We start from the raw sequence: 286,796 nt of genomic DNA, 5'->3' as shown, positions 1-286,796 counted from the left end.
AAATATATTTTGCTGTGATGTACACGTTTAAAATTTTTATTTAGTTAGATTTTTTGATCTTCTCCTCCATGGTCACTGTTAGGAAAAAATGAAACACTGAAATGAACCAAAAAAAAAAGTTACTGGCTGCCTTATCTAAGGTACTCTTCCATATTATCTCTGCTTTTTATTGTCTTTGGTCTATTTTACAATTCTGTAAGTTGTAGAAAACCTTTATTATTAAAAATTATTCTTGTCCATAGAAATTAAAATTAGTTGTGTTTGGTAGAAAGCAATTGTTGATTGCCCTGTGGATAGATATATGCTTCCATCTATTTATAAATTAATTTTAGCATTCCCTTTCTGGCTATGTGTTCGTGTGTGTTCTTTGAATTCTCTTGTGAATTCATTGTAACATCTTATTGGTTCCCTGGTTAATTAATGAGTTAAATTAAAATCCTTGACATGTGTTCATTTTTGATCTGTGTGAGAGTAGTGATTATGTCCTCTTCAAAAAATTAGCTTTATTGACATATGTATACTACCATGTGTAAAACAGATAGCTGGTGGAAAGCTGCTGTATAGCAGGGAGCTCAGCCTGGGACTCGGTGATGACCCAGAGGAGTGGGATGGTGGGGGGGAGGTGAGAGATATATGTACATATAGCTGATTCACTTTGTTGTACAGCAGAGAGTAACACAGCAGTGAAAAGCAATTATATTCCAATAAAAATTGTCTTTAAACATCACTCATATTCAAAGCATGAGTTAATAAGTTACAGTCTGGATTCATTCTGGAACCAGTTTATTTTCAAGGTCAAACTGAGTTTATTTAAAAGGCTAGGCTAAGACCTAACAGTTCTTTAACTATGAATCATCAAGGAAAGCTAGAATTCCTTCTTGTGCTTAGAAGACATAAAAAATATATTCACGAGGAATTCTCGAGGCAAGAATACTGGAATGGATAACCATTCCCTTCTTCAGGAGATCTTTCTGACCCAGGGATCGAACTCAGGTTTCCTGCATTGCAGGCAGATTCTTTACCATCTGAGCCTCCAGGGACACCCAGAAAACATAAAGAAATACATTTGTGTACATTTCTAAATTTTCAGTAAAATAGGGTGGAGTCCGTACATTGTAGTCTTTCTGTATTTCTTTTGGTTTTCATTCCAGTGTCTTATTAAGGTCTTAAAACTCCGGTGAACTTCTGAGGACTTCCTGGAGGGCAAGCGCTATGTTCATTCATGTCTAGTAATAAGTTGACTCAAAACATTTGTAAAATTAAGCAATTTCCCTAATGACGTGAAAGTTTTTATACAAGCATAAGGGTAAGTAAAGAACCTGCTTGCCGATGCAGGAGACACGAGACGTGGGTTCGATCGCTGGATTGGGAAGATCCCCTGGAGGAGGGCATGATAACTCACTCCAGTATTTTTGCCTGGAGAATCCCATGGACAGAGGAGCCTGGTGGGCTATAGTCCATAGGGTCACAGAGATCGACATGACTAAAATGATTTAATACACACAGAAGGGAATTGTACAGGCCTCAAGGAAGAGTCGGACATGACTGAAGTGACTTAGCAGCAGCAGCAGCAAGGAAGAATAAGACAAAAGATGCCCCCTCAGCCACCCACCCAGGTGGGCAACCCAAAACACTGAGGCCCTGATGTTTATGTCCCTCCCTTGTCTCCCCATCTCTTTCCTGCTCTGCAGGCCAGTCACATGGCAGAACCCAGGACCGCAGGAGGAAAAAGAGTGGCGGATGGAACTGGGGTGGGAGGACAAGCCTTTCTAGCTAGGCAGTGTGGTGGCCACTTCTGCCAGACCTGGAGCTACACAAGTACAGGATAGGAAACCCCCTGGATGTGGGTGGATGAGAAAGTCGAAAAACAGGAATTCCAGGGCATTAGCAAGAACATGATTAAAAAGCCTACCACGGGTCTAGATTGAGTAGGAGGCTGAAAAGGAACAGCAAGCAAGGAAGCGAAAGAGGCAGTGGTGAGGATAAAGGGCAGATTTGATTATCATAAGGGGGAGGGAGAGATGGAATAAGGAGAGAGAGGCTGAGGTCCTGAAGTGGAAGCAGTTTGCGACATGGCCAGGCCTTTGGAGGTTGATTAGATGGGGGTGGAAAGCACTGGAGCAGAGGAGGTGAAGGGACCATGGACACAGGTCCTGGACATGGGATCAGTGTTGCTTCTGAAGTTACTGAGAGCAAGAGCCAGACACAGGAATGAGAGGAGCTGGGGAGCCAGGTCCCAAAGCCATCAATCAGAAAAGGTTACAGCATGGCCAGGAACAGAGTTTCCCAGCTAAGCTGTGGCACCCATGGGTGGTGTGGTCATTTTGAGGCAGGAGAGAGATGGGCCCCAGGTTGAGTAGCTGGAATTTCTCCTCTGTGGACAGATGCCCCAAAATAGCAGGAGCAAGAGAGGAGCTGAGTCCTGCCCAGATAAGAGATAAAAGACCACGTATTCCTCATTCTTAAGGGTATCTTCCTGACTACATGTGTCAGAAAGGCTCCTTGAAGGCCAAAAAGGGAGGGGGCACACCCCATAGTACGTATCTTTCTTTGCTAGAATCCGTCTTGGCTAAGAGATGCAGGTACGCACAGGGGAGGATGCTGAGATGTACCAAATATGGACTCAGAACCAGGCAAAGCAAGACGACTGGCCAAAGGAAACCCAGAATTGCTCCTTATAAGTGATTCAAACTACCACGAGGGCATGACTCTCTTGAGTCCATTTACGTGCCTATTGGGTGAACTCTGCGAGTTGGTGATGGACAGGGAGGCCTGGCGTGCTGCAGTTCATGGAGTTGCAAAGAGTCGGACACGACTGAGCGACTGAACTGAACTGAACTGAACTGATACACACCTACTCTTTTTCCTTTTAATAAACACTCGACTTGTTTCACTCATTTCCATCTCAAGGCGGAAATTCATTGCTACACAGCTGGCAGGACAGGGCCTTGTCACTGGCCACTGCTGCCTGGTGGTCTAGTGGCTAGGATTCAGCACTCCTGCCGCCTTGCCCTGACTTCAATCTCTGGCTGGAAACCTGAATCCTGCTTCACGCTGCTGCAGGCTGCGGCCACCCGAGATCAGTTTCTTTTTAAAGCTTCTTGTTTTTAATTTTATTTATTTATTTTTGACTGCTCTGGGGCTTCATTGCTGTGCAGACCTTCCTAGTTGCGGTGAGCAAAGGCTAGCTATTCTCTAGTTGTGCTGCACGGGCTTCTCATTGTTGCGGAACATGGGCTCTAGGGTGTGTGGGCTGCAATAGTTGCAGCACATGGGCTCAATAGTTGTGGCGCACAGGCTTAATTGCTCCAAGGCATGTGGAATCTTCCCAGACCAGGGATCGAACCCTTGTCCCCTGCATTGGCAGGTGGATTCTTAACCATTGTACTACCTGGGAAGTTCTGTCCAAGACCAATTTGGGAGGGATGTTGGGGCAGCATGGTCAGCATCAGGAGCTGTGTTTCAGCTGTACCACGCCACCCTCCTTGGAACAGCTGCAATGCTGAATCTACATGGCAGTGCTCGGCAGGGCAGAGATTGGCGGGTGAAACTGGGGAGGCCGTGTGGTTGTTCTGCTGGTATGTCACTACTGCTGGAGTTTGGGGGTGGTCAGTAAACAACTCCCCTCTTGCCCTCCCCTGAGTTTAGCATTAATTGAGAGATGGATTCAGGTGGAATTCATTCAGATAGATTACTCTCATTCAGCAAATATTTATTGAGTTTTATTTATATGTGTCAGACTCAGTGGACTTGAACTTGGGAAGACTCCAGGAGATGGTGAAGGACAGGTAAGCCTGATGTACTGCAGTCCACGGGGTTGCAAAGAGTCAGACATGACTGAGTGACTGAACAACACCAATGAAGGATGTGCCAGTGACTGAGCAACGGATAAAACTGCAAAATTCCTACCCTCATTGAGCTAACATTCTGGTTGAAAGAGATGGACAATAAATTTTTTTAAAAAATTTTTAAATAAGTAAAGCACATGATGTGTGTGTGTGTTTAGTTGCTCAGTCATGTCCAACTCTTTCTGACGCCATGGACTGTAGCCCATCAGGTTCCTCTGTCCCTGGGATTTCCCAGGCAAGAATAATGGAGTGGGTTGCCATTTCCTTCTCCATGGGATCTTCTGTACCCAGGGACTGAGCCTGAGTCTCTTGCATCTTCTGCATTGGCACATGGTAGGTAAGAATAAACGAAAGCAGAGAAAACACATGGAGAGTGCTGGAGGTATAATTGTGAACAAGATGGTCACAAAAAGCCTTGCTGGTAAAATGAGAAATAGAGAAAGACTGGAAGAATAAAAGCGACTATGCCTTGCTGATAGCTCAGGGAAGAGCATTCTAGGCAGAAGACTGTAAGTGTAAGGGCCCTGGCGCAGGATTGGAAGGCCTATTCTAAGACTCTCAGCTAATCATCCAGTATGCTTGGCTGGAGAATCCCATGGACAGAGAAACATGGCAGGATACAGTCTGTGGGGTCACAAAGAGTCAGACACAACGAGTGACTAACACTTTCACTTTCTTTTGGGAGCATCCCTGGTGGCTCAGACAGTAAAGAATCTGCCTGCAATGCAAGAGATACAGGTTTGATCCCTGGGTTGAGAAGATCCCCTGGAGAAGGGAATGGCTACCCATTCCAGTATTCTTGCCTGGAGAATTCCATGGCCAGAGGAGCCTGGAGGGCTACAGTCTATGGAGTTGGAAAGAGTCAGACACAACTGAGCGACTCTGACTTCGTTTCACTATAAGCTAATCTTGCTGATTCTGTTTCCCTTCCCAGTGACTGGTTTAAGGGGTGAACAGTGACCCCGTTCTGACCTGTGAGATGAGAAAGATAATCTGCATGAGGGCTCCTGGGAAGGGTTTCCATCCTCTGAAGAGATGGCCCCATTGTTTCTGTGGATTTTTCCAGGCTGATGTGGTGTCTGCCACTGTTGCAGTCATGCCATGGCAAGAGTAGAAGGCAGCCTTAGAGGGCAGAGCCGAAAAACAGAAAGAACCTAGGCTTTGGATGACGTCAGGAAGCCACTGATGGGGCTCAGCCTAGAGTTTCCTAAAGACCCATGCAATATAAATGGAATTTAGAAAGATGGTAACGACAACCCTATATGCAAGACAGCCAAAGAGACATGATGTAAAGAACAGTCTTTTGGACTCTGTGGGAGAAGGCGAGGGTGGGATGATTTGAGAGAATAGCATTGAAACATGTATATTATCATATGTGAAATAGATCGCCAGTCCAGGTTCGATGCATGAGACAGGGTGCTCAGGGCTGGTGCACTGGGATGACCCTGAGGGATGGGATGGGGAGGGAGGTGGGAGAGGGGTTCAGGATGGGGAACACATGTACACCCATGGCTGATTCCTGTGAATGTATGACAAAAACCACTACAATATTATAAAGTAATTAGCCTCCAAATAAAAAAAAAAGACCCATGCAAGACCGTAACTAGGGGTGGGGGTCAATGAATATGTAGATTTACTATTAAAATGTTTGTGATGTCAGCATCAGGGGAGACACTGACGAAACTGCCCAGCCTGGCCGGGCAAGATCGTAGTCACTTACATGAATTATTCAACAATACAAGGTCTGGAACTAACAGGCTACCACCAGCTGGAAGAATTCACGAAAGGTCAAGAGGAGAGAGGTCAAGAGGAGGAGAGTTTATATGTCCTACCAATCTTCCAGAATCCTGTTTGCTGGAATCCATGTTGGCTGAGCGACACGTGTGCCATCGTGACGGACTCTGAGTCAGAATGATTGTCCAGAGACAACTAACCCCACCACCATAACACCTGAGACTGTGAGTCCCGTGACAGAACTGTCCTCCTGGGTTCCCTTGCCTGCTGTTCTCCACCCGGTGCCCCTTCCCCATAAAGTCTCTTGCTTTGTCAGCATATGTGTCTCCTTGGACAATTCATTGCCGAGTATTGGACAAGAGCCCACTCTCAGGCCCTGGAAGGAGTCCCCCTTCCTGCAACATAAGAAAATTATATGAGAATCAAGCCATTATATTCTTCAAGTAAAACCTTTTGAATTGGTCACTAAACGTATGAAAAAGGTATGCAAATTCCCCAATAATCCAAATATACACATTAAAATCTGATATCATTGTATGACCATCACTTTGGGAAAAATTTTTTGCTGCTGCTGCTGCTAACTCGCTTCAGTCGTGTCCGACTCTGTGCGACCCCATAGACGGCAGCCCACCAGGCTCCCCGTCCCTGGGATTCTCCAGGCAAGAACACTGGAGTGGGTTGCCATTTCCTTCTCCAATGCATGAAAGGGAAAAATGAAAGTGAAGTCACTCTGTCGTGTCCGACTCTTCGCGACTCCATGGTCTGCAGCCTACCGGGCTCCTCCGTCCATGGGATTTTCCAGGCAAGAGTACTGGAGTGGGGTGCCATTAGGAGTTGCTAATACCCAGTCTGATGAAGAGCCAGAAAAACAAGCACTTTCATAGACTTTTGGCCTAAGTATAAATGGAGAGAGCCTCTGGAATACGATTTAGCAGTATCTATCAGTATTTTAAATAGGCAGGCCCTTTCAAACAGTTTTGGACTTCTAAGTATCATAGAAAAATATTCATGTGTATAAAGACATGTACAAACTGGATATAATATAAAAAAAACTGAAACTCACCTAAATATTGTTTAATAATGGAGTGATTCAGTTGATTATGATAGAGGCATATTGTTTAATTCTAAATACCATTGACTTGTCATCATTTATAGTATTACAAAAAGAGAACATAGGCCCAAAATAGAGTTGATACTGTGTGATATCCCTTTTATGTGGAATCTAAAAGGAAATGATACAAATAAACTTACTTACAAAACAGAAGCAGATTCACAGACTTGGAGAAGGAACTTCTGGTTGCCGGGTTGGAAGGGAGAGATGGCAGAAGGGGTAGTTCGGGAGTCTGGGATGCACGTGTACACACTGCTCTGTTTAAAAAGGATAACCAACAAGGTCCTACTGTACAGCACAGGGAAATCTGTTCAATGTTATATAGCGGCCTGGATAGGAGGGGACTTTAGGGGAGAATCAGTTCAGTTCAATTGCTCAGTCGTGTCCGAGTCTTTGAGACCCCTGGACTGCAGCACGCCAGGCTTCCCTGTCCATCACCAATTCCTAGAGGCTACTCAAACTCATGTCCATCGAGTTGGTGATGCCATCCAACCATCTCATCCTCTGTCATACCCTTCTCCTCCTGCCTTCAATCTTTTCCAGCATCAGGGTCTTTTCCAATGAGTCAGTTCTTCACATCAGATGGCCAAAGTATTGGAGTTTCAGCTTCAGCATGAGTCCTTCCAATGAATATTCGGGACTGATTTCCTTTAGGATGGACTGGTTGGATCTCCTTGCAGTCCAAGGGACTCACAAGAGTCTTCTCCAATACCACAGTTCAGAAGCATCAATTCTTCAGCGCTCAGCTTTCTTTCGGAAAAGGCGATGGCACCACACTCCAGTGCTCTTGCCTGGAAAAATCCCATGGACAGAGGAGCCTGGCAGGCTGCAGTCCATGGGGTCACCAAGAGTCGGACACGACTGAGCGACTTCACTTTCACTTTTCACTTTCATGCATTGGAGGAGGAAATGGCAACCCACTCCAGTGTTCTTGCCTGGAGAATCCCAGGGACTCAGGAGCCTGGTGGGCTGCCGTCTATGGGGTCGCACAGAGTCAGACACGACTGAAGCGACTTAGCAGCAGCAGCAGCAGCTTTCTTTATAGTCTTTAGGGGAGAACGGATCCATGTAGACGCATGACTGAGTCACTCTGCTGTGCACCTGAAACTGTCACAACATTGTTAGTCGGCTCTACTCCAAAATAAAATAAAAATTTTTTAAAATTCTGAATCCTCAGATATGTAATGCTAGTAATTAACAATTAAATATAAAAGAACATAGGCCCAAAATGAAGTTACTCTTTCTAAGCCCATGTCACCAAGCCAAAACTTAGTACCCAACCTAATTGCAATTTCAGTCTTCTGCAGGAATGTCATCTTAACCCGTCTTTTTTTAAAATATTTTATTTATTTATTTGGCTGTGCTTGGTCTCTGTTGCTGCGCGGGCTTTTCTCTAGGTTGTGGCAAGCAGGGGCTAGTCTCTGGTTGTGGCGCGCCGGCTTCTCTTGCTGTGGAGCATGGACTCTAGGCACTCTGGACTCCGTAGTTGCAGCACGTGGGCTCACCGGCTCCGAGGCATGTGGGGTCTCCCTGGACCAGGGAGTGAACCTGTGTCTCCTGCATTGCAGGCAGATCATTTGCCATCTGAGCCACCAAGGAAGCCCTTGACCAGTCAGTCTTAAGAATTTGATGAATTCTTGGAATTTCTTGGTCAACAGCAGTGTGGTAATCTGCCTAGGAGATTCCTCTGATCCCCTAGAGGTCATCCACTTTTTCCTGGTCACTACCCCTTTTGTCTATAACAACCTTGCTCTTTCTGCAGCTCTCTGGAGCTCCTTTCTGGTGTCTAGATGGAATGCCACTTGATTCATTCATCGCTGAATAAAGCCAGTTTGATTTTTAAATTCACTCATTTGAATTTTGTTTCTTAACAACATCATCATGTTCTATAAAGCCACTGAAAACACTGAATTAGCAAATACAGGACCAATATTCTTACCAGAAATAGGTTAGGTTCCTTGGGGCCTCTAACCACATTTTCATCAATCCATCAATTATATATGGGCTCCTAGGTGGCGCTAATGGTAAAGAACCTATCTGCCAATGCAGGAGACGTAAGAGATGCAGGTTCAATTCCCTGGGTCAGAAAGATTCCCTGGAGGAGGGCATGGAACCTCATCCAATATTCTTGCCTGGAGAATCCCACGGACAAAGAAGCCTGGTGGGTTATGGTCCACAGGGTCACAAAGAGTCAGACATGATTGAAGGGACTTAGCATGTATGTATGCATCAACATATAATCTTGTTTTGTGTGTGTTTCTATTTAAAGTCACCTTATTTAATATATATTTCTTACAAATAATTGAATGCATGGTCTTTCAATGATTTAAAGGCAAGACTTTGGAGGCCACTTGTGTTGTGTCAGTTCATTTGCCAACATCCGTGTAAAACAAGTTAATTTCATCAGCATTGTAAACTTACTCTTCCATATAACCCTTTCCTGTATAACATTTAGCAGGTTTTTTTAAAAAAATTCTACCATAGCCTCCTGATCTGCAGAGCCAGCCTTGCCTGAAAATTTAATATTTTTCATGCCCTTACTGCCTTTTGAAATATTTGAGCCAGTCAGCACTTGCTGAAAAGATTTAATATTTTCCTGAGTCAATGTGACTATAAATTTCTTTATCTTTCAAACCTCACAACAGTGCTGTCAACTGAGCTATTTTATTGCTTGTCATCTCATGAATCTATAAATATAGTCCATCTTTTCTGTAACTTCATCACACACTATAAATGTTACTTTAGTACTTTTTGGAGCAGCCTCATATACAGGTCAGCTAAGTTTCTCTTCCTTGTTGTAGGTGTAAGGTATTTTTGATTCATTAGCGTGGAACTCACAACCAAGAACACTGTGACTCATGCCTGAAGGAAGCTTACCTAACACATACATTTTCTCCATAAGACACATTCCAGCCTTCTGGATCCTAGAAACATCACACAGCACTTCAACACTACGTTGGGAGTCATTTAAAAAGTGAAATCATGAGACTGTCTCAAAATGGCAGAGTAAAGGATATGCACTCATCTCCTCCTGCAAGAGCACCAAAATCGCAACTAGCTACTGAACAACCATTGACAGGAGGACGCCGGAACCTACCAAAAAAAGATACTCCACATCCAAAGACAAAGAAGAAGCCTCAGTGAGATGGTAGGAGGGGTGCAATCACGATAAAATCAAATCCCATACTTGCCAGGTGGGTGACCCACGAAACCGGAGAACAATAATGCCAAAGAAGTTCTCCCACTGTTGTGAAGGTTCTGAGCCTGATGTCAGGCTTCTCAGCCTGGGGATCTGGTGAAGGGAAATCAACAACAAAAAGCACAAAAATACAACAACAAAAAAAGTGGCATTAAATGAAACACACAAAGGATATTCGTTTGCAGTATGAGAGCTGAAGCTGGAAGCAGAGCATGGTCTTGTTCAGTCTCAGCTGGAACACACCCGTCAAGTGACTCAAAATTTTTGCAGCTTTGCACATGTCTGCAAATGACCCTAGAAGTGTGATGAGCATTGATGCTGGAGTTACAAATAATTTTCGAGAGTAGGTAAATTTTCAAATATAGAATCCATGGACAATGAGAATGGATTGTACCTAGTAAAAACAGTAAGATCAGACTTCCCTGGTAGCTCAGTGAATAAGAATCCACCTACCAATGCAGGGGACAGGGGTTTGATCCCTGGTCCAGGAAGATTCCATGTGCCATGGAGCAGCTAAGCCCATGTTTCATAACTGCTGAGCCCGTACTCTTGAGCCTGGGAACCACAAGAAAAGCTACCACGATGAGAAGCCCACACACTGCAACAGACAGTGAAGCTCGAGAAAAGCCCAAGCACAGCAAGAAGACCCAGCTCAGCCCAAAATACATACATATTTTTTTTTTAAAAAAAGGATAAGCTATATCAGTACGTATTTGCATAGCAGGATGCCCCTAGGATGTTTTTAAGTGAAAAAAGAGAGTTACAGAACAATATGTATAAAGGTTAAAAAAAAAAAGTGACTGCTTATACGGGCCATGCAGGTAACATAAACGGTGGAGTGAACTAAGGGAGGACATCTGGGAAGAGCGGGGACTAGGAAGAGGAGTGCTCACCCCACCCTCAGCGGGCAGCCCCACTGCTCAGCGATAGTCAATTGTTTTCAGGCAGAAGTAGGCATCCAGTGATGACTTGTCTTCCAGGTTTTTAAGATTTTCATGAACTATCCCAATTTAAAATGTTGATGACTATTTCCAGTTTTCTTTTTTTTTTTTTATATTATTTATCTGGCTGCACTGGGTTTTATTTGCAGCTTGTGGGATCTAGTTCCCTGACCAGGTATCAAATCCAGGCCCCCTGCACTGGAAGTGCAGAGTCTTAGCCAATGGACCACCAGGGAAGTCCTCTATTTCAAATTAAAGAAAAATTCTTTGTGAGTCAAACAAAACCCACTATAGGTTATATTTGGCCTACAAGACTGTGTTCCCCAGTGTGTGGTACTATGTATGAGAAAAGTACACGTATAAATAGGAGAAAAACGGTCTCACATTCACCAGACCATTGACAACTGTTAACTTGGAGTAGAGAAAAAAAATAGCATTGCTGAAGGCATGGAGTAGGTATTCAGTAGGTATTCAGTTTTTCTATATTTTTTGAGACCTTGGCCATGGAAGTATAGTAATGTATTATCTACTTTAAAAGGAAGAAAAGTGTCCTGTGAATTAAAGGCCAAGGAGTATTAATCCATGGTCACTGAGATTGGTCTCTGTGTTCTCTGCCTTGGACTGCAAAGATTATATTTCTAACTTGCTTTTTTGGGGGCCTTGCTGTGTGGCATGTGGGATCTTAGTTTCCAAACCAGGGATCAAACCTGCACCCCCTGCACTGTCTTAATAGTCACTGGATCACCAGGGAGTTCCCTCTGACTTGCTTTTTCAGTTATCATTGTTTTACTTATTTAGGGAATGTTTGTTTTCAAGGAATGGAAACCCACTCAAAATAGCTCTAGAATGGGACTTCCCTGGTGGCCCAGTGGTTAGTACTCTGTGCTTCTAATGCAGGGAGGTAGCAGCAAGGCAAGTGCAGGACTTGTAGCAGCACAGAATCTGAGTCTGGTGCAGATGAGACCACCATCATGTTCACTATCTCTGGAATGTACACGTATTACCTTTTAGAATCACTGAAATCAGGATGCATCTTAGAGTTGACAACATATCAGAGTGTAACTGGCAGTTTTATTCCCTTTCTCAGTAGTACATAAGTGGCAGGTTAGACGAAATATGTTAATTTCTTTAGGTTGATGTATATCAATACGTCCCTTGGTACCTTGGGCTCAGAAATGTTCTCACAGAAGAGGCGCTCCCATCTCCTATGGGAAATACCTGTAACAAGGAAAAGGGATTAGCAAATTCATAAATTAGGGAGGTCAAATGTCCATTGTCGATAATAAACTTTGCTTTTGGTTAATATGGGGCTTCCCCAATGGGTCAGCTGGTAAAGAACCCGCCTGTCAATGCAGGAGCCACAGGAGATGCAGGTTCAATCCCTGGGTGGGGAAGATTTCCTGGAGGAGGGCATGGCAACCTTCTCCAGCATTCTTGTCTGGAGAATCCCATGGATAGAGGAGCCTGGTGGGCTACAGTCCATGGGGTCTCAAAGAGTCGGACACAGCTGAAACCAGTTACTATGCATTCATGCATGGTTAATATGAACATTCATTGCTTATGCAAGAGTACTGGAGTCGATTACCATTTCCTCCTCCAGAGGACATTCCCAACCCAGGGATCGAACCCAGGTCTTCTGCATTGTAGGCAGACACTTTACCATCTGAGCCACAAGCAAAGTCCTTTCGTTGCTTATAGGTATCAGTAACTGCAAATGTTTGCTAAGGTCAAGTGCAAGGTGTGAAACAAAATTTCTTTCATGTGTTCGTGATGAATAATAGCTTTAATGAAGGCAAAACTCCATGCTAAAGATTAATAAATACCTCATCAGCTTTGATGAAAGAATTGTCACAGCATGATTCAACTCTCTCTTTTTTTTAGTGTGTATGAGAGTGTTTAACCAGTATGTTTTAGGTGTGTTAATATCCCAAATTGTGATGCTCTAAAGTGTAGTCTTGATTCCTAAATCCTCACTACTACTCAAAGTGAAGTCCTTGAACAAGCAATATGGGACAACACTTGGGAGTCTGCCAGAAATGCAGAACCTCAGGCCCTACTGAATCCGAATACGTATTTAAAATACAAGCTCCAGGACTTCCCTGGTGGGCCAGTGGCTAAGACTCCATGCTTCCAGTGCAGGGGGCCTGGGTTAGATCTTGGTCAGGGAACTAGACACCACATGTCACAAACAAGACTTGATGCAGCCAAATAAATAAATATTTTTTAAAAAATAAAAAATAAAATGTAAGCTTCCACATCAACTGCTGAGTGGATAAACAAAATGTGGTGTATCTGTGGTGTGTGTGTGTGTGTGTGTGTTAGTTGTTCAGTCTTGTCTGACTCTTTGAGACCCTATGGACTATAGCCTGCCAGGCTCCTCTGCTCATGGAATTCTCCAGGCAAGAATACTGGAGTGGGTTGCTATTCCCTTCTCCAGGGGATCTTTCCAACCCAGGGATCAAACCTAGGTCTCCCGCATTGCAGGTAGATTGTTTACCGTCTAAGCCACCAGGGAAGCCCTGGTACAACCATACCGTGGATTATTATTCAGCCATAGAAAGAAATGAAGTTTTGATATATGTTACAACATGGATAAGCCTTGAAAATATTATGTTAAGTGAAAGAAGCCAGGCAAAAAAGGCCACATATTGTATGATTCCCTTCATATGAAATGTCCGTAAGACAGGAAGTAGATTAGAGTTTGCATGGGGAATGGAAGAAGGGAGGCATTGGAAGTCCCTGCTAATGAGGAAGGGGTTTTTGGGGGATGATGGAAATATTTTCGAATTAGGTAGTGGTGATGGTTGCTCAACATTGTGCATATACTAAACTCCACTGGGTTGTACACTTAAATTTTTGGAATGTTACATTACATAAATTTTTAACTCCAAAAAGTTTTAAAAGTGAAGTCACATCACCTGCAATCTTTTAAAAAAATCATGTGTTGCTTCCTTTTGTTCCCACAGGATAGGAAAATAAAATGCTGCTTTAATCATTGTATTAGAAAGAAATGCCATCTGATATTTATTGTTCCCCAAGTTGTACAGCTTAAAAATCTTTGGGATTTATTTTACATCATCCATGTAAGTGAATATAAAGTAAAAATTCCCCTATAAATAGAGTGCTGTTGTTAATGTCCTTGGAGGAAAAACAATCAAAATAATAAGAGATGTTTAAAAGTAAAATTTTAAAAAGCTGTCTCCCCAGATGATTCATATGTATGTTCAAGTTTGAGAGCATTGCTCTAAATCTCGTCTCCTAGACTACAAGACCTCAGAGTCCTTCCACACCCTCACCCAGGAAATTCTTGCCTTTTTTCCATAATCCTCAGATATGGCACTATTTCTCTTGTTTTGTGCATCCCACATCCTCCTCCTCACCCTGGCCTGTCTGCAACGGCCTTGATTCAGAGAGCTGCCCCTCCAGGCAGCATCACCATCGCCCATGGATTAACAGAAGATCCGCACAGTGATAAAGAATCCACCTGCCAACGCAAGAGACACACAGGAGAGGGTTTGATCCCTGCATCAGGAAGATCCCCTGAAGGACGGCATGGCAACCCACTTCAGTACTCTTGCCCGAAAAGCCCCCGTGGACAGAGGAGCCTAGCAAGCTGCAGTCCATGGGGCTCCAAGGAGCCGAACGTGACTGAGTGACTGAGCATGTACGCGAGCGCGCACACACACACACACACACACCCTTGCTCCAGCGCTGGGTTGCATTGCCTCACCTGTGCCCTGAAGAGAACTGCCAGTGGCCAAGATCAAGGTCAGCTTCTGTGGAACACAGTTCTCTCCTTTTCTTGGCCTACCGTAATGGAAGAAGAAATAAAGCAGACACCACACTATTCCTTAAAATGTCTTCCTCGCTTTTTCTCCTCCCCAGCCAACTCGGAGTCAAAATCTCCTCCTTTGAATAAAAAAAGAAAAGACACCTGATGCCCACACACTTAAGAGAAAATGTAGTAAGGAAAGAAAGGAAGGAGCCTCCTATTCTCCCCTGAGATATCCAACCTCTAGCTTCTGCCCAGCCAAAATTTCCTATCACACACACACACACACACACACACACAGGATAGTAAGATATCAACAATGGTTTTTTCATGGGTGATAGGATTTCTGTCTTCTTTTTATTGAGCTACATTTCTAGTGTTTCAAATAGTTTTTCATATTACTTACATACTCATACAAATAAATAAAAGTCCTTTGTTAGAGGAAATAAGAAACTCCCCATGGTGATGGAATATATGATTTCAACATGCATTTTTAAATAGAGAGTTTCTGTCTTGCAGAAGTTAGCCTCTGAGGGTCACAAAGCCCTTCTCAGAAGGTTCACAGTGCACAGAAAAGTCTTTTTATAAGGGCTGTTGGGTTACCAGAGACAGGAAATGAAGTTGGTTCCCAGATCTTGGCAGGGGCGTGTGGTGGGGAGGCCCTCTAGAAATCTCGGGCTTCCCTTCAAATGAGGACATGCTGAACTCCATCTTCAGTAAAGAGGGGGTTCTTAAGAGAACTACCCCATTACTATATATACCAGTTGGTGATAATCCCTGGTTATCACCTGATTCTTTTTATCACGTAGACCTAGACATTAAATGCTTTCTTTTGAATTTCTACCAAGGAGCTGAATTGGTTAATTATCCTGGAAGTGATTCGGCTTAAAAGAGTTTAACTTTTTTTTTTTTTTACTACTTTTTATTATTAAAAAGGATGAAAGTTGCTCATTTGGTTTCTAATTTTATTATCTTTTATGTGAGTTATCTGAACCTTTTTCGCTTAGCTTAAATGGCTCATTCTAAAACATGGCATTAAAAAGTTAATGTATTCATTGAGGAATATTTAAGATACAGATGAGCAAATGTTTATGTGTTTATACATCTGTGTTTGTGTGTCTACACATGCTTGGATATTTTTAAAAATGGAAATGGTGCATTAGTGGGGAATTTTTAAATTTTGAGTGCCTAGGGACCTTCCCTGGTGGTCCAGTGGTTAAGACTCTCTATTTCCTATGCAGGGAGTGAGAGTTTCACATGTGGTGTGGCCAAAGCAAAATTTCTTTAAAATAATGATTAAAAAAAGAGTCAGGGTCGGGTGAGGGGGAGGCTCACGAGGGAGGGGATGCACGTATACTCATAACTGATTCCTGTTGTTATACAGCAGAACCAACACAACATTGTAAAACAGTTATCCTCCAATTAAAATTTTAAAATAAGAATAAAAACCATCAGAGAAGACCAAACCAAAAAAAAAATTTGAGTGCCTGAACTTTACCATTCAAACTAGCTTAGTCAAGAAAGGACTATTTACTGACTCATAAAGGAAACCTTCAGGGTTATTTCTGGCCTCAGTAACCAAAGACTCAAATATTCTCAGGGCTGCCTCCCGGCTTCTGCTCTTGGCTTTCCTCTCTCCGAGTTCACCTCCTTCTCTCAGAATGCAGTTGGGCTGGTGAGAGATGCCACTGCCCTGCAAACTCACATCTTCTCATTTTCAATTCCAAAGAGGGAAAGGTCTTTCCCTTTTAGTTTTAACTTAAAAAGTCCCAGGGAAGGTCCCTCAAAGGCTCAGCTTGGGTTACTCCCATGTTCCCTGACAAATTGTCATGTGAAAAGTGACCCAGTACTGTGGTTGCCTCAGGGCTGGTCAAGTGCCACCTCTAATCCAAACCCAGAGACAGAGGTGGCCTAATAAGGTGGCAGTTCCCATCAGAACCACTAGGTGCTGTTTTCTAAAGAGAGATTGGGACTCGGGTGGTAAAGAACCCACCCGCAATGCAGGAGACCCCGTTTCTATCCCTGGGTTGGGGAGATCCCCTGGAGAAGTGATAGGCAACCCACTCCAGTATCCTTGTCTGGAGAATCCCATGAACAGAGGAGCCTGTCGGGCTACAGTCCATGGGGTCACCAAGAGCCGGACACAACTGAGTGACTTTCACTCCCTGGTGGTCCAGTGGCTAAGACTCTGAGCTCCTAATTTAGGGAGTGCAGGTCTGATCTCTGATCTGGGAACTAGATCCCACATGTCACGACTAAAAGGGTCCCACGTGCTGTAACTAATACCCAGTGCAGCCAAATAAATACATTTTTCAAAAAGAAAGAAAGAAAGGTCAGGTGCCATTGCCCATGGAAGGATAGCGTGCTGGTAGACAAATGACAAATGCTACATACAAACGGGATTATATTTCAATAACTGTTGTCACTCGTAAAAAAAAAAATCAATGATAATAGCATTTAATGACAGAATAGTATTCTATTCTATTCTGGAATGTAAACATGATGACTGGAAGTGACCATGAGGACAAGAGCCACACACTGAATTTGGCAGAGCAGGAAGACAGAAGATGTCAGGATCCTTTTTTTTTTTTAAGTGTTTGGCCTCACCGTGTGGCACATGGGATCTCAGTTCCCCAAATAGGGATCAAGCCTGTGCCCCCTACATTGGAAGTGTGGAGTCCCAACCACTGGACTGCCAGGGAAGTCCATGCCTGGGTCCTTGATGTCATCCTAGACTTCCTGCACCAGCCCTATACTTCTTGATACATGAGAAAAATAACCCCTGATTTGGCTAAACCACAGTGGTCAGGTTCCTCTTACCCATGGCCAAGTGCAGTTCCTTATAAACGGACTTCCAGGCAGCCACTAAAAGTAGGCCAGGGAATTTATCATGAGTGAGGGGGGAGGGAATGATGATAAGAACCCCAGAGAGGTTGAAAGGGAAGCTGAAACATGGAAAGTACAGCCTATTATTTTTTGAACCATTAAAGGAAACTGACTCATAGAGCATCCATGAGGCAGTTACAATAGGTGGAAATGGCAGCCACAGGTGAATTGAGCAGAAAGAGGACTAGAGGTAGCACTGAAGGCTTCTCTGATGCTATGAAGTATGAAGGGTTTCAGAAGTCCCTACGAGCTCCCATTGAGGGGACTGAGGTAGCTAAAGCTAGGAAGCATCCCAAGGGACCAAGACTCCTGGGTAGTAGCCGAAGAAGGCAGCAGAGAAAACAGAGCTTCAGGCTTGAATGGGTCAGGCAGGGGTACGACCAGTACAGAGGCCAAAGCAGACATGTGGTAAGGTGAGCTGAACCTCAGGGGAGCAAGCAGGAGCCAGGGAAGGTCAGCTGGAGAACCAGGGTCCTTTCCCCTTGGACCGAAATAACATCTTTGGAAGAAGAAGTGGAGGGAAGAACTTTGGAGGAGACAGTTTCAGAGGGAGTTTGAATTTCAAATTGACCAAGATTTACCCCAAACTGGCTTTGTTTAAACCCAGAAGAGACTGTTAGCTGGTAAGCTGAAGAACTGAGAAATCTAAGTTTAATTATGTGGAAGAAAGCCTCTTGATGAAAGTGAAAGAGGAGAGTGAAAAAGTTGGCTTAAAGCTCAACATTCAGAAAACTAAGATCATCTGGTCCCATCACTTCATGGGAAATAGATGGGGAAACAGTGGAAACAGTGTCAGACTTAATTTTGGGGGGCTTCAAAATCACTGCAGATGGTGATTGCAGCCATGAAATTAAAAGACGCTTACTTTTAATTTCAATTAATTTTAATTTTAATTTTTTGGAAGGAATTGGAAGGAATTTGGAAGGAATTTTAATTAATTGGAAGGAAAGTTATGACCAACCTAGATAGCATATTCAAAAGCAGAGACATTACTTTGCCAACAAAGGTCTGTCTAGTCAAGGCTATGGTTTTTCCAGTGGTCATGTACGGATGTGAGAGTTGGACTGTGAAAAAAGCTGAGTGCCGAAGAATTGATGCTTTTGAACTGTGGTGTTGGAGAAGCCTCTTGCGAGTTCCTTGGACTGCAAGGAGATCCAACCAGTCCATTCTAAAGGAGACCAGTCCTGGGTGTTCATTGGAAGGACTGATGCTAAGGCTGAAACTCCAATACTTTGGCCACCTCATGGGCAGAGTTGACTCATTGGAAAAGACCCTGATGCTGGGAGGGATTGGGGGCAGGAGGAGAAGGGGACGACAGAGGATGAGATGGCTGGATGGCATCACCGACTTGATGCACATGAGTTTGGGTGAACTCCGGGAGTTGGTGATGGACAGGGAGGCCTGGCGTGCTGTGACTCATGGGGTCTCAAAGAGTCGGACACTGAATGACTGAACTGAACTGAGTGAAAGTGTTAATCATTCAGTCGTGTCCAACACTTTGTGACCCCATGGACTGTAGCCCACCAGGCTCGTCTGTCTATGGAATTCTCCAGGCAAGAATACTGGAGTGGGTTGCCATTCCCTTCTCCAGGGGATCTTCCTGACCCAGGGACCAAACCTGGCTTTCCTACATTGCAGGTGGATTCTTTACCATCTGAGCCATCACAGAGATACTTAAAAAAAAATTGTACATCTCACTCATAGTGTGGGCATTGTGACCACACCCCACCCCTAATTTCCCCATACGTATAGATCTCTACTATAAGTTTCCAAAAGGGGTGTCACAGGACTTTGAGATTAGTCATGAGGAAAATGTCTTAATATTGGTTTTAGACTTGAGACAGCCACAGTGATTCCTCCCCGCCACCCCCACCCACCTTTGGCTGTGCTGGGTCTTCACTGCAGCATGTGAGATCTAGTTTCATGACCAGGGATTGAACCCCAGTTCCCTGCACTGGGAGCGTGGACTGTTAACCACTGGCCCACCAGGGAAGTCCCTCAGTGATTCTTGCCTCCTGCTGTTCATGTGCTTGTGTAGTCCTCTCCCACACTGTGCCAGGGGTAGTATATCGCTTTCAAGATCAGGTTAGCTCCTCTTCCTAGCTCTCTTAGATCACTCACTCTGGGGAAACCAGCTGCGGTGTGATGAAGACAGGCCTGTCTGAGGAAACCGCTGGATGAGTGATCTCGGAAGCAGGTTCAGCCCCAGTCAAAACTTCAGATAACAGCAGCTCCAACCAACATCTAGACAGCTGCCTCGTGAGAGACCCTCAGCCAGTGACACTCAGCTAAGTCTTCTAGATTCCCGACTCACAGGAACTGTAAGATACTAAATGTTGTTTTGGGGACTTCCCTGGTGGCTCAGTGGTTAAGAATCTGCCTTCCAACGCAGGGGATGTGGGTTCCATCCCTGGTTGGGGAACTAAGATCCCACATTACCAGGCAACTAAGCTGGAGCCACAATAAAGACCTGATGGTGCCAAATAAGTAAATATTAATAAATGTTGTTTTAAACTACAAAGCTTGGGGGTAGTTTGTTATGCACCCATAGATAACAAATATACTCCCTGTCTTAAAAATTTGTTATAGCACCTGCCAAAAATCTTTCTCCATGAGATACTCTCACAGCTTCCCTCCCCTCCTCTTAGCCACACTCAAGCACCCAGATCCCATCAGGCCACGGTCCTCTCTCCAAGTGGCCACCTGTGGCACATGGTCTCATTTCCTCTACTGACTTCTCCTGTGGACACAGAGTTTCTCTGCTCTCCCAATCCTGTCTTCACTTTTTCGCCACATATCTGATGATGGTAACTAAAAGACTTCGGCACAGGGCTTCCCTCGTGTCTCAGTGGTAAAGAATCCGCCTGTCAATGCAGGAGACACGGGTTAGATCTCTGGTCTAGGAGGATCCCACATACCTTAGAGCAACTAAGCCTGTGTGCCACAACTGTTGAGCCTGTGCTCTAGAGCCTGGGAGCTGCAACTATGGAAGTCCGAGCACCCTAAAGCGCCTGCTCCACAGAAAGAGAAGTCACTGCAGTGAGAAGCCCACGCACTGCAGTTAGAGAGTAGATCTTGCTCACAGCAACTAGAGAAAGCCTGCATGGAGCACCAGAGATCCAGTGTAGCCAAAAATAATAAGTAAATAAATTATTTTTTTTAAAAGACTGGGGCAAAAGAGACAAGTCAGAGAGAGAGAGAAAGAAGAGGCAGGGAATAAGCGTTAGCCAGGTTCTATGAGTCTTCCCTCATCTTCCCTTCACACTCCCTACTGATTGGAGAGCTAAGGAATCTCCCCCCATCAATGGCAGAATACAAGAAAGACCCCTGAGAGGTCGAGAGATGCCTTTGGTTCTCTAGGGCCTGAACTGTGCTCCAGCCCCATGAGTCCTAAAAAACTCTTGGTATCCTGGATGTCCCCTGCTGTTGCTAAAAAGTAAACCCAGACATTGGTTTATAGTGGACAGAAAGCTCTAAACTGCTATTGTGGTTACCTTGCAGATGACTACAATTATGTTGCAGATACTAACTGAATCCCTCTGGTTAAATGAAACAAAGAAGAAAAGACAGAATATTAACTTCGTATTTTTGCGTCTTACTTGGCTTATCTCCCCTATCGGGCCGTGAGCTTCATGAGAGCAAGGACCATGTGTGATTCCTGTGGGTAACCACAGTGTTCTTGAGCATAGAACACTCCCAGTGAATATTTGTTAGAAGACACATCATGCATGTTTGCTGGAGAATGGTTGAATTAGCATCAAAGGTATCTTCTGCGGTTAGCTCATTGGCTGGTAATTCTCAGCTTTTTACAGTCCATCACAAAATGTACTTTTCCTTTTTTTCCTATCCATTGTTGTCTTTTTGTCATTACTATTTTAAAACCTGAGGTATAGTTGATTTACAATGTTGTGCCAATCTCTGCTTTACAGCAGTGAGTCAATTATATACCTATACATATTTTTTATACCTATATATATTCCTAAATGGGCTTCCCTGGTGGCTAAGACAGTATAGAATCTTCCTGCCATGCAGGAGACCAGGGCTTAATCCCTAGGTTTGGAAAATCCCCTGGAGAATAGAATGACAATCCACTCCAGTGTCTTGTCGGAGAATTCCATATCCAGAGGAGCCTGCCGGGCTACGGTCCATGGGGTCACGAAGAGTTAGACATGACTGGGTGACTAAAACTTTCACTTTCACATATTCCTATATATATACTTGTTATATCTAATATATCTAGTCTTTTCCATAATGGTTTATCACAGGATAGTGAATACAGTTCCTTGCACTACACAGTAGGACCTTGTTGTATATTCATTCTAAATGTAATGTTAGTAGTTTTCATCTGACAATCCCAAACTCTCCCTTGTCTGGACTCCCAAGTCCATCCCTCTCCCTTCCCACCACCCCTTAGCAACCACAAGTCTGCTCTCTATGTCTGTGAATCTATTTCTGCTTCAGGGATAGGTTCATTTGTGTTATATTTTAGATTCCACATTTAAGTGACATCATGTGGTATTTGTCTTTCTGACTTACTTCACTTAACATGATAATCTCTTGATCCATCCATGTTGCTGCAAATGGCATTGTTTTGTTCTTTTTAATAACTGAGTAGTATCCCATTGCATGTACATAACACATCTTTAGCCACTCATCTGTCTGTGGACACTTAGGCTGTTTCCATGTTTTGGCTGTTGTGAACAGTGCTGCTATGAAGATAGGGGTGCATGAAGCTTTTTAAATTAAGTTTTATCCAGGTATAGTCCCGGGAGTGGATTGTTGGATCATATGGTAATTCTGTTTTCGGTTTTCTGCCGATGTACTTTCTTTTTTTTAAATTGCAGTGAAACAACAGAGTAGATAGGCATACCTTTTCATTGTAAGGAAAGGCTTTCATTATTTTTTAGGTAGTCCCCGCCTCCCCCACACACCCTCTACACTGGCCCCCAAGTGAACACTGGTTCTCAGGTAAGATCCAGGAATCTCCACAGTTTGGAACCCAATACCACATTTCCTAGAATACTTGACGCTCTCGCAGGTTTCCTCTGGCTATAATGGAAAGGAGATTCGCCTTAGAATTGTGCTGCTAATAGAGGAAAGCAGAAAGTCTGTTTTCCACTTAACGGCTCCTGACTGAGGTCTGTTATGTCCAGTCTGAGTTGGCCCGGAACTTGGCGACGGGACACACCATTCAGGCTCTGGCCGCCCCGGGTTAGGGCGGGGACCCGGCAGAGGAGGCTGCACCCCAAGGTCGTAGCGCCGAGCTGCTCCTCTCTCTGGAAGGCTAGGTGGCAGAGCGCGGGAGATGCCGTGTTTGGTACCGGGCTGCTCTGCGCCAGTCAGGTGAGGCCCGGAGGTTCGCATCTTCAGATCCCTCTCTGATTATAGTCCTTGGATCCCCTTCTCAGCTCCGAAGAGGCGGTCCTAGCGACCAGGTAGCTCGGGAACTGGGTTTAGTATACTTGTCACCGCTGGGAACGCGGCTTTCCAGGACTCCCAAGCCTTTGAGGGCTCGCTCAGAACTACATTTCCCAAAAGGCTCCGCGGTGATTGAAATCTCTCTCAGCCTATGGACGGGGAAGACTTCTCGGCCTAAAAGCTGAGAGGCCAATGGCAAGAGGACGGGGGCGGTGTTTTCCGGCTGCTGGCTGCCTTGCCGGGCATCCCACCTGTGTCCCCACAGCCCTGTCACGAATCCCGGTCGGGTTCTGGGCAGAACCGCCGCGGCGTAGCGGGCCGGCTGCGGCTCGGCGGTGGAGGACCCTCGCTCGGTGTTCCATCCGGGGCTGGGCCCGGGGGCGGTGAGTGATCCGGGGAAGGAGACGGCGGCTGCAGCCTCGGAGCTGCTCAGGGGCGTGGATGGGGCTCGCCCAGCGCCCCGAGGTTGTCCCTGCCGGGTCCCTGCGTTCGCTTTTCAGAGCCCACGGGTCTTGCTGAGGAGTGGGAGAGGTGGCTGCACTTTTCTCTGCCGGCGTCGGGATAGCTCATCCTCTTAGTCTTTTTTTCTTTCTTTCTTTCTTTTTTTGCTCCTCGGTGATAGTCTTCTGGTTTCAGTTTAGCTTTGTGACCCTCTGATCGCTGCACCCAGATTAGGGCCTGCAGCACCGCGAGGGAGGAGAATGGGTCTCGGTCCTAGCCATACGGTCATGTTCCTATTAATAAACCCAGTGAACCAACTAGTGCTTCTCACAGTGGCACTTAGTCACAGCACCACAGGCTCTAGGGCCTTTGAGGTCACCTGAGGTCACCTGTACAGGGGGCAACACACTGGGTGGGAAACACCGTTTGTCTAACCCTAAGAGTTCTCCATCCCGCTGTCTCTTGCAGGGGGGCCCTGCTGTGGGTCTGTAATGGATGTAGAAATAAAATGTTTGCTCAGGCTCATGACAGTGTTCGCATCCTAATGACATTTTTTTTTTTTATTAAGGTTTTAAACCAGAGAGATGACATGTATTCCCAGTACATTCTAAGTGGCCAGTAGCAATGTCTATAAATGCATCAGTGTTCCCAGGAAAAGTGTTTGTGTGTTCTAGTAGTACCAGGTGCTGTGACAGGTAAGACAAAACATGAAAAAGTGTCAGACTTCCTCACCCCAGTCTAGTCCATTCTCTACTGAAACGCAGAATTCTTTGTAGCAGATTCAGCTTGCTAACTTGTATTTGTTTCTATTAAAAACTCTTTAAGTGGAAAAATGAACAAAAAACCCAACATTATCTTATATATTTTTTGTGACTCCTACTGCCTTACAGCATATTGATTACTGAATGACTTAATGATTCATTCAGTAGCCTGCCCCCCCAAGTAATTTATTTCTTCATGATACTGATGTTGATTTTGTTAATGTCTTAATGATTGTTTTCATCCCTCAAATATTCTGTTTTATGCTTATCCCCATTAAATTTCACTTAATTTTACAGTTTATCCATGTTGTTTTTTTCAATCCGTGTCTTTTGAGTCCCACTTCTGACTGCATTAAACCTTGAAATAGAATGATACCTAGGACAGTTCCCTTTGGACTTCTGCCCAGTTTAGCTCTTGAAATTGATACTAAATCTACAAGACAAGAAAAGTTAGCCTTTCTCATAACTAATCTAAGTCTAATTAAGTCCGAAATCTCCTAGCTGAGGAAAATGTCGTTGGAGAGAATCCAGTGCTTTCCAGAAATCGAGTTATACCCACATACTCACCTCCGTTTTTCTTGTCCATTGTGGACAATTTCTTCCTCAAAACAGTCATGTCTTCAAAAGAGTGAGGGTTCTACAGATGTGTTTGGAGGCCCAGTCCTCACTTTGTGATGAGAAATTTGGCCACAGGAATGATTATGTAAAAACAGAAAAGAAGAGCATCCCTTCTATTGTTGACAGTATTTGTTATTGTTGTTGTTCAGTCTCTAAGTTGTGTCCAACTCTTTGCAACCCCATGGACCGTAGCATGCCAGGCTTCCCTGACCTCCAGTATCTCCCTGAATTTGCTCAGATTCATGTCCATTGAGTTGTTGACGCTATCTAACCATGTCATGCTCTGCTGGCCCCTTCTCCTCCTGCCTTCAATCTTTCCCAGCATCAGACTCTTTTCCAATGAGTTGGCTCTTTGCATCAGGTGGTCAAAATATTGGAGCTTTAGCTTCAACATCAGTCCTTCCAGTGAATATTCAGGGTTGATTTCCTTTAGGATTGACTGGTCTGATCTCCTTGCTGTCCAAAGGACTCTCAAGAGTCTTCTCCAGCACCATAATTTGAAATCATCAATTCTTCAGCACTCAGCCCCTTTATGGTCCAACTCTCACATCCGTACGTGACTAATGAAAAAACCATAGCTTTGACTTTACAGACTTTTTTCAGCATTTACCTCAGAGCTGTTCTGGTTGAGGGGGTTTTTGTTTGGGTGTAGTGGTGGCTGTCTTTTGGTTTTGAGATAATGGTGCGAATGTCTAGAGAACTCTTGATGCATACTGAGATCTCTTGCTTTAGGAACTGATGACCCTCAATGATGTGGCTGGGGACTTCAGGGACAAGTGGGTTACCTGGACACTGTTTAGAGAGTCCTCTTCAGGGATACCACCCAGCACAGATACAAGAATGGGCTCTCAAAGGGTAAGGATGCAATTTTCCTTCATCTTAGTTTTATTAATATAATTTTTAAATTTTTTGGTTGTGCTGAGTGGCTGGTGGGATTTTAGTTTCCTGACCAGCGATTGAACCCATGCCCCCACGCAATGGATCTTGGAGTCCTAACCATAGGACCACCAGGGAAGTCCCTTTATCTTAGTCACTTTGAGAGGGCCCAGATCTAAGTGGTGGGGATGTTGGTCTCTTAGAGCTGCAGCTCTCTGTGAGAGTAATTGTCACCTCGCTGGCAGAAAAAGAATGACTTCTATTTTTATGGCACTTAGTGGTTTTCAGATTTCTTTGATATTTTTCTGATTGATATCTTACCATAACCCTTTGATATATGTATTTTCATTCCCCTTTTCCAGCTGAGGACCCTGAGACTTAAAGTTAAGTGGCAAAAGTGAGCCCAACCCAGGTCTTTGTGGAAAAGGGAAGGTGCTCTCCCCAGAGTTTTTTTCCCATCACTTAAACAAACAAACTGACCCCTCTAGTGCTCTTTCTAAAATACCATGGGAATTCTGCCTTTTTTGGGGGCTGTACCATGAGGCACTGCTGCTGCTGCTGCTAAGTCGCTTCAGTCGTGTCTGACTCTGTGCGACCCCATAGACGGCAGCCCACCAGGCTCCTCCGTCCCTGGGATTCTCCAGGCAAGAACACTGGAGTGGGTACCCAAGATCTTAAATCCCTAACCAGGAATCAAACTCACGTCCCTTGTGGTGGAAGCACGGATTCTTAAACACTGGATCACCTTCTTTCTGGGATGTCTCTCCTCCTTTCTGCTTTGGAAGTGAAAGTGAAAGTGAAATCGCTCAGTTGTGTCCCACTCTTTGCTACCCCATGGACTGTAAGCTACCAGGTTCCTCCATCCATAGGATTCTCCAGGCAAGATACTGGAGTGGGTTGCCATTTCCTTCTCCAGGGGATCTTCCCAACCTAGGGATCAAACCCGGGTTCTTTCTGCTTTACTTGATATCTATTACACAAATAATATATATTCACTAAAGGAAAAGATAAGCAAAATGAAAACAAAAGTCATCTATGAAGAGTTATGACCCTTCCAGCCATTTTCCTAAGCATATATACAATTAAAAAAAAAAGAACATAAAAATGATTGGGATCATACTGAATATTCAGTGGTATATCTTACTTTCTTACACAAGGTACTGTGAATATATTTTGACAATAGTATCTGTACATTACTTAAAGTAACTACTTAGTATTTTATTGTATGGAATACAGTAATTACATTAAATTGAACCATACATGTGACTGTTTTTGGACTATTTTTAACCTATAAACTGGCAATTTTGGATGGCTCAATCAAATGAAATTATTTCTTTGTTGGGAGCTATTTGGGTCATTTTAAATTTTCACCAGTATTGTGATGAGGCTGTCTTAACTTATTGTCTTTTTTAAAGTCTTGTTTATTGAAATAATTAGTTAACAGTTAGCTAATATGTATATTTTTTGCACAATGTCCTTTTTTGTTTGTTTACTTTTGTTCACTTCTTTAGACTCTCTAGAAATTTCTGGGTTTGAGAATAGATACATTTCTAAGATATTTGGTATTTTTGCCAAATGTCTTCCAAAAAGACTGAATCAATTTATTTATTCCTGTTAGCATTATATGAAGTATCTATTTCTTCATATTCTATCTATCATGCGGGGTATCGTAATCTAAGAATGTAGGTAAAATAATAGTGATAGCTAACATTTATTGAGGACTTAATCATTTAATCCTCATGACAACTCTGTAAGGTAGGTCTTTTTAATTAAATTTATTTATTTTTGGCTGTGCTGGGTCTTTGTTGCTGCACAGACTATTTTCTAGTTGCAGTGCAAGGGCTTCTCATTGCAGTGGCTTCTCTTGTTACAGAGCATGAGCTCTTGGGCGCTCGGGCTTCAGTAATCATGGCACGTGGACCCTAGAGTACTCCCGGGCCCTAGAGTACAGGCTCAGTAGTTGTGGGCTTAGTTGCCCCTCAGCATGTGAGATCTAACACCCAAACCGGAATTGAACCTGTGTTCCCTGTATTAGTGACTTTTAGGACATAGTAGTTCCATGGCATGTGGGATCCTCCCAGACCAGGGATTCAAACCCATGCCTCCTGCATTGGCATCGGATTCTTTACCACTGAGGCACCAGGGAAGCCCTAAGGTGGGTTTTATCATTATCCCTAATTTATAGATGAAGAACAGAGACACAAGGAGTTTAAGTAACTTTCCTGAGGTCACACATCTAGTCAGAGACATAGTTAGGATTCAAATTCAGACAATAAGACTCTTGAGTTTACACCTCTTTACCTTTATACTGTATTCCCTGTGTGTCATTGTTTTAATTTGAATTTCTTTGGCTAATGATGAGTTAAAAATTTTTCACATATTTATAGACTGCTTTATTTTCTTTTGTGAATTGCCCATTCATGTCCTTTGTCCCTTTTTTTTTTTTTTTCCTCTACAAGTGTTTGTCTTTTTCTCATGGTTATATTGACTGCTGCCCTTCTGGGAAAATTTAAAAACCAAACATTATAGTTAACTTCCTTGATTCTTTCTAAGGGTGAGGTCATGGCAGCTTTGTTTTGATAAAGTTATCTCTCCACATGAGTTTAGCCTTGTGCCTTGAGGGATGAGTTATTGTGCTTATTCTAGAGTTTCTATCACCCAAGTCTGATTTTTTTTTAATGGGAAGCAAAGAGCTTTTTCTCAGCCTCTTAGGGAGATCACCCTGTTTTATCACGACATCATGGCTGCCCTTTTCATTTTTATTTATTTATTTTTGGCTGCACTGGGTCTCTGTTGCTGCACACAGGCTCCTCTAGTTCAGTGCACAGGTTCCTCATTACAGTGGCTCCTCACTGCAGAGCACAGGCTCTGGAGCCAGGGCTCGGTAGTTCTGGTGCACTGGCTTAGTTGTCCCGCAGCATGTGGAATGTTCCCCAAACAGACCAGGGATCTAATCTGTGTCCCCCGTATTGGCAGGTAGATTTGTAACCACTGGACCACCGAACATACATGAGAATTTCCTGGGGTGGTCTCCTGTACCTGGGGAAGAAGAGGGGATTGCATTTTCTCAAGCCTTATATGATGGCTGAAATTAACATCCTGTGTTCACCTTCCTTATAGGATTTCAAAACCAAGTGTAACCTCCCAGCTGGAGCGGAAAGAAGAGGCATGGGTCCTACCACTGCAAAATTTTGAGGCAAGGAAGATCCTGAGGGAAAGTCACACAGGTGAGATGTGTTACCTGGTGCGTGGAAGTCTAACATTTCAGCCCTTGTTTAGTTAAGGAATTTGGAATGCTACCCTAGACTTTTTAAAAAAATTATTTATTTTTGGCTGTGCTGGGTCTTCATTGCTTCATGCAGGCTTTCTCTAGTTGTGGTGAGCAGGGGTTACTCTCTACTTGCGGTGCATGGGCTTCTCATTGCAGTGGCTTCTCTTATTACAATGTGCAGGCTTCAGAGCTCGTGGGCTCAGTAGTTGTGGTTCACAGGCTTAGTTGTCCTGCAGACTTTGGGATCTTCCCTGACCAGGGATTGAACCTGCATCCCCTGCATTGGCAGGCAAATTCTTCACCACTGAGCCAGCAGGGAAATCCTCCCCTAGACTTTGTTCTTGCTATTAGATGTTGTACTTTGACTTCCTGGACCATCAGTCATTGACCAAATAAGGTCTTCATTTAAATTAAACATTTCACTTTTGTCTAGACTCTAACATCATTGAAAAAAGTTGCCCAGTTCTGACAATATGTGTTTTACTCTTGATATCAAGGTCACCTCAAGGTTCATTGGACCATCTTAAAATAAAAAGGGCTTGGGAATTCCTTATGTCATGAATGGGAAGCTCAGTGATCTTCAGTGAACTCTTCAGGAATCAAAATGAGAGTAGTCAGACTAAATGTTGTCTGTTGCAAAAACACTAATTTTAATCTTCTTGCTGCTTTCTGCTGATCTTTCCTGATTGATGGTTAGTTGCTAAGTCATGTCTGACTCTTTTGCGACCCCATAGTCTGTAGCCCGCCAGGCTCCTCTGTACATGGGATTCTCTAGGCAAGAAAACTGGAGTGGGTTGCCATATCCTCCTCTAGGGGATCTTCCCGACCCAGGGATTGATCCCGAATCTCCTGAATTGACAGGTGGATTCTTTACCACTGAGCCGCCAGGGATATACTCTTTAGGAATCAGAATGAGAGTAGTCAGATTAAATGTGGTCTGTAGCAAAAATACTAATTTTACTCTTTCTTGCTGCTTTCTGATGACCTTTCCTGATAAGTAATAACTTCATCCTGTGTTACTCTGTTAACTTTTCAGAATTTAAGAATCAGGTGGTACAACTCGATCAGGACGTTTCCGAAACGGCAGAACCATGTGGAACATCCTTAGAAGGGGCCAATAAAGATATTTCTCCTCCTCCTAGTTGGGGAGGAAACTGGGAGAGGGGTCTTGAATTAGAAGGGCAGCATGGAACCCTCCTGGGAGAGGGTCAGCAGGGGCCCTTTTCACAGGAGAAGGAATTAAACAAGCTCCTGGAAGGATATATAGAAAAGAAGCTGGTGTGTGTGGAATGTGGGAAAAGCTTTAACCAGAGCTCCTATCTCATAAGGCACCAAGAACCCATACTGGCGAGAGGCCCTATAAGTGCATGGAGTGCGGGAAAGGCTTCAAACAGAGTTCAGACCTTGTCACCCACCGCAGAACACACACAGGAGAGAAACCCTACCAGTGCCACAGGTGTGAGAAGAAATTCAGCGACAGCTCGACCCTCATCAAACACCAGAGAACCCACACGGGCGAGAGACCCCACCAGTGCCCCGAGTGTGGGAAGACTTTTGCACGGAAACCGCACCTCACAGTGCACCAAAGAACCCACACGGGGGAGAAGCCCTACATGTGCCTCCAGTGTCACAAGAGCTTCAGTCGCAGCTCCAATTTCATCACCCACCAGAGGACCCACACAGGAGTGAAGCCCTACGGGTGTCGCGATTGTGGGGAGAGTTTCAGCCAGAGCTCAGATCTGATTAAGCACCAGCGAACCCACACGGGAGAGCGGCCCTTCAAGTGCCCCGAGTGTGGGAAGGGCTTCCGAGATAGCTCTCATTTTGTGGCCCACATGAGCACTCACTCGGGAGAAAGGCCCTTCAGCTGTCCTTACTGCCACAAGAGTTTCAGTCAGAGCTCACACCTGGTCACGCACCAGAGGACACACACGGGCGAGAGGCCTTTTAAGTGCGACGGCTGTGGGAAGGGCTTTGCCGACAGCTCTGCCTTGGTCAAGCACCAGCGGATCCACACCGGAGAAAGACCCTATAAATGTGGTGAGTGCGGCAAGAGCTTCAACCAGAGCTCCCACTTCATCACCCACCAGCGGATCCACTTGGGAGACAGACCCTATCGCTGCCCTGAGTGTAGCAAAACCTTCAATCAGCGTTCCCATTTCCTCACACACCAGAGAACGCACACAGGAGAGAAACCCTTTCACTGCAGTGAATGCGACAAGAGCTTCCGGCAGAAAGCACACCTTTTGTGCCATCAGAACACTCACCTGATGTAGGAAATAGTCTGAAATGCTTCTTTTCCTCCCTTCCAAATTTCCATCGCTGTTATCTTTGTTTCTGTTTTTGTCTTGGCTGCGCTGCAAGGCACGTGGAACCTTAATGCCCTGTGTGCATGCTCAGTCGCTCAGTCATGTCCAACTCTTTGCAACTCCAGGGACTGCAGCCCGCCAGCTCCTCTGTCCATTGGATTTTCCAGGCAAGAATACTGGAGTGGACTGCCATTTCCTTCTCCAGAAGATCTTCCCGACCCGGAGTTTCAACCACTGGACCACCAGGGAAGTCCCACTGCTATTATTTCAAAGTGCTCCAAATAGAGAAAAGCTGAGCATTTGTAGCTCATGTCAGGCCTTAATCTTTTCTCTTTTTCTGTTTTTTCATGGCCAGGATAAACCTAGAGGGTCCAGTGTTCTAAACACAAAAGGCATTCCTTCAGTGTTTTTGACTGACTCATAGAGAAATGTGAGTTTCATGGTTGATGCCTGGTTACTAAAAGAGAAGTGAGATAAATGTAGTCATCTTATCATTGCGTGTGCGCTAAGTCCCTTTGGTCCTGTCCAACTCTTTTCGACTCCATGGGACTGTAGGCCACCAGGCTCCTCTGTTCATGGGATTCTCCAGGCAAGAATACTGGAGTGGGTTGCCATTTCCTCCTCCAGGGGATCTTCTTGACCCAGGGATCCAAACCAGATTGCTTGCATTGCCGGCAGATTCTTTACCACTGAGCCACTAGGGAAGCCCTAAATGACTCATTATGGGTCATGTAATTAACTCACAGAAAAGCCAGAATCTGTCTGCAGGTCTCCTCTTCCACAACATGGAACAGACCAGCTCTGGGATTTGTTAGAGCATCTCCGAGGCACCACAGGACTGAAGGAACCATATTATGTCCATCAAACCACTCTGAAATTGGAGATGATGCAGGGAGGTAGGCTAAGTTCCCAACAGCTTTACAGGGTCCCATGCTGGGCTCCTTGATCCTCAATGGCATATGTAAGTGGGTAAGGAGGGAGTTGGGTGTTGAACACTCTGGAGAGAAAGGTGGGAGACTGAAGGTTTTTCTTTCAAGCTTTTCTGTGTCAGTACAGACTAATATATCAACCTTGGAACACTAGTCCTCTTCCATTATATGGAGTGCCATCTGAGTGCTGTAACAGGGGATAGAACTCAGCTGATGACCTATACACCTTCTTTAATAGATAATTGATCAGAGGGACTTCCCTGGTGGTCCAGTGGCTGAGACTCTGTGCTTCCAATGCAGGGGGCCCAGGTTCTGTCCTTGGTCAGGGAACTAGATCCCACCTGCAGAAACTAAGCATTCAAATGCCACAACTAAAGATTCTGCATGCCTCAATGAAGAGCTGGTACAGCCAAATAAATAAAAAGTATTAAAATTTTTCTGTCCTTTATTGTGCCCATCTTTGCATGAAATATTCCCTTGGTATCCCCAGTTTTCTTGAAGAGATCTCTAGTCTTTCCCATTCTTTTGTTTTCCTCTATTTCTTTGCATGATCACGGAGGAAGGTTTCTTATCTCTCCTTGCTATTCTTTGGAACTCTGCAAAAAACCAGTCAATCCTCAGGGAAATCAGTCTTGAATATTCTTTGGAAGGACTGATGCTGAAGCTAAAACTCCAATTTGGCCACCTGATGTGAAGAACTGACTCATTGGAAAAGACCCTGATGCTGGGAAAGATTGAAGGCAGGAGGAGAAGGGGACAACAGAAGATAAGAAAGTTGGATGGCATCACCGACTCAATGGACATGAGTTTGAGCAAGCTCTGGGAGTTGGTGGTGTACAGGGAAGCCTGGTGTGCTGCAGTTCATGGGGTTGCAAAGAATCAGACATGACTGAGTGACTAAACTGAACTGGAAGTATTAAAAAATAGATAATTGAATGGGAAAAAAATCTGGTTAATTCAGTGCTGTAAGTTCCTAAAATGTGATCCCTGACCAGCAGCATTATCATCATCTGGGAACTTGTTAGAAATGCAAGTTCTAAGTCCCCATTCCAGACTTACTGAATTGGAAGCTAGGGGTGGGACTTAACAATATGTGTTTTATTTTTAAAAACTTTTTCAAATATTTTTTTTAATGTGGACCATTTTTTAAAAAGTCTTTATTGAATTTGTTACAATGTTGCTTCTGTTTTTTTGTTTTTTTGTTTTTTAATTTTGGTTTTCTTGTCCCAAGGCCAGTGGGATCTTTGCTCCCTGACCACGGATCCAGCCTGTGTTTCCTGCATTGGAAGGCAAAGTCTTAACCACTGGACTACAAAGAAAGTCCTACAATATGTGTTTTAATAAGCCCTCCAGGTGATTATTATGCAAGCCCAAGTGTGAGAACCACAGCTTTAAAAGATGGCTCTTCTACTAAAGGCAGCCACAGTACTATTATTGTTCCTACAAAAATTTAACAGGATTTTGTAATACTCCAAATACTAATACAAATACTGCAGTCAGTGTTCACATTTCCCTAATTATCTTATGTTTTTTTCTATTTTTAATTTACATGCCTTTTGGTCATGCTGCATGGGTTTCAGGATCTCAGTTCCCTGACCAGGGATTGAACCTGGGCAGAGTCCTAACCCCTGGACCGGCAGGGAAATCCCTGTTTTTATTTTTCAGTTTGTTTGAATCAAAATCCAGATAAGATCTTTGCCTTCAGTTGGTTGATATGTTCCTTACAGAAGCCCTCCCTCTTCTCTCTCTCCTTTCCTTATATTTCATTTGTTGGGGAAAAAAAAAACAAAACAAAAAAACTTGTCCTTTAAGTGTCTACAGTGGTATATTTTGCTAATTCCAACCTATGGGATCCTTTAATATGCTCCTCCATCCTCTGCTCTCCTAATGTTGGTAACTGGATCTGTAAACATGATCAGATTCAGATTTAGGGAAGGGGAGGGCAAGAATGGGCTTTCCCAGTAGCTCAGTGGTAAACAATCTGCCTGCCAATGCAGGAGATTTGAGATCAATCCCTGGGTTATTAAGATCCCCTGGAGAAGGAAATGGCAACCCTCTCCAATATTGTTGCCTGGGAAATAAAAAGATTCTGATGCTGGGAAAGATTGAAGGCAAGAGGAGAAGGGGGAGGCAGAGGATGAGATGGTTGGATATCATCACCAAGTCAATGGATATGAATTTGAGCAAATATCGAGAGAGAACAGAGAACAGAGGAGTCTGGTGGGCTCTAGTCCATGGGGTTGCAAAGAGTACAACATGACTAAGCGAATAAACAACAATAATATGGGCAATAATACTCCAGAGTGATCTTATGCACTTCTGTCAGGAGGCACCTAGTACCTGGTTTAGTCTCTTCTTATGAAGCTGGCGACCATTGATAAGCCGTTATTTCACTTGGGTTTGCCAAATGCTTTTATATCTGTCATCCTTCTTCATCTATTAGCTGAACTACTTCAGTAAAGAGAACTCCCCCAATCAACTATTTGGTTTCCCTGAGGTACAGCTGGTATAGGAACAAGAGTTGCTTGATTAGAACCCCTTTGATTTCTTCTTAATATCATTATATAAATGTTGGCCTCCATGCCTTAGATTTTATTATTTTTTTTAATTTTTTAAAATTTTATTTTATTTTTAAACTTTACAATATTGTATTAGTTTTGCCAAATATCAAAATGAATCCGCCACAGGTATACATGTGTTCCCCATCCTGAACCCTCCTCCCTCCTCCCTCCCCATACCATCCCTCTGGGGCGTCCCAGTGCACCAGCCCCAAGCATCCAGTATTGTGCATTGAACCTGGACTGGCAACTCATTTCATACATGATATTATACATGTTTCAATGCCATTCTCCCAAATCTTCCCACCCTCTCCCTCTCCAACAGAGTCCATAAGACTGTTCTATACCTCAGTGTCTCTTTGCGATCCAAAAGTCTACAAGCAATAAATGCTGGAGAGGGTGTGGAGAAAAGGGAACCCTCTTACACTGTTGGTGGGAATGCAAACTAGTACAGCCACTATGGAGAACAGTGTGGAGAGTCCTTAAAAAACTGGAAATAGAACTGCCTTATGATCCAGCAATCCCACTGCTGGGCATACACACTGAGGAAACCAGAAGGGAAAGAGACACGTGTACCCCAATGTTCATCGCAGCACTGTTTATAATAGCCAGGACATGGAAGCAACCTAGATGTCCATCAGCAGATGAATGGATAAGAAAGCTGTGGTACTATACACAATGGAGTATTACTCAGCCATTAAAAAGAATTCATTTGAATCAGTTCTAATGAGGTGGATGAAACTGGAGCCTATTATACAGAGTGAAATAAGCCAGAAAGAAAAACACCAATACAGTATACTAACACATATATATGGAATTTAGAAAGATGGTAACAATAACCCTGTGTACGAGACATGCCTTAGATTTTAAATGCCTTTCAGTGAGAGACTCTGCTCTGACAGGACATTTATAAATGCATGAATCTCAGAATAAATTTTTTCTAATGGCCTCTGATGTTTTTCTCCTGCTTACACCCCTCCAGTTTGACTACGTTCTCCAGAAAGGTGTGTGCTAAAGAGCTCAGCAAACACCTGAGTGATTCCTTAGGGATGGACTTGCTAAGTTGCCAATTAATACCGGGTTGGCCAAAGAGTTCGTTCAGGTTTTTCTGTAAGATGTTACAGTAAAACCTGAAGGGAAATTTTGGACAACTCAGTATTTCTTGACCCAGGCCTGAAAACAGGAGAGGAAATTACATTCCCATTAGCTGGGAGTGGTTTTACAGTCCTTTCATGGTACTATAAGAGCACATCATCTTCGTTTATCTTATCTATCCAAGCATTGTTCTAAGTCAGACACAATCAATATGTTAAATAACCAGGGAAGTCCCATATCCTATTTTATTTTCATCAAAGTCCTTATACCTGTCTGATCTTTTCCTGTGTACTTGTTTTGGTAAACATCATGGTAGGAGGGAGCCATTTCTCCTACATGCCATTCTTTCCCTGGCACCTAAAACAGTGCCTGGCAGGTACTAGGTGCTCAGTCAACATTCACTGGATGAATTCATGGAGGCATGCTCATAGGCAAGGAACTCGTGCTGGAAAAGCGGCGGTGTGGGATGAAGAGGGACAGGTGAGTGAGAGTTACACCAGGGAGGCTCTTAGTTGCCAAACTGGCTGTGGATGTTATTCTCTGGGGGAAAGGAGTGTCTGTTCTCAGTGATGGTTTTCCAATCGAGGAGAGGCATGATCAGTGTTTGAGGCAGTTTGATTGGGCAGCTATGTGTAAGTCACATTCCAGAGGGAAAAATGAAAGGCATTGCTCCAATGCATGACATCAAGGGCTTAGTGTCTGGCCCATAGAAGCTCTCCAATAAATGACTGTTAATCACCAAGCACTGTGGCAGGCATTGGGAGAAACAGAACAAAAAGGCAAGACCGTTAAACCTTCTTTCTACCTCAAAAGAATTCTTCCTAAACCTTACTGTCACATTCCTTTCCTCCCCAACCTTTTAAAAAAATTTTGTATTCTATGTCTGTGGAGACTCACTATATTTAAAAAAAATATTTTATTTATTTGGCTGTGTCGAAACCAAATAAATAGTTGCAGCACAAGGAATCTTCATTGGCTCATGGGAATCTTTTGATCTGGCACACAGATTCTCTCTAGTTGTGGTGCAGGGGCTCAGTAGCTCATCAGCATGTGGGATCTTAGTTCCTCAACCAAGGATCAAACCTGTGTTACCTGCCTTGCAAGGTGGATTCTTAACCACTCTCCTTTTTGTCAAACTTCCATTAATATGTATCATATTCTCAGGGCTATCATGTCCAGGCTCTTTTAATTGAGCTTCTCATCTCCACAATACCTTTGGCTTAGATTTCTCTTTCCCCCTCTTTCCTATATTTTGCTGATGCTGAGTCACAGAACTTGTCTCCACACTGCCCCCCACCTTTTTAATTGTAAAAGCACCATGTGCTTTTTGTAAAATTCTCCAAACAGTACAGAAGCACCCACAGTTAAAAAAAAAAGAAGAAGAAGAAAAGAAAACGCCTCGACTTTTCCTCATTCCTTCCCACAACCTCACTCCCCAGAATTCACCCCTGTAATCATCTGGCATCCCAAATCTTGTTCCTAGCTCCTGTTTTCCATCTGTTCTCAATTATTTTTCCCTTCAGTTCAACTAAAAAAAACACACACAAACATTTATTGAGTGCTATACACCAAGTATCAATAACCTCAGATATGCAGATGATACCACCCTTACGGCAAAAAGTGAAGAAGAACTAAAGAGCCTCTTGATGAAAGTGAAAGAGGAGAGTGAAAAAGTTGGCTTAAAGCTCAACATTCAGAAAACTAAGATCATGGCATCTGGTCCCATCACTTCATGGCAAATAGATAGGAAAACAATGGAAACAGTGGCAGACTTTATTTTTGGGGGGTCCAAAATCACTGCAGATGGTGACTACAGCCATGAAATGAAAAGATACTCCTTGGAAGGAAAGTTATGACCAACCTAGACAGCATATTAAAAAGCAGAGATGTTAGTTTGCCAGCAAAGGTCTGTCTAGTCAAGGCTATGGTTTTTCCAGGGGTCATGTATGGATGTGAGAGTTGGCCTATAAAGAAAGCTGAGCACCAAAAAATTGATGCTTTTGAACTGTGGTGTTGGAAAAGACTCTTGAGAGTCTCTTGGACTGCAAGGAGATCCAACCAGTCCATCCTAAAGGAGATCAGTCCTGAGTATTCATTAGAAGGACTGATGTTGAAGCTGAAACTCCAGACTTTGGCCACCTGATGAGAAAAGCTGACTCATTTGAAAAGACCCTGGTGCTGGGAAAGATTGAAGGCGGGAGGAGAAGGGATGACAGAAGATGAGATGGTTGGATGGCATCACCGACTCAATGGACATGAGTTTGAGTAGACTCCGGGAGTTAGTGATGGACAGGGAGGCTTGGCGTGCTGCAGTCCGTGACTGACTGAGCAACTGAACTGAACTGATACACCAAGTCCTATACCAGATACTAGAGGTATAAAGACAAAACAGTGGAAGAATTCCACATTTAAAAAGCTGTTACACTTGGGCAAGTTACTCTCTCTGATCCTTATTTCTTTACCTGTAAAATGGGGATAAGCCTTCTTTATGGGGTCGATGAGGATTAATGAGATGATACACAGAAAACTCTATGCACAGTACCTGGTATGTTGTGTGTGTTCTATAAATGCTGATAACAACAATGATAATGATCTCATCTTTGCCTTGGAGGAGTTTATAGTTTAATGAGGATATTCAAAGAATAAGAATTATGCAGGTGAAGAGGGGCTTCCCTGGTTGGTCCAGTGATAAAGAATTCACCTTCCAATGCAGGGGATGCAGGTTTGATCCTTGGTCAGGGAACTAAGATTCCACATGCTGCAGGGCCTGCAACCAAGCCTACAACCGAAACTACAGAGTCTGCGTGTGAGGACCCAGCACAGCCAAAAAAAAAGAAGAAGAGAAATATTGTTGGAAAGTGGGAGACAAGCAGTTTAAATGGAATTAAAAGGTAGAGGTAGAGACTGGGAGACTAAAAAGTAATAGCTTGGCCTCAACCTCTGAGAGTATTTCTCAAAGCAGGAGTCAAAAACCACTTGCATTCCTCCTCCTGAGGTGCTTGTTTAAAATTCAGATTTAGTGGCCCCACCTCCAGCAAATATGGTAAATTCACACAGTGGAATTCTTGAATACATCAGGACAAATGAATAAACTACAGTTGTATGTATTAACACAGATAGGCCTCAATAACTCAATATTGAGAGTGAAAAATAAGATGCAGAAAATACATATAGTAAGTGTCAAAAGACAATACAGATTAAAACAGACAATACCAAATACTATATTGCTTAAGCAATAAGCACAAACCGTCATGAAAAGCAAAGGATTTATTAATACAAAATTCTAAGTAGAGGTTAATTGGAATGGGGAGGAGGGAGGCTCAGTTTCTTTTCTATTTCTTAAGCTGGATGCTAAGCACAAATATTCTTTTAATCATAGAATTGTAATTCTTTAACTTCCTAGTGGTCCAATGGTTAAAACTTCACCTTCCAAAGCAGGGGGTTGGGTTCTATCTCTGGTCAGGGCGCTAAGATCCCACATGCCTAGTGGCTGAAAAACCAAAACATAAAACAAAAGCAATATTGTAACAATTTCAATAAAGACTTAAAATGGTCTACATTTAAAAAAAACTTTAAAAAATCAATTAATATGCATTGTTTATATACTCTTGACTTTTAATTTATATTTCACAAGAGAATAAAAAACAAATAGGAAAACAGGACTCTTCCACAAATGAATCTTTTCCACTTAAATCTCATAGAGATGAGTTACACTAAGAAGAGAAAAAAAAAAAAAGACAATCCAGAATGCCTGTGTCCGAACAGACACCAACCAGGTCAATCTCCTCCATTTATTCTAAATCACACACTCACACTTTGTCACTTTTTCTTCAGCTAAAAAACAAACTCTCCCTTTAGGTACATCAATTAGTGCAAACAAGCATTCAGAAGATTACAGGCTCACCCTCCTATAAACAGTCAAACTCAGACCCTCTGTTTGAATGGAGGATGACCTGCTATATTAATAATGCTCTTGAGAACATCCTTATTTTTTCCTCTCAGAAAAAAAATATTTCCACATTTTGGATTATTTCCACAGGGTGTGAACACTTTTACAGCTCTCGTTGCTAGTTGCCAAATCGTTTTCTGAGTGAATTGTACCAATTTACAATGCTACCAGTCATAAATGACTGCTAGTTTCACCACACCCTCATCCTCGAAAAACACTGTTGCTAGTATAATAGACATGATCCTTACATGTTGTTTTAATTTGCATTTCTTTATCAGTGAAATTAAACATTTTTTCCAATGTCAGCTTCTTTATTGCTTCTGTTGTCATTTGTGTGTTTAGGATATAGGATCAGAATCCAAGAACTCCACTATTTGACTTTCAGGAAGTTACTTTTTTCCTGTTCCCTTCCCCTCCCTGCTTTATTATTTTTCAAATGTTCATTTTAGAAATATCATAAAATAGAATTCAGCAAACAAGAAAGGTAAAAATCACCTATTTCTCCACCTACCAGGGATAACCACTACTGTTAATTGTACATCCTTTTAAACTTCTTCTCTAACAACCTAAACTTTCAGAGCATTTCCCCCCACTTATAAAATGGGAATACTTGTCTCTAAAGTTGATAATTAAATGAGCTGGTGTAGGTGAAAGTGATTTATAAGGTACAGGATGTTTTATAATTGCAAGTTGCTGTGCTTATGATATAAAACACCCTTTACTGTGCCAAACAGAACGGTGGCACTTTGTTCCCTGGATGTAGCCTGCCAGAACATTCTTCTCTCTAGAATGACTTTCTGCTCAGTTCTTCTGAATAAACAAGCATGCACTTAAAAAAAATTATAATTTTATGTATTTATTTTTGGCAGCTCTGGGTCTTTGTTGCTGTGCTCATGCTCTCTCTAGTTGCAGTGTGAAGGCTTCTCTTTGTGGTGGGTTTTCTTGTTGCGAAGCACAGGCTCTAGGGTGGGCAGGCGGGCTTCAGTAGCTGCACGTGTGCTCAGTAGTTGGGGCTCCTGGGCTCTAGAGCACAGGCTCAGTAGTTGTGGCCCACAGGCTTAGTTGCTCCACGGCATGTGGGATCCTCCCAGGCCAGGGATTGAACTTGTGTGTCCCATACTGGAAGGTTGATTCTTTACCACTGAGCCACCAGGGAAGCCCCACTTATTTTTTTGTTTGTTTGTTTTTAATTCAGTATGTAAGATATACAAAAGGGAAAATTCCCTGGTGGTTCAGTGGTTAAGACTTAGCCCTTTCATTCCATGGACTGGGGTTCCATCCCTGGTCATGGAACTACACGGTTCCATGCCCGTGTGGTGGCATAGCCAAAAAGTATACAAAAGTTACAAAGAGGAGAGAAAAGAACAACTGTGTACCTGCCATTCAGCTTAAGAAATTTAAAAAAAGAAAAAGGAAAGAAGATTTTACCAATACACTTAAATGTTCCTGTGACTTCCTCCCCAGTTACAGCCTTTCTCCAACCCATATTCTATGCTCCTGAATTTGGTATTTCTCACTCCTGTGCCTTTGTATTTATTGATGCCCTCTGTCTCTCTAGATATATTGATAAGGAGATACTGATATACATCGCTAAGCAATGTATACTACTGGTTTGTATAAACTTGTTTATGCTGTATATAAATGAGTAGCAAGGTTAAGAATTCTGTACCCCACCCCTCCAATATTATGTTTGTGAGGTTTTCCATGTTGAACTTAATTAATTTCCTTACTTTAACATTCAATATATAATCATACCACAATTCACCTGTTTTCCTGACGATAGCTATTAGGTCTTTTATGGTTTTTGCTGTCACAGGTATTTCTGCCTATTTTGGGTACATATTATTGTGTATTTTGCAATATGTAGGAATTTCTGTGGGTATACACACCTGGAAGTGAAATCCTGAGGTCACAGGGTGAGCGCATCTTTACTGGATGTTGCCAAAATATTCTCCAAAGTGACTGTACTAATTTCCGCCATCACCACCAGGGTGTAAATATTACCTTTACTATTTTTTCTTGTTGGCCCTGAGTTTTAGAGACTTTTGAATTTTTCAAGTCTGATAGGTGTGAAATAACATCTGATTGTGGTTTTAATATGCACTTTCCTGATTAGTCTTGAAGTTGAACAACTTCTATGAGTTTATTGGCTGTTCTGTGAATTCTGTGTTCATAAAGTATCTATTCTTTAAATTCCCTTTAAAACACTCCCTCTCCAGGAAATATTTCCACATCTCCTCCATCAAGCAGGTGGAATCTCCGTAACCCTAATTTATGTCTTGGGTTTCACTCACTTTTTTATTTTACCTTGTACTCTGTTTTATGTACCTGTCTAAAGGGCAGAGCCTATGTTTAACTCAATTTTATGACCTCACTAGTACCTAGTACAACATTTCATAAATCTTTATTGAATCAAATCATTCCTTCCCTGCTTATAAAATCTTAGTTGCCTGTTGTCTACAGGAGAGAGTTGAATCTCCTTAGTGGAGCATGTAAGACCCTTACATGGGCTCTGAAAGCAACTTTCCTTCCTGACTCTCCTCTTCTGCCCCAGATTCTGGATTCTTCATCCACAATGAGGTCCCAGTACTCAAATGTCTGGCTTCTCTCCTTGCAGTCAGGATGCCACGTTGATCCCATCTGTTTTAGCTGCACATCAGATTACTTAACAGAAAAGTTTAGGGATCCTGAAGTTAGCAGCTTGCTTTTATTGATGAGCAGGAGTTTTGCCCTGAATCTGGCATTTGTGTACTATATGTATATACATTTCTTTATCCAGGTGATTTAGGCTCAACTGAAGAAAACTCAAAGCACTTAACTTTATCATCTTAGCCTGGAGTCTAAGCCTGGACACAGCCTGCCCTACCTCTTCAGAGTCAGAGGCATATCACAAACAGAATATATGAATACATGCCCAATCCACATCGTATCTCCCCAACTGATTCACTTTAATTCAGCAAATACTTATTATACACCTGTGACATCCAGGCCCAGTCCAAGGTGCTAGAGATATAGATATAGACACAACAGTTCTCTCAAGGAGCACGTAGGTAGTTGAAGGAGACCAACATACAGACACACATTTTCAATACAAAGAAGAATATGGGAGCCACAGAAGGGCTGTCTATTTTTTTTTAATTAAATTTATTTATTTGACTGCGCTGGGTCTTAGTTGTCCCACGCGGTATCTCTTTTTTTGACTGTGCTGGGTCTCCACTACTTCCCGTGGACTTTCTCTAGTTGTGGCCAATGCGGCGGGGCGGGCGGGGGCTACTCCTTAGGTGCAGTGTGTGGGCTTCTCATTGCGGTGGCTTCTCCTGTTGTGGACCACGGGCCCTAGAGTGCACGGTCTCAGTGGTTGTGGTGCACGGGCTTAGTTGCCCCGCAGCATGTGGACTTTTCCTGGAGCAGGGTTTGAACCTGTGTCCCCTGCATTGGTGGGCTGATTCTTTACCACTGAGCCACCAGGGAAGTCTGAAAGGGTTATGTTGAAAGTCAAGGAAGACTCCTTGGACGAAGTGTCACTTAGAGCAATTGATATATGAATAAGTAGATGACTACAAGGCATGGTCTTGAAATTAAACTCTTTAAGCTTCCTGTATGAATTCTGCTGAGCCCCTAGTGACTCAGTGGTAAAGTCTTAACCACTGGACTGCTGGGGAAGTCCCTCCTCATCCTTAAATTGGAGAATTCTTCTATAGTTGACCCTTGAACAACTCATGGGGCTTACCTGGTGGCTCAGCTGGTAAAAAAACTCACCTGTCAATGCAGGAGACACAAGACACATGGGTTTGATCCCTGGGTCAGGAAGATCCCCTAGAGAAAAAATGGCAACTTGCTTCAGTATTCTTGCTTGGAGAATTTCATGGACAGAGGAGCCTGGTGGGCTACAGTTCATGGGGTAGAAAGGAGTCCGACACAACTGAGTGAGCATACACGCACACACACACACATACACACACACACATATTCACAGTTCCTCGGCATCTGAAGATCCCATCAACCACCAACCATGTAGTCTTGTAGTATTTACTGTTGAAAAATACTTGCATCTTAGTGAATCTGTGCAGTTTAAACCCATGCTGTTCAAGGATCAATTGTACTTCTTGCCTCATAGGCCTGTTGCAAAGATCAAAAAGATAGTGCCCAAAACATTCAGAAGTGGACCCAGAGGACAGTCATCAATAGTTAGCTAACAAAAGTTAGCTATTGTTACTAGTAATGCACTGTTATCCTTGTAGATGTTTAAGAAGCTTGCCACGAGGGAAACCAGCTCATGCAGGCTTGTCTCAGTATCCAGTGCCGTGAGTAATGCACTGTTATCCTTGTAGATGTTTAAGGAGCTTGCCATGAGGGAAACCAGCTCATGCAGGCTAGTCTCAGTATCCAGTGCCATGAGGGAGTCTGGTGTTCTTTGCCCCATTTACCTCCCTTCTCTCCATAGTTTGGTCTGGCTACCCCCTGAACAGATGGATCCTAATTTGTCTCTTGATAGTCCTTGTATTGTCCTTTGTCTATAGCCTGGAGACTGCAGTAATGCCTTGTGGCTTATTTTAAGCCCAGCCAGGAAGTCAGTGTTCCAACTCCTTGCTGGGCTGACTTCCTGGCTTTCCTAATGCAATTTCTGAGCCTGTCGTGGTCAGCTGTCCCTAGACTAGGACATGGATGTTCAGAAATGTTTGCTGAAAGGTTTCCAAAGGCAATTAGGCATGCACAAGAATTGAATGAACACCTTCTCATTGACATGCTATCTATTATCTGTGAGCTGGTGTTGAATGGTGATCTGTCAGAGATTTTAGAATCACAAAGACTTAGGCTTGATTCCTCATCCTGATTCTTATGACCTTCAGCAAAATACCTAACCTCTTTGTGCCTGTTTCTCAGTTATAAAAATGAGAATAATTATATCTTTTTCATAGGGTTATTGTGAGAATTAAATGAGACAGTAAAGCACCTAGCGTGTTTTGGAACATGGTAAATAGTTGGTGAGTGAAGTGAAAGTGTTAGTCTCTCAGTTGTGGCTGACTCTGTGACCCCACGGACTATAGCCTGCCAGTCTCCTCTGTCCTTGGAATTCTCCAGGCAAGAATACTGGAGTGGGTAGCTGTTCCCTTCTTCAGGGCATCTTCCCCACCCAGGGATCGAACCCAGACCTCCCACATCGCAGGCAGATTCTTTTAAACAGATAGTTTAAAAATTTTTGCTCTTTTCCGAAAAACCGTGAGGTTGAAGATGTGTCAAAAGTCAAAACACCTGGCAGGAGATATGCCCAGACACAAGGTCTGGAATATCTAAATACTTGAAGTGCAAGGCAAACTAGGTTTTCTTCCAGTGAAGAAGTAAACTTCAGGTTTAATGAAGATGAAAACTGACTTTTAATAGAGACCCACTTCATGGTATTCTGTAATTTGCTCTGTTGACCCCTTTACTCTACTCTAGTCTTAGCTTATTTACCCAAGTTGTTCAGTCTATAGGAAGACAGAGAAATGAGATCAGAGATTGCATAGATCAAATGGAATACTTACTTTTATTATTGGTTACAGCTGCTCAAAAGACTCATTATGGAGATTATCTTGTAAGAGAGGAACAGGGTGCCCAACTAGCTCATAGTTCTTTTAATGAAAAATTTTACCATCAGTATATTTGGCAATACAACTTGTGAACCACTTTATTCCCCTTGCCATACACTCAAGTGTCCTAGGGCATATGTATTAGTTTTCTATTGAATTCTGAGCAAGCTTGACTGGATTTTTTGCTCAAGACTTATAAGACCAAAGTAAGAATGTTCACTGGACTGGGCTCTTACTTTGAGCATCTGGGGAAGAATCTATTCCCAAGCTCATTTAAGTTGTTGACAGAATCAAAATTCTTGAGTTTATAGATCTGAAGTCCCTGTTTCCTTTGCTGACTGTTAGTCTGAGGTCACTCTCAGCACCTCAAGGCTTTTTTCAGGTCCTTTCCAAGTGGCCCCAACCATCTTTAAAACTGGCAATGGCCCATCAGATCCTTTCTGTGCTTTGAATCTCTTTGACTTCTGCTACCAGCTAAAGAAACTCTATTTTTAAAGGGCTCATGTGATTACCTGGATAATCTCCCTACCTTAAGATCAACTGATTAGTAACCCTTCATTACGTCAGCAAGAGCCCTTCAAAACAGTACCTAGATTAGTGTTTGAATGGGTAACCAAGGGCAGAATCTTGGGCTTTGATCTTAGAATTCTACGGCCCCCTGAAAAGCTATATGTCAAATTCCTGAACCTTTGACCTTCAAGAGTATTGAAAAGCTATAGCCTCAGATTTTCCAGCCTCTTGTAAAAGAAGCAATATGCATCAAAGTCCTATATGTATTCATACAGGAAAAGGAACCAAAGCAGTCAAAAGTGTTGCTATCTAACCTAAGGAATCCATCCTTCTGGAAATTTTCTATATGAACTATGTAAAAAGCAAATCTTAAAATTCCAACTGTAAGTATGCTGCATTTGCTGACAGTTCACACTGAGTTTATTTACCCAAATTTCTGTCTTTGAGAAGTTAATGATCCGCCTGGGAAGATCAACAGATAAATAACTAATTGTTATTTATGAGTTAAGTGCTATAATAGAGCCATGTAAAAGTACACACTTCTTGGAACTGAAGACATTTTTTTTACAACTTAAGAATTATTTTGATTAAACATTAAAAAGAAAATAAAGTCAGATTTCCTTCATCACAGCATATTATATAGGATATAGTGTCAAATTATAAAAGTATTATTTAAAATAATATACTCATTAATGTAAAATAAAATAGAAATAAATTCAAATTAAATTTAAAGAAAAAAGAAAAAAAGCCTCTATTATGCCTATATATACATACATTATGCCTATACATATAGAACATTTGGGAAAAAATTCACACATTCTATTTGAATTGGTTCTTTTGAATCATGAAGTTTGTCTGATAAGTGAATGATAACTGAAGAAGGGGCCTACTCAAATTCAATGCATTATTTCTATCACAGTTTGGAATATCTCAAAGACCATCCATTTCATTCAAGAGATTTTTGCAGGAATAAAATTTCTGGTAGCAAAGGCTATCCATAGAACTAATATTTAGTTCTCAACTTATATTTTTGAAGAAGAGGAATTAGTTTTTCAATATCTAGGGCCTTGTACTTCATTCACTGGAATTGAAGACAGTTTTGATTGTCTTCCAACAGCTTTTTGGGACATTGAGAATATCTTATCAAATGTACATGATTTAAAAAACTTGATTAACAATAGAGTATATTTATCACTGGGCTTTAGGCTTCCCTAGTGGCTCAGACAGTACAGCATCTGCCCGCAATGCAGGAGACCTGGGTTTGATCCCTGGGTCAGGAAGATCCCCTGGAGAAGGAAATGGCAACCCACTCCAGTACCCTTGCCTGGAAAATCCCACGGACGGAGAAGCCTGGTAGGCTACAGTCCATGGGGTCACAAAGAGTCGGACACGATTGAATGACTTAACTTTTCACTTTATCACCAGGATTACTTAGTAACTCTTCTCTAAATCAAAGTTAGAGTCAAACTTTTTGTGAAAAGTCTAACTTTATTTGGATCCACTTAGCCATTCCTAAGTCAACAACTGTGGCTCAGATGGTAAAGAGTCTGCCTGCAATGCAGGAGACCTGGGTTCCATCCCTGTGTTGGGAAGATCCTCTGGAGAAGGGAATGGTTACCTACTTCAGTATTCTTGCCTGGTGAATTCCATGGACAGAGGAGTCTGACAGACACGACAGGTTACAAAGAGTCAGACATGACTGAGCGACTTTCACTTTCACTTTAGTCATTCAGCAAGCATGAATCTGTCATTAGTTCCAGCTCTGAAAGTTCTCTGTCCTTTTCTGAGAAATTAGCTAAGTTAACACATCTGCAATAACAATTATGGTACTTTCCCATTGACTTCTCTACCTGGCAGCTGGCTAGTTTCTTTTATACTGATTGTAAGGCTATCTGATTTCAGAAGTATTAAAATGTGAAAAAAATTGGGACTTTTTTTTTTTTTTTTTTTAAGACATGCAGTTTCTAAGTGCTATGGGAAATAAACGAGGAAGTGATTAATTTTGCTTGGGGAAGAGGTGACATTTGAGTTGAGTCTGGGAAGTTGAGCAGGAGTTTCCCAGGCAGATAAGAGGCTAAAAGCTATCCGAGGCCAAGAGAAATCTCTATTGTGGTGTTTATCTGAATCTATTCTGTTAATATTGCTCCACTCCCATGAGTCTGTAAATTCCTTGAGGTCATGAACCAATTCTGTCTCCAAAACAGCCCATTAGCTCATTTTTTTGGTACGTTTAATTATTGTTTACTTATTCTTTTCATATTTACTAATTTTATTCATATATATACTTATTGAAAAAATAATATTATGAGTAGCTTGTTGTAGAACTCTTGGTAAGTACTGCTGCTGCTGCTACTAAGTCGCTTCAGTCGTGTCCAACTCTGTGCGACCCCATAGACAGCAGCCCACCAGGCTCCGCCGTCCCTGGGATTCTCCAGGCAAGAACACTGGAGTGGGTTGCCACTTCCTGCACAAATCTGCTGTAATTCCCCATTTGGAGAAACCACTGTTACTGTATTGCTTCAGGCCTTTTTAAAAAATTCATATGTACATCTATATCTACCTATACTTTTAAAGCAAAAGTGGTATGTTTATTAGTTCATAATGTTATTTTTACTTAACCATCATATTAAAAATATTGATCACTATTTGCCTACCCATTAAAGGAAATAATGTCAACTCATAGTTTTCTACTCTTAATTGACTTGATCTCATGACCTCAGCTGATTGAACTAAAAGGCTTGGCATCTGATCCAAGGACAGCCCAGCTCTAGGTGATCAGAGACATGCTCATGGGGTGAAAAGATGAGCTGGGCCAATCAGATGTCCCTGGATCATAGAATTGGGCAACAGACATCCTCAGTGGAACTGATGGTGTAAGGATGCCATGGCCTTGCATCAAATAGAGGCTAGAGTTGTGAGGGAGCAGAAAAAATTAGAATGGAGGAAGCTGGTTGTCAGAGAGAGGAGGGTAGAACAGACCTGTGGCAAAAACCGAGACGCCCAGGGGGACAGAGCCATGCCATCAGGCTTCTGTTAGTCCTATTTTTTTTTTGCTCTAGTGTTCTAGTCTATACGTGTTTATTATAAATACTTCCCTTTCAGTCTTCTTTCCTCTAAAGATAACAAAGTGGGTTTTTTGAGTTCACTGGTGGTCCAGTGGTTAGGACTCAGTGCTTCCATGGCAAGGGGCATGGATTCAATCCCTTGGCGGTGGGGGCGGGGGGGGGGGGGCGGGGGAGGGTACTAAAATCCCAGGTGACATGAGGCAAGGCCAAAAACAAGAAACAAAGGAAAAAAACAATGGGCATTTATTTCTTCAAGTCTGACCAGAACCATAAATCATTACTGATGGCTATATAGCATTCCATTGTGTGGAGCTGCCATTACTGAGCAAAACCAAGCAAACAAAAGCAACCTAGTGATGGGCATTTAAGACATTTCCAATAAGCATCTTCATCATCAAATTTTTTCATGTTAAAAAATAACTTCGCTACAATATATTCCAAGAAGTGAAATTCCTTGTTTGAAGGATGGCTGTGTAACCACAAAATTGGACTTTAGAAATATTGTATCAGTGTATAGCCCAATCAGCAGTGCATGAGGAAGGCTGCTTTTTCACCCTCTTGCCAATAGGATCAATTAGGTACTGATGAACCTATTTGCAGGGTGGGAACAGAGAAGCAGACGGACATGTGGACACAGCAGAGGAAGAAGATGGTGGGACAAATTGAGAGAGTGGCATTGAAACATATAACCACGTGTAAAATAGATAGCTAGCGGGAAGTTGTATAACACAGGGAGCTCAACCTGGTGCTATGTGACAACTTAGAGGGGTGCGACAGGGTAAGAGGTGGGACGGAGGTTCAAGGGGGAGGGGACATATGTATACTTACAGCTGGTTCACTTTGTTTTATGGCAGAAACCAACACAACACTATAAAGCAATTATCCTCCAATTAATATAAATTTAAAAAAAGGAAAACGTTGGTACTCTGATGTCAGTTATGACCATAATGTGCATTTCTCTGAATTTGTTTTCATTGAGCAGGCACGTGGATTCTGTCATTAAACAGACCTGAACTTTAGTTCCAGTTCTGCCTGTTGCTGTGTGGCTTCAGTTGAATTACTTAGTTCTCCATTTTCTCATCTTTAAACTGTTGAGATAATATTTCTTTGTTAGGATTATTATAAGGTTCAGATAAGAAAATAAATATAAAATACAAAGTCCGGTAAAGCGTCACTATATTTCATTTATTATACTTAAGAAGAATGACAATTTGTGACAATTAGATAAAGCTATTTTAGATATTTGACACTCAGTGAGATATGAGCTTAAATATTTAATGCCTGTTGGAACTGTATGGTTCAAAACTTCCCTGGTGGTCCAGTGATTGAGACTTCTTCCAATGCAGAGGGTGTAGGATCCATCCCTGATGGGGGAGCTAAGATCCTGTATGCCTCCGGGCCAAAAAAAAAAAAAAAACATAAAACAGAAGCAATATTGTAACAAATTTAATAAAGACTTTAAAAATAGTCCACATCAAAAACATCTTTTAAAAAAGTAATTTTGTTTTGAAAAGCTTGAGAAAGAACTAATTTCTGAATTTGTAACAAATTAAACCTTTGGCCATTTTTTTTTAAATGGAGGTGTTCTATACTTATAGGTTATCAAGTATCTCACTTTAATGTTTTAAAGGAAGAATGGGTAAAATGAAAGTTGCTACAGCAAAAAGCAAAAAGCCTGGAGTCAGGTTGTGAAGCGGCTTATTTGGCACGCTAAGGAACTTGGGCCATATCCTGAAGAAAGTATTAGGACAAGACCATAATAAGGAAGAATACAACCGCATTTGTAGTTTAGAAAGAATAAGCAAGTCACTGCAGGGACTTGGCTGGCAGAGTGGAGAACAGAGATGATGTAATCACAGTGGAGACAGAGACAAAAGCAAGACACTTCAGAAATAATACCAACTGCACATAAGACATGAGACAAGGAGCCTGGTGTGTCCTAACTGTGAACTGAGCACTGCTAATAGCGGTTATTCCCTGAAGTTTGGATCTGCTAGGGCTGGAAAAACTGGACTGTAGTAGATTTCCCAGTGATCACTGGGATCTTCTGTGAAACTTAGATGTAATACTGTGAACCCTTTTCAAATATGAGTTTTCAACATCCTGAGCAATTTCGTTCTGTGTTTTTGCAAATATAATTCCTAATTGTCTGGAAAGGTAGTTTAATACGGAGGAGTTATATACTGGATCGTTATAAGAGAAGAAAAAACTATTGTGATTTTATTTTGTGGATTGCGTCCTCAGATTTCAGAACTAAATTGTAATGTTTATTTAAACTAAAGCATACCTGTGTTCAGAGCATGAGTTCTCTTAATGGAAGGTCACAACAGCTACCAGAGCTTGTGATAGTGTCCAGAGCTGCTGGCTGGATTTCAAGCAGGAGCCCCACTGTGGACTAGCCTTTATACTAGATTTATCTTTTAAATCAGGCACCCAAATAGTTAATATTTTCAATAAGTCTTCAAAAAAGAGCGGTTGAGTCCTTGGGACTGGATTTTTAAATTATATTTAATAAATCCAGATCATCTTAATCTTAGAGTTATCCTATATCAGACTTTTAGTCAATTAACAGTGCCTAATCCTGCCAATGTAGGAGATGCCTCCTAGGATCCTGGGTGGGGAAGATCCCCTTGAGGAGGAAATGGAAACTCACTCCAGTATTTTTGCCTGGAGAATTCCATGGACAGAGGAACCTGGTAGGCTACAGTCCATAGGGTCACAAAGAGTCGGACAAGACTGAGCATACACAATAGGGATTATAACAGGAGCAGGGTCAGGGTTCGACCCGTTAAAGTGTCTGCGGGATTCATAGGTTAAAATGTCCATTACACAGCCAAAAATACTGAACTGGGGCTTCTAAGAAGTCTGGTCTGAGATACATATTTACGACTCTTCAGCAATTTAAGGTGAACGTGCATAAAGTTATTCAGAAAAAAGTGGGCAAGGAAAAAAACGGAAGAGGGCTGAGGACAGAATTCGGTTGCACACCAATATTTTAAGGGCAGGCCACAAGTTGCAAGGAGAGGAGGCACTCCTAAAAAGGTAAAGAGTCCCCTAAAAGGAAGAACTTGCAAAAAACAGTGGCAATGAATCTAGCGGGAAGGAAATCTGGACAAACACAACTCTCCTGCTTTAGCATGCACTTCTCAGATACAGGAGGGGTTAAGCAGTTCAACTACGGCGACAGCTGGCGAATCTGGGAGAAGACCTGACGAAATCTGGGAGACTTGTCTCGACTGCCAGTATGTGCGGCCCCTTAGGGCAGTTTGGGTCCTGCATGTGTCTACAGGAACACACTGGGCCACTTCAAAGAAGGCCTTCCTTGAGCCCTTTGGTGCAGAAGAGTTTGGTTAGGTGGGAAGGGGAACGGAAGATGCCCACGTGTTTTGTGTCAGGGTACAGACACTGGCGGCATTTTGATAAGTGGCGCGGATCGGGCGGCGGCCGGGGAGGGCAAAGATCCAGGGCCGGGGCGGGTCTTCTCCGTCCAGAAGAGCTGCCAGCGAGAAGGATTGGCGGGCAGGCTCCGCCTTCTTCCTTCCGTCTCCAGAGGGCTTTTTGGGTGCAGGGAGGGGGCCGGGGGCGGAGCCGGGAGGTACAGGCCCCGCCTCCTTCCGCCCTCTCCCGTCGGCGCGGCAGGGCGGGGACGCTGGGGCGGGGCCCACGGGTGGGGCCGGCGGGGCGGGGCGGAGCCTCGGGGACCAGGGCAGCCCGCGCACTGTGCAGTAGCTGCCGCCGCCGCCGCCCGCGCCTCCAAGGTCTCGCCGCTTCCTGAGCAGAGACCCGGGCTCGGCCGCCATGTCCTCCACGGACGAGGTTGACGGACTGGGCGTGGCTCGGCCGCACTATGGCTGTGAGTGTGGGCTCCGCGGCGCGGGGGTCCTGGGACGGGCTCGCCGTCTCCCCGGCGCCGTTTTCCCTGGGGGCTGGCCTGGCGGGTGGGGCAGGGCGGCTGTGGGCCGTGCGGACCCGGAAGAGCCGGTGCGACGGGGTGGCGGGTGGCGAGGCCCCCAGCCCGCGCCCCCCCGGTGTCCGAGGCGGCCGGGACCCCGGCCGCCCCCACGCCTGGTCCCGGACGCTGCGGCCGGAGGGCCCCACCCAGCGCCTCCCGCCGCCCAGCTCGACCGAGATTGGGGAGACGGCCTAGGGTGAGGTGGCAGGAGGACGGTGCAGGGCGTGTCCCGGGAACCGGAGCCCCGAGACGCGGGCTCTGCTCTGGCTTCGCGGGAAGGCGCTGCCCGAGCGCTGCCTGCGGGTACATCCAGGGTCCAGACCTGCCCGGCCCCAGGCTAGCTGAGAGGTGCGGCCCTGGGCAAGTCACTTCAGCTTTCTCGGCCTTAGTTCCCTCGACAGGATTTCAAAAGTGAAGACACAAAAAAGAAAAAAAGAAACATACCTCTGACTTCCTCATTTTCCGAATCTCATTTTCTGTCCCTGTCCTGGGACATCACTGAACTGCAGGTGGAATAGTTACCGCTGGCCAAAGGAGGGCCTTTTGGAGTCTTGAGGTTTCCGATTTTATTTGATATTCTGAGAATAGTGTTTTAGGCTAATTTCACTCTACAGTTCTGTGCGAGGTATTATGTCAAATTTGTGACATTAAAGCTGAGTAAGACCAGACCCTGCTTTCAAAGAACGTTTTAATTAGGGAGGCAGACAGGTGTAACTATCTAATGATAATAAGGAGGGATAGAGATAAAGGTGTCATGTGAACCAACCAGGCTTAAAAGGTAATGTGTATGAAGAGGAGGGGTTTGGGGAAAGCAGTAGGAACACAGATAGGACATTTGAACAGAGCCTTGCAGTATGCTGTGCAGTTTGACAGGGCAGGGTGGGGCAAGACATGAGGGTGAAGCGGAAGAGTGTGAACCAAGTTATGGAAGAGAAGAGCGCTCTGTGTGTTGGCTCCTGAGTTGTGTGGAGTACACGGTAGTGTGGGGGGAAGAGTTACCAAAAGTAGTTGTGGCTACATTGGGAAAGGCATTGAATGCCAATCCCAGCACTTAGGCATTTTTTTCTGTTTCCTGGATGCCCATAAAGGAAGCAGGTTGCTTTGAAGTTAATCTTAGGGGCTTTTGAGACAGACCACCTGGGTTTGACTATAGGCTCCATCATTTATTAGCCTTGGGGCAAAGATCAGCCAACCTCAGTTCCTCATTTGTAAATCATTTGATAATCACAGGATTGTTGTGGGGCTTCCATGGGAGAATGCATGTAAAATGCACAGTACAATCACTGCCACTTAGGTCTCAGTGACTGCTGGCTTTAGTGATTAATAAAAAAGTGAAAAAGCACAAAGTGCTCTGGATTGAGAGTCTGGCAGATAGATCAGCACAAATTTGGACCAAAATCTCAAGTCATAGAGTACATATAGTACATGTTCATTATATTGGGGGCTTCCCAAGTTGCTCATCAGTAAAGAATCCACCTGCCAATGTAGGAGACATGGGTTCGATCCCTGGGTCAGGAAGATCCCCTGGAGAAGGAAATGGCAACCCATTTCAGTATTATTGCCTGGAGAATCCCATGGACAGAGGAGGCTGGCGGGCTACAGTCCCTGAGGTTGAAAGAGGGGCAAGAGGGACAACTTAGCAACTGAACAACTGTACAATATGTTATTGTATTTAAAAGTACAATAACATAATATTGTACTTTTAAATAGATACTAAGATGAATATATAACAGTTGAAAAATGGTTCCTATCTAAGGAAAGTCATTATAGTACACCTGGCTATCCATACAATACCCTAACTCTCCAGGTGACCAGCAGGAATTTGATGCTGTGGCATTCTTTCATCGCTCAGGAAGGGTTACAGATTCTTACATTCTTCCTTTCATGTTTTAGCTGTCCTGGATAATGAGAGACTTACTGCAGAGGAGATGGATGAGAGGAGACGTCAGAATGTGGCCTATGAATACCTTTGTCATTTGGAAGAAGCAAAGAGGTAAAGACTGGCTGGAGAGAAGATTGGGAGAAAGGAGCTGATACTGTGTGAACAAAGATAAAGATCTCGTTGAGTATGTTGTAGGTGTGACTGGGAGGCAGGTCATTTGAAAGAATAAGTAAGTATAGCTAGGATTTTTTTTTCACAGGAGCAAGTAGCCTTGATGGTAGTTTTATCATGAAACAGTCTGATGGGCACTTTTGTTTGGTCTCTAAGTCATGCCAGTAGGCACTTATGTATTCTGAACATTTTCCAGGTTTGTGTTGTTCAGTTTTATGCTTATGGTGCATGTTTTGGGCACTACCAGCTATATGGGAGAAAAGCATTTTTAAGGTTTCAAGTTTTAGGCCTGAATGTTTCACTGGTTCTTTACTGATTTTGCTTTATATGTGAATTGGGTCCATTTTCCTCTCTGTAGTGCTCTGGGTGTAGCTCCATCCATTTGGCAATATTCAAAGACTGTTTACCAAAGGCAGTGTCATCTGCATTATTCGTGAAGTTAATGTGCAACTGCTGTTTTCCATTTTCAGATGCTCCAAGACCTTGTGGTCTTAGAGTGTCGATTTACTATCAGTGGTTCATTTCTTTTGTTCTGCTGCTTGTTTTTGTTTTTGTTTTTTTGCAAGATTGCAGGGTAAATAGATGTAATTACAGATCATGTATCCTATAAGTGAGCTTTGGTGGAAAAGGCCAGCAAGGGAAAATGAGAGGTTTTGTGGTTAAAGTCCAATGAAAATCCAGGATGTTTCGAAGGGTGCTAATAAACAAGAGTTTTTTGTCTTGTTTTGTCTTTTTAATTTTGAAAATCTTAAAACACTACAGGAAAGTCCAGAGAACAATACACCAGACATCATGTATTCCAAAACTAGCAAATGTCAGTCCTTCACATTTTTCCCTTTGCTCTAAAAAGGCACAGTTGGAGTCCCCTTTGTGTTCCTCCCTGGTCCCATTCTCTTCCTTTCTATTCCTGGGGTTACCTCTAATATGCATTTGATGCATCCTCTTGAATCTGGGCTTCTTTTCTGAGCTTAAAGCCCTTGCATGAGACTGGGGAAGGGGAGAGGGGATTAGTGATGATTTAGGTGGAGAGAATGGTAATTAACACTTATTTTTCTAAATGGAAGGTTAAATGGAAGGAGGTGAATATGTTATTAGGAAGGGGTATGTTTCTCATGCAAAGTTTGTAAGGAACAAAAACATTAAGTCCTCTGTTACCCAAATTATAGACTAGATCTAATTTTGGAAGGTAAAGAATTTAAAAGCTGTAGCTGTTACGAAAGACCACCTTGTGCTCTGTGAAGACTTGGTTGGTGTCTTTGTTGAGGTGACCTGTGGGTGAGACAAGGGCCCCAACCTATCTTCCTTCCCCTAAGACATTTCTGCTTTTAATATTGGATTTGCACAGTAAAATTCCCTTTTTGAAAAAGGGTGTTTTAGTTAACATTCCCTTGCAACCACTAATCCAGTTCTATTATTATTTTTTAATTTGGCCATGCTTGTGGTTTGTGTGATCTTGGTTCCCTGATGAGGGATCAAAATTGCACCCTTGGCAGTGAAAGCTTGGAGTCCTAACCACTGAACTGCTCAGGGAAGTCCTCAGTTCAGCTTATCTAGTTCAGCCATCTCATTTCAGTAAGGAAACTGAGGTCTGAATGTCCATGGTCATGTGTAGTTTTCTTTATTGAAGAATAGTTTCCATCATTTTAAACAGTGGTGTCTAACCAGCTGTGTATATTAGAATTGTCAGGGGAGCTTAAAAAATGTGGCTCTTTGAACTTTACCACAGAGATTCTGGTTCAGTAGATCTGGGCTAAAAGGTCCAGATACCTATATATTTTAAGAACTCCTGATGGTTCTGATTGGGCTTCCCTGGTGACTCAGTGGTAAAGAACCCAACTGCCAATGCAGGAGACGCAGGTTCGATCCCTGGCTCCGGAAGATCCCTCTGGAGAAGGAAATGGCAACGCACTCCAGTATTCTTGCCTGGAGAATCCCATGGACAGAGGAGACTGGCGGGCTACAGTCCATGTGATCACAAAGAGTTGGACATGACCTAGTGACTAAACAACAACAGCAAAATGGTTCTCATGGTCCCCCCTAGTAGAGAAATGAGATTGAAAATCACGTTTTAGAATTCTCCCTTACACTAGATTACGATAGCCTGACTAGGATGGTGTTCTTTATCACATTTCCTTCTTCAAGTGCTGCATTAGGAAGGCATGTCATTTCCCTCTACTTCAGAGCATGTTCTTTTCTGGCAGGTTTGCTTTTTTTTCCTTTTCCTAGGATAAAAAAGGATCCCATTTCCTTTAAAATCCATCCAGGGGCCATGATCCCCTGGGACGTTTTTCAGTTGGGTGCTTCTGCATACTTAGGGAGTGACTAAGGCGGTGAGACATTTGAGACAGTCTTGATTTTTCATGCTTTTGGCTTTTTATCCTTGTACACTCTGCGCTTTGGCCCCACATTGAGGAAATGTGCCTGGTTTATTTTATGGAGGCAGTTACAGAAGATCTGGATGCAGTAGCTTTTGTTGTTTGTTTAAAGCTTTGATTAGATTATCAACTTCGGAAGCACCTCTTTAGACTACACCTAGAAAGGGCTAGGACAAGAAGCCTGGGGATGTCGTACTGAGAAAAGGAGACTGGGATACCTCCTGGCCACCTGTCGAGGCTGCTGCCACCCCTAGAGTGTCCGAGGTGTACCACAGACAGATCACATGCTCTTGCTTATTAGCTGCGGCTTCAGCCACCAGTCGTGTCTCCTACCCGGTGAGCTAGGGTGTATGTACCTTGTGTGCTGCCAAGGCTCATCTGGCACAAGTCCTTTTTGCCTCTTTGGATTGGCCCCATCCTGTTTCCTTCATAACCTCTACCCCTCCCAGTTTGGAGGAGTCCCAAGGTCTGGAATTTACACCCACTCCAAGGCCAGGAAGAAAGATCAGAGAGATCCAGGGGAGAAAAGGTCCCCCTCTTTAGTTCTGTTTATAATACTGCTCTCCTCCCACTAATGGCCCCACCTTATAGCACAGTGGCCCCATTGTGTATCCCAGGGCGCTGTGCTTTCTCCTGTACCTGCCACAGCTCTGTTGTGGGAAGAGAGGAGAGTGTGTGGAGGGAGAGAGCATATAAACAGGGAGTGCAGGCAGGGAGTGTAATGAGAGTGTGTGTAGAGAATAAGTGAGAGCGTGTTGTGAGTTTAACCTGAAAGGGTAAGTGGGAAAATTTAGGAGTGATTCTCTAAAAGTGTACATTCTGGGAGTGGTTGGGAAATAGAAACTACAGAGATTCTGCTTTACTCTAGTTTCAATACAGAAATTAAGTTCTTGTTCTAATGCAGTGTCATCAAGTTTTATGCTGAGGGCTACAGAGTAGACCAAGGGCTTTTTATTAAGTGAGACTTCATACATTCTGTATTTATGCTTAAATGTGGGCTCATTTTTATCCTATTGCCTATTCTGATTGGGCTTTACATTTGTTTTGGCTAAGCAGCAGCTGTACAGTAGAGATGAAGAGCATTTTTCACTCAGTTGAAGGAGGTGAGGTTTAAATATATGAGATATGGTTAAGTGTTCAGTAGTAGAAAGATCAGAAGGTTCAAGTGAAAAGAACTGAGAAGGGAATGTAACAGTCTGCAGGGCAGGAGAAGGAGTGAGTAGGACTCAAAATGGGAGGAGATCCAGTTAGGTTTAAGGTCACAGGAAGAAGGTTAATTCCAGCATTTCCACAAGTTTGACAGTTTAGGATTCCTTCTTTCAGAGGCTTGCCCATTCGCCCTTCTGAGCCTGTCATGGGTCTCCTTCCTCTTGCTCAAGTCAGGGAGCAGAGCAACTCCTCCCTTCCCCCCCCTCCCCGTTCCCCCAAATCGGGGAAAGTGAAGGCTGTGGCTGGTCGGAGACTGTGAAAAACCATGTGATGTTAACAGGAGTGTAACACTAAATAGAAGCACTTTACCTTCTGTAATTTAGGGGGGTTGAAAAAGTATCTTGCAAAGAAACTGGTCCTTGAGAACAAATTCTCTTTTGTACGTATGTATGCCTTTGTTTCTGGCATCGAATATTTTCCAGATCTCCTTTCCTGTAAGTGGGATCAGAATTCCAGTTACATCTGGATGTATCTAGGCTGGTACACTGCCATCATGAAATGAGAAATTAAAGACGTTTAACTAGAAGCTTGCCCGCCAGCTTGGAGAATTCCCTTAGGGAGGCATATCACTTAGAGATTGGGGAGGGTCATTTTTAGATTGACCCAAGCTCTCCTTTCACAGATGAGAAAACAAATTTAATTGTTTGATGAGGCCCAGTGTGACTAAAGGGCCACAATAAATGTAGCTTTGTAGTGGTACTTTCGAAGTACAAGCTGGATGCATTCATGTGTTTATGATTATCAAGGAGAAGTATGGGGCGGGATTTATTCTTAAAATGGTGACATAGATGAAAGTCTCATTTTTTCTGAAATTTACCTAGTGCAACTGCCTTGGAAAGACTCCATGGTAAGAAGTGGGTTGCTATTTAAAAGTGATAAAACTGATTCAAACTATGAGTGCTTTTTCTTATTATTACAATGTTACAAATCGGCAGATACGTTCCCAGCGTGGCCACATAAACCTCGCCTACAGTGTAGCTGAGCCATTTAGTAAATTTACAATGTGAGAAATGTAGACAGTAATCTGGTATAAATTAGGCAGTCTACTAGTTATTAGCTGCTGTGATTACTAAGAAAAGTCATATGACCATAGTCTCATAATACTTATAATTAAGTAGAACAAATTTTAAAAGCCCGAATAAAACATCTTTGAAAATCTTGACTGTTGAAATACTCGAAATGTAAAGAATGAGGACTTTCAGTTTTGGCAGGTGTGAGTCTGATTCTGGTCTTGCAAGCTTCTTAACTTTAGGGGCAAGAGCCCAGGTTTGTACTTTGCAGAATGATGTGCACTTTAGGAAGCTGAGGTGAGTGTTAAGTGCCTGGCACTGTGTCTGAAGTACAGTGGGCACTCAATAAACGTATTCTTTATCCTGGTCCTTGGGGAAAGCAGATTTAATATGAAGACGAAGAGGCATTCATAAACTTTTCTGGGGAATTTTCTGGGTACTTTCAAGATTCTCCAGGGTGGGACCTCTAGTTTTTTCGCTTCATTCTTAAGCTGTTGTCTGAAAGAACAAGAGGATACCTCTAGGTATTGGAAGGTGTGAGAAGACTTTTCCTTTTTACATAATGCTTTTCTGTGTACTTAAAATGCTTTTTGAAGGCAATGGCAACCCACTCCAGTACTCTTGCCTGGAAAATCCCATGGACGGAGGAGCCTGGTGGGCTGCAGTCCATGGGGTCACTAAATGTCAGATACAACTGAGCGACTTCACTTTCACTTTTCACTTTTCACTTTCATGCATTGGAGAGGGAAATGGCAACCCACTCCAGTGTTCTTGCCTGGAGAATCCCAGGGACGGGGGAGCCTGGTGGGCTGCCGTCTGTGGGGTCGCACAGAGTTGGACACTACTGAAGCGACTTAGCAGCAGCAGCAGCAGCAAAATGCTTTTTACGGTGATCATGAATTTTATAATGAAAAAGGAACGGATTAAGAACAAGGAAAAACTGGGAATTCCCTGGTGGTCCAGTGGTTAGGACTCTGCACTTTTACTGAGGAGGGCCCAGGTTCAATCTCTTGATTGAAAAAAGAAGAAAGAAAAAGGAAAAAGTGTCCAAGTATATAATTTTTAGATAGTGGTAATCACAAATTTTGGGCTTCCTTGGTGGCTCAGACAGTAAAGAAACTTAGAATTTGTAATTGTCATCTTAATTATGATTTTCATTGGGTACATGATATCTGTAGTTTATTTAGATTTATTCCAAAGTTATATTGCCTTGATTTCTGAAAAGATTAAATGTTTCCCCATGTTTGTTTACTGTTTATTTTATTATGCAAATTATCAATGGCATTTGTCTATTTTCTTGAGTTATATTGTTGATTTTTGGAAGCTTTCTTATGGGTATCAGCCTGTTGTATTGCTATATTTTCTCTTGATTTTCCATTTTATTCTTTCACTGTATGGAATTTTTAAATTTTATGTAGTTTAAGTGGTAATCTTTTTGCAATTTCTTGTATCTAGTTTAATTTCTGTAAGACTTTGCTAAAATCTGAAGTTTTCTGTTAGCTTTTCTATGATTTAGTGATTTAATTTTTTAAGCATCTGAGTCTTTAAATTTCGTGTTTCTAAATCATTCTGATATTATTTAAAAATAATCTTTCTACTATGTATTAGGGATTGATATCTACTATGTCAGATATTGAATTACATATAGTTCTCTTTCTAGGCTTATTATTCTGTTATGGTGAACTGTGTTTCATTTTTCTTAGAGAAATCTATAACTTCATTTTTTGTATTTGTTATTTAGAAACATTTGAAGCTAGCTTGATTTTTAGCTCTAAGACAAGTAACATTTTAAAAATACTTTTTCACAATTTGAAACTTGTAAAGTTCTTGTTTCTTACAAAGTGTCCTCATGTTACATATTACAGTTGATACCAGCTTAGTAATTTTGCCTGTAAATGTGGAAACTCTTCTCGATTTATATCTTCATATCTTTTTTGTTTATTTTTGCTCTTGGAAATTGTTATACCTTTAATAATTGGTTCTGATTTAGTAGTCTTTCTTGGGGGTGCCTGCTGGTAGGTTAGATATCTCAATGTCTTGTGGCTGATCTTGTTTGTTTAAATTTTCTGTTTCACTAACTTGGTTTTCTGCCATCTTGATTTTTCCTCTTTGAGTCTGTTAACGGTGGTTGCTTTGTCCTGTTGCAGTGTTCATTTTGGCCTATTAACTCCTTTTCCCTCTCTACTCTTGTTAATAGGTCAAAAGGTCTCTGATTTGGCTACAAAATCCTTCTTTCCACCTGAAAAGGATCCTGTATATATCACTAAATAGTGTGATTTAGGATCCTTTTCAGGTGGAAAAAAGGAGTTTGTAGCCAAGAGAGTTGGTTACTTTACCAGTTCCCCTTATTTTCAGTAAGTGTTGGAGTGGATCTGACCACAGGAAATTGGTGTTAACCGGTTTGTCCACCAGTCAAGGTTAGGAAAGTCTGGTTGGGCTAAGTCTTGGGCCATTAGTTTGACCTCATCTGACATATTTCTTCTGGCCTTAGATGTCAAAGCAGCAATTGTTCATATATCTTGATGTTCCCAATTTAAGAAATAGTAAAAATATACTTGAAGGCCGAAGTTGGCATGTTCTAGGAATGTGATTTTCTGGCTTTGCATGATACTCTGTCTCTAATTTCTGCGTGATTCCTTCTGTTTCACAGTTTAGCAGTTTGGGGATACCTGATGGTAGAAGGACCTGTTTCAAACATTTTTAAACCATGCGGTATTTGATGGTTGCATGGCTGTTTCTATCTGGGGCTGCTAAGTAAACCCTTTCACAGGAAGTATTTGTGTAAGTAAGTGCTGGTAGGCAAAGTGAGACCATCCGGAAGTGATTCATGCGACTGGGGTTGTTTGTTTAAGTTGGGACTTGGTTGCCTAGAGACTGTATCTGAGCAAGCTCAGTGAAGTGCCACATGAATGCAGAGGTCCTATTGCCTACCTGATCGAAAAAGGACCCTGCCATTTCATTTTTCTTCTGAAAGACCTTCTCATAATCTCATTGATCCCCGTACTTTGTTGTGAATCAAAAAATCTTAAACATATAAATGAAAAAATCTGGTTAAAGGGTTTATTTGAAGGGAAATCTACTTGCTTAAATCTGAATGTTTAAAATTTTTTTCTTTTAATTGTGCGATAGGAAGAATTAATTTTTTTCAGTGTTTTATTACAGAAACTTTAATACTTCAGATACCCTTACACCAGCTAAGAGGTAGCAAAACAACCCCCACACCCCCTAGCCAAAAACCAACCCTGCAGTTTGCATGGACAGCATGATATGCAAGATTCCTGTTTGTCCCGAGGTCAGTGTCTCCCCACCTGCCTCCTCCTCCTCCTCCTCATCAGTACCATTTATTGAGCACTTAATCATGTACTGGGTACTATGCTAAGCACTTCATATGTGTTGTCTAATTAGCTGTGCTTGAAGTGAGGTGCTTATTCTTATCTACATTTAACAGAAAAGAAAGCAAAGCGCAAAGAGCTTGACTCACCATCTCTTTAAGTGATAGATCCAGATTCCAGGCTTGGCGAGGACTCCAAAGCCTTTGCTCTTCCCTGGTCTAGTCTCTCACTTCCGTACCATTTGTGCTTCAAAATCTAATGTCAGCAACAGTAGTTACCAGTAATTAAGCAGAATGATGGTGTGTTGTGTGTTCAGATGCTAAGTCATCTCCAGTTTTCTGCGACCCCATGGACTACAGCATGCCAGGCTCCCCTGTCTTTCACTATCTCCCAGAGTTTGCTCAAATTCATGTCCATTGAGTCAGTGATGCCATCTAACCATCTCATCTTCTCCCACCCTCTTTTCCTTTTGCCTTCAATCTTCCCCAGCATCAGGGTCTTTTCCAGTGAGTTGACTCTTTGCCTCAGGTGGCCAAAGTATTGGAGCTTCAGCATCAGTCCTTTCAATGAATGTTCAGGGTTGATTTCCTTTAGGATTGATTGATCTCCTTGCATACAACATTACAGTGAGATAGGCATGTTTTTATTTTAAAGAGGGAAAAAAATAAGTAGGTATCACATACTTCAAGGTCACGTAATGTCTGTGGAACTCAAGCCCACTTCTGTGTGGCACTGTCGCTGCCGCTGTCAGCCTCTACTGAGGGGGCAGTGTTTAAGTCCACAGTTCCGTCAGCTGGTTCCCAGGCACTAAACAGCTGGCTTGGCGTCAGGTGGGTGAGGGAATGTGAGCTGTTTCTTGCTTCTCACTGCAGAGTCTCTTTTACCTGCTTCATATAGGTGGTCTCTGTATTTGACTCATGTATTCATGCATCTAACAAATTGTCGGACTCTGCCTAATATACTTTTTCTTATTCACTGCAAAGCTAAAGATAGTGATAGGCATACATGAGTAACTGCTGGCCGTTGATTGAGGAGAAATGTGTGCCTGCATGCTTATAAGGAATGCAGTAAACATTAAGTTAAGTGATTTTTTACAGGGGTCTAGAAACATAACTTGGGACTTTCCTGGAGGCTCAGTGGTGAAGAATATCTGCCTGCCAATTCAGGAGACTCAGGTTTGATCCATGAGTGAGGAAAATGCCCTGGAGGAGGAAATGGCAACCCACTCTAGTATTCTTGCCTGGAGAATCCATGGACAGAGGAGCCTGGTGGGCTGCCGTCCATGGGGTTGCAAAGAGTCAGACACCACTGAATGACTAAACAACAACAATAACAACAACAAAGAGACATAACTGGTCTGTGATAAATTTGCATCTGTTTAACTTTTTTGACCTAATGCCTACTCACTAAGATGGCCTCCCGGGATTGGAAATGGATACAGTAGGGGTCCCATGGTTACATACAGCAACTCTGGAGAGACTAGAGAGGGGGCCTGGTTAGTTTTCTTCTTCCTAACCTGGCACGTCTTCTCAGTTCAGCTCAGAAAGGCTTTCCCTCCTTCCCAGTTGCTTATTTTTTCAGTAGTGACCTCATGCAGACAGGAGTGGCATTGGAAATTGCCTTGGACAGTTTGGCAAGAATTGTATTTTTTGGTGTTGTGGGTGGAGGAAAGGCCTGTCTCCAGGCCTCTATTTCTTCCTTACTCCGAATACCTTCCTGTTGACTCACTGGAAATCCTAACGAGAAGCAGAAGGAGCGTCAGAGAGGTGGCTGCCAGCCCAGGGCTTGGCTTCTGTCGGGCTAGAAGTCTAGGGACTCAGAGGACTCTGGCTTTAAGAAAAATTGTGAGGCTTTTGCAGTAGAAGGAAATACTATTGTTGTGATAGGTGTTTATCCATAAGGTAGAAAGCATCAGCCTTTTGCTAGGGATCATTAATCAGCAACATAAAAAACTAAGATTATTTCCTTGAAATGGCATAATTAGTGTTTAAAATTGATGCAGAGGAACTGAAGTATAAAAAGAGGGAATGGGGCACATTTAGAAAACCTGAAAGGAAAAAAACCCTATGATCATTAAAAATAGGAAAATGGTATAAAAATAAAATTTAAGGGAATTCCCTGGTGGTCCAGTGGTTGGGACTTCATGCTTTCACTGCCAGGAGTGAGGGTCCAATCCCTGGTGGGACAGCTAAGATCTGGTAAGCGAGTGAAGCAGCCAAAAAAAAAAAAAAAAAAAATCTCATGGTGTAGCAGATCATTTTATTACAAATAACATACATCTCAGATAAAGTTTAAAACAGCTAAAAGGAGACAAAAGTTACTTATCACTTACATGGCTATCACAGCACAATGTTTTCCTGCCCCGAAGACTTATCACTATGTCGTTTCTTTGGACGGTGCTTCTTAGTCACTGCTAATTTGACGAGCTTGTGCTAGACAGTGGCTTGACTTTGGGGGTTTTCCTTTAAAAACTCAAGAATACCCAGAATGGTGTTGGCAAATTTGGTCTTTAACTTTTAAACTTTTATTATTAATCATTTAAAAAACAGGTAATATAGAGACATGATACTTAATTCAGAAGCTCTGCTAGGATATTCAGTAAAGAAAAAAAAAAGTCTGCCTGCCTAGTCTTGTTTCCCAGGCACCCGGATCTTCTCTATATATGCAAATCTCTTTTGTTTCCTTGTGTAGAAGTGATAACACTATACTTTCTTCTTTGCATCTTAACATATTCTGCGTGAATACATTATAGTGCTTCATTTTCTTCCCCCTTCACAGTTGCATGGTTGTTCAGTGTATGGATTTAACCTGTCAGTGGGCATATCCCTCCCAGCTTTTACTCTTATCAGTAGTGGTGTAGTTAGCAACTTTGTATGGCTGCCATCTTGCACTTATGAGTGTTATAGGATGAGTTTCTAAAAGTGGAATTTCTTTATTTTTTGGTTTTGTTTTAGATTACTTTATTGCCAAACAAGTTGCTTCAGATTTATGAGAACAAATCATTTGATTTTCAAGGAACCTTGAATTTTAAATATTGGAATAAGGAATTGTGGACTCCTACCTCTCCATGGATATTAAAAAGAAAAAAATCCAAACCAAGAATTTACAAAGATGAATTTATAATCATCCCTCTTCCAGTTTATCTTCTTTCTCAACTTCACTTGCCAGCTCTACTAGACATTCAGTTAGGCAAACCTAGAAATTACATTTTTTTTTTCTTGTCACCTTTCAGGTCTAATTGATGCAGTTTTTTAGTGTTGTTTTAATACGTACATGTGCAGGCATGAGTGCACACACACCCACACACCATCTATTTCTGTCAGCTCACCCCATCCTCACTGCCACTTCCCATATTCAAGCTACTCTCATTGCCTAACTGATTTACAAAGATAATCCTTCCTTTGGTCTCCTGTCTCCTGGGCTTTACTGATGGCTCAACAGTAAAGAATCTGCCTGCAGTGCAGGACATGCGGGTTTGATCCCTGGGTTGGGAAGATCCCCTGGAGGAGGAAATGGCAGCCCACTCCAGTATTAATGCCTGGAGAATTCCATGGACAGAGGAACCTGGAGGGCTATAGTGCATGGTGTCGCAAAGAGTCGGACACGATGAGCATGCACATACCCACTTTTGATCTCTTGCAAGTGATTCTTTATCTTTAAAGACAATGATCTGCTGCTGCTGCTGCTAAGTCGCTTCAGTCGTGTCTGACTGTGCGACCCCATAGACGGCAGCCCACCAGGCTCCTCCGTCCCTGGGATTCTCCAGGCAAGAACACTGGAGTGGATTGCCATTTCCTTCTCCAATGCATGCAAGTGAAAAGTGAAAGTGAAGTCGCTCAGTTGTATCCAACTCTTAGCGACCCCATGGACTGCAGCCTACCAGGCTCCTCCGTCCATGGGATTTTCCAGGCAAGAGTATTGGAGTGGGGTGCCATTGCCTTCTCCGAGACAATGATCATTTACAGGCAAATAACCCCGCCTCCCCCAGCCCAGTGCTATCCCATGCTATTTAATTTCCTCTCTCCTTCATTTATAGTTACTTAAGATAGGAAACAACACACCTGCAAGATGCTGATGGAGTTTGACTCTAGGCCCAAATCTATGATCTAAACCAAATTAGTTTTTTTTGTTTGTTTGTTTTTAGTCACCAAGCCATGTCTCTTTTGTGACCCCTTGGACTGTAGCCCGCCAGGCTCTTCTGTCCATGGAATTTCCCAGGCAAGAATACTGGAGTGGGTTGCCATTTCCTTGTCCAGGGGATCTTCCTGACCTAGGGATTGAACTTGAGGCTCCTTCTTGGGAGGTAGATTCTTTACCACTTAGCCACCAGGGAAGCCCCAACACATTAGTTGAAGTACTGCATTAGTTATATTATACTAAAAGTAGAATTTCTAAGTCAGTGGGAATATCCACATTTTGTTGTTGTTCAGTTGCTTAGTCGTGTCCGACTCTGTGATCCCATGGACTGCAGCATGCCAGGCTTCCCTGTCTTTCACCATCTCCCAGAGTTTTCCCAAACTCATGTCCATTGAGTCGGTGATGCCATCCAACCATCTTATCCTCTGTCATCCTATTCTTCTCCTGCCTTCAGTCTTTTCCAACATCAGGGTATTTTTCAGTGAATCAGCTCTTGGAATTAGGTGGCCACAGTATTGGAGCTTCAGCTTCAGAATCAGTCCTTTCAATGAATATTCAGGGTTGATTTCCTTTAGGTTTGACTGGTTTGATCTCCTTGCAGTCCAAGGGACTCTCAAGAGTCTTCTCCAACACCACAGTTTGAAAGCATTAATTCTTTGGCGCTCAGCCTTCTTTATGGTCCAACTAACACACTGGGAGGGATTGGGGGCAAGAGGAGAAGGGGACGACAGAGGATGAGATGGCTGGATGGCATCACTGACTCGATGGACGTGAGTCTGAGTGAACTCCAGGAGTTGGTGATGGACAGGGAGGCCTGGCGTGCTGCGATTCATGGGGTCGCAAAGAGTCGGACACAACTGAGCGACTGATCTGATCTGATCTGAACACATCTGTAAATGACTAGTGGAAAAAACCATAGTTTTGACTATACAGACAAATACTGTCAGTCTGCTCTCTCTGGAGGTTGTACCAGACTATATGTACATCAGTGATGTATCAGAAGACTGCTTTCCCTATGATTTCACTAACCTAGAGTACTTTTTTTTTTGTTTGTTTTCATAGTTATGAATTTCATAGTTGAACGTGGTGTTGTAATTGCAGTTTCTTTTTCAGACTGCCTTACTCTGAGTGAAGCTGAGCGTCTTTACATGTGTTTAAAAGCCTTTCTGTTTCCTTTTCTGTGAACTGTTTTGGCAGAATTCTTTGCTCGTTTTTCTTTCTTCTTCTTTTTTAAACCCTTGATTTTATTTGTTTATTTTTGGCTGCACTGTGTCTTCCCTGCTGCACACAGGTATTCTCTGGTTGTGGAGAGCAGGGGCTACTCTCGAGTTGTGCGTGGGCTTCTCACTTCGGGGACTTCTCTTGCTGCGGAGCACAGCTCTAGACGCCTGGGGCTTCCGTGGTTGTGGCTCGAGGGCCATAGAGGGAAGGTGCACCGACTTCGTTGCTCTGAGGCTTGTGGAATCTTCCTGGGCCAGGGATTGAACCTGTGCCCCCTGTATTGGCAGGCAGATTCTCACCCATTGGACCATCAGGGAAGTCCTGCTCATTTTTCTAGTGTGTTATTGCTCTTATTGATGTAAGAGCTCTTTTTATATTGAGGAGGTCAACCCTTTGGATGCTGTCTTTTAACTTTCAATTTTAAGGTGTTTAAAATAAAGAATTTTTAAAACATATTTGGTTTTACTAAGCTTTTATTTTTTAGCCTTATGGCTTTGTATCATTTTTAAAGGGATTCTTTAGTCCTTCTCTATACAAAAATATTCCCCCAGGCTTTCTTCAAGTATTTTTAGGATGTAAAGAATTTTAACATTTGACCTTTTGATCCATTTAGAATTTATTTTGGTGTAAAGAGTGAGGTAAAACTCTTTTTCTCTAGACGGTATTTGGGTAGTATCTTAAATCAGCCGTCCCCAGCCTTTTTGGCACCGGCCCATGGATCGGTCCCACGGATGCGGGTTAGAGGGGGTGGTTTGGGCTGATTCAAGCACAGCAGTGTTGGCACTCTGACGAGAATCTACTGCTGATGCTAATCTGATAGGAGGTGGAACTTAGATGGTGATACAAGCAATGGGGAGTGGCTGTAAATACAGATGAAGCTTCATGCGCTTGCCAGCTGCTCATCTCCTAACAGGCTACAGACCAGTACCAGTCCATGGTCCCAGGACTGGGGACCCCGGTCTTAGATGTTGAGTACCAGGAATGGCTCTCTCATGAAATGTGCTCTGGAATTTGCCAAACTCTTTAGTCTATGAATTGAGATTTAACTTTTCTTTTTTTTTTCAGAATAAAGCATTTCAACTTTTGAGAATTTTGCAACATATGGCTTAAGTATCCTCTTGGAAAAATTAGCTAGAAGTTTCCAGAGAGTATTCAAGCAAGTTGTATTATGTTAAAAAGGTTAATAGTGTAATGAAATTGGTCTTGAGCAAACAGGTTTTGGATGGACAACTTTGACATGTATACTGTGAAGGTATGAATCAACTTGTCAAACTCACAATTTATTCTTTGTGTTATAGGAGAGTACAGTTTTGAGGAACTTTTGAAAACTGTGTAGCTAACCTCTGTATCACTATTTTGACGTGTATTCTGTTAATGTGACATTAAGGAGGAAAGGGTTTAGTGGTCAGATATGTTTCAGAAATACTGTAATAAACCAAGTTAAACAGATTATGTAACTAGTGGACTGTTAGACTATCATGGGCTGTAAATTCTGAATCTTCAAGGGCGAGGATCATGTAGGCAATATTCCTCCAAGCTAGTTTACTATCAGATTCTTTCCTCACAGATTGTCTTTCTTAGGACTAGTTGTTTGGGAAACAGTGTTCTCTCTCAGAATAATGGATTCAAGGGACTGTTTAAGAATTCAAGACCTGTTGATGGTCACTTCTTAACTGTTTTATGTTTTATCTGCAGTTTCTTTACTTCCTTCATTGAGTTCTCATGTTCTTAATTTATGGAGCTTAAACTAAAGCCATTAAAGTACGAATTGGGTAGGCACAGTTATTGAACTGTCACCTGGTGACATTGTGAAGAACAGAAGTGTGGCTTTTGAAAATGGGGGACTGCAAATGTACTAGTTATTAAAAAGGAGAAGATACCACAAATTCTAGTCTAGTGAACTAGTCTCTGGCTAAGGTCCATAGCGTATGTTCTGTCATGTGTCAGAGAGGGCTTCCCTGGTGGCTCAGACAGTAAAGAATCTGACTGCAGTGCAGGAGACTCGGGTTCGCTCCCTGGGTCAGGAAGATCCCCCGGAGAAGGGAATGACTATCCACTCTAGTATTCTTGCCTGGGAAATCCCATGAACAGATGTGCTTGGCAGGCTACAGTCTATGGGGTTGCAAAGAGTCAAACACGACTGAGAAACTAAGCATGTGTATATGGCTTATGGTAAGAAATGAAGGGCTCCTTAGGAGTCAACCAGGACTTCCTGAGAAAGGCCCTGTCACCATGACATCATTGCCTTTTGGACAGGGTCCCCAGATTAGTGAATCAGAGAAGCAGAGTAATGTCTAGATTTCAGTAAGGCATTTGAGAGTTTGTCTTGTGATGCTTCTGCAGATTGGGTACATGTGGACTAGACTGTAATATGATTAAGATTTGTAACCAGTTGAATAAATCATTCCAGAAGAGCTGCTCAATGGGGAGTGACTGCTTCATGGGTGTAGGGTTCCTTCTGGGTGGTGGAAATTTTCTGGAATTAGATAGTCATGGTGGTTGCACAACATTGTGAATATACTAAAAACCACTGAACTCCATTCTGTAAAATGGTTAAAAAATGGTGAATCTATCTAATATACATTGTAGCTCAAAAAAAGGAGCTGCTAGATTTTTAATTCAAAGATAACTTGTTAGGGCATGTTACATGTAAAACATTTGTGTTTGGACTTATGAATGTATTAGTGGTATATTGATCAAACTTCAGTTGCTGGAGTGGTTAATATGCTGCACATGGTTAATACATGACAGATTTTGCTTTCAAGATACCTTGAACGTAACTGTGACGTCCTGCACTGGGGTTTAAAAAATGGAGTGTCTGCAACACAGGATAGAGAAGTAGCATTAGTAGGGAGAGGATTAGTGAGAAGAAAAACAAAACGAACCAAACCTGAGATTTCTTATTTATTTTAGGAGCTGAGGCAATGGTGAAAATCCCATGGACGGAGGAGCCTGGTAGGCTGCAGTCCATGGGGTCGCTAAGAGTGGAATATGACTGAACGACTTCACTTTCACTTTTCACTTTCATGCATTGGAGGAGGAAATGGCAACCCACTCCAGTGTTCTTGCCTGGAGAATCCCAGGGACGGGGGAGTCTGGTGGGCTGCCGTCTATGGGGTCGCACAGAGTTGGACAGGACTGAAGTGACTTAGCAGTAGCAGCAATGCAGCTGCTGACTTTCTTTCTTTCTTTTTTTAATTGGAGGATAATTGCTTTATAATATTGTATTGGTTTCTGCCATACATCAACATGAATCAGCCACAGGTATACATGAGATGTTTATTAACTCACTAGTAGAAATGTGACCTATGCAGCAAAGGAAGAGGTGGCCCTACCGTCCTCTGTAAGAATCAGAGGCTACCTGAAGCTGGTTTTATGTTCTGGAGGCCATACTTTAAGAGGGACCTTGATAGGTATGTGGTGGGGTTCCTTCACACCCACAGCAGGCACTGCTGATACATCAGGATCCTTCCCTGGGGAACCACTCCCATCAGTGGGTGTCTGTCCTCTAGTTGAGACTTGGTTATCGCTCTGGGCCTAGAGCATGTTGAGTGAGCATGTCCAGCATTAAGAAAGGTCTAGGTTGGGAAGATCCCCTGGAGGAAGGAGGGCATGGCAATCCACTCCAGTATTCTTGCCTGGAGCCCATGGACAGAGGAGCCTGGTGGGGTACAGTCCATGGTGTCCCAAAGAGTCGGACACGACTGAGTGACTGAGCACAGCACAGCACGGAGATTATAACGCTTGGGGAGTAACTGAAGGACTGAGATCACTTAATATGGAAACAAAATTTAGAGGGAACACAGAATCATAGAATTGCAAAGATCAACCCCTCCTCCAGTGTAGGAATTTATTTACCCGTTAATGTTTTGCCTGCCATTACTTAAAAATCCCTGAAAAATGAAAGAGGGTTTCAATTTATCATGTACAGTACCAGAGGAACAGAACTTGTCAATAAAAATCTGCTTAATATGAGGAAGAACTTTGTAACAAGAGATTTCCCAAAACTTGCTTTGAGAAAACGCATGTTGCAGATTTTTACGTACAGATTGTATAACGGTTAGTGGAAGATTTATGTTCTAACCTAAGGGCTTTCTCAAGTTACTTAAAATTGTTTTTATTTCCATTTCCTATTATTAAAAGGTACTTTTATTTTGAATGACTTGATGATATTCCATTGCTCATTGTATTTTTTTTTCTGACATGGCTAAAAATGTTGGGATGGTTATGTTGCGTGCTTAGTCGCTTCAGTTGTGTCTGACTCTTTGCGACCCCATGGACTGTAGTCCACCAGTCTCCTCTGTCCATGGGATTTTTCAGGCAAGCACACTGAAATGAGCTGCCATTTCCTTCTCCAGGGAATCTTCCAGACCTAGGAATTAAACCTGGGTCTCCTGTATTGCAGGCGGATTCTTGACTGACTGAGCTACAAGGAAAGAGTTATTCATAAATTACTCAACATCAAAGGATGAAAGATCTAACTGATGTCAAAAGGCAATATAGATTGCCCTGGAAATGATGCAAAAAGTTAATGTGTGAAAGTTTAGCTAAGGAAGAGGTTCTTTTATGGCTTGGGTTTTGCAATATAGTCTGAAATAGTATGGGAGGGAATGGACAGCATAACTGTGTGTGTGTTTGTCTCACTCTCTTGTGCTCCTTTAGGGGTGAGTCTTTTTCCACTTCTTGGTGTCGAACAGCATCTCCTGTCACAGTGCTTTTCACAGAGTAGATGCTCAGAATATCATTCCATTGAATTGGTGAAAAGTTGTGTGGAACAGGGGGGCTCTGGTGGTTAAGAGAATTCCATTATTGATGATGATGAGAGTTTAGCATTCTTTCTTCTTTCTTTCATTATTTGGCTGTATTAATCATTGAGTGGTCCTCAAGCAAGAGAGAAAACAGTTTGTGACATTCAGCAGTTATTTACTGAGCACCATGCTTCAAATAGAAATCAGAAAAGGATTCCACCCTTACCTTCTTAAATAATGTTAAGAGATAAAGAGATACTGAGAAAGTCTAGAGGAAGTTTGGAGGAAGAAGGGATTATTTCCAGTGGTAGACGGTGCGAGAGTTCATGGACGGAGGTGCCTTTTGAAAGTACTACTTGAATTGTCAGAGATTGGCGGTGCCGATCAGAAGTTTTATCAACCTTTATTCTTAGTACACATCTCCATCCCTGGCTTCCCATGTCACAACTTGATGAACTCTACTTTCTCTACAAGCTCCCTCATTTTTTCTGGCCCTAACAAATTTACCGCATCTCCTTTATCATGCCATCTTGACTTCCTTCCCTGTAGCAATGGGAGAACTGTTTTTCTTCTTAAGATTCAGTCTTCTCTCTGTGGTTTGGATCCTGTCCCTTCTTGTCTTCTAGGGTTCTTATCCAGTGTTTTTTCCTTAACTTGAGCTCATAACTTGACTTTTTTTTTTTTTTTTTTTTCTTTTCTTTAGCACATAAATATCCTCACCCATTTTAGATAAACTCCCTCAATCCGAGACCCTGTCTAGGATTATTGTCTCTTATTTTCTCCTTCAAGGAAAGCTTGTCTTTATTCCCTATGTCCACTTTTTTGGTGTGTCTTAACTTAGGTGGGTATGATCGTGTGCCCTCCTTTACCCCCACTGTGATTTCTCTTTCTCGAGTCATCAATGACCTAATTGCTGTGCCCACTGGAAAATTTTCATGACTTATTTTATTTAATCTCTGCAGCATTTGACACTCTTGTCTTTTCACTTCATGAGATTTTCTTCCTTTTAACTGGGTATCTTTTTATGCTTTAAAATTTTGATCTGTGTAAAAATATATTGCCTATCTAAGAAAATAAATTTAGGCAGTGCCTCCTCCAAGAAGCTTACTTGGACACTCACCCTTCCTCCAGGTCTGAGTTAGATGTCCCTCTCTTGTGTCTCTATGGACGTCCCAAGTGACTCAGTGGTAAAGAATCCACCTGCCAATGCAGGAGATGCGGATTCGATCCCTGGGTCGGAAAGATCCCCTGGGGGTAGGGCATGACAACCTGTTCCAGTATTCTTGCCTGAAAAATCCCATCGACAGAGGAGCCTGGCAGGCTGCAGTCCATGGGGTCACAAAAAGTTGGATGTGACTGAGCACACACACACTCTTGTGTCTTTTTAGCTCCTGCCCCCCAAGTGTCTTTATTGTAGTTTTCACAGTATGCTGCTTTATATTTATGTCTTATCTAATTTACTGTGAGCCTTAGGGGCTTCCCTAGTGGCTCAGATGGTGAAGAATCTGCCTGCAGTGCAGGAACCCTGGATTTGATCCCTGTGTCAGGAAGATCCTATGGAGAAGGAAATGGTTACCCACTCTAGTATTCTTGCCTGGAGAATCCCATGGACAGAGCAGCCTGGTGGACTATAGTCCATGGGGTCACAAAAAGTCAGACATGACTGAGTGACTTTTTTTTTTTACTTTAGAGACCAGGGTTTATGTCTTTCATGATTATCACAGTTAACCCCACCTCTTGATACATTCTCACTAACGATTAGATTTGATCAATAACTTTTTTGGTGTATTCTTGGTCTGCAGGCTCTCCTTGTTCCCCTGGGCTCTAGCAGCTGCTGCAGTTGGCAGTGACTCAGAGAACTGGTTTTTTTGCAAAGAAATATGTGCCTGTCTTCCACCTAGTAGAGGACTCTCACCTGTTTTTTTTTTTTCTCAAGAGCTGATTGCAATCAGCAGTGACTAGGCTGAGGCTTTAGCTTACTTTGAAGTTTTTTTTTTTTTTCATTTAGGGTTAGAAGGTCTTTCATGCTTTATGATATATGGTAAAGTCAAGGTGGATGGGTGGATAGGTTGAACATGGTAATGTTTCACCAGGCTGAGCTTCTGAAGATTTGGTCCTGCTGCTAAGTTGCTTCAGTTGTGTCCGACTCTGTGTGACCCCATAGACGGCAGCCCACCAGGCTCCTCTGTCCCTGGGATTCTCCAGGCAAGAATACTGGAGTGGGTTGCCATTTCCTCCTCCAATGCATGAAAGTGAAAAGTGAAAGTGCAATCGCTCAGTTGTGCCCGACTCTTAGCGACCCCATGGACTGCAGCCTACCAGGCTTCTCCGTCCATGGGATTTTCCAGGCAAGAGTACTGGAGTGGGGTGGTTAATCTTGTTTGCCCAGAACTTTTCACTGAAGTATAGTTTAAATACCATAAAATTCTCTCATTTTCAGTGTATAACTCAGTGATTTTTAGTAAATTTACCAAATGGTGCAACCGTCACCATAGTCTACCACCCTGGTTAAGATGAGGGACCATTTTGAAATTCAGACATTTAATTTTGGCACGTGAACCTGGCATACCTCATGTCCAGTTCAGCAGAATGAAATGATTAGTTCAGGGATGGGTCTGTATTAGGTATCGAGGAACACAGAGGTTAAGCTAAGTTACTTAAGATGAAGAAAAAAAAATTCCCTTCTACTTCTCACTTATTCCTATAGCTGTTCAGATTGGTTTAAATCATATTCAGAAGTTTCTTTTAAAACAGATACTATCAAGATTTCTCATTTTGCGTGTATGGCTTGGAAAGCTAGCCTTTGTCATGTCTTGCCTAGGTGACTGCCTGCCTTTCTTCAGTAGTTCTGCAGCCATTAATAGCCCCTCTTCCTAATCCATTGTGTTTGGAGTGATCTTATAAATCAGACCTAATCACTTCCTTCCCTGTTTCAAATCCTTCAAAGTTTCTGTACAGTTTCTTCCTTTGGCTTGACATATTCCCCCCCATCAAGACACACAGACACACACTCACACACATTAACACATAAATGCCATTTTCTCTGGGAACCCAGCCCTAATTCCCCTCCCTTTTCATATGGTGAGGAATGCCTTTTTGAATAATCTACACTCCTTTTTCTCAGGACTGGGTTTTTGCCACACAGTGTTGAAATTATGAGGCTGTTTCCAAAGCTGAGACGGTGCTCATATGTGTTAGTGGCTCAGTACTTATCCTATTTATGAGGAAAGACGGCCTACTCGGACGCTTTTCCTCAGTGAGTCATGCAGACATTTGGGGGGCGTTTGCTCGGCAAGCTGGGTGTGTACCCGCCGAGCCGCTCCTGGAGGAACCGAATCTCAGTGGTTTGGAGTAGTCAGTTCCGGCATTGGTGTGTTCCGCTTCTGTATTGCACAGAGCTGGGAAACCGCTCAAGTCATGTGCTGGGTGGAACTTGTTCAACTGGTTTCCTCTTCACAGACCCCTAATTCAGATTCCCACCTTGATTCTTCTCTCCGTATGCTCTCGGTCTGGGCTTGTTTCAAGGCTTACCACATGAGAGTCCTCCACATAGTCATTTCTTTGTCTTGCTGAGTGGTGGGATGGGTAGGGCCACGTAGATGCTCCCTTTGACAGATGTTATCAGGGAACCCACGCGTTACTGGGTGTCAGGCTCTAGAAGCAGGTTTATTTCTGGGATTTGGCTGTCCCCTACACATGCACAAACATATAGCTACCAAAAGTTAGAGCCTTAGCGCTTATATGCGTTACCTCAGTTAATCCTCACAGCAGTTTTATGAGAATAGGTGCCATTCCTAATCCTGCTTTACAGACAGGAAGCTGAAGCTCAGAGAGGTATAGTTAGATAGATTGTTCTTGCTCATTATTTCCTTCCCTCTTTTCTCAAGGAAGAAGTGGGTATGTTCCTTTCCATAGATAACTGCCCCCCACCCCGCTCCGTGTTCTTCAGAATCTTCTTTACTTTTTGTTTCTTGTGTCTTTAGTCCCTCTTTCCTTGCAAGGTGCAAATAAGTGCCTCTTCTTCAATTATTTAAAAAAAGAGAGAGGGAAATACATGCCCTCCCTGGCTGTGCCACCACTGCAGACTCAGTCGGTCGGTTCAGTCACTCAGTCATGTCTGACTCTTTGCAACCCCAACTTTTTGTTTTTCTCTCTTCTTTCTTTATTTCTGGCTGTGCTGGGTCTTCGTTGCTGCTCTTGGGGGCTGCTCTTCGTTGCAGTGCGCAGACTTCTCATCTCAGTGGCTTCTCTTGTGGTGGAGCACGGGCTCTGGGGCCCTAGCAGGTTTCAGTAGTTGGGGCACAAGGGCTTAGTTGCTCCACAGTATGTGAGATCTTCCTGGACCAGGGATCAGACCCGTGTCCCCTGCATTGGAAGGTAGATTCTTAACCACTGGACCCCCAGGGAAGTCCTAACTCTTTCTTTATTCCCCTGGTTTTTCTTCTTCCCTTTTTAGATTTCTTGAGAAAGAACTCTACACTTGCTGTCTCTGGTTCTCCACCTCTAGTGCCGTTTCTGGAGATAGTATCTGATCCTGTCTCACCACTCCACTGAGACGCCCCCTGTTGGGGTCCCAGATGACCTTCTTTCTTATTTGCCAGGTCCTTTTCTTCTTGCCACCCATCTCTGTGCAGCATTTGAAGTTGGTGACCTCCCCAGTTTCCTAAAATGTTTTCTTCCTTGACTGCCATCATGTGATTCTCTCATAGTTCTCATTTTACCATGGTAACTGTTCTTTCTCTGTAATATTCGCCTCTTAAGTGTCAGCGTTTTCCAAGGCACAGTCCTGGAACTTGAAAACAGTCTTTCTCTAGGGAGCTCATCCACTCCCGAGGTGCCACTTTTCAAATCTGGGTCTCCAACCTGGTCTTTCTCTTGAGTTTTTCAGACTTGTACTTCCATCACGTCTCTGCCTGGGTGTCTCATGGACCGCTCCAGTTGAACATGTTTCAGACATGAGCTTTTCATTCTGGCCTGCTTCCCCAGGGGTCCCCAGCCTTGTTTAATGGCATGGTCTTTTATTTAGCCATCCATTCCACGAGTCACCAAATCATCTCTTAAAAATAAAACAACCTTGTTCCTTTTACAGAAGTTTTTGCAAGTTTGCTATAGATGGTACACGTTGCCAGTGGGACAGTGTGAGAATGTGAAGTTTCCCTACATACTAGGCAATAATAAGTTACTATCCTTTTTTATCTTTGCCATTCTGATAGCTGAAAATGGTTTTATTGTTACTTTAATTTGAATTCCTTTGATCAGTAGTGAGATTAAGATTTTTTCCCCCATAATTGCTGGTTATTTGTATTCTTTTCTGAATTGCCTGTTTGTGTTTCTAGAGCATTTTCCTAGGGAGATATTTGTCATTTTATTTATTTAAAGCATATATATGTGTGTGTATGTGTGTGTGCGTGCGTGTGCATCTAAAAATTATGTGAGAGGGGACTTCCTAGGCGGTCCAGTGGTTAGGGCTCCATGCTTCCACGGTGGAGGGTGGGACTCAGGTTCAGTCCCTCATCAGGGAACGAAGATCCCGCATGCCATGTGGCCAAAAAATAAAAATAAAGATTATGGGAGATTATTAGCTCCTTGTTATGGGTTGCAGATTTCTCCTCCGGCTTCTTTCAAATTTTAATTTTTTTAAATTGCTTTGTAGAAGTTTAACTGATTAGCCAGTTTATTTCTTGCTTTTAAAAAATGATTTCTGTATCCACAGTCTTGTTTGGAAAGGCCTTTCTCATTTCAAGGTTATATGACCATTCATTTATTTATTTTTAAATGTTTTTAATTTGTAATGTTAATTTTAAAAATTAAAAAAATTTTAACATTAATTTTTAAATGTTTTTAAATCTCTAATCCACTTGATTTTTAATGTAAGGTCAGGAGCTTTTTTTTTCCCCATTTGTCTTGTAAACCTTCATCTTTCTCAGTGTCCTTCTAACCCCTACTCCCAGCCATATAACAGATCTTCAGATGGGGTCAGTTCTTTCTCTGAAATTACTCATCATTTTTCTGTTTCCGCCATTGCCCTAACTGAAGACCTTACTACCTCTCCCCTGGATTCTTGCGCAGGGGCCATGCTAATCTTCTCTGTATCGTTCCAATTTTAGTATATGTGCTGCCGAAGCGAGCCCTCCCCTGGATTCTTGAAGTAGTTGCCTAATATTTCTCTGTTGACTCTGTCTTCTGTGCTGTTGTCCTGGTTACCATGCTGAATGTCAGATCTGACCAAGCTGCTCTTCTGCTCACAAAGTTTTGTGGTTTCCATTGCCTGCAGATTAAAATCCTGATGTTCCAGCTACATCTCCACGTACTCCTCTACCACAAGGATTTGTCATTCCTTAAATATGCCATTTGTTTTCAGTCCTTTTTGCTCTTTTTTTGTGCTGTCTCCTTTATCTTCAGTGTCTGTTTTTCCCGTTTTCACCTCTCTACATACAATTTATCTTAAAAAGCCTAGTGCAAATATCATCTCCTATTGTAGCCAGCAGTGTAAGCATCTTTCTTCTCAGAGGGTGGTCTCCGGTATCCAGCACTTTTTTATGCCACTGCAAGGTTGCACAGAGTGATCCATTAGAAATGTTTCCTAAATGGGTACGTGACTGTCAGAGTACATTTTAAAAATACGTATAAATCAAAGTTTTATCAAAATAGGGTAAATATGAAATTATATCAAGACTATTTATAAGAATTATTATGCCATTATAGTAAAGATGGGCTTTTATATAAGCACGTATTTTTCACAGTAGGGGTGTCAACTTCAGTGTTTAATAGGTCTCCTTTTTGGTACTTGATGGAATAAGGGTTGTTAATGAGGGCCATGCCCTGTGGTTTAGGATGCTTTAAGAAGCATCAGAACTTGAGCATTAAGTAGATGATAACTATTATTATTTTCAAAGGAGGCAATATATTGCAGCAATTGAGTTTGAGCTTTAGAATCACACCAGCTTGGGTTTAATTGTGAGCTCAGCCACTTACTAGACAAGTAATCTTGGATAAGTTACTTTACTTTGAGGACCCCATGTTTTTTTTTTTTTTTTTTAATCAGTAAAGTAAGAATAATAATACCATTTACCGTAAGAGGTTTTGCAAGGATCAACTGAGATAATACATGTGAAGTAGTTAGCTTAATGTCTGCCAAAATTGAAAAATAGTGTTAGAGATTTTTTTTTTTAGCATTATTTGTAGAAAACGAACCATTTAAACGTTACTTTTCCTGTTTAATGGTTGTGTTTCAGGTAATGTCACTTAATTTTTTCTTTTTTTTTTTTTAGTAATTTTCATTTGAGTTAGATTTATTAAAGCTGTTGTAGGGTTAAACTTGAGGAGAAAATGTTCAAAGTTTATATCCCTTTTTGTGGGAGGAAGGACTAACACCTCTGTTCTCCATTTCCTTACTATGGAGAGTTTTGTCGCTGAGGCCTGTCTGTGGCCCTGGGGAGACACCTCATCACAGACAAGAGTGTGCCGGTGTCACTTGTTGGTATAATATTCTCAGAACTTTTTTTTTTTAAAGTGACTTATTTTTTAAAACATTGGTACTTGAAGAAAAATTTTAAAAGCCTATATTGTTGCCAAAGAGATTTTCTAAAACACAGATCTGATCAGGTCACTTCTGAGTTAAAATCCTCCAGTGTCCCTTGTGCCGGATGGAGAGGTTTCTTAGCTGATAAACAGGCCTTGCACCATCCAAGCTGCTCTTTTTTCTCATCGTTACCTCCTACTTTCCCTTCCAGCAACGTCAGTGCTGAACTGTTTTGTAACCCACTGTGTTTTCTCAGCCCTCCCTTCCTTTGTACATGGTATGTATTCTACCTGGAGGCCTTCTCTGCTTTGGCCATTTGGTTGACTCCTCACCATTCTTCAAAATCCACTAGTATTTATAGATAATGTGAAGCTGGGAGAGAAGTTAGTATTTCGGGCCACAGAATTAGGATCTGCAAATATGTTGACATTCAGGACAATGGGCTGAATCAAGCTGAAAGAAATGTACTAGAGATGAGTGCAAATAAGAATCTAATATACGGAACTGCAGAGATCAGGTTTAGCAGCAGTGTATTTGGGGGAAACCATACTAAGAAACTCTGTTGATTAGAAAAGTGTTATACAATAATTTAATCAAGGCTTTATCTGTGGTTTTGGTCTGTTCAGAATGAAGAAGTGATGTTCCAGTTCCATTTCAGGCCAGTCAGACCACACCTGGAACATAAGTGTTCAGAGATGAATGAGGAAGACTCGAGGGGCAGGGAGTCACATCTCAGACTCCTGGTAGCACCAGCTGATGCTCTGAGTGCTGACTTTATGCAGGCACTGTTCTTAACGCTTTGTGTGGTAATCTCTTTTAACCCTCACGGTTGTCCTGTGAGGTAGGTGCTGTTCTCTTTTCTTGAGGCATACATGAAGGAACTGGAATCGTCTTACTGACAGAAGTGTCAGCATGTGACTCATCATATGAGAGGAAAGGAGGAAAAGCACATATGTTTTAAAAATACTGGCCAAGCCCTGTGCTTAAGCCCTGCATTTCATATGTAATCTCATTTAAGCCTCAACAATAGGCCTATCCTGAAAGTATTGTTATTCCCTTTTAACAAATGAAGAAATTGGGTAAGTGACTCACACTCTTGATAAGTAAGAGAGACAGGATATCTGGAGAAGGAAATGGCAATCCACTCCAGTACTATTGCCTGGAAAATCCCATGGACAGAGGAGCCTGGTAGGCTACAGTCCATGGGGTCGCAAAGAGTCGGACACGACTGAGCAATCTTCACCGTATCCTGCCTGAGGACAGTGTTATCTTAAAATGTAAATTATGGGAGTAGGTCTTATGAGGTCTTTACAACCTCCAGACATTCTTTGGATTATATAACTTCATTGTTAACACTAGCAAGCGGGTACTCTTTCTGCCCCCTTCTGATGCCTATGTCAGAAGCTTTCTCTATCTCCTTTATACTTTAATAAAACTTTATTACACACACACACACACACACACACAAACAGAGACAAGATATAAATCCAGATCTTTAAAAGTCCCCAGCCATTTCTGGACACATTATATTTTAATTCCATATGTTGTCTTGCTCCATGAGGCAGTTTAGGGTACTCATGGGGAGCTGATGCTGGCTTAATAAAAAGCTTTTTGGCTACTAGAATCCTGAGATGAAACGGGTTAATAATTTAAATATGTGATTTCACGTCAGCATCAGTGATCAGGGGTCAGCCTGGATGCTCATATACTTCAGCTTACTCAGTCCTGTCCAACTCTTTGTGACCCCGTGGACTGTATCCCGTAAAGCTTCTTTATCCATGGGATTCCCCAGGGAAGAATACTGGAGTAGGATTTTCTAATCCAGGAGATCTTCTCAACCTGGGGATTGAACCCCCCTCTCTTGTGCCCCTTAACTTGCAGGTGGATTCTTTACCACTGAGCCACCACAGAGTCAGTTTACAGCATGATTTGACCAAGATGTTTTGGGAGTATTCAGGCGTTAAAGTGAGGGAGGGAGTGGGAGGTGAGAGGGGAGTGGAGGAGTTAGGTAGACTGGAAGGGTTTTAATGAGCCTTCCAACCGTGAAATTCTATGAATAGTAAGATAATTTTCAACATGAGAGTTGGTAACATGAGAATTGTGTTGGCCAATGACTTTTCTTTTGTGCATATATTTTATTTATTCATTCAGTTAGTTTTTGTTTTTCTGGCCTCACTGCACGGCGTGTGGGATCATAGTTTCCCAGCAGGAATCCACCCTGTGCCCCTTGCATTGAAAGCGTGTAGTCTTAACTGCTGGACTGCCAAGGAAGTCCCAAACTTATTTTATTTTATTTAGATTTCAGCTTTATTTAGGTACAAGTAGCATATAAAATTGTAGGACTTTGAAAGCAAGCACATTGTGATGATGTGATGTATGTATATATTGTGAAAGGATTTCCTCTGTCTAGTTAACATATCCATCACCTCACATGTTTATCTTTTTTCTTTCTTTTTTGGTGAGAACATTTACAGTTCTGCTGTCTTTCAGTTATACTATGCAGTGTTATCAAGTATAGTCACTGTGTTTTATGTTAGCTCCCCCCTATTCATCTTACAGGTGTGCCTTTGCATCCTTTTACCAATCTCTCCCTATTTTCTCCAGGCCCTACCTCCTGGCAAGCACTAAAAGTTTGACTTTATTTATTTATTTTATCAGATTCCACATATGATGGATACCATACAGTATTTCCCCCCCCCTTTGGTTTATTCTACTTAGCATACTGCCCTCAAGATCCGTCCATGTTGTCACAAGTGGCAGGATTTCCTTCATTTTCATGGCTGAATAATATTTCTTTGTATGTATATGCATACCTGATGCTGGGAAAGATTGAAGGCAGGAGGAGAAGGGGACGACTGAGGACGAGATGGTTGGATAGCGTCACCAACTCAATGGACATGAGTTTGAGCAAACTTTGGGAGATGGTGAAGGACAGGGAAGCCTGGTGTGCTGCAGTCCATGGGGGTCACAAAGAGTCAGATACAGGCGACTGAACGCAACAACAACAACAGTGCATATATCATAACCTCTTTACCCATTCGTTCATGCGTGGGTCCTTGGGTTGTTTCCATATCTTGGCTGTTGTGAATAGTGTTGTGATGATTGTGAGAGTGCAAATATATTTTTGATGTCCTGTCTTCATTTCCTTTGGACATATAGTCATCCCTCTGTATCCGCAGGTTCAGCATCTATGGATTCAGTCAACTGTGGATTGAAAATATCCAGGGAAAAAGTAATTCTGAAAAGTTTCAAAAAGCAAAACTTGAATTTGCTGCTTGGCAGCAATTATTTACATAGCATTTACATTGTATTTACAATAACTTACATAGCATTTACAATGTATCAGGTATTATAAGTAATCTACAGATGATTTAAAGTATATGGGGAGGGTGTGCTTAGGTTGTATGCAAATACTACACCATTTTATATACAGGAGTTGAGCATCCTTGGATTTGGGGTCTTATCCGAGTCCAAGATTTGGGTCCTGAAACCACCCTGTTAATACCCAGGGACGTCTGTATACCCAGCAGTGGGACTGCTGTATGAAAGGCAGTTCTGTTCTTAATTTTTTGAGGAATGTCCATATTGCCTCCATAGTGGCCGCACCAATTTATATTCCCACTGTTGACTGGAAAAAAAAAGTGCAGTCTGAAAGTTGAGAATATGTTTTATTCGGCTGACTTAAACCCGAGAGACAGCCTCTCAGATAGCTCGGAAGGACTGTTTCAAAGAGGTAAGGGAGGAGCCAGGAAAAAATGAGAGTTTTTGGGGAAAAAGCCCAAAATGCTCAGGTAGTCGGAACATCGTAAGATTACTGCTATCAACAACACCACCACCACCCAGACATCTCAAGTTAACAAATTTAGTGCTTTTCTACATATGGGAAGATGCAGGAGTCTGAGCTTATTGAAATTATTCCTTTTTTTTTTTTTTTTTTTTTTTTTGGAGGTACACCGTGCACCTTGTGGGATCTTAGTTCCCCAACCAGAAATCGAACCTGTGATCCCCTGCATTGGAATCACAGCCTTGTCTAACTCAATGAAACTAAGCCATGCCGTATGGGGCCACCCAAGATGGACGGGTCATGGTGGAGAGATCTGACAGAATGTGGTCCACTGGAGAAGGGAATGGCAAACCACTTTAGTATTCTTGCCTTGAGAACCCCATGAACAGTATGAAAAGGCAAAAAGATAGGACACTGAAAGAGGAACTCCGCAGGTCAGCAGGTGCCCAATATGCTACTGGAAATTAATGGAGAAATAACTCCAGAAACAATGAAGCTGCTGCTGCTGCTGCTGCTAAGTCACTTCAGTCGTGTCTGACTCTGTGTGACCCCATAGACGGAAGCCCACCAGGCTCTCCCGTCCCTGGGATTCTCCAGGCAAGAACACTGGAGTGGGTTGCCATTTCCTTCTCCAATGAATGAAAGTGAAAAGTGAAAGTGAAGTCACTCAGTCGTGTCTGACTCTTCATGACCCCATGAACTGCAGCCTACCAGGCTCCTCCATCCATGTCATTTTCCAGGCAAGAGTACTGGAGTGGGGTGCCATCGCCTTCTCTGGAAGCAATGAAAAGACGGAGCCAAAATAAAAACAACACCCAGTTGTGAATGGGACTGGTGATAGAAGCAAGATTCGATGGTGTAAAGAGCAATATTGCATAGGAACCTGGAATGGTAGGTCCATGAATCAAGGCAAATTGGAAGGGGTCAAATAGGAGATGATAAGAGAGAACATCGACATTCTAGAAATCAGTGAACTAAAATGGACTGGAATGGGTGAATTTAACTCAGATGACCATTATATCTACTACTGTGGGCAGGAATCCTTTAGAAGAAATGGAGTAGCCATCATAGTCAACAAAAGAATCCAAATGCAGTACTTGGATGCAATCTCAAAAACGACAGAATGATCTCTGTTCGTTTCCAAGGCAAACCATTCAATATCACGGTACTCTAAGCCTATGCCCCAACCAGTAATGCTGAAGAAGCTGAAGTTGAACAGTTCTATGAAGACCTACAAGACCTTCTAGAACTAACACTCCCAAAAGATGTCCTTTTCATTATAGGGGACTGGAATGCAAAAGTAGGAAGTCAAGAAACACCTGGAGTAACAGGCAAATTTGGCCTTGGAGTACAGAATGAAGCAAGGCAAAGGCTAATAGAGTTTTGCCAACAGAACACACTGGTCATAGCAAACCCCCACTTCCAACAACACAAGAGAAGACTCTACACATGGACATCACCAGATGGTCGACGTCGAAATCAGAGTGATTATATTCTTTGCAGCCAAAGATGGAGAAGCTCTATACGGTCAGCAAAAACAAGACCGGGAGCTGACTGTGGCTCAGATTCATGAACTCCTTATTGCCAAATTCAGACTGAAATTGAAGAAAGTAGGGAAAACCACTAGACCTTTCAGGTATGACCTAAATCAAATCCCTTATGACTATACAGTGGAAGTGAGAAATAGATTTAAGGGACTAGATCTGATAGACAGAGTACCTGATGAACTATGGATGGAGGTTCGTGACATTGTACAGGAGACAGGAATCAATACCATCCCCAAGAAAAATGCAAAAAAGCAAAATGGCTGTCTGAAGAGGCCTTACAAATAGCTGTGAAAAGACGGGAAGTGAAAAGCAAAGGAGAAAAGGAAAGATATACCCATTTGAATGCAGAGTTCCAAAGAATAGCAAGGAGAGATAAGAAAGCCTTCCTCAGCAATCGATGCAGAGAAATAGAGGAAAACAACAGAATGGGAAAGACTAGAGATCTCTTCAAGAAAATTAGAGATACCAAGGGAACATTTATGCAAAGATGGGCTCAATAAAGGACAGAAATGGTATGGACCTAACAGAAGCAGAAGATATTAAGAAGAGGTGGCAAGAATACACAGAAGAACTGTATAAAAAAGATCTTCACGACCCAGATAATCACAATGGTGTGATCACTGACCTAGAGCCAGACATCCTGGAATGTGAAGTCAAGTGGGCCTTAGAAAGCATCACTACGAACAAAGCTAGTGGAGGTGATGGAATTCCAGTTGAGCTATTTTAAATCCTGAAAGATGATGCTGTGAAAGTGCTGCACTCAGTATGCCAGCAAATTTGGAAAACTCAGCAGTGGCCACAGGACTGGAAAAGGTCAGTTTTGATTCCAATCCCAAAGAAAGGCAATGCCAAAGAATGCTCAAACTACCACACGATTGCACTCATCTCACACGCATTGTAATGTTTAAAATTCTCCAAACCAGGCTTCAGCAGTACGTGAACCGTGAACTTCCAGATGTTCAAGCTGGTTTTAGAAAAGGCAGAGGAACCAGACATTAAATTGCCAACATTCGATGGATCATCAAAAAAGCAAGAGAGTTCCATAAAACATCTATTTCTGCTTTATTGACTATGCCAAAGCCTTTGACTGTGTGGATCACAATAAACTGTGGAAAATTCTGAGAGATGGGCATACCAGACCACCTGACCTGCCTCTTGAGAAACCTGTATGCAGGTCAGGAAGCAACAGTTAGAACTGGACATGGAACAACAGACTAGTTCCAAATAGGAAAAGGAGTACTTCAAGGCTGTATATTGTCACCCTGCTTATTTAACTTATATGCCGAATACATCATGAGAAATGCTGGGCTGGAGGAAGCACAAGCTGGAATCAAGATTGCCGGGAAAAATATCAAGAACCTCAGATATGCAGATGACACCACTCTTATGGCAGAAAGTGAAGATGAACTGAAGAGCCTCTTGATGAAAGTGAAGGACGAGAGTGAAAAAGTTCTCTTAAAGCTCAGCATTCAGAAAACTAAGATCACGGCATCTGGTCCCATCACTTCATGGCAGATAGATGGGAAAACGGTGGAAACAGTGGCTTACTTTATTTTTCTGGGCTCCAAAATCACTGCAGATGGTGATTGCAGCCATGAAATTAAAAGACGCTTACTCCTTGGAAGGAAAGTTATGACCAACCTAGACAGCATTTTGAAAAGCAGAGACATTACTTTGCCAACAAAGGTCCATCTAGTCAAGGCTATGGTTTTTCCAGTGGTCATGTACAGATGTGAGAGTTGGACTGTGAAGAAAGCTGAGCGCTGAAGAATTGATGCTTTTGAACTGTGATGTTGGAGAAGACTCTTGAGAGTCCCTTGGACTGCAAGGAGATCCAACCAGTGCATCCTAAAGGAGATCAGTCCTGGGTGTTCATTGAAAGGACTGATGTTGAAGCTAAAACTCCAATACTTTGGCCTCCTGATGTGAAGAGCTGACTCACTGGAAAAGACCCTGATGCTGGGAAAGATTGATGGCGGGAGAAGAAGGGGACGACAGAGGATGAGATGGTTGGATGGCATCATGGACTTGATGGACATGGGTTTCGGTGGACTCCGGGAGTTGATGATGGACAGGGAGGCCTGGCATGCTGCGATTCATGCGACTGCAAAGAGTCGGACATGACTGAACTGAACTGATGATTTAATGATGCTGAGCATCCTTTCCCTTATGTGTTGCTGTTTGTATGCCTTTGGAAAACTATTCAGTACCTCTGTCCATTTAAAAATTGGATTGTTGGGTTTTTTTTTTTTTGCTGTTGTTGAGTTCTTTACATATTTTGGATATTAACCCCTTAACAGATATATGATTTGGAAATACTTTCTTTCATTCTGTAGGTTGCCTTTTCATTTTGTTGATGGTTTCCTTTGCTGTGCAGAAGCTTTTTAGTTTTATATAATCCTCCTTGTTTATTTTTGCTTTTGATGTCAAACCCTCCAAAAAAATTGTCTCCAGGACTGATGCCAAGGAGCTTACCCTCTATGTTTTCTTAAAGGGGTTTTATAGTTTCAGATTTACAGTGTTCAAGTCTTTAACCCATTTTGAGTTGATTTTTTGTGTGTCTGGTGTAAGATAGGTATCAATGCATAGATTTATTCTAAAGTGAACTTATACAGTTAAATGCTTAACTTTTATAAGGAAGCTTTGTGTCTGAGCTGAGAAATACTGGTGGACTTACAGTTAAGCTGAAATATTTAAAACCCTCTTAAGTGGACAAAACGTGCAGAGATACCAGTCTTTTCCGTGCATGGTAGAGTTGCAACTCTGTCCTGTTCAGACAGCTCTGTGGAGCTCAGCCCTCTTAGGCTTCTGGGGTGATGTGATAAAAGCAATAGTGGTTTAGTGAGAAGGATTCTACTAGGAATCAGGGTCCTCTTATCCTACCTTTGTCACTAACTAGCAGGTAACCTTCGGTAGACCTGAATTCTTATTTGTAAAACAAGAGGGTTGTGCAAATTGGTACAACCTTTGGGTGAGCTTTTGGTCAATAACATCTTTTGTTTTGGAGTTACACTTCTAAGATCTTTCCGCAGCAATTAATTATAAATACAGAAGAATATTGTGTACAAAGATGTTCCTTGGAGAATTATTTAACAGTTGAAAACATTTAGAGATGTTATAAATATCCAACATAGGTGACCGATTAAGCACTTAGTAGAATTTTAATGTGACTCAGGGTGTTCAGAGACTGTATAATAACATGGAAAATATTCATAAAGTAATGAGAAAGTTCTTGTAGTTTTCTATAATGGATGTGTGTTATATTGGGGGGAAGACCCCAAAGGGATTTGTCCTAACAGCTCCTTGCTCTCGCATTTTGTGGTTCTTTGAATTAGTGGCAGAGGAGGAATCTCAGATGGACTGGAGAGGACAGGTGGGTTTGTTGTCTCTTCAGAATTATAGTAGAACTCAAACTGTTGCTATGATTAAAAATTATAGTAATATAGTGCGTCACTTAATATTCTTAATTTTCCAAAGTAATTTGGTCCTCATTTAACTAACTTTATGCTTATAAACAAACCAGATGATACTTTTGCTGTGGAGCAGAGTTTAGAATGAAGGATGAGCCATGCAGGGAACTGGAGTGCAGATAGAGGCTTGTTTAGAGACACTCATATGCTTTGCTTGTTTCTTGTAGCTCCTGCTCTCTGGTTTGTCTTTTTTAACCAGGTCACAGGTGACTTCTTTTGGCCTGACAGTTGTATGATATGCAGGGCATTCAGCTCCACCAGAAAGCTTGCGAGTCTTGTCATCAATGGGGACTGTTTTAGAGTAGTCAGACAAGAGGAGGCAGAGAAGGATTGTGGAGGGTGTGGCTGTGGTCCCTCCTTTTAATAATGTGATTGTAATCTAGTGGTCTCGGAGAAGGCAATGGCACCCCACTCCAATACTCTTGCCTGGAAAATCCCATGGACGGAGGAGTCTGGTGGGCTGTAGTCCATGGGGTCGCTAAGAGTTGGACACAACTGAGCGACTTCACTTTCACTTTTCACTTTCATGCACTGGAGAAGGAAATGGCAACCCACTCCAGTGTTCTTGCCTGGAGAATCCCGGGGATAGGGGAGCCGGGTGGGCTGCCCTCTATGGGGTCGCACAGAGTCGGACACGACTGAAGTGACTTATCAGCAATCTAGTGGTCTCAGAGGAGAGAGGAGCCTGCAGAGCCCTGGTGGCTGGCTCTGATGCGAGGCAGAAGAACTAGTGAGCTGTTTATCCACAGTCTTCTCCATTTTGAGAGGAAAACGTTACTTTTTCTTTACACCCTTATGTGGTAAAGGACTGTGTTTCGCTTCGAGTTATTCCAGATTTGTCCCTGTTAACGAGAACACAAGTTAGACTCCCCCCCGAGAGCAGGGGTTGCCAGGAGCTGTTTGCTGTATCCTTTTCAGCAGTAAAACATTGGAGGGACAGTTATTTCCAATGACTACAGCTCTTTTTCATACCATGGACCTACGTTCTTCCCCACATTGCCCTCCTGGTCTTTAGGCTGTTGGAGAAGCATAGTTTGGACTTTATAGTTGTTACAATTTGGTATCTAGTTACTGTGGCGACTCTTGGAAAATTCATTCCCCCCCCGCCCGACATTTCTCTTCTACTATGTAAAAGAAAAGCCAGAGGAGAAAACACAGTATCATTGGATATAGGAAATAACCAGAAAATTCTCTTGCCCATTCATCTATCCAACTAATATTTATTTGAGTACCAACTTAGTGTCAGACGTTGTGCTCTCTGAGTTAGAATAGTCTTGAAAGTGAGGTTGAATAACTGTTTTGTAGAACTTGAGAAAAGCAGGGCCACTGTTGCTTTCCTTTATTTTTTTAAAGATTCTGAGTGGTAATCTAAGTTTGGAAAGATGGAATACAAGAAATTTTATTATCTTTTAATTTAAACTTTATGTATCAATTGACGTTATAAACGCTTAGTTTTTCTGTTGTCTCATTTGTCAGCAAATCTAATTTTTACTTCAGTCTGCTGTATCTTTGTTCTTTTGTGTTTTTCATTTGGCTTTTCAAATATTTAGCACTAGTGAAATAGACCGGGCATCATATAGGGGTCTTCCTCCCACCCCACCCGCTGCCCTGGTGTGGTGAAGAACATGGGGATAACAGTAGCCTTGTAAAGTTTGAGTAGCATAATTTTAAATTAAGGGTTTTCAATATGGAGTCAATGAAATCTCTGAAATTATAAACTTAGGTATGTGTACCTTTTTGAGGGGAGGTCTATAGCTTTCCTTACATATTCCAAGGATTCTATGACTCAAAAAAAAAGTTTAAAACTGTTGCCCTGAATGGTATTTTAGTTACCCACATTTCTATTGGTAGAAAATGTATGCAAGTAAATTTTGCTTTGTTTTATCTTGAAAGTGAAAATGTTAGTTGCTCTGTCAAGTGACTCTGCGAGCCCGTGGACTGTAGCCCACCAGGCTCCTCTGTCCATGGAATTTGCCAGACAAGAATACTAGAGTGGGTTGCCATTCCCTTCTCCAGGACATCTTTCTGACGTAGGGATTGAACCCAGGTCTCCTGCATTGCAGGCAGATTCTTTACCATCTGAGCCACTAGGGTTTTATCTTGGGCTTCCTTGAAATCTTATAAGAGGAATCTGAGGTGGACAGTATAGTTTTCTTTTCCTTTCCAGCTTCCTCTCCCCTCTTAAAAAAACATTTAATTCATTTGTACTGGTTCCACTGGAGTTTCCTAAAGTATTTTAGGTGAGATGATTGACTGTTTTGGTAACCCCCAAACAACTTTAAAATCTGAACCTAGAAATTCACTGTCAATGCTGAATTCTCAAACCAGAAGAGAACTTCATCTACAAATTTAAGTTTCTGAGCAGCTGAGAGATGGTGGCCTCAGTTACAAAAGATTCTTCTTAGGAATTCTTCAGGAGCAACTGAAGGAGTGAGGGAGAGGGTCTGGGCTGAGTTTCGTGGGCAGTGAGGATCTGGAGGCCAGCTGGCGTCTTGTTGCAGGAGAGAACAGAAGGGCGGAGAAGAGGGCGGCGTTTATACTCAGGAATTTTCCTCAGTTCCCGGCTTCTGAGGTGTGACTGGGCCAGGATAAGGATGTGTGTGAAACTTAATCTTTTTTTCAAAAAATAATTTTATTTATTTATTTTTGTCTGTGTTGGGTCTTTGCTGCTGCACGGGCTTTTCTTAGTTGCAGCAAGTGGCAGGGGGTGGAGGGGCTACTCTCTAATTGCTGTACGGGTTTCTCTCATTGAAGTGACTTTTCTTGTTGCAGAACATGGCTCTAAGGTGCTCAGTCTTCAGTAATTGCGGCTCCCAGGCTATAGAGCACAGGCTCAGTAGTTGTGGGGCACAGGCTCAGTTGCTCAGAGTCATGTGAAATCTTCCCAGATCAGGAATCAAACCCGTGTCTCCTGCATTGGCAGGTAGATTCTTTAACCACTTAGCCACCAGGGAAGCCCCTGAAATTGAATCTTTAAAGAGTGTTGCCTATGTTCGATATAAACTTGTCCAAGGAGAGTGGAAATTAAGCTTGAGATCTCTGAGGAAAGTGTTCAGACCTTCCCTCTCTTTTCTCAAGTCCTCTCTCCTTCTGTGCAGGTGGATGGAAGCATGCCTTGGGGAAGATCTGCCTCCCACCACAGAACTGGAAGAGGGGCTTAGGAATGGGGTCTACCTCGCCAAACTGGGAAACTTCTTCTCCCCTAAAGTGGTGTCCCTGAAGAAGATCTATGACCGAGAGCAGACCAGATACAAGGTGAGTCCTTCCCTGTGTGGTGCTTCAGTTTCCATAAAGCAGAGAGAGAGAAGTTTAGCATCCTTTATCCCGTGAAAGAGTTACTGAGAAATACGTGGAAATGTCTTTGTTCCAGAAAAATAAAATGTCTGGCAGAGTGGAGAAAGTTCAGTGCAAAGTCAAGATATAGTAGTAAAAGAACTTGAGCTGACCGTATTCCTGGTGCAATTCTAATGAGTAATTTGTATAGAGAAATTTTCATGGTCCTTAATGAATTTTTTATTTCTTAGAAGGCAGAGGAAATAACTAGGGAAATTACTACCTTAATTTTAATCAAACTCTGAGGTTTGTTGACAAATTAAAAGCATTAAAAGCATTAGCAACTTTGGAGGGGAGAAAATCACCCCGTGATATTAAAGTTTAAGATAAGTAGGAAAGTGATCTGATTTCAGGAAATTGAGATGGGTATTTGATTCTTGTGGCCTGGGACCCTCAAAAAGAGGACTACCATAAGTAATTTGGAATATTGACAAGGACCAAATTCCATTGCCTATAGAGTTTCTGTGGGGAGCTTTTCCTAAGAGCTCTTGTCTAGAAAAGGGTGAGTGTAGAAGATAGAGGAAGATTGCAAAACCAAGAGCAAATGTGTGAAGGGTCAACTGTCAGAACTGGGTCAGAGCTGAGAATTAAGAATGAAGACAGAGTCAAGAGAGATTTTTGCTTTATGTTGAAATTTGAGGGAAAACGAGGAAAGTATAGATCTTAAGCCAAAATTAACATCCCAAATAGAAACTTTCCCTCATCAAAAAGCAAAGACTTGGGACTTCTCTGCTGATCCAGGAGTTAAGACTCCATGCTTCCACTGCAGGGGGTGTGGGTTCAATCCCTGGTCGGGGAACTAAGATCCCACATGCCACACAGTGCAATCAAAAAATAAAGAAAGAATATGCTAACCTCATTTAAAAATTTTTTAAAAAGCAAAGATTTATATGTGGAGTGTTAACTAAATAGTTTTTCTGAAGATACCTCCAGAGTTGTTCTGTCGAGAACCTACAAAATGTGTGCAGAACAGATAGACACGAGAGGCCTGGAGACTGCGGCAGCAGTAAAAGCAGTTAGCCTGCTCCTCTACCTGCCTTGAGAGTAAGCCTTCCTAAAAAACAACAGGCGCAGAGGTTTAGAGGGGGACGTTTGTATGTGTAGTATGAGAAAACCTCATTTGGGAGTATCTTCTGCCTTCCAGACACCACATTGAGTGTTTTATGTACATTTTCTCAGTTAATCTTTCTGACAGACATAAAGTAGATGTTAAAGATGGGTAACAGTGTCAGTCACTAAGTCATGCCCAACTCTTTATGACTCTATGGACTGTAATCCGCCAGGCTCCTCTATCCATGGGATTACCCAGGCAAGAATACTGGAGTGGGTTGCCATTTCCTTCTCCATGAAAGATGGGGAAACTCAGACTCAACAGGGTGAAGTGACTTGCCCAATGTCACCAATAGATGGCCACGTAAGGAACAGAAGCCAGAATAATTGGATTCCGAAGACCATGTTCTGTTGAGCACACCGTATTCAGAAGATTCTCCAGATGGTTCTTCACTGAGAAGAGCTGAGGTGTGGGTTTGGCTTCTAGGGATTAAATGTGAACGTATGCTAGAGATAGACCTCAAGTTTAAGGGGACCATGCGAAGTCCTCACAGAGAAGCTTTTACAAGGAGAGTTTTTATTCAGTATTTGCTTCAGTATTGCCAAACAGGGCCTAATGGTCTTTTATTTGTTCTAGGCAACGGGCCTTCACTTCAGACATACTGATAACGTGATTCAGTGGTTGAATGCCATGGGCGAGATTGGATTGCCTAAGGTAATTTATGTGGTAGTCATAGTTCTGGCTTAGCTCTGGCTGTTTTGGCGTAACAGTTCTCATTCAACATATAAAATTATCCTCAATTGGTGTTTTTATATATATATATATATATATATTTGTGTGTGTAAATTTTTTTTTTTCTTTTTTAAATGCTAAAGGATCTCTCCAGTTTGTTTTAGGAATTAGCTTTGTTCTTTTTATTTTATATTTCTCATCCTGCTTCACCTTACCTAGAGAAATTCCCTGTGATGTCCTTTACTTTTACTATACCAAATTATAAATGTTAAAATTCACATACCATGAGGGAATTCCTTGGTGGTCCAGTGGTTAGGACTCAGGACATTCAGGTTCAATCCCTTTTTGGGGAACTAAGATCCTACAAACCTTGAGGTGTAGCCAGGAAAAAAAAAATCACGTGCCATGAAATTCACCATTTTAAAGAACACAATTCAGTGGATTTTATTTGTTCACAGAATTGCTACATTCAGGTCTGACTTTAGGAAACATAAGGAAATATTTTAGAAACATCATTTTCCAGCTTTTGAATAACTAAATCTGTGGGGAGTATGAAGGGTTTATTTTATATTTCACACTGTGTAGGCCATGTAATGATGTTTACTTCTTATACCTGGTCTTGGTGACGCTGTAGTTTGTTTTTATGACAGCTTTACTGAGGTATACTTGATGGCAGAAGAGTGACACGGATTTAACTTTTACATCTTGAGTTTGGAATGATGGCTGTAGCTTTTTTTTTTTGGCTGCACTGAGTCTTTGTTGCTGCTCTTGAGCTTTCTCTAGTTGCAGAGAGCAGGGGCTACTCTCTAGTTGCAGTGTGAGGTTTCTTACTGTGGTGGCTTCTTTTGTTGCAGAGCGCAGGCTCTAGGCATGAGGGCTGCAATAGTGCGGCATGTGGGCTCAGTTAGGTGGAGCTCCTGGGCTCTAGGCCACAGGGCTCAGTAGTTGTGGCACACGGGCTTAGTTGCTCCATGACAGGTGGAATCTTCCTGGACCAGAGATCAAACCAGAGTCCGATACATTGGCAAGCAGATCATCTGCTGCGCCACCAGGGAAGTCCATGGCTGTGCTTTTGATATGGGAGTAGGCATCTTTGAGCATTTTTGCTCCTGAGTTTGTTTAGTGCTGCTCTTAGTGAAATTGCTATCACAAATGTTGGGCTGCACCTCACAGGCTGGCAAGCCTTGTAGTTGCCCAGCTCTGAGACTAAAGGAAGAGCCCAGAGGCAGTAACAGAGACATCCCTGGTTTATTGGATAGGGGATCTTTCATGTCTGGAGCAAGCTCTGGAGTAACACCCTGCCGTGGGTCGCAGACAGCAGGCAGAACATGGCAGCAGTCTTTGCTGTTGGTGGTGCAGATAGGGGGTTGTTTACCACTTACTTTGGCCCAGGGAAAGCAGCAGGGGAGCACGTCCCTCTTGGCCCCTCGAGCAGAAGTCTTCCCAGAAGTCTTCCCTTTGATAAACTAGCATCGTGGAGCCATTCTGATCTAAAGATTAGAACAGCCACTAGCATTTGCTGATCAGGCTGTACAGTTAAGAGGGAATGTCAGTCATATGAATAGGGTATAGGTGAAGCAGGGACTGGTTGAGCAGGCAATGTACAGAAAGCAAGAGCATCACTGACCTGGGTGGTGATCATACAACCAGCTACACAGTCCTGCCTTGAATAGCCAGAGCGGCCATGATGTAGTATCACCGTTAGAGGCAAGGACAGCTTTTATTTCCCCCACCCCCACCGTCCTGTGACTTAAGAATTCTTCTAGGAATTTATCCCCACCACACCCCACAAGCTCAACATAAAAAAAAGAAAAAAAATTAGACAAGCACAAAAAAATATTGTGTAAGGCTTTCAGCATTGCTTATGATGTAAAAAATTGATAGCAAACCACATGTTCCTTCACTCTGGGTATTGACCATGTTACAGCCCGTCAAATACTACTGCTGCCGTTGAAAAAGGATAATGTCATTCTGTATACCTAACTGTGGTGTGTTAAGTGAAAAATAAAATCAGGCTAAGATTATAAAAGTTTGTGTTCTGGCTTAGATGAGGTCACGATTTTTGTCTAAAAATAGAGTGTTCTTGGGAAAAATCCGCAGACAGAAATAGTTTTCATTTCTGTGTGATGGAGTTAAGGGGTGGTTTTCATTCTATTTATACTTTCCTGTGGAGTCTCAATTTTTGTAACCAAAGAAAGATTCAGAAGAAATGTAGAGTATCAGAAGGTGGCTGAAGCCACTGGGAAATGAGCGTTTGGCATTTTGCGGAGTGCTCAGCTCACTGTCGCACACACGCCTGTTGGATTGAGTGTAACGCAGAGCTGCGTCTCGGCTGAAGACTGCTAGCTTGTGTCCTCTTTTGTTCAGAGCAGATGCTGAAGCTCTCTTCCCTGCACTGGTACCTTTGAGAATTAAGCCCCACACATGTCAGGAAATGCAGTACGTCACGTTCTTTCAGCCACTAGGCCTTTCTGCCCACTTGTAACTTCCTGTTCCTGTTTTTTATGTACTATGCCCAATGGGCAATGACAGTTTAACCTTTTGAATGATACTAAGAGCTTTGTTAATAATTGCTCTTGCTAACAGTATTTTTACTGCAAAAATGCCTTTTTAATGATTTAATTTTATTACCTTTTTTGTTTACTAGCAGTAGTGCATTGTACTAAACTACAGTCTCGACAAACAGAATTCCCCAAAGGCTGTCAGAACAATTGGAGAAGGGAATGGCAACCCACTCCAGTATTCTTGCCTGGAGAATTCCCATGGCAGAGGAGGCTGGCGGGCTACAGTCCATGGGGTCTCAAAGAGTCGGGACACAGCTAAGTGACTGAGCACATGGCTATTAGCCTTGCTCTGTAGGATTTAAGTCCAGAAGATTTCAGAGTAATGTAGACTAAAGATGCTTAGCCTAAAAAATGTGTTTTTGCCCATAATATAATGTGTGATCAATAATTGACAATACCTATATAGTATTTTTAAAAATTTATTTATTTTTAGTTGGATGATGATTGATTTACAATATTGTGTTGGTTTCTGCCATATATCAACACATACATAGTTTTATTGGGATGTCTTTCCTAATCTCTTTATGTGGTACATACAAACTAATTACAGAGACTTAATATGATAATTTTTCAGTTTTTATCCACTTGACTCTTTATTATAATTGGTGCTGTTTGCCAGCTCCTCCATGAAACGTTATTGTTTTTGCTTTTTAAAATTGTTTTTAATCTGCCTGATAGTCCTCTGTTTTCTGCAGCGTTTCTACCTTCTGTGTCCTAGTGGGCATTCCTTAAGATGCAGTTCTGTTTTTAGCTACATTCTCTTATTCTCATGGTTTCAGTTGTTTTGAAGACTCTTTGCTTTACGATAAACACAGTGTCTTCAATTGGCTACTCGACATTTCTCTGTGGATAGCTTTCTGTCTCTTGGACTTTCTCGTATCTAAAACTAAACCTACCTTTTCTCCCAAGTGAACTTCTCCTCTGTGTAAGTGGTACCATGCCATCATTTTCCCAGCCATCCAGGCTCAAAGCCTTGGTTCCCTTGGACTCCTAAGCGGTCTTTCCCCAAGCCTTCCTCAGTTGCTTGCAGTGTCTGTTTTATCTGTTGAAACAGCCTCCCAGCCTGGTTTCTCCAGCTTCAGTCTCTTCACTATTCACTGTATTCTGTGTCTTGTCTACAGTCAGATCTTCCTGAGGCTCCATTTTTAGCTTTGGCTTCAAAGCTAGGACCTCTCTGAGGCCTGCATATCAAGTTCAAACTGGTCTGACTGTCAAAGTCCTCATAATCTGTCTCTGTCCTATCTAACCAACCTTGTTTTTCTATTACTTTCTAAAATGGATTCTGTAATATTTTGGGGGAAGAATGACTGACTTTGACCATGATTTTCACTGTTCAGGGGAAGACATTTTAGTCTTAGGAAATGAGCATATAAAGTTTTAAAAATTATCAAAAGAGGTGATTCTGGTACATCCCGTCTCTCTTTTGGAGCACAGTTCTTTCTTATTGGGAGCCATAGGTATTGTGGGAGTGGTGGTGGTGCTCATTCGTGTCCAACTCTGTGACCCCATGGACTGCAGCAAGCCAGGCTTCCCTGTCTTTCACTGTCTCCTGGAGTTGGCTCAAATTCATGTCCATTGAGTCAGAGATGCTATCTAACCATCTCGTCCTCTGCTGCCGCCCCCTTCTCCTTTGCCTTCAATCTTTCTCAGCATGAGGGTCTTTTCCAGTGAGTCAGCTCTTAGCGTCAGGTAGCCAAAGTATTAGAGGTTCAGCTTCCAGTGAATTCCTTCCAATGAATATTCAGGGTTGATTCCTACATTAGTAGGGTTGATTCCTTACATTGCTTATGATGAATTGTCTGTTCACCCTAATGAAGTTATTTGTGGAACACTGACGATCTTTTCTAATTGTCCAAAGTTTTACTTGTATTACTGATGGCTGGTGAATGATTAATGAAACCAAATGGATGCATACCTGAATCTACTTCTTTTATTTATCCTTAGATTTTTTATCCAGAAACTACAGACATCTATGATCGAAAGAACATGCCAAGATGTATCTACTGTATTCATGCACTGAGGTAATCGGGTTTTCTTGGTAGAATAAGCAGTATACAGATATAGAACACAGATTGGTAGTTGCCAGAGGTGGGGATTTGGGAGTGAGTGAAATGAGTGAAGGTGGTCAAAAGGTACAAACTCCCTGTTATAAAACAAACAGGTCCTGGGAATGTAAGGTACACCATGGTGACTATAGTTAATAATACTGTATTATGTATTTGAAAGTGGCTGAAAGAGTAGATCTTAAAAGTTCTCATTACAAGAAAAGAAACTGTAATTATGTGTAGTGATGGAAGTTAACTAGACTTACTATGGTGATCATATTATGCTATACACCTGAAATTAATGTAACATTATTATGTCAGCCATATCTCTCTGAACTATGCATTTCATTTGAGATATAGCCCCTTTCTTTTAAATTAAAATCTCTTAAAGTTATAAAAAACTATATATATTTGAAAACTTATTGTTTACCATTTTGTTTCAACCTGGTAAACTGAATTACAAAATACACTGTGTCTTTTTCTAAACTCTTTATTCAATAGTGGAGTATAGCCAATTAACAGTGTTGTCATAGTTTTAGGTGAACATGAAGGGTCTCACCCATGCATATACATGTATTCATTCTCCCTCAAACCTTTGTCCCATCCAAGCCACCACATAACATTGAGCAGAGTTCCATGTGCTATATATACAGTAGGTCCTTGTTGGTTACCCATTTTAAATATAGCAGTGTGTACATGTCCATCCCAAGCTCCTGAACTATACCGTCCCCCCGTCTTTCCACCTCAGCAACCATAAGTTCGTTCTCTAAGTTTGTGAGTCTTTCTGAACATAATACTCTATGTCTTGATACTGATTGGTAACATAGTACCAGCAATTATCAAATGGTTGATTGATAATTTGTTTAGTTATCTAGGACCTTGACAAGTCATTTGTTCCTTAAATAATTTTTATGACAATGCAAATATAATAAATAGGAATTGAAACAAGGTATAACTTTTTTTTCTCAGTTTCATAGTAAATTTGGAAGATGACTTGATTTCAGGTCCTCAGCCCTTAGAAGGAACACAGTACTAAATTGGAGGGAGGAGGTGATCTGTCTGAGGGGAGGGATGGGAGGGGAGTAGGTGCTGGTAGTCTAGTATTTCAGAGTGGCTCAGATTTACTGGATGGCCATAGGACTAAACCAGAAGGTGATACAAGTGGGTGAGTATAAGAAGGAACATTGAGTATGAGATTTTCTTTTCTTTTCGCTTGGGCTCTTCTTTTTATATAGCATCCTGTATATGCACCTAATAAATGTTAATTGTATATATGAATGTAATGTTGTTGTTGTACAAGAAGCCTGCTGTCTCCAGTTTCTTGATCAAATGTGTGCCACACCCTGGATATCACTGAGATCAGCGTGAAACCCATAAAAGAGAGAATGTAACTGAGGGCTGGTAGACCTCTTGTGTGGACTGATGGATGCATTAACTCCTTCAGAGGTTCCTCCCTAGGCTCTCTACCTTCTGGTCCATCTGTTGTGCTGGATTCAGAGCTGTCTTTCCAAAACAGCCTTCATCTTACCAGACACTTCATAAAATGCTTTGATGATTCCTTTGTAGTGTCACCTCTAGTCGTTCCCTCCCGTGTATCTGAGCTCTAGTATCTCATGCCTTTGGTTCTGCTGTTTCCTCTGCCTGAAATGCCCTTTTCTCCCTGGTTTAACCTATGCTCTTCCCCGGGTGCCACCTCAGAATCCTGCTGTAAGTATCTTCTCTTACTTTTTCCTTCTGAAGCAGAATAACTACTTACCATCTTTGTGCTCCTTTAGCATTTTGTAACATACCTCTCATTCCACTTATCTTACTTGTTACATTGTCCTCTGGTTATTCTTTGTGCTTGGCTATCTTGTGGACTCCTTAGGGTCAAGAAGTATTTCCTTTGTTTTTTATCTTTGTGTTGTTAGTACTTAGATGCCTAGTATATAACCACAATAAATGTGTGTGTCCAAATTAAACATTATAACAAATCTCCCTCCCTTTCTCCAGCCCAAGGGGGTAATTTGTGCCCTGTCAGTGAAAAAGGAAATGGTACTTTGTCTTTATCAAAGGGCTCTTCATGTTTGTCTCTGCTTATCCAGTCAAGTTTCAGTTCAGTTCTCACTTTCTTGGTGAAGTTTCTCCAATAATGACAGCTTTTATCTTTTTCTAAGCCTCTGGATTTTGTTTGTTTGTTTTTTGTGTGTGTTTAGTTATATATTCCTTCTTTCATATCTTTTCTTCCTATTATATTTATTAGCATCTTAGTGACAGAAGTCATGCCTTACTTTTTTTTTCTCTCAAAGGTACATAGCATAATGTTGGACAAACAATGGTAAAATGAGGATTTAAAAACATTGTTTAGGAATAGGTGATAAATCAGAGAATTTTCAGAATGTAGCCATTTCAGATGTATATGTCTGAGCTAAAATCAGATTAATTCTAAGTGTTGTGGTTGGCTCAGTGTTCTGTGAGGTCTGTCGATGTTGATAATCTTGTGAAGGTAGTACCCACCATGGATATCTGAAGTTGGCAGGCAGAGAAGCTAAGCTGGCAGAGTTCTTCTCTGCTAGGTCTGTAGCTACGACTCTCTGCCTTGTAACATGGGTCCCAGGCCCTCATATCCCCTGAAGAGAGACTGAAGAACTAACTGTGCCTTTCTCATGATGGAATCAGAATGAGAAAGGGAGGAAGCCTGCTATTGTTCTCCATTTCTCTTCAATAGGCAGTTCGTGCTTAGAAAGTATATACACAGCAGTGTGTCCTGGTTGGTGATTTACGATTTCTTTCCTCCCTTACAGTGTTTTTCCTGAGGGGTGGCTTGGCCACTCTTGATAATACGTAGAAGTATTTCTAAGTGCTTGAGGCTCTTGTTTACAGCCCCAACAAGAGTGAGTTCCTAACGTCTTCAGTGATGATCAAAGGCGTCACAATGCTATCACCAGTTGCTGTAAAAAGCAGAGAAGGGAAGCCGAACAGATGGGCATCATCTCGCTTTTATCTCATTTTAATTATTAGGAATATTTTAAGGACATGCTGGAACTATAAATGGAATCATAATGGCCACTTGGGTCCTCTTATTCAGCCTCAAAAGCACTTAACCTCACAGCTAAAACTAAAAAATCCTAACAATAAACATCACTTTCAGTTTTTATTCCTGGCCTCCTGTGCTTGCTTTCACAAATAAGCTATCAGCTACCTATCACAATCAGCTTGTAATTGAGTTCAGGTTTCTTTTCTTTTTTTTTTTTCCTATTTAAGTTATACTCTATAGCAATGAGGAGAAGAAGCTTGTGTCAGCCTATCTGGATTCTGATTATCATCAATGACTGTGAAAGTGAAAGAAAAGTCTCTCTTTGGGGAGAGAAACTTTATTTCCATCTCGAGCATTTTATTGTAAAGAAAAGCCCGTAATTGTATATGTATCATTTGTATTTGTACTTACCTGAGAAAATGATTGGTTATTGTGGATGTATGTATTCTAATATGTTTTCAGAATACTTGATTTTTTTAAGATTATGCATTTGGGTTTGTCTTATACAGTTTGGATGCTGATCAGTTTTGTGAATGCAGTGTACGTGATACATGTTTGTATTTAGATAACATTGAGATGTAGAGATGATCTGCAAATGCTGTAGGCTACTCTGTTGAGTTTGTGGTTTGTTTCTGAGGTATTTTTTATTTCTTCTCATTACTGGACTGTCAATGTCTTGCTCATGTTAATCCCTGTGGAGTGGTTTTCTGATCTAATTTATTCTGAGCTGGTACAGCCTTAGTCTCTGGTTAATCTGATTCATATTTATAGACATCCATCCATCTGTGAAATATTGATTATTATTTATTAATATATGTCAGGCTCTGGGTAGGCCACTGGTAAACAAGACTTTTATTGACCCTGACTTCATGGAGCTTAGAGTCTAGGAGATTTTTATTTAAAGAGTAAAGATTTATGATATATACTTTATGTAAAACTCTTAAATTACCTGAATTAAACTCTTCCACCAGTAATACGAATTCAGCTTAAGTAAGATTTGCTATCTGAGTCATTTTCATGAGACTTTTCTAAAATGTCTTTTTACTTAAAACTTAATGATCATAGGAAGTTAAACAGAAGTGAAGAGATTTCACTTATATTTGTTATATTAACATTTATATTAATGTCTGATTGCTTATTGGATTTTTCCTGGAGCTAGGACTTAAACTTCCGTCTCCTGATTCCCAGCCCAGTGCTTTTTGCATTATATTATGTGACTTTTAAGGACCTCCTTGTTATATAAAACTAAAAAAGGCTCTGAGATAAAGTATCATAGCTGCTGAGTGTAATATGGCAGAGTCCTGGGAGTCTACGTGTTCAGAATGCTTCTGTTCTTTATGCTGGTTTTCCCCTTTGACTTTAGAGCAGCAGAACATCCAGCTGGGAGTCCTGACCCTTTTTCGTATTATGTCTTCTAGTTTGTACCTGTTCAAACTAGGCCTGGCTCCTCAGATTCAAGACCTGTATGGAAAGGTTGACTTCACAGGTAAGAAGTTCCAGACCTGGCAGGAAGTGCTTGATTTATGTGGAAATAGCCTGGAGAGTCAACTGTACCAATCTTAAAGATGTGGGGCTTTAGAAACACTGTGCCAGCAGAGGTTAAAAAAAAGCACGAGGAACCTGCTTCTCCTGGTGTGGTGGAAGGAACACAGGACTTGGGGTTTCAGGCTCTGTTCTCTCGGTTATGACATGGTGTGCTTGAGAAGTCTCTGTTTTCTTATATCTAAATTAGAGAGAATATTAACATCTAATATTAAATGTTCACGTACAGTGAGAAAAACTTTATGACAGTCTTTCCCTTCCCCTTCCAGTGAGCACCATTTGTAGGCAAACGAAGTGGTGGTGGTGGGGGTGGGGCGGGAGGTGAGATGATACAACGATGACAATTTACTAATTTTAAAACTTTAGTTTATTTGGGTGGGTGTTTCTGTGTATATTTGCTATAGTCAAATCCTTGAAGAGATGGGGGCTTGGGGAGAAAAAGAACAGGGGAATATTGGTGAAGGGTAAAATAGACTCAAATCTTTTTGAACAGGTGATTATTTTATAGGCCTTGGAGGTTTAAAAATTGGTAATACAGCTTTTATCTATGATATTTTTTTCTTCCAGAGAAGTTGTTCCCCAGACTTGGGGCAAGGGCCAAACCTTAACATGTTGTTTTCTTTATCATTTGGCTTCTGGCCTTAGACACAAAATTGTTTAGTAGTAGCTAGTGAGGGATGGGGGAGCCTGGTGGGCTGCTGTCTGTGGGGTCGCACAGAGTCGGACACGACTGAAGCGACTTAGCAGCAGCAGCAGCAGCAGCAGTGACTTGGATTATAAAGACTAAGATAAGTGGCTTGTGATTCACTTCTTGTTCATGGTCCCTTTAAAGCTGCTCCATTCATAAGTTCATTAGAGGAAATGCCATTAGTAGCAGTTTGGGAAAACTATTCTCTATAGAGCCATTCTCATGTTATGGTTATTTCTGATGCTCTTGATAGTACTAGTAATAGTTCCTGTGTCTATTGAATGTATATTATATACCAGATATCAGGTTAGTGCTTTCCATATATTAATATTATCTTATTTAAGTCCTTATAACAACCCTAAGAGTTAGATATCATTTTATCCAGTACATTTTGTGGTTAAGGAATCTGTTTCCTTCTAAGTTCTGAAAAGGTGCTTACCTTTGGGTCTTAATTCTTTCCTGTAGAAGAAGAAATCAACAACATGAAGATTGAACTGGAGAAGTACGGGATTCAGATGCCTGCCTTTAGCAAGATTGGGGGTATTCTGGCTAATGAGCTGTCAGTGGATGAAGCTGCATGTAAGAAGAGCGTGATCTCATGGGTTCAAGTGGAGTTGTTGCTACTGCTTTCAATGATTAATACTGTAATGGTGGTCTTGGACATGAGGAATTTTGCCAGCAAGTGTCTAGTGGCTCAGACAGTAAAGAGAGAGTCTCCTTGCAATGCAGGAGATCCCAGTTCGATCCCTGGGTTGGGAAGATCCCCTGGAGAAGGGAATGGCAACCCTCTCCAGTATTCTTGCCTGGAGAATCCCCAGGGACAGAAGAGCCTGGTGGGCTACTGTCCGTGGAGTTGCAAAGAGTCAGACATGACTGAGTGACTAACACTTAGTTCTTTCTTTAGGTCAGTAGATATAGTGTCAAACACTGCTATACAGTTGTCTGTGCTGTTATTTGGAAATAAGTGATAAAAAATCAAATAATTTTGATTAAAATAAAAGCACTAGAAAGCAAACTCTACATTTCAATGCCTTTTTTAGTTTCTTAGCTTCTGATGGTGTTTATATGATAATTAAGGGTGAACATTTCCATAACAAATGCTCGATGCTCCCTGCAAAGTCCCTTACTGAATGTTTTCCCCATAAGATTCCAGATATGGATTATAGACAGAGCTGTGACTTTGTTTTCCCTATGATTCCAGATATGGATTATAGGCAGAGCTGTGACTGTGTGTGTTAGGGAAAAGACAGGGCTCACAAGATCTGGGGATTCCTCTAACCCCTTTGTCTATGAAAAGCAGCCTCTGTCTGTGCTGCGGGATTGCCGTGTTTGAATGTGTAATGTACATCCTTTACTTTATATAACCTCAGTGTTCTGTGTTTTGAATTCTTTCTTTCAGTACATGCGGCTGTTATTGCCATTAATGAAGCTATTGACCACAGAATTCCAGCTGACACCTTCACAGCTTTGAAAAATCCCAATGCCATGCTTGTGAATCTTGAAGAATGCTTGGCTTCTACCTACCAGGACATACTTTACCAGGCCAAACAGGACAAAATGGCAAATGCTAAAAACAGGGTAAAAATGGAACATTTGCTCTTTTTAATTGATCTATCGGGGCTTCTGTGGAGGCTCAGCTGGTAAAGAAATATGCCTGCAATGCAGGAAACCCCAGTTTGATTCCTGCATCGGGAAGATCTGCTGGAGAAGGGATAGGCTACCCACTCCAGTATTCTCAGGCTTCCCTGGTGGCCCAGCTGGTAAAGAATCCGCCTGCAATGTGGGAGACCTGGGTTCGATCGCTGGGTTGGGAAGATCCCCTGGAGAAGGGAAGGGCTACCCACTCCAGTATTCTGGCCTGGAGAATTCCATGGACTGTATAGTCCATGGGGGTCACAAAGAGTCAGACACAACTGAGTGACTTTCACTTTTCACAATTGATTTACAGTTTTTCATTATTTAATATGACTCCATTTTAAAGGTCAGTTTTATTGAGATATTAATTGACATATAATAAAACCCAACCATGTAAAGTATACAGTTTGATGAGTTTTGACCAGTGTATACAGATATGTGATCACTATCCACAAGTTCCCATATCTCCCTTTCAGAGTCAACCTCTACTGCCTCCCTCTGTCCACCCCTGACCCCAGCAACTCCAGGTCTATTTTCTATCACTTTAGCTTACCTTTTTTGGAATTTTATATAAATGAAATGGAGTTACCAATATGTAGTCTTTCAGTGTTAGATTCTATTTTGACATCTACTTTCTTCTTGAATTGTGTGCAAACCTGTGAGAGGCTCTGAGATCTAGTCTGAGACAAGGATTCAGGCTCCCAGACGAGCAGGGCAGGGTTCACCAGTGTCTCCTTCTGCCGGATTTTGGAAGAACCCCTTGAGCTTGTTACTTACGAGTGGATCTCCTTTTTATGTTTTTGGTCACAATCAGGTAGCATTCTGCTTTGTTCTTTATTAAGGATTTTAAGCTACACTCTTCCTTGCTCTTGACTCTGTCATGGTGGGGGAGGAACACACGTGTATTTCTGTGGTCTTCCTAGAGACCTCAGCTAATTTAGCTACACCTTTCATTCATCTTCAGACAGAAAGCTCTGAGAGAGAAAGGGACGTTTATGAGGAACTGCTCACTCAAGCTGAAATTCAAGGCAACATAAATAAAGTCAACTGTAAGTATGTGCCCCCGTCAGGCTCCTAAAGGAATGTCACTGAATAATGTGCCTGTGGATCTGTTCAAGGTTTAAGTTTATATCAGACATTTGTGGGTTTGCCTGGGAACTGTTGCATATTTACTGTCTTTAGTGTTCATTAGTCTTCTCTTTGGGCTCCCATTGTCCTCAGGCAGCACACCCCCCGCCCCCCTGCTCTTCTGCTGCAACTCACAGACTGGAGTTTTTGGCTGCAGTTTCACTTTTTTTTTTTTGCAGTTTCACTCTTTTCATCCTGTGTTAGACACTTAAATCTGAAGAGGGATTTTATTTTTCTATTTTTAAAGTAATACTAGTTTTGTTTTTCTTTTAAAGAGTAATATAAGTTATCCATAAATGAGCCACAAATAAAAAATTAGACTCCTAAGAATAACCATGCTTGGTATTTTTAACATACCCTTCAAAACATATATTTAAACAGAAATGAGGTTGTCCTGTTCATCTTGATTTTTGTGTATGTGTTACACAAAAATTAATTTGAAAAATTAATTTCTTGAATTAATTTAGTCTCTTCTGCAAAAGAACCTGCATCAGTTTCTTATTACTTGCAGACAAAATGCTGTTCCCTGGCCTCACGGAGCTCTTTCTGCACCGTTTCATGCATACAACTCTCTGTAGACACTCCTGTGCCTAATTATCTCCCACGTTCATTGTGTTCATCTTATGACTCATGAAGAGTGGCTCTGGAGTTGTTCAGACCTGGGATTTGATCTCTTGCCCTTGTATTAATCACTGTGGGAACTGGGCACCTGTGGCATAGAATCATTATACGCGTGATGAGCTAATATATGTTAATTGGCTTGTGTTTAGTAAGCACTCAATAATATTATCATTACTGTTGTTAATCATGTAACTGCCCCACTGTAATGCCCTCACGCCTCATCTCTTACCTCATCCAAATTATACCCATCGTTCAAGATTCAGCTCAGTTCTCACCTCAGCGTGTATCCTAGCTCACAATATGCTTGCCTTTCACATCTCCTACAGCATCTGTATGCTTAACCACACGATTTTGTATTTAATTCTCTATTGTCTTAAAGTGCTTGTTTTTTGTTTTTTACATCTATATAGACTTAAACTTGAGTTTACTTATGAATTCTGCTTCTTTTTAAATACTCATAATTCCTAGCATAGGGTTAGAGTCACCGAAAGAACTAAAAAAACCTTGTTTAATTCAACCAGACTTGACCTTATCTTATTTTGATCAAGATAATAATAATAGTAGTGATAGTCATCAGGGTCCTCTCTATTCTTTGGAGATCCCAATTTCTCACTTGTACTAATGCTCTGAATAACTGGTGAGAATTTATAGATTTTACCAACTCCTTATGGTAGACTGACCAGGAGTCTGTGTGTTCTGTTCCGTTCTGGTTCATTTAGGATAATAGCTTTCTGAATAGAGCTGTAGTTCCCTTTACTTATGGGTGATTGGTTGTGCTCTATCTGTATGAATACTGCTTTAGCCAGCAAGTATAAACCAGAATGTTCTTGCACTTCGTTCTCTCTGTAGAAGAAAGTCCAGCACATTTCCTGCTGCATACACTGCATAAAATACTCTTTTATTTACTAAGGGACTTTTCTCTACTATGTTGTTTGGGGCCTTTATTGCTACACCTGGCTGATTGTTAGAGTTTGTTATAAACTCATAAGGAAAGAAACGTATGCGTGTATTTTGAAAGTGTTCTGTGCATATTGTTCTTACGTGGTCAAAGGAGCAAAATAGTAAAAATTCCCTCAGATATGTTTCAGTGAGGAAGGTAGGCAAATGCATAATTTCAGGGCAACTTGGCTAGAACAATTCAATGAGTAATTTCAAGGCAACCAGAGACGTGTGAAATATAGTCATAGAGTAAAGACAAGAATGATGACTTTTCCTCAAGGTTTGTACATGACCCTTCACTGGGGTTCTTAGCGTAGATAAGGAGGTGAGGATAAGGCAGAATTCTCAACAGAGGGACAATCTTTTCCTAACAGTAGGGAAAGTCAGAGACAAGGGAAAGTTGGAAGACAGAGGGACTTTAGGTCCCAAGAATTATCTTAATGTAATTATAGATAAGATTCTTTCCCTAGGGTTTGAGAACGAGCAGTGAAGCCATTATGCTGCCCCAGAAGAAAGCTGCAGGCCAAATAGTTAAAAATGAGAAAGAGTTCTTGTTTTTTTGTTAAGTAAGATAAGGAAAATTAGATAATTAAAGCATAGTGGGAGAAAGTATGTGAATAATGTTCCGGACCAGTGGTCCCCAATCTTTCTGGCACCAAGGACCAGTTTTATGGAAGGTAATTTTTGCACGAACCAGGGTGATGGGGGTGGGGGTGGGGAGTGGCTTCAGGAGGAGTCGAGCGCTTTATGTTTCTTGTGCGCTCTATTTCTGTTGTTGTTACATCAGCTCCACCTCAGATCACAGGCATTAGATCCTGGAGGTTGGGAACCCCTGTTCTAAACTTTATAGTACAAGTATTAGTAAATATCCACTTAAATATTTACGTGTTTATGTACATAGTAAGTTCACATTTCCAGTAAAAGCATAAATGACTAGATGCCTTTGCAGATGGATCATCTGAGACTCTGTGTTACAGAGAGGAAGCCTGGTTGTTACCAGCCTGTGTTGCTTTTATTTTCAGTCCCCCGCTACTACAGAAGCTCCCTGAAGATGGAGACAACCTGTTTGTTTTGTGCCTGACTGTGTTTACAGCATGGTCCTTGTAGGAAAATGCTTGGTTAGTTGGCTAGCGGCCACGTAGACCTGCAGCCATGATTCAGAGAGCTGCTCACCTCCTCTGTCTGGTGACCAGTGAGCCAAATTGTAGGGGAGAAGGTTGGGAAGAAGGGAACAGCCTTAGGAATCTAGCCTTTCGTCCTTTTACCTCTTGGTGTTATTTATCAGTTCTGGTTTGAGACTTTGTTTTTTCTTGGACTGTTTTCTTTATGACACCTTACATTAATTTTCTTTTTTGTTGTTGTTGTTGTTGTTTTTTTACAAATGAAACAGTTTAAACTGATAACTACTGCTATGCCCCCAATATTTTGATTTTTAGTATTTTATTATTGATTTGTTTTGCTACTTTGGTGATAAGATTAGATGTTCTTTCCTGGGTGGGGCACGGGAAGGAGAACCCTATTTTTTCTTCTAAAAATAGGGAAGCTGAAAATAATAATTATAGTTTTCCAGGGGCTGTCATTTCTGAAATCAGAAAATGTATTATTTTGACTTTCAACTTAATACCTTATTTAGTTTATAATATGCAAAGTACTTTCATGTGTATGATTCCATTTAATCTCATGAGGAATCTTAGGAGGAACATACCTTTATTATCGCTTTCAGATGAAGGGAAATCTGCATTTTTATTGTCGATAATGTGATAATGACCTTGTGTGATGTCAGGTTCTGTGACTAGAAGTAGAGAATGTTGAGGCAGCGTGGAGAGCCCCTTCTGCTCCACATGGTCAGACAAGCCTTGATGTCTCGGCACTGTTTAGGGGCAGAGTACCTTCTGGAGATGCCAGGATGATGGATTCAGAATGATGCTGAATAAGAGATATTTGAAGGAACTAAGGCTCTTTAGTCGGGAGTAGACAGTCACAGGGAAGAGGGGTTGAAGGTACTCAAGTATCAACTCTAGTGTGTGAGCTTTAACAATTTTTTTTTTTAAACAGAATCATCTAGAGATGTAGTAAATTGCAGTGGGAGATACTTTCTCCTGTGTAGTAGTTTAGTCTGGATAAAGACTTGGCATTTTTGCGGAATGCAGGCATGTATTATTGGTGCCTCTTAAATTGCTGCCCTTATTGGTGCCGAACTTCTACATCTAGAAGTTTGTAAGTAGGCCTGGGGTGTGGTCTAGGAATCCGTTAATTCTAAACACCCTGGGAACCTCTGAACTTGGAGACTTTAAGGTTCTCTTCTACCCTCAAAGCCTAATGCTTCTGTGATGCTCCACAGGAAAGGCCAACTGATTATATTTCCCCATTCTGAACTGAGACTGGTTTTTGGGAAGGAAAAAATTCCCGGCTGTGATGTTAACATAGTTTTGTCTTAAGCGTTTGCCTTTTTTTCCCTCTTCAGTGCTTGCTGCATTAACAAATATAGACCTGGCTTTGGAGCAGGGATCTGCACCAGCCTTGTTCAAGATCTTGCAGTCACCTGCACTGGGCCTGCGAGGGCTGCAGCAGCAGAATAGTGACTGGTACCTCAAACAGCTCCTGAGTGACAGACAGCAGAAGAGACAGGTAACAGCATCTTGAGTGGCACCTGTAAGGCTTGACTTCCATCTATTTCAATCTCATGCTGATGTGTAAAGATATCTGTGGGGCCTTCCTCCCCACCCCCCACCCTGCTAATATAACTGTTCCTCCTGCATGTGAATTAAGCTGTTTAATATCCTCAGGTAAAGTACACATTGTCTTCAGCTCTCTTTTCCTTGTAGAGTTGTAAATCCCCTCTTAAATAGCTTCGCCCACCCTCTGAATCTCACCACCCCTTCACTTGAAGTCCATTAAATCCACAACTTGAAACTGCTGGGCAGAGGGCTTCCCAGGTGGCTCAGTGGTAAACTATCCACCTGCCAATTCAGGAGATGCAGGTTCAGTCCCTGGGTTGGAAAGATCCCCTGGAGAAGGAAATGGCAACCCACTCCAATATTCTTGCCTGGGAAATCCCATGGACAGAGGAGCTTGGTGGGCTATAGTCCATGGTGTTGCAAAAGAGTCGGATACAACTCAGTGACTGAACAACAACAGAAGCCATTGGGGAGAACCTGAAATTTTATATTCTTCAGGAATTCCCACTTAAAAAAAAAACCCATATCTCATGAGTTTCCTCCGGCTAATACCGGGAAAGCATTTAATATTGCAGTAAGAGTAGACTGTGTGGGATTGTACTCTATGGGTTTTTATTTTTTAGAACAAATATAAGGGGCTTTTTTTTTGCTAAATAAGGACTAGTATACATTTTATAAATTCTCATTATTGGCCAAAGAAAGCAGCATTAATGTGCTGATGCTTCTATAAAGATTTTATCTTTGAACATTTCGATGCTCTTTACAAAATATTCTTTTAGGTGTGCTGGTATCTGGAAAGTCATTCTTCCCCAGATTTGACAAGGGTTTTTGACTCCAGTTTGGGCTGCTGCTTCAGCTGCTTGTAGCCTGAAGCTGTCTCTTAGGTCTGTGGCTCAGTGTCCCTAATAACTTGTTGGGATGTGAAAACTGTGAGGTCTGGACATGCAGGCAAGCGTCATCTTTACCTGAATGTTCTCTGCTTTTCTCAGGGTGGTCAGGCTGAGCCCCTGCAGAAGGAGGAGCTACAGTCTGGAGTGGATGCTGCAAACACTGCCGCCCAGGAATATCAGAGAAGTAAGAGTCCCCTCAGCTGTGTGTCCCCTGAGGTACTGAGTAGGGGAGGAGAGTGCCTTTGTGTCATGGAGGGGCCTAGGAGTAGATTCTGTCACTCCTCAACCCACCCCAAGCCTATTAGCCACAGTCAACTACCAGGTACCTTTGGTGGCAGTAGGAGTCCTCCAGTTTTAAAAGTAGAACCAGAGTCCGTGTAGGCTCGCTTTGGCTCTAAGCACGTGCTTACGTGGTTGGTTAGGACTTCCCTGGTGGCTCAGTGGTAAAGAATCTGCCTGTCAATGTAGGAGATGTGGATTTGATCCCTGGGTCAGGAAGATCTCCTGGAGAAAAAAATAGCAACACACTCCAGCATTCTTGGCTAGAGAATCCCGTGGACAGAGGAGCCTGGTGGGCTTCGGTCCATAGGGCTGCAAAGAGTCAGAAACAACTTAGTGTCTGAACGACGACGACAACAACAACTTTGCCAGGCTCTCCGTGTTGTAGGGGAGGGATGTTTTAGGTAGAGTGTAGTGGTGGCAGGCAGGAGGAGTTGGAGCGGAAAGAAAACGGGTAAGGAGAAGAGAAGAGGAAAGAAAACAGATTTACTGAGATGCGGCTCATGTACCATTGAGTTCATCCTCAGACTGAGAAGACCACTGTCTGAAGGTGGAAGTTCCACTTCAAACGTCACAACTAATAGTTTAGCTGCAGAATATGATTTTCTCCTGTGAAAACTGGCGTCTGCGTCCCTTTGGGGCTCTGGGAGCCAGTGGCTTTTCTCACCTCGAGTTCTCTACCCAGGGTTGGCGGCAGTGGCAGCAATCAATGCCGCAATCCAGAAGGGCGTGGCTGAGAAGACTGTCCTGGAACTGATGAACCCCGAAGCCCAGCTGCCACAGGTGTACCCGTTTGCCGCCGATCTTTATCAGAAGGAGCTGGCCACCCTGCAGCAGCAGAGTCCCGAGGTGAGCTCACCAAACCCGTGCTGTTTGTGAGCAAAACGAGAGTGGACATGAATTTAATACCCACTTCTGGGTGTAGTTAGGCAGAACCTTTTTTTTTTAACCAGAATCTTAGACTCCTTGTAGTTTTATTAAATGTCTGACCTCCCTGGGTCTTCCAAGATGTCCTTCCTTACTCTTTCCCCACCTCTCCCTTTCTCTACAGCATAGCCTCACCCACCCTGAGCTCTCTGTTGCGGTGGAGATGCTGTCATCGGTGGCCCTAATCAACAGGGCACTAGAATCTGGAGACATGAACACAGTGTGGAAACAGCTGAGCAGTTCAGTGACAGGCCTTACAAACATCGAGGAGGAAAACTGCCAGAGGTGGGTGCCCCTGACCCTAACCTCTGTCTTCTCTGAGCCAACATCTTATTTTCTCTGCAGGAATCCTGACTTCCTTGTAATCGTCTTTTGGTTCCCCTGCCCCACCCCTGCCCCCCGTATTTCAATTCATCTTATTATGCTGAAGGATTTGTAGTAAATTACAGATACTATAGCATTCCACTCCTAAATTTATTATAAATATGCTTATTTAAAGCAATGAGGATATTTGTCATGTAGTCAAAATAACATCCTTATACCTTGTCAAGTCAATAATACTTCTTGAATATTTTCTAAACCCAGTCTGTTTTCATACTTCTTCTCTTGTTCCCAAACTGTTTGTTCTTTTCAGCTGGTTGTTCAAACCAGGATGCAATCCATATTGTGTCCCTTTGGTATCTTTTATTTATTTTATTTTAAAAATTTATTTATCTTTAATTAAAGGATAATTGCTTTATTATGTTGGTTTTTGGCATATGTTAACATGAATCAGCCATAAGTATACACATGTCTCCTTCCTCTTGAACCTTCTTCCACCTCACACCCCCCGACTTTGATATTTTTTAATCTAGCATCGTCCCTTTCTTTATAGTGCTGACTTGTTAAAGAGTTGGAGCCAGCTGTCCTCTAAAATGTCCCATTTTCAGTTTTGGTTGCTTCCTAATATTTGTTTTATTCCTGTAAATTGGAAATCAGGTCTAAAGGCTTGTCAGGATTCAGTGAAGTATTTTTGGTGATGTGTATTTCATATTTTCTCATATTAAGAGGCATGTAATACCGGCTTGTCCCCACCATCAGAGATACTGAGGTTGATCCTTGGATTAGGCAGTCTGCCAGTCCCTTCATTGTGTATTTATTTTTCTCCCTTATCTCCAGAACATAATCTTTTTTTTTGTACCTTTTACACCATCACAATGTCCAGTTTCCCATTAACCATTCGTCTAATGTTTTTAACCCCAACTGATAATTCTTGTGTAAACCCAGATTTCCGGTGAGAGTTGCTGAATGGTGATTTGTTGACCTGTCATTCCTTCTACGTTTATTAGCTGGTGCTTGACTTTGTTTTCTGATCCTCAGAAGGGTTGTCTGAGCTGCTGCCTCTGATTTCAGAGTTAGTCTTACCTGAAATTTAGAACAAGTAATATAAATATTTTTCATATAGATAATAAGAATTAGTGGTATCTTTGTATTTTTACCCTTTGTTCAGGGTAACGCCTGGGTCCCAAAGCTGACCTTTAGAATACATCAAACTGTTGGGGTTCCTCAGCCATCTCTTGGATCCTGTGCCCCCACATCTTCTTATTCCCGTCCACAGAAATAACCCTGCAGGTCCCTTTTCTAAGGTTGCACTTCTCTCTTTTGTCGGGGGAATGGGGCAGGTATCTGGATGAGCTGATGAAGCTGAAAGCTCAGGCCCGTGCAGAGAACAATGAATTCATTACGTGGAATGACATCCAGGCTTCTGTGGACCATGTGAACCGGGTGGTGCAGGAGGAGCATGAGCGTGAGTGAGCTGCTTCTACTCCCCGATCATGCCACAGCCGTGCATGTGTGATCCCACCCTCCTGGGGACACTACCCCAGGGGATTTCTGGGAACTGAAAAAAAACAAAAAAGCCTGTCCAGTTAACTATCTCAAAAAGCTATGGTTGTCTATTGTTTTAAAAACACCAGGCTACTGCTATAATTGGAGGTGTGTAAAGAGAACTAAGCTTTTTCAGGAGGTGAATTGAATGTGATGTTACTTTTATTTATTTATTTATTTTTTGATCTGTTACTTTTAAATGCTGTTATAACAGGTTCTGACAGTGCCTGGAGCTAGATCATATTGCACAAATTGTCCTCCCTAAGAGGTCTCTCACTTCAGACACCAGCTTTGAACCTGGTGTTCCCAGGTCACCGCACTTTGGAAAATATATTCAGGGGTCCCCTCCACCCGCTCAGTTTCAGTAATTGACTAGACTGACTTACTAAACTCAGGAAGGCACTGTACTTGTGATTATAGTTATATCATTGCTGTTGTCCAGTCACTGAGTCGTGTCCGACTCTGCAGCCTCATGGACTGCAGCAGCCGGGCTTCCCTGTCCTTCACCATCTCCTGGAGCTTGCTCAAACTCATGTCCATTGAGTCAGTGATGCCGTCCAGCCATCTTGTCCTCTGTCGTCCCCTTTTCCTCTTGACTTCAATCTTTGCCAGCATCATGGTTTTTTCTAATGAGTCAGCTTGTTGCTTCAGGTGGCCAAAGTATTGTAAAGAGTACAAATTGACTTTTATTGTACAAGAGTACAAAAAGAGTTTTATGTAGAGTACAAATCAGGACCAGCCAAAAGAAACCAATGGGGTGATGTCTGGAAGGGCCCCAAATTCAAAGCTTCTGTGTCCTCAGGATTTGTTGCCCTTTCCAGCCCATCGATGTGTGTCCTAGCCCGGGAAGGTCACCTGAGCTTTGGCTATCCAGAGGCTTTACTGGGGCTTCATTACTTCTGATTGATTGAATTACTTGGCAAAGTAGTGGCCAAGTAATTGAATTCAATTTCCAATTTGCTTTTTGTGTCTGGAATAGCCAAGCTGATGTTCCGAAATTGTCAGACTCAAAACCCCAACCTTCTGATCATATGGTTGGTTTTTCCAGCATGACCAGCCCCTACCCCAGAAGTTTCTAGGGGCCCAACAGGAGTCACCTGTTTGGCATCAACTCAGGTGTGATCCTAGGAGCCTACCATGAACAACAAAGATACTCCTATCACTTGGGAAATATGGTAAAGAATCTGCCTGCAGTGCAGGAGACCCGGGTTTGGTCCGGGTCAGAAAGATCCCCCAGAGAAGGGAATGGCTTCCCACTCCAGTATTCTTGCTAGGAAAATCCCATGGACAGAGGAGCCTGCTGGGCCACAGCCCAGGGGGTCGCATGGAGTCAAGACACTACTGAGCAACTTTCACTTTCCAGAAACCAGAGACAAAGACCAGCCAAATTTTTTATCATACAGTGGAGTCATTACAGAAGCAGTGCAGGGACTTCTCTGGCGGTCCAGTGGTTAAGACTATGCACTTCCACTGTTGGGGGTGTGGATTCAATTCCTGGTTGGGGAACGAAGGTCCCGCATGCCATGTGGTGTGCCAAAAAATAAAAATTAAAAAAGAGTAGTCCAGCTGGCTGAAATACTTAAGGAGTGAACACTCCTAGTTTTATGTAGTGTTTCCTGTGAGAAATAATCAGTGATGTAGTGGGAAGAGCCTTGCCTTGGAGAAGGAGGCCCTGAGCTTTGATTTTCCATCTGCCACTTGTTTGCTGTGTGATCTTAAAGAGATACCTAAACCTCATCCTTTTATTTTTTTCTATAAAAATGTTGAACTAGGTGATTTTTAAGATTCCCTTGAATGCTTCAGTTTGGGATTGACATGTGCAGACTGCTATATTTAAAAAGGATAACCAACAAGGACCTATGTATAGCACAGGGAACTCTGCTCAGTGTTATGGGGCAGCCTGGATTAGAGGGGAGTTTGGGGAAGAATGGACACGTGTATATGTATGACAGAGTCTCTTCGCTGTTCAACTGAAACTGTCATAGCATTGTTAATCAGCTATACCCTAATCCAAAGTAAAAAGTTAAAAAAAAAGAGATTCCCTTGAACCCTAGACTTTTTGTGAGTCAAGGATAGCTTTGATCACACATTGGAGTATACTTGAAAGCTATCTTGTAAAGCTAGTTTTATCATGTCCTCATCACTCTTCAGTTAGACCAATTAAAAATAAAACAAAAAGACTTAAGATTTCAATAGGAAAATATATATAAGGGAGTTTACTTAGATGAAAAAAGCCCAGTACATTTAAAAGAAAAAATTTAAATGCTGCTTAACATTTTGGATGGCAAATTGTAGTTTAACTCATGGTAGCACTTGGGTAGAGGATTGATGGTCACTTAGCTTGTTTAAAGACTGATTTATTTATACAGTTTCCTAATTTAAAAAAATAACCTTCTGTCCATCTCTGTGTAGGGATTTTAGCCATTGGTTTGATTAACGAAGCCCTGGATGAAGGTGATGCCCAGAAGACCCTGCAGGCCTTGCAGATTCCTGCAGCTAAACTCGAGGGGGTCCTCTCAGAAGTGGCCCAGCATTATCAGGACACATTGATCAGAGCAAAGAGAGAGAAGGCCCAGGTGAGTGGCCCTGAGTTGTTCCTTTCTGTTCAGAGAAGGCCATCCATCCTAGAACTGAGACAGAGGGAGGGGCGTTCACGCAATGACTTGTCCTTGGGCACCCTTAGATTCAGAGCAGTGGAGCACACAGTGTAAGGGTCATAGACTCTGCCTTCCAGAGCTTGTGCTATTTTACACATTTGGTTTGTTTGTTGGTGTTTGTTGTTATGGTTGTAGACACATCTCTATGTCTCTTTACATAAATTCTCTGTTGAAACATAAGATCCAGGAAAATGTGTCAGTTATTTAAGTATACAGTAGTATAAATGTTCAAGTGACAAGTGAGCATACCTATGTAACTGGTGCTCAGATTATAAAAGCATTAAGAGAAACCCCCTTATACTCCCTTACATCCTCATTCATTCCCTGCAATGTGCTGGTAACCAGCGTCCTGATTTCTAACACCACAGTTGATTTTTGTCTGGTTTTGAACTGCATTTAAACGAGATCATACATTATTTACTATTGTGTCTGGCCTCTTTTGCCCCACATAATGTTAGTGAAATTCATCCATGTGGTTGCATGTAGCAGTGGTTGGTTCACTCTTACTGTTGTGTGCTGTTCGGTTTTGTGGTTACACATTCTGTTATTGGTGAATTTTTGGTTGTTTCTCACTTGCTATTGCAATCAGTACTCCTGTGAATATTCTAGTGCATGTCTTTTGGTGAATGTGTATATGCATTTCCGTCAGGTATACATTTAGCAGTGGAATTTGTGGGTCATAGGGAATACATATGTTAGGCTTTAGTAAATAATGCCATAAAGTTTTTTTTTTTTTAATAATGGCTTTATTGAGATACAGTTCACATGCCGTATAGCTCACTGCTTTAAAATGTACAGTCCAGTGGTTTTTCGTTGTTCATAGACAATCAGTTTTACAGCATAACCAAAATCAATTTTGCAGCATTTTCATCACCCTAGAAAGAAACCTAGGGGACTTCCCTGGTGGTCCAGTGACTGAAACTCTAAACTCCCAGTGCAGGGGGCCCAGGTTCAATCCCTGTTCAGGGAATTAGGTCCCACATGCTGTGACTAAAAGATCCTGTATGCCGCAAATAAGACCCAGCAAAGCCAAATAAATAAACAAGTATTGTTTTAAAAAAGAAAGAAACTTGGTACCCGTCAGTACCAAGTGATTTCCCTGCCATCTCTTCAGCTCTAGGTACCCATCCGTCTACTTTCTGTCTGTGGATTTGTCAGTTCTGGACATTCCGTATAAATGGAATCATCAGTACAAGGTGTGGTCCTTTGTGACTGGCTTCCTTCACTTACCTTGGTTTATCCAAACTGTAGCATGCATTAGTGTTTTCTTTTTATTGTTGAACAATATTCCATTGTATGGCTGCACCACATTTTATTTATCTATTCATGAGCTGATGAGCATGTTTCCACTTTGTGGCTGTTAGGGATAATGCTGATATGAATATGTTTTCCAAAGTAACTGTCACACAGACAGTTTTAGAAAGTTTGTTTTGCCTCTTAGCCAGTTTGTTGAGGAGATGGATGAGATTTACACCTGTTTTAGTCCTCTTGATGAGTAGGAAGTCGCCATGTGTTTAGTAGGCCCTCAGTTGTTTGTTCTGTGATTAAAGTGTAATGACCACCTGTTTGTCTGAATTGTGGTTCATCTCCTTTTAAATTCTTCCAACAACAGTTGAATAAGGACCTCCTCAACAGTTGTGCCGAGACCTGCAACTCTGAAGATCCCTGCCATGAGGTTCTTCCAGCAGGCAGAAGAGCTAAAATAATTTCTTTATTCAGGAGATCAGATTCTTTCTGGAAAGTGAGAAGTAGTGAAACAGACCAGGGCTTTTGTATAATTGGAGGTTTTGTACACTGACACCCTTGTGGGTTCTGTAAGTTTGGGCTGTGGGGTAGGAGTTGTAGATAATACAATTTTTTTTTTAAGAGGCAAAAATCAACTGTGGTATTAGTCCAGTGCCTAGATTTTATTTTAAAAATTTATGTGTTTATTTAGGCTGCATTGGTCTTTGTTGTTGTGCATAGGCTTTCTCTAGTTGTAGAGAGTGGGGGCTACTCTAGTTGCAGTGTGAGGCCTTTTTATTGCAGTAGTTTCTCTTCTTGTGGAGCATGGGCTTTAGGGTGTGTGGGCTTCAGTAGTTGTGGCACATAGGCTTTTGGTGCCCCTTGGCATGTAGGATCTTCCCAGACCAGGAATTGAACTGGTGTCCCTGCATTGGCAGGCAGATTCTCAACCACTGACCCACCAGGGAAGCCCCATAATATAATGTGGATATATCTTTGATTCTCTTGTCATGAGAGTACTTGATATTAAAGTGTCCTAAATGTATACATGTAGCAAGTACCAGGTTCCTTTTAAGAGGGTCATTATTATGCATGTCAGTTGATCCTGTGCTGTGGGTTGAATCACAACTCCCAGGAAATTTTGTAGCCAGGAAATTGAGACAGAGACATTAGCTGGTTTTAGTTACTCTGGTGAGAAACAGTTGGCCATAGGAAGCCATAAATGGAGGTCTGTCTGTGACACCAGTTTGGTTGGATCAGAGCTTCCCAAACTCGACTGATCACTAGAAACCTTGAAAGGTCATTTTTAAAATACAGATTCCTGAGCTTTAACTCTGTTTCTGTAATTCAGAATCTCTAGTGTGGGGCCTGGCTGCTATGATTCTGCACAGGCAAGTGGTGGTCATGTTGTCTTTTGCTGCCTTATTAGTCCAGAAGGAGTGGACTTTGAAAGAATGAACTAAGTCGGGTCCATGTCTAAAAAAGGAAAGAAGACTGAGGATATAAGTTGTACCTGCTCTCATCATGTGATGGGCCTCACTGCTCCTTTTGTTTGGGTCGTGGGAGTTAAACTTTTAGAGGATGTGACTAGAGTTTGAAGCATTTCCTTTTGCTGTGGAATAACTTTCCAGAGTCCATCAAAGGCAGAGGAATAGGGAGAAATAGAGGAAAATTTACTTACACTGCCAGGCTTAGTTGGGTACACTGTAGTTTAGATATAATTGTCTTTTTTTTAAGCTTCAGCTCAGCTTTTAAGTTCCTCTTGGGAGTAGTTTTAAAAATAGCCATCTGAGTTCCCAATTTAGCAAGTGAAAGAGCTTGATTTAAATTTGGTCTTTTTTTCTTGTATTATCTCTGTGTCTGGTTTTGGTATCAGAGTAATAAAGGCCTCATAGAATGAATTGAGTAGTGTTCCATCCTCTTTTATGTTTTAGAAAAGTTTGTAAAGGATCAGTGTTAGTTCTTTAAACATTTGGTAGAATTCACCAGTGAAGCCATATGGTCCTGAATTTTTGGTTTGGTTTTATTTTTGTAGGATATGTTTTGATTTTTTTTTTTAACTGATTTTTATCTCTATATTTGGTATAGATCTGTTCAGATTTTCTTCAAGTAAAATGCCTCTTTTTCTTTCACTTTGCCTTTAGGGAATTCCATTATGCATATATCTTCCCTTTACTCAAATCTGCTGAATCCCTCTAGTGAATATTTCAGTCATTATATTTTTCAACTCCATAATTTAATCTGTTTCTTTAATATATTTATGTGTGTGTGCGTGTGTTTGTGATATTCTCTATTTGGTGAGGCATCGTTCTCATTTCCTTTCGTTATTGGAACATACTTTAGATTGCTGACAGGTTTTTGTCTACTATGCTGTCTGCTTTATTTTTTTTTCTCTCTGGACTGTGCTGTCTTGTTTTTTTAAATATCTTGTAATTTTTGGCTGAAAGTTAGACATTTTAATAATATAATAGAGAAGGTTTGGAAATCAGATCCTACCCCTCCTTGGGCTTTATTGCCAGTTCATTTCTGTTGCTGTTTGCCTAGTGCTTTTCAGTCCTTTCAAGTCTGTATTCTTTGTCATGCGTGTCCACTGAAGTCTCTGCTTGGCTAGCTAGTGGTCAGCTAACGATTAGACAGAAATTCCCTTGAATGCCTAGAACCAGCAACGCTTCCAGCCTTTGCTGAGGGGCTGTGTGTGTTGGGGCCTGCCTTCAGCACTCAGCTAGGCAGTTCACAATTTTCCTTTAACCTTCACTTCATGCTTGCCCAGAGCCTCAGGGTCAGCCAGTGTCAGAGCTTACAGTCTTATCAGGTCTTTTTTGAGCATGTGCAAAGCCTACACATGCACTGTCATCGTCTAGATCCCCATCCCAGGAATTTGTCAGAGCTTTTCAAAGCTGTCCCTGGACATCTCATTCTCTAGCTTTTCCTTTGGAGTTTTTTTTTTTTTTTTTCCCTGTGCACTGAAGCTTGTAGGATCTTAGTTCCCCGATCAGGGATTGAACTCCAGGAATTGAACTCTCCCTTGGCAGTGAGAGCATGGAGTCTTAACCACTGGACCGTTGGGGAAGTCCGTGCTTTTAAGCTCTTCTGTTAGCCTATTTTTGCCTAAGTGTTTATCCACTGCCTCAGACGTGTCTGATGTGAAGCAGTTACCTCTTACTGTTTTAGATGGATACTCCAGAAAGGCTGTTTGCACTGGGCATGCTCTGAGTCAGGTCAAATAAAGAGAACCTAGCTGTGGTCTTCCAGGGAACTCCCTAATGTGTCAACTAATGCCAGTTCTCTGGGAATAGATAGATCTGAAGGAGGAAGGTGTGTACGGGGTGGGAGCCGAGTGGGTGGGCAGAGCACAAAAAGGGAATAAAGCCATTTAAAGCGCCACAAACCTCACTCTCTTACAGAGAGTCCCCTGTTCTTGATAAACTCTCTCTGACTGCTGGAAGCCTTTGGTTAATTTCTGGAGTTTTAAAAAAGTTAATTCTGATGATTTTTGCCAGTGTTTTTGTTGCTTTTATGTAGAAGGGATATTCGGAGGTCCTGCCTCCACTGTTTTCACCAAGTCACTTCTCTCTTCATTTAAATTTAGTGCCTTGGGAATACTTGCTAAAAGTAGATTACTGGTCATTGGGTTAGTATTGTTCGAATGCCAAGGCATGGTATTAGAGACGCCTAAAGCTCAGCTTCTGTGTACAGCAGTGCCAAATCAAATCTCAGAGATAGAGTTTTGAGTGAAGTAGAAAAGAATAGCTTTATTACTTGGCTGGGCAAAGTGGGACACAGCAAACTCCTGCCTTGAAAAGCTACATGTCCCCACTTGGGGAAGACAGTAAGAAGTTTTATAGACTGATGGATGGGTAGCGAGGTAAGGAAGAGTCAGCGTCATCAACCTTTAGATCCAATTAGTCTGGGGTCTACATGCTTGTGGGCAGAATACCAAACTCAGGGAAGGTCACAGAGGCTGAATGAAAGCTGTTTCCTGTAATCAAAGAAATGGGAGACAGAAAGACCTTGTGCCCAGGAACCCCACAGGGCCCTGCCTCAGTGTCATTAGGGGTTCTCAAGGAACTCATAATTGTAAATATGAATAATGTTTAAGTCTTCTCCTCACCCACCCCACAGTCTGTGTGTACACAGGCATGCATACATGCGTGTAGCTGAAAACCAGCAGGTGTGCACTGACACGGCTGGACCAGTTGTTGGAATATTGGATACTTTTGTTTGGTACACTGCTCCTGTCCCAAACCTCCCAAGTGTGTGGCACCCCCAGTTCTAGCTCTTTCCCTGAGCATTTACTGTGAGCAACTAGAAGATCGATACCTAAACCATCAAGGCTCCATTTTGATTGGTCAGCAATTGTGTTAATAAATGTTTTATAGATTCATGTATGTGTGTTTCATGTGTATATGGTATGTATGATGCTTTAATGTATATCTATATGTATATATAGCATGGTTAATGTACGTGATGAGTGCTAAGATATTACATTTATATTACACATGTATGTGTCTACACATTTATGAATATTTTAGAAATCATGACACATGCATCCATGCCACATAAAACAAGAGAGACTTTTAAGGAGGTTTTAAGGGGTGAGAAGTGCCCTTTGTGGGCTTCCCTGGTAGCTCATCTGGTGAAGAATCCGGATCAGGAAGATCTGCTGGAGAAGGGATAGGCTACCCACTCCAGTAATCTTGGGCTTCCCTGGAGGCTCAGACAGTAAAGAATTCACCTGCAATGTGGGAGACCTGGGTTCAATCCCTGAGTTGGAAAGATCCCCTGGAGAAGGGACTCTACCCTCTCCAGTATTTTTGCCTGGAGAATTCCATGGAAAGAGACTTTCACAGTACCCTTTGCAAATGTCTGTGCTTTCCATATATATACATACGTATGGTAACTGTTCTTTCTTTTGTCTGTCTTCCCTTTCCTTTCCCTGTATCTTGTGGCTTCTCCACCTCTTTTACCTCCAATCACCGCCCACTCCTTGGATTCTTATTTCTGATCCCTGGCTCTTTACCTCTTCTAAAATGCAGTGTGCTTCACAGTGTAGTCAGAGATGTCAGGGGATGTTATTTCGGTATATTTTATATGGCATTTTCACATTAAATCTGTTTCATCTTAATATCCTCCACAATATCTCATCAGGTTTTTAACTCTCTAGAGTGGTTTGAGTTAATCCTTAGGGCAAACTCTCACAGGAGGATGTTGAGTTTTGTCATCTGATTTGATCTAATTGGAGCAGTGAGGTCCTCTTCTTGCCTTACACTGGGATGATGGTGTATGTCATCTGTCTTGCCTCCTTCAGTCAGAGGAAGGATGTTTCAATCTCATTTCCCCCTGACCCACCTGAGACATGGATCCAGTCTTTTTTTTTTCCTTTCACACCACAGCTCTGTCACTTGTTTCTTAGGAATGTATGAAATGTGTGTATGTATGAAAATGCTTGTTTTATTCCTCCTGCTTTAGTCTGCATGGGACAAAGATGACAGAACTCTGGATGGTCAGAATTTCTTTTTCTTAATACTTATTTATTTATTCAGCTGCACCAGGTCTTTGCTGCGGCACGGGACCTTCGATCTTCGTCTTTGATCTTAGTTGCAGCATGTGAGATGTAGTTCCCTGACCAGGAGCTGATTGAACCTAGGCCCCCTGCATTGGGAGCATGCAATCTTAGCCCCTAGACCAGCAGGGAAATCCCCTGGATGGTCAGAATTCTTGATAAGCTGCACCTTTCTCCAGATGCAAGGAAGGCTGAGCCAAACCTCCCAGCTTTGCTTACAGGAGATTCTGTGCAGAGATAGCTCATGTATGATTAGCCTATAAGTGAACCTCTAAATGACCTGATTCTGTGGAAGCACCCATTTTTAGGGTGCAAGGATGTTTACGCCACTTCTCTCAGAGACTATACCTTCAGCAGTCTAGCTCATGACTTCTCAGTATAAGTTGTCACTGACTCAGTATATTATCTCATATTGAAACTATTACTTAGCATTGCCAGTATTTATTCACAGGACTCTTGAGAGTTGTGTGTGGCCATTTTCTATTTTGAGTAACAGAAACTGACCAGTGGTAGAGAACGGCTGAGTTCTGCAGCTGTTAGGCAACTTGCTCTTGTGTTCTGTTTATTGGAGTCCTCTTTTCCTTTACTGAGACTGTGAGCTTCTTACATTGGGACAGTGCCTATGATTGTAAGCCCAGCACTTAACATAATTTAAAGTGGTCTTTCTTTCTAAAACTTTGCATTTGAGCGAAATCTTTACTTTGGATTTCAGGTGGCTTCCTTTGGCCTCACCCTGTCACCAAGGCACTTTGTGGGGATTTGTGACTTCTTGGCTTGGCTGAGTGAAATATTGTGTCTCTCCCCAATAACACAGGAGGAAAGCCAAGCCTCCTCTTAGATTTTGTAGTTTCTTCAACTACTGGGCATGCTGAAGACAGTGAAACTTCCCATTTTTTCCCAAAGCCAAGACCCTGCTTCATCTGACAACACAGTTAAAGTAACTGACCCCAACCGTCTCCTTGGTGCTTTGGCAAACTATATTTATATCAAGCAGTCTAAAAGGATTTTTTGAGCTACTATTTATCCCAGCTGCTATTAGCTCAAGCCTCAGGAGTAGTTACTCTTGGTAGGTCTGCCAAGGTTGTCTCAAACACAACTCTCCCAGCCTGGTCACTTTGAAACCCGAGGTGCCTTGCCTAAAAGGAGAAAAAGACTCCATTTCTGTCTCACCCTTGTCCCTAGTATTCAACTCAAACTACACTGTGGGCTGGAGAAACTCTTGTTGGCCACGATGAGTAAACTAATCACCATTTATTATGTTTCTGTGTGAAGATGTGTCTCTAAGTTTGCAACAACTGATTTAACTTCCAAGTTTTAGAATATAAGCTGATGATAAGCTTAAATTCCCCATAGTGACTCCTAGCTTTGCAATAGTCTTGATAGTCTTAAAAATAGTGGTCGTAGAGAATGTATTGTTGTTTAGTTGGTAAGTCATGTCTGACTCTTTGCAACCACATGGACTGTAGCCCACCAGGCTCCTCTGTCCATGGGATTTCCTAGGCAAGAATACTGGAGTGGGGTGCCATTTCCTTCTCCAGGGGATATTCTTGGGTCAGGGATCCAACCTGTGTTTCCTGAATCGGCAGGAGGATTCTTTACCACTGAGCCACCAGGGAAGCCCAAAAAATACGTAGAGAATATTTACTCCCTCTGAATATTGCTGGCAAAGAAGGCTTTTTTTAAAAATGTACTGCGTATTCATATGCATGCCATGGTCCTTGTCAGTGTTTAAGTCCCTGGGTCTCTTCCCAGTTTGGACCTTTTGCCCCTTCTAGCTGCTCTCATCCTCCTGAATGACTGGAATTTCTCTTCCTATGTCCATCGCTTACATTTGAGGTATTTCTCGTGTAACCCTTTTACCAGTTTTTGATGCTGGCTTCTTCCAGTTGATTATTCCACATGTCTTGTATATTTGAAACCTCTTCCTCCGTTTCTCATTGAGTGTCAGAAGCCACCATCATGGCATGTACCCTGATTTCATGCCTCTAATACTGTTTTGCTCTTAATGGTTTATAGGAAACCCAGGATGAGTCAGCTGTGTTATGGTTGGATGAAATTCAAGGTGGAATCTGGCAGTCCAACAAAGACACCCAAGAAGCACAGAGGTGTATGTATCGGTTTGTTTTATTTCTGTTCTGATTAAGTGGGGAGTGGCAAGGTGTTCCATAGCTCAGTACTCAGCTTGACCAAGATAAAGGGCTGGGGATTCTCTGATTGCCTAGTGGTTAGGATTTGGCGCTTTCACCGCGGAGGCCCAGGCTCTATCCCTGAACGGGGAACTATCCCACTGGCCCGGTGGTATGGCCAAAATTTAAAAAAAAAAAGATAGTTGTAGGGGGAACAGTATGCTAGTACGCAAATCTAGATGCTTTCTAAACTATTTCAGTAACAGTTCTCTCCTGGGGTAGTTGCCTTAGGAATCTTTGCCATCAATGAAGCAGTGGAGAAAGGCGATGTTGGCAAAACACTCAGCGCACTTCGTTCCCCGGACGTCGGCTTGTATGGCGTCATCCCCGAATGTGGTGAAACTTACCAGAGTGACCTTGCTGAAGCCAAGAAGAAAAAACTGGCAGCAGGTGAGTTATGGGTAAATCAGTCTGTGTCAGTAAGTAAGAGCTTAGAAATGTCATGGAACAGAGGAAGAGGAAAGGGCCAAGCTATAGGGAAAGGCACTGTATACAGTACGGGGCTTACTGCACAAGGAGATAATATTCTCGTGTTTAAAAGTAACTCTTTTTTCCCCTTGAGTATGGCTAATGTTAACAAGGTCAATTTTCTGAAAATGTTTCTTTCATAGGATATAGTTCTGATTACCTAAGCTTATAAGATACTTAAAAGTAGTTCATCTGCAGAAAGGGGGGAATAAAGATAAGATATTTTATCCCATTTTATGCCTCCCTCCCTTTTTTTTTTTTGAAAATCAACTAGAGAGACTGAATGGTTGCAAGTCTTTTATGAGAATAGTTTTCTGACACACATGGTCTTACTCCAGTGTAGGCTTTGAAAGGAACAGAGGTAGACGAGCTCAGTTTGCCCACGTGGACTTCATAGGGGTTTTCTTTTTATAGTGTGGACATGAATGAGCTAAATGAGACGTTACAGAGCCATAATTTAAGAGGCACTTAGGACCCCTGTTTACCCTCACAGACCCGAGGGGCACGTTTTGGGAACGGTCTCCATTTAGGTTGTTCAGCCTGATCAGAGTGATCCTATAGGATTAGACATGTGGCTGTGGGGAGTGTGGCTCTGAGTTGCTCTGATCTTTCCTTTATTTCATGTCAGGAGATAACAACAGCAAGTGGGTGAAGCACTGGGTGAAAGGTGGATATCATTATTACCACAATCTGGAGACCCAGGAGGGAGGATGGGACGAGCCCTCAGACTTTGTGCAGAATTCCATGCAACTTTCTCGGGAGGAGATCCAGGTAGGTCACATTTCTTTACAAAAGAAGAAGCTGAGAGACAGTACCTGTAGTTTAGAGGTTAGAGGTTATACTACTTAGGAAGAACAAGGGTGTGTGGTCAGAAGCCCTAGACTAAAAGTAAGGCTACAGGAAAGATCCTACTGTACAGCACAGGGAACTCTGCTCAATGTGATGTGGCAGCCTGGATGGGAGGGGAGTTTGGGGAGAATGGATACATGTATATGTATGGCTGAGTCACTTTGCCATTCACCTGAAACTGTCACAACATTGTTAATTGGCTATAGTCCAATATAAAATAAAAAGGGTTTAAAAATAAATAATAAATTTTAAAAAATAAAATTAAGGCTATATAACTAATTTGGAATAATTTTTTTCTAGTACAAGTCCCTCAGATCTAAATTAGTAGAATATCTGGATTATAGAATTAGATCAGATAAATTGTGTGCTTTTTTTTGTTTTTTAAGAAAACTTGGATGGTCCAGCAAAAAAGAAAAATGAAAAGTTGTTCTGACACCTCATTAAATACAACTACTCTTAATCTTTCCCAATTTACATATTTAATCTCTTTTCTGACTGTCCTACAAACTCCAAACTTTACTTATTAGAATATAGCCTGCACTTTCACATAAAGTTAGCATTTTTTTATCGCAGCTTTCAAAGCACATCTTTACCATCCCCTATGTCTTTGCTGATGCTGTTCATTCTTTTTAGAATTTCTTCATTCATTTGACACTTTCTGAACACCTCCTATCTTCCTACATGTACCAGATATTCTTCTGCGCATTAGAGGTATAATCATAAACAAAACAAAGTCCCTGCTGTGAGATGTCCCTCCCCTGCCATCTGCATCTGTCAAAATTCTGGCTGTCCAGGCACACCCATCTCAAGAGTCACCTCTTCTGTGTAACATAGATCAGTGCTCTCCAGAACTTCACATGTGTGTGTGAATCACCTGGGGATCCTAGTGACGTGAAGACTGACTCTTTGGGTCTGACATGAGGCCTGAAATTCTACATTTCTGACCAGCTCCCAGGTGATACTGGTGCTGCTGGTTCAAGGATATAGTTTTAAATACCACCTACAGACATAATCATGTCTCCCTTGTCTTTGAAAAAAAAAAAAAGACAAAAATTTTAATCCTCTAGAGCTCTCCTGATTCAGTCTTGCCTGTAGGTTCATACTCTGTTCTTACTAAATGCCTTTAAGTTTGTCCGTCCTTCATGAATTCATTTTCCATTACCATTCATGTCTTAGCTCATGGCTATCCAGCTCTTACTTTAGTAAACCTCCTGCTTTAGAATGCATCAGTGGCCTTTTAATTGCCAAGTTCAGCGAGGAGCTGTGCTCTCATCATAGGTGGCCTCTCAGTGTGTTCGCTTCTTTAAACCCTCGACTCTTTCGGCTTCTCCAGTGCTCTTCTCTTCTGGTTCTACTTCCGAGTGTCCCTTCTTAACCTCCCTCTCCTTTCGTTTCCTCTGACTCCACTTGTGTTATATTTGGGTTCCATCAGCCCCCTTCTTTTCCTGTATAGTCTTCCTCAGTCATCTCATTCAAGCCGGTAGCCCCAACTTTCGCCTGTGTGCTTGCAAAGCTCAGTCTTGGTCCTTCAGACTCGCTGCCTGCCACCTCCTCACCACCAGGTGTGCCTTTGCGTCTGCAGTCTAGAAGTCCAGCAGACACCTCAGCACAGTTTGACAGGAACATCAGGGCTGGAATAGTACATAAGGGTGTATTTTTTTTTTCCTCACATAAAGTAATTCTGGAGTTGAGCATCCAGGGAAGGTGTAGTGGCTCCACAGTCAGGTCTGTCCCAAGGTCCTCTGTCTTCCTGCTCTGCCATTCTCAAGGTCACCTTGTCCTCCAGAAGGAAGGCAGGCAGGCAGTAGGAAGACGGGGAGGAGAGCAGACAGGCCTGTTGCCAGCTGTCTGTCTCTCTTAAAGAGCTTTCCTTCCCAAAGATCTTACCAAGCTGCTCTGCTTGCATCCCATGGACTGTCCCTAGGTCATATAGTCTTTTTGTTTCTGTTTATTTGGGTTTTTTTTTTTTTTTTTTTTTTTTGCTGCACTGCATGTCATGTGGGATCTTAATTCCCTGACCAGGGACCAAACCCATCCCCCTGCAGTGGAAGCACAGAATCCTAACCATGGGACTACCAGGGAGGTCCTCATGTAGTCTTTTAACTGTACACATTGTGGCCCGGAGGCGGGGGAAATAGCTCTGACATCAAAGATAAGAAGGGACTATGGCTATCAGGTGGGTTTGCAGGTGTTCTCAGTAACCATTCTCAGCACTCCTGCCCTCACCCAGCGTGATCCAGGGCTGCTCTCACTTGGATCATATGCCACCAGGATTCTAATTCACCCGCTCACGCTAATCTATCAGCTACTCAACTAACCATGCTGCTTTTCTAAAAACACATCTGATGGTTTTATTCCTCTTTGAAGGTTTGCTGGTTCTCCGGAGCTGGTAGTAACAGTCCAAACATACTAGGCTGCTTCTCCAGACCGTCTGTAGTCTGTCCACTCCCCCACAGGGCCCTCCTCTGTGGCGTTCCAGGTGCTCCAGGCCTTGGTGGCACCTGTCTCTCTGTCTTCTTGTCAGTATGACCCCAGATCAGCAAGCACATTTCCTGGGATGGTCAGCATTAGGTAGGTGAGTGAGTAAAGGAAATGATATGAGGTCAAAGAAGGTCACATTTTTTACTCTTTACCAGGGGATGTGAGGGCAACTTGGCCTTGAAAAATAGACCTGAAGTCTTCATTCCTGTTTCTTGGCTAAAGGTCTAGTATAGGGACTTCCCTGGTGGCTCAGTGGTAAAGAACCCACTTGCCAATGCAGGAGGCATGGTTTTGATCCCTGGTCCAGGAAGATCCCACATGCCATGAGGTCACTAAGCCTGTGCACCGCAACTATAGCCTTGGCAAGCTGTGAGCGTTAGTGTGTGCACTGCAGATGACACCATGTTAAAACTCTGTATGTGTATGTCTTCTCACATGACTGATGTGTTTTCAGAGTTCCATCTCTGGGGTAACGGCTGCGTATAACCGGGAACAGCTTTGGCTGGCCAACGAAGGCTTGATCACCAAGCTTCAGGCTTGCTGCCGGGGGTACTTAGTCCGACAGGAGTTCCGATCCAGGATGAATTTCCTGAAGAAACAGATCCCGGCCATCACCTGCATTCAGGTATTTCAGAGCCTTCTATGTGCAGACAGCAAGGGGGCTTCCAGAGCAAGACTGATGAACAGTCAGCACCTACAGTCGAGTGTCTGAGTGTGTGATGAACAGTCAGCACCTGCAGTTGAGTGTCTGAGTGTGAACAGTACCTACAGTCGAGTGTCTGAGTGTGATGAACAGTCATCACCTGTAGTCGAGTGTCTGAGTGTAATGAACAGTCAGCACCTACAGTCGAGTGTCTGAGTGTGGTGAACAGTCAGTACCTACAGTCAAGTGTCTGAGTGTGATGAATAGTCAGCACCTACAGTCAAGTGTCTGGGTGTGATGAATAGTCAGAGCCTATAGTCAAGTGTCTGGGTGTGATGGACAGTCAGAATCTACAGTCAAGTGTCTGGGTGTGATGCACAGTCAGAGCCTACAGTCGAGTGTCTGGGTGTGATGAACAGTCAGTGTCTATGATCGACTGTCTGAGTGGGATTTTGGCTTCTGACCATCCCTTTCTCTACTGCCACATAATCAGCGTGTGCTTAATGGTATTCAGTGGCATTTGTCCAGCTCAGTGGCAGTTCTCGGCACCTCACCGTCTCCTAAGACTATTCCTTTACGTGAGATTTGAATATGGAGAGAAGCAACTCTGATTTTGCTTCAGTGATAGGGAAGCTCGGAAAGAATTCTGAGTTAGGAGTTATGACTCCAGCACTGTCAGGTGGTGGCGAGCCTCTTCTCTGAGTTTGTGTCCTCCTCTGTAAATGCGGATGCTAATGTTTATCTTACCTTCCTCACCAATTGGTTGTGAGGAGCCAGTGTCAGCATCTGTGTGGATGCCCTTTGAAAAGTGCCCAGCGCTGTGCTCACCTCCAACAGGTGGAAGTTGGCCAGGTGCTCTCCTGGTGGAGGTGCAGCCCAGTCTCTCTTTCCCCTATCACAGGTGGGCATGGTCCTTTTTAAAGCTGTATCACGAATTGGTCTTGGGGGAGATTTTTTAAACTTCCTATGACCCTTGGGAAATGATGCATATTCTGTAACATTTGGATTTCAGTCTCAGTGGAGAGGATACAAGCAGAAGAAGGCATACCAAGACCGCTTGGCTTACCTGCGCTCCCACAAAGATGAAGTTATAAAGGTACGTATCCTGGGCGGGGTTTCTCGTCAGCATGGCACGCGAGCGTGACATGTGTGGAGATGAAGGGCTCTTCTCATTTCTGGGACCCCCTCTCCTTCTCCACAGATCCAGTCTCTGGCAAGGATGCACCAAGCTAGAAAGCGCTATAGAGAACGCCTGCAGTATTTCCGAGATCATGTGAGTACCCCTGGGAGAGAAGCACCCATAGAATCGATTTTGCTGTGTTTGCAGTGGACAGATGAATTGAGAAATATCTTCTTTTGTGTCCCTTAGATAAATGACATTATCAAAATCCAGGCTTTTATCCGGGCAAACAAAGCTCGTGATGACTACAAGACTCTCAGTGAGTAACTGTGGCTCAGCAGAGAAGAGTTGAGGCAGTGGCTGAGAGCCATCGGGTTCTGGGTATTCTCCACGGATCTCTTTTCTTGTCCTGCAGGCAAGGCTTGGGGGGCAGGGTGCTGCTTGTGACTGAAGCTCCTTTGCTAACCCAGGGCTTGGTGTCTTGCTGCTTGCCGTATCTGCCTTCCACATAACAACACAGCAATAGCATGACCAGGAAGATTGCACTTGGTGGTTGTCTCTGCACATCTCAAAAATAAACGAATGTCTTACGTGTGAATAGAGCTGCTTTTGTTTTCTTTTTAAAATATAAGACAATGCTGATGCTTTCCAAGACACAGAACTTCTTCTGAATGCCATTCCTCATCTGACACATGCTTTCTCTCTGTCAGTCAACGCCGAGGATCCGCCTATGATTGTGGTCCGGAAATTCGTCCACCTGCTCGACCAAAGTGACCAGGATTTTCAGGAGGAGCTCGATCTTATGAAGATGCGGGAAGAGGTTATTACCCTTATCCGTTCTAACCAGCAGCTGGAGAATGACCTCAATCTCATGGATATCAAAATCGGACTGCTGGTGAAAAATAAAATTACACTGCAGGTATGGTCCAGTGCCAGCCAGGGCCTTGGAGCACTGTCCTACTTGACACGTCTGCCTCCCCCCTTTACGCCTTACAGGGCTGGCTTTCTTCTCAGTGAATGCTGTACGTTTTCTTTTATGTTATATAAGAAATGAAATTATTTGATCATATAGCTTTACACAGAGAAGTCTTATCCATCCAGTGGCTAAGACTGTGCTTGCAGTGCAGTGGGCCGGGGTTCCATCCCGGGTCAGGGAAGTAGATCCCACATGGCACAACTACAAGTCTGCTTGCCACAGCTAAGACCTGGGCAGCCAAATAAGTATTTTTTAAAAATAGAAAAGCATAGATAAAAATCATCCCATAATTCTACTGCTCTAACAATCATTTTGTATCCTACATTTTTATTTAATATAGAGGATAAGATACATTTTATATGATATCATCACAAATATTTTTAATGGCAGTGTAATAATTGATCAGGAAGTAGTCTGAGTCACATCTTTTTCCAGACTATTTGGCATTTTCAACTTTTTTATTACAGAATAATACTGCAGTTAATGTTTCAGTGTATGTAGCTTTTATTGTATATAAGACTTTGTAAGGTAGACTCCTAGAAGCTGGTTTCCTGAATCAATGGACATTTTTAGGATTAGGTTCTTTATAAGTAGATTTGAGTAGGAATAGATTTGATTGATACTGAAAATAGGATTCAATGTAGTGATTCCAAGGGCTTACCAGGTGTCTTAGTGGTAAAGAATCAGCCTGCCAAGCAGGAGATGGGAGTTCGATTCCTGGGTTGGGAAGATCCCCTGGAGGAGGTCGTGTCAACCCAGTCCAGTATTCTTGCCTGGAGAATCCCATGATCAGAGGAGCCTGGTGGGCTGCAGTCCATGGGGTCACAAAGAGTCAAACACGACTGAGTGACTAAAACAGCAACAGCAGATGGAAGTGATTCTAAGATATGTAATGGGATCTGCCAGTGCAGTAGACCTTCATGAAAGTTTTTAGGTGCTAAAAACCTGTCCGTAATGCCCAGAGTTGCATCTTTGAAAGCGTTTTGATTTATGTATATATTTGTTTGTTTACAGGATGTGGTTTCCCACAGTAAAAAACTTACCAAAAAAAATAAGGAACAGTTGTCTGATATGATGATGCTAAATAAACAGAAGGGAGGTCTGAAGGCTTTGAGCAAGGAGAAGAGAGAGAAATTGGAAGCGTATCAACACTTATTTTATTTACTGCAGGTGAGTGGCTCCTGGAATCAGTACTGTAAAATTTAGTTAACTTTTTTCTCAAGAAAACCTTATGCATGGATCTCTGTGGAAGTCTTTCTGATTTCCACTGAGGGGTGAGCAAAGGGCTTGTCTTATTTTTCTTTTATTATTCAGGTACATCCTGATCCTTCAAGCTGAAAAGTCTTGAATATTTGTGCCAGCCTTCACGTTACATGGAAATCACTTATCCCGTGGTTTATGTTTCAGACCAACCCCACCTACCTGGCGAAGCTGATCTTTCAGATGCCCCAGAACAAGTCCACCAAGTTCATGGACTCTGTGATCTTCACTCTCTACAACTATGCCTCCAATCAGCGTGAGGAGTACCTGCTCCTGCGGCTCTTCAAGACAGCCCTGCAGGAGGAGATCAAGTAGGGACAGATTTCTGCAGGGCTGGGAACCCCTCCACTCCATCACAGATGCTACCAGTTAGAGATTCAGGCCAGATGCTACCAGTTAGAGATTGAGGCCTGTCTGTGCCTTTTCTCCACACTGTGATATGTGTGAAATACTTTAAAGAAGCATCTGTTTTTTATATAACATAATAATATATAGTATAGAACTTCCCTGGTGGCTCAGCTATAAAGAACCACCTCCCAACACAGGAGATGTGGGTTCTATCCTTGGGTCTTTCTGATCCAAGGATAGAACTGCAGAAGGAAATGGCAGTCCGCTCCAGTATTCTTGCCTGGGAAATCCCATGGACGGAGGAGCCTGATGGGCTACAATCGATAGGGTTGCAAAGACTCGGACACGACTTAGGGATTAAACCACAACAGCAATATATGTTATACACTAATGCAAGCTAATTATACTAAAAGTACTGATTAATTACATGTATACCACATATATGTGTATATATATGTGGTATACATGTAATTAATTGGTCTTCCCTGGGGGCTCAGATGGTAAAGAATCTGCCTGCAATGGGGGAGACCTGGGTTTGATCCCTGGGTCGTGAAGATCCTCTGGAGAAAGGAATGGCAACCCACTCCAGTATTCTTACCTGGAAAATCCCATGGACAGAGAAGCCTGTTGGGCTACAGACCGTGGGATCACAAGAGTTAGACATGACTGAGCCATTAACAGTTTCACTTTCACTTTTTCATGCTATGTGTACTACACCCAATATAAACTAATCATGTATACACAAGATAAAACTAATATGCTAATGAACTGATATAAACACTAATATAAAGTGTTGCTGTTTCTGGGGAGATGATAGAATAAGACATTTTATTTGCCAGTAATTTTAGAAACATTCTGTATTAAGATAGAATTGTTAAAAAACTGATCCAAACAGGAAACTTTCCCATCTTTAGCTAATAAGAGACCCGATCATGTTCCCATGATAAGAGTTTGCAGCAGCAGGCAGGTTCTGTATTCAGATGAGAATCAGGAAAGTTTCTAGAGAAAGCATGTACCCACCTCTTTCCAGCTACTTCTGTTTTTAAGGAGATGGAGTCTTTAAGTAGGAAGGATCTGAAAGTTGGTAGATTCGTGATTAGTTTGAATTGAACTTGTTTCTTGTGTTTTACAGGTCGAAAGTAGATCAGATTCAAGAGATTGTGACAGGAAATCCAACAGTTATTAAGATGGTTGTGAGTTTCAACCGTGGCGCCCGGGGCCAGAATGCACTCAGACAGATCTTGGCTCCAGTGGTGAAGGAGATCATGGATGACAAGACCCTCAACATCAAAACTGACCCCGTGGATATTTACAAGTCTTGGGTTAACCAGATGGAGTCCCAGACAGGAGAGGCGAGGTATGATCATCACAGCCCCTGTTTCTTTCATGCTCTTAGTATTTTCTCTCTCTTTTTAAGCAGTTAATATTTTTTTGATTTGAAAGTTAGTAATTGTTCAAATAGTTTTTCCATAGAAACCTCTTCTTTAAGTAGTTGAGTTGGTAAGTTGGTAATTTCTTCACTTATTTAGCAAATATTTATAGAGTACTTCCTAAGTGCCAGACAGTGGGTTAAATGCACATATAGCAATACGATATTGGGGACTTCTGTGGCGGTTCAGTGGTTAAGACTTCACTTTCTAAGTGGGGTGGAGTGTGGGTAATCTCTTGTTGGGGAGCTGAGATCCCACATGCCTCTCAGCCAGAACAAAACGTAAAACAGAAGCAATATTGAAACAAATTCAATAAAGACTTAAAAAAATGGTCTACATTAAACAAACAAACAAATAAAAAAATACAATAACAGATGAGACATACAATAATGATTGAAACCAACACACTCCCTGCCCTCTGTTCATAGTTTGGAGAGATGAGACAGGTACATAGAAATGAAGTTGCAAGCTGAGAGGAGTTTTGTGAAGTTTTGTAGTTTTGTAGGGAGCTGTGATGAAGCATACAAGTGGGAGCTAACTTAGAGTGGTTGATGAGAGCCTCTCTGAGTGGGTGAGCGTCACGTGGCAGAGGCTGGAGGATGTGATGGGCCCTGCCGAGTGCAGAGTCTTCCTGTGCAAATGTTGGCAGATGAAAGGAGCTCAGAGAGCCTAGGACTGGAAGGACACAGGCATCGCAGAAATGGGGTTAGGTGGGAAGAGACACCTGGATCTGAGTGAGATATCTATGTTCTGTGAGAGGGAACAGGAGATGCTGTGGGCAAATGATGAGCTGCCCTGGAACACTGCAAGTTAGGCCAACTAAATTACCATAATCCAGGAGACTTCTGTGCCTGGGCCATAGTTTAACACCTACGTTAATACATCCAGAGCAGGAATTTGTCACCAGAATATGGGAAATGCTGGGGAATACAGCTCAGAGAGCCAAAATGTTTCTGATTTTATCTAGCTTGGGTGAGGGCTAGAGATGTGAGCAGCGTGATCTGCAGTGGGCCTCTCATTTGGTGTAGAGTAGGGTTAGATCATCGGAGAAGGCAATGGCACCCCACTCCAGTACTCTTGCCTGGAAAATCCCATGGATGGAGGAGCCTGGTGGGCTACAGTCCATGGGGTTGCTAAGAATCGGACACAACTGAGCGACTTCACTTTCATTTTTCACTCTCATGCATTGGAGAAGGAAATGGCAACCCACTCCAGTGTTCTTGCCTGGAGAATCCCAGGGACAGGGGAGCCTGGTGGGCTGCTGTCTATGGGGTCGCACAGAGTCGGACACGACTGAAGCGACTTAGCAGCAGCAGTAGCAGCAGCAGGGTTAGATCATACATGAGGTTCTCGGGGGGTAATCTTCAAAATTCAGATCTCCTGTCCCTTAAATGGCTCTCCCTGGCTTCTGGGAAAGTCCAGACTTAGCAATACACACAGGGCCTTCCATGACCTGGCCTCTATTTATTTTAATGTTCTCATCTCTCCTCCTCATACCTCCTTGTGTTTGATCTTCTTTCCTAGAAGACTTTTTTTTTCTCCCATTTTTCTGAGTTCATATGTTCCTTCCTTATGGACGTCTTCTCGATTCCTCCAATCTGAGTAGAAGCCTCTTCTCTGTAGCATTGTAAGACTTCCGGTCAGCTTCTTATTGTTGCACGATGTGTTTACAGATACTTACGTGTGTGTCTCTCCCACACGTACAAATCGTGAGGAACTCGGGAAGCTATCATGTCTCTAGCACTTTGATCCCAAATGCCTATCGCAGTGCCTGGCACATAGATCTAGGCTCCAAAGTCACAGCTGAAAACCTGAGCCCCAGTTCCGGCCCCACCGTTGACCAGCTCTGTGAGCATAACAAAGTTACCTGGTCTCTCTGGGTCATTCTGCTTATGAAAGACACAGCCTCGCCTCAGGCTGTTGGTCTAGCATGCTGCTGTTGTTCATTTGCTAAGTCATGTCTGACTCTGCAACCCCGTGGACTGCAGCACACCTGTCCTCTGCTATCTCCCGGAGCTTGCTCAGACTCGTGTCCGTTGAGTCGGTGATGCCATCCAACTCTCATCCTCTGTTGCCCCCTTCTTCTCTTCCCCTCAATCTTTCCCAGCATCAGGGTCTTTTCATGAGGTGGCTCTTTGCATCAGATGGCTGAAGTATTGGAGCCGCAACATTAGTCCTTCTAATGTATATTCAGGGTTGATTTCCTTTAGGATGGACTGGTTGGATCTCCTTGCTGTCCAAGGGACTCTCAAGAGTCTTCAACAGCACAGTTAGAAAGCATCGGTCTTTGGCACTCAGCCTTCTTTGTGGTCCAGCTCTCACATCTGTACATGACTGCTGGAAGAGCCATAGTGTTGACTAGATGGACCTTTGTCCAGGAAAGGAAAATCTGTCACTGCTTCTACTTTTTCCCCTTCTATTTGCCATGAAGTTATGGTCTAACATACTTGTGGGTAATTTTTGCTTTCCCAGCAAACTGCCCTATGACGTGACCCCAGAACAGGCCCTCTCTCATGAGGAAGTCAGGACTCGGCTAGACAATTCCATCCGGAACATGCGGGCTGTGACTGACAAGTTCCTGGCAGCCATCATCAGCTCTGTGGACAAAATCCCGTGAGTGTCGCCCGCTGTGGCCCCCTTAGAGCCCAGCACTAGTGGCCTCCAGCTCCCAGTCCTTCTCACCAAGTTTTGTCTACCCTACAGCTACGGGATGCGCTTCATTGCCAAAGTGCTGAAGGACTCCTTACACGAGAAGTTCCCTGATGCTGGTGAGGATGAGCTGTTGAAGGTAAGACCAAAAGCTGGCACGTTCTTTCCCTTCCGATAATAGCCCTTGGAGGGAAAAGTGCCCAGACCAAGCCTGGCCTTCGACCTTCACTTTGTTTGTTTTAGTTGCTTAGTTGTGACTGCCCCTGTGAGAACCCATGGACTGGCCTGCTGGTCTCTGTCCATGGGATTCTCCAGGCGAGAATACTGGAGCGGGTTGCCATTTCCTTCTCCAGGACTAAGCCTGACCTTGAAAATGAAAAGTAAAGGTGAAAGTCTCTCAGTCGTGTCCAGCTCTTTGCGACCCCATGAACTATACAGTCCATGGAATTCTCTAGGCCAGAATACTGGAGTGGGTAGCTGTTCCTCTCCTTAGACCTTTAGTAATAAGGACCTTAGCATAGATTTTGTCAGTAGCTTGCCATTGAGCCTGAGGTTTTGAAAGTGATTGTAAACAGTAAGTGATACCTCTTTTAGTTCCTGTATAGTTCCTATGTTGTTCGAATGGCACATGGCTATCAACCAAGTGGAGAAGATGGATTTTTCTGTCTTGAGATAGCATTTCTTTGAGTCCTTTTTGCTGAAGACTTGCTCCCTCTGCTGGTGGCCAGATGAATGGTAGCAAGCACAGTTTGCGCTAAGGCTGTTGCTGATGACTCTTTCTTACTCAGCTGTGCTCCCTCTTTTTTTTTTTTCCTTAATCTGAACGCTTTTTTCTTCTCTCCTAGCTCTCTGCTTTCCTACAGTGAGGCCTCGATTCTAGACTTTCTGTTCAGGTGAATTCATTTTCTTTTTTTCTGAATGCAACTCCAGGGGAAATGCTTTGACTGTCTTTGAATTCTTCTGTAGAAGAGATATGTGTTGAGTGGCTTTGATTTCAGAGACATTAACTTGTCTGCCTTTGATGTCTGCAGCATGAGGATGGTGGGGGTTGGACAGATGACGCTAGGTCATGTTCAAGGATTTGTTTTAGCTTCTTAGAATGAGTGCCCACCTCCATGGTAATGAAAAGTACATGTGGCTGACACGGCTTTATCTGCTGCCGTGATATGTGGACAAAGAATGCCCTAAAATGCTGGATAACAGACTTCATGTCTACCATTTTTACCTTCAGAATCTGTTCTTTCATTGTAGTGATTTTCAGTTCTGTTCTCATTTTCTTTTTTTTTTCTGCATCCAGTTGAGGGATTTGGTCATTTTAGTTTCAGGCCTTGAGAAAAGGGGTGTGTGTGTGTGTGTGTAGAGTGTTCCCCCCCCCTCCTCACAGGGCCACATATTCTGGTTTTGTTAGCAAAGTCATTTGTGGCTTACTTGTTGAAGTGGCTTTTAACACCCATTTCTTTTTCCTTTGTTCCCAGATTATTGGCAACTTGCTTTACTACCGATACATGAATCCAGCCATTGTTGCTCCTGATGCCTTTGACATCATTGACCTGTCGGCAGGAGGCCAGCTCACCACAGACCAACGTCGCAATCTCGGGTCCATTGCCAAGATGCTCCAGCACGCAGCTTCCAATAAGATGTTCCTGGGAGATAACGCTCATTTGAGCATTATTAATGAATACCTCTCCCAGTCCTACCAGAAATTCAGGTAAGGAGAAAGGGATGAGGTACATAAAATACTCTGTGGGCGTGTTTCTAACTCTTAAGGGTAAAAACGAGATGAAATACCACACCCAGAATTCCCTGGACCACAGTACCGTAGGATACGTGCCTGATGCGCTCAGAGCTCCAGATGATGATGAGGAACATATGCGAGCTATTAAAATGTGTTCTGGACTTCCCTGGTGGTCCAGTGATTGAGAATCCGCCCGCCAGTGCAGGGGACATGGGTTGGATCCCTGGTCTGGAAAGATTTCACATGCCGTGGAGCAACTAAGCCCATGTCCCGCACTGAGAGAAAGCCTGTGAGCAGCAGCAAAGACCCAACAGAGCCAAAATAGAAATGAAAAATAATATTTAAAAAATATTTTTAAAAAGTAAAATGTGTTCCTATGAAATAGACAATACTTAACATAAACATAATGTCTACATAGGCATGTGTTACTTTGCAGTCAGAGGAGAATTGGAGAGCACTTTTAGTATTTGTAAGTTAATCACTGAGTTGTGAGTTCAGGGCGTTGTCTTCGAGAGTTGGGTCCACTAACAACAACTGGTGTTTGAGAACCGTCTTAAATTACGGTTGAGCGGTTCTTGTGGGCAGAACTAGAATAAAGTGGAAAGAGCACCAACGTCCCAGGGCTGTCAGGCACAACGGACATGCTGTGGTTTCTCTCGAGTCAACCGTCTTGCCTGGCTTCTGTTTGAACTCACCGTTCTAAGGGTTTGTGGGGTATCCTTCCTTCATCAGCTTCTTAAACGCGTGGCACTTGTCGGGGCCCGGCTCCTGTGTTTATTTTCAGACGGTTTTTCCAAACTGCTTGTGATGTCCCAGAGCTTCAGGATAAGTTTAATGTGGATGAATACTCCGATTTAGTGACCCTCACCAAGCCAGTGATCTACATCTCCATCGGCGAGATCATCAACACCCACACGGTAAGTATTCTTCAGTGATGTAATTCCATTGCTCTGCCTTAATTGCCTTCTCTGGCTGCTGCCCACTGTCTCTGGACGCCAGATACCTCCCCATCCTTAGATCTTACTGACATTACATCTGCCTTGTTTCTTATCTTCCTTTGCTTATTTTTCTTAACTTTCTCCAAGTGATCCCCAGGCCACCTGTGTCAATATCATCTGGGCTGGCTTTTAAAAACGAAATTTCCGGAACCCCACCTCAGGCCAGCTGAATCAGAAGCCCCGTGGGTGGGCTTCAGAATTTCTGTTGTGACCCCTGATATAGTGACTGGATAAAATACTGTTTTTACAATTCATTCCTTTTCCCCTTTGGGGGCATATAGAACATGAAATGAGGAAGTAAAATGAAATTTCAGTGATTGTCATTTTTGACCACATCACCATGTAGGATTTGGCGAATGGCCCTGAATTAATAATAATGTTGATCTGATGCACTTTTCTCTGAATTAAAAGATATTATATACCAGAAGCTTTACGCGAAAGCATGAGTATGAGTCATTTGAACTGGTTGTAGAGTACATTGATAACTTGAGTATTGAAGTCTGTGAGCTTCCTTGTTCTTTCTTCTGTAGTAAAGTCGCTCAGTCATGTCTGACTCTTTGCGACCCCATGGACTTTAGCCTACCAGGCTCCTTTGTCCATGGGATTTTCCAGGCAACAGTACTGGAGTGGATTGCCATTTCCTTCTCCAGGGGATCTTCCCAACCCAGGGATCGAACCCGGGTCTCCTGCATTGCAGGCAAATGCTTTACCGTCTGAGCCACCAGTGAAGCTAGTTTTCTTCTGTATGGTGCATTTAAATCCTTTATAGCTGGTACTGAGATGGGAAACAGTGGAAACAGTGTCAGACTTTATTTTTGGGGGCTCCAAAATCACTGCAGATGGTGACTGCAGCCATGAAATTAAAAGACACTTACTCCTTGGAAGGAAAGTTATGACCAACCTAGATGGCATATTCAAAAGCAGAGACATTACTTTGCCAACAAAGGTCCGTCTAGTCAAGGCTATGGTTTTTCCTGTGGTCATGTATGGATGTGAGAGTTGGTCTATGAAGAAGGCTGAGTGCCGAAGAATTGATGCTTTTGAAGTGTGGTGTTGGAGAAGACTCTTGAGAGTCCCTTGGACTGCAAGGAGATCCAACCAGTCCATTCTGAAGGAGATCAGCCCTGGGATTTCTTTGGAAGGAATGATGCTAAAGCTGAAACTCCAGTACTTTGGCCACCTCATGCGAAGAGTTGACTCATTGGAAAAGACTCTGATGCTGGGAGGGATTGGGGACAGGAGGAGAAGGGGACGACAGAGGATGAGATGGCTGGATGGCATCGCTGACTCGATGGACGTGAGTCTGAGTGAACTCCGGGAGTTGGTGATGGACAGGGAGGCCTGGCGTGCTGCGATTCATAGGGTCGCAAAGAGTCGAACACGACTGAGTGACTGAACTGACTGACTGAGAGAGTACCAGTATTTCTTCTTCATACATCACAGGCCAGCATGTTGCTCTATGTGTCATGTTGTTTATTTGGGTCAGTCTGTTGAGGATTAACTTGTCAGTTCTTGAAAACACAGGAGTTTTGTTATCTAACCTCTTTTGTGCTGTTAGGTGGTGTGGGTGGGGCTGGGGGATGGTGGGTTGAGTGTGTGAATGGAATTGACCCTTGGATGTGTGGCTGCAGCTCCTGTTAGACCACCAGGATGCCATTGCCCCGGAGCACAATGATCCGATCCACGAGCTGCTGGACGACCTCGGCGAGGTGCCCACCATCGAGTCCCTGATAGGTAAGGTTCTGACGTAACTGCCTGGAAGCTGGAGATGGGGAGCGTGGCAGGAGTGCTGTGATTGTCTCCTCATCTGTCTCCACGCTGTTCGTGCTCCAATTACACATCAGGGAAGAAATGAGGTGCCATCCCCATCTGTTAGGAACTGAAGTCCAGTGGATAATGGACTCAAATATAATGCATATTATAAATGCTCAGATATAATACATATCTGAGGATGAGATGGTTGGGTGGCATCACCAATTCATTGGACATGAACTTGGACAAACTCTGGGAGATGGTGAGGGACAGGGAGGCCTGGCCTGCTGCAGTCTGTGGAGTCACAACAAGTCAGACACAACTTAGCAACTGAACAGCAGGAACAATACGTATAATCATGTAACTAGAAATGATAAGTCCTATAAAGGAAATGAACAGGATATTTTGAGAGAGAAATATTACAATGTTGATTTGTCAAACATTTATTATTTTATTAGGGATCCTTTGTCTTAATCATTTGGCATAATATTTTTTTTCTCACTAAAGGGTATCCTTGCCACTGTTCAACTGTCTTCTTAAACTTGCATTTTCTTTTATTTGAATTATCATCTATTCTCCAATGTCTTTTCTCTTTATCATATTGATTTATTTTTCCTACCCTTCCAAAACTTTAGGAGAAGGTGCTGGCAATTTAAATGACCCAAATAAGGAGGCACTGGCTAAGACGGAAGTGTCTCTCACACTGACCAATAAGTTCGATGTGCCTGGAGATGAGAATGCAGAAATGGATGCTCGGACCATCTTACTGAAGTGAGGATTGAAAGGAGGAGGAGTGGAGTGACTGTAACCCAGTGATCACGCCTGTCCCTTGGTCTTGCTGAATGAGTCCACTTGTTCATACCTAAAATGACCTTGGCCATTTAAGCCCAATACAATTCTGGTCATCTCCTGTAGTATAGTTGGCACAGAACTTACCTGCCTTATTTGCTAATGAGATGCTGAAATGAATTTGCATCTCTGAGATCCTGACCTTAGCGCCCACTCTGTCATAGCTGCAGGAGTGATCCTGGGGCTTCGAGTACCTGTGTTAGGGCTGCCCAGTGGGACTCTGGGAGGCGGTGTTTGTTCTGCTCCTGCTGAGGTCCCTTCAAGAGGAAGCAGGACAGGTGCTAATGTTCAGATGTCTCCTGAATCTCCTTTCAGCACAAAACGCTTAATTGTGGATGTCATCCGGTTCCAGCCGGGAGAGACCTTGACTGAAATCCTAGAAACACCAGCCACCAGTGAACAGGTAAAGTTTGGGGGTTATCGTGTACCGTAATTAGATGGACAGGTGCTCCTGTGGGGGGCATGTGACGGGTGACACAGATGGCGAGAGGCGGTCACTGGGAGGTGGGCCTGCATGTGTCTGCAGATGGCAGCATTCGGGGCTTCCTGAGAAAGCTGTTGGTCCCTAAATCCAGAGGTAGATGTTTCTAGGGCACAGAGCTCACTGGCACTTGCACACAGTCTGTTTGTGTGCTTTAATTTAACCTGAAACAGAATCAGTGAGTCTGCCCAGAAATTTATTGAATATTGTATTTCTAAAATTTTAAAAAATTTTATTGTTTTATTTTTTGGCTGTGCTGGGTCTTTGTTACTATATGAGGGCTTTCTCTGTTTGCCGTGAGCATGGGCTTCTGACTGCAGTGGCTTCTCTTGTTGCAGAGCACAGGCGGTGGGGCATGAGGGCTTCCGTAGTTCTGGAGCATGGGCTTAGTCGCCCCGAAGCATGTGGGATCTTCCCAGACCAGGGATGGAACTCATGTCTTCTGCATTGGCAGGTGGATTCTTAACCACTGGACCGCCAGGGAAGTCCTATAGTTAGAATTCTGCTAAATGCCTTGGTAGGTAGGAGAGAAGAGTAGAATATGGCTCCTGAGTTCTGTGAACTCATGATACATTTTGATATATGTGACATATAAACTGAAACAATTAGAAAACCACTGAAAATTCACCATGGTCTTGACCCTAAAAATAATAAAAATTAAGAAAGGGGCCAGTGAGGAGCAAAGCATCAGGAAGGTATGGGGCTTGAACCAAGGTTCCTCATTCACAGATGACAAAACTGAGACCCCCTTGAGGTTAAATAACTTGCCCACGATCATTTGCTTACAGTAGCAGAACCAAACTTGGATCTGGTTCTGTCTTGACTCCAGTTCATGCTCTTTATATCACATGATAAGCAGTAGTTTTGATATTAGAAGAAAAGGGAATATTGGGAAAGGAATTGCTCCAGGTTGGGAAAAATCACAACCTTTCTGAGTATAAACATCCATAGTATAAACAATTCAAAATAGGGTCCCAGAACCTTAGCCACATGCTAGGATCTATCAGCATAGAGGTGATCATTGAGGTTTTGAGAGAGAACAGTCATAAAGAAAGGACCCTGGGTCCTTTGGAGGCACCAGCCCTTGCTAGGACAAGGAAGGTGCGCAGAGAAGATGAGCAAGGCAACAGCTAAGAGAAGGCACTGGATTTGGGGTGAGAGGAATGGTAACGAGAACTGGTGATGATAGCCAGACTTTGAGGACAGTGCTGAAAGAAGGGGAAGGCGGGTGTGGATCGTTTGTTGGGTGGGAACACAACAGACAGACGTTGGTTGGTGACCAGGAGAAATACCAGATACAAGAAGGGTCTCTTCGCTGGAGTTTGCAGCACGTTTGAAAGCAGAGGGCAGGCTTGAAGGTGATCCAGCTGTGACGAGGTGGGGGAATAAAACATTCACCGCCCACTGGCATTGCATTGGTGTGACTGTCACATTCATCATGCCAGGTTTCAAGTAAAAGTAAATGGTTTCCATATCCCACATGCGATAGGGAAAGAGTAAGGGATTTTGCATGCAGTAGAGTTCAATCTCCTGATTAAACTTCGGAGTCCAGGAATGAAGCCAGCATCTTGGGACTTCCCTGACAGCCCAGTCGTTAAGACTTCGCCTTCCAATACAGAGGGTATAGGTTCAGTCCCTGGTCAGGGAGCTAAGATCCTGCACGCCTCACAGCCAAAAAACTGAAACCATATTGTGACAGGTTCAATAAGGATTTTTTTAATGGTCAACATAAAAAAAAAAGACGCCAACATCTAGCTTCATAGGTGTTTCTCTTCTAGATGAAAGGAGAATGGCCTCTGCTTCATGCAGTTTGTCTCGTGTTGGGCTGGGGGACGGGGGCTATAAATTTGTTACCCTCTGTTTCTAGAATAGAGTGTGTGAGCTGTATAGGCTCCAGTGTGGGTTAGGGTGGGGGCCCTCCACGACATCCTCTTTCTTGCTGTAGGAAGCAGAGCATCAGCGGGCCATGCAGAGACGCGCCATCCGTGACGCCAAAACTCCGGACAAGATGAAGAAGTCCAAAACCATAAAGGAAGACAGCAACCTCAGTCTTCAAGAGAAGAAGGAGAAGATCCAGTCAGGCTTGAAGAAGCTCACAGAGCTTGGCACTGTAGACCCAAAGAACAGATACCAGGAGCTGATCAATGACATCGCCAGGGTATGGCATTTAGGGGACAGCAGTGGCCTGGCCGTGTTGAAAGCTGTCTCAGAGGCTTGTGGGGACACGGTAGCTGTTCCAGGGGCAACATACCTTTAGTTCACGGGCCGATTCAGGTCCTCTCCTCCCGGGAATCGCTTCTGGCCCTTCCAGCATAAGGTCCCAGCCTGCCCTCCCATGGCTTATTCCATGGCCTAAATCAGTAGGAGGAACAGCCTGATTAGAGTTTCCTGTGTCTCAGTTTGTCTTTTGACCTTAAAGAATCCCTCTGGCTCTTTTTAATGATAACTGCAATAGAAATTCGCTTCAGATCGATTATCACATCCTAGATTTGTGTGAGTCTTCTCAAGTAAGGGGCTCTGGTGCAGGCCAAGGAATTTATGCGTCCTCTGCTGTTGCACTAAAGGCACACCACACACACCTTGCAGCTTGGTACTTGTTATATTAAAATTATTTTTTTCTCCCTCTCCTGACAACATATTTAAGATGTATAAACAAGCTTTGCAAGTTGATTCTGAGACCGTCTGTGAAAGTAACCCATTTTCCCTGCCTCTAGAAAATAGAGATGGGGGGGAAATGGATAAGGTCTGAATTTCTTTGTTAATTTTTGAGCATAAAACTGCTGCCTATGATGAACATGTGGTCAAGCAAGGCCGAGTTAAACACTGCCAGATTCTAGTGTTAATGGTTCGAGAAGCACATGACATCATTATTTTTGGGTTTTAATAATTATGTCTCAGGATATTCGGAATCAGCGGAGATACCGACAGAGGAGGAAGGCTGAGCTGGTGAAACTGCAGCAGACATACGCTGCCCTGAACTCTAAGGCCACCTTTTATGGAGAGCAGGTGGACTACTATAAAAGCTACATCAAGACCTGCCTGGATAACTTAGCCAGCAAGGGCAAGTGAGTATCTTTATAACGAATCAATGTCAGGGGAAGACGCAGAGGCAACTAAAGTGACATTGGCGCTTTTTACTGACAACACACTGGATCTGTTTATTGCATTAGTCCTTTGTTTGGCTTCTAACCGTTTGTAATTTCCTAGTTCCATTTATTATGTGTGCGTGCGTGCTAAGTCACTTCAGTCGTGTCCAACTTTTGTGACCCCATGGACTGTAGCCTGCCAGGTTCCTCTTTCCATGGGATTTCCCAGGCAAAGATACCGTAATGGGTTGCCATTTCCTTCACCAGGGGATTTTCCCGACCCAAGGATCGAACCCAAGTCTCTTACATCTCCTGCATTGGCAGGCAGGTTCTTTACCACTGAGCCACCCGGGAAGCCCTCCATTTGTTATGGTATGGTGTAAATAAATAATGTGTGGAGGGTTTCAAGGATGCTTCTTTCTAAACATCCTGTGCTCCAAAGTATCTTCTCGGCCCTAGAAATTAAAGAACCTTGTAAAGGGGTCATTTAGTGGCCCCTAAACCAGGATGTGCCTCAAAACTCACTTAAGAAACAATATTAACATAAATAGTTAAATTCCTTGGCCTCAGTACTTCCTGAGCACAGGCTCCCAGACCATGATTTTTTCTCAGCTTCCAAGGAAGAACTGATGCAGCCTCCTTGGTGCTGGCCACAAACCATCAGTCTGCCCATTTTTCAGGGAGGGAAATTGAAAATCCATAGAGGTGAAGTGATTAAGCATAGGTTCTGCTTGCTAGAAGGCTATTTATTATTTACTCCCAACTCTTCATTTTGAGATTTTTCAAACCCCAGAAAAATCTATGAACAGAACCATAAGCACCCATGTACCTTTCAGCTGTCAATCGATGCACTGTGTTTAGCCCATCAGCTTCCCCTCTCCCTAGCCTGCTTACTCTTCCCATCTGTGTCTTTTCTCTCCCTCCCTGAAGACTTCCCAAAGTAAGGCAGGGCTGACGTGAAGGGGTAAAAATCAGATTCACGTAGCTGAGCCCACGGAGTTGGCGCCTCTATCCTTCTGAAATGTCCCTGTCATTCTCTGAGCAGCTCTTGACTTTGTGACATAAGATGTTTCTGGTTCAGTTTGTATTCTCCCCTCTCCAGGCTTGGAATCAGCTATTTTTCCAAACATCCTTTGTTCCTTTTAACGAAGAATGGTATTTAGAAACCGAAATCTAGGGACTAGATGTGCTCATTGCCAGAGCCATTATTGTTTCAGGCCTTCTAAGCAGACAGAGCTAGGCTCTCATTTCCTTTTTAATGGCTGCATGGTATTCCACTGTGGAGATAAAGTAACCGCTGAGTCAGTTCTCCATCACAGACATTGATGTTGTTTCCAGTTACTTATTATAAAAAATTCTGTTAACAAATAGCCTCTTGTGCATATATCATTTTGCAAATGTAGGCATATTTTTTTAAGATAAATTTCTAGAAATGTAATTGCCAGCTTCAAAATGTTATGTAGTTGTGATTTTGATAGATACTCAGTTGCCAGCTGTAGGGATTATTACTTTTTATACAACTACCAGCTTTTCTGTCCCATTTCTTGAGAGCCCTCCCTCGAGAGTCCCAGATCCTGTTCTCCTTCGTCTCAGTTCCTCCCTAGCTTACTTTTCTTACCACTTCTTGCCTTGATTATCCCAGTGGCCTGCTAACATCTGTTTCTTTTTCCTTGTTCCCATTCCTCTGTGTTGCTATGCTGACTTAAACTTTTTTAAAAATTACACATTCTAAGGTATTTTTTTTTTCCTCTTTACAGCCAAGGGGGCTAAGAGTGACTCCTGTGGGATTCCCTTCAGTATAGTTCCCTGAAGTAGAAATCCTCGCATTCATTTGCCATTTTAGAATTGCTTTGTTACTTACGCTTGGGTTTGGGAAGTTTGTTTTCCAACCTCATATCCTTGAGTGACCAACAGAGATTCACAGTAGATAGTAACGTATAGAAAGTGACATAATGTGGTCTTTACAGGGTCTCCAAAAAGCCTAGGGAAATGAAAGGGAAGAAAAGCAAAAAGATCTCTCTAAAATACACGGCAGCAAGACTGCATGAAAAAGGAGTTCTTTTGGAAATTGAGGACCTGCAAGTGAATCAGTGAGTATTTACTTTTTAACTTTATTTTATATATTGATTATTTTTGTTTCTGTGTTTGTCATAGCTTTATCTTATTGACTTTCTCTTATCTGGATAATCATTATTATATTTTATGTGTGTTTGTAATTGATTAATTAATCAGTTATATGCAGAATTTGGCCTAATACCCAGAGTTAGTTGGTCTTTCATAGAAGGGAATGTATTTGTATCTTTTCCCTAATAGGCCTCTATTCACATAAAGGTTATTCACTCACTTTCCTACTTTTTTTTTTTTTAACATAAATTGGAATGATACTGTTTATAGTCATGTATCCAGCTTTTTCCTCATTACATGTTGTGAGCATTTTTCACATAGTTTGAATGACCACATAATTTTTAATACTATAGTTTTAATTTAACCATTTACCTATTATAGAATATTTTAAGTTGATTTTACTTTTTACAATATTACACATGTAATAACACCTTTATAATGTAATCTTTGATTCTACCTCTGAGTATTTATTTTATGATAGATGCCTAATGCAATTTCTGGTCAGTGTATAATTTTTTTTATTGTGAAAAACACAAAACATAGAATTTACCATCTTAACTATTTTTTTTAAGTAGTTTTTGGCCACACTGTGAGGCATGTGTGATCTTAGTTCCTCAACCAGGGATCGAATTCATGCTGCGTGCATTGGAAGCTGGAGTCTTACTTAACCGTGGACCGCCAGGGAGGTCCCTTTGAACGGCTTTTAAGTGTGTGGTTCAGTAGCGTTAAGTGCATTCACATTGTTGTGCAGCCCGTCTCCAGAACCTTTTCATCTTAGAAAACTGAAACTGTACCCATTAAATTACAACTCCCGTTTCCCGTTTCCCCCAGCCCTGGGAAACCAGCATTCTCCTCTCTGATTCTATGAGTCTGACTCCTAGTTGCCTCATACAAGGGGAATAATATACTTGTTTTTTGTGTCTGACTTTCTTCAGTTAGCATGATGTCCTCAGGGCTCATGCAGGTTGTAACCTGTGACAGGTTTTCTTCCTTTTTAAGCCTGAGTCGCTTTTCACTGTATGTGTGAACCACATTTTGCTTATCCATTTGTCCCTTGATGGACATACGGGTTGCTTCCATCTTTTTGCTGTTGTGAATAATGTTACACTGAACATGGAAGTACAAATCTCTCTTGAGACCCTGCTGTCAGTTCTTTTTGATGTATACCTAGAAGTGAAATTACTGGATCATATGATAAAGTCTATTTTTAATATTTTTAGGAACTGCCATACTATTTTCCATAGCAGTTGAAAAAAATTTTTTAACTCACATGTATTAATATTACAAAATATTTTCAAACAGTGTCCGAAATGTGTATGAAAGTACTTCAGTTCAGTTCAGTCGCTCAGTCATGTCCGATTCTTTACGACCCCATGAATCACAGCACGCCAGGTCTCTCTGTCCATCACCAGCTCCCAGAGTTCACTCAGACTCACGTCCATCGAGTCGGTGATGCCATCCAGCCATCTCATCCTCTGTCGTCCCCTTCTCCTCCTGCCCCCAATCCCTCCCAGCATCAGAGTCTTTTCCAATGAGTCAACTCTTCGCATGAGGTGGCCAAAGTACTGGAGTTTCAGCTTTAGCATCATTCCTTCCAAAGAACACCCAGGACTGATCTTCAGAATGGACTGGTTGGATCTCCTTGCAGTCCAAGGGACTCTCAAGAGTCTTCTCCAACACCACACTTCAAAAGCATCAATTCTTCCTCGCTCAGCCTTCTTCACAGTCCAACTCTCGCATCCATACATGACCAGGAAAAACCATAGCCTTGACTAGATGGACCTTTGTTGGCAAAGTAATGTGTCTGCTTTTGAATATGCTATCTAGGTTGGTCATAACTTGCCTTCCAAGGAGTAAGCATCTTTTAATTTCATGGCTGCAATCACCATCTGTAGTGATTTTGGAGCCCAGAAAAATAAAGTCTGACACTGTTTCCACTATTTGCCCATCTATTTGCCATGACGTGATGGGACCAGATGCCACGATCTTCGTTTTCTGAATGTTGAGCTTTAAGCCAACTTTTTCACTCTCCTCTTTCACTTTCATCAAGAGGCTTTTTAGTTCCTCTTCACTTTCTGCCGTAAGGGTGGTGTCATCTGCATATCTGAGGGTATTGATATTTCTCCCGGCAATCTTGATTCCAGCTTGTGCTTCTTCCAGCCCGGCGTTTCTCATGATGTATTCTGCATATAAGTTAAATAAGCAGGGTGACAATATACAGTCTTGACATACTCCTTTTCCTATTTGGAACCAGTCTGTTGTTCCATGTCCAGTTCTAACTGTTGCTTCCTGACCTGCATATGGGTTTCTCAAGAAGCAGGTCAGGTGATCTCGTATTCCCATCTCTTTAAGAATTTTCCACAGTTTATTGTGATCCACACAGTCAAAGGCTTTGGCATAGTCAATAAAGCAGAAATAGATGTTTTTCTGGAACTCTCTTACCTCAATAATTCTTTACCATAATTGAATAACAAAGCAATTTTTGATATTTTTGACTTAATAAATAAAAAAGATAGCACTTTTAAATTTTGCATTTTTTAGAATTCTAGTTGAGGTTTTTTGGGGGGGGGTGTGTGTATTTAAACATGGCTTATTATCTGTTTTCTCTGATTATTTTTTCAATTGAGCACCTTGGTGTTTTGGGTTTGTTTGTTTGTTTTTTAGATTAGCACTGTATGTGTTTTTCAGACCTGTTTCATAACTTATTATTTATTCCCTTCTTTTTTGTCATTATTTCCTTTTACTGTTCAGGTGCCTATCATTATTTAATAATTTGCTACCACAGACTTAGAAACCAGATGACAAACCAAACCAGTTAAAATAAAATTACTTATTACGTAAAATAATATCTTTATAAAACCGATGAGAGTCTCCTGTTGAGTAAAACGCGTGTGTTTTAGCCTGTGGACTCTGTAACCTCTCGTCTAGCTTCTCAGTGACCTCTTTTGCATCCTCCATGGTTCTCGGGTCTGTTTATGATAGATCAGTTTGCTCCATAGTTGAGTTCTGAAAATCTGGGGTGACACGCTTTGATCACCTAGAGAACAGCTTGCTCCCACCTTCTGGTGCCATAAAACTCCTGGGCATGTAACATGTTACGAGTGAGTGGTACCTTGAATATTCTCAGTAATAGCAGTTTATCTTTAGTAGTACTCAGTCCGTTTACATCTATAGCACCTACTCCTTCCAGAACACCTGCTGTCTTGGTTCTTTTGGTTCTGACCCCTGCTTTGTTTGTGTACCATTTCCAGTCCTCAGACATGCTTGTTTTCAGACATCTGTCTTTTCCTCCTGCTCCTAGCCCCATCTCCTCTTGATTCTCCCTTTACTGTCACGTTTCGGGAGTGGCCACATGGAAGGCCAGGACGACTCCTGACGTCGTTCCTTCAGAGGTCACTGTGTCCTTCCTCACGGTGCCTCTCTCCGTGGGAAGCACATTCTCCCAGGAGAGGTTGCCACCCTTCTCTCCAGATCCCAAAGCAGATGGTAATTACAGCATCAATATCACACACATCCCCACCTGTGAAAGCACTTTGCACCTTTATTTTGTCCCCCTTTTCATTGCTGAACACTGAGCTCATCTCCTTTCCAGACTTCACAGAATATTTTTATGTGAGAACACAAAAATCAAACCCTCATGTTGTGTTTCAAACAGGTTTAAAAACGTCATCTTTGAAATCAGTCCAACAGAAGAAGTTGGAGACTTCGAAGTGAAGGCCAAGTTCATGGGAGTTCAAATGGAGACGTTTATGTTACATTATCAGGTGGGTCTGCACGGGGTAAAACTGACAGCTCTGCGTGTGAGATAGTTGTGCCCTTGTCAGGGTAGGAAAGGGGAGAAAAGCAGACCCGTGTGAGGAAAGCTGCCACACTTGGCAGTGAGCTGAGGACTTCTGAGTGTCTGATTTGGTCTGTTTGGGCTAGTGAGCTTTTGCAGACGTATGAATCTCCAGAGAGCATACCTGAAGCTTCCACTTAGGGTTGCCACTAAATTAACGGACACCTTGGACTTGAATAAAATGCTTAGGTACAGATCTTGACAGTACAAAATCATGAACTTTTTCAGTAGCTTGAAATCTCTTTTTCCCCCGTCTCATTTTGATTTGATATAGGGGGTTTAAAGGTATACTTCTGATAAGATGTGTGTAAATTGCATCTTTGTAAACTGAATCTCACTTTATATTTTGGGAACTTTTTTTTTTTTTGAGAGAAAGCAACTTTTTACTGAGTGTAAGTTAATAAATAGGGATCACAGAACAAATAGCAGACAAACAGCGTGAGTTACATCAGAATGAAAAAAATAAATGATGGGCCTGGGTTTCCAGTCTGAAGCTGTTATGCAATATGACTCTTTTGGCCACACCATGCAGCTTTGGGATCTTAGTTCCCCCACCAGGAATTGAACCTAGGCCCCGGGCAATAAAAGTACCAAGTCCTAACTGCTGGACCACCAGGGAATTCCCCTCTGAATCCCTTTTTAAATTCAAGAATTCTGCAGTGAATCATTTTGTAACATAACTATCCCTGATTTTTATTTTGAAACATCTCTCTCTCTCTCTCTCTTTTTTTTTTTTTTTTTGCATTAAAAAACGTAAGGGCATTGAGAGGACTCCTGGGTAACGTCCAGCTTCCGTTAGTTCTGTGCACACAGTGCTCCGTGGTTGGTACCCAGCTTATAATATTCCTCAGATGGCTGCACCCCGTCAGGCTGGGCAGGGGCCTTTCCCTGAAAGGAAATTTGGGCTCTTGCACATGTCGCTCTCCCTTCGTTGGGAGTTTTCCCCCGCTTTCTTCCTCTGTCATTCATTGAGGAATTTCAGGTTGTTACCACACCTAAAACTTGCCCCATCAGCCACACCACAGTCAGTTTCTCCTTCACCTACATAGCCTGTAGAGCCAGCCCCTATTAACTACAGGCGTCAACTTACTTTCCTCTCGACTTCCAAACTGCAGACTCCTTAAGGACAGGTAGTATTTCTCTGTCTCCTTCTCAATGACCAGTAGACCCTCAAAACACATTAACTGTACAGATGTGAAATGATTTTATGATGCACCTAGCTAACTCAAGTCCTTACACAAAAAAGAGCCTCTTATTCCCTCAGTTTCACCAAATTTGTGTAGGTTGCCCATCCTGCCTCAGCGTATCACTCCATGCACAGAATCGTTAGCTATGGAATGACCGCCAGGTGCAAGATGTTACAGTTCAGGTGATGCACCAGGGTCCTTGTCCAACTGGAGCCACTAAGATTTTTCCAAAAGATGAATTGGTTGAACTTTTGGGGTCCCTTCAAGCCCCTCTCTTTTTTAAAGATTTTTTTTGCAGTCTTTATTGAATTTGTTACAGTATTGTTTCTGTTTTCTGTGTGTTTTTTTTGGCCCTGTGGCATGTGGGATCTTGGTCGCCCCCACCCAGGGATCGAACCCACACCCCCTGCTTTGGAAGGTGAAGTTTTAACCACTGGATCACTGAGAAGTCCTACCTTCAGGCCCTTTGATTCTTGCTGTTTCATTACCGGTCTTCCAAAGTTTGGGTGTGAGACCACTCTGATTTCCTCGGTTTGTTCTAAACAGTGGAGGGTAGTAGAGAAACAGGGCTTAGCTGTCAGATCCAGATTTACCACGTCTAGCTCTGTTCTGTTGGGCAGGTCATTTACCATCCCCCAGCCTCAGCAGCCTCATCTCTAAATCTGAGATAATCACTCCTGGTAGGATTTCTGACAGGACTTAAACAGACATCGTATAACATGCTCCTACATTGAGGAACATATAGTAAATGTAAAAAACATTTAGTCCTGTCTTCCCATCTCGTTCAGGATAGGAAAGCTCTGTCATTTGAAAAGGAAATGAAGACTCTAATAGATAGTGTTGAGATGACATTACTGGCCTTATCTTGTGTTCAGGGGTTATTATGTCTCATCATGGATTGAAACGCTGTCACCTTCTCCAGGCGACATATCACTTAGACTAACGGGGCCGCAGCAGGCAGTTCCGTAGCTGGGGACTTGTGTCTCACCCCAGCTCACATCTGGCGCACAAGGCAGGCCTCGTCCCTTCCGGATCCCTCCCTACTCATGTCCCTCCTTTTCTTGTCCCACGGACTTGATTAACCATCAGAATGTTTTTTTTAAACAGGACCTGCTGCAGCTACAGTATGAAGGAGTCGCTGTCATGAAATTATTTGACAGAGCTAAAGTCAACGTCAACCTCCTCATCTTCCTTCTCAACAAGAAGTTCTACGAGAAGTAACAGAGCATTTGCTTCCAGCCCAGAAGGATGAAGAAAGGAGTGCCCAGCGGCAGCCTTTCTAGAGGTTCTTTACTTCTCGGAAACAAAGACCCAGCCCACACCATTGCCTCAGTCTAATATTGCCCCCAACTTCACAAGTTTAACTCCTCCCACTCAACAGGGACATTGGTCGTCCTTTCTTCATAGATTGTATTTCAGGCCCAGTCTGACCCATCTTGTTCCTTCATTCTCTTCTGTTAGGGAAGAGTGGGAACTGTCCTGAAATCTCTCATGTTGTTACAGTCTTAGAGGTTGCATTACTATAGTGTAAGCTTTGGTGTTTGTTTCTATTAGCAATAGGGACGGTGGGATTTGAATACTTGCTGTTTAGAAGTGGAAGCCATTAGCCCAATAACGTGCATACTTAGAAGACACACAGTTAAAATGTTAGATTATCCATAGTTATTAGGTTGTCACTTAAAAGTGAAGTTCCTTTATGTTTACTGTTCCATCAGGAAAATTGAAGGATATGGGGAGGCTTTGGTTGTCTTCCATTCTGTCTTCCTTTATGGCGGGAGCTAATAGAAGTCTCTGTTCTGTGTCCAAAGGAAGCATTTTCTAGAAAGAGAGGAATATTGTTTTAAAATTTCACCATTAAATTTGGGCAGTTCTCATCAGTGGATGAGAGAGTCCCATTGTTAAAATTAAGCTATTTAGGTAAATTCAGAATGGTCTGAACACCTGCTTGTTTCTGTTGGTGCAAAAGATTGACTAGTTTCAGGCAAACAATCCACTCCATCCCTATGGCAAAGGAATGGGTTATCCCTAGTGTAGAATGTAACTGTTTTCAAAACTGTTTTATGTCTTAAGAGTGCCTTATGAAAGTGTAGATTTATTTCTTAAAGTGGGGGTGATAGGAATTTTAAAGATTTATATAATGCTTAAAAGTCTTTAGAATACTGTAAGAAAATGGTTTGGGTTTTTTTTTTAATTGGCTTATCTGTATATCTGAACTCTTAAAACTTTCTTATAGCTAAAACACTAGAGTTTATCTTCAGGGTTGCAGAGAGATTATCCTGCCTTAAACAGACTGAAACAAAACCAAACAAAAGCAGCCAAGCGATGTTACACGTGATATTAAAATCTGCTCCCCCCCTCTTTTTTTAAGTCTTTTCTCTTGCTGCCCACACTATGCCTTTATTTTATGAACTCTGTTTTTTAAATTTAGTCACAATTCAGTGCTAAACATTGAGCTCATGGAGCTTTCATTCTTAGATTAAAAGTCATATACTTTTTTAAAACAGTCTTTTTAATCCAGGAAAATATATTGAAATCATGCTACTGAGCCTCATTTCCTCTGATGTTTTGGTTCAGTGTTCTTTTATCGTAAAACATAAACTAACATTTAAAAATTTACTGATGTATATTTAAAGCCAATAAACTGTTTTCATTGATAACAAATCATGTGACGAGTCCCAGTTACAGATGTTAAGTGTTGGAAGTGTGTTTTTCATGATAGACTGTTACTGAGTCAGGTCCCCGGGTGCAGCTGTACGAGTCTACACACCCCAGGCAGCCCACAGACAGGTGAAGAGGTGAGGTGTGGAGTGTCACGGAAAGAGTCTCCACTACCTTGATCTCATTTCTTGTGTTTTGCAAGACAATTTTTTTAGTAAATATTTTCCTCAGATTAAAAGAAGACGCCACTCTAAGTGGCATCACCTCAAAAACTGGGACCAACCAAAATGTCAACTGTTTTACCTTAAAAGATGATATTCAACCCAGATTCATGTCAGGCCCCAAAGGCCACGTCCATGACAGACAATGAGCAAAGTTCACAACTCTTCAATGAAGTATGATGTTTCAGTGATCTGTAAGGAGCGTAGTTCCCTTGACACAAATGGCACAAACTACACCTCGAGAGTTTTGCTGGTAACTGTGCATAATTACGGGGTTCACAGCATTGAGGATGCCCAGACAAAGTCAAGTCGTGGCATTAAAACCTGGTAGCTCTTTGTAATTTTAATTTATTAGCCATAGCAGTCTCTGTCTCAACTCTCTCCTCCTTTGACCTTCTCTTCAACCAGCCATCATGACATTTACCATGAATTTCCTCCCTCAAGAATTTGGACTGCCCGTCAGATTGTTGCCCCACACAATTGCCTCTGTATCTCTGTATGAAATAAAAGGTCATTCATTTGTTTTTGTGTTGATTTTCCTCAGTCTCATTGTTAGCAGTTCCTGCAGAACAGTGTTAACTAGAGTGAAGTTTAATAATTGAAAACCACAACAGAAAACAACCCCTTCATAGTCTTTTTGAAAGAACAAACACAAATCAGCTATCTCAAAGCAATTTTTTTAACTTGTGAGCCTTTTTAAATATAAAATGCTTTAAGTAGCCTCAGCATAAAAAGAATTGGGGGTGTGGCAAGGTGGAGAACTAGTATAATGTCACTTAGTTTTTTTTAAAATGAAAAAACCATCCAGGGAGTTCCCTGGTGGTCCAGTGGTTAAGACTGCTCTCCCAACGCAGGGGGCACCGGTTCAGACCCCTGGTCAGATCCCGCGCGCCACATCTAAGGGTCCATGAGTGCAACTAAGACCCAACACAGCCTAAATAAATATTTTTTGAAAAATCATCCAATTTTTCTTGAATCATTATTGGTGGACATTTCAGTGTCAGTTCTGATCAGCCAATGGCTGGAAATTTCAAATTACAGTAGCATTAAATGTTTTATGGCAGTAGCACTCTAGGTCACAGCATGTCCCTCCGGGGACTTCTCCATTACCTACAAATCAGAAAAGACTATGGGACATTGGATATGGAAAAAGAAAACAGCAGCAAAAGGGAGGGAAAATAGCTGCCTTTTAAATAAGACCCCAAGGAGCAGCCGTACTTAGAAATAAAGGGTCTTCCTGGTGGCTCAGTAGTAAAGAATCCGTGTGCCAATGCGGGAGACTAAGGTTCGATCCCTGGTCTGGGAAGATCCCACTCGCCGTGGGGCATCTAAGCCCGTGCGCCACGACTACTGAGTATGCTCCGGAGCTTGTGCTCCACCCGAGAAGGCACCGCAGTGAGAAGCCCATGCCTAGAGAGTAGCCCCCGCTTGCTGCAACTAGAGAGACACCTACCCGGCAATGAAGACCCAGCACGGCCTAAAGTAAATACAATTTTTTTTTTTAATTGTAAAGTGTATACTTGCCAACATATTGTGAATTTCCAAGTAAAAATAACCTCACTCTTGAACCCAATAGAAACCCCTAATTTTATTTTACTTTTTAATACTTGTACTTTATTAATTGCAGGAAACACCCTGCTGTTTATGAGAGGAAAGCTTGGTAGGGCACTGCAATAGGACTGCTTGTTTTAAAAGGTGCATGAAGTGGGGTAGGATGGATTGGGAGATTAGGATTGTCATATATACACTACTATCAGATAACTAATGAGAACTTACTGTATAACACTGGGAACTCGACTCGGTGCTCTGTGCTGACCTAAATGGGAAGGAAGTCCAGAAAAGACTGCACGTATGGCTGATTCACTCTGCTGTACAGCAGAAACTGACAGAGCATTGTAAAGCAACTACACTCCAATAAAAATTAAAGGCACGTGGACAAAGCCCCTTGTTGATTGGAAAGTTGACATCTTTTTTTCCTCTTTAAACTCGTGTTTCTATTCCACTTCCCTTAGAATTTTATTCTAATGTTATCTTGTAAAGCATAAGTCTTACTTTTGACCATCCTGTCATCGTTATTTGTGAAAAAAAAAAAAAAAAAAATTTTATTGCCTGTGCCCATAAGGCTCTTAATGATCCAGAAAAATACTTTGCATCATAATTAGTGCATCTTTAATCAAAATCACCTAATGTCTTGACAAAAAATTCTAAAAGATATTTGACATGCATCTCTTAATGAAATAAATGAAAATTCTTAAAGTGGAGGTTTAAAAGCTTATGGCTAGGGACCTCCCTGGCAGTCAGTGGTGAAGACTTTGCCTGCTAGTACAGGGGGCGCAAGTTCAATCCCTGGTGGGAGCTCACATCCCACATACCTAGCAATCAAAAGAAACAAAACACAAAACAAGTAATATTGTAACAAATTCAATAAAGACTTTAAAATGAGCCACATAAAAAAAATGAGTAAAAAATAAAAAACTTCAGTGCGTGCATGTTAAGTCACTTCAGTTGTGTCCAACACTTCGTGGCCCCATGGACTGTAGCCCTCCAGGCTTCTCTGCCCTTGGGATTCTCTAGGCAAGAATCCTCGAGTGGGTCACCATGCCCTCCTCCAGGGGATCTTTTCCCACCCAGGGATCAAACCCTGGTCTCTTTCGTGTCCTGCACTGACAGGCAGGTTCTTCACCACTAGCACCACCTGGGAATACCACACCCCCCCAAATGTGTGATAAATATTACTGCTGGCCGTAATGAAAGAGAGCTGTTGACCAATTCTCTTCCTATTTTCACTTTTATAAATGTGAGCTCTGAGAACCTTTGCTGCCATAAATAAATAAGTCACTCAGTTATGTCTGACTCTTTGGGACCCCACGGACTGTAGCCTACCAGGTTCCTCTTTCCATGGGATTTTCCAGGCAAGAATACTGGAGTGGGTTGCTATTTCCTTCTCCAGGAGACCTTCCCGACCCAGGGATTGAACCCGGGTCTCATGCATTGTAGACAGATGCTTTACCATCTGAGCCACCAGGAAGTCCATAGTAAGTACTAATATATGGAATGGAAAGTGTTTTGTGATAATGATGTCACCCATTTTTTAGGACTCCAATTATATCTCCCAAATCTCAATGGAATTATAATTAAAAAATTAAATAGGATTAGGTCCTCTAATTTTGCTGAAAGCAAACAAAAAAAAAAAGTTACTTGGTTTGGAAAAGAGCTTATTATCCAGTCTTTAGATCATACACTGGGGGCGAGGGACTTTACTAAGGCTTATTAAATGACTATGAATTACACTCATAACCTTTGACTTGTCGTTCAGTTGCTAAGTCGTGTCTGACTCATTGCGACTCCATGGACTGCAGCATGCCAGGCTCCTCTCCTTCACTGTCTCCTGGAGTTTGCTCAGATTCATGTCCATTGAGTCATTGATGTTATCTAACCATCTCATCCTCTTCTGCCCCCTTCTCCTTTTGACTTAGAGATAACTTACTTAACCTAATATGCTAGTGATGCTTTGGAAAAGTAGAAATATTTTAATACTTCTTTGGTACGACAATTTTTTAACAAAATTTTATTATGGAAAAAAATGTCTAACATCTAAACAGAAGGAATGGTATAATGAACTCCCATGTATCCATTGTCTAGCCTAAGCAATTACCAACACTTTCATCTCTACCTTCACCCATATCCCCTTGGGTTATTTTTACAAATCCTAGCTACAGTATCATTTCAACCACCAATACCTGGGTATGTGTCTCCACCACAGTGGTTCTCAACAGGAAGCAATTGTCCCTCCATGAGATACTTGACAATATTTGGAGATGGGTCTTGCTGTCTTTATTAAGAGAGCTCTGCTGGCATCTAGTGGGTGGAGGCGAGGGTTGCTGCTCACCCACGTCTTAACAATGCAGAGAACAGGCCCCTCGACAGAAAATGAGCTAGTCCAAAATGTCAGTAGAACCCAGGGTGAGAAATCCCACTCTTAACACTGGAGAAAAAAAAAAAAAAAAACTCCAAGCCATTATCACACCTAAAAAATAAATTTGAAATACTGAATAGGCAGTCAGTGTTTACATTTCCCCAGACCTCTGATAATTGGCTTAAACATTTCATATATTTGAATCAGCTGCCAAACAAGATTCCCACATTACATTTAGTAGATGGGTTTCTTAAATCCCTTAATCTATGAATTCTCTCTTTTTTAAAAATTTTAATATTTTGAGTACTCTGATTCTTTGTTGCTCTGTGGGGACTTTATCCAGATGCGGAGAGCAGGAGCTACTCTCTGGTTGCGGCGTGCAGCCTTCTCACTGTGGTGGCTCCTCACCGCACAGCGCAGGACCCAGGGCACGCAGGCTCAGTACTTGTGCATGGGCTTAGTTGCCCTGTGGCATCTTCCTGGACCAAGGATTGAACCAGTGTCCCTTCCATTGCAAGGCAGATTCTTAACCACTGGCCACCAGGGAAACCTCTCTCTGTTTTTTCAAATCTTGCAACATATTGGGTTGGCCAAAAATTTCTATCAGGTTTTTCCACAAGATGTTACAGAAAAATGCAAATGAACTTTTTGGTCAACACAATATTTGGTGTTGATCCTATAGAATTTCTATACTCTGGGGTTTCTTATTACATCCTGATCTACAGATATACATCCTGATATACGTCTCAGAGATGTATCTTTTTGTGATGTAAAGCCTGATCACAAAGTTCAAATATTTCCAGCTTGATTCATTTGTTATAAATTTTCCTATCCGCTCTTCATCACATACCACGTGGATTCAACAGCCACTGACGTGCCTGACTAGATTTCTTACTTCATTGAGGGTTGCAAAATGGTGATAATCAGCCATTACGTCATTTATCAGAATTTTTCTAAAAAAATGTTCTATCACCAACTATTTGGTTACCTTGAAGACTACTGATACAGGAAAAGATGGAATGCTGTCTCTCTCCCTTTATTTGCCAGCTTTCAGAAAAAGCTTGTTCCCTAACATCTTCATCTTCCCACGTGGCTCAATGACAGTGATCCCACCTGCCATGCAGGAGATGCAGGTTCGATCCCTGGGTTGGGAAAGATCCCCTGGAGAAGGAAGTGGCAACCCACTCCAGTATTCTTGCCTGGGAAATCCCATGGACAGAGGAGCCTGGTGGGCTCCTAACATCTTCTAAAGGTGACCAGTGAGGTTTTGTTTTTTTCAATCCTGTGACTCCTAGTTTTTTTTAATGTATCAGTATTCGATGTCTTTCAATCCACTGTAGATATACATATATTTTAAAAATGTTTAAAAGTTTTTAAATTTTTATGTTAAATTTTAAATTTAAATGTTAAAAAAATTTTTTTAATGTTTTTACACGCTCAAATTGTCCTCTCTTCGGCCAGTAGAAGTCCTTCAATGGTTACTGTCCTTTTGTCCTGACCCCAGTAGACTTTGATAACTTCCTTGCTTTCTGGCTTAAGATGTTCCAGCCACATCTTGCTACTTTACTCACCCCAGACTTCAAATCAGCTATTTCTCCAAGGAGCCCTGGTTACTTTTAGTGGGAAAGGGTACTTGGAGAATATAGTCTGGGTGCTAGGAGCCCTCATGACTGTTAGGTTGGTCATTGTCTCTGTTTTCATTAGAGTTTTTTAAAGAACATTTCCTGAGTTCATTCTTTTCTTCTAATAAAGTGCTTTTATCTTAACATATGCAGTTCTATGAAAGAAAAAAATAATGGTTAGTAGCATTTGCCAATTCTGTAGCGTGAACACCTCCCCACAGCTGATTTCAGGCTTGATGCCATTGGTCGTTGAACATAGAGTTGGCGGGTAGGAGTGTTTTTGTTTTGTCTTGTTTGGCCACACCACATGGCAGGTGGAATCTTAAGTTCCCCAACCGGGCATTGAACCCTCGCCCTGTGCAGCAGAAGCATGGAGTCTTAACCACTGGACCTCCAGGGAAGTCCCTAGAGTTGGGAAAAGATGCTAACAGTTGGCTTTCGTGAGTTGGTGCTAAACTACTGATTTTATTCCAACAGTAATAGGGAGCAATGGATGGATTCTAAGAAGAGCAAGAAATGATGAGATCTAGGTCTTAGAAATGTGGAGGATGGATGGGATACGGAGGCAAGACTCCAGGTTACGCTACTTCCTGTCTGCCTCTCAGATCCACTCCCCACCTTCTACTCTCCTCTGTGCCCTAGGAAGCTGGTGGTGTAGACTACATCACTGTCTCCCTCCAGCTTTTGCTTGGGTTTGGCCAATGACAGGCACCCCAGGAGAGCAGAGGTCTAAAATAAGGTGCAAAGAAAGTGAAGTGAAAGTGTTAGTCGCTCAGTCGTGACTGATGCTTTGTGACCCCATGGACTACAGCCCTCCAGGCTCCTCTGTCTGCGGAATTCTCCAGGCAAGAATACTGGAGTGGGATGCCATTCCCTTCTCCAGGGGATCTTCCCGACCCAGGGATCGAACCCAGGTCTCCTGCAATGCAGGCAGACTCTTTACTATCTAAGCCACCAGGGGAGCCCAGAATAAGAAGAAGTTAAGACTTATTTTTCCAGGTCACTGTGAATTAACTTCTCTCCCTACCAAAGGCCAGAGTTCCTCTTGGGTTCCTCTCTACAGATAACCACCTTCTCCCTATTGCAGTAAGCAATCCTTCCCCAGGTCCCCTCTGGCCCAGAGTGCTAACGATTCCTGCTGTAACTAGCCCCAGGGGGTCCTGCATTATCCCTAAACCTTGCCCTGTTTCTTTATTAACTTTTCTTCCACTCTCCAGTTTCAGCAGCCATCTGTTTCCTGCCCGGACTCTGACTGATACACCGGTGGACCAATTAAGGTCTCAGTTAGGGAGAGACTTTGCTGCTTGATCTGGAGGGTGGTTGTTATGATGAAAAGGCGTGGGTAAATTCTAGAGATGTTTAGGAAGCAGAGTTGGTTTACTGGGTGTTGGAAGAGTGGAACCTGGGTCAGTAGGTGCTCTACAGGAAGTATTCTAAGATTGAGAGAGATGATTTTAGAAAACTGATTAATTTTTGCCTAACTAAAACATTTATGACATTTTAATTCTACTTGTTTGACTTAGTATGAATAGAATGCTAGCTTTCTAATAAAAAAATATGCAACAAGCAACAAAGGTTTACCATATAGCACAGGGAACTATAGTCAATAGCTTGTAGTATGTAGTAACCTACAATGGAAAATAATTTCAAGAAGAATATATGTGTTTGTGTATAACTGAATCCACTTGCTGTGCACTTGAAACATTATGAGTCAACTATATTTCAGTAAAGTATATATATTAAGAAAAAGAAATTTGGAAAGTGTGTTTCATCATTCTCTTTGGAAGTCACAACACACATAAACATTAAAAACCTCTGAGGGACTTCCCTGGTGGTGCAGTGGTTAAGAATCCACCTTCCAAATATGTGTGGATTATTGTCAAATATCTTTTGATATTGATGTCTGACATAATTCCACAGGGATAAAAGAACAGACTCCATATGATCTCAGTACCTTTAGACCATGACATTTTTGCACCTTGTTTTGCTTTCCTGAAAATGCTCCAGTGTCTCCTTGTTTATAGTCTATGGGAACTTGAATAGAATTTGTATCCTACTGTTGTGTGAAAATTGTATAAATCTTAATTATGTTGAATTGGTTGATAGTGCTTTTCAAGTCTACTGTATCCTTCTACTTTTTTGTCTATCCATTCTATTAATTTTTGAGGGGTGATATTGAAAGTCCAACTAAAAATCTTAATTTATCTATTTAAAAAAATAATTGTAAGCTATAATGGAACTATGTATGTAATTTTGTTCTGTATTTTCCAAGTCCCTTGTAAATGTGTTATACTTTCATAATTAAAAAAAAGAACCCACCTTCCAATGCAGAGGATGCAGTTTCGATCCCTGGTCAAGGAATGAAGATCCCACATGCCCAGGCACATCTAAGCCCATGCACTGCAACCATGAGCCTGTGTGCCACAAAGAAAAATCACACGCGCTGCAAATAAGACCTGATGCAGCCAAAAATAAATAAGTAAGCAAATCTTTTAAAAAATAATAAAAAGCTTTGAGAAATCCTACAGTCAGGAGACCAGCCCACCCCTCCTGCTTTTCAGGGAGCCCTTCTTAGTCATCACTGAGACTCATGTTCCATGAAACACACCCTGTGAGATGCTAGAGAAAGAGGAGGCTACAATAGTACCCGGCTTTAAGCTCTCAATAACTGTTAAATATTACTTAGGAAACAAAAAAATAAAAAGTGGGTATTTGTAGGTCACTTTTGCTAAAGAATTTTGGATTCCATTAAAAAACTTGAGTTGGGTGAAGTTATTTGAAATACTTTGGGCCTTAAATTGCAATTCTGACATTTACCCCTAAGTTTGATATGATTCGGTAAAAATGTATACTTGATAAGCTCACTATACATTCTCAGAGTCACTGACCTCTGGAGAAACACATTTCCAGCTCCTATGAGTACAGAGGCACCAAGTCTGCAAAGTGGAGAAAAATCTGGAGGTAGGGCTTCCCTGGTGGCTCAGTGGTAAAGAACCTGTCTGCCAATGTAGGAGACACGAGTTCAATCCCTGGGTCAGGAAGATCCCCTGGAGAAGGAAATGGCAACCCACTCCAGTATTCTTGCCCAGAGAATTCTGTGGACAGAGGAGCCTGGCGGGCTACAGTCCATGGCGTCACAAAGAGTGGGAGATGACTTAGCAACTAAACAACAACAGGGGTTGAAAAGGCACACACGTGAAAGGGTGACGTGATAGAAGTTAAAGGATAATTCCTCTCAAAAAAAGCCGACTCAGAAAGACTAGCTTCCAAAAATAAAAGAACCAGTGCCCAAACACCCTTTTCCATGAAAAGAAACCAGGACTGCTTGGAGAAGTGACCGGTTCTGGGACTGGAAAGGAAAAGTACAAGATGGTCAGGATATCTTGTTGTGTCCAGAAAGAAAAAAAAATACTAAAAAATGGATAGGGACATATTAGAAGGACACAGAAGCCAGATTAAAGGTTAAAGCTGGGATAACTTCAATGTAATGATAGTAATGGGTTATAACCTATTGAATGAACTAAGAATTCATGAGCCCATTCTAATATAAAAGAATAAATAGGGAAAAGGCAAGAATCGTTAATGAGTACTAAAACTAGTTTTTTGCAAGTTTCAGTTCAGTTCAGTTCAGTCACTCAGTTGTGTCCGACTCTTTGCAACCCCATGAATGGCAGCATGCCAGGCCTCCCTGTACATCACCAACTCCCGGAGTTCACTCAGACTCACGTCTATCAAGTTGGTGATGCCATCCAGCCATCGCATCCTCTGTCGTCCCCTTCTCCTCCTGCCCCCAATCCCTCCCAGCATCAGAGTTTTTTCCAGTGAGTCAACTCTTTGCATGAGGTGGCCTAAATATTGGAGTTTCAGCTTTAGTGTCATTCCTTCCAAAGAACACCCAGGACTGATCTCCTTCAGAATGGACTGGTTGGATCTCCTTGCAGTCCAAGGGACTCTCAAGAGTCTTCTCCAACACCACACTTCAAAAGCATCAATTCTTCGGTGCTCAGCTTTCTTCACAGTACAACTCTCACATTTATACGTGAACACAGAAAAAACCATAAACTTGACTAGACGGACCTTTGTTACTCCTACCCCAAATGCATAATCTGAAATTAATCATCAGGACACACTACACAAACCCTAATGAAGGGACAGTCCATAAAATAACTGGCCTGTCACTTCAAAGGGCTTCCCTGGTGGCTCAGCTGGTAAAGAATATACCTGCAATGGGGGAGACCTGGGTTCGATCCCTGGGTTGGGAAGATCCCCTGGAGAAGGCAACGGCTCCCCACTCCAGTATTCTGGCCTGGAGAATTCCATGGACTCTATAGTCCATGGGGTGCAAAGAGTCGGATACACTTCAAAAATTTTCAAAGTCAAAGACAAAAACTGAACAACTGTTCCCAATGAAAGGATACTAAAGAGGACTTCCCCTGGTGGTCCAGTGCCTAAGATTCTACATTCCCAATGTAGTGTTAGGGGAACCATATCCCACATACACCAGCTAAAGATTCCACATTCCCAGTGAAGATTGAAGATCTTGCATGCTGAAACTAAGACCTGGTGCAGTCAAATAAGTAAATAAAAATAAAAATAAACATATTTTAAGAAAGAATAATAAGATTAAAAAAAAAAGCTTTAAGAAAAAAAGGGATACTACAGAGACATGTCAATCAAATATTGAAAGCAATCCTAGATTTTCTTTTGGCATACAAATGTATTGGGATAGTTTTCAAAATTTTTAAATAATATCTGCAGATTATATAATATACTATATCAAAGTTAATTTCCTGATTTTGATAATTTTATTATGGTTACATAAGAGACTACTCTTGTTTTTATGAAATAAACACCAAAGTTTTTATGGATAGATTGGCATCATATCAACTTACTCTCAAATGGTTTAGAAAAAAATGAACATATATACAGAGAAAGAAATAATAATGCAAGTGCAATAAATTCTTAGTATTTGGGAACCTGGGTAAAGAGTATATGGGAATTCTTTACAAAATGGCAACTTTTCTGTTAATCTGAAATTATGAAAACATTAAAAGTTAAAGGAAAAAAAAGAAATGAAGATGTTTACTGAAGTGCATCAGGAATGATTTTGGCTGCAAGAAATGGAAAACAGACTCCCCGTGATTTAAACATTGAGATCTACCTTTGTTTCACAGACGTCTGGAAGAAAACACTTGCTAGTGTTGGTTTAGCTGCTCACAATGCTGGCCCTGATCAGGCTGTTTTCTGTCTTTCTGAATTTGGAATTTTTTAATGTTTTCTCTTTTTGTGACTGCAAGATGGCTTCCATAGCTCCAGGCATCACGTCTGTATTCCAAGTACAAAGGGGATAGGGGCTGGCTGCAGTTGAATATGTTCCTTTGATCTGAAAACCAAAGATTTTCAAAAAGCTTCCTGTTTGGCTTTCCCTTAGGTTTCAATAACCAAACTGGTCATGTGGCCAGGCCCATCTGTGAGACAGCCTGGGAAGTGGCATCTGCCTATCTGGGCTCTGCAAAAGAAGAGTGGAGAGAGTTTTGCTAAGGAGTGATTGCTTTCCATTTGAAAAATATAGCCCATATTAATTCTTAGGTTCATCCTTTTTTATATTTATTTATTTCAACCTTTAAAAATATTTATATTCATTTACTTGGTTGTTCCCGGCCTTTGTTACTGCATGCAAACTCTTAGCTGAAGCATGTGAACTTTCAGTTGCAGCATGTGGGATCTAGCTCCCACACTAGGGATCCAACCCAGGCTCCCCTGCACCAGGAGCACGGAGTCTTAGCCACTGGACCACCAGTGAAGTCCCTGTGATTTCATTCTTAATGGCAGCATTTCTTAAGGTTTGACCCATAAATGACCTACATCAAGATCGCCTTCTATGATTTTGATCTATGGGCCCTGAACATTCTTCAACATTCTGGCCAGTTATGCCACATATACAAAGCTCTGGTCATTCCTTGCTGGGCTGTTCCTCAGAGTTGTGTTTATAGCGAGCAACTCGAAGGGATGAAGCAGTGTCTTCTTCTGAGTCAAAGAGCAAATTGATTCCTCTCCTGTAACAGAACCCATGCATGTCTGGGCATCCATCTGGGCCCTTATTGTTTTTAATTTTTAAACATATTTATTTATTTTTGGCTGCCCTGGGTCTTTGTTGCTGCCTGGGCTCTTCTGTAGTTGGGGTGAGCAGGGGCTGCGCTCTAGTTGCGGCACGCGGGCTTCTCATCGCAGTGGCTTCTCTTGTTGCAGAGCACGGGCTCTAAGGCTTGGGGTCAATAGTTTCACAGCAGGTGAAAGCTTCCTGGACTAGAGATGGGACCCATGTCTCCTGCATTGGCAGGTGATTCTTCACCACTGAGCCACTAGGGAAGCCCCATCTGGGCTTTTCTGCATCATCCCTGTGGGACCCGATGGGCAAGGTAAACTGACACATAAATGATGCTCACGAGGCTTGCTGTCTCTGACCTGGGAATCTCATGCCTCCTGCCAGCAGCCATGCAGTAGTAACAGGTTGATGTACACGTCTGTAAGCAGGGTAAAATCCCAGCCTGAAAGAGTAAACTCTACTACAGGCAAAGCTGACAAGGAAGTTTGACTCTCTCTGCCTGGGTTTTGACAGGAGTGGGGAAGCCCCTTGAGAAGCCAAAAACTTGGCCCATACACGGGTTTAGGGTCTGAATGTATGGTTTCTATGTAATAAAATTCTCATGTCTAGTAATTGATTCCCATGCACCTCAACAAAAAAAACAACAGCAACATTCGAGTCATATTCCCACTACCCAGGATTCCCATGGGGTATAAATCGAGCCCTCCTAAAGTTGAAAGCATAGTTAAAAACATTAGGAAATAATTCATCATAAACAAGAGCCTGCAGATAGAACAAACAGGGTTCAGTTCAGTTCAGTTCAGTTCAGTTGCTCAGTCGTGTCCGACTATTTGCAACCCCATGAATCACAGCACGCCAGGCCTCCCTGTCCATCACCAACTCCCGGAGTTCACTCAGACTCACGTCCATCAAGTCGTGATGCCATCCAGCCATCTCATCCTCTGTCGTCCCCTTCTCCTCCTGCCCTCAATCCCTCCCAGCATCAGAGTCTTTTCCAATGAGTCAACTCTTCGCATGAGGTGGCCAAACTACTGGAGTTTCAGCTTTAGCATCAGTCCTTCCAAAGAAATCCCAGGGCTGATCTTCAGAATGGACTGGTTGGACCTCCTTGTAGTCCAAGGGACTCTCAAGAGTCTTCTCCAACACCACAGTTCAAAAGCATCAATTCTTCGGCGCTCAGCCTTCTTCACAGTCCAACTCTCGCATCCATACATGACCACGGGAAAAACCATAGCCTTGACTAAACCGACCTTTGTTGGCAGAGTAATGTCTCTGCTTTTCAATATGCTATCTAGGTTGGTCATAACTTTCCTTCCAAGGAGTAAGCATCTTTTAATTTCATGGCCACAGTCACCATCTGCAGTGATTTTGGAGCCCCCAAAAATAAAGTCTGACACTGTTTCCACTGTTACCCCATCTATTTCCTATGAAGTGATGGGACCAGATGCCATGATCTTCGTTTCCTGAATGTTGAGCTTTAAGCCAACTTTTTCACTCTCCACTTTCACTTTCATCAAGAGGCTTTTTAGTTCCTCTTTACTTTCTGCCATAAGGGTGGTGTCATCTGCACATCTGAGGTTCTTGATATTTCTCCCAGCAATCTTGATTCCAGCTTGTGCTTCTTCCAGCCCAGCGTTTCTCATGATGTACTCTGCATATAAGTTAAATAAGCAGGGTGACAATATACAGCCTTGACGTACTCCTTTTCCTATTTGGAACCAGTCTGTTGTTCCATGTTCAGTTCTAATTGTTGCTTCCTGACCTGTATACAGATTTCTCAAGAGGCAGGTCAGGTAGTCTGGTATTCCCATCTCTTTCAGCATTTTCCAGAGTTTCTTGTGATCCACACAGTCAAAGGCTTTGACATAGTCAATAAAGCCGAAATAGATGTTTTTCTGGAACTCTCTTGCTTTTTCCATGATCTAGCGGATGTTGGCAATTTGATCTCTGGTTCCTCTACCTTTTCTAAAACCAGCTTGAACATCAGGAAGTTCACGGTTCACGTATTGCTGAAGCCTGGCTTGGAGAACTTTGAGCATTACTTTACTAGCGTGTGAGATGAGTGCAATTCTGCGGTAGTTTGAGTATTCTTTGGCATTGCCTTTCTTTGGGATTGGAATGAAAACTGACCTTTTCCAGTCCTGTGGCCACTGCTGAGTTTTCCAAATTTGCTGGCATATTGAGTGCAGCACTTTCACAGCATCATCTTTCAGGATTTGAAATAGCTCAACTGGAATTCCATCACCTCCACTAGCTTTGTAGTGATGCTTTCTAAGGCCCACTTGACTTCACATTCCAGGATGTCTGGCTCTAGGTGAGTGATCACACCATTGTGATTATCTGGGTCGTGAAGATCTTTTTTGTACAGTTCTTCTGTGTATTCTTGCCACCTCTTCTTAATATCTTCTGCTTCTGTTAGGTCCATACCATTTCTGTCCTTTATCGAGCCCATCTTTGCATGATATGTTCCGTTGGTATCTCTAATTTTCTTGAAGAGATCTCTAGTCTTTCCCATTCTGTTGTTTTCCTCTATTTCTTTGCATTGATCGCTGAGGAAGGCTTTCTTATCTCTTTTGCTATTCTTTGGAACTCTGCACTCAGATGCTTATATCTTTCCTTTTCTCTTTCTAACTAACAAGGTTAGAGCTCCCCAAACTTGAAATAACAGAACTACCTGTTGAAAGAGAATATAAAATTAATGTAACTAGAGGCATAAAGGAAGGAATAAAAAGATAAGGAAAGAATAGAACTCAGTGAAGAGTAGTTGTGTGTGCTCAGTTGTGCCTGACTCTTTGCAACCCCATGGACTGTATCCTGCCAGGCTCTTTGTGGGATTATACTGGCAAGAACACTAGAGTGAGTTATCATTTCCTTCTCCAGGGGGTCTTCCCAGCCCAGGGACAGAACCCATGTCTCCTGAATCTCCTGTATTGCAGGCAGATTCTTTACCCTGAGCCACCAGGGAAGCCTTAGTAAAGAGTAGGCATATTTGAAAAAGAACTAAATGGAGTTTGTAGATGGGAAAACAGTTCTTAAGGAAGAAAAAACTCAAAGGATAGGTTAAACGACAGGTTAGACATGACTGGAAAGAGAAGTTAGTAAAGTGGAAGACAGATTTGATGAAATTACGTAGATGTAGCACAAAAATTAAGAGTAGAAAAATATAAAAGGGAGGTAGAAAGACATGAAGAATAGAATGGAAATGCTTAATACGCATCTAATTAATCTTCTACAGGGAAAGAACAAATATGAAGAAGCGGCATTTAAAGAGATTTTAGAAAAATTTTCTAGAACATTTGGAAGACATATAGCAAAGTCTTCCAGTTGTTCCCTGTCATCTAAAAGTAATGGCCCTCAAAGTGAGATCCCAGAGAACAGGCATCAGCATCACCTGAGAATTTGTTGAAAGTGCAAATTCTCCCCACCATCCAAGACATACTAAGGCAGCAACTCAGAGTTTCTGAGCTCTTTGAGCCCCAGAATGTGCTCATCAATCTGTGTTTTATATGACCAGAGGTCAGCAAACTATAGCCAATGGGTCAAATCTGCCCCACTGTCTGCTGTTGTAAATAAAGTTTTATTAGAATACAGTCATGTCCATTTATTTATGTGTGGTCTATGGCTGCTTTCATGATACACTGGCAGAGGTGAGTAGTTATGAGGAGACAGGAACAGATGATCTGCAAAACTCTTTACAGCAAAAAGTTTACCAACCCCTGACTTAGACCAATGATACATCTCAGTGATTGTGGTTCCCAGAGTTTCTCTTCTATTCCTCTTAGACGGATGCTCAAGTGATGGTAGCAATGGTCAACAGACCTGAAGAGCTTCCAAATAAAGCTCCCTGGTAGTCCAGTGGTTAAGAATCTGCCTGCTAATGCAGGGGACATAGGTTCGATCCCTGGTCTGGGAAGATCCCACATGTCTAGGGGCAACTAAGCCTGTGCGCCACAACTCCTGAAGCCTTCCCTCTAGAACCTGTGCTCCACGACAAGAGAAGCCACTGCAATGAGACACTGTGCACCACAGCTAGTGAGTAGCCCCCACTTGCCAACCGCAACTAGAGAAAGCCTGTGCAGTGACAAAGACCCACTGCAGTCATCAATACATTTAAAAATAATTTTTTTAAAGGTCCCAGTTTTAAATTTACTCCTGCAAAAGCAGTCATATCAGTTCTTGGAAACAACTTAGGTGACATTAGCACATAAGAAAATAATTTTGCCATTCTGCAAGTCAGGTCACCTGGGTCTTCATTCTGGGTTCACCATCCTGAAATTCTTAGCGTGTCCAACATATGCAATTTCTCCTTGCCTGTGCCTTTACTTTTAACTTTTTTTTTTTAACCCTCCCAGAACTTCAACATATAACTTTTAATTTTTGTCCAGTTAGGGGCTTTCCGGTAGGCGGCCTAGTCATGACTTCCACCCCATGGACCAATAGTAATCAGCACAGCAGAACATAAAAAGCTGAAACCAAAGTACCTGCGAAGCAGGGGAAAGGGGAAAATCTAATGAGAAGCAAGATGATTTACATCAAAGAACTTCAGAAAGAGGGCCGAAGCACCTGAAGAAGGAAGGGATGGAGTTAAAAATACAAATATTGGTCAAAAATGTGTACAAGGTGCAGTTAGACACCCAGATCCTTTCCACTGTGGCTGTAGACGAGAGGTTAACTGGGGAAGTAGAGGCAGAGATGTTTTGGACTTAGGGAGAGGCAAATACAAAGCTTCCAGTGAGGTGTTTTTTGAAAACAGAGAGGTTAAGCGCAAGGCAACACGTCAAATAGTGGGACTCTTAGCAGTTTTTTTCCCCACGTGACTCTCAGAGAGCCAGCAGCTTATTTATACTTCTGGTTAGTCAACTGGAAGATTCTTTAGGCAGGAGAAATTGACCTGCCCAAGAGAAAAAACAAATTTTAGAGTCTCTCCTGTGGTACAGATGAATCTATTTCCAGGGCAGGAACAGAGATGAAGATGTAGCATGTGGACACAGGTAGGGAAACGGAGGGTGGGGCGAACTGGGAGGTTAGAATTGACATATATACACGACCTGTGTAACACGCCGGCTGGGAGGAACTGACGAGAACGCATAAGGAGCTCAGCCCGGTGCTCTGTGATGACCTAGGGGGGTGAGATGCAGGGGTGCAGGAGAGAGGTCTAAGAGGGAGGGGATGTATGTATACACATGGCAGATGCACTTCATTGTACAGCAGAAACTAACGCAACATTGTGAAGCAATTATATTCCAATAAAGAAAGCAAAACACACCCCAAATCCTAAGGATATTGTTACTCGGAGGACATGCATTGAAAATTCTGGGTCTCTGTTCCAGTGAGCTCTTTAGTCAGGAAACCTCACAGGTGCACAGAGCTTCCAGTCAGTTCTTTAAAAACAACTGATATTTGTACTCCCTTATTTTTTCCTGATTCTACTAGTAATGCACACTTATCTCTAAAACTGTATATAATTTAGAAATGTGTAAAGTGGAAGATAATTTTCCCAGTAGTCCCTACTCCTCAAAGACAAATGTTATTAACCGTATCTTGATATACTTACAAATTTTTTTCTATTTAAATGTAACAGGTCCTGGCTTGATTCCTGTAATAAGGCCAAAATAAGTGGGTTTGAGACAAAATCAATACTTCTCTCTCAGCCACCTTATAGCCTAGAAGCAGTTTAGAGCTGATACCGTGGTTCCCCAGGGCTGGGAACCCAGGGGCCATCGCTGCTATTGTTCTGTCATTCTCAACACAGTTTTTATCTAATGGTCTACAAAGAGGGAAAAGGTCTTTCTCCTTTTCATTTAAGGGCATGATCCCAAAGTTGCCTGTATTTCTTCTGCTAACATCTGTGGGGTGAAACATGACCAGATCTATTCACAAGGGCAAGTGGGAAATGTAGTCTTAAGTTGATTTTAGCTGGGCAATGAAGCATCCAGTTAAAGTTCAGAATTTCTTTTAATGAAGGAAGAAGGGGAGAATGAATGTTGAGAGAACAGCTAGCAATTTCTGCTACAGAATATATAAAAATATTAATTTAAATCATTTTAATTTCCACAAACAAGATATCTATACATATTTAGTGTTTCTGTCTTAATTATGAATGGAGTCAAGGATTACCAGAGGCGTGAGGGAAGCCTCTAGATGGAGACCAAAATGAACAAACTAAAAATTGAACTCAGACAAAACAGAGACTGACAATACAAGGAGTAGAAGAAAATATAAAAAGAGGAATAACCTCTAATTAATAGCACACCCTTGAAATGAGTATAGGATGCTATTTTAAAAAGGAGCAGTCAGAAATCAGGAAAGAGCATTCAGAAATTAAAAATACAATCACAGAAATAAAAGTTCAACAGAAAGGAAAGACAAAATTGAAAGAAAGAGCTGAAAAAATTTATTAGGAAATAGAATAACAACAGCAAAAGACAAAAAAATAGAAAATAGGAGAGAAAAGATGAGAAAATTAGAAGAGCAATGTAGGCGATCCATTAACTGATCAAGTAGAATCTCCATGAAAGAAAGAAAAAAGAATATTGTCAAAAAGATAAGACAATTTCCCAGAACTAAAGGATATGAGTATTCAGTTTCCATATACATATCTAATGCCAGTGTGGTGAACAAAAATAAAGCCTCCCACCAAAGGACATTATCATAAAATATCAGAATACTAAGCCTTCAGAGAATGGGAGTGTGTGTGAAAATAAACAAACAATAATAGCCCTCAAAAAGCAGGTCACCTACAAAGGAAAGGTGAGTGTGAGTGGAATGTGAGTGGACTTCCCAATGGCAATACTGGAAGTGAGAGAACAGTGAAGCAATGCATTCAAAGAAGTAAATGTGAAGGATTTCTGATGAAGAAGACTATTCTTAGCCCAAATATCAGTCAAGTCTGAGGGAAAAATAAAAACATCTGCACACACACAAAGCCTGGAGGATTTTATTTTTATGTATTCTTTCCCAGGAAACTATTGGAGAATGTCCTCCGCTAACATGAATTAGTACATGAAGCAGGAGGACAACTTGAGATGCAGGAGGCAGAAGTCAGAAGACGGGAGATGAAGGGAACTCTCAGGACGATGGAGGAGAGCCAGCAGATAGCAGGTGAGGAAAGCAAGAGTCCAGGATGGAGCAGGTAGGCAAAATGGTCTGCAAGACAAGTTCCCTCCCAAACTGACCATTCATAGGTTCAGTAATGTCTTTCACAGTTCAGGGAACTTTAGAAAGAAGACCAGAGGGACCAGAAGACGGGAGAGACAGAGCTAAAATCCAAATACTATAAATCAGACTTTGGGAAAGGATTTCTAATGAGTTGAGAGAAATCTAAGCAAATAAAAAGAGAAATCTAAGCAAATAAAAAGTTTTTAACTAAAAAATAATGTAAAAATGGAACTATTGTGTATTGTGTAAACACTTAATATTGACTTAACAAAAATTATCATATATTAATAACTACATTGAAAGAATGGGAGCAGGGAAAATCATATTTGTGTTGGGGGCACAAAAGAGCCAAAGCATTCTTCCCCATAGTAGAAAATGAATAGTTAACATCTAAAACTGAAAAAATAATCACAAAACAGCAGGAAAAACTTATTTACCGTGGGAACTGGGACTTACTTGGGAAAATTGTGTGCCTTGTAAAGCTATTGTTAAAAAATTCACACGTATTTATTTGATTAAAACATTAAATGGAAAGTGATTAGATTAACCATAATAAGAATAGAAGTAGAATGACTATTTTCCAAATTAGATAAGGGAAAAATGGAAATAAAAAAGAGTCATTCAGGGTTTCCCTGGTGATCCAGTGGTTATGAATCCACATGTCAATGCAGGGAACACTGGTTAGATCCCTGATCTGGGAAGATTTCACAGGCCTCGGGGCAACTAAGCCCTTGCTCCGCAACTACTGGGCTCCCACGCCTAGAGGCCAAGTTCCACAACAAGAAAAGCCAGTGCCATGAGAAGCCCGCACACAGCAACAAAGACTGTAAATAAAAACGGAAGTTAAAACAACAACAGCAACAGTCATTCAGTGCAACAGAACCCAGACATGATAGATCCCTGCATTGGTGAATTGGTGGATGAAAATAGAGGATTTAGCTCAACACCCATTCCAGTGTCCTACGGCGCCTTCCTATATCTCAGAAGCTGAAAGGCTATAACTACATTGCCTAAATGTTATTGCGGCTAGGATTCTGGATGCAGTTTTGGCACTTCCAGTCCAATTTTGTTTATTAGATTTGTGAGATGGAAGCAAAGCTGAGCCTTTATATGTGCTGTCTCTATTGGTGAGTACTGTTGTATTTTTCTATGGTGGCTTCAGGATCCAGGAGGTGGCCAGTGTAGTGACAACCTTCCAATTCAGTAGGTGGCTTCCAGATTTTAGAAGAAGCTGTGGCTTTTTTGTTGGCCTGGGTCTGTAGCATGTGTCTCCAGGTCACTTCTGAACTTTCAACCCAGAGTCTGTTTCCTCAGCCGTTCACACAAGTCCTTAAGCCATTTTATACCCTATAGTAAACTCTTCTGTACTTTACCTAGGATGAATTCTGTTCTTTGAAACTGAAACCAGACAATGTAACAAGAAAGCAGAAAATATAAAGTAAAAGCATGATAAACAGTACAAAATAAGACAGAAGAAATAAATCCAATTATAATGAGTGAATCAAACTAGCCTCTAGCTAATAGAGATACATTCTCATAAAATTTTCTAAAAAACAATCTATGAGACACATGAAAAGTAGAGTGAAATACTACACAGGAATTAAAAGAATCAACACAAACGAATTTCAAAAGCAATGGTAAATGAAAAAAAGCTGTCAAAGTTTATTTAGCATGATGTCGCTTTTTTTGTAAAATTAAAAAAATAAAATTTGGTATTCCATATGCAGTTGGTGGATCCATATGTCGTATATAATAAAAATGTAAAAACATTAATGCGAATGACACGAACCAACTTGAGCCCAGTGACCACCTCTAGGGAGGAGGGATAAAGAATAAGGGTGGGGTTTTAGTTCTGCCTGATTTTCTATTTCTTTAATAAATACCAAGTAAATGAAGCAAAATGTTTTGATACATTTAACTTTGATAGGGGAGGGCGTGGGTGGCGCTAACATTTTCTGCAATCTTCTGCGTGTCCCTGATAGTCGCTGCCGCTGCTGCTGCATAGATACCAGTTTACAAAAGGCAGAGACACACTCTGAGAGGCGTCCAGGACTCTTTACACACATCAACATCTCTACGGAGAGGAACTTCGGGGGCTGCAGCAGAGGGAGAAAACCAATGAGGCTGACAGACTAGGCTGGAGCTGGAGTCCGAGAGAGGCCACGGGCGCTCATAAAGAGCCTGGAAAAGGGGCCGGGGCTGAGGAGCGAAGAGGGGGACCCCCGGGCGGGGGGGGGACGGTGTCTCAAGTTCGTGCAAACTCGGGAGATGGTTTTAGAAACTGAGATCCAGATTTAGTAACTGTTTTCTTGGGTGGGCCCGAGCGGACCGTCAGCGACACAGCTCGAGGGAGGAAGCGGGCTGGGAGGCGGAGGACAGGAGGGCAGCTGTTAGGCCCCACAGGGTGGGAACCGAGGGAGAGGATTGCTCAAGCGTAGGTCGCCCGTTTTCGCCCCACTGAAGGAATTCGGCCTGACTGGGGAGGGCGAGCAAGGTGTTCAAACTCTTTGAAAACTGTAACGTCAATCCGAAGGCCAGGCGAGCCCTACCAGGGAGCGCTTCAGTAAAATGGTACCCTAGCTGCTCCCTCACGTCTGGCCCACTCTGCCGCGCGAGCCGGGGGTTTCCTCGCGGGGTCCGCGCGGCGGGTCGCGAGCCGGGCGCGGGACGCCGGGGAAAGCCCTCCGGCGGCGGGCGCGGGGCAGGGTCGGGGCCGGGCGGCGGGCGGGCCGCGCCGAGGGCGGGGCCGGGCGCGCGGGGGCGGACCTCGGCGCGCTCCCGGCCGCTCGCTGGCGGTGGGGCCGCGGCGGCTCCTCTGCCGGGTCGCGCCGGAGGACGGGCTTCGGGCGGCGGCCGGGGCTGGCCTGCGGACGGACGGGTGGGCCGAGGCAGGGCCCGCGCCCGCCGTCTCCTGCCTCCTGCCGGCGCCGGGTCCGCGCCATGGCCGCCTCGCCGGGCTCCGGCAGCGCCAACCCGCGGAAGTTCAGTGAGAAGATCGCGCTGCACACGCAGCGGCAGGCCGAGGAGACGCGGGCCTTCGAGCAGCTCATGACCGACCTCACCCTGTCGCGGGTGAGGGCCCGGGTCGCGCGGGCGGGGGCGGCCGCGGCACGGGGAGAGGTCGCGGGGCCGAGGCGCCGGCGGGGCCGGGCGCGGGGCCCGGGAGCTGGCCGGGAGGAGTCCGGGAGCGGGGCCGGCGCCCCCCCCGCGCGGCCTCGGCGCGGGCCCGCCTTCCGACACCCGCTGACCGTCTGCGGTCGCCGCGGAGGTGGGAGGGTCGCGGGGGCCGGCTGTGCGGGGAGATGGGAAGGGGCCGAGCCCGGGAAGGCGGGCCGCCGGGTTAGGGAGGCCTAAGGGGGAGGGTGACCGGGAGCCCCGGGAGGAAATCACAAACAGCTTGGAGGCGGGAGGTGCGGCTTCTCGCTGCTCCGAACATCCACCGCCCGCGAGTCCTGCGGGACTGCCCGGCGGGGCGGGCCCGGGGCTCCCACCCGCTCCCTCGGGAGAGCTCCGCGCACCCGTGCATCCGGGGACGGTCCCGGCCTGCTTTGGGGTCCGTATGGGTATCAAGCGGTGACTCCTTATCGAGTATGGGGCTTCGCTTCTCTCTCTCAGTGGAGGTGCTGTATCCGTCAGGTTTACCGAGTTCGGCCCCGGTGTATCATACGAACTGGGAAGGTGCACAGCGTTGCGGGTGACCCGAGGAGGGTCCAGGGGAACCTAGTAAGGCGCGGGCCGCGCGACCAACACCCAGCGAGGTTAGGTAACTGTCGAGGGAGGCAGTGGAGGATGGAGAACCAGCAGGAGTGTCCGCGCAGGGCTGCGGGTAAGGAGGGTCAGCGTGAGCGGGGACAGGCCTTGAGGATCCTGAGTGCTGACCTTGAAGGACCATCAGGAGGATGGGGGAGGGTATGCAGGGGCGGGGCCGGGGTGCGGGGCAACCCGGAGGAGAGCTGAGTCGCAGACTGGTGGTCCCTGGCTCCCCGAGCTGCAGACGCGTCCGTTTCTGGCCAGCAGTGTTTGGGTATCTGTTGCCAGAATTGGGAGGGTTTTCGTAGAAATCAAAGTTAAGAGATTTTAAATGTAAAACCGACATTTCTTTACATTTAAAATTGGGAGACCTGATAACACTCCTGATTCCCATGTGACAGCCGCTGGCTGGAGCTGGGTGGTGGCTGCGCACGCCTTCTCTGGCTGGCCACAGTTCACACCACACCCTGTCATGATCCCCCCTCCTGATCCCCCACTGCTGAGCCTAGGTGTCACTTGCCATTTATCATATTTTTGATGTGGTTTTTTTTTTTTTTTAGCGAAGTTAAGGAGAAACAGAAATATTTCTTATGCTTACTTTTCTGTCATCATGAGAAGAAATATATGCAGATAAAAAAGACAGGATTTCAACAATTTTTTTCCCCCTTGTGTCCTGGCTGGCTTCACTCATTTATGACCTGCCTGGCGTCCATTTGCGACCTTGGTTGTGTCCCGGGATGAGCATGTCAAGCCCATCCCATTGAGGAACATGACAGGGTGATGGTTGAGAATTAATGCTGGGGCCTGTGTTGTTTAAATACATAAATTTTATGTGTACAGATACATGCATTCTGTATGTATATCTAGAGTTGATCTGCTTGCTCACCTAATTCATGAATCCTGTTTAAAGTGTCTCAGACAAACGAGGCCGTGAGTAATGTACAGACTCTTTCAAAGGCAGTTAATTTTCACAAGTCCTGTGTTCACTGAAATGAGTCTGATTATGTTACTAAAGATGTTCAAACGTAAACTTGTATGTAAAATTCTTTGCTTTAACTGTGATATAACCATTAGCTAAAACGTAGGTACCAATAAATTCAAAGTTACAAATGCAGTGAGTTCAAATAGAATTAAGTTAATGTGATAAATGCTGTTTTGCTGAACTGAATTGAGGCTTTCAGTGTGAATCTCATGTTAAACCCTATAGTTCAGATTATCTGGAGTTTAGCAAGCTTGACCAACTGTGCCTTATATGATAATTCAATTCAGCCACTACTTTTCTCTGTTCTAAGTACTATAAAATTATGATGTCATTTTGTCCTTCACCTTGTACAGGACATTATTTACATGTTAATTCTGCCTATGTTCATTTCTGCTGTCTACCAATTGCAAGTAAAATCATGAATGCTACTTGGCTCCGCTGTGTTCATAAACACAAAGGCAAATGATAACTGTATTTGCCTAGTAATTTTTGCTTATTTACATTTTTAGGAATAACTTTCATAATGAAATGACAACGCTGAAGTACTTTTCATAGAGAATTCTTTGATTCCCCGAGCATATGTCCAAAACTCCAAGGGTCCAAAGATCTCAGATGGAAAAGAATCTATCCTGTTCAGTAGATTATCGATAACCTGATGGCACATATACTGATTTTCCATCACCAGCCCATGGCAGTCATGCTTATGGATGGAACAGACATTGCTAATCAACCTAGGTACTCTTTCCTTCCTGAATCTGTGCTGGGCTTTGAGTCTTTCTCCTTATAATCAGAGTTGGAGCTAAATCCTGTTTGTTTAGTTGGTGGGATAGATTAGATTATGGAGAATTTTCCACTCTAGCTTTAGGGGTTCAGTCTTATCAGGAAGCAATGGATAATTTTTGAGAAGAGAATGCTAGGAGGATCAGTTCAGTGATGATGATAAAGAGAAGGAAGAAAACGGAGGCAGATAGGCCTGGAAAGAGGCCGTTCCTTTGTTCATTCATTAATTTGTCGGTACTTGAGTGCCCAGTGGGGAGATGTTGGGGTGGAGTGAAAGGTGGGGGGAGGTGAAGATGTGGTGCCTCACTTCAAAGATCTTATTAATTTGTTTAGCAAACACCTTTTGAGTCTCTAGTGTGTGTGTGTGTGTGTGGTCGGGGGAGGGGGCATAGGGTAGGATGGACCCTGGGGATACAGTAGTACAGTGCGTGCGTGTGAAGTCGCTCAGTCAGTCATGTCTGACTCTCTGCAACCCTGTGGACTGTAGCCCTCCAGGCTCCTCTGTCCGTGGAATTCTCCAGGCAAGAATACTGGAGTGGGTTGCCATTTCCTTCTCCAGACAATAGTACGGTAGTGTCTCTTAATAGATTGTAGGGATGCTAAGGAAGACAAAGATTAATGGAGAAGACATTCATTTGATAAGTAAGGGCACATTTTGATGAATATTACGAAAGGGGAACAGCTGGGAGGGTATGGTAGAGAGTCCTCACCTCTTCCAGTGTCATGAAGAATTAATGGGAGTGGGCAAGGGTACTTGCATGTTGAAGGAGGCAGAATGTTTTAGGCATAGGGACAGAGGTGCAGCAAAGGAATGAAGAGGGTAATTTGAGATGAAGCATTCTCGGGGATTTGGGACTTGATCCCAAGGACAATGGAAAGGCATTGAAGGGGTTGAACCAGGAGAGATTTACGTTTTAAAAGAATGACTGTAACTCCCGAATGTAGGATAGATCAGAGGAGGAGGTCACAGGGAAATGGTTTAGAGTCTAGGAGTTGTGATGGTGGCAGTGAAAAGGATGCAGAGAGGTGAACAGGTTGATACTTAGGAGGCAGAAAGGACCAGAATGGTGAATGGACCAGGGAGCCAAGGGGGAGGGAGGACTCAAGAATGATCTCCAGCTTTCAGAGCTGAGCCATTTCAGGGTGTCCTCTGTTGAGAGGGGCTTCCCTGGTGGCTAAGGTGGTAAAGAGTTTGCATGCAATGCAGGAGACCTGGGTTCGATCCCTGGGTCAGGAAGATCCCCCTGGAGAAGGGAATATCTACCCACTCCATTATCCTTGCCTGGAGAATTCCATGGACTGAGGAGCCTGGCAGGCTACAGTCTTTGAAGTCACAAAGAGTCGGACCAACTGAGCAACTAGCACTTTCACTTCACTTCTGTTAAGAGAGGGAGTGCTGGCAGGAGCAAGTTGGGAGCAGACTCGGTGTCAGGATGACTGAAGAGTAGACAGAGAGGTAGGAAAAAAGCCAGGAGGATTACGGTTCAGAGAAGGGAAGGTGGACCAGCCGAGCCCGGTGCTGCTGGCTAGTCTGATGTGATAAAGACCCAGCCTCTGGTCTAGTCATTTGGAGGTTGTTGGTGACCTTGCTGAGAGCCACCACATCCACAGCATACTGGGTAGAAGGGAGCTTGCGAGGCATTGAGGGCTTGAATCAAGGAAGCAGGGAAAGGGTTGGGAACCTGTTTAAGAAGTCTGGCTTTGAAGGACAACTGGTAGTGTTGAGAAGCCACAGGATAAATGCCACATCAACCTGGAATGTTAATTTTGCTTGACTATTTGGGAGGAACTATCACTTTCTTGGGCTTCCCAAGTGGTGCATGGTAAAGAGTCTGCCTGCCAGTGCAGGAGATGCAAGTGATGTGGGCTTAGGCCCTGGCTCAGGAAGATCCCCTGGAGTAGGAAGTGGCAACCTGCTTTAGTATTCTTGCCTGGAAAATTCCATGGTCAGAGGAGACTGGTGGGCTGCAGTCCTTGGGGTCGCAGAAAGTCAGACATGACTGGGCATGCATGCACATCACTTTTGTATTAAAACAGGCAATAGATATGGTATAGTGAGGCCTCTGGAAGAGGAACAGAGAGAGGGGAGGATAAAAATTAGATGTGGTTTGACTATGGAGTGTTATCGCTTTGCCAGGCATTGTGCTGATCACTTTCCATTCATTGTCTCATGTAGTTCTCACAGTAACCCTATGGATTGTGGGTCTACAGTGTTCCTCATTTTGTGGAAGCTTGCATGGCCAGTTCTAGGGTTTGATTATGGTTGTCACACTGAATATCTATATGCTCAACTGCTTTTCTCCCCCACTGAGATATCCAGGGGTACTAGCGGCATTTGCTGAAAACAGTTCTCCACTGAACTGCTGTGACACTGGTCAAAAGTCAATTGGCCATATATGTGTGGGTCTGTTTTTGGACTCTCTCCTGTTTCTGTTGATCTGTTCATCTTTCTTTTGAACAGTAGCACACTGTCTGGATTATGATAGCTTTATAATCACTCTCAAAATGAGGTAACTTAAGGCTTCTGTCTTTACTGTTCTTAAAAATTGCTTTGGCTACTCTAGCTCATTCACTTATCCATAAATTTTAGAATTGTCATGTCAGTTTCTGTGAAGAGGCCTGCTGGGATTTTTGAGGGGAATTGTGTTGACTCTTGATAAGACTTTTTCAAAAAGGAATTGGTGAGACTTAGATCTCATTTTTATAGACATTAGAGGAAATTCCACTAAAGTATGAGACAAAAAAAAAAAAAAAAAGATAACCAACCTCAACTGTACAGCACAGGAACTCTGTTCAATATTCTGTAATATCCTAAATGGGAAGAGAATTTGAAAAAGAATATATATATATTTATAAATCAATCACATTGCTGTACATCTGAATCAAGCACAACATTGTAAATCAACTATAGTCCAATATAAAATAAAAATTTTTTAGACTTTTTAAAAAATTGAAAAAAAAAAGTGTTATGCCTATAGGCTAAAAGTTGCTAACTCAAGGTACCAGGTGAGGTAAAAAAATGAATGGAGGGATCAGGAAGGAGGTGGTAAATGGTCACTGATCTCAGGCCATAGGGAGGATAACAGGGTACAGTGAGGACTTGGGGAAACCAGAGAACCCAAGCCCTGTCTAAACTTCATGCCACATCTCACAGCTCCATGCCTTGTTGCCATGCAAGAATATGGGTTCAGTGTTTGTCAGATCTTTCAATCAAGAGAAGATGGAAATCCAGATTTTTGTGCCTTCTTGCAATGTTTTAAAATTTAAAACAAGTGGGTCAGTACCATGTGGGTCGAACAGAATTCTGTAGGCTAACCATGGCCTATAGCCTGATGGTCCAAGACCTCTGTCTCAGGCCACTCATTCTTTGGTCCTCATTTTCCTTGTCAGTAAGCATGATGGTATTGGAGACCATCGCTGAGGTTCTTTCTAGCTCGCTCGTTCTCAATTTCAAAAGAGGAGGGCATCAGAATTACTCAGTAGTTTAGGAGATAGCTGAAGATATCAGCACTAATGGTGTTTTGAGCAGTTGTCCCAGACCCTTACACACCACTGTCACATCTGTTCTCTGACTTTAATCCTTCCATCATCTTTGTGAAGTAGGCAGTAAAGTGATTTGTGCAACCACATGGGAATGCCAGATTACGAAGTCAGGTCTTCCCATTCCAAATCCAGCGCTCTTTTTTACTGTGGTACAACCAGCCCTCTCTGAAAACTCTAGAAATGGGCATTTTGGTAGAGCCAGCAGATACGGGAGATGTGGGGAGGGCCTCCAGTTCAGCTGAAGGCAGATCTCTAGCTAGATCCAGAACTCAGCTTGGTTGAAGTGTCAAAGCTTTTGGGTAAGAGTTTAAACCTTTGTGAGAACTCCCTGAAGGCAGAGACTTTGGCACATGTTCATCTTAGTAAGCTGGTGCCTGGCACTGTACCCAACACACAGTTTACCATTTTTATGTAAGTGAGTAAGTGGATGGGTTGATGGAAGAAGGAATCAAAAGCTTTAGATCAAGGGGGCTGAGAATTTTGTCTAGAGAATCTCAAGGACAGAGAGTCAAATGTTTCCGGTTGAGAATGTTAAAATCAAAAGCTGAGACTTTATACTGATAACTTAGCTGATAGATGGGAAAAGCTTACCATGGCCTCCCACTAGTATTTAACTCTCAGATCTGGGTTTTGATTAATAGATTATTACCGTTTCCCTGTGCCATGTTTATGAAAAATCAAGCACTGTGGGTATAAGGAAGCTAAAGCTGCCAAAGGGTTTTATATGATATGCCTTTATAACCTCCAGACAGATACAAGCCCTTATCTTTGGAGATACCTATTGAAATATGGAATGCTAGGCTGTCTGGCTTTCAGTGGAGTGTAATGGGTGAAGATGGAGATAAAGATGAATCAAGGTTGGATGTAAGCTGATCATTGTTGGAACTGGAAGATGAAGAGATGGGGTTTCATTATACTCATCTCTATTTTGTATGTATTTGAAAGTTTTCATAATAAATGTAAAAACAAAAAACCAGAGCACACCATAGGCTCAGCGGAGCTTTTGGTTGCTTTTCCCTGAGCTTGTGAATAGTGTGATCACTGAGGAAGAAATGGATCAAAGGAGAGGAACACAGCAGAAAGAAGAATGTGGGTTTTGAGTTTGCCATAGCTCAGGCCCCTCCACGGTGCGACCTTGGGCAGGTCTCTGACCTTCCCTAAGTCTGGGTTTCCAGGGCTATAAAAGCAGGAGCACTTGGTCTCCCTTGGTGGTTGTTGAGAGGGTGAGGGATAAAGTGGGCATAGCATCTGAGGACAGCATCTGGCTCATCTTCGGGGCTCATAGCTGGCACTTTTTATGATTATTAGGCAAAGACAGAGTAACGAAAGGGCACAACTCTGCCTCAGGGTTCCCAGCTACCCCCTTCTTCCCTACATGAATTACAAGTGCCAAGGGTTATATAACCACAGAGGTAATTTATTGTTTTAAAAACAGAACTCTCAAAGATCAAACTGGACCACTCTGGGATTTACAAGGACCGTAACCAGTTTACTGCCTTTTGAAAAATGAAGCAAGAAAGAACTTACAGAAGAAAAGCATATTAAAACAGTGGGACACCTTGTTATACCTGTTGAATTGGTCTCCTTCTTTCCCCTAATTAAGGATAATATCCCGTGTTAGTGAGTTTTTGGCCCAACAGTTTCCTCACATATACATTGGTATACCCTCTGGGAAAACATTTTGGCAGTGTGTATTGAGAGCCATCTAAAAGCCCAAACCCAAGACTTAGCAATCACTCTTTGAAATGTATTCTAAGTCAGTAATGCTGAAGAAGAAATGTTATGTAGCCATTTAAAATGCTTATATAATATCATAGAAAAAAGAATTGTGATGTAAGCTTGCAGACTTGTGCCTATATTGTGATCACCACTGTGCAGTTGTTTTTTTTTTAAATTTTGGCTGTGCTGGGTCTTTGCTGGGGCATGCAGGCTTTTTCTAGTTATAGCGTGGGCTCAGTTGCCCTGCAGTATGTGGGATCTTAGTTTCCCAACCAGAGATCGAACCCACGTCCCCTGCACTGGAAGGAGGATCCTTAACCACTGGACCACCAGGGAAGTCCCAGTGCAGTTATTACACTTAAAAGTAAATGGAGACTGGAAAAGAGCATGGAGAAGGGAAGACAGTATGTTAGAATCATGGGCAGTGGCTTATTTTTTTTTTTAAGAAATTTCTTTTATTGCTGTTAAAGATTGTGCTTGCATGCGCCGCCTCCCCCTCCGCCCCCTGCCCCCCACACACATATGCACTCAAAGACTGTGCAAGAAGGTCTTTGAGTCATGCCTGGGACATTTAGAACATGGATAAATTCTTTCCCTAAAATAGACGAATCAAAACCCAGAAAGCCCCGGAAACTGGAAGGTTTTAAGTAGAGAAGAAATTGAAACCAAGACTTTCACTCTTGAACCATGTCGCTGCATAACACTGTACTTCGATGCTTCTTTCAGCTCTTTGCTGTCGTGTCTCAACAGCTTTGAACTCTCTCTGTCCCCAGGTTCAGTTTCAGAAGCTTCAGCAGCTGCGCCTTACACAGTACCACGGAGGATCCTTGCCCAACGTGAGCCAGCTGCGGAGCAGTGCCCCCGAGTTCCAGGTACCCGAGATGCTTGCTTCCTTCACACCTCGTGAAATCTCAGCTCCCTGGCCAGGGATCGAACCCAGGCCCTCAGCAGTGAAAGCAGAGTCCTAACTACTGGGCCACCAGGGAATTCCCAATACTTACTATACTTTCTTTGAACTAAGTGGAGTGTAAAAGAGGCAAAAATTTTCCTTGAAAAGATTAGATATGAAAGGAAAAGTTCAGTAGTGTTCTGGGAAATCCATTGTTATTCGTTTCGCAAATGGTCTAATGTAGCAGTGGAAATACACTGTGAGCTACATACATCAGTTAAACATTCCTTCATTTAAACCGTGTTAAAGAGAAAGAAATCAGTGTAATTAATTTTAATATTGCTTAAATAATTTCAATAATTATTTGACCCAGTCTATCCAGAATAGTATTATTTCAACATATAATCAGTATTAAAAAATTAATGAGATATTTCATCATCTTCTTTTTTTAAATGAAGTATTTGAAATCTCATGTGTATTTTGCACTTAAAGCATATCTTAATTTGTACCAGTTATGTTTCACCACCTTTATGTGACTGGCTTCCACTGTATCAGACAGGACAAATCTATGGCACAGATAAGTGGTCAATATTTTGTTTAGAGGAGTAGCGTCACAGAGTGCTTTAATCACTCATGTTATTGAAAGCCTTATTCAAAACAATGTGGAATCAGTGATTTAGACAATGGTATATGATATTGTTGTTGAAATCTGAATTAGATTTAGGTATCGAGAAGGTAATGGCAACCCACTCCAGTACTCTTGCCTGGAGAATCCCATGGGTGGAGGAGCCTGGTAGGCTACAGTCCATGGGGTCGCTAAGAGTTGGACATGACTGAGCAACTTCACTTTCACTTTTCACTTTCATGCATTGGAGAAGGAAATGGCAACCCACTCCAGTGTTCTTGCCTGGAGAATCCCAGGGACGGGGGAGCCTGGTGAGCTGCCGTCTATGGGGTCGCACAGAGTTGGACATGACTGAAGCGACTTAGCAGCAGCAGTCTCTGAAAAATTAGGAGCCTGACATTTTCGTTAACACAATTTAAGATTAAGTGTTAAATCTGAGATATAAACTTTAAAATGAAGTATAACTGTATTCATTTAGATGCCTCTCTATTTTAAAAGTACTGTCTTCTTTCTCTGTGGTGAAATCTGGTTCACTTGTTTGATGATGTCCCGTAAAGCAGAAGTAATATTATTTAAACGGAGGCTTCCATTTGAGAGTGCTGATAGAAACTCTTAAGTATAAGGTGGAAAAAGTACTCTGTGAACCGGTTTGTGCCTTAGTACACTGGAATCTTGTCTTGAGTATAATGACTTTGGAATCTCACCATAATAAGGCCTGCGTTAGAAAGCCACTTCTAGCAGTCAAGCTATCTTACATCTTGGCCTATTGGGTCATTCAGTATCCAAATAAATTAGGTCTCTACTTTATGCTGGAGTTCGTGCTTCAGAAAATAGGCCATCGCTAAGGGGTACTGGGTTTGAGATTCCAATTTTGTGGTACTTTCCTGTCAGCCTTGGAGGAATACAGAACGAACTGTAGTGTCCCTCCCCTGGTATATTGGATGAGATAAAGTGACAGGCCCTGGGCTCCCCAGGATTCTTTCTCTGAGTAATTTCTAAACTTTGAAGCAATTGCAAACTTACAGAAAAGTTGGGAGTACAGTAAAAATAGCTCTGTTTTCCCCCTTGAGAATAAGTTGCTGATCTCATGCCCTGTCAGCCCCAAATACTCGACCATGTATATTTCCCACCAGCAAGGCTATTGTTCTACATGAGCTGAATAGAGCCGTGAAATCAGGAAATTAACAGTGATGTGTTACTACCATTTGACAAGCTTGGGCACCTTCAGGGTGGTATGGCTGTGGACACATTATTGATATTTGATCCTGAGACCCCATTCAGGTTTCCCCTAGATGTCCCTTTACTGTCCTTGACAGCAAAAGGATAGAGTTCAGAGCACATACATTGTCTTTAGCCCCTTCTGGACAATTTTTCCGTCTTTTATTTATGACATTAAAAAAATCATTTTTGAATTGTGTGACCTTGCCACTTCTGAAGGTCGCAAGCCAGTTCTTTTGCAGAATATCCCTCGATTGGGGTTTGTCTGATGTTTCTTCAAGATTAGATTCAGATTATGCGTCTTTGGCAGGAATAGCCAAAATTGATTTTAATTTTGTATCCAGTGAAGTGGGGGATTTTTCATTTGCATGATGTTCACTTTTATCACTTAATTCAGGTGGTGTTTGTCAGTCTTCTCCACTCTAAAGTTACTCTTCTTTGTAATTAATATGTATTTTGTGAGGAGGTAATTTATCTGGATTCTCATCACACTTTCAATTTATACATTTATTTATTTCTACATATTTATATGGTTTAGTGATTTCTTATATTATCCGATGGGTTGTAATCTCTAACTATTACTGGTATTTTGGTCCTCACATTTTCCCTGATTAGGCTGATAGGAGCCCCTTCCCAAGAGACTTGTCAAACTGAGAAAAAAAGGGAATCCCAGAAGCATAAATTATTTTTAAGCCAACAGTTTTAGGGTTTAATTTGTATACAGTACAAGTAGCAAGGGGGGACTAGCCTCTAGTTGCAGTGCGTGGGCTTCTCGTTGCGGTGCTTTCTCTCGTGGCGTATGGTGTCTAGAGCTCATGGGCTTATGCTATGTGTGGGCTCAGTAGTTTCGGCTCTCCAGCTTTCTGGCTGTAGAGCACGGGCTCAGTGGTTGTGGCATATGGGCTTAGTTGCTCTGAGGCACATGGGATCTTCTCAGATCAGGAATTGAACCCGTGTCTCCCGCGTTGGCAGGCAGATTCTTTACCACTGAGTCACCAGGGAAGCCCTGACCTCTCTATGATTCACAGTTTTACATTGTATAATTACCACCACAATCCAAGTTAAGAACAGTTTCATCATCCTGCAAAAGTTCCCTTAACATCCCTTTGTAATCTGTTTCCATCCCCACCTCCTGCCTCTGGAACCACTTATCTGCAGTTTTGCCTCTTCCAGAGTGTCCTCCACATGGAATCAGAAGCAGAATTTGTTGACATAGAAATTGCATTTGAGACTCACTCACCCCTATTGTAGCATGTATGTGTTTCTTAGAGCTGCCATAGCAAAATACCACCAACTAGGTGGCTTACATTTTAAACAACAGAAATTGATTCTGTCACAGTTCTGAGGCTGAAAGTCTGAAGTCAAGTCCATAAGGCTATACTCTCTGGGGACTCCAGGGAAGACTCTATCTCCTCATCTCCTCTGAGCGTCTCTTGGCTGCCGCCAGCCCTTGGTGTCCCTTGGCTTGGGTGCTGTCACTGCACTCTTGGCCTCTATTCCATATGGCCTTTCCTGTTTGCCTGTGTTCGAATACTCCCTTCCTTCTCTTATAAAGACACCACCCTAATCCAGTATAACCTCAATGGCAACCCACTCCAGTACTCTCGCCTGGAAAATCCCATGGACGGAGGAGCCTGGTGGGCTGCAGTCCATGGGGTCGTGAAGAGTCGGACACGACTGAGCGACTTCACTTTCACTTTTCACTTTCATGCATTGGAGAAGGAAATGGCAACCCACTCCAGTGTTCTTGCCTGGAGAATCCCAGGGACGGGGGAGCCTGGTGGGCTGCTGTCTCTGGGGTTGCGTAGAGTCGGACACGACTGAAGCAACTTAGCAGCAGCAGCAATGTGTTTGCATCTGCAAAGATTCTCTTCCCAAATAAATCACATTCACAGGTATTTGGGGTTATGACTTGAACAGATCTTCTTGGAGGAACATGATTCAGCCCACTACACTGCAGTTATCAGTTGTTGTTTAGTCGCGGAGTTGTGTCCGTGTGTCTTTTGTGACCCCACGGACTGTAGCCCACCAGGCTCCTCTGTCCATGGGATTTCTCAGGCAAGAATACTGGAGTGGATTGCCATTTCCTTTTCCAGGGGATGGTCCCAGCTCAGGGATGGAACCCGAGTACCCTGCGTTGGCAGGCGGATTCTTTACCACTGAGCCACCAGGGGAGCCCAGTTATCAATACTTGGTTCTGTCTGTGGCTGAGTAGTATTCCACTGGAGGGAGAGACTATAATTTGTTTATCCATTCATCACTTGGTGAGCACTTGGATGGTTTCCACCTTGGGGAAGTTGTGAGTGAAAATACTCACATCCAGCTTTTGTGTGAACACCTCGTGGCAGAACTTTTGGATCAAACGTAAGTGTGTGTTTACCTTTGTTAAAGACTGCCAAACTACTGTACACAGTGGCTGTACCATTTCACATTCCTGCCAGCAAGGTTCCAGAGACTCTGCACTCTCTCCAGCCCTTGGTATTTCAGTTTATTTATCTTTTTAATTATGATTAAAAAAGCACAACACAAAGCTTATCATCATCACCATTTTTAAGTGTGCAGTTGAGTAGCGTGGAACATATACACGTTGTGGTGCAGCCAATCTCCTGAACATTTTCATCTTATAAAACTGGAACTCCATACCCGTTAAACAGCAACTCTATTCCTTCATTCTCCAGCCTCTGGCAACCACTGTTCTACTTCTGTCTCTGTGACTCTGACCACTCTAGGTACATTATGTAAGTGAAGTCATATAATACTTGTCTTTTTGTGACTGGCTCATTTAGCATAATGCCCTTGAGGCTCATTCATATTGCAGCATGTGACAGGATTTCCTTCCTGTTCAAGGTTGAATAACACTTCATTGTATACATATGCCACATTTTGTTTACCCATTCATCTACTGATGGACACTTGGGTTGCTTCTACATCTTGGCTGTTATGAATAATGCTACTATGAACATGGGTATGCAAACACCTCTGTGAGATCCTGCTTTGAATTCTTTCTGATGCATACCCAGAAGTGGGATTGCTGAATCACATGCTAATCCCATTTTTAATGGTTTGAGGGACCCCCATACTCTTTTCTACAGTGGCTACAGCATTTTGCATTCCTGCCAACAGTGTACAAAGGTTCCAGTTTCTCCACATTGTTGTTACTATTTGCTGGTTTTATTTTATTTTATTTTTTTTTGATAACAGCAGCAGCAGCAGCATCCTAGTGGGTGTGAGGTGGTAGTGTATCAGTTTTAAAAAGTTGATCATTCTAGTACATGTGTAGTGGTATTTCATTGTAGTTTTAATTTGCATTTTTCTAATGACTTAAGAGGGCATGGCAACCTACTCCAATATTCTTGCCTGGGAAATCCCATAGACAGAGAAGCCTGGCAGGCTATAGTCCATGGGATTGCAAAGAGTCAGACACGACTGAAGTGACTTAGCATGCACAGTACTCGATGACTTACGATATTGAGCATCTTTTTGTATGCTTATTGCCATTCTTATCTCTTCTTTGAAGAAGTGTCTGTTTAAATTTTTTGCCCAGTTTTAAAAAGGAGTTTTCTTATTATTATTATTAAATAGTTAGAGTTCTTTATTTTGGATACCTTTTCTTCAATAGATATGTATTTGACAGTTTGTCCTGATCTGTGGGTTATCTTAATTTTATTTTGTTTGGTTATTTTATGTGGGTTATTTTAATTTTCTTAAAGTTTTGAAGAGCATAAGTTTTACATTTTGATGAGGTCCAGTTTATCAAAATTTGTTCTTTTATGATTTATCTTTTACATTTTATCTAAGACTTCTTTGTTTAATTCAGAGTCAGAAAGATTTTTTTTTCCAATGTGTTCTTCAGAAGTTTTATAGTTTTAGGTTTTATACTTCAGTAATTTCAAGTTAATTTTTTTAATGTGATGCAAAGAGTGGGTTGGAGGGCCCTTTTTTTCCATATGGATGTCGAGTTGTTGAGCATCATTTGTTGAGAAGACTTTCCGTTCCCTACTGAATCTGCCTTGGCACCTTTTAATATTTTTATTTACTTATTTATTTGACTGCACTGGATCTTAGTTGCAGCATCGAGATCTTCCTTCTTCCTTGCTACATGCAGGATCTTTAGTTGGGTCATGTGAACTCTTAGTTTTGGCATGTGGGATCTAGTTCCCTGACCAGGGATCAGACTTGGGGCCCTGCATTGGGAGTGCAGAGTCTGAGCCACTGGAAGTCCCACTTTGGCTCCTTTGTTGAAAATCAATTGACCATATATGTGTGGGTCTGTTTTTGGACTCTGTCTTCTGTTCCACTGGTCTCAATGCCCATCATTTCGCTAATATCACACTGTTTTGATTGCTGTACCTTTACAGGAAGACTTGAAAACAGGTAACAGGAGTCCTTTAGCTTTGGTCTTTTTCAAAATTTTTTTGCTTATTTTAGTTCCTTTGCTTATCCATAGAATTTTAGACTCAGCTTATTGACTTCTACAGAAAGGCCTGCTTGGATTTTAATTGGGATTTCATTGAATCTATAATGATGGTGAATCTAAAACTGATGTTTTAATACTGAGTCTTCTAATCCATGAACATGGTACAGAAGCAGAGGTTCTTGAGTCAAGTATTATTTAAACACATTCCACTTCCTTTTTGTTTATAGATGCTTTTGGAGTTTACAGAATGTTTTCACTTCTACTGTTCTACTTGATCTTGCATACATTAGTTGGTAAGCATGCTGCTGCTGCTGCTAAGTCACTTCAGTTGTGTCCGACTCTGTGTGACCCCATAGACAGCAGCCCACCAGGCTCCCCTGTCCCTGGGATTCTCCAGGCAAGAACACTGGAGTGGGTTGCCATTTCCTTCTCCAATGCATGAAAATGAAAAGTGAAGTCGCTCAGTTGTGTCCGACTCTTAGCGACACCATGGACTGTAGCCTACCAGGCTCCTCCGCCCATGGGATTTTCCAGGCAAGAGTACTGGAGTGGGTTGCCATTGCCTTCTCCAGTTGGTAAGCATAGTACTGTGTTAATATTGGTTAAAGACTAATTTTCTATTCTAATGGAGGATCTGAAAGTATACTCTTCATCTAATCCATTGGGCTCTTGTTTGGAGAACACAGACTTACCTGATGAGTAAACCAAAGTAAGCTTTTCAGGCTATGTTCTGATAGCCCTTAGCAAGAGGCAGGTCATCAGTCAGGAATGGGTAGGGTCACAGCCCTCCCGTTTCTGGGCAGGGCCTGGCTTGTGTACATGGAAGGCAGAGAGAGGAACTGAGTGTTGTCGTCTCTCTGAGGGTCAGGGGAGGGCCAGCTGGTCTCTGGCGTGTTTCAGCCCGCATGACAGCCAGGGCCTCTGTTGACTGTGCAGCCTGATTGTCAGGCAGCTACAGAGAGACACAGAGGACATCTATTTGTATAGCACTCTCTGGGTGCAACTGTCCTTTCCTAACCTTCACATAACTCATCTAGTTCTTTCAAACTGTGTCACTAAAAACTAATCACACGTTTGACATTTCTGACTTCTTTAAAAAAAGTTGGGTCATCTTATTTGTAACTGAGAGTTTATAAGATCTAACTAATTTAGGAAACAGTCTGATGGGAGAAAACCCTGTTGCAGGCAGCAAGATGTGGGCCAGATGTGGAACCTGATTTTTCTGAGACCCACTCCCAATACACAGGGGTGTAGTGAGGCCCAGAGTTCCTGTAGCAAGTATGTAGGAGAAACCGAAATTACAAATCCTGGTTCCATGTTAATGGCTTTCCATTGCTGCATTTCCTTTAAAATTTTTATAAGATTCTTTCAAAAATGATTGACAGAAGATTTATTGGTTGAATTGAAACAAATGGAAGACTTAAGTAGCAACATGAACCTTAAAATGCTACTAATAATAGCCAGCATTTGTTGAGTGTGGGCTGTGTGCCAGACACTGCGTTAAGCCCACTACAAAGATTATTTCTTTTCACAAAAACCAATTGGAGTTGGTATATGTTTTTGGTAGTTGTCAAAGCATTCTTTGAGTCCTATGTGATAAAATAACATAGCAACAAATTACAGTTTTGAGACAGAAAGTTTATATTTATCACTTTTGACTTCCTTTTTTCCCCCCTGTGCTTTTCCCATTCTCCCCACCCTGCCAAGACCTGTGCTGTCCAATATGCTAGTCACTGCTGTGCTGTGCTTAGTCGCTCAGTCATGTCCAACTCTTTGCTACCCCATGGACTATAACCCACCAGGCTCCTCTGTCAATGGGGATTCTCCAGGCAAGAATACTGAAGTGGGTTACCATGTCCTTCTCCAGGGGATCTTCCCAACCCAGGGATCAAGCCCACGTCTCCTGCATTGCAGGCGGATTCTTTACCATCTGAGCCACCAGGGAAGCCTAAGAATACTGGAATGGGTAGTCTATCCCTTCTCCAGGGGGTCTTCCTGACCCAGGAATTGAACCGGGGACTCCTACATTGCAGGCAGATTCTTTACCAGCTGAGCTACCAGGGAGGCCCATGGTAGTCACTAGCCATATTTAAATCTTTAATTAAGGTGAAATAAAATAAAGCACAGCGGAAGATTCACTTTCTCAGTCACACAAGCCATCCTTCCAGTCTCAGTAGGCGCACGTGGGGGTGGCCACTCCTGCGGTCGGCACTCCTAGGTTAAGGCTGCGCGTGCCCTGAACACCCAGTGCTTTCAGATGGTCTGTGCTCCCTCCTTTCCTTCAGCAGCCAGTCAGGTCACTGTGTCTTGGCTAAAGTGCTTGTTTGGATTATAATAAAAGTGTTCTGGGGCAGTTCTCAGTGGTTAGGACCTCAAGCTTTCACTCCCGAGGGCATAATTCCATTCCTGGTTGGGGAACTAAGATCCTGCAAGCCAGTAGTGTGGCCAAATAAATAAATAAATATATAGATATATTCTGATTAAATTTATATAAAAATTTTTGAATGGACCTAGATATTATTATACTAAGTAGCAATAAGTCAGACAAAGAAAAATACCATATGATATCACTTATATGTGGAACCTAAAATATGATACAAATGAACTTATTTACAAAACAGAAATAGACTCCCAGACTTAGAAAACAAACTTATGGTTACCAGTGGGGAGAAGGAGTTGGGGAGAGATAAATTAGGAGTGTGGGATTAACAGATACAAACTACTGTATATAAAATAGATGAACAACAAAGTCCTACTGTGTAGCACAGGGAACTTTTATTCAGTATCCCCTAGTAAACCATAAAGGACAAGGATATGAGAAAAATGCGCATATGTATAACTGAATCATTTTACTGCCCACCAGAAACTTAACACAACATTGTAAATCAACTGTATTTCAATTTAAAAAATAAAAAATGTTAACTTCCACTTCACTACTCTGAGGCACATGCATTTTGGAAGAGGGTACCTGAAAAAATCACGCATCTCCAGTTGGCAGAATTCCACACAATAAATGGTGGTGGTTAATCTGAAAGGCTGTGCAGAAGGGCTTATCCTTAAATTATGGAATGCACACACACACACACACACACACACACGCTGGTGGGCGTCTGAACGAACAAACTGACGTGTGAGGCCTTTGTGTTCTCCTGCTCCTTCCCTCCTCTAAGAGAGGATTAACTACTCTTCTTTTTCTCTTCTCACTAATTGATAGATAATCAATAAATACATTCATAAATTTCTTGCAACCACTGTGGTGGCAGAAACGTATTTCTGTATGAAGCTTAGGAAGCGTGGAAATGGGTGAGCTGGCCTCTCTGCAGAAGACTGTAGCCCAGTTGGTGATGGGTGAACCCGCTCAGCTTTGGCCCTGAGGTCTGGGCAGCCTGCACGCGGCCACTGCCCCTCACTGAAGGACGGCTGCTATGCCTTCGTTCCATGATCGTGGACTCTCAGAGACGATCCCAAAATAGTTAGGGCTTGAGTCATGGATGAGAGTCTCCACAGAGACCTCAGAACAGTCTCTCTTGTGCCTTCAGATGGTCTTCAGAAATTCTATCTATCTCTACCTTCAGCTCCCTCTGAGAGCTGACGGTATCTGCTGACCCTCTCCCACCTCATTCTCCCTTCTCCTGAAGTCATGGCAGCAGCTTGCAAGGTGAACTTGCCCTGAGCCTCTGCCTCCGTTAGGTCCTGGGCAGGAGTAGGCTGTGGTGTGCCGAAGAGTGTGGCTTGGGTGTCCAAGCTCTGGCTCCACTGCTCTTTTGATCTGTGATCCTTGGCTTTCCCTCAGCCTCTCTAAGCTTTTTTTTTTTTGGTATGTAAAGTATAATCATAATTATCCATAAGGTAATCTGAGATCGTGGGAGGCATGGAAGCATGGACTGAGGGATTTGGGAGCTGGACTGAGTTAAGGGAACTAGGGTGTAAAGATAACTGATTCCTTCCCAAGCCGCTAACTAAATTCTGTTTATGTATGCTCGTTCGTCATAGTTTGTGGCTTCTGTGGCAGTCATCTCTCAGAACTTAAAAGTGAGAGGGAATTTTGTTCCCAAGGTCATAAACCTTAGCTAGTGCTGCACTTGGGCACAGCATGCTCTCTGCCAGCCCTGAAACAATACCCTTTTATACAAATACTATTAGTTAATAATAGAGAGGGCAGTGACCTTGGTCTTCTGCGTGAGATTTAGAAGACCACATTTATAGATTATTTTATCATGTGTTATTTCCAAGAAAGATTTTCACCGATTGCTAGTATCTGTCTTATGTCTTAGTTTCTTTTCCAGCAAACGATAGTTTTCTGAATTTGTCACTAAACTTTGTTTAGGAGTCTGTACCCCCCAAACTACATGCACTTTGCAACTGTAATTTTTTCCCCGCTGTCTATCTCTGTGCTTGATTAGCTGCCTGTTTTGCCTTTGCTTTTGACTTCAATGAGAAGTTCTTCTCTTCTGCCCAAGGAAATAGTGAGAAGCCCAGAAAGCTAGGGGCTTACTTAATAGCTTTGGAATGTGCCTCTGTCCCAAAATAGGAACTGTGACCAAGAATATGGTTGTCATATTTTTAATACAGAGTCGTGTAGTGCTTTCCCCCCTTTTTGTCTAACCATACATGTTGAGTAGAAAACTTACAGAATGAGGGAGAAAAGTAGGCAACTCATGAATCTCTAGTCACTCAGAGTAGAGGTCTTTGATATTATGCTAGGGGCAAGGAAACACTGGCCCCACACCCTGAATCGGGAGCATCTGCCTCCGTGAGAACTTGAACGAGAAACCTGGAGTACAGCCACATTCATTCTGCCCTTCACGTGCTCCCAGCTGTTCCTGTAGTGGAGGGTAAGGAAGAGCGTGGATACCCCAGACAGTGCTTCCGAGACTGAGCTGTGTTCCATTAATTTAAAATTTTTTATGCCAGATAATACTGGAAGAGATGGGAACTTCTCCTGAGAAGTCCACCTGTTAGATAAAATCAGGGGTCTGCTTCAAAAGAAATTCTGAGGACTAGAGTGCCTGACATTTTGTTGTTACTGTTTTTCAGATGCTAAATTGTGTCTGACTCTTTGCGACCCCATGAACTGCAGCACACCAGGCTTCCCTGTCCCTCACTATCTCCTAGAGTTTGCTCAGATCCATGTCCATCGAGTCGATGATGCCACCCAACCGTCTCATCCTCTGTCGTCCCCTTCTCCTCCTGCCTTCAGTCTTTCCCAGCATCAGGGTCTTTTCCAGTGAGTCAGCCCTTCACATCAGGTGGCCAAAGTATTGGAGCTTCAGCTTTAGCATCAGTCTTTGCAATGAATATTCAGGGTTGATTTCCTTTAGGATTGACTGCTTTGATCTCCTTGCAAAGGACTCTCAAGAGTCTTCTCCAGCACCACAGTTCAGAAGCATTTTGCTTTAGAATAAAAGCTTTAGTGCCACACATAGGCTGCCTAGCATGATGGCCAAAAGGTCATGAGTTCAAATCCTGCCTCTGCCGCTTTCCAGCCAGGTGACATGGGACAGATTACTAACATCTCAGCCTCAGCTTCATCATCTGTAAAGTGAGGGTGGTGGCAGGGCCCATGTCAGAGTTTTGTCGTGAGGAATGGATGAGTTAATACATAGGACACTGTCAGAGCAGTGCCTGGCACGAGGTGAGCCTTTGGAGGTCTTTCCTCTTGTTGTTGGCTTTGTTCCTACCCTCTACTCCCACCCTGCTGTTCCTACCACTGTAATTACTTCTACCACCTCGTCTGTGGCCACCTCTGTGGGCACTACTGCCTCTAGGGCTTTGGCATCTGCCTGGCTTGAGTTCTAGCTCTGCCACTGTTTAAGTCCAAAAGCCTCCATGTCTGCATTTGCAACATAGGGGTGTTATGAGTGTCCTTCCCAGGGGCCTGGTAAAGATGACCTCAGGGTGTCATGCAGGTAGGGCTTGTTGCTGTCTTATTTTACTGCGACAGCTTGAAGCCAAGGTGTCACCCACACAGTGCTGGGCTCTGTGGTGAGTTCCAAGTACTTTGTTCTTGTTAATAAGCTGCCAGTGCTTGAGAATTGACACGACTGAAGTGAGTTAGCAGCAGCAGCAGCAGCTCGAAAATTATTTTTAAAAAGTAATTGGAACTAAGTCAGGTTATCCTCATGTAGCATTGCTGTTTGCTTGCATATTGAGAAATGGGCAGGTGCTTGGAGGGTGGGGACACCCGGGGTACACCTGCTGGACTATGGGTCCTGCATTTGAAAGTTGAGAGCTTTGTGTGAAGCAAAAAGCAGGTGCGAGAGCCATGGGTCTGGGGTGCTGGCCCTTCTGTCACAGAGAGTCCTGTCCACAGTCTTGCACATTCATGCTCCTCCACAGGGCAAATCCCTGTTCGTGCTGCTTGTCAGACCAAAGTGCCGTCCTCCCCAAATCCAGCCATTTTTATCCTGTCCAGACATGTGTGGGTGTGCAAAGTCGCTCTGTCGTGTCTGACTCTGTGACCCCCATGGACTGTAGCCCACTGGTCTCCTTCTCGCCGTGGTGTTATTCCAGCAAGAATACTAGAATGGGTCACCATTGTTATTCTGTCCAAACATACGTGTGTGCTCAGCCGCTGAGTAGTATCTGACTCTTTGTGACCCTATGGACTGTAGCCCGCCTGGCTCCTCTGTCCGTGGGATTATCCCAGCAAGAATACTAGAGGGGGTAGCCAGTTTCTTCTCCAGCCAAACATGTAGATACTGAGGAAATACTTGTTTGGACTCTGAAAATCACTTTCCATATACATTAAACAGCTACTATGACTTGGTGTGACTTTACCCATTAATAAATATTGACTGAGTGCCTGTTAAGAGTCAAAGATAACTGTCCACTTAGGAAGCTTATAATCAAGTTTGAGAGACAGGTTGTGTACACAAGAACTTGAGCAGAAAAGCATTGACTCTAGTTTCTTTTTCTTTTTTAGCTTCCATTTTAAACTTTTATATTAAAAAAAAGTAACACATTGCGTTTTTTTTATAGCTTGTTCCCTAATTCTTTGTGGTTCCTTGAAAAGTGATATATACTAATTGTATAAAATATAGAAAATATGTAAAAAATGAAAAAGGAACAGAAAAAGTTATCTGTATCTCATCAACTAGAAGTCTCCTTTTGAATGTTTTATTTTAGTTATTTTTCATGCATCTTTTATAGGTGGTATCATTCTCTGTATTTATAACCTTTGAAGAAAATTTCAACCATTATGTAATCATTATTTCCCTAAGTTATTAAGATACTTTATGATTTTAATAGCTAAATAATATTTCATCACAAATGACATAATTTATAAGCACTTTCCGTATATTTTGGATATTTTGATTGATTCTGAGTTTTCTTTATTACACATCATACAGTAATAAACATCTTTGTGTATGAGTCATCTGTGTTTCTGAAACATAGATTCCCATAGGAAGAATATTCAAGGAGTAGAAATATTTGTAAGGTTATTAATACATGTGGCTTTGTTGCTGTTTTGTAAATATCAAAGATATTTAACCTAACAAAAATTTTGACTCTGATTTGAATATTTATTGCCTTAGCCAAAATATTCATTACCTTAGGTCCTTAGCCTTTGCAGATCTTACGTTCCAAGTATTGACTGTTCAAGAATGACTCCAAAGGGGGGGAATAAAACTATATAGATACATATATACGTGTATATATATATACACGTATATATGTGTGTGTGTGTGTGTATATATATATATATCTGAATCACTACTATACACCAGAAACTAATACAACATCGTAAATCCGCTGTATTTCAATTTAAAAAAACTAAAAAAAAAAAAGGAATGACTCCAGAGTTCATGACATAAGAAGTCTGTATATCTACTGAAGCACAAAACTTAATCACATGGACCTTGAGGGGCCATGAGTTGAGCCCCTTGCCTAGTGAGTGACCAAGGCTGCTTAGCACATGTTTCACTGGGGCTTCATGGTTCTTTCTGCAACACCTCTGGTATGTTGCTTTAAAAATTAATTTTTTTTAAGTGTAGAGAACTTCTGTGAAAACTGAAAAAGCCATTAATTTATAGTATACAAGTATGCAAAGAAAATCTATGATCATCAGAGAAATGTGACTCAAGAAAAAAACAAGTTTGTACAATTATTTCCATATTAGAAAAATGAAGATTTTCTTTCCAATTGTTTACCAGTGTTTATTAATCTGTCAGTCATAGAAAACAAATACAATTTCTTGTTTAGTGCCTACTGAAGAAATTTTTCTCTTTATAATAAGTCGTGAAATGGTTATATGTATCTTTATGACAAAATAAGAAAATACATTCATGAAATCATCAGACAGTAAGCTGCAACAGCTCAACAGACATTATCCCCCTTGCATTAATTCTAAAAGTTCTTTGTATTTTGGTGGGAATGTCTTATACTCTAGCTAGGAGAGACAATATGTGGAAAACAATTTAATCAGTGTCTAGGAAGGAGTCAGAGAGCACTCTTAGCAAAAGAGACACTGCTTAGACCAATCACAGGTTAAGCTCTGCTTAACCTAATACCTCTGAGTGGAGCCACCCACCTGCCAGGCTCCAGCATCATCATCTAGAGCAGCTTCCCCTGCTCCCTTTGTCTGAACTGTTCCCCTTCAAGTTGCTTTCTGTCCTCTTGGTGACGAGGGGGTGGCAGTTAGTTCCTATCTCGCCCCCAGCGTGTTTCTTGCTCTGATTTCCCAGTCCCTTGGCAAACTGTCACCCCCAGCTCTTCCCATCCCAGGAGCTGCCTTTTCTTCGCTCCCTTCTGCAAGGTCTCAGACACGTATGAAAGGAGAGACTCATGTTTCTGCATGCCCGGACCTTTCACATAGTGACCTGGCTCCATGGCCCTGCCCAGTGTGTTAAAGGCCTGGAGTCAGTCTATGATGGGCCAGCATCACCCTGATGATGCAGCTGAGCACAGATATGGAGTCAGGTCTATCTGGTTTCTGGTTCCCGGTGTGGGCTCCTTCCCCAGGCTCCGGAGGCCACGTGACGCCTGATCAGCCAGCCTTCTCACCATCCCTGAGGCCCAGAGAGAGAAGCAGATGGACTGGGGCTGCCTCTCACCCTGTAATTTGGCTGCAAGTCACCATCGTTGGCCTCCTGCCTCAGCTCTGATAACTGGACTCCTGTCTGGTTCGATTGCCAGGATCCCATGGTAACCTGCTTCGTATCCCTGGGCCTCCCTCCCGCAGACTGAAGTCCTGCCCTGAGACGGTGACCGTGGCTCTTGGCTGATGTCAGCCACCCCTCTCACTGGATCCCCGTGCCCTAGATTTCTCATTGTTCCAAAGGGCCTGCAGTCAGGAAGCCTCTGTTCTGGACTCTTATCTCAGCAATGGCAACTCTGCCGTCCCAGTTACTCAGGCCAAAACCTTGGGCTCATCCTGAACTCCTCCCGTTCTCTCTCATCTCACGTCTGAGCCTTCAGCAAATTCTTGGTCCTACATGAAACATGTATCCCGCCTCTGCCTCCTCTGATCTGCACCTGTATCATTCCTGCCCTGGATTCTTACAAAGAACCTCCCGACTGGTATCCCGGCTTCTGCCTTATCGCTTTTCAGTTACTCTCAGCTCTGCCATTTGAGTGACCCTGTGAAAAAATGAGCCAGGTTCTGTCACTTCTGTTTTTGGAGTCCTCCGTGGCTTTCCGTCTCACAGCGTAAAACCAGTGTGAAGCACAGCGTAAAACCAGCCCCAGTCCATCTGCACCGTAAGGCCCTTCCCCTCTCTGCTCTCACCTGCTACATGTCTGTCCAGCACCCTTCTCACCACTCTCTCCACTCTGGCTCTTTTCTCTGCTCCCCAAACCCTCCCTTGGACCTCACTGCCAGGAATGCTCTTCCCCCAGATATCTTTTTTTTTTGGCCGTGCTGGGTCTCTGTTGTAGCACTTGGGCTTCTCTAGTTGCAGTGTGTGGGCTTAGTTGCTCCAAGGCACGTGAGATCTTAGTTCTCCTACCAGGGATCGAACTTGCATCCCCTGCATTGGAAGGCAGACTTTTTAAAAATTTATTTATCTTTAATATTGAAGGATAATCACTTTACAATATTGGGTTGGTTTCTGCCATACAACAACAACAATCAGCCATAAGTGTACATACATTCCCTCCCTCTTGAACCTTCCCCCAAACCCACCCCTTTTTTGATTGTCACAGAGCACAGAGTTTGAGCTCCCTACATCATACGGCAAACTCCCACTGTCTATGTATGTTACATATGGTAATGTCTGCGTTTCACTGTTACTCTCTCAATTCTTTCCCCCACTCCTTCCCCAGCTGTGTCCACAAGTCTGCTCTCTCTGGCTGCGTCTCCATCGATGCCCTGCAGATAGGTGCGTCAGTACCATCTTTCTAGATTCCGTGTGTATGCTATATGGTATTTGTCTTTCTCTTTCTGACTTACTTCACTCTGTATAGTAGGCTCTAGGTTCATCTACCTCATTGGAACTGACTCAAGTGGAAGGTGAATCCTTAACCACTGACCATCAGGAAAGTGTGCCCTTCCTCTCTCAGATACCCAAATGGCTTCCTTCCCCCTGGTCTTAGCTCTTTATTCAGATATCTCTCTTCGGTGAGGCCTTCCCTCCTTAAAATCATAACCCCACCCTACTCTCTTGTTTCATTATTTTTCTTCTAATCACTATCCCACATGCTATGTATTTCTGTTTATTCATCTTTTTTTTTTTTTTTTTTGTTTCCTCCATTGGAATGTAAGCTCCATGAAATCAAGGGCACTTTGGTTCACTGCTATATCTCCAAAGTCTGAAACAGTGTCTGGTCAGGGTATGAATTCATTAAATTATCTGTTGAAAGAATGAATCAGGTAGTTGAATGTTTGCCATGTGTCAGCACTGTTCCAAGCATTTTATATGAACATTATCTCATTTAATTCTCATGATTACCTATGTGATGGTACTTTTGTGAATCCCATTTTGCCGATGAGAAAACTGAGTCTAATGAGAGAGGTTAAGTGACTTGACCAAGAGGATCTGACCACACACAAAACATTGGTTAGGACAGTGTGTTAGAATGAATGCTTCTTTTTACTAAACGAATCTGCATTCAAGTCCAGCTCTGTCGGTTATTGGTTGAGTTAAAACCTCTGTTGAGCGTCAGTTTTCTCAGATACAAAATATGGACAATGATTCTACCTCTCAGGTAGCAGGACTGCATGAGATCATGGGTATGTGATTTTCGTGTATTTTTTCCTGATGACTGGTAAGGTTGACATTTTTTCATAAATATATTGGCCATTCAGATTTCCTCTGGGAATTTCCTGTTTGTAGCCTTTACCTTGCTTTCTTTTCCTTTCTTTTTTCCTTATCAAGTTGCAAGAGCTCTTTAACTATCAGATATATACAGTGTCCTATGTGTTACAAATAGTTTTCCTCCCACTGTCGTTTGTCTTTCGGTAATGTTTTTGGAATCTTCTTTTACTCATGTATGGGCAGACCTCAGAGACACTGCAAGTTCAGTTCCAGACCACTGCAATAAAGGAAATACCACAATAAAGCAAGACATAAGAGTTTTTTTTTTTGTTTCCAGTGCATATACAAGTTGTGTTTATACCATATTGTAGTCTATTAAGTATAATAGCATTATGTCTAAAAAACCAACATACATCCCTTCATTAAAAATACTAAATTGCTAAAAAAATTCTTTAGCAAGTGGTAATCTTTTTTACTGGTGGAGGGTCTTACCTCTGTGTTGATGGCTGCTGATCAGGGTGGTGGTTACTGTAGGCTGAGGGGGCTTAAAATAACACAACTAAAGTCTGCTGCATTGATTGACTGTTCCTTCCACAAACAGTTTCTCTGCAGTAGTCAATTCTGTTTCATGACATTTTACCCACAGCAGAACTTTCAAAATTGGAGTCCATCCTCTCAAACTCTGCTGCTGTTTTATCAACTAAATTTAAGTAATATTCTAAATACTTTATTGTCATTTCAACAATCTTAACAGCATCTTTTCCAGGAGTAGATTCCATCTCAAGAAATTACTTTCCTTGCTCATCCATAAGAAGCAATTTATGTTTAAGTTTTATCATAAGGTTGCAGCAATTCAGTCACATCTTCAGGCTCCATTTCTAATTCTGATTCTCTCACTGTTTCCACCACATCTGCAGTGCCTTCCTCCCTTGAAGCCTTGAATCTCTCAAAGTCACGCGTGAGGGTTGGAACCCACTTCTTTAATGTTGATATTTTGACCTTTTCCTGTGAGCCATGCATGTTCTTAATGGCCTATTGAATCTTTTCCAGAAGGTTTTCAATTGACTTTTGTACAGACTCATTAGAGGAACCACTGTCTATGGCAGCTAGAGCCTAATGAAGTATATTCTTTTTTCTTTTGGCCACACCGTGCATGGCATGAGGGATCCTAGTTCCCTAAGGATCAAACCAATGCCCCCTGCAGTGGAAGCACCAAGTCTTAACCAGTGGGCCAACCCGGAAGTCCTGAAGTGTATTTCTTAAATAATAAGACTTGAAATTACTCCTTGATCTATGGACTGCAGAATGGATGGTTCACACCTGCTAACACAACATTAATGTCCTTGCATGTCTCCATCAGAGTTCTTGGGTAACCGTGTACCTTGTCATCAAGCAGTAATATTTTGAATGGAATCTGTTTTTTTCTTTTTTTTTCCTGAGCAGTAGGTCTCAAGCATGGGCTTAAAATATTCAGTGAATATGTTGCCAACAGACGTGATATCATCTAGGCTTTGTTGTTCCATTTATAGACCACAGGCAGGGTAAATTTAGCATAATTCTTAAGGACCGTAGGATTTCCAGAACAGTAAATAAGCATGAGCTTCAACTTCCAGTTACCAGCAGCGTTAGTCCCTACAGGAGAGTCAGTCTGCCTACTTTGAAGCTTTGCAGCCAGGCACTGACTTCTCTCTAGCTATCGAAGTCCTTGATGGCTTCTTCTCCCAATAGCAGGCTGTTCGTCTACACCAGCAGTCCCCAGCCTTTTTGGCACCAGGGACAGGTTTTGTGGAAGACAGTTTTCCTGGACCGAGGCTGGGGGGGAGGGTGGTTTCAGGATGATTCAAGTGCATTGCTTTTATTGTGTGCTTTATTCCTATTGTGATTACATCAGCTCCATCTCAGATCAGCAGGCGTAGATCCTGGAGGTGGGGGACCCTGGTCCGCTGAAGATCTGCTGTGTAGTGTAGCCACCTTCATGAATCATCTGCGCCAGGTCTTCTGGATAACTTGCTGCAGCTTCTACATCAGCATGTGTTGCTTCACCTTGTACTTTTATGCCATGGAGGTGGCTTCTTTCCTTAAACCTCATAAATGACCTCTACTGGCTTCAGAAGTTTCTTCTGCCGCCTCCTCACCTCTCTCAGCCTTCACAGAATTGAAGAGAGTCAGGCCTTGCTGTGGACTAGACTCTGGCTTTACGGGAATCTTGTGGCTAGTTTGACCGTCTGTCTAGACCACTGAAACTTTCTCCGTATCAGCAATAAGACTGTTTCCCGTTCTTATCATTCATGTGTGCACAGGAGTAGCGCCTTTACTTTCTTTCAAAAACTTCCCTTTTGCCTTCACAGCTTGGTTAACTGGTGCAAGAAGCCTAGTTTCTGCCTTTTCTGGCTTTGGACATGCCCTCCTCACTTCAGCTCAATCATTTCTAGCTTTTGATTTAAAGTAAGAGATGTGCAGCCCCTCCTTTCACTGTGAACACTTAGAGGCCACTGTGGGGTATTAATTGGCCTAATTTCAATACTGTTGTGTCTCAGGGAATGGAAGAGGGATGGAGGACGGCCGGTAGGTGGAGAAGTTAGAATGTGCATATTTACTGCTTAAGTTTACTGTCTTATCTGGACCCAGGTCCGGGGTGCCCCAAAATAATGACATCAAAGATCACCGATCACATATCACTGCAACGAATACAATGATAATGAGAACGTTTGAAATTGCAAGAATTACCAAATGTGACACAAACGCACAAAGTAAGCAAATGCTGTTGGAAAAATGGTACCAATAGACTTGCTTGATACAGGGTTAACACAAACCTTCAATTTATAAAAAACAAAACAAAACGCAGTATCTGCAAGGCACAGTGAAAGCATTATATGCCTGTAGTTAGCGATCGAGCGTTAGTGGCCGCTCAGACCCAGGAGAATACAGATTTACTCATTCAGCAGTACTGCTTGAGTGTTAAGACCTCACAGGATGGTCGCTCAGTCAGGGCAGTGCTGTGTCTCTGACTTTGAGTTTGCGTCACCAACGGCGGCTGCCCGCTTTGATTGTAGCAGATTCTTGAAAAAGAACGTGTTTTCTCAGAGTCAAGTAGACCCGACATCTCCCAGACTTTGGCCACATAACCAGAAATTTCCAGAGGCTTGGAATTTGTGGGCGTAGCTCCAAGAGATCAGGCCTGCATCATCCTCTCCTTTCCTTGGCAGCTCTGCGGCATGGACAGAGCAGAGAACGAGGCCTTCAGACTTGCCCAGTGAGGTGAGCTCCAAAGGCAGCTACTGGATGCATAGTTCTTCCTCCCCGCCTGGGAGGCTCTTCAGAAATCATGTGATGTATTACCAGGTCGCCAGCTCCGTGGGTGCTCGAAGGTCAGGGTGGGTGCAGCAGTGTGGACCAAGAGCAGCATCCAAGTGTCCCCCGCCCGAGCCCAAGCTGCAGGTCCGTGCCCCTGTAAAGTAAATGTCCTGGGAATGAGTCACCGATCCTCAGACGTCTCACACAGGAATTGTCTTGCAAGCCTCTTGGGGGTCAAACAAAATGGGTCTCTCAAAACCTTTAATAACACAAAAGTCCTTGTTTTGAAAGAAGCATCTTCAGCAAATTTCTCCCGTAAGACTCTACAACCTGCCAGCCAGTACAGCAAAATAAACAGTGTTCATGCTCTGCTTTCATATCTTAGCACCTGGTCAGGTATGCAGTCCTCGGAGGCAGACTGGGGATCTGATAACCAGCTTCCCCACCAGCTAGCACTGGGACTGTAGACAAGCTCTCTAAACTCTCTGTGTCTCAGCTCACTTGTCTGAGGTGTGCTACTAAGAGTACCTAATACAACATTGTGGTGAGAATTTAATTACAACATGTGTCTTTAGAACAGTGCCCGACACTTAGGTACAAGGATGCTTGTTCCTTGAAAGAAAAGCTATGACAAACCTAGGCAACGTATTACAAAGCAGCGACATCACTTTGCCCACAGAGGTCTGTATAGTCAAAGAAACGTTTTTTCCAGTAGTCACGTACGGACATGAGAGTTGGCCCATAAAGAAGGCTGAGTGCCAAAGAATTGATGCTTTTGAACTGCGGTGCTGGAGAAGACTTGAGAGTCCCTTGGAGAGCAAGGAGATCAAACCAGTCAATCCTAAAGGAAATCAGCCCTGAATATTCGTTGGAAGCACTGATGCTGAAACTGAAGCTCCAGTACTTTGGTCACCTGATGCGAAGAGCTGACTCATTGGGAAAGACCCTGATGTTGGGAAAGTTGAGGGCAGGAGGAGAAGGGAGGGATGGAGGTTGAGATGGTTGGATGGCACCACTGACTCAATGAACATGGTTTGAGCAAATTCTGGGAGATAGTGAGGGACAGGGAAGCCTGGCACGGTGCAGTCCGTGGGGTCACAAAGAGTCGGATACAACTTACCGACTGAACAATAGCAAGAACACGTAGCTATTGCTTGAGAAATGCTGTGAAGTTCCTGGTACATACTCTCCTGTTGAGTGAAATTCTAGAAGCTAAGTGTACCAGCCTTCCAATTTGATTTCAGTAAATTGTCGGTATCATTTTTCTGTCTTTCATTGCAAGTACTCTTTCTAGGGCTAGAGAGTTAAGCTTTGGCTGTTTATATAAAGCTGCTTAAATTCCAGACAGGCTAGTTACTTCCTACTCAGTCTTCAGTGACTAGCTGAAAATACTTTTGTGGAAAGTCTTCGTCAGCCTCTCATGGGGTCAGCAAGGCTGTGTGTTGATCCCCTGACCCAGCGCAGCTTCCAGGAAAGGTAGAGGGAATAAATACCCAGACAAAGAAGATGGGCCTGAGTGGTGCACAGCCCAGGACAGAGCCCAAGCCTCTGGATTTCCTTGCATTTCAATTTCATGTTAAGTTCATCTCGTATTGATACGAATACTTTGCTCCTGAGCCCAGCTTGTGACTACTGAATCATGAAGAGAGAGAGAAAGAGCACTACCTTTAAAGCAGTGATTGTCTCCAACTAAACTTTTCAGTTCTCACACTTTTTGGCAGTAGAAACAGCCAAAGTTTTGTTCTGATTCCCTGCAAAGTTTCACAAGAGTCAGGAGTCAGAATTGGTCCCTGTGTTATGAAACTGCCATTTTTTATACTTTAGACTTTAAAAATGAATCTTTAGTTGTGTATGACTACTTTTGATGTTTTCCAAGAGTCAGGATAGCATCTGCAGAAGATTCTACACTGACCTTGATACCAGGTACCAGAGCAGTTTTCCCAATTCCAAAGCAAGAGTCAGTGCTTCAAGGAACTCCCCAGGTACAGAAATTGGCTGCCTTGGCGACAGCTCACTAACTAACATCTTAGCCCTCCTCTATCTTTACCCCCACCCTCTTGGGGACATGACTTCAGAAAGCTCTCCCCTAATTTTCTCCTGTAACCTCAGCAGAGGCAGTTGCCTTGGAAACCATCTCCTTTTATGTTAGTTTGCTTGAGTGCAAGAGAAAACATTTCCCCACAGACATTAATTAGGTAGAAGTTTAACAGTGGCAAGGAGAAGAGTGCACACTGTGCCTGAGTGCCTGCCTGTACTCTGTGTACCCCATATCCTTTAATCCTTGCATCAGCCCTCTGAGATAAGCATTATCGCCATTTTACTGGGGCTTAAGAAGTAACGTGCCCAGGGCCACCCGAGTGTTAAGTGCTGGAGTCTGGCTTCAAATCCGTGTTTCTCTTGCCCAGGCTTTTGCTTTTATTTTGCAAATCAAACAAGTATGGACACACAAAATCAATTCATTTTTCAGTTAGAAAAGTGTTTTTATTTTCTTTTTCTCAGTTTGAGTAGGTAGATGCCTTTTTCTCATCCCCTGGGGCCATCAGTTGCCCAGTTCAGGGTGATTGTGCTTGGGTTCCTTCTCTGAGATTCTGTCTGTTCACTTGTCTGCCCCCTGGAAAGTCTTTTTGCTGGTTGAATCCTGCTTTCAGTACTTTCCTTGACTCTCTAGGAACCCTGTTTGGGGGTTAGTCTTAAGCTGCCCCTGAAATGAGATCTTCCTACTGGAACTTGGTCGGGAAAAGCTAGAACTGGGTGGCTAGTGTTAAGTCACTCGGTCGTGTCCAATTCTTTGTGACCCCATGGGCTGTAACCTGCCAGGCTCCTCTGTCCATGGGATTCTCTAGGCAAGAATACTGGAGTGGGTTGCCATTTCCTTCTCCAAGGGATCTTCCTGACCCAGAGATGGAACCTACAGTCTCTCGAACTGAAGATGGGGCTCAGATAGCGAAGGCAGGAGCAAGACCAAACGCATACAGGGTCCAAAAGGTCAAGGAGCCAGTCAGGATGGTGGGGGGTGGGCAGCGGTCAATTCGAGCAGACATGGCCCCACAGGTCGTGACTCTCTCCAGGCCCCATGCCTGCCCAGCCTGCTGGGTGCCTGGGACCTGAAGAGCTCAGGGACTCGCTGTTGAATCAGAGGCATGCTTATCTCTCCTCAGTATCTCTCACCACCATCTTGTCATTCACGAAATTGCTCAAGACATCCCTTCTACTAGTCTGTGCCTGTTGGTCTCTAAGTAATTTACAGGCCTAATTTAGAATTAACTAATGTAGGACCATCACTCAAAAGGTTTGAAGCAGCTTATAAATTAAAGTGTAACTCGAAATGAAACCAAGAGAAGGACACTCAAAGGGAAACATTTATGGGAAGCAAAGCACAGCCTTGGCTGGGCTTCTGCCGATAAACTCTCGCTTGGAACAGAGGTCTTTCTGTATTGACTGCTGGCTCTGGCCGAGACAACGCTGAGCTTTTAGAACCAGAACAGACCCTGGAAGTCTTTGTTGCAACACGCTTACAGTTACGGGTGAGAAAATGGAAAGCAGGAAAGAGTAGGTGATTAGCTTAGTGTCTCTCATCTAGTAAGGAGCTGATCCCAGGATCAAATTCTACTTCCTGTGTCCATAGAGTTTTCCAGCCACCGTGTACCATTTGACCAGCACGTTTGCCTTTTGTCTCTGAATGCAGTGGAAAAGGAAATTTACCCCTCCCTCCTCCCTCCCTCCTTCCCTCGCTCCCTTCCTTCCTTCTAAATAGGGTTAATACCATTAGTTTTTGTTTTTTAAGATTCTTTTTTTTTTTTGATGTGGACCATTTTTTAAGTCTTTATTGAATTTGTTACAGTATTGCCTCTGTCTTATGTTTTGGTTTTCTGGACACGAAGCCTGTGGGATCTTAGCTCTCTGACGGGGGATTGAACCCACACCCACTGCCTTGGTAGGTGAAGCTTTAACCACTGGATCACCAGGCAGGTCCCTCATTTTAGTGCTACCACTTGTACCACCACTGCCTTGCATGGTGAAAACGTCGTGAATTTGTACCAGACGTGGGGCACTATTGCTCAATACTCTGCATATACTGTTTACTTTTCCCAGTAGCCCCTGTCTCGATTTAAACGGGGGACAGTGGAGACTAAGCAGGATTAGGACTAAGCAGCCTCCCCAGATCTCACAGCCGTATGTGGTAGCACCAGATCTCAAGTCCTGGCTCTTCGATTATGGAGATCGTGCTTATAACGCCAAGCAGTCCTGGCAGTTTTTTTTTTCTTTGTTCTTTTGTCAGATGACTAAAACAGAACCATTTTCTCCAAATGCAGAAGTTGAAACCTGTTGAGGAAATTCAACCAGAGTATTTCTTGAAGAAAAAAGAAACCATTTCCTGATTTCTTCATCTGTTCACCCGGTGACATCTTTAGGGCTGTTACTAGCCGCCCCCTGCCTTCACACACCAGGATGGAGTTCTGCGATAGTTCTTCAGGGACTTCTGGGGCTGCTGGGAGGGTCAGAAGCTCGACACCCCGCCTCTTTGATTCTTTTGCCCTTGAAGTCCAGCCCTTGAAGTCTTCCTATCCCAGCCAGCCATCAAGGGGAGGCAGACGGCAGAGGCCCAGGTCTAGTCCCTGCAGTTACTGTAGACGTTCTTCTCTAGATTCTGATTGACTTTTACTGCAGACTGCTGTCTTGTCCATTGTCAAAACCTTGGCTCTGAAACTCTGACTTTTCAGCTACCTCTGATCCTTTGGACTTGTTTGTATTTGCCACAGATAGAAAAATCAGGAAATATGAAATTCACTGGCAGAGAGATCTCTGGGAGTGTGTTTGTTGTTCTCTAGAAGCAATGATACGTAGAGTAAAACGACAGTGAGATGCCATGAGCAGGAGTGATTGGTAGATGGACTCAGACTTTAGACAGCATGGTTCAAAGCCTGCCTCCACCCTTGCTGAACTTTGTGCTGAAGACCATAAGCTTTCTAAGCTTCAGTTTCTTCATCTGGAAGATGGAGATATTAGTAACATCTCACAAGTTTGTTGTAAAGTTAAACCAGATGATGTATAGGAAGCATATGTGCCTGGAGTGTTGTCAGTGCCAATAAAGGTTAATCATTTAGCCTGTTTGCCCATCAAATAAGGAAAAAATTTGAGTTCATACTCAGTGTTGGTGAGGGGCTAATAAGATTTGTTTTGTCTATGTTACTATAGACAGTGTAAAGCAGTGCACATCTTTTTGAGAGCAGTTCAAGAATATGTATGAAGTATTAAGATACTCCTTTTCTGTGATGAAATCTCCTTTTGGGGCTCCAGCCTAAGAAAGTAATCCAAGGTAGGAAAAGAAAATTTCAGGTGTGATAATGCTGCAGTATTATTAACTGACTCTAGTAAAAGAGGGCACATCTACTCAATACAGTTAAAAATGACAAGTGTGAAGACTCTGCAGCTAGACAGAAAAAGTTTGTACTGTTAATACTATATTAAGGAAACAGTTGAAAAGGAGGCACAGCATTGTAGGCACCAGTGATTAGAGGAGAATGTGAAATTTCCGCACAGCTGCCAGGACACAGCTGCTTTACCCCCAGGGACTTTTTGACACTCCCACTGTGACACTAGTTAGTTTGTTTGTTTTTAAATATGGGGGGAAAAAAGTCAAGTAATGAACGAAACATAGGACCTAACTCATGCCTGAGTCTCACTGTCCGTTGCCAGCCTCTAGTCTCAGGCCGAGGGTAAAGGGTGAAGGGTAGTGAGGGGTGAAGCAGGGGCTCAGAGATGCTCTGAGAAGTCACTCGTGTCTTATGTGGGTTTCCTCTCAATTTCTCGAACTTCTCTTTGTAGACCCGGGGTGGGGAGAGGCGGATGTGGGCATCCGTGTGGTTTCTCACTCTTGACCTTGCCACTGCTGGGGACCTACTCAGTGAAATTCCTAACAGTCTCTTCAGCCACACATCCATCCTACTGAGGCTTCAACTCTTCATCCTAGTGATTATTTGGGAGAAAGAGTGATAAGTTTTAGAAGTTAACCAAGTAGGTTGTAAATTAACCATTGCTCTTTATAGAAATTTTAATAGTAATTCATCCTCATAAGACTTCAGACAATCCAGGAATTAGTGGGATACAAAATCCCCAGTAATGAGAGGTAAGTTCATGATAAGAAAGAGCCTGGGATGTCTGTGGTTTCTTGCACACATGACTTGATTATAAAAACAGCAGTCTTTACTTTGGCTGATAAAAGTTTCATGTTTTTTTTTTTTTTTTTAATTTTATTTTATTTTATTTTTTTTTTTTAATTTTAAAATTGTTTATTTTCCAGTTTTTTTTTTTTTTAAATTAAAAAATTTCAGGTATACACGTGCTCCCCATCCTGAACCCTCCTCCTCCCAAGTTTCATGTTTTGACAGGGTTCAGTGAAATATGTTCCCTGAGCAAAATGCCTGTGTCAGAAGGGTCTTGTCAAAATGTCCAGCTTGGGAATACAGCTAGGAAAAAAAACACATACAGGGAACAAAACCACTGAGTGAAAACAGTGCTCCTTTTTGTGTGGTAGGATTATAATTATAATATACATAGGTTAATTATATACATTATATAATACATTATTAATAATATATAATTATATAATATATTAATCAATATATTGTAAATATAATTATACATTAATATATCAATATATTATATATAAATGCAATTATATATTAATATATTAATAATATATATATGATTATATATTAATATATTAGTCAATATATTAATATATAAATATATAGGTTAATTATAATAACCACCTGTGTCCCAAATTTGTCTGTAAAAGTGTTACATCACTCAGTCATGTCCGACTCTTTGCGACCCCATGGACTGTAGCCCACCAGGCTCTTTGTCCATGAGATTCTCCAGGCAAGAATAGTGGAGTGGGTAGCCATTCCCTTCTCCAGGGGATCTTCCTGACCCAGAGATTAAACCCTGGTCTCCTGTGTTGCCGGCAGATTCTTTACCACCTGAACCACCAAAGAAGTCCAATCTACCTATAATGTGGTCAAAGTTTCTTTGTAACGAAAGTGCGATTTGGCAGATGTGTGTTGAACACACTGTCTATGTGCCACGTATTGTGCTTGGTGCCCGAGATCAGACAGTGACCCAGACAAGCACAGTCACCATCTGGAGGAACTTCAGTCCAGTGGAAAAGGCGAATGATTTTATAATACAAGTCATTGTGAAACAATGTGATAAACCCAGGGTGGAGGGGTTCAGAAAGTGGCTGGGACTCATCTGAGCGGTGCCTACCCCAGACCAGGGGTCGGGGGGCGGGGGGCACCAGGGAAGATTTTCCTGGGGGGAGAGATGTCTGAGCCGGGACCTGAGGGCTCTAGGACTATAGGACTAAAGGTTGGCATGGGGAGTGTTCCAAGCAGAAGAAACAGCATTTGGCAAAGCTTGGAGGCAAGAGAAAGCGTGTCCTGTTTGAGGAACTGGAGGTTTGGTGAGACTGGAACATAGATTGAGCGTGAGATGGGGGTGGTGAGAGCTGAGACTGGAGGGTGGAACAGGAACAAGATCACAGAGGATTGTTCTTTCTTTTTAAGGGATTTAAATTTCGTCCTAAGGGCAATGTAAAGCTTTTGGGGAAATACTTCTTTATTTGCTTGCCTGCTCACTCAGTTATGTATTCTCCCAGATTAATGCTTATGTAAAAGTAATACATGTTTGTTGCAAAGACTCAATACAGAAGTATAGAAAAGGAAAAGTAAGCTCCCTTTCTCTCCTTTTCTTTTAAATAAACGTATTTATTTATTTATTTAGGCTGCCCTGGTTCTTAGTTGTGGCATGCAGACTCCTTCTGTGCCCAGTTGCGGCATGCATGCGGGATCCAGTTCCCTGACCAGGGATCGAACCCAGGTCCCCTGCATTAGGAGTGCAGAGCCTTAACCTGCACTCTGGACCACCAGGGAAGTCCCTCCCTTTCTTTTCTTGACACACTCCCCAGTCTAATCCCCCGAGGTACTTAGAGTTTTCTCTGTATATGCAAGTATGTATTGTATGTTTGTATACTTTCTCTTTACACAAATGGGACCATGCCATTCTAAATATCTTCCACCTTAAAAACAAAACTTGAACATCTTGGACATCTTTCTATATCAGAACATAAAGATACGTATTCTTTTCAAAGACTGCATTGTAAACTGTTACATAGCTGTCTCATCATTTATAATACTTAACCAGTTTCTTACTGAGGTCTAGCACTTAAGACTGTGTTGTTGTTTAGTCGCTAAGTCATGTTCGATTCTTTACGACCCCATGAACTGCAGCACACCAGGCTTTCCTGTCTCTCACTATCTCCTGGAGTTTGCTCAGATGCATGTCCATTGTGTTGAGGAAGCCATCCAACCATCTCATCCTCTATCACCCCCTTCTCCTCCTGCTCTCATTCTTTCCCAACATCAGGGTCTTTTCCAATGAGTTGGCTTTTCACATCGGGTTGCCAGAATATTGGAGCTTTAGCTTCACATCAGTCCTTCCAGTGAATATTCAGGGTTGATTTCCTTTAGGAATGACTGGTTTGAACTCCTTCCTGTTCCAGGGACTCTCAAGAGTCTTCTCCAGCACCACAATTGAAAAGCATCAATTCTTTGGCACTCAGACTTCTTTATGGTCCAACTCTCACATCTGTACATGACTCCTGGAAGAACCATAGCCTTGACTATATAGACTTTTGTTGGCAAAGTAATGTCTCTGCTTTTTAATATGTAGTCTAGGTTTGTCATAGCTTTTCTTCCAGAGAACAAGCATCTTTTAATTTGATAGCTGCAGTCATCATCTGAAGTGATTTTGGAGCCCAAGAAAATAAGTTTTTCACTATCACAAAGCAAACTGCAGTGGACAGTCTTGTTATGTGTATCTTTGGGTATTTATGTAAGGTTGATACCTATAGGTTATGTTCCTATACATGTACAATATATCCCCCATATATACCTGTATACCCATGTACAATAGCTGGGTAAGAGGATGTATACATTTATAATTAAGGAAGATATTACTGATTTAGTCCCTGTAGAGACAGTTATACTTTCTGTTCCCACCATCATTATCTGAATGTCTGTTTGTTTGTATTGTCTGCACCATAGGCTATATATGCTTTAAAAAATTGTGGTTAAAAAAATAATAGTATATACTTCGCCACCTTTACCATTTTTAGCCATACAGTTCAGTAATGTCGAATATGCACTGTTGTGCAATCAGTTGCCAAAACTTTTTCATCTTGCGAAATAGAAACTATTTCCATTAAATGACAACTCCGTGTTTGCCCCTCCCCCTGCCCCTGGTAACCACCATTCTACTTTCTCTCTCTATGATTTTGACCACTCTGTGTACCTTATATTAGTGAAACCTTGCAGGGTTTGTTCTTTTGTAATTGGTTTATTTCATTTAGCACAATGTCTTCCACGTTCATCCGTGTTGTATCACATGCCAAGGTTTCCTTCTTTTTACAGGCTGACTAGTTTTCCATCGTGTGTATATTCTATGTTCTTTTACCCATTCATCCGAGGAAGGACCTTTGGGTTGCTTCTACATCTTGGCTGTTGTGAATAATGCTGCTGTAATCATGGGTATGCAAATTATCGCTTCGAAATCCTTCTTTCATTTCTTTCTGATACACTCTTAAAAGTGAGACTTCTGGATCCTATGGTAATTCTGCTTTATATTTGAGGGAATAGCCATACTGTTTTCCATACTGTCTATACCATGTTACATTCCCACCAGCAGTGTACAGAGTTCTTGTTTCTCCATATCCTCTCCAACATTGGTTATTTTCTGTGGTTTTGATAGTAGCCATTCTAATATGTGTGAGAGGATATCTCATTGTAGTTGATTTGCATTTCTCTAATGAAAACTGATGCTGAGCATCTTTTCATGTGCTTATTGGCCACTTGTATATCATCTCTGGAGGAAAGTCTATTCAGATAATATCCATTTTTTTACTCTTTGCCAATCTAATGGGTAAAAATGCATCTTGTTGTTTCAACTGGCATTCCTTTAATTAGGAGTGAAATTTATTCATTCCTTCAGCAAATAAATATTGAGCAGCCTCTAGTTGTCTGGCACTGTGCTAAACTGTTAAGGACATAACACAAAAGGCAGGTTGAACGTCTCTTTATGCTTCTTTGACCATTTGTATTTCCTGTTCTGCATGCTTTGTTTTTAAGTCTTTTGCCTGTTTTTCTATTGAGTACTCTATCTTTTTATTGGTTTTTGAGACTTACTTATTACATATTAATGAAATTGACTTTTTGTGTATTAGATTTCTATTGCTGTGTAACCAATTACCACAAGCTTGGTGGCTTAAAACAACAGGGATTTTATTATCTAACAGTGTCTGTGGGTCAGACATCTGGTTACAGCTTACCTGGGTTCCCTGCTTCAGGGTCTCACCAGGCTGCAGTCCAGACAGTGGCGGAGGCCGTGGGCTCATTAGAAGCTGAGCCGAGAAGGCACTTCCCAGCTCCCATGGGCTGTTGGCAGTTTATTTTCTTGTGGTTGCTGGACTGAGGCATCAGTTTCTTGCCGGGGAGTCCCCTTGGCTCCTACAGGCTGCCCACACTTCCTTGCCACGTGGGCTTCTCCAGTTTGGCCAATAGTTTCACAGCAGTTTATTTCTTCAGGCCAGTGAAGAGTCTCTCCAGCACTTCTGCTTGCAAGACAGAGTCTTTCAAATATCAAAACAGAATCACTCCATTGCCATGTCCTGGTGGTTAAAAAAAAGTCACAGGTTCTGCCCACATTTCAGGGCAGGGAATTTCACAAAGGCATGAACCAGGCTGTGGTGATCATAAGGAGACACCACAGAGTCTGTGCACCACGATCTGCCATATATATTCCAAATAGTTTCTTCATTTAGTAACTTTTATTTGTTTGGTAGTTTTCTGCTCTAATTTTTATGAGACAAATGTATTGATTTTTGTCACTTCTATATTATAATTTGTATGTTTAGAATGACCTTTATCATGTCAAGATTTCTCAAGCATTCACCCAATTTTTTTAAAACCCATACCATATTCTAATACTGTTGTTACTTTGGGATTTATTTTGACTTGAGCCTTGAGAGAGCCTTTTCCTTCTATGTGCAACCTATTGTCTCAGTTCTTGAATAATTTATTTTTTATATGATTCTTTCTGTTTTGTTACATTGATGTGGCTGCCCATTTCCTCTGTCCATTTCCATATCAGTGTAGTTACTGTAGCTAAATTTATAATATACTCTTTGTTTTTAATTTTAATTGTTTGTTTTTTAATATATATGTATTGGGTTGGCCAAAAAGTTCACTTGGGTTTTTTCATGTGACCTAGTAGCAAAACCCAAAGGAGCTTTTTGGCCAACCCTGTGCTTAATATTCATGTGGTTTAAAATTAAAGATAATCAAAAGAGTATGCAATTAAAATACCCCTTCCATCTCTGTCCTAATCACTCAGTTCACTCCCTACAGGCAATAACCATACACATTTCTGTAACTTGATATTCTTCCAGAGGTATTTTATTTAGTATTGAATCCACTTCACCCCAAGGTAGCTAACTATAGACATTTATGTGCCTTACATTTTTCACTAATATATTGGAGATCTTTCCATCACACCTCACCAGGAGCATCCTTACTCTTATTTTGTTTTGTTTGAGTGCACAGTATGTCTTCAACTAATTCTCCATGGATGAACATTTAAGTTATTTACAGACTTTTTGAAAATATACAGACTAAGTTGCAACAAATAACCTTATACACATATAATTTTGCACACCTGCAAATAACAGCTGCAAGAAAAATTCTATAGGAGTGGAATTGCTGGGACAAGGAGTATATGCATTTATAGCTTTGATGGGTAGGATCAGTTCACCCTCCATAGAAACTGCACCAGTTTACATCCCTACCTGCTGCATATGAAAGTGCCTGTTTGCCCACATCCTCCCCAGCTCAGTGTTTTATCAAACTGATCTTTGTCATTGTCAGTCTTATAGATGAACAGTCGTGTCTCTGTGTACCTTTAAGTTACATTTCTCTTATTATGAGCGCAGTACATTTTCTCCTATGTTTATGAATTATGTATTATCTTTACTGTGAACAAACTGTTCATATCTTTTGCTCTTAATTCTTTAGGGTGGTTGATCTTTTTCTTATTGCTTTTTAAGGAGATCTTTATATATTAAAAAAGAAAGTAGACATTTTCCCAGTCTGCCATTTGTCTTTTGACTTTTTCTGTGATTTTTTTTTTTTTTACCATGCAGACATTTACATTTTTTATGTATCAAAATTTAATGTTTTTCAGTGACTTCTAGGGTTTTTGTAAAGTCTTTTTCTCTTCGTTTCTTGTAGTACTTTGTTCCTTCCTCTTTAGCTGTAAAATCTTTGATCCATTAGGAGCTTATGCTAATGTATGGTGTGCAGTCCGGATCTGACTTAATTTTTTTCAGTTTCCTAGCCAGTTGTCCCAACACTGTTTATTGAAAAATCATCTTTTCTTCACTGATTTAAAATACCGCTTTTATCAGATACTAAATTCCCACAAGTGTCTGATGATATTTTGAGACTTCCTGTTCTCTTTTATTGATTTGTGTGTCTATTCATACACCAGAATCACACTAACTGATCACCGTAGCTTTATATTACATTGTAAAATTCTAGTTGGGTTAATTCACTCTCATGCTTCTTTTCAGGGATTTTTCCAGGCTGTCCTTGCATGGGTATTTTTCCAGGTGAACTTTAAAATCGACTCATTAGTACCTATTTTTAAAAATCCTGTGGTTAATGGGTCTTATGTAGTTGAATGATGTGATCAGATTTGTGTTTTAGAAAAATTACTCTGGCTGCATTGTGGAAACTAGGTTGGAGGAAACAAGATCAGAGACAAAAAAAAAAAACAGTGACAAGCTGTTGCAGTGACTCTGGGGAGTGGGTGGGTGAGAAAGTGAGGAGTAGGTTTGGGAAGTGTCTGCAAGGTCAGAGTGACCAGACTTGGTGATGCCTGGGATGGGGAGAGGCTGGGAGGAAGTCTTCAAAGAGGACCCCAGACTTCCAGGACTCAGCCCTGGGGCAGTGCCATCCCCAGACATGTGAAACACACGAGATAGAGTCATTATGGGAGGAAAAGGACAGATTTGCCTCCGCGCATGCCAGCCAGGTAGTCCTAGAAGAGTTGTCCAGTGAGCTGTCAGACTACAAGTCTGAAGCTTTGGTGAGAAGTCTGTGTTGGAGATAGAGGGTTATATGACACAGCCCTGAGGAAGGCCAGCACTTATAGGATGATCAGGGAGTTCAGGAGCTGGCGTGTTAATGTTTGGTCACTAAGTTGTGTCCGACTCTTGGCAAGCCCATGGACTGCAGCTTGTTAGATTTCCCTATCCTTCACTGTTTCCCTAAATTTTCTCAAACTCCTGTCCGTTGAGTCGGTGATGCCATCCAACCATCTCATCCTCTGCCACCCCCTTCTCCTCCTGCCCTTAGTCTTTCCCAGCATCAGGGGAGTCAGCATAGAAGAATGGAAAGAAGCCCCCCCAGTGGTAGGAGGAAAACAGAGCATAAAGTCGTAGATACCAGGGAAGAACGTCTTCAAAAGAGAGTGAATTGTCAGTCATCTCAGATGCCTCTAAGAGGTCAAGTAACTTAACAGCTAAAAAAGTCCAACTGGATTTAGTAACAAAGAAAGTCTATGGTTATCTTGGGGAGAGAAGGTTCAGTGGGGAGGGGTTGGGGGCTGAGGTAGGGGGTCGGGGGCTGAGGTGGGGGAGTCGGAGTTGTGGTGGTGGTCGAGGCAACTCCATCAAGAAGCTTGGCTGTGAAGAAGGGAAGAGACAGAGATGTGAGGAGAATAGAGTAGCAAGTTCTGTTTCAAGCCCCCCCCCCCATGGGAGAGGCTTGGCTGTGATGAAATGCAGGTGAGAGGGAGGCAGTTAAGGTAAGAGGGTAGTGACTGTAGGCTTGGAGGACCAGTAATCCTGAGATGGATAGAAGGACTTAGAGAAACTGGCCAGCGTGAACTGTCTAGAAGAGAGTAATCCAGTTACAGTGTTGGTATATGTTCTCTCATGTTTTGTTGTTGTTGTTGTTGAGTTTTCTGATACTTTTGTTTGGCTGGTTTTTTAAAACTCTATCTATTTATGGTGCACTGGGTCCTTCTTTGTTGCTGCACGTGGGCTTTCTCGAGTTGTGGAGAGCAGGGGCTCCTCTCTAGTCGTGGTGACGGGCTTCTCACTGTCGTGACGTCTCTTATGGAGCCCGGGCTCTAGAGCACTGGCTTAGTAGTTGTGGCACACGGGCTTAGTTGCTCCGAGGCATGTGGGATCTTCCCGGACCAGGGATTGAACCCATGTCTCTTGCATTGGTAGGCAAATTCTAAGCTACTGGACCACCAGGGAAGTCCCAGTGTGGCTATTTTTATGTCTTGAGAATTTAGAGAAAGAACTTCTAAAAATTGGAATCAGGTTTAGAAATTTAATTGACGATTAAGTTAAAAAGCAAAGTATAGAATAGTGTATTAGTATGCTACATTTGTGTAAACAATGTAGTAGAAATAATATATATTTATATTTACTGTATATATATAATCAGTATTTGGACAAAGTTACAGAAACTAATAAATCTGGTTACCCACTGGGAGGTGGGAGATGGAAACAGGTGAGCAAGAGTTGGAGGTTGTCTCTTCACTGTCAAGCTTTTAAGAATTTAAATGTATTATTTATCCAAATGATATGATCTAAGCTGGTTGGTTGTTCTAAAAAGTAATGGTTCTGCCAGAGCCTGAGCTTTCTTAGTTATTTATGGCTCTAAGTGTGATCTCTCTGTCCTGCCATGTCTGAGAACCTCCAAGAAGCAAGCTTTATGCCTGTGAGCTGTGGGTGTTTGCTTTTTCTCTGCTTTTCCCCACTGGAGACCAGCAGTCCTGGGGAATTGGACAGTCCTATATTATGGTTCAGGGAAAAGGACTGTGCCCTGGACTGGCGTGTCCTGGCTGTACAATCCACAGTTTGACTGAGTGGGCTATTAAGGGTTCTGCACCCAATTCCACCATGGACAGCAGGGGGTTCCTGGCATCCACAGGCTCATCTCCTACTATTCAACCCGGTTATGACACCATCTTCCCAGAGATAAAGGACTCAGCAGTCTTACAAGACTGCTGCCCTCTACACTTTAGACACCAGTTGCAAGTCTCAGTCTTGGAGTTACCTACAACTTCTGTCCAACTTGGCTGCAAATCAAAGGTTTCCATGACCTCCCCCTCCTTTGGATTCAATGAATCTGATAAAGCATCTCATAGAACTCAGGAAAACATTTACTTACACTTACCAGTTTATTATAAAATAACATGATAAAGGATACAGATGAACATCCAGATGTAAGAAAGGCGTAGGGTAAGGAAGGTGGGAAAGGGCACAGAGCTTCCGGGCCCTCTTCAGAGCATACTGCTCTCTTCAAATCTCCAGTGCTCACCAACCGGTAAGTTCTCCAAACCCCATCCTCTTGGGTTTCTATGGAGACTTCATTGCAGAAGACTGACTGATGACATCCCTGACTGTTAGTGATTGATTCAGTTCCCAGTCCCTTTCCCCTTCCTGGTGGTGGGGTGGGGACACTGAAAGTTCCAACCCCCTGGTCACAGAGTGGGTTCTCTTGACAGCCAGCACCTACCCTTAGGTATGCTCCAAAAGTCACCCGATTAACAGCAAAAGACACCTGTGCTGCTGTCAGCCCTTAGGAAATTCCAAAGGCTCTAGGAGCTGTGTGCCAGAAATGAGATGCAAAGCTGGCTTATAGGAAGAGAAAGAAGAAAGGGGGCAGTCATAATCCTGACAGGGGCAAAGTCGCCCCCTGGTTGTCTGCTTCCCAGCTGAGGCACACCCCCTGACAGTTAATCCTGTGACTTTTCAGTCTCTCCATTTCCATAAAGAATCTGCAGTTTTGATCCCTGGGTTGAGAAGATCCCCTGGAGGAAGGCATGGCAACCCACTCCAGTCTGCTTGCCTGGAGAATCCTATGGACAGAGGAGCCTGTTGGGCAACACTCCATGGGGTTGCAAGAGTCGGACACAACTGAGTAGGCACCCATACACTGGGATCCAAATGGGACTTCCCTCCACCTTCTTCCCTCCTCCTGGAAGTGAGGTTGCTTGACCCGGCATAGGCAGGGCTGACCATGCTGACCTCCCTAGTCACAGAGCTAGGGAAAAGCCCACCTTCCTCGCAAGTGAGGGGAGACTCTGCCCTACTCTTGGGAACCAACAAGCTGTCAGTACACGGTCCCCCACCAAGGGAGGGGCCCCGCTCAGGACGGCAGCCCTCCTCAGCTCACATCTGAGTGGTCGGTTCTCTCTCTCCTGTCTGTAGACAGAGCGGGGCCCTTGTAGGTGAGATGAAATGGTTTCCTCCTTGTGAGTCCTGCCAGTGTTTATATGAGTGAGGAAAGAAACGCCAAACCAACGTAACCCGGGGTCTCCAAATGAGCAAACCTGACGTATTTGCAGGTTTAGCTCAAATTAAATGGAGAACCTGGTCCCACACCTCAGCCCCTCCACTTTTGCTAGTTTGGTTCCTCATGGAGAAGAGTGACCTTATAATGGTGAATTTTTAGAAACCTCTCAGTGGGCAGATTCCCCCAAGGATAGTTTACAGCTCAGCCTAAGGGAAGATGTAGCAGAAGCAGGGCTGTATGAAAAGGGAGTGGCCTGCCTGGGAAGGTCGTCGGTCCCCTCTCAGCAGGGGCTGGATGCCCATGGCCAGGGTGCTGCTTAGTGGGATTAATGACCTGTAAGGGTGTTGAGACCAGGAGGAGCAGGACGTTATATGTGCCTCTTCATGAGCAAGTGGTCAGATGAGGAAAAGTACCCAAGGCTCTTTTAAATCAAAAACAGGATGTACATTTTTTTTTTAACTCAACATGCTTTATTTAGAATTGCCACGTGCTGTTCTAACTAAATATTTCAGATTATTTTATTCCCTCTAGAAACATTTTCTTTTAGGATACCTTTTTAGTTCCTTTATTATACACTTACTTTGTCCTTTAAAGTCATGTGAAAAAAAGTACTTTAGTACTAATTTTGGCAGGCCATGTGGTAAAACACTGAGCTTTTATCCCTTTTTTTGCATGTCTGTAGAAGTTATAGAAGGTCCCTGGAGAAGGGCATGGCAACCCACTCCAATATTCTTGCCTGGAGAATCCCCATGGACAGAGGCGCCTGGCAGGCTATAGAGTCCATGGGGTTCCAAAGAGTCAGACATGACTGAAGCCACTTAGCGCACATAGAAGTTATTGGGCTACAGCTAATAAAGGTACCCTTAATTTATTATAGTGTCAAAATTTAATTATTAAAAATTTAAAAAACTTAATTAAAAAAATTAAGCTTTTTATTTGAAAATTTAAGGTATACCCCAAAGTAGAGCGTAGAATAATGAGCCCCTTTATACTCATCACCAGTCTTAGTGTTTTCCAGTTTTACTGAGGTGTAATTGGCAGGTAATGTTGTATTAGTTTAAGGTATACAGCATAATGATTTACTATGTGTACATATTGCAAAATGGTTACTGCAATAAGCCTAGTTAACATCTAATAAAATAAAAACTACTCACTCAGGTGATTCAGGGGCTCTGAGAGTACCCTGTAAGACTGGACTAAGGCCAGCCTGAAGATAGTGTAGCCTTGGCCAACCTCTGGGAGAAAAGCCCGACGTTATTGCCCAAACCTAGGAGCCTTACCGTTTTGTAAATCAAAATCTCTCCCTCTGGCGTGGCTGAGCACCAGCTCCTGCCCAATTCTGACACTGCAGAGGCAGAGGAAGAGGCTGGGAAACTGTGGTCAGCGGGGGCTGCCAGGGCACTGGTGGGTCTGATCCTGGAGATTTGTAAAGTATTTTGAATTTTTCTTTAAGGTTTTTTTTTTTTTTTTTAATGGTAATATAATAGAGTCTCTAAGCAAGCTATGAAATCCTTTTTATTCTGCTCATATTTTAAGCTAGAAGTAAACTGCTCCATTTAGCCCCGAGGCAGTGGATTCAAAGCTGCTGCTTTGCTGTGGGTTGGTCTTCCTCCTTCCCTCCCTTCATCATGAGAACCAAAGGAGGCACTGGCTGTGGCTGGAATGAGCTCCAGCTGGGTTCCCAAGAGACAACAGTTGTCCCTTGGTTAGACTGGCCCTTTTAAAAAGAGGGAACCTATAACATCTTCCACTAACTTAACCTGCATGTAAATAAGAGGCCCTGCAAGCTCAAGGAACCTGCCTTACTCCCTACCCTTGTAAAATCTCCACTCTTCCCCCTAGAGAAAGTTATTCAGTACCAGGGGCCAGTCTTTCATGCACTTACCAAGAAATAAAGACGAGCTGCCAGCATTGTGAAAAGGCTAGAGTGCCTGCTAAGCAGATTAGCGAGTGTGACCTCAGGGCCAAGCAGTAACACACCGTGTCCAGTAGTACCTTTTTGATCTATTAAACTGCCACCCAGTCTCCTGCCCCACCTGTAGGTCTACCAGGACAGATGAAACAGACGGGAGTCAGATACATAGAGGAATTTGGGATGATTGAGGTAGCATTTTAATTCTATAGGAGGGAGCATGGGCTGGTCAATACATATTCTTGGAACTCATAGCTTATCTTTTATAAAATATTAAGTCAGACCCCTCCTCCAAATGAAATTGTTGGATCTAGTGTAAAGATGTAGGCATGCTGTTTATACTACAAGGTAGCCAGATATCTCAGCTAGGCTGTTACTCTGCAGTTAGATCTTGGGTGTTCAATAGATTTATGAGAATGTAATAAAAGTTTATTTGGGACATTTCTAGAAAATACATATTGTTTTCTGTATATATCAGCAAAAATCCACTTACAATCCACTTATATATGGGCAACTGAGCAAAGGAGGCAAAATGACAGGGTGATGAGAGCCCTGAAGGAGTCTCAGAACCCCAAGTTCAGACTGCTAGGCTATATGTCTGTGAGAAAGTCACTTTGTCCCCTTGGATCCTGGCTGCCCAGCTGTAGGAGAGCAGAGAGCTGGGCTCCACGGCGGTCAGCGGGCCTTTGCTCAGCGCTCGGGTGGCTGCCCAGCTGTAGGAGAGCAGAGAGCTGGGCTCCACGGCGGTCAGCGGGCCTTTGCTCAGCGCTCGGGTAAGCCAGCAGCCCCTGTGCCCGTGGCGCTCATCCCCACCTTGTCTTCACCTGCTCTGCGCTGAGAAGCCAGGTGGCTGGTTCATGAGGCTCAGGTGAGGTGCAGTGGAGAACCTGAGGGGCTCCCTCCAGAGTGCTCTCCCAGGGGGCTCTGTTTTGTTGCTGAGAGCCTCTCTCTGCTTCCTGGTTCACTGGCGAGAGGGGTGAGATGGTCACATAAATGACCCCTGCTCCAAGTTCACACGTGGTCCTTATACCGTAAAACAACAATGGCACTGCATCCTGCCAGTATGTATTTCCAGTATTGACAGTGGTATTCCAGAAAAACATTTCTTGCTCTTACAGGAATTTTATTATTTTTTGTCTTGCTCTGTAGTCATAACATCTACAAATGAAACTGTTGAGAATTGTCCTATGTAGACTTATTCCTGTTTGAGAACACTGATTGGGCATCCCCTTGCAAGGATACTGAGGTTATGTATTCTGGATCAGGACTTTTCAAAGGAACCATTTGTCTGCTTAATCTCAGTCCTCTAAAATGTTCTTAGTGGTTTTTTAAAAAATATTTATTTGTCTGCACTGGGTCTTAGTTGCGGCATGTGGGATCTAGTTCCTTGACCACGGATCAGACCCAGGGCCCCTGTATTGACAGTGTGGAGCCATAGCCACTGGACTACTAGGGAAGTACCCCTAAAATGTTTTAAATCTATTAAAAAAAAAACTCAGTAGAACTTCTGACAATGCAAGAAGGTACTCAGTCATCCTACTAGCATTTAGAAATCTGTATTTCACTCAAGAAAATTTGCAAATTACATTTCTCCTGCTTTTAAGAACACTGTATAGAAATATAGCTGTAAGCTAGAATTGACTCTGTTGCAAGGAAAAATGTCTTGGTCATTGACATACATATAATATACTATAGCATATATACCTTTAATAATGATCATCTCCTTGAGTTGGCAATAACCAGCTCTCCAGTTCTCAGACTTCAGCTCACTTCAGGACTAAACATGGGCTTCGTAGGAATCTGCTTGCAGTTTCTTAGTCACGTGAGAAAGATCTGGGGTTTCCAATTAACCGCAAACTTAATGATACGCTGGCGGTGTTGTGCATCTGCTGAAAGAACCAATGCAAATGTAGGTCACATTGATAGATCAGCAGTGCCTAACTAGAGGAAGTGATCTCCCCTCCTAGGAAAAGATTGCCAGGCCCAGCCATTCACCCCAGGCTGAGGTGATGTGAGGTGGCTGGCAGCAGGTGGTGCCTGCCTGAGGTCTCGGTCCTTGTGGGGAGAACCCGGAGAACACGGTGCTGTCTAACATTGGCCTGCAAGTCCACAGGGCTGCTGCTTTTGGCAAATCCACATGTCCTGTTTCATCCCAGAAAGAGCTCTGATGTCAGCATTAGCCCTGCCACCCCCACCCCATCAACCACCCTAATGCCTGCAAACCTGAACCAGTTTGCTGGCCACATAGAGATGTTTTCAGAGACGTCAGGAGCATGCAGTCCTACAGAGTGGGGAGGATCTGAGACCAGGACTCTCTGCACGTGGACACTCAACTCCTGGTAGTACTTTGAGCCCCTTTAAATTTGTTTCCTCCTCACAAAGTTCAAGGGCTTCCCCAATGGCTCAGCAGGTAAAGAATCTGCCTGCAATGCAGGCGACGCTGATTCAATCCCTGAGTCTGAAAGATCCCCTGGAGGAGGGAATGGCAACCCATTCCAGTATCCTTGCCTACAAAATCCCATGGACAGAGGATCCCATGGCGGGCCACAGTCCAGGGCCACAGTCCATAGGGTTGCAAAAGAGTCGGACACAACTGAGCAGGCACGCACGCCTAAAGTCCAACCACAGCAACTAAGTAAGGATCACCTGCGGCTTCCTGCTTGCCAACTCAGGAACCACCCTGACCCTCTCACCCCAGCTTCATTGCCCTCTACTATTAAGGTTTCTGGAACCTTGGTATTCAGGCTGCACTCCACCCATCTACCCTCTCTCAGGTTTGGGGACATAAGCCCAGAAGCTACCTTTGCCCTGCCTTGGGTTACCACTCGGTCATTCCTCTCCGTGCGCAGCCCTTGGCAGTTCAGTCACAATGCAAAACAGAATTCTCTGGCCACTGTTTGGCTATTAGGGTTCCTGCTGAGCCTCCTAGTGCTAAACTTCACTGTCAGGCTGTTGATGCTGGCATCCCTGAGTTCAGTTCCCTCAGCTGCCAGCAAGGACACTGCTGCCACCAGGGTCCATTCCCATCTGTTTTCTAGTGCTTGGGGGCCTGTGGGGAAACCTGTGCTGGCCCAGGCAGAGACTTGAACTTGTGCCACAGGGAAGAAGAGAAGAAATTATCAAATGTAGGCAGAGTATCCCACCAAACACACACTGCATCCAAGTAATAATACCAGATCTGGGCCAACAGGGGTTAAGTCAAAAGAGACAAGTGTAAATAGAAAATATATGTGTAATAGGAAACCTGGAAGACATTCCAAGAGCTTTCTGTGTTTTGGATCGTCTTCTTCTTCTTTTAAATTTAGTGTTCTGGCCGCCTAGTTCCCCAATCAGGGATCAAACCTGCACCCCCTGCAGTGGAAGTGCAAAGTCTTAACCACTGGACTGTCAGAGAAATCCCCTTGGACCCCTTTCTAAAGACCCTCCATGCCCCCTCTATTCGCTGGCCTCTGGGAGTCCAGTCTGGCCGTAGTTGTGCTCCAAGACTTCTAGATGAAAATGTTGTTTTCAAGTACATTTCCCATTTGTGTGATTTTTTTTTTTTTTATCACCAGAGAGACCTCTGTTTTCTTTAGTCCTGGAACAAAGTCATCCATCTCTTAAAATTATGTCTGTTGTGTGAACAAGTTCTGATAAAGTGCACAGTGGGTATTCAGCCTCTTGATGAACAAAGGTGTTTCAGTTTATTATTCCTGCAGTAGCGTACTCTCTCTTCTGAGCTCAACATCCATCTTGCCTATCGCAATGGATACTTTTCTTCCAGTACCACAGGTGTTCCTCAGGAAGATCTTTTTATTTTAGGTGTTGATAGATTTGGATTGTAAAAGAATTGTTCAACTAAACCAGCCCCAACGTTTCATTAGCCCCCTTGGGAGAAATAGGAGTCATTCCCAAATCCAAGATATGAAAATCCGTATGTTTAACAGCAAAATGAGTGGCTAGTTCTTAACTAAAAGGAACTCCCCTAGAAAGACATACTCCATCATAGGGTTCTTTTCATAATAAGTTAGCTCTTTGACCTATGATTCAATTTACATGAAAGAAAATCTGTTTTCATGTATATCACAAACACCTCTGACATAATTTTGTATACACATTGCCCCATTATGTACAATATAATGGTGCACCCTAGGATTTGGATTTTGCCAATCAAAAAGCTTTGCCTTTTATGATGCCAGACTCAAAAATGTGAAGAGTGTACTCCAAGCCTGCCTTAACAAAGGACTTTGGATTTATTGACCATGACTTTATCTTGAATCTGTTTATATTTTCATTTGTGCCATTTGGGGTATGGCGAGTTGCGTGTTTCCCACTAGTATTCAGGTACTATTCTCTTTTTCCTCCTTAACTTGGGGTCACAAACTCAGACATCTAACGTAAGAAGTCATCAAAGTGGTCTGGTGTCCCACTTGCAGAGAACAGCTACTCTCAATTTCAGTCCCCATTGCCGTGTGGGAAGTTGGGACCAGTGTGGCTAAAACGTTCAGACTTTTCACTAGAAGCCCCAAAAGTTTTTAAACATTGTTGAGTTTAAAAAAGACAGTGAGTTTAAAAAAGACTGTGTAAGCCAGTAGTCCCCAGTCCATAAATACCCCATTTTATCTCTGGATGCTGTGTCTGTGTTTCTGCATGCCGGATGCCATAGGTACCCACTTCGTTTCTGTCTTAAGCATACCTCTTTTTCATTTCATGCATACCTCCTTGTCACTGGGATTCTGTGTAAAAATTCATAGTCTCCAAATTGTGATAGTGTTTAAAAAGTCATTCTTTCAACTTCCATCTTCACACACTAAAGACTCATTTATTTTTTTAAATATTTAATTTATTTTTTTATTTGGCTGTGCTGGGTCTTAGCTGCGGCATGTGGGATCTAGTTCCTTGAGCAGGGATCGAACCCCAGCCCCATGCATTGGGAACTCAGTCTTAACCACTGGACCACTAGGGAGTCCCAAGACTATTTTAAATTATTCTGTGATTATGCAGACACAGCTCCATGCTGCATTTGATTCACCTTGACTCAAGGCAGAGTCACAGACACCAGTAAAACTATAAAGTCGGTCTTGTCATCTGTTGTTGCTAAGAGTTGTTGTTGTTCTTGATGACAAGTGGCAATGTCACAGTCACAGGCCAACCAACTCTTCTTCATTCTCTCTGCAGCCGGTGTTCCACCCAGCAGACAGCGTGCGAGGGACCCGCCACCACGGGCTGGTGGAGAGGCCGTCCCGGACTCGCTTCCACCCCCTTCACCGACGATCCGGGGACAAGCCAGGACGACAGATATCCTTTTTCATTGTCTGAGGAGAGGATAAGTTTTGAAATGTTTGAAAACTTTTCAGAATTTATTTTCCCAGTAATTTCCTTTTGGCCTCCAAATCTTCGTTTCATCTGACGAATGGAGGCAATAAACCTAAGTGACTTGGAAACTAGAAACATTTCTGCGACTGAAAACTGGAAGGATCCCTGTAGGTGTTTACTTTATGAAAGTGTCAATAAAGTTCCATCTAATGAAGTAACTGTACATAAACAGCCTGTCATTCAGCCCCATTGCAAGACCTGCTCAGCGTTTTCTTCAGACATTGACAAAAATCAGAATTAACCCTGACTTTAAACCAGGTTAGATTTAGTTGGTCACACTAAAACAGACATACAGATAGCTGATTTATGTTTATTTCTGTTCATGCACTGACCTGCTGCTAGAACTTATGGAAGAAATTTTTATATAATTTTCTATTTAGGAAATTTCAGGGGAGAAGGCAATGGCACCCCACTCCAGTACTCTTGCCTGGAAAACCCCATGGGCAGAGGAGCCTGGTAGGCTGCAGTCCATGGGGTCATGAAGAGTCAGACATGACTGAGGGACTTCACTTTCACTTTTCACTTTCATGCCTTGGAGAAGGAACTGGCAACCCACTCCAGTGTTCTTGCCTGGAGAATCCCAGGGACGGGGGAGCCTGGTGAGCTGCTGTCTATGGGGTAGCACAGAGTCGGACACGATTGAAGCGACTTAGCGGCATCGGCAGCAGCAGCAGGAAATTTTAGACTCAATCAATGACAACTAAAATACAAAGCTGGTATTTAGGAGAATTTTGCATAGTGATATTTATTCACACCAAATCCTATGCTGTAAAGTAGGAAGACAGAAAAGGAGGTTATGAACTCATCGGACAATTTTACTTATCAGGCCAGAGCAGGACGTGGTCTGGGGGTCCAGCAGTGTGCACAGGGCTTTGGGAAACAGGCCTGAGCTGGGATTTGCGGGAGAGGAGACAGGTAAGTATTCCAGGAGAGTCTGCATTCTGCCCTCGTTCTTCTCACCCGCAGGGCCAGAGGGAGGCAGGAGAGGCGGTGTGAGTCTTGCTGCAGAGCTGGGTTCCTGGCAGTGACGGTAGGGTTGGCTTCAACAGCCTAGAAAGCAGGAAGTGGGGGGAGGGCTCTCGTGTTTACCAAGCACCTACTCATGCCAGGCACTGTGCTAGGCAATTCATAATCATTTAGATGAACTCAAAATTTACTGGGCAGTTTGCTTTTTTAACCCCCATTTCCCAGTGAGGAAACTTGAGTGTCAAAGTGACTTGCCCTAAATTCCACAGCTGAGGCTGGAAGGGCCCAGATTCACCCTCAAGTCAAGCTGACCGACCCCCCCAGCATGGTTCCCCTTCTTGCTCCAGCGCTCAGTCGCCCCCAGGACCACACTCAAGAGAGACCCCCGTGGAGGAGGTGTGGGGACACAGAGGAACTCCCACTGCTTGTCTAGCCCTCAGGCTTCTCACAGTTTTTTATCAATCTGAAGTGAGGATAAGGACCCCAAAGGATGTTTGCTTCTCCCCTCTTCCCACCCAGGGGCTCCCCACCCAAGTCCACCAAGATGCCTTGACTCCTGACATCATGCGGCCATTATCAGAGCAGGCAAGAATGATGACTGATTCTTTCCCTTTCCTTTCTGGGAGGCGGGAATTCTACCATTTAACCACCAACACATCCCTCAAATTCCTTTCTGGAATGTATCATAACTTTTAGATAGAAATGCAAAAGGGAAATGAGAATGGAGGCAGTTCTTCAGCAAATTCACACTCAGGTAGGTGGTTGTCCATCAAACCATTGTCTAAATTGCTTGGAATTTTCTAGTAAAAGACTTAGTGTATTTCTTTGCTTGATGTGACTAACATTTTGTCTTTTCCTAATTTCTCAGTTCCCTCTTTCTCTCAGAGATGTTCTCTCTAAATATTTTAATACATATAGATATATTTATGGCTACCTCAGATCTTTTTTTACAACAAGTATAGTCTAAATATATGCATATACTCACAGCTTTTTAATTCAAAAAATTTTTATTTTATTTTGGCTGCACCTTGCTGCTTGCAAGATCTTAAATTCCCCCACCAGGGATTGAACCTGCTCCCCCTGCAGTGGAAGTATGCAGTCTTAACCTGGAATACCAGGAAAGTCCTCCTCACAGCTATTGTGTTTTTTTTACTTTTTATTTTGTATTGGCTATAGCCAGAGAGCCAACAATGTTGTGATAGCTTCAGGTGGATAGTGCAGGGACTCAGCCATACATATACATGTATCCGTTCTACCCCCAACCCCCACTTCCATCCAGGCTGCCACATAACACTGAGCGGAGTTCCCTGGGTTGTACAGTAGGTCCTTGGTTATTCATTTTAAATACAGCTGTCTCATAGCTTTTTTTTTCGGCTGTGCTCGGTCTTGGTTGTTGAGAGGGCTTTCTTTAGTTGCAGCAAGTAGGTGCTCCTCCCTAGTTGCAGTACGCAGCCTTCTCCTTGCAGTGGCTTTTGTTGTTGCAAAGCAGAGGCTCTAGGCACACGGGAGCCAGTAGTTGTGGCCATGGGCTTAGTTGCCCTGCAGCATGTGGGATCTTCCCAAACCAGGGATCGAGCCAGTGTCCTCTGCATTACAAGGTGGATGCTTAACCACTAGAACACCAGGGAAGCTCTCATAGCTCTTAAAACTAGAAGACTATCTAGAAGAGGAGGAGACTGAGGAAAGGCAACAGAGAAAAATGGTCATTCACTTAAAAACAGTTGATGCCGGGCGCCATTTACATTCTGTGGGTGTCATGGCAGAGAATCATGCACTTCTGGCCTCTAGTCACTCCCAGTCTAGCGGGAGAGGCTCAGTGTGGCGACTGCAGGCACCACCGCCTGGAGGCTGTGCACACTCAGCCACACAGCCCAAACCAGTTCTGGGGGATGGAGAAGGCATCCTGGAGGAAAACCTGAGGCTTGAAGGCTAGGTAACATGTGAGAGGACAGTGTTTTTATTTATTGAACAGGTGTTTTCACACAACCCGTTTTCTGCACAGGTACTCATCTTCTAAGCACTGGGGACTCCGTGGTGAGAGAGACAGCGGTGTCTCTGCCTTCCTGAGTGGGCGATGTCAGACAGCAAACAGGTTAAAAAAAATTATCAAAACAAAATAATTTCAGGTGGTTGTAAGTGATAGACAGAGAGGAAGACACCCCTGGAGGGAATGTTTCAGGCAGAGGGAATAGCTTGTGCAAAGTGCTAGAGAGGGAGACTTCACTGTGTGTGCAGGCTACTGTCTCCTTTCAGGTAGTAAGTCGTAGGCTATATAACTTGACCATGTATCCAGGTCAACTCATGAGAGCAGCTGCAAAGCAGATCACCTCCTAAGGGGAGGAGAAGCAGGAACCAAATAAATATATAGATGAATTAGAGTTTTTCATCAGACAGTACACATCTGATTCACAGACCGTGAGGCATCTCTCTCTCAAGCACCTAATGGGGGTCCCAGGACTGGACATCTGCTGACTTAAAAGAGTTATTTAGTGTAGGTCTGCCCATGAATAAACAGTGAGTCTCCTTTGAGGAATCAAGGGACCTTGAGCTCCTGTGTTCAGTCCCTAAGTCAGGTCTGACTCTGCAACCCATCAACTACAGCGCGCCAGGCTTCCCTGTCCTTCCCTCTCTCCTGGAGTTTCCTCAGACTCACGTCCATTGTGTTGATGAAGTCATCCAACCATCTCATCCTCTGTCACCCGCTTCTCCTCATGCCCTCAGTCTTTCCCAGCATCAGGGTCTTTTCCAGTAAGTCGGACCTTCATATCAGGTGGCCAAAGTTTTGAGCTCCTGCTGCTGCTGCTGCTGCTGCTGCTGCTGCTAAGTCACTTCAGTCGAGTCCGACTCTTAGCGACCTCATGGATTGCAGCCTACCGGACTCCTCTGTCCATGGGATTTTCCAGGCAATAGTACTTGAGTGGGTTGCCATTGCCTTCTCCTTTGAGCTCCTAGTAAAATGTAAAAGTAGAATGATTTTATGTTGAAGATATTAAAATATGTAGAAAAGATGGGGAAGAGGGCTGCAGTGCCATCTTTCCTTTCATGGCCTGCATTCATTTTATTTTGTGATAATTTGCTTAAAATGGTTGCCTTTCTCACCAGTCTATTACCTCCTGAATGAAGTTTTATCATTTGAAAGGATTAACAGTGGTTTGAATCTTTGTTAGAACAAAGAGAAGACGTGTACCCAGAATTTTCTTACTCTAGCTGTTTCTTGGCTTGGGTGTTATTTTAGATCGCGGGTACACTGGCTTAGGAAGGGGTCGGTCTCATGATACAGTGATTGCAAATACAGTGAACACTGTTAACAGTGTGGCCAGACACAAGCAGCAGAGCACCGGCACCAGGGCATTCCTCCTCTGGTGGGCGGCCATGGTCACAGAGAAGGCTGGTGCACTGGGCTCTGCGCTCTGCCATGGGCATGGGGCCACCACAGGCAGAGACCAGGGCACTGCCCAGCTGAGCTCCAGTCCAGGCCACACTCAGGACAGAGGCAAGGCGCTGACTGGTCCCCGACTCAGGGTCTGGGTTTGAGAACTCAGAGGGAGGCCCTCCCGCCTTCCTGCAGCTGCTTGTGCCCTCAGCAGCCCTTCTCACTCCTCGAAGGGGCAAACGTGTACCCCAGACACCATCCTGTTGAGTTTCCAAACCATTAACATAAATTTACATATTTATTTGTCATATGATCTCAGACCTGAGGGTTGTACATAGAAGAGAAGGAGGACACACTAGTGACTCATAGAAGTGCCTTCCTCTCAAAGAGATGTGTTTTTAGGAAGAGAGAAAAACAAACGTCTAGACATTTTCTTACTTATATTGCCAGCAAGGTTGGAGCGTGTGTTGCATCTGGAAAACTAGAATGAATGGTCATGATGAGACCACCTTGAGATCCACTAAAGCTAGGAGTGGCTTTCCTCTTTGGAGCAGGCCTTGCTTTGGTTCTGTTCATACAAGGAGATGAAAATGTTAGAACATTGGTTTATAGAACAAAACTATTTCTTCAAAGGGCACCGCCTGTTGTATTTGAGACATGTTGGACTATGTCTCTTATGGAAGCTTCACAGTTTTATATTAGGGCTGTGAGAAGCCCGGCAGTTAAGAAACTTTAACCCAGAGTTTCCAAATCTTACTTGATCACTAAGTATCAAGTTATCACCCATTAAAGATTTCCGTCTCAAAGGGAGTGCAAGTTTTTAGAGTTTTAAGGGGGAAAGAGTCCGACTTCAGAATTCTACCCATCTCCCGTTTGTCACTCGTGTGCTGAGGGAAACAGGAAGACATCTTCATACACGCAAGGACCAAAAAAGATCTTGTTCCCGTGCCTCCCTTCATGTTTGACGTGCAGATGTATTGTAGCAGGACGTCATTGGAAGCCAAAGGACCAGAGGAAGTTGAGTGATGGTGAAGACATGGTTAAGAAACTAGGAAGGAACCAAATGGTGACTGGTTTTATATACTAAATCCAGCCCTGACACCTGTCTCAGTGAATGTGGGTTCTACTAAGCAGACCTAGAGTTCAGGAACCCTGCCAGCAGCGTGGACGACCACAGGCCAGCCCCACAGCCCCAGTAGAAAACGGAGTTCCAGAGGGGAAGAGAGAGCCTGGTGCCCCAGGCTGCTCCTGAGCCCTGCCCCAGTTCCTGAGCCCTGCCCCAGGTGCCCTTCCCGCATGGGAACAGGAAGCCAAAAGAAGAACTGGGCCATGCAGCCATGACTAGGGAGCCTGGGGAAGAGACAGGGTGGGTCTTGTGTGGGGTTTCTGAGGCTCACTGACCCCACCCACGTGCAGGGAAATGGGCCACAGATGTCCTGTCTCATCAACAGAAGGGCAGAACGTTCTCGGTGACTGAGGCCTTCCCCTCTAACGTTATCTGAGCTGAGAAGGAACAGGAGTCCCTTGGGTGGACTGGGGCGGGAACGTGGAGGAAGGATTCTCCTCCACAGAGCCGCAGGGCCTGGGGAGAGAGAACAGCCCAGGGTGACCAACATCTCCACCTGAGCGCCTGGGTGGAGGGAGCCCTGCATTACTTACGATGGACTGGAGCACGATGAGGAGAGGAGAGGCAGCGTGACGAGTGGGGTTGGAGGTAGAGTTTGGGATGCTGGGGGTGGAGAAGCTGAGTAAGGCAGTGGGAAGGGTGGGCTTGGAGTTCATGAGAACTGTGGCGAGCTGGAAGTATGGATTCATGAGTTACTGGACTGTGGGTGATGGATGGAGCTAAAGACATGGATGGGACTGAGCAAGGCAAGAATGGAGGACAGAGGAGGGGGGCTGCCTCTCAGAGTCTCCTCAGGTGCTCTTCCCAAAGTGGCTGCACCCGGAATCTCTCTCCAGCCTCCCACCCTGCTCCCACTCTACATGGTACCCACGAAACCGAGCTGTTCTCCCCATCACATGCTTTTGAGAGCAATGCAGGCGGATGTGGGCTGAGAGACTGTGAGGCCATAGAAACTCTGGGACCATTAGGGTTGAAGGCAGAAGAGGAAGAGCCCGAAAAGGAGCTGAAAAGCAGCGCACAGGGGGATAAATCAAAAGATCCATTATAATGTAGATTGTTTTTTGACTTAGGTTTAACTGAGGTGATGGAGGCTTTCTTGGTGGGTCAGATGGTAAAGAATCTGCCTGTAATGCAGGAGACCCAGTTTCAATCCCTGGTCAGAAAGATTCCCTGGGGAAGGAAAAGGCAACCTACTCCAGTATTCTTGCCTGGAGAATCTCATGGACAGAGGAGCCTGGCAAGCTCCTTGAGGTCACAAAGAGTGGGACACAACTGGGTGACTATCACTTTCCCTTTCTTTCAAGGTGGTAACGGATGAGGGGCTAATCTGACTTGATTTCCCTGTCACCTAGGCTGCTCTTCTGTTTGTTTCCTGGCAACTCGCAGGCGTTCTAGAAATGTTCATTGAATTGAATGGTAAATTCTAGTTTACAAATAAGGGTATTTTTTCTGTCTATTTAGGATGTTCTTCATGGCATGTTAGTACTGTGGAGTGATTAAAGCCACCTGAATAAAGTTTTCTCAGATCTTCAGAAGAGCAAATAAGCGTTTTCTAAGCTGCTTCTGTTGAATTTAGCTGTAAGCTACTGACATGAGGGGCAGTAAAGCAGACAGTATAGCACCCGCCTCAGTGCAGGAGGCCTGGGTTCCATCCCTGGGTTGGGAAGACCCCCTGGAGAAGGAAATGACAGCCCACTCCGGTATTCATGCCTGGAGAATCCCATGCACAGAAGAGCCTGGTGGGCTACAATCCATGGAGTCACAAAGAGTCAGACATGACTGAGTCACACACACACACACACACACACTGACATGAGTAGGCTTCCCTGGTGGCTTAGTGGTAAAGAATCTGCCTGCCAATACAGGAGACATGTACCAATCCCTGGTCCAGGAAGATCCCCCGGAGAAGGAAATAGCATCCCACTCTAGCATTCTTGCCTGGAAAATCCCATGGACAGAGGAGCCTGGTGGGCCACAGTCCACGGGGTCGCAGCGTTGGATACAACTTAGTGACTGAACAACAGCAAGAACAACTGACATAAGTGATCGCTAACATTAGGGCATCTCTTAATGCCAATAAGGTGTTGGGTTTTGAATACCCATTAAGTGAGATATGAATGGTGAGAATTGAGAGAGCTCAGAGGTCACATCTTTTAACTTTTGATGCCTCAGCCCCGTCATATTAAAATTTCAGAAATTCACCACGTTTCCATGTTGTTGATATACATCAGAAAGGCTAACATGCCGACCTACTCCTCAACATTGAAATGATCGATGTTTGATCGTTGTACTACTAATACACCACTGTGTTCTAATTTGTTTACAGGTTCTAGACAAGTGGACTTAATGACTTTAAAGGTGGCAGTGTCCTGAGAGAAGTGGTAAATTTCTGCTTCAGAATTAAGTATTTCTGGACAGAGGTTCATTAAAATCTGCTGAAAAGAGAAAAGTCCAGTGCCTTCTCCCTAGTGGTTCTGCCAACTAAGATACCGCCGTTTTTCCTCTCAGAGACGTTCTTGTTTCTTCTTCACCTTTTCCTCTTCTGTCCCCTACTGTGGTCCATTCCGAGCTGTACTTTGCATGCATGCATATGTACAAAGTCGCTTCAGTTGTGTCTAACTTTTTGCACCCCCATGACTGTAGCCCATCGGGCTCCTCTGTCCTTGGGATTTTTCAGGCAAGAATACTGGAGTGGGTTGCCATGCCCTCCTCCAGGGGATCTTCCAGACCCAGGGATCCAACCCACGCCTCTTATGTCTCCTGCATAGCCTAATAGTTAATGTTGAAGAAGCGTCTGGTCTCTCTTCTGAAAGCACCTCTGTTTTATTGCATTGACTAAGATTCAGATTCAGAAAGAAGGTAACTAGATATGACCACACTAGTACACAGGAAGTGAAACTTGTGATCGTAGTGCTTCTGGCAGAGGAAACATTTCCTTAAGAGTTCATCAGTGTCCATATTTTACTAATGCCAGGTTCTGCCTGCATGATAGTTCTTCTCCATCAAGGCCCCCGCTACCTCCTGAGCCTTAGATGGTGGTGGCTTCTTTTATACAGAATCACCGAAGATCACAGGAGAATAATATGACTTAGAATGTTTTGAGAAGGTATTCTATGAGTATAATTAAATTAACCAAACAGCTCTATTGTACTCAGCACATATAGTATAGCATCCCATCTGTTTTTCCCTGTTTCCATTTCATCTGGAATGTGTTCTAAGGCAGGCTAGACCCAGTGAAGAATATAGAATCCATAAAACAGGCCACCTGACCATCTAAGGAAGTTCACATTTCTCAATAAACCTAATGTAGCTCTCTTTGGGTTATAAGAAACAGGAACCCTCAACTTGAAGAAAAAAGAAATTTATTGGCTTATGTTACTAGAAGCCCAGAGGGCTAGATCCAGGGATCCGTACAATAGCACTGAGACTCAGTATCTGGGGGGGTGCCACCTCTACCTTGACTTCCAGGGAGAGAAACCCAGGCCCACATGGTCCCCGAGCTCACCACCTCCGCTGGGGATAGTCCTTTCTTCCCCTGTTTGTATCATGAGTCCATCCCTGAACTAGTCACAGTGGTAAAGTGACCTTGAATGGAAGTGCTGGGTGTGGGTACCTTCTGTGGACAGGGAGGCCCACACACAGCGACAGCCAAACCAGGTTTCAGATGGGGGTGCGGGCAGTCCTTGGAAGTAAAAGAGCTTGGGCTCGCAAAAAAAAAAAGAAACACCCCACGTGAATCACGCAAAGATGGTGCTGGTTAGGAGATAGAGGAATGGACTTTTCCAGAGGAAGTTGATAAGCCGAAGTAGGAGGAAGAGCTGTCGGGTATAGAGATAAAGATACAAACTGAAAACTCAGCAGTGGAGCTCCACACGACTCCAGCCTCTTAGTTCTGCCTCAACTTCCCCTTCATCTGGGTTTTCCTTGATTGAAATTTCTACTTTGATGGTAGCACGCTTGGAGCAAATTACGCCTCACAGCCCCTGGATGAAAGTTGGCCCAGGTAAGCAAGTCATATTTTCAAAGATATGATGGGCATGTGCTGTGCTTGGACAGTCTCACTTTATTTTACCCGCCTCAGAGGTCATTTTAGAAATTTCTAATCTAAAGCACAGACTCTTGTTTTCTCTTATAAAACTTAAGTCTCTCCACATATAATCATGGGCTTATATGAAAGTCTAAAATTAAAAGTTATTTAAATCAATCTGGGTCTTCATTTTAAAGACCAAATAGAAACACATTCAGAATACATTGACCAACATAATAGTCTGAGTTGGTATTATTATATTTAAATATATAAAGGTGTCATGGTAAGCTACTGAAAGAAACAGAGGCCATAGTAAGCTCCTAAAACTGTAATTTGCATAGTGGATTTGATTTAGGGTCTCTTTGAGTATTTTTATATGTAGAGAATATATACCCCAAATTGAGTATTTTTTGGAATAGTACTGGAGGTGACAGAATATAGAGTTAACTGAAAAGATTGTTACATCCAGGATGCATGATATCCAGGATGCATGATATCATTTTCAGATCACCTGGTCAGATTTAAGAGGCATTTGAAATGGACATGTTGAAAAATTTTAGCTCCCTGGATTGAAGTGCATTCTCCATCTATTCTTGGGGCAGATACTGACAGCACTTACTGTGGATAATGTAGTCAGGACCTGGGAAAGGCAGGTATGAAGATGAATAACAGCAGGCCCCTACTGCAAGTAGGTTTTCAGCAACCCTTAAGAATCTTGGGATCCATGATTGTAGAATAAACACAGTATCTTATTTTAAGTCATAAAAGCGTTAGGCAGTCCATCATGTCCAACTCTCTGCAACCCCATGAACTGTGGCCCGCCAGGCTCCTCTATCCATGGGGATTCTCCAGGCAAGGATACTGGAGTGGGTAGCCATTCCCTTCTCCAGGGGATCTTCCTGACCCGGGAATCGATCCTGGGTCTCCCTCATTGCAGGCAGATTCTTTAATTAAATCATAAAAAGATTTTTCCAATTTGAGATTGTAAAAAATTTGTATTTAAGAGAAAAATGTCCTATGCTTTCTAGAGCACGAGGATTAGTTAGATTAATATTTTCAAACATTGGATTACTGTAACAGTTACGTTCCTCTTTATGGACCTCTGTAGAGGAGTGCGGCCTTTCTGTATCAGGGTTTGCCAGGCATCCCCTATGCACATACTCGGGGGATGTGATGAGGGGTAGTTTTTCACACATCTGGAATAAGACCTCACATCCCCAGAGAGGATTTGGTCATGGATCTGAAATATTTCGAAAGGCATTCAAAAGTGCTTGTTTGCTGCTTAAAAAAAAGACCAAAAACCTCCTTGCATGCCCAGCTGGCTCATTTGCTTGCCCTATTTGCACGAATTTCTGATAGTTTTTATCATAGAAGGGAGAAATCACAGGACCTGGAGAGAGCAGCTGTGCAGCTGAGTGAATAGAAGGGCTGGTTCTCAAACCCAGGCCTGAGGTTTCCCTTTCTCCTTGTGGACTGAACTTCTTTTCTTTTTATGTTATTCTGGTTTTTAAAGGCAGCAGCCTCCTTGGAAGGAAGAGAAGCACCCTGGGTTCAGGCTAACATCTGCACTCAACAGGTACATAGCTTGTTTTCTAGTAGAAATAAACTTTAAAGAAGGCAAATCACCCTGTTGATCCTGCTGCTTTTTAATCTATCATCTGTTTGCAAGAGTACTCTTATATCAATGGGTTGTGTTTATACGAAGTGTTAAAAAGAAGCAACCTAAATCTCCCACCGTGTAGCGAACGTCTGCTCAGGACAATGTAGCTGTGAGAACATGAAGTCTGAGTGAATGACAGTTTGCCTCCTACTCTGTGTCCTTGAGCAAGTTGCATGGCTTCTCTGTGTCTCAGTTTACTCATCTGGAAAAAGGAAGATAACAGTACCTACATCAAGTGATGGTTGCAAGGATTAAATAAGATGCATAAGAAACACAAGGAAGCATAAGCGTTCAATAACCACATTAAACCATCACTTCAAGCTTGACCCCAGTGTTTAAGTCACTTTGTTCAATCCTGATCACATTCTACAAGAATGAGTATGACTTTTTGTTCTAAGAAGTTACAAATGACTTGTCCAAGGTTGCTTAGCTAATATGTGATGGAACTGGGATTAAAAAACATTTTTTTTCAGTGCAAAATTTTAACATACACAAAAGGGAAAAGCATTCCAAGAATTCCGTGTGCCCATCTTTTAGCTTCTGTGTCTACCCCTACCTCCTCCCTTCCCACCCTTATCCCACCACCAGCCAGCCAGAGTATTTCACCTGCAGATATCTCTAACACTATAAGGCTGATAGGAACCTTTGAAAAACAACAACAATATAACGAATGCCATTATGCCACATAACAAAATTAATAATAATTCCTAATATTATCTAATACCCGGTCTGTATTCACATTTCCCCAGTTGTCTCTCTGCATTTGATTGATATTCTCTTGAGTCTCTTTGAATCTGAACCCAAAGCTCCCCGGTCCCAGAGTCCTTGCTTTTGCTGCTGCTTCATCCTGGTTCTGAACTGCCTGTCCCTTGTGTAAACCCAACCCAGCCATGGTACACAGTCCAGCCACAGGGCTTAGTGGCTGCAGAAGGCATCACCTGAAACAGCCCACAGAGAAGCATTTTAGGCTAATTTGAAGCCTCACACAAGTTCTTTTTTGGCAGTTTGTCCCTTGATGAGACAAGTAAATAATGTCTCTTGGAGTCAAAGCTTCATGTAAACTGCAACTGTCTGGGAGAATTTCAGAAATTTGCTGTAGTTCAACAGTTCCCCCAATTTTTGTCTTATGATTCTGTCACAATCTTAAAAACCACTGAGGCCCTCAAACAGTGTTTGTTCGTGTGGATACATTTGTTTGTATTTAGCTATTGATATTGGAAATTAAATTGAGAGATTTATAGAAGATACTTATTAATACACTTAGAAATAGCAGTAATAAACTCATTACTCATAAATAAACTCATTTATGTCAACATAAATCATATTTTTGTAAGCACAGTTATATTTTCTGAAACAAAGTAAATCACTGAGAAGAGAGGCGTTGTCCCCTTTATGTGTCTCTTGAAGACAGCTCGATCCTCTGCTTGTGTGCTGTCTGCACTGACACTGCATGTCCCAAGGCTCTTGGAAAACCGCTGTGCTCGTGAGGGCAAGAGTGAAAGGGCAGGGAACACATCAGGGTTATTCTGAAAATCGCCCCGACCTTGTATTCTCCCTGGAAGGGCTGGAAAGCCACTGCTTTGGTGATCCTTCCTAGGGGAGGAGTTATTCCCAGATGGAGAAGATCTAGCCCAGCTGCAGAGAATATATTGGCCACAGCCATCTTCTGAGTTGTGAGGAAAGATGGAACGTTTCTTAAAGAAAGCCGTGAATCCAGTGTCTTCCTTGTTGAACCATATCGTTACACCACTAGCTTCAAAGTGTGAAATCTCACAAGTACAAATTGCTGTCTTCTGGGTGTGGGTCATCCTCAGAGGCTGATGTTGTAAGGGACTGCAGGTAGGTCCAAACCCCTCATTTTATGGATGATTGTAAATCGGTTATTCCTGCTTTCTCTCCCGTTGGTAATTTTCAGGAAAGAATATTGCATTTTCACTAAGGAAAAAATGGATTTTTCAGCCAGACTCTCTCTCTCCCTCCTCCCCCTTAGGACCAATTCTGACTCTGCTCTTCACACCAGCGCTCTGAGTACCAAGCCCCAGGACCCCTATGGAGGAGGGGGCCAGTCGGCCTGGCCTGCCTCGTACGTGGGTAAGACACGTAGGCTGGATGCCAGCCAGTACTGCGCCGTCTTGTTCTGTCCTCGGGGAGCAGGGGGAGAGACAAGCTTACACCGTGTGCCTTTCCCTGGCTCTTCTTCCACAGGGAACAGCTCCTGGCCAGGGAGGTGTGTGTGTGCTCGTGATGAGGTGAGAGTGGGCCTTCCCTCCCACCTCTTTCTCTGCAGGTCCTCCTTGGCGTCTCTCGGCCCTCAGACTTTGTGTCCTCCACACTCTCCCATTGTAAGGTCCTCATCAGTTTTACAGGGACTCATAGCAACTTTCTAACTGGTCTCCTTATTTGCAGTCTCCTGTCTTCCCAGTCCAGTGTTATGTCGGGTTCTCTGAAAGCCCTTTTTCCAGCCAGGATCTGGACAAACTGAGAAATAAAAGCAGAAGTGACACAGGGAGGTGGATGCCACCTTTCCTCCTGATAAGAGGAAGTGGCTTCTCTCTGGGGGGCCATGTCTATTCAGACCAAACCCCAGAGGGACACTGACTCCCCCAGTGGCCAGCAGCCCTGGCCCAGGGTGGCCCCCACGGCGGGAGCCCTGCAGGCAGGGCCAGCCCCGGGGCCAGAGGAGTGGGAGCTCACCTGTTGCCCACTTTGCTGCAGGTCATTGTCCCGCCTCCCCAGGGTGACCAGGAGTAGGGGAAAGAGTCATGCCATCTGCTTCCAGAATGACCCAAATCTGATCAGATTCCAATCACAGTGCAGTAAAGAATCTGTTTGTGATATAGAGATACAGGTGGCGTGGGCTTGACCCCTGGGTCGGGAAGATCCCCTGGAGGAGGAAATGGCAACCCACTCCAGTATTCTTGCCTGGAGAATCCCATGGACGGAGGAGCCTGGCAGGCTACATGTCTGCCACATGGCATGGTCAAAAAAAATAAAAAATAAAAGAGAGGGGAGAATATATAAGCCTAAGAAAGGTGCAGCAAGGTCTTAGTCTCCCTGGATTGGGAGGGAACCAGACGGTTAGACTTCGATCTGGAATTCCCAAGAAAGAGCTGCCTTTCTGCCTCTGCCATGCCTGTATTCGTGTTGCCCTCTGTTTAAAGTCTGTGCTTCTCTAGAAAAGCCTAAAAGCTTAGAGGGAACAAGGAAATCCTAAGTAACAAGACTTGGAGGCCTGCATGCAGAGAGGAAGAAAAATAGCTAAAGCAAGTGATTAATCAAGTGAAGTATTTACCCTAAGAGTGATGTTGCCTGCAAGGGAAGAGGTGTGAAGTGTCAGAAGGCGTGAGTGAGGACAAATAAGAAAAGCAACAGAGTGTCAGCGTTGATCCTACAACGGAGCCATAGGGAAAGCAGAAAGAAAGAAGGAAATCCTGGAGCAGAGTCCCAGGGTCCCTGCTTTTCACATCAGCAGCTTGAGCCCGCTGTGTTTGTACCCCGGTATCTGACAGCTGTGGAAGGCAGGCCGACCTCCAGCCTGGACGTCTGAACCATGTCCCTGCTTCAGTTGCCTTGGAAGTGCAGCAGAACTCAGAAACACGTCCAAATATGGCCGTGTTTACATGGGAAAGCCAGTGTGTTTAAAATATTATTCAAGTCTCCAAGGATCAGAATTATTTCTGGAGAATTCTATCTGTTGGTGGGAGCTATTTTAAATAGTTTCTTGTCTTTCCCCTCTCCCCCTGTCATTCATGAAAGTTTCTCATTTGCTTTCCTTTCAGACTTTTAAAAATATCGACTAGCTTTGCAAAAAGGTATTTCTTATTATAGGAGCGACCAAATAAAGTAAAGATTTAAAAAGTGATGGGAAAAATTATAATTGAAGCTGGGAATTAGACTCCACAAGCAGAAAGCAATAACTGCCTTTTCCCTGGGAATCTTTCCTGAGCATAGTGATGTAGCCTCAATTAATGTTCCCACTATTTTTTTTGGTTCTGAGCAGATCATAAGGGAGCATCTGCTGACAGCTTAACTACATGAGCAGAAAGCTGTGATACATTCACAAGCAAAAGTTTGTGTCCCAAGAAGACACAGTCATTAGGCTGATACATGGTTAGTAATTCTCATAATGGTTATTCAGTTTGCGAGACAGGCATCCCTGGTGAAGAGTTGATGGAAATGAGAGAAATAGATTTTTATGCAACCAAGCAAGATTTTTATAATTTCTCTCTTCTTGTTTAATTATCCAGAATTTGTCAAGAAAAATGTTGATCATTTCCCTGGCAGCATGTGCAGTTTAATTATCATTTCACACTCACATGCACGCGTGCACACACACACATATACCCCCTGAATGGGTAAGCCTGATGGCACTCTGTGACACTTGCCCACTGCCCTGTAGTCTAGGACTGTACCTAACCCACCTCTGCTCATCACTAGCGAGTGGAGGAAGGGGCCAGGGTGGTCCTTGCCCTTTCAAGTAGCAGTCTAGAGCTAAGGGCAGAGCAAGGCATGATGGCTGTCGTCTTAGCACCCAGAGCTGTAGAGGCTGAGTCTCACCAGCCTTAAGAAACACAGCCCTGAGCTCCTTCCCAGGGAAGGAGATCTGCCTTGAACCCCAGTGATCTTACCACAGGTAATACTATACCTTTGACCAGCACCATGAAGGCTTAAAATGCAAATAACCCTGAAAGAAATGAGCCTGTTGAAGAAAATGGCACCCCACTCCAGTATATTCTCGCCTGGGAAATCCCATGGACAGAGGAGCCTGGTGGGCTATATATTCCATGAGTCGCAAAGAGTCAGACACAACTGAGTGACTAAACAAACGAGAGAGAGGTGAGCCTTGGTTGCACAGACAGGAGGAAGAGGGGGATGGCAAAGGCATCTGAGATCTAAAGAGGGGGCAGAGGTGTCACGCAGGTGGCAGGAGGGCCCAGAATGGGGAGGTTTCCTGAGAGAGACACTCTGGTTAAGTACTCTGCCCCCTGCCTCCACCTCTGTTCAGCAGATCCAGGCTGTGCTGGGAGGTGTTTTCGATTCGTCAGGCATGAGGGTGGGGAGAGGGAAGGCGGTCTCAGTTCCGTTCAGGAGGTCGGCCCTCAGTGGCTCCTGGTCCGCGAGGTTTCTTGGAGCACACATGAGCCTTGGTCGTGGCTGTTTGTCCCCTGCAGGGCTGATCCATGTTTCCTCTGCTTCTGGATACCCACTCACAACTCGTTCCCTTTTATTTTTATCCCTTTATTTATAGTTGTATCATCTGATATTTTTCACCCAGTAGTAAAAATCCAGGCTTGGATATGTTGGAAAAAAATCGTACAACGTGAGAGCTGTGAGTTAAGTTTTATTTGGGCAAAATGAGGACTGCAGCCGGGAGATGGCATTTCAGATAGCTTTGAGAGACTGCTCTAAGGAGGCGACAGAAGGAGCCAGGATATATAGGAGTTTTGCAACAAAGGGCAGGTAGTCTGAACATCAAAAGATTGTGGTTAATTAAAGAAAACCAGATAACCCAGGTTCAGGAACCTAGCGCTTTTCTATGTATGGGAAGGTGCAAGAGTCTGGGCTCACTGAAATCCTTCCTTTCGTGTGCATCTCAGCTGTCCGGGGCCAGTATCCTGTGTTTTCACATCCCGAATTTCCTCAGGGCTCACCATGGGGAGTGGCTGTAGTCTGAGGGCTGGTATTTTTTCCTTCCTGGGTTCCCTGGTGGCTGCAATCGCTGGTGACTATGACAGCCTTTGTTTACTGATATGGTAGGAAACATTCCATTTCTCACATATTTTGGTTATATATTAACTTGGTGCTAACACTTCGGTTATTGCCACCATCATCCTTCTAGTTACCGAAACTCTGAACCAGGAGTTAATTGTCTTTAATTACTCTCATTCCCACACCCCTCACACCCATTGAGTAGCCAAGTCTTGTTCATTCCACGCCTGCTGTGTATCTCAAACCTGCTGCCTCTTTTCTGTCCTCGCTACCAATAAATACCCCGACTTATTTCCTTCTTGCCTGGACTGTTATGGAAGTTTTTCACTTGGTCTTCCTGCCTTCAGACTTTCTCCTTTCAATCTACCTCACATTCCACTGCAAGAACAATCTCTCCAAAACAGAGGGGATACACGTATGTGTATAGACTTCCCAGCTGGCTCAGTAGTAAAGAACCCACCTGCCAGTGCAGGAGCTGCAGGAGCGTGGGTTCAATCCCTGGATTGGGAAGCTCCCCTGGAGGAGGAAATGGCAACCCACTCCAGCATTCTTGCCTGGGAAATCCCATGGACAGGGGATTCTGGTGGGCTACAGTCCATGGGGTTACAAAGAATCGGACCCAACTGAGCGGCTAACACTTTGTGCCTTTTTACTTCACTCTCTAAATTGCTTCTTTCTTTTCTTCGTGATTTGGTTAGAGGTTCTCAGACTTTGTAAACTGTTCTTCTTTCAGGACAGAGGCAGTAAAAGATTTTAAAGATGGAGATAATTTTAAAGAAAAGTAGATAGGCACCAACTTTAGACTTCAGTTCAGTTCAGTTCAGTCACTCAGTAGTGTCTGACTCTCTGCCGACCCCATGAATCTCAGCACGCCAGGCCTCCCTGTCCATCACCAACTCCCGGAGTTCACTCAGACTCACGTCCATCGAGTTGGTGATGCCATCCAGCGATCTCATCCTCTGTCGTCCCCTTCTCCTCCTGCCCCCAATCCCTCCCAGCATCAAAGTCTTTTCCAATGAGTCAACTCTTCGCACGAGATGGCCAAAGTACTGGAGTTTCAGCTTTAGCATCATTCCTTCCAAAGAACACCCAGGACTGATCTCCTTTAGAATGGACTGGTTGGAAGTTAGTTCTATCAATTTTAAGTTTAGTATAAATGCTGATGCCATCTGAGTGAACATCACTATACCAAAATCGCCTCGGAATTTTCAAAATTCTGTTTGAATCAGAAAGATTTACGAATTCATGAATAAATAAATGTGAAAGCACCGCATAATAGTGTTTTTTTCTTTCCCACTAGGTTTCTGTGATGGTGAGAATGACGTGCATGGGGAAGGTAATGATCTGATTTCACCTACCTGTGCTGAGTGGGATGCTGACTGTCATGTACATAACCTCCTCTTAACATCTGATCTAGTTAATACTCAAGTTTTCTGGACTTCCCAAAAACGCTGACAAGTGCTAACTGGTTTACTTTTCTGAGATGCTCTATAAAATTAAGGCCAGCCCTGATCAAAGCCACGAGAAGGGAAATGTGTGGTTAGACTACAAAGGCTCCTTGTCATCTGGGTCCCCATGGTCCCATAGTCACAAGGCTGTACAGGGGAGCAAAAGTTGTGATCACATGAGAATAGTGATGAGACACTTAAGCCATTGGTTGTTCCAATATCCTTCCTTCCTCAGCTGTCTTTCTCAGCTTGTTTAGAAAGTTTTGTGAGCCAGTAATCGAAAGATATAAATAATGTGAGGAAAATGCAAAGTGATTGCAAAGTGAAATTGCAAACCTTACAGAAGATAATGAGTTTCATAAAGCTGATTAATGTTGGGGATCTACTAAATGACTCTGGAAGCCATCGACAGATGAAGGCCTGACACAGCTCATTTATTAGTTCAGTACCAGGCACTGTTTTCTTTTCCCTAAAATTTTATAACCTGAAATTTAATTTTCATAATCTGAAAGTGAACAACTAAATTAGGTTTATACACTGCAGGGGTCAGGACTTACAGGGACTGTGATAAATGGGGCGCTTCCTGTGCCAGAGGTGCACATCTCTTTCGTCATCTTATGTACTCCTTTCTGGGAAGGCCATTTCAGGCCAGGAGTAAAATCATGAAAAGTTGAAACAGCAATAAATATCTAATCCACTAGGACAGAAATAAAGCGATGGCTGCAAGGTTGTTTGCATTCCCCCAGTGAGTTCTTTGAAGAATTACAGCCAGTCTTGGGTATGAAGTGACAAAAAGCAATGAACTTCTCCAAGGAAACAATCCCCTTTACAGTGCTGTAGTCCATTCCAGCCATATTCTTGTGACCAGACTCTCATGAGGAGTAGCCTTAAGTCATCTCACGCAGCCCTTGCAACTTTTCCTGTCATCTGATGTTATCTTTCAGGGGCTTCCCTGGTGACTCAGATGGTAAAGAATCTACCTGAAATGCAGGAGACCTGGGTTAGATCCCTGGGGCAGGAAGATCCCCTGGAGAAGATTTCCTCATCTGGGTTCTCAACTCCTCTTTCTGCCCCACACCCAGCCCAGGACCAGGCATCTTCACTGCCACCTTGTCTTCCATGGAATATTCCTCTTCTCTCTTTGTTACCTTCCTCATTCCCTCTCTCCTGGGTTTTTGTGGGTCCCTCCTCATCCCTTTTCTTCCATCCTCTCCTCGCCAGGTTTGCAAGGCCCTCCCTGACCTGACCTTGACCTTCCCACCCTTCTCCTTTATATACTCAGTGGCTGTCCATCGCCTCCACTCTCTCTCAGCCTTCGTTCATATTGCTCTCTCTCTGGGGATGGCCGTTTCCTGTGTCCCTAAAAGGCTGCCCTCAGAGCCGAGCCCTAGAGACTGGGCTCTTCCTGATCCACCCAGAGCAGCACTGAGCCCTTCGACCTTTGGGGCCTTCCCCCATCCTCCTTCCAGACATGGGTATCCACATGCCACCCTTTCCCATGTGTAGGGTATGAAATCCTCAGGGGCTGAATTCACATCTCACCCATGCATCCCCCACAGTAACACTCAAAACACCATCTGTAGTAGACAGTCAATATGTGTTAACTCAGCTGTTTTCACAGAGGTCATTTGTTGGGCCAGAGGTGGGGGTGCGGTGGGGGGCCTTCTAACACGGCGACTGTGCTTCTTCTCCCCTTCAGTGGTGTCTTTCCCTGGCCCGCTGAGGGAAGAGAACCTGCTGAACGTCCCCAAGCCACTCCCGAAGCAGCTGTGGGAGACCAAGGAGGTGGGTGGACAGCTGTGCTCGTTGTCACTGCATGTTTGCCCTTCAGAGATCAGCGTCAAGTCCCAGAGAGGATTTGGGGGAAAAAAGTAGAGCAGAAGTCTGGCGACAGAGATAGAAGAATATACTAGGGGATGATGGTTCAAATAAAACAAGCATAATTGTATTGATGGATTAGCACAACCATCTCTTAACTTTCTAGTTCTCATGTGAATTCCCTCTTTCAGAAAGACTGGTTGGTCCCTCCTGTCTCTTTCATATTATAGGAAGTGCTGAAACCCAGTTACAAGTCAGAGGCAGATGTTTCTGTTTTGTAGCCAACACCAGCTGCCAGTCACTAGCTTCTGTCCATAATGGCTGGTTCACCAGATAACTCCTTTCTTTAGTGAAACCCATTTGACCCGAGTCACCTGGAGGTCAGAAAGAAGTCTTCTGTTTAACAGTTTCTAAGACCTTTGAGTACTTGCCCCTGTCTCCACCATGGCTCCCTCTCTGTTAAGCCACCTGCTGTGGAAGAGAGGGGGGTCCCGTGGTACCCAAGTCAGGCTTTCTTCCATACGGAATCTGCCACCTCTGAAAGAAAACCCATCCACCCAGCCCTGAGGCAAAGGAAACCAAATGAACTTTCTGGACAACCTAATATATATATATATATATATATATATATACACACACACTAAAAAATAAGAATAATAAAAGAATGAACCTATTGACTCAACTCTTCTCCCAGAAACGAGCAATGGAGAACTGCAGGTCCGTAAGAGCTCAGTGGGATGAGGGGCACTCCCTGGTGGTTCAGTGCTGCGGCTGTTCGTGTTGTCTCGTGCTTAACCACTGCCGCCTGGGCAGGCTTCCTGTGGGCCAGTTTCTTCTGCCAGGTCTACCAAAGTTGTCTTTAGCATCAGGGTGGGCTGGAAAGGTCTTTTGTAAAAGCAAAATGTTTTGACATTCTGTCTTTTTGGGGGAAAGAGATGTAAAAATTCACATACTTAGACACAGGAGAAGCCCACTGTCCTTTTCCACAGGAGGTGCTGGTGGTTTTGGAGGCCTTCGTCAGAGGACAGCTGTCTTCCCCACAGAGGGGTCAGTGGCAGCCAGTCTCCTCTGAGCACCGGGAAGAAGTACTCTCTATAGAAAGAGGTGTTCATCTCTATTAGTTCTTTTTTCCTCTGCTGTGCCGCATGGCTTGCAGGATCTTAGTTCCCTGACCAGGGATTGAACTCAGGACCAAGGCAATGAAAGCGCTGAGTCCTAAGTGTTGGACTGCCAGGGAATCCCCCTCATCTCCCTTAGCTGTTACAGATTTACACTTCTCCATAAATCACTTCAGTGAGAAGAGACGAGTCAATAGGTTGATTCTTTTTTTTTTTTTCTTAAGCATGTATTAGGTTGACCAAAAAGTTCGTTTGGTTTCCTGTAACATCTTAGGAAAAAAACCCAAACAAGCTTTTTGGCCAACCCAGTGTATATTGAGCACCTGTTGCCAGACATTGAGGTGCAGGGATGGGACAATAAATAAAATGAAAATACCCTCCAGGGGCATCCCTGGTGGTCCAGTGGCTGAGACTCCCCGCTCCCAGTGCAGGGCACCCCTGACTTCCCTCCCTGGTCAGGGAACTGGGTCCCACATGCCGCAACTAGAAGGTCCCCCGTGCCACGGCTAGGATTGAGGAGCCCGGGAGCCGCAACTAAGACCCAGCGCTGCCAGATGAAGTGAATTTTAAAAGGCAAGGAAGAAAAAAAGAAATCCCCCCAACTTAGATTTTAGTTGAAATATTTCTTTTCTTCAGATGTTAATTTCCTCTTTCTTCACTCTAGTTTATGTCTCTTTTTTCTTCTGTTCCTCCGAGGCTCGTTAAAAAATGAATGTCTATTTAAAAGCTCTACGGGAAGCATATTGGCCTTCTATAAGCAAATAATTCATTTAGAAGAGAATCATCTAGAAGCATCAAATTAAGAAAATTTATTAGTATCTTGCCTCCCTTATGCCTGGAAAAGTCTAGTCAAAACTTAAACGGCTGCTTTGTGATGATGCTGTTTCTATATGCTGGCTCTCCACTTGACTGACTGGAGCCCCAGGATACCTGCAATGACAGTTTTTAAAATCTTGAATCTGGCTTTACAGTGAGTAAGCCCGGCTTCCTATGTCTCTCCCCAGATCCAGTCCCTGTCTGGGCGCCCTCGGTCCTGTGATGTGGGAGGTGGCAGGTAAGAGAGGTTCTTTCAGTTCTTGTTTCAGGGCCGTCCTGAGGGTTTTACCAAAAGGAATGTCTCGCTGCTTCATCAGAGAACACTGAGAAATTTCACTCATTACATGAGTTGAAAGTCAACTGAATTTTCACAAAAACAACAGCTCTTTTTTGGTATGCTCATATTTCATTTGTTCAAAGTAATTATATGACATAACTGCAAAAGTAAAACTGCCACAAATATGTTTGAGAATGACATCACCGACTCTGGGTAAACAAACAGCCCCACTGGAGGAAGCCAGGGCCTGCAGGCGTTGAGGGAGCCCGCCAGCCTCGCGCCTTTGGAATCCGTGGGCCCCTGGCAGCTTGGTGAGCCAGAAGTTGCCTAAGAGAGTTTGCACAAATATACTGAATGCCACAAAACCATGAACCTCAAAGGGATAGAGTCTGTGTCATGTACATTTTATTTTTACCACTTTTTTTAAACTAATGGAAGATGATTAAATAGGAAAACTTGTGATATTAAAAGGCGTTTCTGTGGAACAGCTAATTAATGCATTCAGAAGTATACAGCTTCACTCCCTGAAAAACGTGAGAGACAGCTTTCAAAAAAACATGTGTGTAGTACTAAAAGACTAAAACGTTCCTGAGGAGATGGGACCAAGGAAGAACGTGGAGACAACAGAGGTGATGAGGCCCACACACTGACAGACCCGTGAAGGTGCACTCACCGAGTGACATGGGGAGGGCCCTCTCTCGGGGTCTTCGCAGAGAGGACTGAGCCCTGGGGTGCACGGTGGGGTCCTGAGAGCATGGGGGGCACGGAGGGGGCCCAGTGACCCTCAGGGCTGCCCCCCAGGCTTGGAACAAAAACCTCGGAACGGCAGCTCTTTCCAAAGCCAAACCATGTGGTTTGAAAGCTGGCCTCTTGCATGACCTAGCTGAGCGCAGGTGCACTTTCTAGATGGTCTGACGGTCTGCAGAGGAACTCATGCTGTAGTACCTCAGGCCGTCCTTCTTTCTCACCTCCCCTGTTGTCTAACAGCACTGAGTTCAGGGCCCACCCTCCTGAGCAATGGCAGCTCAGGCATTCTTTTCAGCTAGTTAAATATAAACCCATGCAGTGAACAGCCCACTGAGCTGAGATCAGGGTTGACCTCTTGAGAAAGTCAGAATGCCCTCTAGGAGGCCCACTGGGTGAGACCAGCACACCTAGGGGTATAGGTCATCCCCACAGCGAGGGCTGAAGGGCTGAATTCTTCTCAAGAATTCGTTTTGGCTCAATCCTCAGGCAGATGGGTGATCGAGGCCTCACAGGCCTAAATTACAGAAGGGGCTGTGTACTTTCAACTCCTCATCCCCGCCCCCGAGAGCTTTGAAACCAGGGTTCCTTAGGTGACAAAACTTGCTTTCCTGCTCTTACACTAGGTGTAGGATTCTGTCCCGTGACTCCTGTTCATCTGGTGTTTATTGACCCCCCTACTCCTAGGCACTGAAGCAGAGCAGTGAACAAAACAGAACAGGTCCCTGCTCTCAACGAGCTGAGGCTCCTGTGGAGCAAAGTAGGCGAAAACAATCAAGCCAATGAATACACGTCATGTATTGTTAAACCCAGTGAGGAAAAAGAAAACCGAGTAAGGAGAAAGGCGACCACAGATGTCTGCAGGAGCCTCTCTCATATGATGAACTGTGACCAGAGTCCAGGATGCAGTGCAGGGAAGGGCAGAGGGAACAGCAGGCGCGTGCCTGCAGAGCATGGAGGCAGGTGCAGCCTGACCCGGAGTCAGGCTGGACTCGTCGGAGAGTTCTGAACCAGGGAGTACGTCATCTGCCTTAATAGCGGATCCAGGAGGTGGTTCTAGCAGCTGTATATGGAAAGTTACAGTGTATATTCCTCTCAAGCAGAGGGAAGGTACTTTGAATGTCAGTGACAACCTGGGTTGTGTTTGTCACGGCTACCTTCTCCATCCCTGCTCTGTGCTACCAGACGCTGTTTCTGCCTTTGCCTTGCCTCCCTCCCTCTGAGCACCCAGTCAGAGAGCCCGTTGCCCTCATAGCGAGCAGCTCTGCATTTTCAAGTTTATTTCCTAGTCCTTGGCCCTAACACTGCAACCAGCTGTCTGGAAGACAAAGTATCCCATTCAGCTTTTCTACAGTCTAAATCATCCTCCTTCCTCACCCCAGAAGGACCCCTTTCCTACTTCCCCTTCTCTCTTCAAGCCTCCACAGTGATCCCAGTCCTACTTCACCAAGAAAAGAGAAGCGGCAGGAATGAACACCCAGCTTCCCTCCCGCCCCTCACTCCATGCCTCCCAGCCCCACGTGCCATCCTTCCTGGTTTCTAGTCCCAGGGACCCATCTGTTCACGCCCGATAGCTTTACCCATGTCCTTGGCCCTTCCAGAGGACTCTCTCCTGCTTATCCTTCCCGCTTCTGTGTTTTCTACCTTTCCCTGTCTACTAGGTCTTCTCTCTGCATTAATCACAGTTAAGGATTCTGCACCGAAAAGTACTATCTGACCTTGCGTTCCCTTCTAGTTCCCTCCTTCTCAGCCACACTTCCAGACTTCTCAGCCACACTTTCTGAAAGGCTTTCCCCTCGAGGCTCCCTTACTGCTTTGTCTGTTCCTCGGCCCACGGTGGCCTGGCTCCCTCCCACACTGTTCTGACAGAACGTTCCTCGAGAGACATCCCATGACACATTACCGAAGCTCAGCATCTACAGCAGAAGTCCTCCTCTTACCCACACCACCTACCCTGTCCCCAGTCTACTCATGTGCTTCCCTGTTCCCGTCCTGGCGGGGGTGGTTCCATCCATCCCTGTGCCAGAAAATCAGGAGTCGCCCTTGAGCACTTCCTTAAACACCTCCAGAATTTCTCCCTATCTCTCCGCCTCCACGCTCTCATTATGTCTTGTTGACTGCTCAGCAGCAGCATAACTCACCTCTTTGCCTCCAGGCCCCGCTTCTTACACCCTCCCCCAAGTCTGGCCTAAGGATGAGTGTGTCTTTCCGCGCTCTCCACCTTCCCTTGGCTTCTTGTCATCAGTTTAAGCCTCATGTACTTTCTGCCCCCTCCTCCAGGCCCATCTCCTGTCACATCCCCCCCTCCTAAACTTGACCTTCCTGATACTCCAGATACTGCTTTGTCCAAGTCTCCTGAGGCCCTGATGCCAGTGGGCCGCACCCGGAAGGTGCTCCGCTGTGTGTGCTGTGCTGAGTCAAGGGCCCTCAGTTGCATTCACCATCTTCCTCCTATCCTGGCTGAGGGCACCTCCTCCAGCCACTCTCCTCCTCTTCACCCCCTCTGTTCTTTTCCTACATCAGATGTGGACCGCACAGTTCCTTCTAACCGGTTCTCCCCAGTAAGGAACCCTCCACACCACAACTACAGGGGCCTCTCTAAACTGTGGTTCTCCATTTCACACCTGGGCTCCCTGTCTCCTGCCATCACTGATCCACACTCTCCAGAACAGCCTCTCATCACGCCCTTGTTTCCTCCCTCGCCCGCTCATCTGCCCCCACTTCCACACTCTGCCCAGCGCCCTGGCCATGCCATGCTGCCGGCTGTTCCATGAGCACAGGGTCACACGATTCGCAAGACCCTCCCTCCCCAACCATCCCCACAACCACGACTCCTGCTTCTGCGTTCCCAGTGACACTTGTATCAGTCTTGGACCAGCGAGCTTCCTGCCATACTGCAATCGCTTGCCTTACCTGTCTGTCTCCAGCCTGTCTGTGAACTCTAAGAGCAGTGCCCCTCCAGCCATGGGCTCAGCGGCCCCTCCTGGGCCCACACTTCAGAGGGCTCCACTCCCGTGACGTAAGGAGTCCAAGGGGCTAAGAGGATGCGGGGAGCGGCCAGACCTGGGTCCCCAGGCTGGGGAAGACACAGGCCTGGTCTGCAGTGCATGACAGGGCTGGGGAGGTAAGCAGTGGACTGCGGGCTGGGGCTGCCTCTCTGCATGTTCCAGCACAGAGCTCCAAGGAGTGGGAGAATTCCAAACTTTAATCTGGCCTTCCAGGCTATTATAAAGGTACAATCTGTCAAGACGGAAACATAGAAGATAATTCATTTAAAGATTTATTGATTTGATTTATAACTTTAAAAGATTTAAACAGTTGGCCTGCGGGGCCCCCAACTGTACTCCTGCTCAAACTGCACACACTCTGCTCATTCATCATCCTCCCAGCAGCACTCGGCCTGGTGCCTGGGCTCAGAGCAGCCGCGCCACCGATCCTGACAAAGGGACGGTCACATCTCTTTCTCACTTGAAAGTTTATGGAAACTGTTAATGGAAAAAGTATACTTTGGAAGGTATCTGGCTGATACAGGAGATTCTTTTTTTTGGGGGGGGGAAGGAAAGATAATTTAGAAATGTAACCAAAAGAATAAATGCAGAGCAGCGTCTCATATCTTACACAGTGCTTGACAATTTTCAAAGTACTTTTGCATCAATAATCTAACCTTCTGTACAGTGAAGTAAACCAGCTATATGTGTATCCCCTCCCTCCTGGACGTCCTTGTACAGTAGAGAGTAACGCAACATTGTAAACCAGTTGCACTCCCCCCAAAAAAAAATGCTGACAAAGGAAAACAGTAAAAGCACATGCACGCAACTAATCTTGTCTTAGAAAAGATTCCTGCAACGCGGGCATAGATGACATCTTTAGTCTAGCATTACAGGTGAGCAGATCACACTCTCAGAACGAGGAAGAGGCAGTCTCCACGAGGACTTGGATCTTTGGTACCCACAGCTTTTATTGAACAAGGAAAGGTATCATACACATCCTATTCCCCAGCAGCCAAATGCATTTTAGAAAGTAATACTTAGCCTTTCTTTTTTTCAGCACTTTCCCACACAATGGTCAAAACATGGGCCTCTCCCCCTTCCTGGGAACCCTGAACACTGGGGGGTCATTGCCAGATCTAACCAACCTTCACTACTCGGCACCACTGCCAGCCTCCCTGGACACCGGTGACCACCTCTTTGGGAGTATGAGTGTGGGGAACAGCGTGGGCAACCTTCCCGCTGCCATGACTCACCTCGGCATCAGAGGTTCTTCTGGTAAGTGGTCCCCGCTCCATCGGGCCCATGCCTGTGTCCCTTGGTGGCTCAGCCATTGGTGGTCCCTGGCCAGGTGGCATGTTAGTAAATCGTAGAGTGAGGATGACTGTGTCTGAGTTAGAGATAATAGCCCATTGGGCTTCCCAGGTGGCCCTGGTGGTAAAGAATCCACCTGCCAATACAGGAGATGCAAGAGAAGTGAGTTCAATCTCTGGGTTGGGAAAATCCCCTGGAGTAGGGAATGGCAACCCACTCCAGTATTCTTGCCTGGGGATAGAGGATCCTGGTGGTCTACAGTCCATGGAGTCACAAAGAGTCGGACACAACTGAGTGACTGAGCACGCATGCACACCACCCACTAGCTCATATACCTCTCAACTCTGCTGACATTTCACTTAGGTGGTTCTCTTTCTGCTGAGTTTGATGAGCTCTGGGGCAGCTCAGTGAAACCTCATTCTTTTTTGTTGTTGTTCTATTTTCTTTTGGGTGGGGGTAGGGGCAGAGTTGACCGCACCTCACGGCATATGGGATCTTAGCCCCCTGCATTAGGAGCATGGAGTCTTAACCACTGGACTACCAGGAAAGTCCAAAACCTCATTCTTCCTTGTCTTCTCCAGCCCACGTGCCCCAGGGACTTGGAGAATAAGATTTGAGAGTCAAGAAATAAGTGTCCATTCTCTTCTGTGTTAGCTGTGGTCCTTTATCAACATATGATGATATTTAATAATTACAGATATCTCTCTAGATTCCTCCAACTTCCCAATAGATTGCAAAAGAGAATATTTTGAATTTTAGAAAATTGTGGGTACAAGGAAAATATCTATCCTTAATAGATATGTATATTAAGTATAAATCTGCCATAGTTCAAAACTACTGGATCAGATTTTCAGAAGTGCTTAAAGGTGCTTTAGCTTTACTAAAAAGCTTCTCATGAAGTGACTTGGCTGTTACCATAGGAGTTTGAGTCCCTGCCGCTCAGACCACATGTTGAAACATGACTGCAGTTGCTTGAACCCTGACAGACGCTCTTGTCAATGTCTGGGGCAGGTAGTATAGCCTCCGGCCACAAGGGTCCTAAGAATGGTGGCATAGCCTGTCTCCTTTAGAAAGATCCCCAGCAATGGTCTGTCAGTGGGGAAAGTGCTTGCTCTTTCCGCTCTGGGTTCAGTAAGACTTGTCTATGCAAATCTGAACTCACCACTCAAACGAGGGTGGGCCGCTTCATCATGGTCCCCTGGAAGTTTCTCTGTTGATTATAGTGATGCTGCCATTATGCTATTAATACATAATTTTAGGTTTGAAGAATTGACTTCAGAGACCACCCCTATTTTGGGGTCTCTGGGAGTCTTTGGGGTCTCTAGGGTCTTTGAGTTATCCTGCTGCTTTACTTATGTGACCTTGGTGACGTCTCTGAACAAGGTCACCCGAGGTCACGTGAGTCCAGCAGCTTTGGCACTTAGCCCCCTTGGGTCCTGGGGAAGCTGGCGTTCTCCAGAACAGCCTTGGACGCTGCTTCAGCTGAAAATCCTGTGTTTAATTGCTGGCTGTTATTTTCCTCAAACAAGCATTGTATTATTGAGGATATGTCACAACCAGTGCTTAAGTTTTTAGAGTTTCTATGCACTCCTTAAAAATGCATGGTATGAAAGATTGCATATATGTTTTTTAAGATGTGTGTGCTTTCTTTCTGAATGACTGAGTTTTTAAAAAATGTCTAAATTCATATCTTTAGCTCTAATTTTCATTCTTATTTGAGCCAGCCACATCTCTGACTTTTCCATGGTGAGTTAGGTAGGGGGACAACCACTTAGAGTTTTGTCAGAGACATCTTTCCTACCTTTTCAAAATCAATTGTGTTGGGGTGTGTGTGTGTGTTAGTGCTCAATCATGTCCAACTCTTTGCTACCCTGTGGACTGTAGCCCATTAGGCTCCTCTCTCCATGGAATTCTCCAGGCAAGAATACTGGAGTGAGTTGCCATGCCCTCCTCCAGGGGACCTTCCCAACCCAGGTATTGAACCTGAGTTCTGCATTGCAGGCAGATTCTTTACCATCTGAGCCACCAGGGAAGTCCTCAGAATCACTTGCTGGCTAAAAATCCTTTGTCATTTATGCATTCCATAATTTTCATCTAATACTTAACTTTTTATCGATGTGGAACAACACAGACTTCTGCTCACCCCAGCCATGGGCACAAGAATGTGGGCTGGGCTCTGAAACACAGGGTCGCCCACGGAGATGCACTGCAGGGCCAGCATTCATTCATGGAATGAAGGCACTCTGCCAGGCCTTGGGCCAGGTGCCAAAGAGCCAGCAGGGCAGAGAACAGGCTCCCTGGGCTCCTGGAGCTTGTGTCCTTGCAGCGTGTGTTATGGAAATGCCTTTCCCAAACTCTCTTGCTCTGGCTAAAATTCACTCCCCTCCCCTTAAAACAAAGCACCAACAAGGGTGTCCTTTTCCCCACACTGGAGGAGACAGTGATGAACCGCTTTTCAGGAGCCAGAAAAACAAAGAGAAAGGAAGCCCTGGTAGAGGGTCCCTTCCTGTGACTTGGTGCTGGGCTCAGGGTGTTTAAAGAGCCCCCCGAGGCAGCCTGCCCCCCACATCGAGAGCCATGACACCCAGTGAAGGCAACCGAGGGTCCTGGCTGGTTGCCAGGGACAAGGCACTGGGGGCCCTGAACATAATGGATTGTCCGGCCTTGGGATCTGTTCTTGGACTGGAGCGGAGGGACTGAACATTCGCCTCTGCTGCCGCCTGCACCAGTTCTTGCTGTCCCGGGGTGGTTTACATGATCTAATTCTCGAGAAAAATCTGTTCTCATCCTTTTTTAAGAAGCTTTTTATTTTGTACTGGGGTAGAGCCGATTAACAATGTTGTGTGATAGTTTCAGATGAACAGCAAAGATACTCAGCCATACATATACATGTATCCACTGTCCCCCAAACTCCCCTCCCATCAAGGCCACCACGTAACACTGAGCAGAGTTCCCCATGCTGTACAGTAGGTCCTTGTCGAAACCATTCGCATCAGAATGGCGTCGTCCCTCTTAGTCTGAGTGCCTCTTCTCCTTGCCCTTGATACCACTTTTTTTCCCTTTGGCTTAAACAGCAAACATTTATTTCTCACAGTTCCAGAAGTTTGGCAATCCAAGATTAATGTGTCTGTGCAGAGCCCACTTCCTGGTTCATAGGTTCCTATATATATATATATATATTTTTTTTTTAGTCGGACTATAAGTGCTTTACAGCATTCTGTTCGTTTCTGCTGTACAACCTTGGTACCTTTTCCAGCAGGAGAGTTGCCCGGAGCTCCTTCTCACACAAAATCATCATCAAGTACAAATAGGAAATTGAGTTTTTTCTTTACTGTTTGGGAAACAGAAGATTTGGTCGGTAACTATGAGGTGTACATTGCAAATGTTCTGTCTTCCAGGTCTCCAGAGTTCTCGGAGCAACCCCTCCATCCAGGCCACGCTCAACAAGACAGTTCTCTCCTCCTCCCTGAACAGCCGCCCAGAGGCCTCCGCTCCCAGCGCCTCTGCCCTCCACCCTTCACTCCGCCTCTTCTCGCTCAGCAACCCATCCCTTTCCACCACCAGCCTGAGCGGCCCACCCCGGCGCAGGCAGCCACCCGTCAGCCCCCTCACGCTGTCCCCCGGCCCTGAAGCACATCAAGGTTTCAGCCGGCAGCTCTCTTCAACCAGCCCCTTGCATCCGTATCCTGCCTCACAGGTAAAAAGCAAGCGAACTAACAGTGAAACAGACTGAAGCAGATGGGAACTGGACTAGGTCCTCACTCTAAGTGCGGTTCACGAGGCCTCAGATGCAGTCAGTTCTCACTTCTGTGCGAAATCAAATCATTCCTAATGCACTAATCGTTTTCTAAGAGCAGAGCTGTTGTGTCGATTTGTCGTTGTTTAGTCACTTAGTCGTGTCCGACTCTTCTGTGATACCATGGACTGTAGCCCCGAAGGCTCCTCTGTCTGTGGGATTCTCCAGGCAAAGATACTGCAGTGGGTTGCCATTTCCTACTCCAGAGGATCTTCCCGACCAACCGATCAAACCCATATCTCCTGCATTGGCAGGTGGATTCTTTACCTCTGAGCCACCAGGGAGGCTCATGTGTTGATTACTCTTAAGCAGACACTGAACAGTTTGGGGTACTCTCAGGAAGTTGGAATTGGAGGAAAGGGTCAGGTGTGGAGGGTGAAACCCAGTTATGTCTGAAATACAAGGGAAGCCAGGTTGGGGTTTTAAGTTTGGTGTGGAAAATCATTAATTGACTATCTGAGCACTGTAAGCCACAGAGAAAGCCAAGGAAGACATTGAAATACCCTCCTGAAGCTTCCAGATTGAATTAGACCTCTTCCCTAATTACACTGACAGATTTAAGAACAGTCCTTCTCTTGTTGATTAAATACTTAGGTACAATAGGATCATATGTCTATAAAAGGGCCCAGATGAGTCTGTTTAGAAAGAGGCACACTTTGAAGTCACAAGCCTGTTACAGAAATTTAGGGTGGAAACATCATCTTTTTGACTTGTTGACTTTGTTTCTATTCTAAGTTTTCAGGGTGGTTTTTCACAGTCATCAGTGAACATGTTTTTAACCTGTTGGTCACTCCCTAGATACATTATAACATCCCTTACTCACCACTTCACTATAAGTGAGTAGTGATTTAGCAAGAAGAAGTTGACAGAACACAACAGAGGTTAGCAGATCCAGTTATTAGTCACTCTTTACCAATTATTAGCCATGGGATCTTTATTATATGAGTAATCCCTTTCGGGAGACGGTAAGAGTATTTCATAATTGTTTTTTAATGGTTCTTTCATGTTATTGGATTGCCTTTAATTTATTTTGCAAGATTATTTTACAGAGGCCTCTCTGGTGGTTCAGTGGTAAAGAATCTGCCTGCAGTGCAGGAGACAACACTTCGATCCCTGGGTCGGGAAGATTCCCTGGAGAAGAATAGCAACTCACTACAGTGTTCTTGCCTAGAGAATCCCATGCACAGAGGAGACTGAAGGGCTACAGTCCGTGGGATCGCAAAGAGTCGGACACGACTTAGCGACTAAACCACCACCACAAGCTTATTTTACAGGATGTAAAAAATAACACCATCTAGCTACATTTTAAGGAGACCGTAGAGATAAACAGCACTCTTTTTCACATATTTTCATTTTTGTCTGCTAAATATTTAAAAATTAAAAAAAAATCAATGTTATTCGTGCACATAATTTAAAAGGTCAAATAGTCCTAAAGGGCCTGTTATGAAATAACAGTTGTCTTCCCCGCCCCCGCCAGCCATATTTCTCACCACCTGGAGGTGGCTCCTCCCGGCCACTTTAGCTGCTCTCTGGTGTAACAGTGTTATTTCATGCTGGGTGTGTTCTAGGTTTTTAGTGGCAGGTGTTCTCTAACGACAGCCTCCTGTGGAAGCCTAGGGTTTAAGCTCTCTTTCAACCCTCCCAGGCCCCTCCCTTCCCCCTTCCCACGTGTTTTTCCTACTCATTCTCCCCATCTCCACAGTGGTTTATTACACTTAGTTTTGAATAGAACAGTACTCAGTGTTTAGTGTTTCCATGCTTGTATGTAATCAGAGTTGAACCCTATAGCTTAGTATGAAACAACAAAATGAGGATCTTTTTCTCCTGGGGGTTAATAAATGTCTTGTGTTTTCCTCACTGTGGTTTTCTCTGTATGTCTTGCTCTGTATTTGTATTCAATCTCAAACTGTCAGCATCGGGTAGATCTCCTTCTGATATATTAAACACGAGCCCTCCGGTAGCTTTCCTAGAAAGAGTACATGCGGCGTGGCTTGACTTCAGTGTGTCCTCATTCTCCCCACCTTTTAACTAATAATTGGCTAAGTGTAGAATTCAAATGTGAAATAATTTTCTCTTGAAGTTTTGAAGGTATTAATCTGTCAGCTTTTAGTTTCTAGAGTTGCTACTGAGAAATCCAGTGCCATTCTGATTCCTGAAGTGAATGAAGTGAAAGTGTTAGCCGTGTCCGACTCTTTATGACCCCATGGACTGTATAGCCTTCCAGGCTCCTCTGTCCATGGGGTTCTCCAGGCAAGAATACTGGAGTGGGTTGCCATACCCTCCTCCAGGGGATCTTCCCAACCCAGGGATTGAACCCACATCTCTTATGTCTCCTGCCACCAGGGTACCCCCTCTGATTCTTAATACTTTGAATTAAATCTCCGTTTTTTCCTTGCGAGGTTTGCAGGATCTTGTTTCTTCCCCCCTTAGTGTTCTAAAACTTCAAAATAACGTGGCCTGATATGAGTCTATCTGGTTGGTTTCTCCAGTCTGGAAACTCACCTCTTTCGTTTCTGAGAAATTTTCCTGAATTATTTCTTTGACAGTTTCTTCCCTTCAGTTTTCTCTGTTCTCTCTTGAATGTACGAATGTTAGCCATCCTGTACTTTCCCTCTAGCATCCTTATTTTTTTTCTTTCTTTTCTCTCTCTGTCTTTTTCCTCTGCTTTCTGGAAGAGTTTCTTAACATTATCTTCCACCCTTCTCTTGAGGTTTTCGTTTCTGCTCTCATCCTTTTAAATTTTCAAGACATGTTTTGTTCTTGTTCTCTGAATGTTCCTCTTTTCATAGCATCATATTTATTCCATGGATGCCATAACATCTTTGATGTCTCTGAGGCTTTTAGTGATAATTTTTATTCCAGTTTCTTTTTATTTTCTTTGAATAGATATTTTCCAAATTGCATAGAAGCAGCGAACATGATATAATGAATCCTCCTATGCCCATCATCCAGCCTCAACAGTCATCAACATTTTTTTTTAAAGAAGTAGCTGTCTTTAGCTGTGCCAGGCCTTCGTTGCGGGAACCCGGGCCCCCCGCATTGGGAGTGCCTTAACCACTGGACCACCGGGGAAGTCCTCGACATTTTCATAATCTTGTTTTATCCATATCCCCTCTCTTAAAAAATGTGTATAGGGGTGCATATTATAAATAAGTATGTATTTCTAAAAGATAAGGATTTTTTAATCACTCTAAATATTATATTGATAATTCTTTTTCATGACAGCTTCTTCCTACATAAATTTTCCCAGGTTTGTTTTCTCAGTTTGTCTGCTTGGGTCTCTGACTTGCATCCAGACACATTCCTCATGATCTGGTGACCCTTGGCATCCTGCTCATATTTAGCAACAGGACACAGACTCATGCACACAAACTGCCTGGAAGCTCAGTGTAGGTGGGTGGGCCTGTTGAGTACAGTCTTCCCTGGAGACAGATCCAGCGCAGCTCTTGCCCTAGGGACCTTCTGGTATTGTAAGTTGGATTGTCTCCCAGGCTGGTCAGATCCCCAAAGGATGCTCTCCCCATCCTGCGCCTGGCCTGTGCCTAGACCCAGCACTGTGGGAACTGAGCTAGGAAAGAGGCGGAAGCTCAAGGGGCCACAGTGAGCTTTTTTTTTTTTTGACTTTCTCAGAAGCCCTGCATTCTCAGCAGTGCCTCACCTTCTAGGGTCTGGTGCACCCAGTCCAGAGACCCCGGGGCCATACTCCCTCCAGAGTGCCGCCCTCAGCCTCCCTGCAGGCATGGGCTCTGGAGCCCACTGCTGCCTGCCAGCCTCTCCAGATTTAGCTTCGTCTTCTCCCGCTGCTGTCCTCCCCTCCCCTCAACCCCCACCCGCGGGGACTCTGCAATGGAACCAGACCGCCTCCCTGCTGCCAGCCCTGCATTTGGTTCCCTCAGGTCTACTCAGCCAGCTACTGCGTGTCCATCTGCTTTTCATTTTCCAAACTTTGTTGCCATTTTCTTCCTTTTCATTATCTTCATCCTCGTGTTTTTTATCTTCATTTTAGCATTATTTACGATGGTTTTCATTTTGTTTATTAATGTTTATTGTTGTTTAATGTTGTTTTAGGGCTTCAGTGGGGTTTGGGGAGACAGCAGAGCTAAGTGCTTTTTTTCAGTCTTCTATTTTTAACCAGAAGTTATGGCTGTTAAAAAAAAACAAACCAAACAAACATGATTTTCACTGAGAAAACTGAGACAAAACTGGTTAAATTGGCTGCATTTTGCTTTGTTTGTTTTTGAAGACAATAGAAATTGTCACTGAATGGAAAATGCTTTGTGGGGAAGTGACATTTGAAGTATACTTTGCAGGAACAGAAGTAGGTTTCTCAGAGCACAGTGTAGACTGCCAGACGAGGAGAATATCAGGATTTTTCCTCACTTTGACATTTCCTAACTGTAAAGGGGGGTTTCCCTGGTAGCTCAGCAGTTAAAGAATCTGCCTGCCAAGCAGGAGACTCAGGTTCAATCCCTGGCTCAGGAAGATCCCCTGGAGAAGGAGATGGCAACCCACTCCTGGGAAATCCCATAGACAGAGAAGCCTGGTGGGCTACAGTCCATGGGGGTCACAAAGAGTCTGACACAACTTAACAACTGAACAACGACAGCATCCACGGAGGACTGACCACTAGCAACTCAGAAGCTGAGTAGTTAGTGGCTTTGTTTTTCAGATGGTGTCCTCGGATCGAAGCCCGCTCTCCTTCCTGCCCACAGAAGCTCAAGCCCAAGTGTCCCCCCCACCCCCTTACCCCGCAGCCCACGACCTGCCCCAGCCTCTGCTGCAGCAGTCCCATGCCCAGGAGCCGCCTGCCCAGCAGCCCCAGGCGGCCTCATCGCTATCCCAGTCGGACTTCCCGCTCCTCACAGCCCAGGTGAGTCCCACCCGGAGCCCCAGGCATGAGAGGACGCTCATGCCACCCCGAGTTCCAAGCTAAATGGTTCCTTCCTTGTTCCCTGAAGGGCTCATCTTTGACCAGCTTCTTCCCAGATGTAAGCTTTGACCAGCAGTCCATGAGGCCAGGTCCAGCCTTTACCCAGCAGGTGAGTAATCGCCTGGGCCTGCCTCGTCCCCACAGCAGGAACTGTCACCATCAGGCTGCTCCGAGCGGGAAACCCACACCCAGCAGGCTCGGTCGGTACCTCACTTCTCCGACCTCGATGCACTCAGTGGCTGGGGAGCTGGCATTGCCCTGAGCCCTAGCTGCTGGTGCCGGCTGCCTTAGTTCATTGTCAGGTGTCAGCGGAGGGCCTTTTGGAACATGTGGTGGAAGACTTGTGATGATATTCTAGCCAGAGAATTGTAGACACGCTCATGCTGGAAGGAACCTAGCAATCCATGGGTCTATCATGATGAGGCGTCAAGGAGCAGGCAAAGGCTTTGCCTCAGCCGGAGTTGCTGTGTGTGGCCTCCTGGGAGCCCATCCTAGCCAGGCAGGGGTCCTTCCTGAAGGTTCTTTCATGGAGCCATTTTCTTTTGCTTTTTAGTTTCTCCCTAATAACATAGACTCCCTAATATCTTCCCTGGTGGCTCAGAGGTTAAAGCGTCTGCCTCCAATGCAGGAGACCCAGGTTCAATCCCTGGGTCGGGAAGATCCCCTGGAGAAAGAAATGGTAACCCACTCCAGTATTCTTGCCTGAAGAATCCCATGGACAGAGAAGCCTGGTAGGCTACAGTCCACAGGGTCATAAAGAGTCGGACACGACTGAGCAACTTCACTTACTTAATAACACAGACAATCTTTTATATCCCTAGATTTTATTTTGTTGTTTAATCACTAGGTCATGTCCAACTCTTTGCAACCCCATGGACTGCAGCACGCTAGCCTTCCCTATTCTTTACTATCTCCTGGAGTTTACTCAAACTCATGTCCATCAAGTAGGTGATCCCATCCAACCATATCATCCTCTGTCACCCCCTTCTCCTTTTGCCTCAATCTCTCCCAGCATCAGGGTCTTTTCCAATGAGTTGGCTCTTCGCATGAGGTGGCCAAAGTATCGGAGCTTCGGCTTCAGCATCAGTCCTTCCAGTTAATATTCAGGGTTGATTTCCTTTAAGATTTTATAGTATTCATTAATTATGGTTTGGGCTCCAGGATATATTACGGAGAGAAGGAAGAGCACTTTCCAGAACTTAACAAAAACAGTAAAACAAATAAAGACAGATGTTTTCCGTGTAGGCCATGGGAAGTGGTGAGAACCAAAAGTCTCTGCCGCCTGATTTTCTAGAGAAGCCATGTGAGTCTAGGTGAGTCAGTGTCTTTCTGAAAAGTGATGGAAACTCCTACTTTTGAAAGATTTTTTAATGATTTAAAAATTAACTTCAGGAACGGCACCTAAAATAGGCCCCAGTTCTGACCCGTCCTCATCAAGGCTTTTTGCAGAGAGAGGCTTGCTTGCATTCCTCCCTCTGAGTGACAGATTGAGAGGGGGCTACTGTCTCGTTTCTTTAGAAAGCAAAGAGGAAAAGAGCCCATCGCTTCCTTGGTTATAGACAGAGCCTTTGAAGGGTTCCCACCAATGGTAGTTTCCAGAAGCCTCAGTGTGCTGAGGAGGGAGGTGGCTGTGACCGGTGGGCCCGCAGAAACCACAGCCAGTGGCGTTATCCAGGATGGCGTAGAGCGCCAGGCAGTGTGCGCACAGGGACACATCACCCACAGCGTGGCCCTCGGGCCCCTCCTCCACTGCAGCACCCCCTGGCCTCCACTACCCAAGCAGAATGTTCTGTGTGGGCTGTCACAGCAGAGAAGGGGTATGACAGCTCCCAGGGCTGGTTTTGCTTGGGGGCGCACAGCACGGTCGTTCCCAGGGAAGCAGAGGCCGTCCCTCACACAGTGACCTCTGGTGCCTCCAGGTGCCCCCGGTGCAACAAGGCCCCCGCGAACCACAGGACTCCTTTCATTTGAGACCAAACCTGTATTCCAACTGCGGGAATTTCCCAAACACTGTCCTGACAGGTGAGTGCGGCCACCTCCCAGCTGCTGCTTTCATGTTGCTATGTTTCTCCAGATACTGCTGTAAGACAGTCTAAACAACATGACATTATGTAAAGCCAAAAAATGAAAGCCCTGCAGCCCAGCTTTACCTTGTTGAGGTGTGGGAGTCCAGCCACAGAGACTGCGAGGCAGTGGGGAAGGGCCTGGTGACCCAAGCCTTCTTCCGACCTGCTTAGTTTCCAGTGACTGACAACTATTCAGAGGGAGGAAACCTGCAGAACTGGGACGTGTGGAACTGACTGCAAAGAACACAGATTCCAGAGCAGGACTGTGGGCCTGGGAGTGGTTAGGACATGGGTGATGACTGTCCTGGTGGGTGAGATGGCAGGGGGTTGTCACCAGTCGTGTCCTGAGTGACCTGACCCCCACGCCTTCTAATCCGCACTGTTCTCCCCTCTCGCTGCTCTTTCCAGAAGACTCGAGCACCAGCCTGTTCAAAGACCTCAGCAGTGCACTGGGAGGCATGCCCGAGGTCAGCCTAAGCGTGGACACTCCGTTCCCACTGGAGGAAGAGCTCCAGATCGAACCGCTGAGCCTGGATGGACTCAACATGTTAAGCGATTCCAGCATGGGCCTGCTTGACCCCTCTGTAGAGGAGACATTTCGAGCTGACCGACTGTGAGGTGATCAGAATGGGACAGGAGGACTTATTTCTGAAACAGCTAAAACAGAACGGAATAGAACCAGCTCCACCCCTGGGCGTTAGTTATCTCGGGCTTCTGACCTGGAAGGAACCCAATTCCTCAGCTCCCAGCTCTCAGATGAGGTCCCATCTCAGTCACCATGGCCTTCTCTCAACCACAGAGCTGGGCACTACCCCTCAGGCCCGCAGCACAGGCCCTGTCGCTGCAAGCCTGCTGCTTTAGCACTTCGAATGACTCAGTCGTCACCACACCCGTGACATCTTTTACTGACCATCTAGCCGGTCGATGAGTAAAAGAAAATGTGTGCCGAGAGGCCTCAGTAGCCGTGTATAATGCTCAGAACCACTGATCTCAGTCAACACTGAAGAAAGGACCCAGAGTTGGGGGGCGGTCAGGGGCTGCGGGCCTCTGGGAGCCAACTCTCCTCCAGCGACGGTACCAAGCCCCACAAGGCCTGCCGTGGTTCCGCTGTCTCACCTCGGCACCCCAGGCAGCCATGGGATGTCCAGGGCAGCACGAAGGGCCAGGACTCCCTGAGAGGGCTCCATTGGAACACGAAGAAGGATTTTCGCCGCGCGTCCAAGAACAGACTTGAGTTGGGCAAACTGAATTCTAATTGGTTTTCTCCTGGTTTGTAATCTCTTCTCTGCTGCTGCAGTACCCCTTTTCCTTTGGATGAGAGGAAAAGGAAGACTATTTTATTTTATTCTGTCACTGAAAAAAAAATCAAAATCCCCTGGTAATGGATGAGCCTGAAGAGAACGGGGCTTCTACTCGGTGGCTGCAGAAGACAGAGAGGGGGGCTGTGTGTAGGTATCTTACAGGTACACGATGTCCTCTAGACAAGCTGCAAACCATCTAGGCCTCCCTGTCTACAGACTGGCCAGGAGGAGCAGCCGGGGGTCTGGACCAGCAATTGTGCAGCAACAGAGGGAAGCTGGTTCTCTGTGGAAAGGGGGTATTCCTGTCACCCTACTAGACCGTAAGCTCCCTGAGGGCAGAGACTGTGCCTTACCCATCACCAAACCCCTAGCACCCAACAAGTGCCTGGCACTGAACAGGTGCCGCCGACCCGTGCGTTGAATGCACACACGCGTGAATGAGCAGATGAATGCACGAATGAATGAATCTGCCTCGCTAGGAGGCAGTCTAATCTTTCACTGACCCTCTTCCTCACCAAAGCTTCTCAGAGCTTCAGCTTTTCTAACACTTGTGCCTGTGGTTAAGTGAAGCATACACTTTAAGATGCTTTTAACACTAGGTGACCAAGTCCACGCTTAGGCCACATGCCCTGTCCTCCTCAAGGCTACGGACGTGGGTGGACACTGTCCTGTGAGTGCACCTAGGGTGGCTCAGCAAGCTGGGGCCTCCCCCATATTGGGACTCGGGGGTCCCGGCCATCACAAACATCTTCCCTCTCAGACCCATGTTTTGTTCTCAATTGCATTAAGAGATTCACCCTCTGAGGCTGAAGAAATAGTGTATAGTAAAACAAAGGCCTAATTTACGGAACCATCATTAGGCATCAGTACTTTAGCACAAAATGGTATTACTGTATTTCCACCAGCACCTGCCTCCTCTGATTCAGTCTATGCCAGCCCCTGACCAGAAACCCCAATGGGTGGGCTTAAAAGCCATCAGGGGAGGAGTCTGGGCAAAGGGGCCTCACGTGGGCCTGGGAAGACCGCATAGAGTGGACAGAGACACTGAAGGAGGGATAAAGATGCTAGAGCCAGACAGACAGCTTCTTCCCAAGGGACACCAGGCACGATGCTGAAGGGTCCACCTAAAGAAGCAAGGCGGCGCCATGTGGGTCTGAACCTGACACGTGTCCCTGGTGGCAGGAGGGGTCTGTCACAGGGTCCTGGGCTATTGACCTCTCCAGACCTTCTCCTATTTCCTTCTGTCTTCAGGGGGCTCCCCTCCCTCCAGTCTTTCAAGTAACCCCAGTGGTGCACTGATCCATGTCCACTGTGGAACCCAGGTCTTGGTCTTCCCGCATCACATTTGCTCTGAACACCCCAGCTCTTGAATTAGAAAGACCAGCGCCCTCCCTGCCTGAGCTCTGGCTCAGGAAGGGGCTATGGGCTTCCCCTTCAAAGCTTTAGTCCCAGTTAGACTTCTAGATCGCAGTGACTTTTTGTGAAAGAAAATGGCCTTTCATTGTACACAGCACCCCAGCGTGCTGAAAGAGCCAGATGCTGCCTGCCTCTCGTGTGTCGGAGACCCCCTGAGATCTGAACTAGCCTTTCAGACAAGGGGGAGTGCTGATGTCATGAGAGGGTTTTTTTTGTTTTGTTTTGTTTTTTTAATGGAGATTCTAGGATAGTCTGCTCCCTACACAGTGCCTTACCCATGGTGATCACTGGTGTCAGGGTCCCAACTCTCTCTGTCTGCACAGCAGCCCAGCCATACAGCCAGAGACCCCGAGACCTGCAGGACCAAGTGTGCTCCCCCTGGGCATTCACCAAGGACTTGTGGAAATGGAAGGCTCCTGGGAAAAGTGACTTGTTTGGGGGGAGGGTAACGATGACAGTTAGGTTTAGCACTGAATCCAGTTTGTCCTTAGGTCCGTCCATCCCCTCTCTTCCTGTGAAAAGGTTTTGGACATTATACAACCTGCCTTGCTTACCCAGTGTCAAGGACACCCACAGACAGGGGTCACCCTGACCTCCTCACCGCTGCCTTTGGCCCTCAGCATCTGAAATGGCTGCAGACTTCAGAGTAAACTATTTTTCAATATTTAGTTTTTCACAAGAAATCGATGGTTGTACTACTCTCATTTACTAGCAGTTAAACAGCATAGAACTAAAAACCTATCTGTGTTTCTGTTTTTTCCCCCTTCTATACGGTTGTGGTTTTTAGGACAGAAGGTGTCAGGAGAACCTTGGTTATGTCTCGATCAACATGAATTCTCCACTATCCTGTCTCATTTCTCCTAAGTCTACTGTATATTACCTGAGCTGAAATGTATATCCCAGTCCATTTGCATAGTTGAAGACACTTCCTACTCTGACCCTCGTCGTCTCTTCTGACTCACGCACGGACGGTCTGGTCCCAAGCGTGTTTCTTCCACTGCTTTGTGATGGAGACATCACAGCAAAACTAATCAGACTTCCCATCAGTATCCTAGTCCACATGCCCCTCGTCAAACAATATTTAAAGATTGGAAATTTGTATAAAGTAGCTTCCAAGTTTTATAATGCATCATTTTACATCTTTCGTAATTAAAAGCAGCACAATAAGGTTGTATGTGTGTCTGGTGTCTTCCTTGGCTTCTGGTGAGATAAACCGGTGGCGAGCCCTTCTCAGTGCAGCCTGAAGTCAGAGATTTCTGGTCCATGGCTGAGCAGAGCCTGCACTGGCCCACTTCTCTTAATATGTGCTGTGGCGCCCAGTCCTGAGAGAAGTCCAGAAGGAAATAGCGAAGTAGGGGCACATGTGTACCCAGGACAGAGGCATCATTGTAGGGGCTCAGCATTCCACTCCCTCTTCTGAGGTTCAAGCCACTGATGTGCCTCCCCCAGCCTCTCTGCTGCAGGTACTGGTCTTTAGCTCTTTCAATCCTAAAGGAAATCAACCCTGAATATTCACTGGAAGGACAGATGCTGAAGCTGAAACTCCAATACTTTGGCCACCTGATGCGAAAAGCCGACTCGTTGGAAAAGATCCTGATGTTGGGAAAGATTGAGGGGAAGGGGAGAAAGGGGTGACAGAGGATGAGATGGTTGGATGGCATCACCAGCTCGATGGACAAGAGTTTGAGCAAGCTCCGGGAGATGGTGAAGGACAGGAAAGGCTGGTGTGCTGCAGTCCATGGGGTTGCGAAAAGTCGGACACAACTGAGTGATTGAACAACAACAACCCATTTCACCAAGGACTTGGGTTCTGCTTTCTACCCTCCACCCTTCTCCCCCTGTCCCAGCAGGGTTCAGAGTGTTGACCTCTCCAATCAAACAGCCTCAGCTGCCCCCAGAGACCCACTTCCTCAGCCGCACCCAAGGCTCGTCAGAAAGATGACTCTTCTGAAATCTTACTCAGAAATCCCCCTTCTGACCCTGACTTCCTGAGCCACCATTTCTACTCCAGTCCCCACACACCCTGTTACCTGGCTCCACTGGGACTTCTGTCCCATGTCCTTCCTCTCAGTCTGCCTGTCCCCTCTTCATTCCCTGGCCGAGCCCGCTGACTCAGAGGCCTTCAGGACACCCTCACCAGCCCTCCTCCTGCTCTGACCCTGGCGTTTCTCAGTAGCCGCACACTGCCCCTAAACCCCCTCCCTCTTCTGCCTCCAGATCTCTCCTCTCATCAGGGCCCTTCTCTCCTCACAGCCGGAAACTCCAGGTTTCCTTCAGAGGGCAGCTCCCTCAGCAACCCAGCTGCCCCCACGCCATCCTTTCTCATGGAAAACGCCTAAATCTACCCATCTGTACCTCCCTCCCCTCTGCCTTACCTAGTTCTCATTTTTTCACGTGTGATTTATCTGTGCTTCCTCCAAGGATTCCTGGTTCTCCCAGGCCTCCTTCTCATCCTCTCCAGCAGCTTTTCACCCTCAGCCCAAAGACGGTCTATGTGTGTGTTTAGCTCCTCAGTTGTGTCCGACAACGCCACGAATTGTAGTCCGCCAATCTCCTCCATCCATGGGATTCTCCAGGCAAGAATGCCGGAGTGGGTTGCCATTCCCTTCTCCAGGGGATCTTCCCAACCCAGGGCTTGAACCTGGGTCTCCTGCATTGCAGGCAGATTCCTTACCATCTGCGCCACAGTCTCCTCCTTACTAAAGGCCAACAGTGAAACAACGGTCTCAACTCTGACTTCTCCTCCAACCACGACCTCTCTCTGGAAGAGTCGCTCATGCTCAGCTCTGGTCTCAACTCCTCTGGCCAGTCCAGTCCCTCTCCTCTGTGGCCCTCCCCTGACATTTGAGCCCTGTGGCCGCTCCTGTTCCCTCCCCTAGGTCCTCTGTCTGGCTCCAGTAAATCCTCTTGTTCTCTCAGGGCACGTCCTCCACTACCATCTCATTTCTCAGAACCACTGTCCCCAGGCCATCACCTCTAAGCTGATGGGCCCCGACATCCAGCCTCCCATCCCCCTGCCTGTTAGCTCGGGCTCACCTGCGCTCCGCCCCATGTGCCTGCCGCACAGCCCTTCATAGCTCTGTGTACACTGGCGAGCATTCCTCACCACACTTGACACTGGCCGTCCCCATACAACTCAGCTCTGTGAGGACAGGGACCTTGCCTTCCACTTGAATTCTGTATCGCTGGTGCCTGGCATGTAGGAGGTGCTCAAATATTTTCGCACTGCTGACTTCTGCCCGCCCTCTCAGATCACAGCCTTTATCTACCACACAGCCCTCCTCCTCCCCTCAAATCCAGCCTGAGTCCGAAAGGGCTGCCTCAGCCCCCATTCTCTCTCTCCTTAGCCTGACACCCATCTTCTCATCTGGCTCCCTCCTCATCTCTGGCCCAGGAAGCAGCCTCTACCTCCCCTTAGAAATTAGCAGAGTAGGGACTTCCCAGGTGGTCCTGTAGTGAGGACTCTGAACTCCCAGTGCAGGATGCCTGGGTTCGAACTAAGATCTCACTTGCCACATGATGTGGTCAAAATAAAGAGATTTTTTAAAAAGAAAAAAAAATTAGGGACAGATTTTACTTTAATGTTTTTGTGCCCCAGGGTTCTTAAACAATAAGTACCCCCCCAGTTTTATAGCATTGTAGGGGTTCATTGTGTAATGAATTCATAATGAGAGCACTTAAAATCATGCCGTCAACAAATAAACACTCAATAAATATCAATTATTATATTATTTGTTGCATGGATACACTGTCCTTTAAAAAAAAAAAAAAGGATTCACAAATCTTTAGAAGTACTGAATCTGTATAGTGCTTGCTTTCAAACACCAAATCTTACGGTCTTAGGTTGGTCCTATTTAGGTCCTGTTTGCCAAATGAGCACTTTACTATTTCCAAGTATGGAAAAGCCAGTTATATATATGGGACTGTGTCCCCCTGTGGACACTAGATGGAGCCGAGACACAAGAGTAGCTGTCAGGACCCAGAAACAGCCCCTAGCGCCCCCTGACCCTCTCCTCCAATTTCACCTTTAGACGGGTAGACGGCAGTGTGGTTAACAGGTAATCCTGCAACGGCAGAGTGTAAGTCTCTCTAGTGACCGCTCAGACCCTGCACGTCACACGTCCCCGAAGCAGGTCAAGGGTGGCTTCTTGGGTTTATGGGTGAGGAAGGAGGCCCAGATGGCGCTGAGTCACCTGGCGACACCGGGAGCCCAGACCTTGCGCACGGCCGGGCTTCCCCACCGGCGCATCGCGGACCCCCGAAGCTCAAACGTGCGGGCGGAGCCCGGCAAGGGGCCCGACCCCGTCGGACCCCCAGGGCCTGAACCGCGCCCCTCACCCACCCGGGGGCCCGGGGGATCCAGCCCCGAGCAGAGGGTCCTGGAGCGCGGGGAGGGAGCACGAGCCCAAAGGGAGGGCCGGATTTTCTCTTTCCAGCAGTGTTTTTTAATTTTTAAAATCAAAGGCTTTGCTTTTATAATAATAGTACACGCACATTATAAGAAATTCAGGTTAACACTGAAGAGCACAAAAAAGAAAATTTTCAGGTGATCCGGAAAGCAGCATCCGCAGAAACGTCGATGGAGACATCTGCTTACGCACGTATTCAGAGAAAAAGACCAGATAGGTGCCTGGAAATTTCCACCGAGAAGTGTTCACAGAATACATGCTTCTTTTGGAAGAAGTCTTTCACAGAAAGGAAAAAGAAGAAGAATAAGAAGAAGCCTAAATGTAACTAAAGAAATTGCCGAGCTGCAAATAATTAAAAGAGAAGGAAAATACCCAGAAGCTGAATTCATCCTTTAAATTTGTTCCAACTGTAGATGGCATCTCTTGACAGCGCTGGAGCTGGGAGGAAATGAGCTCACCCACTTCCCCTCTCCTCCCCCTCCCAAAGGTTGTGAGTTCTTATTTTTACATTGTCAAGGTTTGTGCTGCTCGCATCCTGTCCTGTAACCATCCTTCCCACCATTGTTTGGCCCCATTCTGTGTGTGCCTGGGTCGCCTGCTCTCTGCCAGGCCTTTCAGAGTGGGTTTCCCAGCCCTCCCTCCTGAGTTCTTTATTTCATTTATTTATTTTAGCTACCCCATGTAGCATGTGGGATCTTAGTTCCCCAACCAGCTATTGAACCTGCGCCCCCTGCAGTGGACGCCCAGTCTTAACCCCTGGACTGCCAGGGAAATCCCGTTAGTTCTTTATTTTGATTCCCCTCATGTCTGACTTGACTTGTCCCTAAGAAATCTGTTTAGGAAGGGCTTTGGGCAGTGGTCACAGACAAGGGGGTGGTTGGCTGCTGGGAGCAAAGGTTGGAGACCTCAGTTCTGAAAAGGGGTGGGTGGGCTCTAAAACTGGCTGAATTATCCCCAGTGAAACTGACATAAATCCCCAATGTAGGGACCAGCACTAATACTCTCCAGTATGATTCCTGGCTGAAAACTGAGTCTTAGCTTGTATTTGGTGGCACACAGTCCCCAGGTGGCTCAGTGGTAATGAATCCTCCTGCAGGTGATGCAGGAAACTCGGGTTCGATCCCTGGGTTGGGAAGATCCCCTGGAGAAGGAAATGGCAACCAGAATACTGACACTTGTCTGGGAAATCCCTTGGACAGAGGAGCCTGGAGGGCTACCGTCCATGGGGGTTGCAAAAGAGTTAGACACGACTGAGCACACAAGTTGAATTCTTAGAATTTGGAAATAGAGGAAATGACAGGGGTAGGAATCCCAGAGGGTATTGTTTCATTCTTTTTTTTTTTTTTTTTGCCACATCATGGAGCACGTAGCATCTAAGTTCCTGGCCCAGGGATCAAACTTATGCCCTCTACCTTGGGAGCACGGAGTTTTAACCACTGAACTACCGGGGAAGTCTCTTATTTTTTGAAGAAAGAACATGCCAGATTTCTGGTTCAGGGGGCCTCTGTTTCCAGGCTATCACCACTACCTTAACAACCCCCCTCACACACACACACACACAAAATACATACACATTTCATCCCTTTGACAGCAGTGCCCTGTCCCATATTCACCTGGAAAAATCCAACTTCTCCTTTAAGACCTAGGTCAAATGACACCTCCTCTGTGAAGCCTTTGTGAAATCTATATTATGGCTTGGCAAACAGGGATGTATGGTCAGCTTGTGCATAGGAATAAGACCTAGGGACTTCCCTGGCAGTCCATTGGTTAGGGCTCCATGGTTCCACTGTAGGGAGCCAGGGTTTGATCCCTGGTCCAGGAACTAAAATTCTGAATGCTCTGTGGCATGGCGCACACACACACACACACACACACACACACACACACAAAAAGACTATCTAGACACAGTACTGCTTGGGGGCCAAGGGTGCGGGCTCTGGAGTTGTAGAGACCTGGGTTCAAATCTGCCTCCACTCTTCCTGGCTCTGAAGTCAGGGCAAGCAAGTGGCCTCTGTGTCATTCAGTTTCCTTATTTATAAAACAGGGATGGAAAGGTTGTGCCAGCCCCTGGTACACACTTCCTAAATCTTCGATATTGTTTTCACTGTTAACTGTTTTCACTAAATGGGTCCTTTATTGCTAGGCCTCAGAAACACAACAAAAGGATTCGTTGAGAAGACCAAGTACTCTGAAAGGAGCACTGAATAGTTTTCTCCATGCACAGAGGGCTCCTGTGGAGCCGCCACCCTCCTGTCTAAGGAGCTGGTGTGACTGACATTGACCAGTCTGACCAGGGCAACAGCAGCCAAATTCACATCTCCTGGTTGCACCAGCTTTTTCTTTATTCCAAAGGATTTTCAGGACTAACCTCTTGTGCTGGTGCTCTTTCACTCAGCATGTCTGACTCCTTGCGACCCCATGGATGTAGCCCCCCAGGCTCCTCTGTCCATGGGATTTCCCAGGCAAGAATACTGGAGTGGGTTGCCATGCCCTCCTCCAGGGAATTTTCCTGACCCAGGGATCAAACTCACTTCTCTTGTGTCTCCTGCATGGACAGGCAGATTCTTTTTTTTTTTTTTAATTTATTTTTAATGGAAGGATAATTGCTTTACAATATTGTGTTTGTTTATGCCATACATCAACATGATTGAACCATAGGTATACATGTGTCCCCTCCCACCCCATCCCACCCCCTAGGTTGTCACAGAGTGCTGGTTTGAGCTCCCTGAGTCGTACAGCAGGCAGGCGGATTCTTTACCACTGCGCCGCCTGGACTAAACTCAGATGATGCTTCTTCTTCACCTGCTCAAAACTTGGCCTTGTAAGTATCAGATCTTCCTTAACTGATTTCTGCAGGGCTTTGGTTTCACTCCAACAACCCCAGCACACTACCAGGGACTGCTTTATTGGTTGCAAGATGAGCCATGCAGACTGGAGGCTGCTGGGCTCTCCCCTCCCAGAAGCTGGGCCTGCACACACAGGGTCCCCTGGCATGTTGGCTCGATCCACTTGGCCAATCGGATGCTCCCTCCCAGGACTTTGAAGCCTGAGTGGAGCAGTGAGTGAAGCAGGAGTGAGTAAGCAAGGAGTTACCTACACTGAGCCACATTAATGGCAGCGCCTTGGAAAGAAGTTTCCTCAGGCCCCTGCACGGCCATTATTCTGCCATTGGGAAGCTTGGCCATTCAGCAGTTCTCCCAGGCTGGGTGCTGCCCCACTGACTTTCTCATTTGTCCTCTGGAGCAGAGAACTGCTTCATTTTACAGTTTGTGAGGCTGAACTCCCCAAAGAGAAGCCTGGGATCTTGTAACGCTGTGTCTTCCCCGGACCCGGGGGCTGGTCTACCATCTGGGCTCCTGTTGCTGACTCTGCCTTCTCTTTCAGATTCACGGGTAGCAGTGGGAGCTGGTGAAATGTGTCATTCCTGGCTCCAGGTTCTTTCAGAAGAAAGAATTCTGTGGGCCAGCTCTGGGGAGCGTCCACGGTTACACCAGCACACAGCTCTAGCTGCTGCAGACAGCCCTCACCCAGGGGGCCTGAGAACTAGTGCTCCCCACAGCAAAGTCTGGCAAACCCTAGTCCCACAGAATGTTGACAAAGGGATGCACAGGTGGGGCTTCCCTAGTGGTCCAGTGGCTAAGACTCTGTGCTCTCAATGCTGGGGGCACAAGTTCCATCCCCGGTCAGGGAACTAGATCCCACATGCTGCAACTAAAGATCCTGCATGCCTCAACTAAGACCCGGTGCAGTCAAATAGATAAATTAACATTTTTTTAAAAAGTGGCAGGGTGGGGGGAGATGCACAGAGCAATGCTCCTCTGGCCTGGGCTGTTGGCTGCCTGAACATGGTGGAAAGATATCTTCACCAAGGGCAGTCTCAGGGGCTCTCAAGGGCCAACCCACTTCCAAGAGGTTGACCTGGTGGTTGGCATTGCTCAGACTTGTTTGATCCCTGAGTCCTTTTCTTCGGGACCATCTTGTGTGGCTGACGTTCTTTGGAACACACTGGAAAAGGCGTGGAGACAATAGGGAGAGAATTGGACTTTGAAAGGAGCAAAGAAGGAGAAGGGAAAGGATGGAGCAAAATGGAAAAGAACACATGGAAAGGAGAGGGCATCCAGAGGTTTTCGAGGGGTTTGTTTGTTTTGGCCTTGCCTCGAGACATGAGGGATCTTGGTTCCCTGACTAGGGGTTGAACCCATGTCCCTGCAGTGGAAGTGCAGAGTCTCAATCACTGGGTCAGCAGGGAAGTCCCTCCTGGAGGTTTCACAGAAGGCCTGGTGAGTCCAGGCTCAGGGAAGCCCATGAGACGCCTCTGAACCATCCATGAATACTATTAATGCACCTACAGATGGCTAGAAGTCTTTTTTTCTTTTTCAATTCAAAAATGTCTCCATAGTCATCTAGTTTGTGTGAATGAGTGTGGCTCACCAATGCAGGTTTGTTAAAATACCTGTGGTAAAATAGTCATTTTACCAAATGAATCTTGCCTTGAAATCTTGGAGAAAATAAAATTGAAATCCAGAAGAAAGTTATGTGATTAGGTGAGAATTAATGGTGAAGAGATTGAATCAATATGGCAGCTTGAACACGTGTTCCAACCTAAGTGGGAAAAAAATATATACATTAAAAAAAAATCTATCATAGGGCTAGAAGCTACAAAGGGATATCCTTTTTATCAGAAATTGTGAGGAGGGACCTGCCTGGCAGTCCAGTGATTAAGACTCCATGCTTCCAATGCAAGGGGCACGGGTTTGATCCCTGGTGGAGGGGCTAAGATCCCACATGTTGCTCGGCACAGCCAAAAAAATAAAAATAAATAAAATAACAAGAAGAAAAAAATGATGAGGAGTAAAGGATGCCGAAGAGTGAAAGGCAAAGAGATGGGATTGAGTTGAAGGTGGAAGTCTAGCCATAAGTGTTCAGAAGAGGATGCTGTGAAAGGAAGGGCTGGCCTTTGGGGTGAGGCAAGTGCAGGGTAGGGGGGCACAAGGAGCAGGAGGTCCAGGCAGCTGACAGGGTGGCCAGTGGGTGCGGTTAGGTCTTGCTGCTCCCCACTGCACCAAGCAGCTGGCCCCGGGTGATGCTAGCAGACAGCAGAGATAAGGACAAACCGGGAGGCTTATTTACCACAAGGGCTGGACTCAGGGCTCATTTCCTTCAGAAACAATGAGCCCTTTATCAGTAAGATAAAGACTGACAGCCAACAGAAACCCCAGGGTGAAGACACCACCAGGCAATTCACAGAGAAAGAAATACAAATAGCTCATACACACACGAAAAGACTCTCGATCTCATGCATAATGAGAGAAACACGTTAAAACAAGGAGATATAAATTGTTCACTCTTGATGCTCACTCTTGACAGCTCAGGGCTGGGGAGGGTGTGGGGAAATAGGGCTCTCACATAGAGCTGATGGGATGTAAATTGGTACCACCTTTCTGGAGGACAGTTTGACATCAACCACTAGACAGAATTATGAAGGCACTGTAAGAAAATATGATAAAAAAGTTTTTATATTTCTAGAGTGGGGAAAACTTTCCTAAGCAAGATGAATATACCAAAGATAAAAGACAGGTGACAGCCATTAGGGGCAATATACATAATAACCTAAAATATGCAGAGTCTCTTCATATCACAGGATAAAGTTTTATTTTCCAACATATAAATGGTCAAAAGACAAGAATAGGCAATTCACAAAAGAAACACAAGTGTCCACTTGTTGAGAAATTACATTTATGCTCACTAAGGATCAGAGAAATGCAAATTTTAAAAGTGATAATATCTAGCATTGGCAAGAAGAAAGGCTTGCTCCTGGACACAGTGGGCTTTATGTGCTGTACAGTCTTTTGAAGGACCATGGAGAGAAAGCATCAGCATGAAAAATGTCTACTTCTAGGAACCTATCCTTTAGAAATACTTGCTCAATGGTAGGTGGGTATGTGAAGTACGCACGTGATAAAACTCTTTGTTTTAGAGAAAAACTGAAGATAACCTAAAGATAATCTAAATAATCAGAATGTGGGAAGAGTAAGGGGAGTTCACCTGTATTTTTGTATTGTTTGAACTTCTATTTAGGATTTTTTAAATTAATGCCAAATGTCTGATTTTCAAGAAGTTATTTAGGACTTCACTCGTGGTCCAGTGGTTGAGAATCTGCCTGCCAATGCAGAGGATATGGGTTTGATCTCTGGTCAGGGAAGATTCCACATGCCACAGAGCAACTAAGCCCATGAGCCACAACTACTGAAGGCCTCGCTCTAGAGCCCGTGCTCCATAAGAGAAGCCACCACAGTGAGAAGCCCGAGCACTGCAACTAGAGAGGAGCCCCTGCTTGATGTAACTAGAGAAAGCTCGAGCACAGCCACGCAGACCTACTGCAGTCAAAAATAAATAATAATTAAAAAAAGGAAATTACTTAGAGTAAGCTGAAACTCCAGCATCTCCCACCCCTAAATTTAAACAACCTTGAAATCAACACCCAAAACCGCTCTGGCACAGCCAGAACAAATAAGGAAAAGCATAGCTCAGAATCTGAATCCATATAATCTAGCCCCTCCTGATGGGAAGAGATGAAGAGGAGTCCCTTCACACAGCACCTCCTTTACCTGGCTGGATGCCCGGTGAGTATGTGGTCATAACTGCATGGAGTAAGCTGGCCAGTTCCCCGCGCCCATATCTGGGCTGAGATCTTTGTCCTCCTCCAAACACTAGTGACCCAGCCTGCCCCCAGGTGCCACTTCTCTCTCTGCCTCTGCCATTTGGTCTCATCTCACCCATGACTCTACCTGCTGTCTTTGTCATTACTCCTATTCAGGGCTGATTGTCAAGATACATAACTACTACTAGAGCATGGCCATCTGCCAGGCAGAACAGACACCAGCTGAACCAGTGGACAGAGGTAGCAAGTTACCCCCAAACTCAGTGGTCTAGAGCAACAGACTTTTATGATCACACACACTCATGGGTCAAGAATTCTGAGCTGCTGAGCTGTGTGGCTCTGACTCAGGGAGTTTCATGAAGTTATAGTCAAGATGTTGGTTGGCGCTGTAGTCCTTTGAAGGCGTGGCCAGGGCTGGAGGATCTTCTTCCAAGACGTCTCTCTCACAAGGCTGTGGGCGGGAGGCCTCAGTGCCTCATGTGTGGGTCCCTCCACAGGGCTGCTTGAGTATCATCACAACGTGGCGGCTAGATTTCCCAGAGGGAGTGACTCAAGGGAGCAAGGCAAAGTCATAATATCTGTCTGTTATGACCTAGCCTTAGAAGTCACATGCTCATTTCTGCAGTATCCTAGTGGTTACACTCATCGGACTTATTTTGTGTGGGAGGAACTACACAAGCATGTAAATGCCAGGAGGGAGACTCAATGGGGATCTTTTGGACACTGGCTACCACAGTGCCGTATCACTCCCTGTTTAAAATGCTCTAGGGACTTCCCCGGTAGTCCAGTGGCTAAGACTCCGTGCTTCCAATGCAGGGGGACCCAGATCCATCCCTGGTCAGGGAATAGACTGTACACGCCACAAATCTTTAATAAGAGGTCCCAAGTACCGCAACTAAAAGTTCACATACAGCAAGTAAAGACCCCACATGCCTCAACAAAGATCGAAAATCCTGGGTGCCGCAACTAAGGCCCGGCCCAGCCAAACAATAAACAAATAAATAAAATTTAAAAAAAGATTAAAAACACAATAAAACAAAACCCTCTAATGACTTCCCACCACTCTTAGAATCAAAAGCAAATTCTTGGCCATGACCTTACGAAGCCTGGTGTGAACTGGCCTCTACCTACTGTCCAATCTCATGTCCTTCTGTACCCACTAAACACACCAAGCTTCCATCTATCCCCCAACTTCCCAAGTTCATCCTTTCTGTTTCCTGCTCCCTCTGCCTAGAAGTCTCCTAACCCAGATCTTTGGGTGACTGGTTCCTTCTCATCTTTCAGGTTTCTCAGCTCAAACATCATCCCCTCAGACAAGCTTCCCTGACCACCTTATCAAAAATAGCCCCTGCCCTAGCCTATCACTCTCTTTCACATCACCTTGTTTTGGGGGGTTGTTCACTGCTACAAATGTGTGGGTACTACCTCAATGATGATCCGTGATTTGCATTTTACAGTCTGGTGGTATGATGTATGTACACCTGCAGTCTCTGCCAACGTACTGCTACATTTCCTTAGGGGATGCGAATTCACATCCCCAGGTGTTACGTCTTCCTAGCACTGATCTCCACCTGCAATTATCTTGTTTATGGGATCACCACTCTTCTCCCTTCATGTACCAACTAGAGTTCTTGTTTACAGGCAGCAGATCCTTCTCTAGCTGGTTTCAGCAGGAAAGGAATTTGTTTAAGGATATTGGGTACCTCCTAGAATCTCCAGGAAAGCAGAGAACCAGGCATGGAGGCCATCTGTGTGGACAGCCCCCATCGCACTGACACGGTTGTCTGCTCTGGGGCTGCACTTGACGATGGACGCCGCCACTGGGGTGCCTGCTGCCGCTGCCTCCAGGAGCCAGACGGATCCACTGTCATCCTCGCTTGGCGCCTGCTTGTCAATGACACGTAGCCTCATGTGACTGCATCTGATTGGTAACGTCTTAAGTCACGTGCTCTGCTCCTTCTCCACGTGAGGCTGGGAAG

The 286,796-nt window shown here is 43.7% G+C and overlaps 3 protein-coding genes, 1 non-coding gene and 1 pseudogene across 6 annotated transcripts; 4 read left to right on the top strand and 1 right to left on the bottom strand.

The window, feature by feature from the left end:
- The first annotated feature begins 23,124 nt into the window (after positions 1-23,124).
- ZNF774 (zinc finger protein 774) lies at positions 23,125-33,339 on the top strand. Its single transcript, XM_070358331.1, is given in 6 exon segments — positions 23,125-23,292; positions 23,919-24,045; positions 25,462-25,584; positions 28,726-28,832; positions 29,913-30,206; positions 30,209-33,339. Coding segments are annotated over 4 exon segments (1,452 nt in total). The 5' UTR covers positions 23,125-23,292; positions 23,919-24,045; positions 25,462-25,477; the 3' UTR covers positions 31,153-33,339.
- A 19,217-nt stretch (positions 33,340-52,556) lies between these two features.
- IQGAP1 (IQ motif containing GTPase activating protein 1) lies at positions 52,557-158,460 on the top strand. Its single transcript, XM_070358326.1, has 38 exons — positions 52,557-52,714; positions 54,707-54,806; positions 92,320-92,476; positions 94,242-94,319; positions 98,846-98,922; positions 103,381-103,448; positions 104,658-104,771; positions 105,592-105,770; positions 106,792-106,876; positions 110,980-111,143; positions 112,183-112,267; positions 113,048-113,211; positions 113,414-113,574; positions 114,951-115,075; positions 117,568-117,731; positions 126,616-126,706; positions 127,008-127,175; positions 127,882-128,024; positions 131,038-131,208; positions 132,239-132,322; positions 132,428-132,499; positions 132,596-132,665; positions 133,057-133,265; positions 134,337-134,492; positions 134,730-134,893; positions 136,063-136,287; positions 138,833-138,973; positions 139,064-139,148; positions 140,485-140,717; positions 141,529-141,661; positions 143,374-143,476; positions 144,130-144,265; positions 144,659-144,746; positions 146,770-146,982; positions 147,723-147,889; positions 149,878-150,000; positions 153,690-153,798; positions 156,167-158,460. The coding sequence occupies exons 1-38, from the start codon at positions 52,660-52,662 to the stop codon at positions 156,278-156,280; spliced, it is 4,974 nt and encodes a 1,657-aa protein (XP_070214427.1). The 5' UTR covers positions 52,557-52,659; the 3' UTR covers positions 156,281-158,460.
- LOC138984552 (U6 spliceosomal RNA) lies at positions 78,932-79,029 on the bottom strand (annotated as a pseudogene).
- Positions 158,461-179,488: 21,028 nt separating the features above from the next.
- On the top strand, positions 179,489-274,919 carry CRTC3 (CREB regulated transcription coactivator 3). 3 transcript variants are annotated; one of them, XM_070358324.1, is made up of 15 exons: positions 179,490-179,812; positions 188,288-188,386; positions 232,658-232,777; positions 242,262-242,323; positions 243,861-243,923; positions 245,998-246,098; positions 251,017-251,052; positions 252,864-252,949; positions 255,105-255,154; positions 259,985-260,202; positions 263,637-263,935; positions 268,704-268,904; positions 268,993-269,073; positions 270,884-270,986; positions 271,442-274,919. In XM_070358324.1, exons 1-15 carry the CDS (start codon positions 179,681-179,683, stop codon positions 271,645-271,647), a joined length of 1,857 nt encoding a protein of 618 aa, XP_070214425.1. In that variant the 5' UTR covers positions 179,490-179,680; the 3' UTR covers positions 271,648-274,919. The 3 variants fall into 3 exon arrangements, with proteins under 3 accessions (XP_070214426.1, XP_070214425.1, XP_070214424.1); XM_070358323.1 differs by having other exon boundaries at positions 179,492-179,812; positions 271,439-274,919; XM_070358325.1 differs by lacking the exons at positions 270,884-270,986; positions 271,442-274,919 and adding an exon at positions 270,210-270,832 and having other exon boundaries at positions 179,489-179,812.
- TRNAW-CCA (transfer RNA tryptophan (anticodon CCA)) lies at positions 269,551-269,622 on the top strand. The gene has a single exon. It is a non-coding gene; the product is annotated as a tRNA-Trp (tRNA).
- Positions 274,920-286,796: the final 11,877 nt, after the last annotated feature.

The sequence above is a fragment of the Bos mutus genome, chromosome 21, assembly GCF_027580195.1.
Source record: "Bos mutus isolate GX-2022 chromosome 21, NWIPB_WYAK_1.1, whole genome shotgun sequence".
Lineage (NCBI taxonomy): Eukaryota > Metazoa > Chordata > Mammalia > Artiodactyla > Bovidae > Bos > Bos mutus.
This window is presented reverse-complemented; position numbering and strand designations above follow the sequence as displayed.

Bases quoted from the DNA above. Each gene is read 5' to 3' on its own strand.
- IQGAP1 (XM_070358326.1), top strand. From the start codon at position 52,660: ATGTCCTCCACGGACGAGGTTGACGGACTGGGCGTGGCTCGGCCGCAC. The intron at 113,575-114,950 runs GTGGGTGCCCCT...GGAATGGGGCAG, and splicing joins GAGGAGGAAAACTGCCAGAG to GTATCTGGATGAGCTGATGA. The intron at 143,477-144,129 runs GTAAGGTTCTGA...CCAAAACTTTAG, and splicing joins CACCATCGAGTCCCTGATAG to GAGAAGGTGCTGGCAATTTA.
- CRTC3 (XM_070358323.1), top strand. From the start codon at position 179,681: ATGGCCGCCTCGCCGGGCTCCGGCAGCGCCAACCCGCGGAAGTTCAGT. The intron at 260,203-263,636 runs GTAAGTGGTCCC...TCTGTCTTCCAG, and splicing joins CGGCATCAGAGGTTCTTCTG to GTCTCCAGAGTTCTCGGAGC. The intron at 268,905-268,992 runs GTGAGTCCCACC...TGTTCCCTGAAG, and splicing joins TCCCGCTCCTCACAGCCCAG to GGCTCATCTTTGACCAGCTT.